Consider the following 288358-nt stretch of genomic DNA (forward strand, 5'->3'; position numbering starts at 1 on the left):
ACAGCAAGCAGCAAAAGCAAAAAGCAGCCACTAACGAGCACTAGATTCCTATATACAGTAAGGCAAGCAAGCCCTATGGCAAGCGCAGGAGCCTGCCGATTAATAGCTAAACAGCAATAACAACTATAAATTAAATCTAGCATGTTCCAATCAAACCTGTCATTATCTTGAACCCTTCGATACCCACATTGCGCACCAAATAAGACTGTCATGGTTTAACCCCAGCCAGCGACTAAGCCCCACACAGCCTCTCACTCACTCCCACTGTGGTGGGACGGGGGAGAGAATCAGAAGGGTAAAAGTGAGAAAACTCATGGGTTGAGACAGTTTAACAGGGAAAGCAAAAGCTGCACATGCAAGCAAAGCAAAACAATAAATTCCTTCACTCCTTCCCATGGGCAGGCAGGTATTCGGCCATCTCCAGGAAAGCAGGGCTCCATCACGAGTAACAGTTATTTGGGCAGATAAACGCCATCATTCTGAACGTTGCCCCTTCCTTCTTCTTCCCCCCAGCTTTATATGCTGAGCATGACGTCATATGGTGTGGAATATCCCTTTGGTCAGTTGGGGTCAGCTGTCCCGGCTGTGTCCCCTCCCAGCTTCTTGTGCACTCCCAGCCTCCTCAGTGGTGGGGTGGGGTGAGAAGCAGAAAAGGCCTTGAATCTGTATAACCAGTTCTCAGCAGTAATGAAAACATCCCTGTATTATCAACACTGTTTCAGCACAAATCCAAAACACAGCCTCATACTAGCTACTATGAAGAAAATTAACTCTATCCCAGCCAAGCCAGCACACTGCCCTTCAGATATATATTGCTACTTTAGAGGTTGGCATGAAAATGTCAGGGCCCTGGTGGCACCACCAGCCCAGAAACGTCCCTGCCTGGCCTGCCGGGGCTCCCCCACAGCCCCTGACCGCACATCAGTCCCTGGGGCCGTCAGCCCCTTCCCCAGCAATGATGCAGAAGGGCCGGGTCTCCAGCTCCCCACAGAGCTGCCCTGCCCCAGACCCACATTCCAGCCCAGCCTCAGCTCATCCCTAGGGAGGTTCCCGGTGCCCAGGGCTGGGGCTGCCCTGGGACCTGCTAGGTGTCTGCTCCTGGATGGGGTGGGTCAGGCCTTGTCTGCCAGACCCTGTCTTGATGGACTTCCATGGGCAGCCCCCAACGAGCCAGTGAGCCACTGGCCCTCACAGCACCCCAACAGGGTATATATCAAACCGGCTTTACAATGAAACCTTTATGGCCCAGAGTCAGTGCAGATTAGTATTTATTAGTTAGGCTGGAGTACTTTTCAAAAGCTTAGTTGCCATTTTTGCCTTAAAAACTTCACAAGGGCCACTCAGCCTCTATGAGAAGCAGCATGCAGTGTCCTGAGGCAAAGGACAGGGAGTGGGGCTGGCTGTGGACAAAGGAAGAGGAAAACAGATCTCCTCAACCTGGCAGGGAGGCAGAGGTGTGGGTACCCTCGGGCTGTGCCTGTCGCTTCTGTGATATCTCTGGACACGCCTCAACATTGTTACAGAAAAGCTATTTGCTTTATGGGTAAGGAGGAAAATGCAAATCTAATGCAAATTAAACAGCTTCCACTGTAGATAGCAATTTAGGCATAGCTGTACAACACAGTAAAAATCATACCAGATACTTGCATGGCTAAACCAGCACAGCTTTAGCGTGCGTTTGTGTCAATTTTCAGTTGCTAAAATGAAGATAATCTTTTTTCCCATTAACCTCTCTACATTGCCCAAAGAGGTGGGCCTCTGTGCCAATAGTCTTTCTCCCACCGTTTCTCAGAAACTGTCTTTTTGGCCTTAGCATCTATATGGTAATGCACAATAAAATCCAGGTATGATTAATAAATGTTGGCTACTCCTAATTGGCACCATAACCAGCCCTAACTGGGGTGCTAGAGCGGAAGCGATGGTGACTCACAGGGAGATCTGAGGAGCAGATATTAATGACGCCTTACACACATTGCCTGGAGTAAAGCTCAAAACTGTGATAATAAATCAAGTTGCTGAACCTAATCCCAGCAATAGGTCTAAATTCTGGTCAGGACAATGCCATGCACTATAATACTTGCTGAGCTGATCTAATTAAAGCTTAAAATTTCCTCTAGGCTTTAATTCAGTTACTACATGCCAAAGTTCAATTGCCTCAATTAGAGTTTCAAAAAGTCTTAGATTAAGTCACCAATTGGACATAAAGCCTACTCAAGAATCTCACTGACTAGTGTCTTGGGACAGAATCTAAAGAAAATGTAAAGAATGGGAGAAATAAGAATTGTCAGACTTTAATAAATTGGAATCTGTCCTAAGGACTCTAGGCTTCTCCTACCCATTTGCCTTGTTACCCATTTATTTTCTCTGAAACAATTATTTGCCTTGTTAATTTCAATTTATTATGTTCTCCTTAAATTAGAGGGCACTAGCACTTTTTTTGGAAAGTCTCAGTTGTCCTTGCATTTCACCTCCTGTTTCACTTGTTGGGACAGAGGGGGGAAAATGCAGAAAGAGGAACTGTTTGCTGTGCTTGGAATGACATTCAAACCATACAGAATACTCTTGGGTTTTTTGTGGGAAATCTTTTAGTTGTCTTGAAATCTAAAATTTTCTCACAGAACTGAGCTAATCAGAAAACTTAAATATGTATCTGGTATTATTTCTGAACTGGTGTTACATGAAGGGTTTACATTCACAGAAAAATAGTAACATGAATGAAAATAAATGTACTTAAAAAGCCTAAAATTAAATGAAGCATAGATGCATTTTGGATCTTCTATCTGCAACATCATTAAAGGGATTCCCTGCTTGCTTGCTTGCATGCCTAGCCTTGCAGTTTATACAACTCACTGCTTTTAAAGTAAGAAGAAGAAAAAAATACCAGTGAAATAGTAGCCATTTTTAACCAAGGCATAATGTTTCTGTAGTCTAAATTAGTACTTGTCTAGATTGTTAAACTACTATAAAACAGGAATCCCTTTACAACTAATGCGTTGTAATTACAATGAAAGTAATAAAATATGTGAGCTTTTTCCTTTTCCTTGTAGTGGGCAGTCACTTAAAATGACTCACTGATGAAAGATCCTGTCTGAAAGACTACAGTTCATACAAAATACTGTATATAAACAGATCACTATATTTGAAAGACATTTTTAAAATTGCAGCACTATAAAGCTGTTTTAAGAATGGATAAATTAGTTTTGTCCATCATGTTTTAGCTTTAATTCATTTAGTCCAATAAAATCCTTCCTCACTTGGCAGACACTCACACTTCATCTTAATTTGGCTATTTTATAAAGCTTGTGTTGATTTCACTTGTAATATTTTGCTGCCTTTTAATGGAGACAGATATACTTCACTCTGTTACGCAGGTCTTAAAGTGGCACTGTAATAAGAAGCACTTGTATTATACTTGACCAAATACCATGTGTACGATGAATACATATGAAACAATATTCACTATTCAGTGAAGTATCAGCCCACATTTTTCTAGATGGATAAAAGCCTTACCTTGTTTAAAACATATTCAGACTGTACTAGCGTTGTATGTCTGAGGTTTTAATCCTGGCTTAGGCCTACTATTAATGTAAAACTGAGAAAACAGAAATGCAGCACATGCAATGTGAAATTGTAATTTTATTTTGTAATAATGCAAAAAGCAGAGGTTACAGAATTAGACATGTAAAAATTAGACATGACCCTGAGCAACATGATCTGACTTTGTAGTTGGATCCAGTTTATGACTGAGTGGACCATTGGACCAGCTGACCACCAGAGATCCCTTCTCACTGCAGTTATTCTGTGCTTATATGATTTTGCATTAATGTTTCAAATTTCAAATAGAACAAATTGCAAAAGCAATATGATATAAGGCAAGTAATGATGCAAGTTTTGTACTGATGACAAGTATGTCATACTATCAGTTGAATAAATCATCTGCACCTTCTGATGCAGCTTAAGTTTATAATACTGTTAAGAAGGTGCACAGACTGCATTGAAGGAAACACAAGGTGAATTACATGTTGAAGTGATAGCATAGATCAGGTTAAAATTAGAAATTCCTTAGTATCATTATTTGTAATTTTGCTTTGGCATCTGAAGAATAACTACAACATATTAAGCAAACTTAAATGTTGAATGTACATATTATGTGCTCCTCCTGTAAATCATTACAATCCACTAGCAGCATCCGAGTAATTTTCTTATAAATGTTCGGCAACTGAAAACCCCAAAACACGTCAGCTCAAGTGACAGATAAGCATTATGAGATTAATTCATAGACAAGAAAGTATTGATAGAAATATAATTAGTTAGGAATGGAAGAAATTAACAAAGGATCAGATCCAAAGTATAACAGATGTGGATATTAGGAGCCTAAGCACAACACTGCACTTCGGAACTGCTCATTCTGTGGCTGCCTAGCCCTGGCGTTGCTTATTCATGACAAGAAAATGAGAATTTTAATTCAGACACACCACTTTCTACCTAATGAGTAGACACAAGCCAGGGGAAATTGTCCGTCATAGAAAGAGAATCTATACTTTACTTACTGATTTTTTCCAAAGAGAAAGTAGGTGACAGGAGGAGACAATCTCTCCATCTTACAGAATATCTGCTTGGAAGGGAAGCATCCTGAATTGTGAACCCTGCTCCTAGGACTGATTATACACTATACCCCAGAAAAACATTTATGAAAAAGAATTAATATCCTGCCACCAAAACTGCCTGTTTTGATTGTGCAAAAGGTTAATTTAAAGGGTACAGGACAACTGAGGAAGCTGTTATAACTAAAAGCGTGAAGCAGTAGAGTAGATGCTAGGGTTGAAATACCTCTATTCTTAACTGAGCTGGCACAGGCTCAAGTAAAATGCAATGCAGAATGTAGAAGAAATCAACAGACAGCATGAACAAAAGAGAACTGAGCATTTTTAGTACAACATAAGAATGAAATTAATTAAATGCCTGCACTGGCCAAAGAAGATTTGGATAAGCAGAAAAAGAAATTATTCCTTTAGACAGGATTGGCTGGAGCCAAATCAGTCAGACTGTGCTGCTAGGATGACCTGACCTTAGGTACTGAAGACACGGCTGAAAATAAAGAAAGTAAATTTGAAAACAAAAAATGTGGTGTTAACATCTTCCTTAAATATTTCTTTGGTGCTACTTATTTCTTAAAGTGCGTCTATCTCATGAAAACAGACAGATGGATGCTTAAGTACAATATTTTTTGAAGGGACCGTGTATCATCAGTGAAGATGAGAATAGTATGTGAATAGGTCAATAGATAATAAGCAATAAACATATTTTCATTAGATACAGTAAATTTTTGTGTGTAGTTTAAGAGCTGACATTGCCTTTGTCTGGTCCAAGACGACAGTGGTGGGACAAAAGTGCAAATAGGCTTGTGAGTTACTAAGAAGGACGGAGCACAACCTCTTTCACAAGTCTCACATTTCCATCGCATAGTGCTGCTGTCATTCATTCCCTTTGCCTTAGGGACTCTCCCTTGCTAGTGCATTATAGCTATTCACCTCTTGTCAGACTACTGGCAGAGGCCAGCAGTCAGAGACCCACAGTGGTCAATTAGTAACAATTCCTTACATTATTCCTAAGACAGGCATGCCTCTTTCTTTTGCCATGCTCTAGCTCAACGCACAACAGCTACGTTGGCACTTGTGTATTATTGTCTATACTAGTTGGGTAGATCAATGCTGCAGAGCTCTTCCAAGTCATATTTTCAAAAACCAAAATACACAGTTGTGATTATGCTTGCTGACCTGAGCTGAATGTGCAGGAATCTTCGTGCAGTCTCTGCAGCAGCAGGATGTGCCCTCTCACTGCTATGCATGTCCATAGAGCCTAATGGCATCTATACATAGGGTGTTAGTCACACTGGTCCATAGGCCTCTGCTAGTTTGGCTAGGATGGAGTTCACAGTAGCTAGTATGAGGCTATGTTTTGGATTAGTGCTGAAAACTGTGCTGATAATTCAGGGATGTTTTTGTTACTGCGGAGCAGCACTTGCACACAGTCAAGGCCTTTTCTACTTCTCAGCCCACCCCACCACCAAGTAGGCTGGGGGTGCACAAGAAGCTGGGAGGGGACACAGCTGGGACAGCTGACCCCAACTGACCAAAGGGATATTCCATACCATATGATGTCATGCTCAGCATATAAAGCTGGGGGAAAGAAGAAGGAAGCAGGGGACATTTGGAGTTACAGTGTTTGTCTGCCCAAATAACTGTTACTCGTGATGGAGCCCTACTTTCCTGGAGATGGCCGAATACCTGCCTGCCAATGGGAAGGAGTGAAGGAACTCCTTGTTTTGCTTTGCTTGCATGTGCAGCTTTTGCTTTACCCATTAAACTGCCTTTATCTCAGCCCATGAGTTTTCTCACTTTTACCCTTCTGATTCTCTCCCCCATCCCACCACAGTGGGAGTGAGTGAGCGGCTGGGTGGGGCTTAGTTGCTGGCTGGGGTTAAACCCTGACAGCCTTTAATAAAAGATGCCCATGATCTGTGAGCCTGCCAAAGGCCACACAGGCTTCCAGATACAGGAACTCATCACATCAGTACAGGCATGGTCAATCAGGATGTTTCTGAAATGGGTAAATTTACAAACAGTAGACAGTTCATCTCCTATTTAGGTTATGGCAAGTACTAGCACAGATTTTTTCCAGGAGCTGACCAGCTAATTGACACATGCTTTTAATTTCCTTCTTGTTTACAACTTATGCAAATTAAGCTGCAGAAATATCAAAAAGTTCACCTGTATCTGGAAGTCCTCCTTAGAATCTGTCACCAGTGCAGATCACTGGGGTGGGGGGGAAATCACAGATGTTGGTCTCGCAACAGCTCTGAGTCTAGAAAGCTTGAGCAGTTTCCCAGCAGCCAGGAAAGATTCCAAAACTCACTTGGAGCTGCGGTTACACTGCCCTGTCCAATACTTTGAGCAGAACAACCTGAAAAGGATTAGTTCAGAAATGTTTCCCAGCTTCTTTCTATTTATGGCAAGGAAATGTTTGGCTAGGGCTCAGTCGATCCTGACTCTGCACTGTGAGTGACTAAGCACCATTAAGAAGTTCTCAGGAAAGCTAAGCATCTTAGTTAGTCTTCAAAGCCTGGATTGACTGACTGTCAAAAGCTTTAGTGCTGTTAGAGACTGAGCAGAGATCCTGAGGTCACTTCTGATGGTCCTTTTCTCATCCATGCTGAGTCGTGCAATAATTATTATGGTGTGCAAATCACCTGGAGTACACTGCCTTCTTTGGATAGAACTAGTAACCCTTTTAGGGATTATGTACAAACTAATGACAAACACCACGTGTGGACCTGCTGCTTCACTACCTACCCACTCCTCTGGGATTATTCCATCAAATGCTACCCCACAAAAGAAGAAGAGAAAAAAAGACCATAAGCACAGTAATGGCTGCACTCTGGAGTTACCTGTGACGTTATTATCTATCTTGAGGCAAAAGGCCCAACAAGTCTGACTTGCACCAGCTAATGGTCTGTGGGAATCGCACTGGTATGTAGGCCAACACCATGTGCTCCATTGCCTCAAATACCTTTTAGGAATACTGGTTGCTTATATGTCTCTGTAGAATACTGATCAAGAAATGAGCAGGTCATCTTCTCTCTCCTATTCTAAAAGCTGTAAGTAACAGGATAAGTAAGAAAAGGCTGGCAAAAAAGACCAAAGCCAAGTGGATTCATTTGGTGGCAGGGATTTGTATAGCCAAAGGCACTTCTGGGGGGTAAGTGACTCGTGAACATTTAGCAGTGGCTCTGTCACAGCTGGACGCTGTCACCGTTGGGTTCAAAGATGTTGCAAACTATCTGGGTCTGACTGCTTCTTCACTGGCTGTGCAAGACATTTGGGCTTTGGACTGGAGTATAAAACACTGGCAAGAGACTCCAGACATCAGAGGCCGGAAGGTCTGAATGGGCAACACGAAGTAGGGGGGTTAAGCAGAATTGGTCTCATTTGTAAACAGGATGTGGTTATTGGGTAAGAGCTGGAGGCCCCACAGAAGCTCTGAAATACAGCAGCTAAATCCTGAGAGATAATGGGGATGTTTGCTGAACTATAAAATTAAAGGGCCTACTACTGTTTCCACTGACGTCCCTGTGAGAGGAAAGGTTGCCACTAATTTTTTACAGGAAGAGCTGAAGTCCCAGAAAGCTTTGATTTGTTGAATAGCATCAGCTAGAATGAGCGAGGGAAGAGAACTGCTATTGTCCCAACCTTGTGCATATTACACCATTTACTTAAATGTTTGCAAGTATTGACACAATGTTGCAATAATGAATGATGTTCTCCTTGTGTCACATGCTAACGTAAACAGAAAAGGAAATCCAACCTCTCCTCTAAAAATGTATAGTCCAGTCAAAGAATGGATTCAAGGGCCAAGCACACAGAAGGTAAGAAATTGAAAGTGACTGTAGTATGCAAAAGAGTGCTTTAATTCTTAATCCAGTTTTGAGTTTTTTTTCTCCTGTGATTAATATTACTATAAATAATGAGGCTAGTTGTGCTATGGAAGTTATAACTAGGAGTATTTGCAGGGACTGGCCTAACATATACTGACCACAGACCTCAAATGGACTATAACTTACATTCTTAAAGTCTTTACATCTAACAGCCTGTGTTTACCAGTTAGTCAAACATGGCCAAGTTCTAGGGATATTTTTCCCAGTGCAGTGTGTTACAATAAGCATGTGTGAATAGATGGAAAAATTAGATGTTTTTCTGTGATTTATAAAGGGCTAGCTAAAATATGTAATGGATAATTGAAGACATACTGAAAACGCACACATTTTGCAGAATTAATTTTTATATTGGGCATTTACTGATCCTTATTTAAGTCTACTTCTTTTGTTTCTAGGACTTCTGCCACCTCTGGAAGCATTCTCTCACATTTTACCAAGACAATCTGAGGAAGCATCCAACAGTCCTTGTAACACAGGGGAACAGCTATATAAGTTCCTGACTCAGTCACTTTGTAAGAATATATAAACAACGTTGGTTTCTTTCAAATGCTTATACATCATACACCTGCTGGCAATATGGCTGTAAACTGTCATGGGGTTACCGGTCTAAGAGTTTGTGGAATTTTTACTTTTGAGGTTATGATGATGGCTGCATCATAACTATTTTGCTGCATTCTGATTATGCTTATCCCTCTGTGCACTATTACATCTCCTGTGCTAATAAAGCACGCTTGGCTATCAGGCTGAAAACAGCGCTTAAAAGGACCACTTTACTGCGTGCAGAGCCGCCTTCTGCACCTTCTTCACTCGCGCCGAGGCTGGGAAATGCAAGCCAATGCCTTGAATCACATCTCTACAAGTTTTCCCTCCAAAAGCGATGCCTGATCTTCCAGTTCGTTTCAGTTGAAAAGAAAGTTCAGGTTGAGTCGCAAACAATAAGCACCTTCATCAGTGTAACAACGACCGAGACAAGAGTAATATCTGTTACTTGACCACGGACTAATCCGAAAATGCAATCTAGCTCTGAAAGAAAAGCAAAAGCAGAATGCAGAACACCACGCAACAGCGGTCAGCGGAAACAAGCGGTTAACTCCTTGCCCCCTCCTCAAATGGGTTTCGCTGCCGTAACCCCGGCGGCTCGTCTCGCGGCGCGGGGCCGGCGGGGCCCGCTCGCTCCCGGCAGCCCCGGCCCAGCCGGGCCTGGCTGCGAGCGGCCGAGGCTCGCAGGCCGGGGCCGCACCCCGGGCAGCTCCCACCAGCGCGGCCGCCGGGCTGGGGGCGCGGGGGGATGGCGCCCCGCCGTTAGCCGTTACTGCCGTTGGAAACGCGCCTCCCGCCCCGCCCCGCCGCCAGCCCCACCGCCGCCGCCGCTCCCCGCTCCGCCGCTCCCGGCGGTGCCGCCAGGCAAACCCGCAGGGAAACGGCCAGCGCTGCCCCGGGACGAGGGACGAAATGCTGCCCCTCCGCCCCGCAGCCGCTGGGGGGTTCTCTGCGTGTAACCACGCGTGAAGAGCAGCTCCCTCCACGGCAGCCCCGGGAGCCGCCGTGCCGTGCCGTGCCGTGCCGTGCCAGCGGCCCAGACGGCGCTGCTGCTGCCGCCGCCGCCACCACCACCTGTTACCTACTCCCGCCTCCACCTGGCCGGAGGAGGCCAACACCCGGCTCACACCCGCCGCCGCGCCGCGCCGCGCCGCGCCCCACCCGCACCCCTCAGCCGCCCCGGCCGCCGCGCGCCGTGGCGTGGCGCTCCGTGGCGCGGCGCGGCGGGGGGGAGCGGCCACCGCCACATCCGGGTGCCGGCGCTCTTAGCGCGCATGCGCGGCCGCCCTGCCGCTGCGAGGCAGGGTGTCGCGGTAGCTCTCGCTACCGCCGCTCCTCCCCGGGGCGCTGCGCTTCCGCGTAGTCAGGCAAGGGGGAGCGACCGTGAGGCGGGGGAGGCGCCCTCCGCGGCGGGAGGAGGAGGAGGAGGAGGAGGAGGAGGAGGAGGAGGATGGTTGTGGGGGCGGGCGGTGGTGTCGGCAGCCGCTGGCAGCAGCCGGGAGAAGCCCCGCCGGTGACAGGCGCGCGGCACACGCAGCTCTGAGGAGGCGGAGGGTGCCAGAGCCGAGTCGCGGGGCGGGCGCCTGCGAAGGGGGGAGAGACTGCGGCGGCGGGAGGGGACCGGCACACGCACACACACGCACGCAGAGACGGATGACAGCGGCGGTCGCGGCTGCCACGATGTGAGGAGGGGGAACGCGGGGGCTCCGCGGAGAAGCGAGGCAGTCCGCGCACCCCCGGCGGCGAGGGGGGCGGCCGGGCCGGGTCTGGGTCCGGGGCGGGATCGGCCGGGTCCGGGGCGAGCCGTGCGCCCCGGCGGGCGGGGCGCGGAGCGGAGCGGCCGCGGGCGGCGAGTCTGGGAGCGGCGGTGGCGGCGGCGCTGGCGGGCTGACCGGCTCCTGTTTGCTTGGCTCCAGTCTCCCTCTCCGAGCCCTCGGGCCCCGATGAGGAGCGCCCCTGCCCTGCCGGACTGACGCCTGGCCGCCGTCGCCGCGGAGGAGGAGGAGGAGGAGCGCTGCCCCGCGGCGGAGAGCGCGGCGCCCCCGGTCGCGGGCCGCCCCTGCACCGCCCTCCCCGGCGGGGGCTCGTCTGCCGCCTGCGGGGCGGCGCGGCGGGGCGGGCGGCGGTGACAGCGCGGCGGCGGCGAGGCCAGGGGAGCGGGGAGCGCCGCCGCCGAGGACCATGAGGAAATTCAACATCAGGAAGGTGCTGGACGGCCTGACGGCGGTCTCCTCCGCCGCCTCGGCGGCGTCCGCCGCGCAGCAGCAGCAGGCGGGGAACCGGGAGACCGAAATCCAGGAGACGCTCCAGTCCGAGCACTTCCAGCTCTGCAAGGTGAACGAAGGCTGCAGCCCCGAGCCGGCTGGCGGCCGGGGAAGGGGGTGCGCCGCCGCGGTGGGCTCTGCGGGCTTTGCTTCTCGGCAGCCAGCTCGCCGAGCCTGCCCGCTGCTCCTGTTTACTTGTGTGGATTTGTTGGCTTGTTTTGTTTTGGTTTTTTTTTTTGGGGGGGGGGGGGGGTGGGGGGGTGGGCGGGCGGGCGAGGAGAAGGGAAGGAAACGGTGGGTGTAGCTGTACAGGTCTCGTTGGATTTCCGTAGTCATCTTTCCTGGAGAGTTCCAGGGTTTGCCGTCTTCTAGGCTCCTCAGTGCGTGTAGCCTTGACCGTGTTGATGAAGGCTTCGTAGAAAGAGTGGGATGGATGGGGGAAGGAGTGATAGCGAGCTGTAGTGCGGAGCTGATTATCGCGGCATTTGGGTAGAAGCTTCTGCTAATGGGCCCGAAGGACGGGGGATCTGTCGCTCTGCATTATTTCGAAATGTATTTATCCTGTTCCTTTGTGCCTGAAGAAGGCTGTAGACGTTTGTGGTGGTTTCGCTGCAGCGTGTTGCCAAGCTGCCGATGCTGCTGTTGCAAATGTTCTCCAGAGACAGGAAAAGTTCCTGGTTTTTTTAATTTGCTTGTGCATGATACAGTAACTGCAGTTCGTGTCTGCACACTTCAGAAAATGATGCAGCGAATTAATCCACCAGCTGTACCAAGAGGAATAAAAACTGATTTGAATATCAATACCCACTTTTATCTTTACAACGCACCCATGGCCTGGCTTGATATGGATGAGGTTGTTTGTGGATTCTCCTCCTTGTTTTATCTAGTGTTGCAGGCGTTTCTGCCACTTCTGCGAGTTTTTCACGAAGGACACAGAAAAGAACAGAGCTGTTACCAGTTAGGTTTTATTCACTGTGAAATACTGAGAGTTGCAGGGTATGCCTGCAAGTTCAGTGAAGTAAAAGCAGTATATCAGAAGTTTGATATCCATTTACGAGGTCCTAAAATAACTGCTTTAAACTAAAAGTTTTGAAATGGAAAAGCTAGCATTTGTGTGGCTTATGTTGTGTATGTTTATAGTGGAAATAAGAGTAGGTGACGTTTTTATTATGTTCTTGATTCTGATTAATTGCAGCCTGAGAAGTGTAATGAAGTTACTGCTTGGTCAATTACCAAATTACTCTTGGCTAACCAAAAAGCGAAATGTGCCAATAGCTTCATGTTAAGAAAGAATCCTATGGTTGAGGTGGTTTTTTTTTACTTTGGTGGGGTGTGTTTTGGTTTTGTCTATTTTAGGGTCTGTTTTCATTCTATTTGGGGGAAGCAGAGGGTGAGAGATTGGTTCTGTGGAGCTTGGGTTGTTTTTTTCTAAATGTGCTGAGAGAGGTTGCACTGTCATGTGGGGCCTGTTGGATTGACATTGAAGTGATTCTCAGAAAAGCAGGTCTAGTATTTTGTAATAGTTTTAATGACAAGCCTGGCTTTGTTGCTAAACTTCCTAGGAACATCTCAGAATTTTAATAGTTTAGTGCCTTTGTTAGAGCTGAAAATAAGATTGCTCAGGGAATGAGGTAGATGAAAAAATAAAATGCTGAGTTGATACAGTTTTTGTGCAGAAGAAATGTAAGATTCAAATTAAGTTACAGTATGACTGTCACTTGATGATCAAGGATGAATGAGTAATTATGACTAAAAAAGTCTTTTGTAATTGGTTCACGTAAGACAGCTGACTTTCTCTGTCTATTGTTAAAATGGTTTGTAGTTCCTTTCTTAATTGTGATTAACACTGAATCCTGTTCCCTAACACACGGTATTGATTCTGTTTATTTTTGGTCTGCTGCTTGACCCATGGTTACTGCGATGCTGTGACTTGTTAGACTGTACGCCATGGTTTCCCCTATCAACCTTCAGCCTTGGCATTTGATCCTGTTCAGAAAATACTGGCCATTGGGACTCAGACTGGAGCACTAAGGCTGTATCCTTTCATATTCTGAAGTGGATTTAGTGCACCTCACACAAGTGATGTTTTGATTCAGCTGCTGGAACCATTCAGAAGTCTGGTGGGAACCAGGTATGCAGGAGGGGAGGGAAAAACCCCTGTGTGTTCTGCTGGTGGGTGGCCTGGCTGTTCTGGGTGTTCTTTGTGTCAGTTCAAGTTGTATTAGTGATGGGAGGTATGGCTGCTCAGTCCTTATTATCTCAAGTTAATACATACATTTCGTAGAGGGTTACTGGTGTGCTGGCAGTTCACAGAAGCTGACGGCAAATCTAAAGAGAGACCTGGGCTGAGCTCTGTTTTGGTGTTTGGCTGTGTTCTCAGGGGCTGAAATTTCATGCTGCTTGGTGGAGGTTTTCTGGGGGGTATTTTGTGTCTTGTTCTTGAGATAAGCTTTGTAATACTACAGTTACCTGCTACTGCTTCTATGTTGCCAAAAGATGGTTTCAAGTGGGGACACTGAAGGGTACAGGAATTGTATCTCGCTAATCTCACTCAAGTGACTGAGATGAGCTAAATGATTTTTGTGGAATAAAGCACCAGTAACTTCGCTTCTTTTTGTTCACTAAAAAGTGAACTACCCATATGTTCATAGCCATATGGTACTATCCAAACCATGTAATAACATATGTGTTTAAACTTTTTCTTTTAAAAGAAGGTGCCCTGTAGATTCTGTAATCCACAGTGTTGCCCATACCTTACTTCTCAGCAAAGAGAATGAATTGAATTCTCTGTCCTGAAATTGACTGAATAGTGGCCTAAGCCTTCCCAAAAAGGTCATCTTGCTAGCAAAATTGATGTAATCCTCTTTAAACTATAGGTAAATATAATCTTTTCCTTTGCTGCTTATATTAGTCTGCAAGTAGACATTTTTTTGTTTCCTTTTGTAACATGCTACGCTGTAAGGTTAATTGCCCTAAGAGGGCTGTCTTTTACAAGTTTAAAAACTTAAACTATGGTATCAAATCCCAGGCTTAAAGAGGCTGAAGTGAAGTAGCTTGTATGGTATATACAATGATATCTATTATGAGCTTCCAAGATCTCTTATTTCAAAGTATGAGTAGCAATAATGACCATGCAGTACTCTTAATGCTGTATTTGAAACTACCCTTAACTCCATAAATCTTGGTTCTAAAAAGGTGATAAAGTTGATCTAAATGAGAAAAGAAGTATGGGTGGGTGGTGCTGTTAATTACTCTCATAGTGGTAGAATAGATGAGAAAACAAAGAGACTTAAAAGTAAGGGTTTGGGTGGGAGGAAAAGGAGAGATCAAAATGCACCTGTTTAGAGCTTACTCACCTGTAATTTCAGGCAACATGATGTTGCAGTTTGGGTAGTGATGACTTGATAAAACCTGTTTACTGGCACTCATCCATGACTACACCTGTGAATTCTCAGAGTGTAAACTGTGTTCTAAATAATGGAGAGAAGTATTGCAAGACTGTGAGGGAAGAAACTGTTACTGTGAGAGGAAGCAGTAATGACAGGAAATGTATTTCCTAGGGGAAGGAGAGAAGTTTCATACAGAGGCTGAAATGTTTGTGCTGCCCAAACTTGATGACTATGCTTCTCAGTACCTTGATACAGATCTTGATTCTTGGAAGAACTGGTTAAAAGCCCTCAACCTCAGCAGATAAGTTAGCCCTGTAACTCGGCAACTCTGCAGAAGTTCAATCTTCTGTGATTACTTCCTCTTTGGGATGGAGGAACGCAGGCAGAAGGGATAGAATCAGACTCATTCCCAATGTACAACTAGCCTCTCGCTGTCTGCCTGGTGAAACTGGTTTGAAAAGCACTCTCTGGGAAGAGTGAAACTTGCAGGAGGTGCATATTTCATTCTGTTGCTCAAAGGTAAAAACACAACCAAAAAGTGCTTGCTGACCTACCTGCTTTACCTGGTAAAGTTTTTACAAACAGTAAATGACATACAAGGATTCGTTAAAGTGGGAGCCGCTTACTCTTTATAGCTGCAGAAGTATTTTTGATTGAAACAAGTTGTGGTCTAGAAAGATTGAGCATTGGTAAAAAGGTATTCATTGAGAAGTAAATCTTAATAATGGGGGAAAAGTCTTTCTTCTGCGTTCATGTTATGAGAGTATAGAAGTAAAGGAATGATAACACTTCTTTCATTGCCTATCACCAGATGGGAGCTGGGTATTAGTGTATTTCTTGCATCTTCAAATATAAATGCATCTGGTCAAGCTTTCACTTCTTTCCTATCGCAAGTAAGCAATCTGAGGAACTGTGAAGCAAGTTTGTTTTCTTTTTAGAAAGGGTATTAAAGATAAAATATGTTTAAGTCAAAGGGTGAGCTAACCTGTTTCAGATTTCATTAATATGTAAAGAAATTAATATTACAGTCCTGATTGACTTTGGGTGATTTATCAGCTGACTCCTTTACAGAACATGTTGTCTGTTTTTGAGCAGTCTACAATTCAGGTGTTTTAACTTCACAGCCAGTATTGATTAGACCAGATTAATGTGAGCAGGAATTTTCTTTACTGTACTCCGATCTCATTCTTCTTTGAGGGCTCTGTGACCACTAGTGGAGGAACACAGAGAATTTTAAAACACAAATACTAAATGTTGTCTCTAGTATTGATACAGTAACAAGTAAAAAATAGAACTAAATCTTTTTCTGAAGAACCAAAATCTGTGCATACACATATACTGGGAGTTCACTGACTTAGTATATTTATCAGTTAGAGATAAAGACAAGAGAGCATCACACTACTCAATTATCGGAATCCATAAAGTAATTGCAAAAATGGAAATACCTAGACTATAGGTGGCATGTTTCGCTAATTGGATTAGAAGTAGAATTAGTAATCTCTTAAAATTCTTTGTCGCTGGTCCTAGGCTTGGGTTAAAATCAGATGAGAGCATTGTGGAGTCGGTGAATTAGTGTGTCAGTGGCGGGAGTTTGGCATTCTATGCCCATAAGCAGCAGTTGCTTCTAGATCCTGCAGTTTTAAGAGGCAGAGAAGTCCATAAAAATATTAAGAGGAGGCTGCTTTTAGTGTAAAACTTAAACCTTATGAGTCACCAAAGCTACAGCTTGGGATTACTCACTAGCTTAACTTGAGCAGTGTATCCCTTGTATTCCTTTTTTTAAAAAAACTTGATTCTATTTCCAGAGTTAGTTAGAAATATTTCTAACTTTGATTTAGCTAGGAGACTTAGAAACAAGTGTTTCTGAGGCAGACTGATACTGCTCGGGTATTATCCTTAATTAGAGAAGTATTTTGTGCCCTCTGTGGAAAAGAACGTTTTGAGCAATTAATAACAAGGGCTCTGTTCCGTTTTCAGTTATGGACGACAACTTGGTTCACTTACTGTGTATGAGGAAAAGTTACAAAGTGTATAACTTAGTACAAACCTTAGAGGTCAGATGCTGGCCCGCTACTCTTGACTGTAGAACAGCCAGCTGATTGTCAACCCCTCCCTGACATTAGGATCTGTTGAAAATAGTTAAGCCATTTGATTCTGTTTTCTGTATGGCAGGGGTAACTGAGTGATGTAGGCACAAGAGCAGAAGCACAGCATTGAGTGACATAACATCTTGAATGTATTTCTTGTATACACCCACTGTCATTGGCTCATGCTGATCCAGGTGTTCCTCTGAGTTTGTGGTGCTGATCAGAGGACACTTGTTCCAGCTCCTTGAGGTGACTGAGCCTTGGCTGGTGGCCTGGCTCTTATGTGTGGCAATTCTACCTCAGGCTCACCCTCTGCACAGTGCTGGGTGCTTGTGGATGTGGTGGCCACAAGGAGCAATTGTGCTTGCTATTGATTTCAAGCTGCGATGGTTGGTGTAAGCTGTTGGTGGCCTCATTTGTCACTGCAGACCAATATATTTGACTTTCTCCATACTTAGAGATATGTAGCTGTTGTTACCAGGGTGGCTTCCAACTTTTGATCTCCTGTCCCAAATGTGTTAGATAGCAAGTAGTTAAGAGTTGATCCATGCTTTGCTTCTTTCCTGTGTATGGATGAGCAGGACCATAGTCTTTAGGAAGTTTGGTGCATAATTGGCTGTGCTTTTTCCCAGCAGATATCAAAACCTTCTAATGAGTTAGAGCTGAGTATATATACTCAAGGTTTAACTTACCAGAATGGTGTAATTGGGTAGACTTCACCCTGTGACATCCTGACAGTGTTCAGTGTCATAGATGATAGCCCTGCTTCTGTGCTGTCTGTTGTTTTCACTCTTCTGCTTAAAAGTCCCTGTAGAAGTCAAATGGAATGTGAACAGGTTAGCATTTAAACTGTAAAAAAGGTCAAGAAAGGTGAAATGGACTTCAGGATTTGTCTGTCTTCAGGATGTTGTTTCCTCAGAACTTTAAATTACTAATTCTACAGGGCTCTGGACTTAATAGTCAGCTGAGATTTTTTTGTTTGCTTTTATAGGAGGTAGAATAAGCTTTGAAGCTAAAATAGAAAAATTGAAGTCATTCTCCTGCTCCCTGCTGTTTAACTGTTCCATCTTCAGTTTCTTCAGTTTTCTGTGCTTTAATTTCTCAATAGCAAAACTAGGACAGTATATCAAATGAGATGTATTTTGATTGTGTGCCAACATGAATGCAATATCTTTAGTGGTGCTTCATGCCTTAAAAATACTCATTTGCAACTTGGGGCTGAGTCTGTCTTCGATAGAGAGAATTCTAAAAAGGAACACCATTTCCACTAGAAATCCTTGAGAATAAAGGGGGTACCTGTAGAATATGTGTTGTGCCTTCCACACAGGCTAAATTGTGTCTAGGACTCTCTATTCCCAAGCAGAATAGATTCCTTAGTTAAAGTTTGGTGGCTTTTTTTCCTGTTGCAAACCAAACCCAGCTCACAGGAAGGAAAAAAATTAGATTGTTCGTCATTCTGTCATTAAAAATCTGAAGATCCCAATCATTTTGAATGTCAGCATCTGTTCATTTCCCCCCCCATTCTTTTCAGCAGTAGAAGATGACTTTATATAAGCAAATGGCTGAAGTTTTCATATGTTTGAGGCATATAAAACTTGCTTTCTGTGACTTCTATTCTCTGGCCTTTGAGAACAACTCACAACTGTTATTCTTTGATCAAAATAGCTCAAAGCCTGGATATGTGGTTCCATGCAGTCAGTTTCTGATAAAATGTTTATGTTGTTGCATCTGGACAGTTTTGCTGTAGATGTATACCAAAACATTCAAGCAAATCTGCGAATTCTCTGAAGCTCTAACAAAATTCCATTTCAAACTTGTGGTCTTGTTATATCCATTAAAAATGCTTTTCCTTTGGATCATTCGAACTATGCAAGGCAGTCTGACTTCCTGGGTTTTTTCCCTCTCACTGAAACATCAGCTTGAGATGTGGGTGGTGTGTTTTTAAGTAGCTTGGCATCTGCTCTCTCTCCCTTCTGGAGAAAGGGCAGTCGGGCAATAGCTGGAGTTGTTTACACTATGCAGAGCAAAGACTTCAGTTTTTCAAACTGAGCATATAACTTTGAAGTTGGCGCAGCTTCAAGTGGGAGACTGGACCGGATGAACTTGGGAGGTTCTTTCCAACCTAAATTATTCTGTGATACTATCCTGTGAATATGCCAAAGTCAATTAAACTACTGTTTTGTGGATCGTCAGGGTGTTTTTGGCATTCATATGCTGAAGAGAATGGTCTCTACATTTGCCAAAGTTCTTCTGGACTTCAAACAAATCTTCCACTTTTGGGAAGAGTGTATTGGTAAAGCTACTAAAAATACTGCAATAGTGTCATGCCAGAGAGACTCTGTGATTATCTGTTAATAAGAAAATGTGTATTGGCTACCTTGTCACCCAATTTACATAGAGTGGTTTAAACAAGAAAACTACTTTGCTTAAAATGTACATTAATCTTATCATGTTTCCATTTCTTTTAACACTACCACATTTCTTACCGTATACTCCAGCACTTAGTTCGTGTGGGTATCGTTAGCTTTGTTATCCTTCTTTCAATGAAAATTCTCCATCCCCTAAATAAAGAAAACCTTTGGGTATTCTGAAATTACCTAAGGCCAAAATGCCCTGATGAGGCATGTAACTCTTAAAAATGTGTGGAATTGTTATTATGATGTACTCCTACACAGAGAAAGCTAAGACTGAATTCTGCATAATAAGTAGGATGGTGTACTTTTCAAATTCACGGTTATGCTTGCTGGGAGACTTGGCGATACCTCCATCAAAGCAAGAAAACTGAATGGGTCTTTGATTAGATGTATTATTGCATATACTATAATTCTACTAAACAGCTTTTAGTAGTAATTGCTTCTGTTCAAAAATAACTGAGGTATAACTGTATTAAATATCATACTGTAATTAACAAAAATGAACTTGAGAATGAAAACTTTTCTTTCCTGTGGCTATTTTACTGACAGAGTAGAAGCCTAATGGATGTAGCCTTACAGCTTCAAACTTGCTGGGTTGTAGTGAGCTTGGGGAAGAAAATGTCTTCAGAAAGTATGCAGAGTTTGCAAGGCTGCAGGTGTTACCACAGCACTAGCATAGCCTGTTTCCTTGTACCTCTTAGCTATTTGTGAAACACTGAGGTGGTATGGATTGTGTGATCTGATTTTGTTAGGGTAAAATGTAACGGGGAGTTGGACTGCTGGGACCCAGCTTAGTCTTTCAGACTTTGGGTATGGTGCTCAATTCACTAGGCTCTTAATGCAGTGTTTTACTGGCTTTGTTCTTTCTCAGTCACTGTGGAAGGGCTTTTAGAACTGAAGTAACATTGCTGCAGGAGGAAAAATGAGCAGTTTCAGTAAAGTCATGTCTGACAAAAGTAGCAGCAGCTCATGATTTGAAAGCACAAACCAAGATTGCAAATGCTTCCTAACAAAATTTCCTGTTTGGCAGAAATTTTGTAACTGTATTAGACTTCTAAGCGTCCAGCTATTTATTTTTACAAAGGTTTCACAAGGCAAGGATAAATGTTCTTACACATTACTTTTAAGGTGACTAGAAGTGCCCTTAGTTATTTTTTGTTTTCTGTTATTTTTCTAGTACTGCTTTTGGTTTCTCAATTTAGTAGAACAGTAAAACCCCACATTATTTATCAGGGTTCCCATAGCACATCTGTGTTTGTAGGGTTACCTATGTAAAAGCTAAGTGAAAAACAGAATATAATTCACAAGTTTTATTCTATGTGAAGTTAGACAAAACTGGAGGATGTGGATTTTGGGAACAGTTCACTTTGTCCTTAATCTTAGCTATCTGGTAATGGTTTCACAGTTTGAAAAAATGGTGTCCTTAGTTTTGAAAGAATTAATTCTACTGTAGGTCTTTATCTTCAATCTCTTGGCTCTTCTCTTTTTTCTCTTGCTACTCTCAATGTGTCCCGTCTTGGAGTGTACCATCAAACGGATTGTTTCAATTTTTTTGAAAAATGCAGATTCTTCATCCTGCAAAATACATCCTTCTCCAGAGGTCTAATTCTTTGTGAAGTGTATTTATTTGTTTGCCAGCCTGAGGAAGAAGTTTGTGGTACTCGTGAACCAAAACAGCATATGAGAGCACATTGCTTACCAACTGCCAGTATGCTGTCTTTCAGCACCTTTTGAAGTTACCTTATTTTGCTGAACTCTAAGTTTAAATTGTGGTATGGTAATCGGTACTTGAATGCTAATCAAGCATAGCCTCTTAATAATCAACTAGTGATAACTTGGGTGGCCTTTTTCTTGTCAATGCTTTTATCATAGGCACTTGATAATGATACAGCTTACATGTTTGTCAAAGGGAGCACTAAGTTACTACTACTGTTGACTTCCAGTGCAAATACAGATGAAGGTCCAATGACATAATTCAAATATCTGGTAGTGATATTTGTATCACTGAGTTTAGGCACAGTTTAAAATAGTGGAGGTCTTGAAAATAGCTAAAACTGAAATATTTCACTAGTGAGGGCTGTGGTAGGGTGGTACGATACCTGACATACATTTCTAAGATATGTAGCAATTCTGTCAGCCTCTGGAGACTCCTACTGAATCATGATTCATCTTGATTTTTACAATGCTTTGATGAAATTACTTTTTCTGTGGCTATTGGTTAGCCTGATCTGACATGTTGACATTCAGTTTAAGACTCCCTCCCACAAATGAGAACCATTTTGTCTTATTGTTAAAATCTTTCCTTGGTAAGAGATTCCAAAACTGCTTTTATGTCTGAGATCTGTACAACTTGATGACAGCCTTGGTCTGTGTACTAGTTGTTCTAACTTAATCACTTCCTTCAAAGAGTTAGCCTATTTTGAATCCCTAAGCTTCTTGTAAAAACAAATAAATTTCTAGTTATTGATAGTGCTTGCAATTTAACAATTTATCAATTGTTAAACTAAGATGGATTCTAATATTGCATTAGTAAAAAATTTTTCAGTGAAATTCAGGAATAGATCTTCCCTAGTCATTTATCCACAGTAGTGGTTATGTACTTATGGATTTTCCATTTGCATTGAATCTTATCTTAATGATCTTAAATGTCAAGAATAGTGGAAGTAGGTGCAACTTGAAATGTGTCTGCTAGTATAGGAAAAACAAAGTGCAAGATTAAATGATTTGAGAAATGCTAGGTTATGCTGATTGAGTTAATTAAAATGTGAAACAAATTTTTTGTAATACCAGTGATGGTGATCTTGTAATACTTGAAAAAGTGCAGTCTGAAATGTTACAGTTTGTAGAACAGTGATCAAGTAGTTGATTTTGGAGAGAGAAGTTTATAGCTTGGTAGAAATAACTAAAGGCTACTTTATTAATTTTACTGAATGACATGGGATTTTGTTTCATAAGTGCCTTTTAAAGGTAGTAACAAAACCTCATTTTAGTTTAGGCAACTTAAGCTTAATTTCCTTCTAAATTGAGATAATGGCAGTGACCAATGCTTCCATGTCCAGACTTAGACTGTCCCACTCAAACCAGACAGTGTTCATAAGAGCATACTGGTGGAGAGGTTAGGTTTTCCACCAAGAAGGCTGCAGACCAAACTCACCCTTCTATGAGGCATCTCCTGTGGATTCTCCAAGAACCGATTGTCTCCTTCTGCTCCTATATTCTTGTGGAAGTCTTCATGGGAGCTGTTTTAACTTTGGAAACCAGGGGACTAGAAGGATGCAGATCCAAAGGAAGTGAGGCCTTTGTATTTCTGCTTACTGAGCTACTGTTTTGAGTGATTCATGCTATTTCAAGGAGGGGTTTGCATTGCATAGCTTCTTGAAGCTGCAGCCAGCCTTGTACTCTGTATGTGTTCAATTAACTTTATTAGATCTTTGGTTCATGTTAAGATGAGACATTTAACGCTTCAAGAGTAGCCAACTAAAGAGGTAATCCAGGTGGTATCCCATGGTTTTGATAACCTTTTCTAGTAAAGGTCCTGCATCTTTCCCACCTAGTAATACCAACTTGTAGTCAGCAGCAGCAGATGGACAAGTCATTTGCACTTTTCTACTTGCTCATTAGGGAAAAAGAATAGAATGCTAATTTTTTGTGATCACTTAATGTTAAATTGATAGTATTAGCATGCCTGTAATTTTTTTAGCATATGCTCTATTCAGTTTTACTACCTTGTTAAACAGAGCAGATGTTCATCTTCGCAGTTGAAAAACATTCTTGACTGAACTTTGTAGTGTTTATATTAGAAGTACAGTTACTAAGCTTTAGTGATGCCTGTTAATATGCAGAATGGGCTGCATAGCAATAGCTTGCCTGGCATTCACATTCATATGTGTTCCAAACTTGTGCAGTAAGATTAGTTTCACAGCTGCCCTTAAATGTCAGATAGAAAGAAAAGCCACCAAAAAAAGCCCCCAATAAACTTCCATTTCAGTGACTAAATATAATGAGATTTCTTGCTGGCATGGTGAATATACCCCTCATTCTTTAAAATAATTAGGTGGGAAACATAACACTTTAACTCACCAGGGTTTCTTTCCAAACCTGGAAAAACAAAGATCGGGTAGCCTACTTCTTTAAAGTACGCAGTATTATTACGAATGTCCCCGTGTTTTCATAAGGGCTACTGGCCAAAGGAATTAGTATTTAAATAGCAGTCACTCAAAGACTACTACCATTTTCTTAAACTTGTTTTGTACTTACTTCTCTATCTTTCCGTTAAATAAACAATAGCATAGGTCCAAACAGTTTTAAAATTTTTTTTAGTATATGTGGTTGCCTAGGACTTGACTGTTGTGCTTGTTTTCTTTCAGACATTGCCCATGGAAGTACTGTGAATATAGTTCCAGTTATGGTATTTTTTTACTGTCCCTTTGACAATTAAAATAGAATGGGATTTATACATGCTTAGGGCATGCTGTGAGGAAGAAGAAGCTGGAGTTAACTTTTATAATATATTTCTTTCCTTAATTGAGTAGCAAAGGACAAACACTACTTAACTTCTGAACCACAGCAGTTTAAAAGAACTGTGGGTTTGTTGGTGGTTTGTTTCCCCCCATATGAACACTGCCAATAACTTCCAAAGAAATGCTGTTCTGGGTGAAAAGAAAAAAAACGTGGAGAGGAGGTGGCATTTCTTGAGCAAATTTTACTGACTCCTGATGATCTGTTCTTTCTGCTGGCAATTCCCACTGGGAGAAGCAGCACATCGGAAGGTGTTAACAGTGAAGCTTCGTTAGAAAGTATTTAGAAACTGCAGTTTTGCATTTTAGCACATCATAACCAGAAGCTGTTCCAGTACTTTGTGATAGCCTTGCTGTGCATAACTAACGATGCATTCTGTCACTTCCAGACCAGGCTTTTTGACATTTGTGCAGCCTCTTTTACCTCCTGTAGTTTTCTATAGATAAACTGACAAACTTAGTAAACACATCTCTTAATGCAGGAAAGTTAGCTGTAATGTGTTCAGTGTAATATTAGTGCGAACAGCTGTAAAGGCTATTGCTACAGCAGTTTGCAAATACAGCTCTACAGAAATAAAAACTTCTACAGATCTGTAAGTATACATAACAGCTAGTATCTAGCTGCAATTGGAGAGCTAAGTGATCAATATTGGAATACATGGGTATCTGTTTGGCCTACTACTTTGCAGCAGAACTGACTTGCATTTGCAGCGGGCTTTATTTAAAACTAGCTCTATTTTAGTACCAGAGATTAAAATTCCAAAGGGGCCAGAATGTGATGGGGTGTGGTTTAAATGTGAATATATGGTAGTCACTAAAAATTTGTCTTGATGGGTTTTCTCTATTACAAAATAGCTAAAAATGAGGCTGTTTCTACCCTTGCACCTGAGGGTAAGGTCATCTGTCTTGGCGTAATAAGCACTAGTGATGATCACTGTCACCAGTGCCTCTGGCACATAGGACCTCCCTGTGTTTCATTTCAGTAGACCAAAGTTGTAGAAATTCTGACTATTTTGTTAAGGTTATGGACAGGCTCTCCTCCCTTAAGTGCTCAAGAGACCTTAACTGATCTGTGTCTAGTGCATCCTGGTCTGGGCAGAATAATTTAGCTGTTACCTTAGTGAACCCTTCTAAAGAAGGATAGTTTCTGAAACTGGGAGGAGGGAAGTAATTTATTGTGGCCTACCTACAGGCTTTCATAACTCAGTTAAAGTTGGGTTGTCCTTTACAAATACAGTCTTCCTCTATTTTCAAGACTGACGTGGTGGGGTGGGACTCAATTCCTAGTCAGGCTGCAGAAACCTGGGAGACACTACTTCAATTCCAAGAATACTACTTAAATGTGTAGTTCCTAAGTTTTGTGTATAATTTCATAGTAATCTACCTGTCTGAATTCAAGCTGATAGTTACCTGAAGTATATATAATACACTAGGTAATATATATTCAGAAACATATTTAAAGTACTATATTAATTATAATACGTACAATATATGAAAGAAAAATATGATTGGCTTAAACTAGGTCTTTGAGACACAAAGATCACAGCAGTCAAAGTACAAAGCTTCAAATCAGTGGTTATGTATTGTCCCTGAACCAACTACTGAAACTTGGCTTTTTGATGTGTTTTTACCAAATCTGCCCAACAAACTTGGAAAAGTGTGGTGGACAAAAAGCATCATTTTGCTGTCATATAGAATAATGGTATGTCCACATTTTGAGTCCTGTATTTTCCTGGTTTCTGCATTTTAAGTGGCATGGATTTAGGGGAGGGAAACTAGAATTATTGAGCATAGTGGCTGCCTTCCAAGAGGATTAGCAGTGCTTGCTCTCTTCCGTTTAGAGAGGAGAAGGAGTAAATATGATGAAGGGCTGCAAAATCAAGAGGACACTGATTAAAATGCATGCTGAGCTGTCATTTAGCAAATTTGCAGTGCAAAAACTGGGGGGCATTCACTAAAGTACTGTTAGATTTTATTCTCAGACAATGGCTGTATAAGCAAATGCTAAAGGGACTAGACTGGGATTTGTCCTCTAACCTTAATCCAACAGGAGTGTTTGGTTTGGGAGTGGAAAGGGAATAGGCTGCAAAAAGCGGCCAGGCTTGTGTGCTCTCCTTAAATAACCTTGATTGCCGCTGTAGGAGGCAGCGGTGGGCTGCATGGGCCTCTGGTTTGAGACAGTGTGGTGACTGACTCCTGTGCTCTCAGTCTGGCTGACTCCTGTCAGAGGAAAGAATTCCTTAACTATGAAGTTGTTCAGCAGTCCGGTTGCACAAACTTCTTCGTTTCCACTCAGTACTTTGTATTGTAATTTTTATAAACACAACTTAAAATTTTTTTCAGCTTCTGTGGTTTGTTACCAAGGAAATAATCTTTGCTGCTTAAGCAAAATTTATCAGATGCCTGAACAGTTGATGAAACAGTTTCTATAATACGATAAAGCATAGAACTCCAAGAGTGGTGGTGTGGTGGAGTGGTGAGTTTTAACGTGAAGGAAGCTGGTATGAAAACTCGAGTGTGGTAATCACACTATCTGATAATGTTCTCTGCCTTTGCTTTTTTTGTCTGCAGTGGAGGTTACTGTTGCAATTAGAAGAGTGCTCAGCAAGTTCAGAAAACAATGGCCTTGAAGCTTTAAAGGGGAAAAACTTTGTGAAATTCTTCAAATGTCAATGTGCTACTGTAGTACTTGTATCCAGTTTAACAGATAAGATGGTACTATCATTTGCTGTTCTAGTCTAGAGTAAGGGATTGGCATTTTTAAGAATATAATCATACCTGCTGTAGGAAAGCTCAAAGAGGCTGTTATTGCAAAATATTTCTGAAATTATATTTAGTGTCAAATCTAATTAGTAGATTTCAGTTACAAAACAGGTAAAATACTTAAAAGCATAGTTTGAAAACATTGTCCACGAAGTTTGTTCTACCAAACACCACCCACCCCCCCACCCCACCCCCCAAAGTAGAGAATCCTATCCTCTGTATTCTGAAACTTCTTATTGTCTGCTACAGTACCTTAAGGGCATATAATTATAAATAGTACAAACGTATTTAACTTGGAGTTTGCTTTTGATGAAGTAAACTCAGGGATACTTGTTAGTGTTGACTTAGTATATTACTGGAGAGTCTTTAAAAATGGTCAGCGTAAGTACATTCTGTATGAGTGATACTGAATCATTATAAATATATTATTTTCAGCTCTTAATAAGAACTTCTAAAATTATTTAGTAGTCTAAAGTATTGTAGCTCAGTGCTGGTCACAGCTATTATTTGGTATGTTACTAGTTTGGTTGCCTTTTTTTAAAGGACTACTAATACATTTCATTCAGCATATTTTTGATGTTTGACTAGAATGCATGTATCAGTCTATCATGGTGGTTTTTAGTAAAACTGGCTTCATACTGCTATTGTACAACAGGCCACTAGTTACTGTTCCTTTTTTGCACCTTTGAGGAGATTGTATGAAGAGATTTTTACTTTTATAGTTGCTATTTTTAATTAGTGGGAACTATTGGTTAATAGATATAATCTTTGCTTGTGGTTTGAAACCTAGTCTTAAACATATGCAATTTTCAGTGTCTGTATGTGACTGATTTCTTTTTCCTCACTAAATGATTCTTCAAAAATACTATTGTAGTTTTTGGGTGTGATTTGGTACAGTGCTGCTTCTGGTAGAGTTGATTGTAGCTCTTGTCCATGAATAGTTTCCAAGAATGTATTCATCCTGGAAGAGGCCATCTTGGGTGGTCTGGGGTGAATGATTTAACTCTTTCCTCTTCTCCAAGAGGATGTGTGTGACTTGTGGGGAGGTACAAGGGTTGATTCTGTTCAAATGTTTCTTTGCCCTGAATGTGCGGCCTAGTTACTGCACAGTGAATTTGAAGACTACCTGTTGTCTGCAGACTTGCCACGTTTAGAGGGGCAAGAAGACTCGGAATGTGTGGGGAATTGTAGGTGATTCTTGATTAAACAGCCTACTACTCTCAGCGTTTCCTGGAGGCTGAAGTTGGGAACCTGGGCGTTCATGGGGAAGAATGAGTAGGAATCAGACTTAAGGTTGCAGTGCTAGCGTATTAGTCAGGGTTTTTTATAGTCCTTTGTTTCAGAAGAAGTTGAGATACTTTTTGCTAAACACTTCCAGACTTGTAATGCTTCAAAGAATTAAAGTGGATCTGCATGCAGCATAAACAGGTATAGCTCTGCACCTTTAAAGGGCTCAAATGATTTGCTCTATATAATACTTTTTTCAAGCCTCCATATGAAAAGAATGGGGTTTCCCCTTCCCTTGGAACTGGAACAGTTTCAGTTATAGCAAGTAAGTTGTAATATATGGATACTAATTCTCTTGTATACTTCTATCTAGAGAAAAGAAACAGACATTTTATCTAGGAAACCTGCTATCATATGGCTCTGTCTTTGGTAGTATACCTATCTGCGTGTTGTAACTTTTGAAATGTTTCCTGTGATTGCAGCATTTTATACAGAGCCTCTCTTTTAGGATGTTCAGGTAAGGCTGCCACACTTCTCCTTTTGATGGGATGTGGGCCTAATCTGGATGTCTCCCCTCTTCTCAGCTTCCTGTTTTCATAAAACTTACAGCAAAGTATTATCTGCAAGACTTCTTCCCTTCTGTCAAAGTTGATCAAAATAGCTCTTCAGCCTCGCAGATTACTAGCAGATGACAAACATTCTTGCAGTAGCAGGGCACATGAGCACTGCCTGAAGTATCAGACATTACTTGGAATCTGACAGGAACTGGAAGTACACGAGGCTAAAAGATGAGCAGATTCTCTAAAGTATATAAAAAAAAAATCTCACTGAAGCTAGACTTACAAGGTAATGCCTTGCCTCCCTCTAGCAGCTAAAGTGCCTACTAGAAAAATTGCAGGAAAGATGCATAGGAGAACTACCTTGGACTGTGCTCTTCCATTGATCTGTTTTCCATCCTTTTGCAGTCTTAAACTGGGCTGTGGGTACTTGGAAATCTCATAACACTGTCCGAATTATCCCCTTCCTGGTGCTAATAAAAGCTATTTGTTTGACATTCACAGCCTGTACAAAACAGTAGCTCTGTGTTTATACTCTCAAGGGAACTCTTTAGCACTGAGTGGTGCCTTCCTCGGGGCCAAAAAAAAGATACATCTGAAGTCCTCAAGTACACTGAGAAAGAGCAAGCTACAGGATCTAGGGTGGCATCTGCAACAACTTTAAAAGAGTTAAGATGGAATCAGTAGTGTTACTTTTAATGCTATAGTTCACATTTTAATATTGAAGAACTGCATTTTTTTAATGCCAATTTTATCTGGCAACTTAATTTAGGTTTTTCTAATGATGATTTTTCTCTTTAACACTATTTTAAAATAAAATATAAACTAAATTAATGTAAAACATTTATTAGTGATGTTGAGATAAACTTTTAAAAATAAATTACCATAATACATTTGAGGAGATATGAATTAAGGTTGCTTAAGCAACTTCTAGGGACAATGTCAAACTTCTAACAGTCCATCTCAAGTTTGATTTCTGGTAAAGACATGCCACAAAAATACCACTTCATGCAACAGTGATATGCAGCTACTTTTGTGATGTGAATGTGTGTGTAATAGCACAAATGTCTGGACAAAATAGTGAAGTAAAATTACAGGTATTTCAACAAAACATAGTAACCCCTCTTAATATTTTGGCATGTAATAAAACTATTTTTCAAAGATCTATGAAAAGCACAGATAGTTTAAGGAACACTCTAATGAGTAGGAACTGGTTTTGCCTATTAAAAATAAGATTTCCTGCTCCAAGGTATCCCTTGTTTTTATGAGGACATAGTTTCTACTTTTGATTTTGGTGGAAGAGTGCCATCTACTGAACTGCTTGAACTGTACCTTAGTTTTTCATTTGTGGTGGTAATTTTGAGCAAACCTTCTATAGACTAGTCACTACCACTTTGATAATAGTGAAATAGTAAGTTTCTCATTTCCTTTGGTTTGAAAGACTAAATTATGTTATAGTGGAACCTGCGGAGGCTTAAAATAAAATTGAAAACACTGTTCTATATTGCAAAATACTTAAAGTAGCAATGAGAGGATAGTTATTGGTGGCCCATATGCTTGAGGATAATCTTAAAAAGCTTAGGTGCCATTTTGAATGGAAAAGATTTAAGATGTGTCTGTACTTATGCCTTTGAGCAGACTTCAGGGAAACTTTCTCCTAAGACCCATTTATTGCATTATGTTTGAATTAGAGTTTAGATATCACAAGCTGCAATAGTTAAAAAGCAATAGCAGCAGTACTGCTTGTGAACATTACTTTAGTTATTTAGAACATCTTCCAGCTTCTGACCACTACTATTCTGAGTCTGGGGACAGTCATGTCAATTTTGTATAGACAGAGATAAACATCTATCTACCACCTTGATTTGGGGTCTAAGTTCCTACTTTTTGTCTATATAATGGAAGTGTTGATATTTTAATCCGTGACCCTCTTAGCACTAGTAAATACTTCAGAAGGCTGCATAAGCAAAAAGAAATGCTATACCTGTATCGCTATATATTGATAAAACTCCTAGTGATAAACTAAACTTTCTCCAAAAGGATGTTTGGATGAGGGATTTATTTCCATCATTGGTACAAGGCAAAATAGTGTGGGAAGCAAAAGGGTGGATTCAAGCCTCATCCACAAGTTAAGTGGTGAAGGATTGTATCCAGAGGGTGGAGCTAATATTGGTACTGAGATAGAGATCACAGCAAATTCTGGGTGAGGAATTCAGACACGTGACCAACTTAAATTTTAACTAAAGGTGGTCTTTTAGACCTCTTCCTCATCCAGATCTACCAGCACTGTGTTGATAATGTTTTCGGTTCTGTCTCCTTTAGTCACCTGCTGCTTATGCCTTCTTTCTCAAAGCAAGTGAGTAAAAGAGGATATATGAGGAGTGATAAATTGAATAGCAAAGGTGAAGAATGCGACAAAACCTGGTTTGGGATAAGAGAGAAGAATTAAGAGGGATTAATAGTTAATTTGAGACCTAAGGCATTGATGCCAAAAGGAAAGATGATGTGAGAATAACAACTTCTGTAAAAGGAGAGAAATACTGAGGGATAGGGACAGGGTGGAATGTAGCTTATGTAAGTTGTAATAGTACCTATGGTCTTATTCTGTATTATCCCAAAATGATGTAAAGGGTTAATGAGATACAAGTGAAACTGAGACTTGGTAGACTAGCCTAGCTTCTACCTTGTTTGTAGGGAGGGGACTGAAAAATGGCCTTGTAACTGAACAAAGTTGAGATTGAATGACTAGTGATTACAGTTAGTGTCTTCTGTCATGAATATCCAGTAGTCAGTGTCTTTAACTGAAGAGGATTTGTTTGGCAGGCAAGAGTTAAGGGAAGTATTTCAGATCATGCTATGTGAATGAACCTAGCAAAGAATTGATTTACAGTCAGAAATCAATGCTGATGGACAATAATTGATTGGGCAAGGATTGGCTATGTTCTTTGAAAATGTTAAGTTGTCCTTATTAGATAATATCTATGGTTCTTTATGCTTTCATAAGTTAAACAAAATAGGTATGTAAATTCACTTAACATCTAGTTGGCACTGTCTTTAGTCTTGGACAAGAAGCTATGGACATAAGAGGAAAAGCCTGGTTAACTATTAATATTGTGGTATAGTATGTGCTACCAAAAGGATGGATGAGGTAGGATGTCTGTAATAACATGTGAAAATTTGACATTAAAATTAAACTGGTTTAAATAGATGACAAATGAGCAGGCCTTGGAAGTATGCAAAAGAATACAAAGAATTTTGCCACCACATTTTGATGATTTTCCAAAATATGTAATTATTTCCTGGGTTTACTTTTCTGTATACAGTCTTTAGAAAACTTGAGTGAGTTAGCAGTTACCACTCATTTCACTGCATCTTGTGTAGTCAGAGCAACCATTATGCAGATGTCTTTGTAGCAACTGCCTACTCTTTCCCCTTGTGTTCTACCATTATCCTTCCCTTCCATCCCACCCAAAAAAATACTGGATTAGTCTCTTTTTGCGTTGTTAGTGCTGAAATACAGCTTTTAGACTAAAGTAGTAGAACCTGGATCAGAAAACATAGCAAGTAAAATCAAGGAAAACCTGTAGCCTTATTAATTTTTCGAAAATAGTATGATGTTTAGTCTAAATTGGTGTTTTTACCTCTTCATTTAACAGCATGCTTTGCTATCTGTGAATTGTGCATATAAAAACTTATAATTGCAAACAATTTTGTTTCTTGTTTGATTTTAAATCACAGGTTTTTAATCCTGTTTGCATTTGTACTACTTAATTACATCTTGTACTAATGAATGATTGCTTCGCACTGTCAGCTATGAGAAAATTCTACCAAATAGAGCCTTTACAGGAAAATCTGCTGGCACTTTTCATAGCTGTTTGGGAAATACTGTATTTGTCCATATTTATATAAGCAACTTTGAAGTTTAAGATTTACTCATAGCTATTACCATTGTTAGAAAACGGATTGGATATAAACAACTCACTATCCATTCCCTATCAGTTTTTATGCAAACTAGTTCAATAATCTAGTTTTAAAATACATAACTCATAATAATTTAAGCAAAAAAAAGTGGTTTTGTCCCTTAAAACTGCTGCAGCTTCCTGTATACAGAAACTAGTTCATGAACTTTACCTGAGGTTTATGTACTCTGGTATTTTTCAAAACGGAGCTCCTTTTTCACCCTATCAATCCAAGATTTTTTTTTAAGTTAACATTGAATCAGTTGGCTTCTGATGTTTAAAGGAGATGAGCATTGTTTTATAAACAAAGTGAATACTTAAGGGAGTTAATCTGCGTTTATGCAGGAACTAATGTTATGGGTAGCTGGTTTGGAAATTGAGAAATCTAGCTTCTAGGCAGTTATGTAGTCACCACTTCACTGGAATTTCTAAAGCTGCGGTAGCAAACAGCAGTAGTAGTTTGCTGTAACTTGTTAAGCTAATATGCTATTTGTAATAACATCTAACATCAACTGTTTAAATACCATACCTATTGTTTCCCCTTTTCCCCCAACAGAAAAAGAGCAGATTGTATGTTCCCTCTCTCTAGGAAAGCACAAACTCTTCTGAGTGTGTCAGCTGATGTGAAAACTGCTGAACCTAAATGGTATTAAATAATTTCATTATAATACATCTCAATACTCTTTTTGGAGGAAGAAAAACAACAAACAAAACACTGAACAGTTAATGTTATCTCAAAAACATTCGGAATTTTGGATAATGTTAAGTTTCCTAGAAAATGAGAAAAATCTGTGTTCCGATCTCTGTAAATGGTCTCTTCCATTTTATCTTTTTGTATTCCCTCCTGTCTTCTCCAAGAGAATGCAAAACCTTTGGGAAAAACCTGTTGGTAGCCTTCCAGGACTGAGATCCGAGTCTCTTTATCTCTAAGGCGCTTTGCGTTATTTTCATCCTTATGACTAACAGAACGAAGCTGAATGTAGAATTCATTTTTTTTATTGCCTGAAAGTTATAGTTCTTTACTCTCTAGAGACACTTGATTTGGTTTCCAAGTATAATATGTAAGGTTGACTTTTTTCTGTCCAAATAATGAGGTCAAACTGTATCAGGATATGGGCTAATTTGCAAGTTCTATATTTGCACAGAAGTTGCAGCCAGTGTCTTCTGACTGTCTGTAACTGGCTTCCTTTTCCTTATCCTCTTTCCTTACTGTCTGTTTTCTTGCCTTCTCACTCTCCTTAGCTGGCAGAAGGAGAATGTGTCATAATGGTCTGGCTGGAATTCCCGTAGTAAATTGTTACTAGTAATTTGATAGTATTTCCACCTAATGAATGTTAATCTCAGTTTTAAAGCCCTAGTTTGTTTTTGTTTGGTGCTGTTATTAACATATAGGAAAGTGGATCTGGAATGGTAAAAAATATTATTGTATCCTTTTGCAGACATAAATACTGAGACATGGGGAAGAATAAAGGTCTGCTTAGCTGAGTAATATAAACACAGCAAGATGCTATACAGGCCTAAAGCTTTAGAAGGAATCTCTATAATCCTAAAGTTGTCGAAAAACAGTGATGTGATATACAGTATCATTGGTATGGACATCAGGATTGATACAAGCATACCATTGGTATGCATATCAGAATTGTTATGAAGTCTAAAACTCACAAATCCACAAAATACTTTTGGAATTTTATCTTGTTTGGTAACACATGAGTGTGGAAGGTCAAAGTTAGTTTTGTAGACAGTGTGACTGTTCTGACTTCGTGAATAACACTCTCTTGCTAAATAGCTGTGTGTCTTGATAGGTTCTTCTTTGAGATTGCATCTGTGTGAGAGATCATGCTTCTGTATGTGCAAGTAATAGTATTGATAAGGTCTAGGTGTAGGTAAGATTGACAAACAGTTAAAGTTGCATGAAGGTGCTCTTGTACTACTTTAATCCTGCTTAGAAGTATCAGCAGGACTTTATGGTACTCTGTAACTTGATGTAAATTAAGTATTTATCTTATGTTGGATTGTATCCAGACTTGGCAATGGTGAGTAATGCCAAATTTTTAATCTTTATATACTTAGAATACTGTTTGGAAATCTCACCATCATTGTGTGTTTTTCTTACGTTACAATAATTCTTGGAGACGACAATCAGAGCACATACAAATAATGCCTATAAAAATAATTCAGGGTCTGATTAAGTAAAGTGGAAAACTGCTACATAGCAGTGACTATAGTAAAACATGCAGATATAATATGCAGACCTGGAGTGCTCTATGCTACAGACTGGTATACTTAAGAATACTGTGAGTAATCTGCTGTCTTTTGTGTTTTGTATGTAATTCAGGTCAGTGTTGCGTGTTTTCCTCTAGTCAGAGACTTATTTTTTCCATCAAAATTGTCAAATGTTTAAATACTGTAAGGTGTTACAGCTACAGTTTTCAGAATTGTCTAGGAACGAATTTTAAAAGCTGCTACAGTTTCAGATTTGTCTTCAAAATCTAAAGCTATTGTAATAGTAGCAAATCTGATACAGGAATATGGTCCATATAATGTGCTGTACTATCAACCTTTTACAGCAGTGTAATGACATGAAGATACAAATATCTGTGTGGTGATAGTTTGGGGGGTAACTTATATTATGAATGTGTCTATATATATAACTGACTTGTGCTAGGGACTAAATTGATAGCTACAGTTTTTGCAACTGTCCCTTATGTCAGATGTGTCAACCACAGGTGAAGAACCCAATATTCCCTAAGTCTACTTAGGGTAACTTAAATTAAAGCATTAAAAAGAGGACTGTTCTTCTGAGGCTTTTATAAATATTCTGGAATTATTTTTCTCTTTCAAAATATGACTTCTAAGGGCAGATATGCACTGAGTTACTCCTGTGTAGGTAAGCTGTAAATAATAGTAATAATTTTTAAAAATAATATATTGCAGAGAGAGCTCACGTATCACTAATTGAAATGCTTTAATTTTGCCTGGAGGAAAACTGTAAGCTTAGGTCTGAAGCTGGTTTGGAATAAAAATCTTTTAGAACTGTTGCCTTTTCTCATAAATCAAAGTAAAATCGGTATCACTATGTGATATTAGATTAGTGTGATACTGTGCTTTTCTTATGTATGACCTATACTTCTAGTGGTTATGAAAATAAACACTGTTAGGACGTGTGTGTTATCTCTTCCTTCTCTCAGCCACAGTTTTTGTCTCTTGCCTGCTTTTTCAAAAAAACATGCAGTGAAGGCAATGAATTACTAGTGTTTTCTAGGGTTAATTTCCTAACGGCAGTGGGGAACATGGAAGCAATATTCAATGGTACAGCTGAGAAGATATTCATTTATTCAATTGGTTAATATTTGGAATAGGAGATGAAGCAGGAATAGTAGAAAGAAATACTTGGAAGTGAAGGAGGAAGGCTGGATCTTTGATTAGAAAACTGCTCAGAGCAGACGATTTCCTCTAGACCTACCCTAGGTCTTTGGCAGAGAGTTTTTCCTGTCTACAAAATTAAAGTGCTCTGCCCATCTTGTCATTATTCATTATAATGTTTGCCTGTTTTGGGGACTACGGTGTGGTAGATGATCACTGCTTAGTACAGTGAGCTCTCCTGCCTTAAGCACACATATGCATGCATAAAGGATTTGGACAACCTGCATTCCCTGAGATGCTGCCTGTTTTGCATGGTTGAGAAATGATTAACATGTACTGAAATGGGCATGTACTATTACCTTTCTACAGTCAGTATTTGTGACATGCTTTTTCTACTTAGCACCCTGCAAAACTGGGAAGCTTTGCATTGCTTTAGAAAAGATTAATGCTGTTTAAGAGGACGATATTAATTTGAGATGAGAAGAATATTTTTAGCTACTAGGTGAAGAAGTGAAGATGACATAATCCTTGGGTAAAGGAACTAAATGGGACTAGCTGCAAGGACATTTTTTTTTCCTGTAACTGTAAGCACTATAGAAGAGGCCAAACTTTATTTTCAGATCTGCATATGAGGCTTCCACTAATTTGTCAAAAAGAAATTTCCTCTGAATGTTTAAAGGTTGTGTAAACTTATTCCCAGTGCTACATATTTACTCATTTCTGGAGAGAGAACTGGTTCAGGTATCCTGGAAAATGCAAAAGGATTTTTTTGTTTAAAGAAACATTCAAGTATTATTAATACTGGCTAGTTATAACTGGGCTTCCAGAAATATTTGTATCAGAAATGCTTAAAAAAACCCCAAACATCTGAGTGATAGAATTTGAGGGTTGGAGTAACCTGAGGAATCCATGGGCTCCTCCATTTTTCTGGGTCATACTCCTCTTGTTTTGAGGTAGCTGTAAAGCCTCAATTTGACATAAACTGTGGTGGGTGAATGAACATGGGTTATGTTTAATGGTATTAGAAGCTGATGTTCAGGGGAGGGGCTGGGGAAATATTTTGTTATAAAACTACCTGTGTCAGTGCAAATAAATAACAAATTATAAAATTCAGTTCCTTATAAACATCTGAATTTCATTTTCAGAAATTATTTTTTGTCTATTTCTGAAAATATTAATTCAAGTGAATGCAGAAGCATGAGCAAGGCTGAAACAAATCTGCTCTGAAACTTCTGGCATTCCTTGTGGGGATATTTTTTCCAGTCTGGCATTTGTGTAGTCAATCCATAGTTAATTGAAAAACAATGGTTTTACGTTAAAAGTATTCTGTATTTATGTAGGAAGGTATCATTTATAGGTACAAGCCCCACCCCAGGTTTAGGCTCTTTTTTTTGAGTTATAAATTGCCAGAAGTCAGATGACTACTTTGTACAGGAAACATTGATAATAATTTAAAATAGAAGGAAAAAAACAGGTGAGGCAAGCTGGCCCTTTAAGCCCTTCGATGCCAGAACAAAATTAAATTACTAATTCTGTTCAGAGAAGAAAGCTGGTATTAAGTTTGCTGGATTATTCAACATCTGCTTAGTGTATATCTCTCATCACTTAGCTGGATGTTATGCAGATTCACTAATCTTGGAGAATATGATTGAAATTTAGAAGTTAAAATATGGTGGTGTGTTGAAGCAGACTTATTCCCATCGTAGGTCTACTTATATTTTATCTTGCGAGTTTAGAGGTTGAGCAGGAAACGTGTTTGAGTTTTGATTTGCATACAATGTAATAGTTTGTTCAGCCTTTCAACTGTCTCTAGTGTGAATGCGTATATTTTTAAGAGTGTTTGTATCCACTTCGGTTTTGATCAACAATTTCTTCATAAATGGAAAACTTGCAGAATGGGTGAGAGTTGTACTGTTTGATTAATTTCTAGTGTGCACTGAGAGAAAAAATTGTACACTATTCCCTGTTTTGCATACATCTTTGGAATGATTTCTTTTCTTCCAAAGACTAAGGGGCCTGTTTAAAACAAGAGGTGTTCAGCTCTTTGACAAATTACACACCAGAAACCCAGGGCATACTAGAATTATGCAAAGCAGTCAGTATTTCATCATTCATCTGGACTTGCGTTATTTCTGCTCCATCTCCTAGAGGTTGGAGAATTTCCTTAATTTCTTATCAGAAGAAAGGGGATAACCATATTTGAAATACAGAATCTTTGCAACTAATAAATGAATCAAGTATGGAGAATTGAAAGAATCTGTGTTGCTGCTGCTTCTGTTTGATATTCATTATGGAAGTATAGGGCTGATTTATGCGTGGGAGGGAAAATTAACAAGCTTTTGTTATCTCATAGTTGGTGTGAATCCAGGAAGTCTTGATCAGAGATCCTGGAAATTTGTATTATACATAATTTCCCATTGACTCCTCCATATTTTGGCTACTGATCTCTATCTCTGTCACAGCAGATTTTTTAACATCTGTTGCATTATTCAGCTCTTCTTTCATCTGGAAGTAGTGTTCAAAAAGGAGATAAAGCTCCTTTAGCACTTGAAAAATGTGATCATTTGCTTATGATGCTTATTTAGATTAACTTTGTTTTATACTAGTCCTGATATTTAACGCTGCTAAAATAACTGCTTCATCATTCTCTTATGTTCTCATTGATCCCTTAAATAACTATAAGTTAAGCAGTTATACATAATTTTCATATTCCGTGGGGATAAATGGGCCTTTTGACTTCTTCTGTTACTTTGTTTATAGGCAATTTTTTGTGGTGATCGCTCAGATCTATGTGGTTAAATATGAATGCACTAGCTAGAAGCAGGATGTTAACCTGTTTGAATGTGGTATTAGGTATGGTGACAATGTTGGTTATGGTGTTTGGTTTTTTCCTATGTTACATACAACAATTGTTCCTTAATGGTACCAATTCCAGCTTTGGTCGGCCAGGAGTTGAATGCTACTGCCAGCATGACAGTGGAGCTGCAGTAATCCAGCTTCAGTTCCTGATTAATGAGGTTAGTGAAATGTTGTACATACTCTGGATCCTCTCTGAGTTATGGAGTGTGTTTTCTTCAACTTCTCATTAAGCAAGCATCAAAATCACTAACACAAGTGACTCTTAACATGAATGGCGAACAGTAATAACAATTATAAATGAATTGACTTTCTAATTTTAGAAAATGTTTGACTAACTGCTGAAAATATCTTTGCCTCTAGAGTACTCTTTTGCTATAAGCAAGAACTCTTTTCCTGGGAGTATTTATTCATGCCATTGAACATTGCAAGCTCTCTCTTGAAGTAGTAAAGTACATTTTCAATAGTACTAATAGCTTTTGGAGGTAGTTAATCTTATTTTGATAGAGTTACTGTTTTAGACACGAGCTGAGCAATGATCCCTAATCTAATCCCTCAGTAATGTCAGGTGTGTTTTTTCTTGGGGTCTAGCAGCTGAGATCTGACTGCAGTGCTATTCTTCTTGGGGCCAGATTTGTAGGGGGGCTTCTAACTCAGAGGAATGGTGAAGTCAAGCCTCACTAGATTTGTCAGCACATAAATAGCATTTGAGTTCATTGCTTAATTTCTCCACAGAGAAATCAAGGGGCATGAGGGAACTGATGTTCACACACCAGAAAAAGCTGCTCCTTCTCCATCACCCCTCAGTCTAGCGCTGAACTAAATGAGTGACCTGGATGACATGTGATCAGATCGGTTATCTCATTACTACTACTTAGAATTTACCTGTGCTGTGGTGTTTATTGGCATGCTTATAAATTTTTTCATCCTGGTAGCAAATATGTAATATTTCCCCTATGATGATATTTTCATAACCCTGGTAACATAATGAATTGACTAAAACCTTTTCTCTCTCATAGGGAGCTCTTGTGAGTGCCTTGGCTGATGATACCTTACACCTTTGGAATTTGCGTCAGAAGAGACCTGCTATACTTCATTCACTCAAATTTAACCGAGAACGGTAGGGATTGGATTATTATTGATTTGCCCCTTACACTATGTAAGATCAGATTTATTAATGCAATCCAATTCATAACTTGTTAAATAATTAATTGGAATTGGATTTACATTGGGTTTGAGTTGCAGGCTCTTAGGGCCCAAGTGTTTGTGAGTAGACACAAGATGATCTAAACTGAGATGACTCTTCTATTTCTTTGCATATTTCATTGCTGAACATCAATTTTTCCAACTTTAAAATATGAAGGGATAGCAGACTTTCAATGTATGTCTCCAAAGGAATTTTGGAACAAAAAGTGTGTGTATGTGTGTGCACCAACAAGACAACAGGAAAGACAGTTTAATTTTATAATTGGAATTTTTTCTTTCCTTGGTGACAAATTGGATTTCTGCAGTGTTAGAGCTCCTGTGAGTATCAGAAGGTGATAACCACGTGCATTTTGACTAACAGTATTGAGACTCAGGTAACAGTGTTGTAAGCAAGCTAGGGAGACGTCTTAGATTAAACTTCTAAAAGTTAGTTGATTAAGTATTTGCAAAATATGTGTATCTTTTTTAAATAAGTAGTCCTTCCCTTTTGGGAAGTAGCCCTTTTTCAGTACAGGTAAAGTCTCAGCTGGAATGCTATGTCTACTTTTGAGCACTGTGCTTCAGAGATGGACTGCTTGGGGAGCTCCAAGGATACTAGCAAGAACACAGAGTAATCTGTGACTGACGTTTCAGTTGAACAGCACAGGAAGTAATAAGCTCTAAGGAATGGGTCCCTTTTGAAGTTGTTTCTATGATCACCCTGCATAAACTTTTTACCAGGCCCTGTAGTGATAGGACAAGGGATAATGGCTTTAAACTGAAAGAGAGTAGATTTAGATTAGATGTAAGGAAGAAATTCTTCGCTCTGAGGGTGGTGAGGCACTGGAACAAGTTGTCCAGAGAAGCTGTGGATGCCCCATCCCTGTCAGTGTTCAAGGCCAGGTTGGATGGTGCTTTGAGCAACCTGGTCTAGTGGAAGATGTCTCTTCCCACAGCAGGTGGGTTGGACTTCGACAGTCTTTAAAGGCCCCTTCTGACCCAAACCGTTCTGTGATTCTAGCTGTTACGCACAAAACAAAGCTCTGACAGAGCAAAATTCTCTGCCCCAAGGGAGTGACGGTGTTCCTTTATGCACTATAAAAGCCAAATGGAGAGAAATGCAAGTCACAACCTCTACTTTAACGAGGACTATCCAACTACAGGAGATGTAGTGGTGTATCCGAACTGAATTTTGTCCCTCTCCTTTCTCCCTTCTTTCTTAAATGAATCCTGCAATATAAATACAAAATTCAGATTTGCAGCCTGAAACCACGCTTGGACATTGGCTCCTAACTAATGATTTAAAATAGATACCTGAGGAGGTGATTCTAATTGTGTGTAAATCAGTTGGAAGCTGGCTTAGTCTTAGATATCTTTGGTTAAACAGAGTGGAATTCTAAACCATCATTTTCCTGTAAATGTGGTGGTCTCACTGGCAAAACCTTTTACAGGGAGTTGAACTGTGTGTCCGCTTATGAGAAAGAGGGGTGGGGGTGGAAAGGAGTCCAGGTCACTCATGTCACATCAATGGTTGCATTTGTCATTAGTTTTGAGGGAGTACCGATTTTTCCAGGAAAATCTGTGCCTTGCTAAAAGAGGCGATGAGAGCACCATAGTTACCAAGAGTGGTGAAGGTATAGTTTGAAATAAGGGCTGGTTCTTCTAGTAAGTTTAATCTTAGTGTCCACCGTAATAGCATATAGAAGTAGCTAGAACAATTAAGATCCCAGACCATACATTGTCACAGCAGCTTATTAAGTTGTGCGGGCTGACTCTTAACTGTTTTCAAATATTCTGTTTTATTTTCACTATTTTCTAAGATAAAGCTTTATAAAATAAAGTGTAATCTCATTACTAAGGAATTACTTTGATTTTGAACTTAAGAAAATTGCACTATTTCACTGCTAATTCTAAATAGATGTCCTTGTAACACTAAGTTCTTAGTAATTATATCCAATATGTTTGATATGTTATGTGAATTGGAAGTAAATGGGCTTTGCTTAGGTCAGTTTTATGAAGTATATTAACTACTAAGTTTATTGAAGAGTGTACATGAATATAACTGGATCTTCTCAATTCACAAGCACCAAGTTTAGATACTGACTTAATAAAATCTTTTAAATTTATGTTGTGGGATTAAGATTTTCTTATAAGGATAACTAAATCCTCAAACAGGAATTATTTAAAATATTAAATACTACAACAGAGCCTTGTAGCAGTGTCTTCTCTAATGATATTTTAATTTGCCAGCTTGTGCAGGAAACTTCAATATCTTGGAAATTACTTCAGGTAGAAGAATAAATAAGTTAAACTGGAAAAAATGTCCTTGGAGGGGAAACAAAGCCAAATCTTACTACGTGACTGAAGCAACTATTCAAGTTAGATGTGAACTAGAAGGTTGGTTGTAGTGTAGAAAACTAACTGTAGCAGTTAGTTACTCAAATTAAAGGATATTCTAATCTCAAACCATTCTTGAGCTGTGTTCTTTAAAAAAAAATAAATTATAAAGCTCAGTTGTTAATGGATTCTGTATTCTCCTGGCACAGCCTTCTACCAGGTCTGGCTAATTCCTTGCTTTTAGCCATATGGAAGATTAACTGCCCAATGTTTAACAACACAATTTCTAGATTTTGTATTTGTTTCTCCTGCTGGTAATTCAGTTTGGCTAGGTAGCTTTCAGGCCTGTTCTGAACATCTTTCAAATAAGGAATGAAAAACAGACGTAGTTTGTTTATAAATGCTTGTGTCACATGCTAAGTATGTTGTATACTTACCTGAAAATTGAATTAGAGTATTAAATTACCTGTAAATTAATTCAGAATACAGTATCTAGTATATGACTGGAAAGTATGAATTCTTGCTTCCTCTAGTCATTAATTTTAAGAACAGGGAGTGGTGAAAGCGAGTTGCTTTTTCTTTTAAAATAATTCTCTGCCCATTACAGACTTTGTTCTGAGCTGTGGAATATATCTTCATTAGGTAACTTGCAGCTTCTTAATTTGAGCAAACATTTCTTCAAAAGTAGCAGCCAAGAGTTTCTAAAGATGCTGCTTTCTGCTGAATCTTTAAATGAGTTGAGTATCTGTGGAAAAGAAACTGTCCATTTAATATATTCATAGCTCTTGACTCTTTTGTACCAGCGATGGTTACTAATTTGAAGCAAGTCTTCTGAACTGGTAATTGATGAAGTTTTTATGTATAACCAATCTGTTAGTTGCAATTGCTGGCAGATGTCAGAAGCACAGTGTGAAACAAGCTGGTTTTGCAAGTTTTCTAGCCTTTTGTTCCTGTTGCATTTGTGTGGGTTTTGCAGCTGCTTCATGTTCTGGTTACCAGACAAAAGTTAGAAGATATTAAACAAATGTCATACCAAGCTTAGCCACTGTTCCTTGACTGTGGGAAGTGGTGTGCAGGGGCCAGGACAAAAATGCATAATGATATTTACAGGCTGGGGGTTGCTTGTGTGCCTTGTCATGCAAGTTGAAAGTGTATAAGTATTACCTCTTTGCAGAATGCACAATTCAGCATGTGAACTTATTTAGTATCCCAGGTTGTGTACTTTTCTAACATCTATTCAGTGAATAACAATGTAGTTTGTCATCTACATACCTGTATAAATATGGAACATGCGTAGTCAAATTGTTGTATGTTCATATGTTAGACAAGCCTCATGTCAAATTTGTTTTGACTTAATAGCAAATGTTAATGTTAGGCTAGATTTAACTCTGAAATAAGCATAGTTAATGCTTCTTATTAGAGTAAATATTGAAAGCATGTCGTGAGGCAGATACCCAGTCTGGCTTTAGTTTTCTTGTCATGCAAGACATGTTAAACTTTGTGCTGATCTAAGGTGCAAAAGGTCAAACACACAGCACTGATGAGCCAGGGACTTTCACATAACCAACTTAAGAGAGGGTGAGGTGACAGACTAACTTGATTAAAAAAACAAAAACAAAACAACCTAAAACAACAACAAAAACAAACAAAAACCAAACCCAGCCACCACGAGTGGTGCGGGATGACAAATTTGAGTCTCTCTTGCTGCAAACCAAACCAATCAGCTTTACATATAAGCACAAAGAATTTTAGTTATCTAAGACTTGCATCCTTCCTGAGCTGATACTCCCTGTTCTAATGCCAAAAGAAAAAGTTTACTTGCTTTGTGACTTACCATAAAGATAAGAACCATAGCATAAAAATAGAACTACTTAGTGTGTGTTTTGCATATTGATCTCTGTATGCATTGATAGCAGTTTAGTTTAATACATCAACTTTTGTGCTGTGGGATTTAAATAGTTTTCCTCAGCATGAGACTGCACAATTCAGTCACAAAATCATGCTTTAAGTGTCACTGGCTTTGTATCCTGCTGTAAACAGGAACTTCAGCATTGTGTTAAAACACAAACTGTCTAGAGTGAATGAAAAACCCCACTTGTATTTACTTCTTATTAATAAACAAGACTTAACTTTTTTGACATGTACCTTGTCTTGTTAGATGCTCTTAGCTTTGTACTCAGCTCATGCGTTAGCAGATGGTGGCTGAGAGAGAATTTTTCCTTCCACCTCACTGAATTTATAAACTGACCAATTCTGCCACTTTGTGGATAACAGAAGGACATACATGTTTTCTTTTCTGTGAGAGCAGGTGGTGATAGACATTGTTTATGGGGTTTTGGTTGTCGGCTTTTTTCTCTCCCTTTCTGTGTATCAGTAACCCTGTTTCACTTCCAGCCTTTGTTTGAGGTCTGGCTTTTTTCCCTTTGCCCTGTGTGTTTTGGGGTAGGATTATAGTATAATGAACAGAAGGATTACAGATACATATCCAAACAATACTACTGAGAAGTTAAATATTTGGAGTCTCTGCAGAGTCAGTGATATACCAAGTACAAGTTTAATAGATGACACAACTGGGTTTTTCACACATAACTAAGTTGTTTTATACTTTGTAAACTATCTGTCTTCTTGAGTGAAAGGAAATGATCCCTGGGTCTGCTTGCCTTCATGGCATCATACAAAACCTTCTTTTAACTGGTTGGCTTAAAAATATTCCTGAATTGGTGATCCACTAGATGATGTAATTAAAAGTTTTATCATGTTTCAAGAAGTTAGCAGGAGACAATGAACTTCTTGACAGTCTGGATTTGCTGCAGATGTGAACGTCTCACACAAGATCAGATTGCTTTGAAAAACATTTTCTTGAGGCCATGCATGCACACAGTCCCACATGTCAGTACAGCTGATGGAACTGCAGTTGCATCAGGTGCCTTCTGCTGCCTTTGGCACTGAGGCAGAACTGAAGTGCTGAGTCCCATTACTCTGAGATTTCAGGTTTCTAAGAAGCAGTTTTTACAAAACTTTCTCCGTTGCCCTGTTAGCTTTTCTTGCGCACTGACTTTCACAGTGGTACAAGGCACGTAATGACCAACTGCCATGTTCCTGGGCAGAATTCAACCTCTAGTCTTTAAGCCCTGCCTGTCGGACAGACTTTTTTCCATCAGTGTTGGTGTAATTCTTCTGTCTCCTGTGGGAAAGCTATAACTCTGACATGGCCCTAGTATTGATCACATCAGTGGTGACAATTTTATTTCTGTTCTTGGCTCTTGCTTTCCCGTTACTCCATCTTGACACACTAGTGTACAGCACAGCTCAGATACTGAACATAGGTACTTCTCAGCTGTGTTAGAGGCAGCCCTTCGAGTAAACATATTTGGAAAAGCATCATGTGCAGTGCTGTTATGGGATATAAATGGAATTGAAGCACCTGGTCCAGTTTCTATGATACACTGCATTTATCCACGTAGTCTTCTGAGGGGGCATTTTTGGGATGCATTGAAGAATTCTTCTTATGCATGTGCCTTCTGTCCCTTCAGGCCTTTTCTATATAGGTAGGTATTTTAAGCTTACTGCAGTTACCAGTATATCATTCTGACACTGGTCCTTGACTGTTTAGGCCCATTGAAGGCTTGACAAGGGACTGCAGACATGGAGTCTAGGCTAACATAAGAACTAAACTTCTCAGCCTCTGAATTTTGTATGGCGGCTATCTTATGCATGAAAGGTTGAAGATACAGGTATGCGGAATACAACTTGGATAGATTAACACTTCTTAGAAGACTTTTTTGTGGATACAATAATGATTTGAACAGCTAGTGTAATTACAGTAACTGCAGACCTATAATGATAGCCTGAGGTTCTAGAAATAGTTTCAGTGACTTAAAAATAAAATCTGTTTTCAGTGTTTGTCATTCATCAGAGTATTTGTCACTGTGCTTTGTTCAAGCAGTGGAAAATTCTGAAGGACGTATAATATTTCATAGTGTAGTAGACTAAGGAAAGGTAAAGATTAATTTAGAAGCATTTCTGTTCTCATAATAATACACTCAAGATAACAGCCTGTCATTTTATATATATTTCCCTTAAAAGCATAATTCTTTGGCTTACATATTAATTTAAAAAATTGTATTACTTGATATTTCTGTAATTAAATTCCTCTAGGGAATACTATCGCTTGCTTTAATCACTATTTTAATACACAATGTGAAACAACCACAATTAAGGTTTTTCTTAACTATCTTTGACAGATTATCAGAAAAGGCACATGGTCTGCAGTTAAAGGAAATACCTTCAGTAGGCTTACAAATGGCTTCTAAAAGACTCTCCTGTCACTGCTAATACTCTCCTATAAGCAATAGCATGAATTACATTTTAGGTACAGTAAGGAGAAATACTTTGTGAGGGTTTTTCTTTTATCAGTGTTTTCTACTGCTAATGTTCCACTGGGTTTTCTGTATATAATTCTGTGTTCTTGGACTATTGGTTCAACTCTTACAAATTCATTTCACAGGAAAGTGAAATTTCTTGTGGGTTGTTTTTTTTTTTTTTTTCTGGAAGGGGGGTGGCAGGGGAAGGAGTGGCTTTGCAAATATATATGCAGTGAGGAGGAAGATTTTGTGCTTAGGGAAAAAGTACAGCTACAGCAGAGTTTAGAACTACCCTGACAGTTTTGGGGTTGCATAACAGTACCTCATTTTAGCAGTGATGTTAGCATATGTTAAAATTTTATTGTAGGTTTCAAATTAAAAAACCCAAACCTCCTTAAAGCATTGATGATTTCTATAAAGGGATTTTTTTTCTTTGTACAGGTATGGGGAAGTGAAATACCTGAAATAAAGTGCTGTGCACAATACTTATATTTATGCACAATACTTAATACTTATGCTAAAAGTTCAATCTGCTTCACAAAATGTACTATCCTTACTGAGGTAGCTGAAGTTTCCTTGGAGATAACGTGAGGAATCTGTTGTGCCGTGAAAGAGCTGCCTGCAAAAGCCTGCTTTCTGCGATTAGTGGCTCAGATGGTCCCAGGCTGTCTCTTTAGATGCACAAAACTGGCCTATTATTTCTTAGATGCTTCTGTGCTAGTATTTTTGGAAAAAATAGCTTGATACAGGAGGAGTATGGCACTCTGCTTTTGACTGATATATTATTTCCAGGCAGTTGGGGTTTGTATGCAAGAAAGACTTACACTCAACCCAAGTAAAATACTTTTGCATCTGTAGCCTTTTTGATCTCTTCCCAACAATTGATTGTATTTTCCACAGTTACGTATGTATCCATTTGGGCAGGGAGAGAGGGGGAAGAATGCTTGAGTTGTAGAAATGGCCAGAGCATTATATGGCAACTTCTGTTCATCTTAATATGTTATGGATGGAGTATATTATTCTAATCTTGTGGTGGCAGGAAGATAAGTTTCTGAAAGAAAAGTCTGCATTTTTCAGGAAAAAAACTGCTGGTTTTGGCCAAGTGTTAAATAAGCAAGTATTGCCTCACCACCAGAAAGACCCTGACATTTTGTTTCTATCCAACAAAACAAGTTTGAATCCCTTTAATCCTCAGCCCAATTTTCAGTGGAGCAAGCAAGGCCACCGAATACCACCTGTATGTTGACATGCTAGTATGCCTTCATTGGTCCTTGAGATGGTCATAGCTTCACTGAATTTTAGTTTTTAAGAGGGCTGTAACATTTCTAATGCTGTTTAAAATCTATGTAGTTTAAGGTGAAGCCTTAATCACTGAAGGTTGAGGAGCTCAGTACATAGACTTTAATGTTGGAAATGTTATTCTGTAAATTGCCGAAATAAATGTAGTTATCTGAAATGAATCACCTCAGACAAAAATCTAATTGAATTACTGAAAATTGAAAGACATAATTTTCCTATTGAGAAAATAAAGAAAAAGCAAATATAATTTTATATTTGCAAATAGAGTAACGTTTACCATATCCAAGGTGAAATGGTGATTCTTTCATTATAGCGGGATCAGGATGACAAATCCCTTTTGGATTTAACGAGTCATCAGTTCTGTGAAACATAAAAGCTCTAAGAATATTTTTTTAGGTTATATAAAAATCATACAAGACTGATTTCTGATTGTAGAAGACTGGTAAAACCACACTTTGAAGGGTAAGGTTAAGAACCCTGTTTTATATGTGCTTATACTTAACAATTTTGAAGTCTCTTCAACCTCCTGCCTTTGAGAGCTTGTAAACATTTTGTGAAGTTTCTGCAACTCTAATTTACTCTTGGCGTGGAATCATTTCATTGCTTGCTAACTCTTGACAAAATTAATCTCACTTGCACAGAGGAGACAGTAAATTGAATATGGCTGCATATTCAAGAAGGCTATCAAGAGTATTGAGAAGTTGGACATTTCTTTGTGTTGCTTTTTTGCTATAGCAATCAAAGTTGCAGCCCCAACTTATATTTTTGCCCACCTTTTAACTGACATGAAATAAATTGGGTTTTTTTTATAGTGAAAGTGTTGGATAACTGTAATTCACAATACTGACTCACAGATCAAGACAGATAGGCCCATGACCCTGCTCCTGAATACTCTTTCCGGCTGCTAGGCCATGTTTTAAGATCCAACTGATCTGGCTGCCAGCTGCTTCTGGCACGTGGAGTCCTGGCACAGAAAGAAGCTGTGATGTTGTAGAGTGCTGAGGGTTTGTTTCATGCTGCATCTCTTTCCCCTTCCCTGTGAACTGCTTGTAGTGGGAGAGCTCTCTTACTGGTCAGTAAGATTTTGGGGCCTGCCTAGGAAGTGTGTGTACAGGTGTATGCGATTTAGCTTCCACTAAAATATTTTTTTCAAGGATGTTGGGGAAATTCAAGTCCTTAAACTGAGGTGTTTGCAGATTACTGTTCTTAGTAAAAATGTTACAACCTCTGTAAGCTCAGTGAGTTGGAAGAGCGTTTTAAATCTTGTTGTATATAGTCCTTTTTCTGTGAAACATTGAAAGAAGTTAGTGCAGCCTCTTGGCTTAAATATTCAAGCACTAGAAATCTAGGTAGTTAAAAAATGGATAAAGTAAATATTTTCGTGAGAAAACTGCATTCCCTAACTAGAAAGAAATTAGTGATATAAATTAGTGATACAATTCTGACCCAGGTAGTATTACTACAGAAGCCTTAAATGTTGAAACCTGTAATACAAATTAACATCTTTTCAGCTGATTTTTTTCACTGCTGCTGTTAGGCTTTGCTTTTGTGCTGAAATGTGTACATACAGCATCTAATGCAAAGGATCTAAATATGTTCTTTGCATAAATAATTATTAACAGGCTTGTGAAGTGATGCGTGGATTTGGCAAGAAGGGAGCCCAACTGAGAAAAAACAAGAACAAAAAAAAAAAATATCTGTAAAGCTAAGGATTAGAGAGAACAAATTTCCATTGAATAACTGTTTTACCTTATCACTGAAACATTTCTGAAAGCCGAAGTTTGATAGTCCAGGTAGTCTGGCAATTTCATTCAGTATTGGGCCCTGTCAGATTAAAATGGTTTACAGTTTCCAGAAAGTTTCTAGATTCTAATTTCAAGTTAGTATTTCTATTGTATAGAAAAATCAGACCCTGTAGAAGCTTCAGTTCTTACACACATGATTTCCTTATCAAATTTGTAGAAATAGGAAACTAAGCAGGACCCAAGAGGCCAGAAGTAACCAGGCTTTCAAATACTAAGATTTGTACTGGAGCTATGGTCAAAGAACAGTTCTCTGCTGGTACAAACAGTCATTAGCTTTTGGGTTTTGTTCAAGTACTTCCTTCTAGCAGAAGAGAAAGCTATAAGGCAGAAAATTAAAATGTGGTTTAAGTAAAATAATAGCCCCAAATTTAAACTACTTATTTTAAAATAATAACTTTTATAGTAGTTCAGGATGGGTTTTAGGTTTGCTCTTTAGTGTATACTTTGGGTTACATGTAAACTTATATTTCTTATGCTTTATTTTTTTGCCTTTGTCTCCTTACTTGAAACCAGCTTAAGCTGAATAAGGCTACTTCTAAAAATCCTTTGTTATTTAAAACTTCAAATTAGATTTCAAAGGGAGATTTAGAGATTGTAACACAGGAATATTTTAAGTTTAATATTAATTAAGTTTATATTATTATAAATTAAGTTTAAGATTAATATGAATAATCTTGAACAAATACATTCAATATGAAAATTTTCAAAGGTGGCTGTGTAATTTTGTTCTGAATGACTTAATAGTTTTAGAATAGCTTGGTTTCTATTTTTTGCTTAGTCCAAGATTTTACATTGTGTATGTCTTACTTTTGTTATGTGCTGCCTTTGCTACTTTTCTCTACCTGTAACTTATCTTATTTCTTCCTGTTTGCTATTGCCTTTCTTCTACCTTTTGGCAACGTAAACCTTGAAGAGTAGTATACCTAAAAGACTTCTTTAATGTCTCTTTTGGTGGCTTTCTCTTTCAGGATAACATTTTGTCATCTTCCTTTCCAAAGTAAATGGCTATATGTGGGCACTGAAAGAGGAAACATTCACATTGTCAACGTGGAATCATTTACTCTCTCAGGCTATGTCATCATGTGGAATAAAGCCATTGAACTGTGAGTTTAATCAAGTATTGTTTGTTGAGGGGCGGGAACAGAAGTGTCCCAGATGTTATTAACATCAGTTGCAGAAGTGTCATTGTTACCTAGAGTGGCCTCCACATTATTTACGCACTTTGATCACATATTTGGTGTAGTGAGACTAGTCATGTAAATTTTTTTCTCATATGTGAAGTGTTAATGTTAATATATATGTTTCTGCCTATAATACTATTTTATCATGGTGCTTGGAATAGACATAAAAATAGACTAAATAAACAGTACAAAAATAGACATGAAAATAATCTGTGGTGATAAAGACCTAGAAAAATAACATAAGTTGAAAGATGATGTGGCTGGTACTTGGGCAGGCATGGACTGCTACAGTTTTGGGGTTAAATCCCCAAGTACAAAGGTATGCATTGTAAGAGGGCTGATGCATGCTGAGTAAAATTACTGGCTGAAAATGTAAATTTAAATAAGTCTATTCCAAGAGAGGTATATGTTATAGCTATTGTCATTTCTCCTCCTTTTTAATAATAAATTCGTGTATGCAAATAGTGTGTTGTTGGGAGAAAGCGCATACTTGTGTGCTGCTGTTCCTGTGCTGTTGTTTTGTTCCCAGTATGTTACGTCTGTCTTCAGAAAACACATGAAATCCATCGCTTGCCAAAGGCTGTTGAAAGAAATACAGCTCTTCATTAGTCCATCTTCTTCAATAGCAAGAAGTCAACATAATGTCTTAACTCAGTGTTGTGTTAATAATGCCCAGCTTGGGCAATTTATGAAAATGGCAAGACCTGGTTTCTAGCATAAAAATAAACATTTTTTCCAACTGTGTCAATTCTGTAACAACAAACTTTAAGATAGAAAAATTGCCATTAGCTATACAATATCTCCTGTGTTGTGAATAAGCAGTAAATAAGTCTCTCCTTCTTGTAAACAGACAGAAACTAAGTGCCTAAAAACAGACAAAGTATGTATGGGCTTGAACATGAAAGTAAGACTCCATGCTGAAATGTCAATAACTTGCTTCCATGGAGTCTGTATCTGCAGAGTCTGTATTATGTGCAATCATTTTGAGATGCAGTTTTGGGCAGGGGAAATATTTTAATTAAATGGAAGTGTTTCTTTTTTAGGTCGTCCAAATCTCACCCGGGACCTATTGTCCACATTAGTGACAATCCAATGGATGAAGGAAAGGTAGGTTATGCTTAAAGACTATACAATACATTATTTTTCAAGGAAGATTTTTTTAAAGTATAAATACTACTGCTTTTTAAGGGAGGATTAAGTAGATGAGGACAAGATAGAAAGCAAAAAGAAGGCAAATCAAGGTTTTAGGCTCTGAAAATAATAAGAAACAAGGTACAGACATGACTGCAAGACACGTTACTGGAATACTTGAATGCATCTTGTAACCAGAAACATTTGAAAATCCAGCTGAAAGTGCTTAATTGCAAAAATTTTTGAAAAAAGCTAAAAACTTCACTTATGGTGGTAAAAATTAAGATGTTACTAAAATCAGTCATACCCTGAGTGCAGAAATAGTAGGATGGAAATTAAATAAACTTCTTAATGCTCTTGGGTGTTGCTATTTCACAACTTTAAAATGCATATTAGAGTAACATATTTATATAGAATACTGTGTACTTCATCTTTAGTTTTGCTAATCAAAGCAGCATTTTTTATGGGATTTGAGGTCTAACTGACATACTCCCACTTAGCAGACAACATCTAGTGATTATAATAAATTCCTTAAAAGCTAACTGGTCTGTAGTACAACCAGATACTTCAGAAAAGTCAAATCAACTAAAACATGTAAGAGCGAGCATGTATTAAACTTGTCTTTTCCTTCTTTTAAGATAATATTAATATAATTATCTTTTTATATTGACAAAAACTTTTACAGTATATGTTTTTGATGCTCTTGTAAGACAATAGTTTTTAGGTCCTGTGACTTAGCCGCCACAAAGAAGAACTTGAGCTATGAACTCAGTGGTCATGGGTTCCTTCAGTATTATTAAAGTAAATCTACAGGCGTTAACCTTTGCTTTGGGATACCTTTTACAAGGGTCATGCAAAACCAACATAGAATGTATAACTTCATAAGGAAGACTTCATGAATTGAAAAAGAAAGCAAGGAGTGAAAATGTTAGTATGCCTTCTCTAGGTGACAGCAGTTACTGTAGTACCAAATCATGTGTTCCCCACTGAAGTCGTGGTTGCAAGACTAAGTCTGTGCGTCAGGTAACAGACCTCTTCTACAAGTCTTGGGATGGGATCACATGATTCATCCACTCTATGATGGATCTTCAGGCTCTTTTGCTTGTGTGCCCCATATAGTTATTCAGCAAGTCTTAGTGGTCTACCACAACTTTTGTTTGGATCCCTTGATCCACACTGAAGAGTAGGCAGGAGGGGTTTCCCCTATTTTTGACAATATGAATAAAGCAAAATATGAAAGAAGGATTTAAAAACAGCAGTCTTACATGTATCTTTTCTAAAAGTGTGTAGACACATGACAAATGTATGATTATAACTTAGCCAGAGACCTTCATGCCACTTTAAACAGATTTCTATTAATGACTCCACTCTAGATTAATCAGGCATGAGTAATGGAATAGATTGATGAATTGAATTCTGAATTAATATTTTTCAGTGTAATGTCTCAGAAATATCTTAGTTTAACTCCCATTTGTGAAGAATATTCAAGGAGAGAGAATATTTTTGCTTACTACTGTTCCACATATTCAGGGGAAATATTTTTGGTTTACTTGCTTTTCATTTGACATGTTAGTGGTGAATAAAACTGAAGAGAGGGAATTGTACTATTGTCGTAGCAGTGGGTTGAGTGCTTTAATAGCATGCTAGTTACAAGCTTGTATCCTAGACACCTGAGGTTTCAGTCTAACAAGGAGAATTTCATTAGCAGATTTTTTTCATTGGGATGAAGCTTGCTGCAGTAAGTTAAAAACTAATAGGTTTCTCTGTAGAATTAGTTTTGAATCATGTTCCAGAATCCTGGACCCTAGAATATGAAGGCAGTGAAGCTATGGTAACTTCAGAAAAGACAAATGATCTATCTATTCTGGTGTATGCCACCCCCACCCCATGTTTAATTATTGTCAATTAAAGTTTAAGAATTACTGTTTTTATCAATCAGGCTATCAATCAGTGTTTCAGAATCTGACCTCACACTCTTCTTTCTCATAAGAAAAATATTACTGAAAAAACTTGTGCAATTGCAAGAACCTCTTTTGTACTCACTTCTAAATTTGTTCAAGCTATTAGCCTTCTAATCACTGTGATTTTTCTAATGTTTAAAGTTAAAATAGGAAAATTATAAAATATGGCTTATAAGATCATTTAAAATACTAGTATACATGACACTAGTGAGAGAAAATCTAATATTGACTTTCACTAGATCAAATGGACCTAATATTTTTAAGGTATTTTAGTGCTGTATAGCACTGAAATAGATCAACTACTTTATCTGTAAGCTGGTGGGAGATCCTCTATTCATGCTGGAAATAACAGTACACTCTGAACATCTTAATATACTGTCTATGCAAAACCTCTAGGTACAGCAATAGACCATATTGATTTAGATCTCTGTCCTTGACTACAATGGCATGGGTGTGAAGGCAGTGTTTTCTAACTTGTAATATGAATGGCGCTTCTGTTTGCTCGGAGGAAACAGGCTGTTCAACAGTGAGTAAATCCCAGCAGCCAACTACTCCATTTTTTTGTATGTCCATGCTGGGAAAAAGAAGTGGGAGTGAAGGCATGCTACTTAATGCTAGGAGCTGCTACTCCTGTAGCAACATTGCTCAAAGGAAAGATCTCACAGTAGGTTCATCAGCCATGAAAGATGAAGCTGCATTGCCACCTTCTATGTAACAAGTGCCAAGACTGTTGCTACTGCCTTGTTTTGGCCTTGTTCTCTTTTCATTAAGAGAAGTGTCACTTAACATAGGAGAGCAAAACACTTAGATACTCAACAATGTGTTAGACCAATTATTACGAGCAATTTGGATCTTCATTCCCTGCAGAAATGGTTTAATCTTCTAGCAAAAAAGATTATTTGGAAAATTATCTTAACTTCTCTGTAGCTTCCTTCTTCTCAACAACCAACATTCTTGGTGTTCCTTTGGCCAGCTATGTCAATTGTGACTAACATCTGGAGAAAGCTTATATTGCATAGTTTCTTTATAGACAATGAACCATTACCTAGAACTTCAGGAAGGATAATGTGTTCTTCCAGCAAATCTAATCAGAACAAATTCCAGTGAGGAAAATGCACAATGAAAAGTTCTGTTTTCTAACACCCCCCCACCCACCCCCCGCCATTTTAACTCAGGATGGAAGATGGAACACACTTAGAGTTTAATGTTGACCTTTCTGAAACTCAAAGGGATTACCAAGGACTCTTCAGAATAATGCATGATTTTATTTTCTAATTTTGTATGATTGTCAGTTGTATCAGCTGGAAGTTTAGGAGAATAACACCAAATACAAAATAAACCTCTCTAACATAGAAGCCTTCACTGCTCCTCACTAATTTTTGTCATCACAACTACTTGCAGTTTCTAAATGTAGGTATTATGCTGCATCTCTTCGGGGCAAGAACTACAGGCATTGCAAATGATATTTTGCTTATCCTTATGAAGACTTAAATATATTTGTTTAATATTGCAGCTTCTGATTGGCTTTGAGTCTGGAACAGTGGTATTATGGGATCTGAAGTCAAAGAAGGCAGATTACAGATACTCGCATGATGAGGTAACATTTTTTAATCTGCATTGCGATGAGGATAATTGTTGTTCTAATAGCAATTTTGTTTTCTTTTTTCTGCTCTGTCACCAGTGGATCAATAAATAGGTCTCTTTGAAATTGCAAGTACTTGAAGTTTTCTCTAAACGAGCTACAGAGTTTGAATAATAGAAGCTTCAGACCCAATAAGTGTTCACTGAGCTGAAGTTTGTGAAGCAATGAATGGTGGCATGGACTGGATTTCTTTACTAATTTTAGGATCTGTGGGGAAGCTTTCAGATCTCTTTTTTTCTGTTACTGAGTAGTGCAACTTTCACCTGTCTTAAACTTGAGCCTTAAGTTGAAACAAGATGGTTTAGCAACTCCTGTGATTTGGAATCTCTCATACTCTGAAAGGGCGGGGCAGGAAAGAAACCACTAAATAAATACCTTTCCTTTGTAGGATAAGATCAGTGTTTGAAATAAAACTGGGGGAGGTTTAAAAAAAAAAAACAAACATGGCATTGAATAGCATTTCTCTAAAATCTTGATTCTTGAGAGAATGTAGGCTTTTTGAAAGACTGAGATTAAGAAAAATCAATGTAATACTGAAGTTGATGTATTATTTAAAAGAACATAAAATTTTTATTTAAAAAAATAAAATTATTCTCGATTTACATTTAATTGGTTGTAAAATGTCTGTAGCTTAGCTCTGTGCTGAACTTTTCGCAAGACAGGACTTTTTTTTTTTCCTGGTGGTTCTGGCTTAGTACTCATGCTTGTTTGTATTTAGTTCTACCAATGAAGAGTTTCTTTGAAGGGGAGTCTCTGAAGTAGCCTAAGCCTTAGATCATCTGATGTGTATTAGAACATCAGAGCTGAATGAGGTTTCTTTGTGTGTTCAGAAATGTCTGTATAAGCCTCAAAGTATGTTACGTGAAGAGCGATCTTCTGCCTTCCAGTTTCATTGCATGCATCTAATTAATTCCCACTGTCGCTTTGTTTCATAAACTTACTCGTATTTCCATCATCTCTTTCTAGTCTTAATCAAATTCTTTCATTACCTCTTATTCTTCTGCACTTCGGTAACTTTTTTAACCATTCTATTTTATCTTTGTTTTATAAAAGAAACACAACAACATAGTATATTCAAGATGTGGGCACACTGGATTTATGATGTGGAATAATTATGTTTGGGTTTGTTTTCTTGCTTGATCTTGATACTGTATTAGCCTTTTGATGCTTGTAAGCATTAAGCAGATACTTCCTTGGAACAGCCTACTATAAAACTAGAGTCTCATTCTTCAGTGTTAATTGTCAGCTCAAAGTCCATTGTGTTTATGCATAGCTTCATATTTACATAGTTGGACAACAAAAGATTAAGTCTTTCTGCAGTTCTTCACCAGAATCCTGATTTATACCTTGAATATGTTTTGGTACTGTCAGCACAGTTATCACCTTAATATGCTTGTTCTAATTTTCTGAGTTATCAATAAATAAACTGAACAGCACTGATCCCTGAGGGTCTCTACCAATTACCTTCACCCATAAACTAATGAATTTCACTGCCAGCCTGTCTTTATTCAAGCTTACTTTACTTCCTGATACCTTAACCAATTATTTATCTGTTCAAGGATCTATCTAGTCTGTTTGGTTTCAGTTTCCTTTGAGAGATGTTCTTGAAAGGCTTTGAAAATTGTGTAGGCAGCTTAATTGGTCTTTCCATTAGCCACGTGCCTGTTAACGTTTTTGGAGGCTTGTTGGATATGCTTTCCTTTTACAAAAAGCATGTTGACTTCTCTTACCTAGTATATTATACTCATCAGTATGTCAGTTTAACTCTTTATAGCTTTGTTGCAGTTTCTCAAAACTTACCCTGGGTAGACACTATGCTGCTTATTCTGTTTTTCTTTTTGATTTTGTGGTCTATTTGTTTAAAAATTGACTCCATGCTTGTCATCTTCCTGAACCAGCCTGATTTGAGAGGTTGCAAACAGCAGATGAATAGTTCAGCCATTTAATCTTAGATTTCCTTTAGAATTTAAGTGAATGCATGTAGTTGTTCAGTTTGGTTTTTTGATTGCAAAAGAGGTAACGGAATACCTCAGGTCAGGTGCTTTGGTAAAGAAATGTGTACTATCATTTCAGGAACAGATGGGAAGGGGTGAGAAAAATATTAAGATCTATAGAGTGAACTTGGTGAGTTTCACAGTTCTCATTAGTGAGAATCAACATACATAATGTTGCTTAAAAAATTGCCCTTCAAGTCTTAAACAGTGAAGTATGCTTTTTTCTGAGAGTTCAGATTACACTTTAAGAAAAATATCTCTTTGGAAAAAGAATTACTCTATGCAGTAACAATTTGTTGGTTCTTATCCACTTAACACTGTATGACAAGGAATTTCTTCTTCAATGGGCAAGTTATTTAGTTCTAATCTTCGAAGGGCGAAGGCAGGATAATGTCCCTTTTTTGAATTTGGATTTGATACAGTTAGGCAGTTTCAAGTTCTTCTGGATTCTTGCCTGAGTGGCATAGAAATAAAATCATTAGTTTTGTCTAACAGAATTGAGAAATACAAGGAAATTGGACTATGAAAAGCTGCCATTGCAGAGAGTGCTGTAATTGTTTTTGGACTGATGGCCTTGAGAGAAGATCCAGTCAGATACAGAGAAGATGTATAGAAAGCTGCAGAACATGAATGATTACATATATGCTATATATGTGTCCTTTTCCATGTGAGTCAGGTGAGGTGGGGCTTCTCCTGTACCGATCTTTCATTTTATTCTTCAGTGCCTCTGTTTTTATTTAGCCGGGAAAAAAAATGGAGAATCTCCCTCAATTTGGCAGTGAAAGGAATATTCAGCTCCATAATATTATCCTTCTAATACTATGATTAGTGCTGACTAACTAGTGGCCTATATAAATATACTGTTCTTGCTGTTTTTCAGCTAGCAGCTTCAACTCAGTGAATGTAAATGTTAAGAAATGGAGAACAGGTGTGTTTGTTGCATTTTGAAAGAACAAAAATGTTGCCAAATAATAAAAACTTTGCTAGTTTTTATGATTAGCTTTCTTAACAGGAAAGAGAAAAGCAATCTCACTTCTTTAATGCTGAAAGAGGTTACTTTGGAAAGGTGGGTAACTTTTTGAATCTTAGACAAGTAACACTAACCACTACTGTGAAAAAAGCTGAGTGGCATTGTTGGAATTCTGATAAGGTAACCTGTTCATTCTAGTTGAATAACTTAGCAATTCAAATACTTAGCCAAAAATGACATGTCTATATGTGTATGTGTAAGCAACTAATTTCAGTGGCAGGCTGGTACAGTTGTTGTGTAAATTTTAAAGCAGAACAAAGAAACAGACTGAATTGATCAGGACACAGGGAGGGTACAATAGAAATAATTTGATGTATGTCCATTCTAAATTTGACTGATGCACCTTGATATTTTATTTCCCGCCCCCCTCCCCCCCATCTGAGACTGATATTAGTTTTGTTCTTTTAACTTGTAATACTGACTTCAGAGTTGAGAAACGTTGGTCAAGAAGACGAAACACAATCTGATTATTAACATGTGTAATAGAAGTAACCAAAGTATTTTTACAACGATGTTGTAGCCAGGATGGAACACAGTTCATACCTTTTAGAGTTAAGCTTGCTTCTAAATGGTTTTCTCCATTTAGGAGAATACCTTTTCTCGTTGACTGGGCAGTAAGGCCTCTGTTCCCTTTATAATAAAGGAGCCTAAAAAACTGGTGCCCATATCATTCCTTATTTAGCTTCTTCTCCCCTCTATCCCCAATAACAAAATAACTAGGGTGACGCATGATAATTAAAGTATTGTAATATCTTGCCAAGACCTTTATTGACTAGCTTAGTCAAATCTAAGATTGTGTAGCTGCCCCAAAAGGCAGCGGTACTCTGACCACCCCAGCAATATCTTTCCATAATCAGTTCTGGCTGCACGACAATACAGCAGGTCATGGTATAATTCTCTCTTTTCCCATCTTCCTGTACACTCAAGAAAAGTATCAGTTGGAAATTCCCATTGCACATGAAAACATAAGGTTTGCGGAAAAACTTCAGACTTCCTGTCAATGTAGTGGTTTCCTTGCCTGAGAGCATGCACACAAGAGTCTAGCAGTGGTGGAATAATGCCTTATCTCATGAGATCTCCTCTGCCTCTGGTAAGTGTGGCACAGCAGAGAAAGCGCCCTGCCATCTTTTCCTGCTGCTAAACCTTGTAGTTTAAATACTTCTGTGCACAGAATCTTTCTAGCTCTTGTTCCTTGTTTATCTGCTGGTTAGGTGGCTTTGCCAGAGGCTTCTTTCATATGCTGATAGTAAAGGCTGTATTTAATCTGTGAATGTGTTTCACCTTTCACAGAGGGTAATGCATGTGATATTCTGCCCTGTAGCAGGAGCAGGATTTTAAACCTCAGGATTTATGTCCATGGTTCTCCACTTGTTCTTGATGAGAGCTCTTCTGAGTGTGGAGTTGAAAACCTGTAAGAGAGCAACTTAGCTCAATCTTGTCACACTTGAGATCTGGTGCAGAGCTGCTCATCAGACACAGGAAATGCTGCCTGGTCTCCCTTCTTCCTCCCTGACTGCCATTTCAGATCGCTGAAGTGTAGCAGGCTGGGTTGCAGAGGGATCTTGTTTGGTGAATCAGGCCTGTTTATTAGCATCAGGGGAAACATTCTCTGGCTCTAACCCTATTGAAAACAAGTAATTCTTCTGGTGCTGGTTAACTCTGTGGTCCCATCAGTCTAATAAAGTCTGTCACCAGTTACTGCAAAAGTGATGGCTGATTCTGTGCCTAATAGAAACTGCAGTGCTCTAATTGCGGTGTGAGCTTTGCTTCAGGGAGTTGCAGGATTGACACCAGCAGAGCTTGGTGCTACAGCACAGCTGCAGTTCTGCATGACATCAAGGCAAGATGTCTTGCAACATCTTGCAAGAACAAAGATGTAGATGTCAGGACCCTGGAGCTGGATCCTTTCCAACAATGCAGTCTTTTTTCCTGTAGCAATGCTGTGAAACACTTTTCTGGTTTTGAGTGATGGTGGCTGTTAATAGGTGACTAGGCTTCATCAGGCAATGCTAGCGGGATGGCCAGGCACATTGATGCCATAAAGACTGTTTGCTAGAAACTTTGCCATTGGATTAGTCTCCTCTCATCACTTTGTGGTTGACATTGGTCTTAGTCTGCACTGCCCCTCAGGTTACGTGGTTTATCACCATCATTTGGTGCAACTGTTTGACTCAAAACTACAGATGTAGTGATGCAAGATCGTTCCTACATGATCAGAGGTTTATGGAAATATACCTCTGCGACTTCCTCAGGGAAGAAGCTGAATCCTATTATATCTCTTTGTAGATTCCTGCTTAGTTTCATTCCAAATTACCTGACCATTAGGAGGCTTTCCTGAAGCAAATTCCCGTGTCGTGGTGGGGTAGTCTAGGTCAGTGGAACAGTATCCATGTGTTCTTCCTGTCCGAACATGTGTGCCTGCCTAGCACCCTGCTTTGATAATTGCAGCACAAGAACACTAGGACCACTCATCCCAAGGACAGGAATGCTTGGGCAACAACCCCACCCCCAAAACGTTTGTAATCACGTTTCTGCTTAACCATGGCTGGGCGAGGCAGCTCTAGGTCATTATTAGTATTAGTGCTGATTACTGGCATGCTCTTCCCTCAACAACATTCTAGTTTTAACAGGGAAGTTAGGTAGAATTTGTTCTTGACTTTCTATATTACAGATGACATCCTGACCTCCAGTAATGTATACTCTTTATTATAACAGTAATATGTTGCATGTTTACAATTAGAATAATGCACAATGTAACATTCTTTTTCAGAGAATTTGGAGGAAATTTTCAGTGACATAATGGAACTGCGGTTGTGAATGAACTCTTCTTTAGAAAGTTTCTTTGAAACCCTTTCCTCAAAACATCCTTTCTGTCTTGGGCAGGCTCAGTGGAAAAATAAGGGCGAATTATTTTTGCATCATTCTTATGCCTTTTATGTTCAAACATTGGGGATTTAAAAAAACTAAGCATTTCTTATGTGGAATACAGTTTATACTGCAAATATTTCCCATACTATATTTTTCAGCTGTGAAAGTAAATTTCTCACTATTAGTTTTGTTTCTAAAAAAATGAAGTGCAACTTCTGAAAATTAAAACTAGTTTTTTAATAAAGTCCATTCTTCAAGTAGTATTTTCTTTGGTTTGATTTAAAGTAAGCTTTGATAGTGTTAACTCAGCAAATGTATTATAGATTACTATTTTCAGGCTCAATATTTTGGTACATGGCTGAGTGTAAGAGATCATTTTACAGCACTAAAAACCTGTCAAAGTAGCCTGTGGAATGGGGGGGAACAACCCTGATATGTGTCTTACTAGAAACCAAAGCACGTCAATGCAGTCACTAGGCACTTGCACGTTTAATTGCATCAAAAATCTTCATTATATATTGCCATGTAGGTTTCAGTAGTTACATTTTTTTCTTCTGCAGCATTTTTTCCCTTTCTTTCTCAGGCTGTTGACAAGAGAGCTACCATAGGTACTCCCAGGTTACTGCACCAAAGACTGTTATGCTTGGAAAGGAAGCAAGGAGGAGCATATTATTAAAAAAAAAGTTAGACTTTTTTCCTAGTTGTAGCAACTGTATTTGCAGTAGTCTAAACTTGGTGTTAGGAAAATGGGTTAAGTGCCCGTTAGAAACGGGAAACTGATTAAATTAATAGGTTTTGCATTCATGTCAAAGTGTCAGTAAACTTCTGCGTGTATTCTGTCTTGCAGGAAGATAGGCTATAAAGAACAGTCTCAAACTGTTCTGAAATGGTATGCATATAATTAGCTGTAGAGTTAAAATAAGTCTGTAGGAATTGAAAAGGGATTTTTTTAATATGTATTTTATAAATTGAAACAGTTAAATCCACTTGGTGGAAAAATACAATCAAAACTTGAGTCTTTATTGATGAACTTGTCTCTTAAATTATAAGGTTGTATTTAGAATGATTAATTTTTGTACCTTGTTAAAGAACCAAGAAATCATAGTGAACTGCAGGGGTATCAGCAGGCTATTGCAACAGTACAACTGAATTTAACAAAATGTTTTTACGTATGTATTAATCATCAAAAGCTAATTTCAGATGTTTCTCTAGGAGACTTGATATAAATGCTTTCAGTTTTGTTTCTCAGACTCTTTCAGTTCCTGATTTGTGATTGCACTTCAGTCGTCCAGTCTTCCTCAGGTAACTCTTGCAGTCATTGCAAGAATGGCTCCTTCTGCAAATCAGATATGTTCTCCTTCTTTGCAGGCAGTATAGCAATCATTTTTTCACACAGGATAATGCTTCTGGGACAGCTGCTGAAAGTGAGGCTTCCTTTGTGCACAGCCTCTCTCTACATAATACTCCAGGATACTTAGTTTCTACATTTCTGGTTAAGTTTTGGCATATGTAGAACAGTGCAGTCGGTCATGCTGGGCTTGTTATTCAAAAAAGATTAGATTTTCTGCTCCCTCCTGCTCCCAGCCCGCAACACAACTCTCTCGAAGTTTTGAAACAACCTTCTATATAGTCCTGAACAGCTACTTTAACTTCAAATTAAAGTGAAGGGAGTACTAGGAATAGTTCTAATAAGAAACCTTTAGTTATAATTAAGTAAATTTAAAGATGTATTTAGATAAAGTTGGGGTTTTTTATAGAGCATTCTCTGTGTAAATTCCTATAAAGATTCCCTGTAGTTAGTGCATGTCTGTAAATAGAAGGATTCAGAATGTTAGTGAGGTCAGGACTTGGGTTACCTGTGCAGAAAACTCATTTTAGGGATATAGAAGCTTTGTGCCTTAAATATAGCAACAGTCCTCTGTGTTACTAATGCATGATTTTGTCATAAGGGACCACTGTCAGTTTGGGATCCACATGACCAGTGATATATTCCAGAAAAATACTTGACTCAGTTGAATTAGCACCAGCTGATTTAAGTATACTGCTGCATTATGGTACCAAAAGGGTACCGGGAGAAGTTTTAAATCAAGGTGAGAATTATGATTAAAACTTTTGAGAGTTTTATCCTGGATCAGTAAGATTTGTGTCAAATATTGGGGAGAAGAATATATTAGTTCTAGGGGCTTTTTAGTGTTTAAGAAGCTATGTAAAGATTTGCAGCCTCAGTAGATACTGCCTGATTTTACTATCTTGGACATTATGCTTTCCTTCAAATTCTAGCACTAATATTAACCACGGAAAAAATGTCAAAATTTTTGCACTTGAGTACTGGGATGACCTTTCAGCTATTGGTTTCGGTTTGTTGATTGAGGCTATTGATCAACCAACTAGTGCCACCTAAAGTTATTGTACTTTTTTCATTGTAACTGACTTGACGCTGTAGCTACACTAGCCTGTAGGAAACCTAGAGATTATGCTACAGCTACTTACTAGTCTGGTTTTATTTTTTTCAGGCTTACAAAAAGTTGTGAAGTGTATAGTAGCAAAGGATAGTGCTCTGTACCAAAGTTTATCATACTCAGCCCACAGAATTGTTAGTTGGATTATTTTAAAAAGACATATGTTCTTTTGTTATGCTTTAAATAATGTTTAGGTGCATTGCTAAATGTAACCAGATGCTCTATAAAACTAGACAATAGATAGCCGTAAAGCCAAAAGTCTCATTTTCTTTGTGTTCTTTCCATCCCATCAGGTTACTTGCAGAAATTGTGATAGCAGCCATCCTTTTCTTTTGTGCTCAGTTTATCAGATCTTTTTGTGTTCATAAGCATTAATGCTGTTTCAACAGTGCTGCGTTGTTGCGTTTCCTTCTTGACATGCCCTTTCAAGAAAGGAAAAATTGTTCATTTCTCAGCTTTATCCTTCCCTCTATAAATCTTGCTTTCTTGCTGGTTCTTAAGACCTATTTCTACATAAATGTGTATCAAAAGCTGTTCCATTGACACTATGGGCTGCCTGCTGTTGTCAGGGTTAGAATCCACAAGGGAGAGTACATAAAACATACTTATTTACATTGTATTGCTAATCATAGTATAGATAAATTATTTTCTTAGTGAAAAGAGCTTTTTGAAATGCAACTTTTGCTTTACCAAGTCTACACTTTCAAACTTGCTGATCCCTGACTTTGGTACTATGCTGGTAAATAAAAACAAATCTTTCATATTTATGCAAAATTTACTTTATAATACCTGCTTTTATTTGCTAAATAAAAACTTATCTTACAGACGGGGTGAGCAGGACTATTTCACTTTGACGGTGGGAGACTTCATGTGACATGTCTGGCTTTCTGAGCTACATATGTGTAGATGTGATGGTGGTACACTAAATCTGTATTCTAACAAAAGCTACAGTGATTCCACACTACGTAGGGAAAAAGATCAAATTTCACTATGAAAATCTGAACTTTGTTAATCTACAATTTACAGATATTCAGATCCTCTTCAGCTTTAATTTGAAAAGTTATTACTGAAGACTCTATACTCGTGTAGTAATTTTCCTCTGCCTGTTGTTTGATCTCAGGATTCTCCCAGTCATGTCGCTGGAAACTGTCTTGTTTTTCTGTATAATTTTATGAAAAGTGAAGATCAGATCTGTGTGTAATCAGTTTAGGCAAAGCTGGCTTAGATCAGTCTTGTGTGATTTGCTCTTTGCCTAGTAATTTACTGCCTAAGCTTTAACTACTAGTTAGGGTTCCTTACTACTTGTACTCCCAGGTTTCCTTACAGAGGAAGTCCTTGGGTACCTGAGGAGCTAGAGTGAGTCTAAGCCTTGCTTACAGACAGAACCCCTGGTGAGGGTATCCACTCAAAAGATGGTATCGTACAGCCCATCAACATTCACGTAGTCAGGTCCTTCTTTCAGTTTACATAGAGTAATGTCTTTACCATAAGTATTAAGCAAATCTACCTTCTCAAAAATATCAAAGTTCCATACTTCTGGCGGGTATTTCTTCTTTCTTCACCTTTTGGGTAGTAGAGAAATACTTCACGTTTTCATTGTTTATTGATGTTTGCATGCTATAATTAAGATTCCTTTGAACATCACCTAAAGGTTTCATAATGTTTCCATGTACTAAAAGGGACACTGGAAACAGAAATGAAACTGATTTCTCCTTACTAGTTGATATCTTTGCCTTATTTGTACTCTTTGCTTCATTTTTTTTTATTTTTCGTTCACCTTAAGACAGCAACTAGATTTCATTTAGTCAGTTTCTCCCTGCAGCAAGAATTCATGTGGTATGGCTTAATCATTCCATTCCTAATTTCATTAATATAAAGATGTTTCTGTATTCATGGAGAGATTTACTAGTAGATTCCTACACTTTCCTGTACCTCAAAACTGCCATTGCAATATTGGAATGCTTATGCAAGCTAATATTTTGTTTTGTCATAACTATTTCCAAAAAAACCCTACCATTCCTCCAATTCTCATTTTACTTACGGTCTCAGCCCATGCTTGCCTCTTGTGCAGATTCACACAGACATCTCAAAATGCCATTTAAAACTTTGACTTTTTCCTCCCTTAAACATGTGACTACAATGAAGACGATGTTTTTGATGGACACTGTGTCTGAAAGAAGTCCTTGTGAATGGAAAACTTACCATGAGTAAATTAGGACATATTATGAGCAGTATGATTTTAATTGGTACTTTCTCTAATTTCCTTTTGCTGTCTAATGTCATTGAGGAAGGAGTGAGGATAAAATGATATCAAGATATTTGACCCATACTGGTTTTTTTTTTCTTCTTTTCCATAGGCTATCCACTCTGTGGCTTGGCATCATGAAGGAAAACAATTTATTTGTAGTCACTCAGATGGTACCTTGACCATATGGAATGTAAAATCTCCTACCAAACCATTCCAGACAATCACTCCACACGGTAAGGTGAAAATGGATAACCACTGAGTTTGACAGCTCTTAAAACACAGAACTTATTTTTAATAAAGTGTGTTTTGTAAAACCAAGCATTAAAGATGCACTTGCAGTGCAAGTAAAAAACTTCTGTCATATCAAATTCTGATAGATTCATTAAAAAAACCTCTCAGTCTTTATGAAATAAGAATCCAAATAAGTGCAGTTTTGTCTAAATCTCTGAAACTTAAGCTGGCCTTTCACATAATGGCATTGATCTCAAAATTAACTAATGCATATTTTGCAGAGTTTGCTTTTTGCTTGACATTATAATCCCATATGTTGTTTAAAATACATATAAGCAAGCATCTGTTTCATGTATAAATGTGTAGATTACCATATACATTCTTGGAAAGGTCTGTAACAGAGTAATACTAGCATCTGGTAAGATGTTCCCACTTCTGAGAAGTCTTGCCTTAATCCAGGAAATTAACATTACATGTTGTTCCTCTGTGAAATATGCTGCTGCTCTTCAAAAAAGTTCTATACAAATGCCAGAGTTACATGGTGTGCCTGTGTCTAAGTCGTAGTTTAGCAACTTATTTACCTCAGATTCTTAAGTGTGAATGTAACAGTGAGGATAATCTGTGAGGTTACAGTCACAGTACAAGATGCTATAGTTAAGCATCCTGGTTTACCTGTCTGATCCTCCAGAGAGTCCATGTTTACTGTACTGGCTGTGGACTAGAGTGGAAAAAGGAAGCTGTGGGTTTCAATATGAACCTGTAGCAGGCAAAAAATAAAACCTGATTGCTACTGTAGTAGTAAAACTAATTAGATAAGGCTAACATATTTTGGCCTCTATTAATATTCATTTTGATTTGGGCTGCAAATTAAATTCACTGAAGAACTTTAGTTGTATCAGACTTTATCATTGTTCAGATAGAAATCTGCATATTTGCACCGTACTCTTAATTTCTACTGACTCCATGGGAAGTAGTATCTGTGGAAGCTTTAGTTGCTGATAGTGCAACAGGCCTTTGTGTTCAAATTCAAATCTTAGCCCTTAAGGTTAACAGTTGGAATAAACCTCATTTTACTTGTAAGCTGACCGATTTTAATTGCAAAATTGTAGACACAAGAAATTTTATATCTCTCAGTGCTACTTAAAACAACTTTTTAGGGGAGAATTATATTTTTGAAAGCAAATACTCTGTAACACTTCAAAACAAACAAAGACATTGCACCCAAACAACAAAACCATGAACAAACAACCCCACAAACCCACCACAAACCATATTCCCCACCCCACCCCCCCCCCCCCCCAAAAAAAAAAACCACCCTAAACCTAAATATTTGAGGTTGGTGTATTGAGAGTTTTAAGAAATCTTAAATTACATTATTCCAAGGTATACTCTATAAATGTCAGAGGTTTTGAATCTGTGTTTGTATGAATGTTCTACATTGCAAGTTGCATAGTGAATTTCATAATTTTTCATCATGTTATAGAACTAAGATTAATATAAGAAAATAATTCACTTTAGGAAAGCAGCTGAAGGATGGAAAGAAGCCAGAACCCTGCAAACCTATCCTTAAGGTGGAATATAAAACAACTAGAGGGGGGTAAGACTTGTTTTGTATGGAAAATTAACATATGTAAAATAAATGCAGCTCTCTGGGAATGTACTTAGTTTCCCAGTTGTTGGGGTACATATCATGATGGCACTGAGCTATAGTAAACCAGCTGAAATAGTTCTGGTAAACCAGATATTGCTGAATAAACTACAAAGATATGTGAACAAATTACTTAATTTAGGTAAAGATACTTCTAATGTATTATTTACGTGCTTCTTCCATGCAGCTAAACTTGCGTCTTTTAGCTCAATATTTTGAGAATATTAAAGAAAAAAGGCTGATAAAGCACAGAAGACACTGAAGCACAGACCTGAAAAACTGACTTTTGGCAAATAGTAGCCTGATGCAAATATTGTAAATTCTGAATACGTGTCCCTCCCCAGAAAATGTTACTGACAGAAGCTTTTCTGGTAGAGTGCAGAAATTTATGCAGTCAATTGTGCCTAATTATGCACATTGAGAATATAACAAAGCAGTAATTGCAACAAGATGCTCAGATAGAATTACAGTATCTTGAGTAGTATGTTTTGTTACCAAGACTGCAATTAGGATTGAAGGATTTCATGAGCTGCATGGAGTTTCTTTTATTTATGGTTCTAAAGTGCTTGAAAGTGTTTGAGTAAAAAGTGCAATATAAAGGTAAAATATTAATGGAAACCTGTTCAGCTAGTTGCAAATGTTTCGTTGTCTTTTTTTATTTTATTTTATTTGACTTGGGGGGGGGGGGGGGGCGGGGGGGGGGCGTTATGTGTTGTTTTCACTTGCTTTCCAGGCATTCAATTCTATAGAAGATTGCTACTTAATTTGTGTAATATAGGTTTCTACTGTATATTGGTGTGCCCATACTTATAATAGTAGTGGCTTTGTGTATTTTTATATTTTGCTAAAAGTCAGGTAAATAGAAATTTATGACTGTAGCTAATTCCCAGATGTATGAACATCTATGATCAGTTGGAAAGCCATAGTATACTTGCAGCAGTCTACATCTGTCTGCATATTCCTTGTTCAGCTGAAATGGCAAAAGCTGATCTAAAGAAAGATACAGATAACCAACAGTAGTCTCAGCTTCAGCAAGTTACAATTTCTGCAATCAAAAGCCTTCTGCTACGTATAGCCATTCTGAAGGAAAAGATTAGTTCGAAGCTTTTTCTATGCAAATATAATCTTACAGTGTGAAAGCTAGTTGACTTCTCACACAGCTTAGAGGAGCTTATGCCAGTATAATTTCTAAGAATACATAGCTCTTTGGGGAGACTACTTTTTTCTAGCGTGGGCTTTTTTCTGTTACACCTATTTTTCCAGTGGTCATACAAACAATGTTTTGATGCATTTCAACTTATTTTTTCTTTTTTTCTTCATCTTCAGTGTACTTCTAAATCTAAACTGTTGTTATAATCTTCCAGAACTTTAATTAAAAAAAAAACCCAAACCACAACACAAACCAAAACACACAAAAACCCAATTTACACTGTGAGCTCTGTATAATGGAAACTACAGCGCAAAAGCCTCCCCATAAAACATAATCAAAAAGGTTGTCTTTGTAGCTAATGCAGCTGTCATTGACTAACTATAGAGCAGTACCCCTTAGCAAGATGGATGTATATAATCAGGACCCAGAGGTTACAATAATAATGTCTCCAGATAAGTAAAGTTCTTGATCTCTTAATTTAGTTTGAATAGCACTATTTTGTTGTGTGAGCTTGTTGGTTCAAAAGCACACTTCCCAAAACGAATTTGTAATTCATCTTCATAACTACAAGATTTCTGGTCTTAAGCAAAATTAACTCTGAAGTCTTTTCCTCATTTATTACTAGGGATTAACTTCTTAACAAATTCACCCATGGTTTGAATATTAAGCCAACTGGTACCAATGGCCTGACTTATGTATACACTGTTCTTTTTCATATCCAGATCGCCAGAAACTGACTGATATTTGTCAGTTTACGTATGAAATAGAGCAGAAACATTCTCCAGGATTGTGAGCCTTTCAGCTCTCCATTGTATTTTGTTTTCATACACTGCAAGACCTAATCCTGTGTTTTCTGAAACTTTTTTTCATTAAACATTGCCCCCCTTTGTAGTGAATTTGTTATAGTGTTTCCCAATGGTCTGTACAGATTTTAACTGAGGAAATTAATGGAAATTAATTAGAAAATGCACAGCTTGTGTTCACGGTAAATCCGTGGTTTCATGAAAATATGAAAAGTTCATACACAAACCTGTATTAGTCTTTCTGGCAGACTAAAGTCAACTTAATCTTTAACTCATCTGTGAAAAACTGCTGTGACCGATCAGCGTAATCTATTCTTAACTCTTCCATTCTTCACTTCATAAGGTTACAGACTCTGGCAAGCTTGCCCAAAACAACCAGATTACCTTGAGAAATGAAACCAGGAGAAAGCAGCATGCAGTTCTTACTGTGGTGTTTGAAACTTAGGAACTGAAATTTGTCACTTTGTTATTGTCAGCTGATCTTTGTGAACCCGCAAGTCTAATTACTGTATATTTTCTTGGCAGCATCATTGTTTAAAAAACTAATGATTTTGTGAAGACAAAAAAATAACTGCAATAAATCATTCTAGCACAATGAGATACTGCAAGTACATCACACCAGTATTTTGCTCTTTGACACCCTGAAAAATAATCAGGTTAAACTGAAGTTTGTCTTTTTCCTGAAATTATTTCATCAACCTGACCATAACAGATTGTGTAAAGTTCCAATATGAAAAATGGAGATTAAATGAAAACTTGGCGAAACCTTAGTCCTTTTCTAGAAATACACTTTCAACTAGTGTTGGAGGCAGGATATTGAACTCTCTGGACCCATGCTCTAATTTATGGCCATTCCGTTTAGGTGTTCCTCAGCCAGCAGAACACTGATCCTATCGACTCTTCAGTCACAGGGCTTTCTGAAGTATCACAATCTGTGAAATAATTGTAGAAATAAGCTTATCTCAGTCTGCCTTGCCTTCAATGCCATAAACACAGAGCACATTTCAGTGAAGCCTTAAATTGATGTAGGGCAGTATGTGCGTAAAGTAAACCCTTCATGCACAGTTTTCAAGAATAAAGATGTACCTGATTAGTCACTAGTCTTTCAAAAGCTAACCGGTGAAATCCATTTAGACATTATTGGAAAGATGGTGCTATAGGAAAAAATGGGGGGAGGGGGAAGTCTCTTCAGCCTCATTTTCATGATATGTCAGGATGGCTTTTTTCCCTACAAACTTTCTCCAGATACGGACATACGAGCTGCTTCCAAGGTAGTCACAAACAAAGGGTAGGATTCCTACCTAAAGTGAGTATAAAAGTAGATCCAGAGGAATTTCACGCTCTTAAGTGTCTGTTTTCCCTCCAGAAATATAACCGGGAATTTGAGGCAATAGTCCATAATGGGTGAAATTTCTTGAGCTGTATGCTTAAAAACAATCATTCTGCTCTTTAAAAGGTGTTATGCCCTGTTTTAAACATGACTGGTATTAAAATAAGTGGTGACTTTTGGTAGTTGGGAAAGAAGAAAATACCTAGTAAATTAATATAGTTACTTCATCTTATTTTTCAATCATTTGGTCTTTCAATAAACAAACAACTGTATAATGTGCATATTGGAGAAAATATGGATGTATTTAAAAATATGTCTCAAAGAATTTTAAAAAATTTTTGAAGGGAAGCCTCTAGTATCTTTTCTCAAGATTAGAAGATATTTTTGCTTTGCTGTACTCTGCCGTTTAATTATGCAGTAGGAGTAGTCTCTGACGTGGTAGTTCCTTGAATTTTGTGCATGGTGGTAGGGGGGGAAATGGATAAAATGTCCACAGTAAATGTGTGGTGAGAGAATTATGGGCATGTATTTATGTCCTTGCTACTTAAAAGGTCTTGGGTCTTTGAAGTTTACCAAGCAGCTGGTTGCTTCTCCAAGTCAGTCATATTATGACTGCAAAATTACTTTACACTGTTTGCAAAATTGTTCATCCTTTAAAATTCAGGGTGATTCTGTACAGGAAGTAAATGGGACTAGTTCTTCCTGACCCCGCTGGAATATTTTATAAAATGGATAAATGGGGCTGTTGGCAAATCTGAATCTGCAGTTCAGTAGAAAAGAAACAATTCTAAAGTTTAACAAAAAAAACCCCAAACCCTCATCTTGCAAACAGTTGCAAAGGGTGGTTAAATAGCTATATAGAACAAAAGGTTGGGAAGAAATGTCTGACATGCGCTGTAGTCTTCTAACTCCTGTTTTTTAAGTTTTGAAGTACATACCCAAGTTACACATTGCATGGAGAGCTGGTTTACATCATTCTTGCATCTCTCTGCTTAATGATATCTCATTGAACTTCATAATAAGGTTACAAAAACTGCTCAGTCTCCTTTTGTGTACTATCTGGGCTTGATCCTAAATGCTGCTTCTTTATTTCAGGGAGCCTTTCATCATTCTCTCAGGAGGCTTGTCATATGACACTGTAGGAAGAAGACCCTGTTTAACAGTTATGCATGGGAAAAGTACTGCTGTGCTAGAAATGGATTATTCTATTGTTGATTTTCTAACCCTCTGCGAAACACCATATCCTAATGGTAGGCTCTGTAACGATTTTTCTCAGCACTTCAACTTCTTCTCTCTGGACTCTTATCCCCTCAGAATAGTCTTTACTATTGCCTTTGTGGTTTATCTCTGGGGATCACACTGCAGCAGCAACATCTGTTATCCCTATTGTCGGGTCTGCTTTCCAAAGCATCATAATAGAATAGTTTACTATAAAACCCATTTTGTTTCTAGAAGAATGCTGATTACTGGTTGCATGGTTCTTCCTTTTTTTAATCTGAAAAGCATGTGCAGACAATAAGCGGCATTACAATTTTAAGCTGTAGTTACTGCAGCAGATGTGTTCATCAATATTTACTTGAGCATGTAAGACCTTTCCAGTCAATGCTAAATCTCAATTAGCATTTGTATAGTACTCTTAACTTTTAATTACTTTATTCATTCCAATACTCACATGAAGTTCATCACTAACCTGTAACATCTCTTCTGCAGAAGGGGACTTTTTTTATCATAGATTAAGTAGTTGTCCCAGACTAATAGTGTAATATTTCTGATGACTCCAATGTTTTTTAGCTGTCGACTTCCATCAGAGTATATAAAACTGCTTAGCTCAGAGTTTGAAGTCTGCCTGAAAGAGGGCAAAATAAATTCTGGAAACTCTTCCAGTTTTCTTATTTTAGTGTCAGTTTGGCTGACTTTCAGTCCATTTTGTAAGCAACTAAAATTTAAACCCCACTGAATATGAGGAAAAGCAGTTTGAGGGTGGGAGGATGTTATTGTTCAGTAACTGGCTCTTTCTCAAAAATGCTGCTTCTACAAATTTGTCTGCATGTTCCATTTCCTGTTGAGCTGTTTAAATGGTTCTGGCACATTGAGAATATTGAATTAAAGGAGGAGTGTGGCTTTTCCAAACTTACCTTGGATTATTCAGTGGAGTGTATAAAATATCCTCAGAAACTGTATAGCCCTCTAAGTGGCTTTTCTACTCTCGACTGATGGAGTGCAAGGATTGATCACATTCTTGAGGCTGTGTGTGCAAGACCTACATTTAGGAATAAGTAACTTTTTCTTTCTTGCTTTCAGACTTTCAGGAACCGTATGCTGTAGTTGTTCTCCTAGAAAAGGACTTAGTACTGATTGACCTTGCACAAAATGGGTAAGAATCTTGTGGAGTCTTTCTAATCGTTGGCTGCAGCACTCACCCTATTGTTCTTTCCTATAGCTTTTTAAATCTACTCTAGTACCTCCCTGACCAGAAAATAATATTTTGAATATTAAATAAGGTGCCTTATATTTCTTATATAAAGACTGAGTCTTTACTGAACAACTTTTCTCAAGTTAGTATGCAGAAGATGAGTAGAATATTATGCAACTTTCTCCAGGCTTGACTGACTAGCAGAAATTACTCATAGCTCACTGCTGCTTTGTAATCATCGCACTTTATTTTGAAGTTGTTTCATTAGTGCTATGAGTGTGTCACCACATAAATATTTGCTGATTTTATTGCCAAATTGCTACCTGTGTTGCTCAAAGTAACTCACTACTGATGCAATAAATACCATATACATAAAATTAGAATGGTAACAGCTACTCCCTGGTTTATTACTGTGGTAAGAAGTTGCTTAAAAGTAGTGTCCTACTACAGTTTTCACAACTAATACTTGCCTAACATGTTTTTAGTCTCTTGTTACTTTGTCCATGGAACAGTCGGTACACTCTATTAGGTGGTGATTAAAAATTCTGGATCCTGCAAACTGTGTCAAGTGTTTTGAAATCAGTATGGGCAAAAACAACTAACTATTATGGGTATTAAGTAGCAGAGGAACCTGACGGATAAATTCTTTGTAGTGTTCCTGATTAAGTCATCAATGATCAATGAAGGAGAAAGAAATCCTTGTGAAGAACGTCTTTCTAGGGCAAAACAAAAACTTGTAAATATGTATCCTCACAGTCAATGGTGATACCTTAGATAATGAAGACTGTCAGATTTGGAAGGAGGTCAAGTTTAAAACTAATATCTCTGCAGCTACTGAGCAATTTCTAGATCTTCCCCAATGTTACATGGCCATACGCTGTGTCCAAAACTGGTTTCTGATATACCAATAGCATTAAGCTTCCAAAAGTCATATGTTGAAAGATTAATAAAAGTTTCAATGAGCTTGAAATAAAAAGGTTCGTACAAGGTTTTTACTTAAGTAAAATAGTTTAATGTCTGAAATTTGAAATTATGTTAAGGCTTGTTCCATTTCATGTTAAAAAATCTTCAGCAGTTGTATTTTTAGAAGACTTATAATGGTCTTTGTTGTGTTTGAAGTATTGTTTCACACCTGAAAAAAAGCAACAAAACCAAGATTTTGCTACAGGAGGTTTCCTTTTGCCCTGTGTTGTTATATTGATTTATCATATTTCACTAAAATTAAGCCTCTCTTTCATTCAATTTTTAGACTGTTATTTTTCCAGATAGCTCTGTATAAAGTTGTTGGTATGCAGAATATTTTAATCTGTTGTCACTATTTTTTCCTTTAGATGGGTTGAGAAGCTGTGTCTCTTTTTGCCTCTCTCCCTCAAAAAAAAGGGGGGGGACAGGGCGGAAAAGTCATACGCATAGTACGCATTTCTCTGGAGATAAATGTTCTTTGGATACAGATATTTACCTCTTTATTGGCTTTTTTCCCTCATTAAGGCTCTGTCACTCTTCTGATGGAGGTGGTGGCAGGGAGTATATATATGTGTGTTTGCTTCTAACTGGTGACTGAGTGTTGCTATCTATAAACTTGCAAAAAAGTGATCTTGGAGTTGCAAATAGGCAATGAAAACTGTTGGACAACTTTCTAAGAACAGTATATTAATATAAAGTGAGAAGTGAAATTTCCTGTCTTTCTCCCTGAAAGAATACACTGAAGAGTTAGAAATAAATTCATAGCTCCGCATTACTACAACTAGGACTTGGTAACTTCAGTTTTTCCACAGGCCGTTAAAATAGTAAGCTTTCAAAAATATAGAGCTATAGGGAATAGCAGTGTTCTAGAAATAATCTAGAAACAGTACAAACTTGAGGCTCCATGTAGAGTACTAGAGTATCTTGATAGTGTACTGGATGAGCAGTAAAGTTGCATACTATATTCATAATCTAATTTGATACGCGTTTATTTTTCTCTATATGAAAAGAATGGAAACTCAATCTTCAATGTCTTACTTGTGTTCTGCACTTTAAAAAAAAAGTTTTTTCCTAGATTAAGTCTTCCCCTTTCATCCATTAAAGGTACCCTATATTTGAGAATCCCTATCCTTTGACTATACACGAATCTCCGGTTACCTGCTGTGAATATTTTGCTGATTGTCCTGTGGACCTCATACCTGCACTGTATTCAGTTGGAGCTCGCCAGAAACGTCAAGGCTACAGTAAGAAGGTGCAACATGTAGTACATACTGAAAATGAACAGCTCTAAACAACAAAAGAGTGGCCATACTAAGACCAAAGCTCTGTCTGACTCATTGTCCTGTCTTTGGCAGATATCTAGAGAGGATATAGCATATGTCAAGCCTATAGTCATGCTTTCCTGATTTGCTCCCATCAATTGCCATATTACTAAGCGACTTCTGGAGCCAGGGGTGGTGTTTATAGCCCTCGTTTTCCCCTCTCCCAGTAGACAAGTCTAATTAGTTTTTGAGGTCACGTGAAATACTGGAATCTGCAGTATATGCAGTAATTTCAATGGCTTACCTTTGCATTGTGTGATATTTTCTTCCTCAGTGTATTTGTTAATCTTCCAGGAATGGCCTATCAGTGGAGGCAACTGGGGTTTGATCACTCAGAGCTATCCAGAGATAATTATTACAGGGTAAGTGACACCATAGTGTAGTAATAAATTTCTTAGCTGACTAATAGAAGTGATAATATCTTGTTCCTCTTACTGAAAACCATGTTCTAACAGTGGTTTGAATGATTTAAGAAATTATGTTCACCAGACAAATCATTTACATAATCTTCTTGAGGCATTAACAAGAAAGTAAAGCAAAATGTGGAAAAGAAGGTAGGAACAAAACTATAGCGGGTGTTTTGCAGGGATTGTTATTATGTGGTATTGTGATTGTCTGCTTGCTGTTGGTATATCTTGGATGAAACTTATCTTTCATTCTTTAACTTTTGGAAAACATTTGAGTAGTGTTTTAAAGCATTACCAAGTCCATTAAATAGTTATTGAGTTCAGTTCTCAAAGGGAAGCCAAGCTTTTTATTTTAAAAAGGACAACCAAACACTTAAATCTGTTGTTTTGATCTCTTTTGAGACTGACCCTTCTAATACTACTCTAAGGAACATAAATAACATTTAATTTATAAGCGTGCAGTGCGTCATGGAAAGTGAGAGTTCTGCTGAAGTTTTTTAGCCCTAATGAGGATTACTGTCACCTTATACTACACATTGCAGAGGCTTTGAGAGACAGTCCTGAAAAAAATCTAGTCATCTGATTCTCAATTTCAAGGATAAACAAACAAGTTAGGTGACTCACAGTGAAATACAGTATATTTAGGTATCTTCAAGCGTCATGCCAAATAAAGGGCATCTTTTAGGAAACACGTGGTAAGGTATATCAAACTGCTTATGGGAAATGAAGGTAACTGAAATCAGTATTTAAAATGGTAAATTAGTGTTAGTACAGTGGAATTTCAGGGAGTTAGCCTCCAAATGTTTTTTTAACCTCTTCTGTCTAAAGTAATTGGGGCGCATGTTTGTAAAATATTGGCTTCTAATAAATTACGAAAGTAAAGTGTCACTAAGAATACTAATAAAAACAGAATGTCAGCCATATTTTCTAATCAGTAGCAGAGAGATCTAAAACTCCAACTAACCATTTTACCATCTTATTAATTTTTTAATATTTCATAGGCATGCTGATGGGTCAATCAAGTTTTGGGATGCCTCAGCAAGTAAGTGTTTTCAGTAGAGATTTTTTTTCCTGTGTAGTAGGAGTTTTCTAAACTTACTGATTTCTCTAATGGAATATATTTGCAGACTTGTCATTCTCATTATTTCCTGCCTCATGTAGAGCCAGTAACTCCATAGGAAACTTTGATTTAAAATCAAATACAATTAACGTTATTTCTTAGTTAATTGTTTCACTGTTTTAACCCCCTCAGTGAAGATGTACTGGTAGTCCAAGGGCCAGCTAGAATGGAAGAGTTCTACAATTTTTTTAGAAGCACATTATTGAGTATAGAAAGGCATGACAGGCAAATGCATTCCTCCTTAGTACAATTGAATTTCAGTAAGTTATTTCTGTCTTTTTAGACAGGAGAGAGGCATGTGTTTATAAGACATCAGCTCCCCATAAATCTACAGTACCTAAAAATGAGACTTGGAACCAGTAGCAGTTTGTGCTAATAAAACGATCTAGGCATTTGTGAAGAAAGGCAGGAGGAGAACAGTAAAATAAAAACACTTTCTTTGGAACACTGAACAGGCCTGAAGAGTCTGGCAACATTTTACATGTCTCTTCAGTTAAAGGGTCAATTGCATCTGATGGTCTACACAGGTAACAGTAAGAAATGCAGTAAGAATTCAAATTAGAAGGAACTGCACAGAGTTAGATGTCTTAATTCATCTAGTTCTGACTGACTGTACTCTCGTTACTTAAAAGCTGTATGAAGCAATCTTGGAATCATTATCAGTTGTCTTTGAAAACTTGTGGAAGACTGGTGAGATTCCAAAATGCTAAGGGGTGTGTGGGTGTGGGAGGGAACAGATGCAATGTATATGTTTTAAAAACTGGGAGGAGGAGTATTTGGAGTGTTACAGGTCTTTAATTTCAGTTTGGGGTGGGGGTGGAACCTGGGAGAGAGCAAGAGAGAGGGGAAAACAAGAAGAGGGTGGGGGGATGGACCAAATTAAGTATTGTGTACTTAAATTCTCTTCCGTGTAGACCTATCAAAAGGAGATGCTGTTAAAGACATGTAGTTTCTTTCTAAAACCAATAAATAAAAACCTGTTAAGGGGAGAAACTGCAGGTATCCTGTATCTTGATTTTAAAACTTCTAAATCTCTGCTAGCACAATCTTACAGATGAACTAGGGAAATGTGATTCAGGTAAAACTACTGAAATATGGAGGAGGACAGAGGATGATGTAAATTAAGTTTTCCTAATAGAGTGATTAATATTTGTAGTAGTGATTTGCGCCATTGACTAGAGAATATGCCTGTGAAGGTTGAAAGCAACACCGAGACGGTTGAAAGGAAATGTAAGAAAGAATTAGAATTACAATGAAAATTATATTGCTAATTATTGAATAGCATCCAAGGCCACTTATCTGAATATAGGATCAATTATTTACACTCAGGACTTACGTTCTGGGAGAAAAAAGATTGGAGGTCTAATGATTGCAGTGCCAGTGTTGCACGAAAAAGAAAATCATTGGGATAAATAAATGGGAATATCTATAAAACCAACATGGAGTAATACTTTCACAATTTTAAACTGTAGCAGGGTCTCACTAGAACAGTTCTAGGAAACGTGCTATCAAGAAAAAAGTGGACTGATCAGGGGACAGCACTTTTGAATGATCAGCACAAAATAAAAATTGGAGGAGCTGAGCTGTTAAGTCTGAGAACACAGGTGAGAGGTTATGGAGTTAAATACTGTAAGAAGAAAGGAAAGGACCGTCCCTTTCTCTGCAATAGGGAGTCTTAAGTTGTGAGTATGGCATGTGTAACTAGATGTTACTGTTATAACCCTAAGTATAGTTAAACCTTGAGAAGCTGTGAGGGCTTAGTTTATAACTGCAGCTTAGTACGTATCTTATGAAAAGTGGTGTTTTGTTTTGGTTGTGTGTGGGGATTTTTTGTGTGGTGTGTGTGTTGGGTGTTTTTGTTTGTGTTGTTTTTTTAATACTAACTGATCCTGCATTGGGAAGTGGTGCACTGCATGGGCAGTCAACACAAATATTCAGTGTTTCTACTCTGCCCTCTTTTGTTGAATATAGTGGCTTTATGAAGAGAAGCTTCTAAATTTAGAAGCATTAACAAGAGAAGAATACCCGTTTAGATCAAAACTAATATTTATCTCTTTTGGTTTGTTCCTAGTAACGCTGCAAGTACTCTATAAACTAAAAACAGCCAAAGTATTTGAAAAATCACGGAATAAAGACGACAGGCCAAACACAGATATCGTAGATGAAGATCCATATGCTATTCAGATCATCTCATGGTGCCCAGAAAGTAGAATGCTGTGCATAGCTGGAGTTTCTGCACATGTCATTATTTACAGGTTCAGCAAGCAGGAAGTGACAACAGAAGTAATTCCGGTAATTAGTATAACCATTTTAATCTTTGTAGGATTTAGCTGTAATAAGACTGTTATAGCAGTTTAGTTTGTCATTGTCTTTCATTTTATTAGTGAAATGGACAAAACCAATTGCTTCAAAGTAAGGAGATGTATTTTTGTGGAGGAAAAATAAATTGCGGAATTCAGCAAAACTGAAAATTGCACACCAAGATTTTAGTTTTCTTTCGCTTTTTCAGGTTTTGCAGCCAATAAGTTTTTTGTTCTATCTATCAAAGCAAATAGTCGATCAAAACTTGGCTGTATCAAAGGTAAAATTAAAACAGAAGTGAATGACATGTGGAACTGAATTTGCAAAGCTTTTAGGGAGTTGATTCCTTTTTTCCCCCTTGATTCCTAATAACTAAGAGCTATCTTGGCAAAAAATTCTGCAGTATGCAGAGCTAGAAGAGTAGAAGCATGGCAGACATGCCCTACGGTTCGTTAAAGGCTTTGCTGTGTCACTGTTTTATTCTGTATAAGGTACAGTGATGAGTTCTATTACAAGAGTTTGAGAAGCCCTTTATTAAATCAGAGACACTCCTGCAGCTTTACTTATCTGAATCCACGAGCTGAAAGCTAACTTGAAGCCATTTAATTATAGAATATTGTATGTTCTGAGTAAAGTATTATCATTATGTAGTTGCCTTTTTCTTCCCCCTGCCCTCCTTATTCTGCCCCTTTCAGATAAGTCTCAGTTTAAGGAGATGAGGCATGTTTTTTTTCCCTTCTGGTATTTACTTATGTATGACTGCATTCCCTTTTCGGGGAATAGGTTTTCCTAAATTATTCTTACAAACCAGCCCCTAGCAAACTATTCTTCAGTACTGGGAATGCTTTCAAAAAATACTGTCTAGCTGTCTTGCTTCAGTCCACGATTTAAGTTCTACGTTCAGATTACAAGAGTAAAACAGTAGAAAACTTTCTTTACACTGCACTACAATTAGTACTAATAGTTATAGACACAGCAGAAGGAAACATGCAATTATGATGAATTTACAGTTCCTTAAAATGTATGGTCTAGTTCAGTGCAACGTTAAACATTGAACTAAGTCCCATGTGTAGAGTGCTACAACAGTATATAGTGTAGCTGTCTACACGCCTTCAGCTCTTCTTAGTTTTAGCGTTCTTGAACTATACAAAACTAGTCATCTTTAACTGAGAATTTATGATGTGCAGAGTTATAATTAAATGGGTCTTATATCCACTATTTAATTTCCTTCCAATATTAAGCAGCAAGCTTTCAAATATTGTGAAATAGGTTAGATTTTTAAGTTTTAACAAACTTCAGATATTCAGTCTGTAGTAGTTGCTACCATATTTCTGAAGACCACGTGTGTGTTTAGGTTGCACTGTTTATTAAACTACTGGTATCTTTTAGAAGATGGAAGAGTCCTGGATGTCACTAGTATCTTCAGATGCACTTCATTTATTTTGTATTTAGTTTTTTGAAAGGCAGAACTTACTGATAATTTTTTTTTTTACTTTCATTTACAGATGCTGGAAGTACGCCTGTTATACGAAATAAATGATGTTGAGTCTCCAGACGGTGAGCAGGTGCCACCTTTACCAACTCCAGGCACAGGTTCCAATCCTCAATCCATCGTTCCCCAGTCTCATCCATCTACTAGTAGCAGTTCATCTGATGGACTTCGTGATAATGTTCCATGTTTAAAGTAAGTGTCTTCTACTATACTTCTGAGTGTGAAACTTCACAAGAATATGTGGTGAGAATATGTGTATTTTGATATTACTTCAGAAATGTCGTTGTTGGTAAAATGTTTTATTTCTTAGAGGAACGTTTTCAAAATACCTGAAAGCTGAGTTCTGTTTTAAGAAATCAATATTGCAATCTTTTTTTTTTAAATCAGCTTATGAAGTTTAAAGAAACTATCTGAAAAGTCTTACCTTATGACTGCTGCTTGCTTTAGGAAATTTTGGCATAGGTGTTATCATAGTTATAGAATGCTCATGATTTACAGCAAACACTTTCAATAGCAGCAATATAGTGACTTTGAAATCTTACTGTCCATTGAAATGAATAGGCAACTTAATGTTTTGTGGCTCTCTTCAACTTGAGGCCAAGTATGTCTGAATAGATTTCACCAGTTAGTTTTCCAGAGACATAGATTTTTAGGTCCAAACCTAATGAAAATGCTTACAGATAACTAAGAGTTAACTCTTTCTAGGCTTATAAACATTTTTCTATAACTCTAAGGGAACTACTTTGTATTTTGGGAACAGGAAACACTTTAAATGTCCCATTCTCCTGGATCTTCATTTTGCACGTTGCGTTGCAATGTATGTCTTTGACCAATTTTCAGATTTTTTCAGTTGGGAATTTTTCCTTAAAGTTCTTGATGTAAGAACTTTTACTTATTTGAGAAATGAAAGTTAAAAGAAGACAATCTTTTTTTTACTCCTTCTATAAGAGTGCATTATGAGGCCTCTCAACCATCACCTTTTCCTTACCAAATGTACATTGAACTTCATTTTTGGATATAAAGTTAGGTATGTACTTCCTGTTTTCTGAAGTTTTAAGGTCTCAACTTGGATTTTAATTCTGAGTGTATACATCCAGAAAATAACTAATTCTGATGGAGTTGTTTTCTCTGGGTGGGAGTTTTTGTATCACGTTGGTTTTACTGGCTTGCAGGAGTGTCTTCTAATGACAGTATATTCTAAAGACTGGACAGAGTAGAACTGTAAGATTCTGAATTTTTGTAAAATATTGGCAAACCAAAATACGCAGTAATGAGAATGAGTGGGTAAAATAAGGAGAATTCAGGAACTGGAGGAGCTTATGTTCTATGTAACTTTTTTCACATCAAAAAATGATAAACCTAATCCTGTTCCACAGGATATTCATAAGTTTGTTCATCAGCATGCAAACAAAATCTTTCCAGGAGCTTCAGTTCCCCCATTCCCAGGTTCATTCCATACAATTGGTCTACCATTATAATAGCTTACCTTGCTTTCACTTTTTTCTACCATATGGTCAGCTTTTTGTTTGCATTTGTCTCAATATATTGTGTTTCTGTTTCCCTTTTCAATACACTTATGCCACATGCACCCCTCACTCCCTTCCATTCTCTTCCATTCTCTTTTGGGAACTCTGAAAAGAATAGATAACACCTTCCTTTTAGACACTGAACACCTTTTATCTATTCAAGTCAATACAGCATGCTAAAAGCTATTATACCTTGCTCTGAAGAGGGGAGAAATGTAATATTTGTGATCATTACTTAATTTTCAATTAAGTAATGAATCAAAAGGGCCCTTAAGAAGCAAATCACCAGTTCCAATGTGGGTTTTTCCTGGTTCCTTTTGAGTTTGTTTTTTGCAGTTTTCCAACTTTCTGAAGTCCAGTGTGGTGTGGAATATAATGAATTCTGAGCACATAAGATAAAAATGGAGATTGTAGAGAATCATAAAAAGATACCATGTTTTGTTTACTTCACAGAGTTAAAAATTCTCCCCTCAAGCAGTCTCCAGGCTACCAAATTGAGCTAGTTATCCAGCTAGTGTGGGTGAGTGGAGAACCTCCTCAACAGATAACCAGCTTAGCAGTCAACTCAGCGTACGGCCTGTAAGTATATTCTGCACTGTTTTTTCATTATTCTGTTAAAGTGGTTTAAAATTATCTGTTAAAAATTAAGTCTCCATATGTGTTCACGTGAGCTGCACAGCAGCACAAGAGAGGCAGTCAATCTCCTGTGCTTAAAAGATAATTCCTTTTGGGTCACTGCAGATCCTGATGATGCTAACATCAGAAACAAATCAGCATCACACTTCCTCAGCTGGCACCGTACAGTCAAGAGTAAAAGTCATTTAAGGCTCTGTCATACAGGTTGGCAGGTACAATGATGGTGGTCTGCTCCACTCAGTGTCACGTGTGTTTACAAGAGAACAATTAAACAATACTGCATTCTAAACCAGTAATTTATAAATATGCATGATTTCGGGTAATTCCTAAAAATTAGGAAGTCTTAAAATTCTGAACAGCAACAAGTACTGATGAAAAACTTCACCAACCTTTGATTAGCACTATCTTTCCTTCCACTTCTCTTTCCAGAGTAGTTTTTGGAAACTGTAATGGTATTGCCATGGTTGATTACCTCCAGAAGACAGTGCTCTTGAACCTAGGCACGATTGAACTATATGGCTCCAATGATCCTTATCGCAGGGAGCCACGATCTCCCCGAAAAACTCGGCAACCGTCTGGAGGCGAGTAACCCAAAACTTGTTTTAACCAACTGTGCCTTGTTTCTGAGTTTATCAGGGCTATTAGTGTATATTCTTTGAATATAAGCATGCTCTTCTCCATTGCGGTTTCATCCTTTCTTCTTGATCTATCCCTAATGTCAGTATTGCAGGCTTGTTACTTCATGTTTCCTTCAAAACTGTTGGTTAGTGGAATCTACTGATGCTTGATATCATTACTTATTTTCCAGTGTAATGTATGTTTTAAGAAAAATCAGATGGGAAAACGTTATCTATGTGAATAGATATAAGTATAAATGTACGATGGATTTATGTGGTTTAAAGATTTTAACTTAACACAGGATGAAGAAGTAGAAGTATCCTGGTATTTCTGATAAACCTAGTACCCATATCTCATGCTTGTATAAACCCATTAATGTTTGCAGATAACCAGTGTATCTGCTGGGCTCTTTTGGCTTCCTATTTTAAATTTGGCTAGAAATGTCCTTGATAAGCTGAAGCATGTTATGTTGTGCATGCTGTTTATGTTATGCTTGAGTGGAAGCCTTTGATTTACATGAACGAAAAACTTCCACATACAAACTGGTAAAATAGATCTTTGTTGAAAAAGGACTTTGATTTAAAAATATAGTGAAGGGTGTTTCTTTGCAGCTGAAGTGATCTTTTTCAGTCAAAATTCCAAGCTTTTTATAGCCAAAAGGAAAGTTTCGTATTTTAAAATTACTTTCTCCTTCTTGCTATGTAGTGGATACTTTGCAAAACACTAAAGACAGAATGATAAACAGTGTCACTGCTGCCCCAAATGATTATTTTTCAATAGGAGATAAACTGTTCAAAAAAACTTCTTCATGCTCTAGTGTTGGTTGCTTTCTTTTGAGATCCAGAATAAAGTCCAGGTAAGTTCTTTAGGGAATATTTTATTCAAATTGAAATGGATTCTCTAAGATCTATTTTAGTAAATCATTGATTTGAGAAAGGTCTGGTTAGCGCTAGTCAACTTATTTCAACTGAGGAAGCTGGTTGAAAAATCATTAATGTAGAGCAGAGCATACACAGTTGGTATCCTGTCAGATAAAATGTTTTCTTCTAATAAATAAATTTAACAATTACTTTTTAAGAGAAAAAGAAGTAACTTTACTGGTTGACTGTGTCAGCTCCTCTTGGGAGTAAAGGGCTTAAATTCTGCTTCATGCATGTATATTATAAACTGCCTTTTGGAGTATTAAATGTTACTTGCTTTGTTTTCTTGGCTTTTGTTATTTTAATGTATTGGATCCGCCTAACTGAGTTAAACTGTGTCTAAGATGTTCATGAATGAAATTCTTTTTGCTCATGAATATAACTTACGTGAACTCATTTTTCTCATCTTACATTTTAATATTAAACTATCTGCATGGCAAAAGCATTTTATAAACCTGGTTATACAAGTTATTCTGCTGGCTTTTCTGTCTCAAATGTACTGTTAGTGTCTCCGTCTTTCCTTTTCTCATTGCTTCATAAAGGTATGCTGACAGTGGCTTCTTGCATGTGCGGCCTTTCTAACTTATATTCAGAGTCTGTGAAAAAGCTTCGCACCTCTTACATAAGTAAGTCATCTCATGGCAATAAAATACTTTTGAACACCTGAATTTGATTTTTTTTGACTTGTTCACTCACTATAAATATTTTGTTAGTCCATTTTAAGTAATTGTTTTACTTTTAGAAACTTACCTTTAATCCATCACACATCTATCATGTTTCTTGTTCATGGCATCTTTAAAAGAAACTTGAAGGAAAGAAAGCAATCGTAATATCTCTTTTTGTGTTTTTAAATAAATATCAAAATCAAAAGGAGATTCTGTCTCAGAAGTAACTGATGTCTACAGACCCAAGATCTTACTCACAGAACTTAGAGTCGGTTTGAGATCTGAGGCTAGAAGCTTCCCTTGGTTGGTCCCCTTTCTGGAAGAAAAAGCTTCAGAACTCTAGTTTACTAGAGATGATGATTAATAACAATATTTCTATTTAACACTGTAAATGACAGTGATTTGTCTATTACAAATTAAAATTTACTTCTACAAAGATGTTGTTCATAGGGATTAAGAGCGGAGGTATCTGCATTCCACAGCCCAGTGGGATTTCCAAGCAGTTTTTAAGTTCAGGCGCCTATGCAGTGGAGGTAGGCCATCAGAACCATGAATTACCTTTTGTTCCATCATTCACAGCATCCAAGAATTTGGAGAACATAAAGTTGATTTTTAAAAGCATAACATTGTTCCTTTCCCTAGGATACCAGTTTTCTCCCAGCCCTTGGGCAGAGGTAGGTAATCTCATCCCATATTTTAATGAGGGATCGCAGAATAAAACTAAGCTAAGAGAAGAATGACCTGGAGTTAAGAAAAAGAAAAACAAACCACATTGAGATTGTGGACCCATTCTGTTAGTTCTCCTATTTTTTCCCCAACAAGAAAGAAGAAAAGCATTTCAGAGAGGGGTAGGCTCGATAGCCAAATAGTGCTTTCTGTGTAGTCTTCTGTCCTCTGCAGCTGAGGGAGAAAGGTAGCTAGGTGTAAAAGAAATGTTTCCACCTTAAGATGATACAGAACTGAAAACCAGGGTCTGCCACTGATTTATTATGGTGAAGGGAACCAGAAGATGGGCTGAAGTCCCGAAACTAGTTTCTGAAGCCAACTTCAGGTAAAGCTGAATTTACCTGGACTATTTAATTTAGGAATAAAACAGGTTTGTACGGAGGAGTTAATTTCTTAACCATGTAGTTAATTCTCTTTCCCTCCATCATCCTCCCAATATCTTGATTAGCTGGAGCTATAGTCTTTTTAAAACCTGAAAATAACTTCTAGAGTTATTATTTAATATTTCTCATTATTTGTAGTTCTTTCAATATGTGTTGCCCAGAATTCAATAATTCAATAATTATTATTGCTGTTATTTCCACAAATAAGTCTGCTACATTAAAGAGCAACCTCTGCTATATTTATAGGATTAGAACTCTAAAGGTTGGTCAGAACTTTTGCATCCTCCCTTTCTTGAACATTAATATCTGCTTGGTGTCTTCAAAGATGCAAGGAACTTATGCTCCCTTGTTTTTTTCTGAAAGAGATGCCTTGACTGATTTCTTTATCTTTAAAATTTGTATTTTAATACTTCTAAATTTATTTTTCTATTAAGATATTTTCAACTATTTTACAGCCCTAATAACTTCAGGGAGTATTAGTACTTACTTTCTAGATCTTCCTGGAAATGGTGTTTATGTATTTAATGTGGTTGTTTTAGAGAAACTGGGTATATTCTCCATTTTCCAAGACAATAACATATTGGAAGGGGGGATCATACTAGCCTATGATGCATTCAGGCAAGTTCTTGATTAGTTACATTAATTTCAGGTTCAGATAGCATTCAACAGAGCAGCATATTGTTACTGTACACTGTATCCCAAGATTGGCAGAACCAAAAATCAATTTATTTCAATATACAGGGAAGTAGGAAAACATCATTCACTGTTACTCAACCACTTCCATAGGTTTTGCCCAAAAAACACAGCAGGAATTGGTCCTTCCTGATTAAGAACCCTGCTATTCTGTATCTTCCAGCATAAAATGTCTATTTAATAGGTCATCAGTATCTTTTAGCATATTTATAATTTAGTAAAAGGCATGTCCTGAGTCAACCAGTTGAGACTTTAAGAAGACTTTTTAAAAAATGTGATATTTTCCCTTCACTTATGTTGCAAGGATATGATGTATGTTTGTCATCTTATTTTTTTTCTACTCAGAGAAGAAATTCAGATTCCCGTCTTAAAGCACCATCTATGTAGAGACAAGGCTCTCTACACTAGCTAGACTGTAAACTGTGATCTCAGGCTAGCTCAACAGATAGAAGCTCCCAGTTGGGATTGTGTTTTGGAATTTATCAGTGATGCATACCAGGTATATTACTCACATGTTCTGGGTGGGAATTTATAGTTCATGAAGCATGCTGTATATGTATTTTGTGAAGGCCTGCTAGGCAGTGTCATGAGGTGTTGTTAAGGTTGAAAAACAAAGTCAACCTTTGCCTTGAGGTCATAAGTTGGGGGGGGCGGGAAACAACTTCGGTCATGTGTCAAAAGACACAGCATGTGTAAGTAAAAGCTTTATAGTGTGATGAAAACTATACAGTGGAGGGTTGCGCTGTTTAGAGACCTTTGCTTGAAATACTGTTTGCCAAGTTTGACAGAAGCCACAAAGAAAGCCAATATTTGTACCAAATTATCAAACAATTTGTAATTTTGACTTGGCTCCAAAACTGATGGATAGCTGTTAATTTTTTAGTTACATAATTAAGCTCACATAGGACACCAATCTTAACTCTTGCAACCTACTGTTGGTGGGAGTTACAAGGTTTTAGGTGACTTCTCAACTAGTACAATACTATACAACTCTTTATAAGTTAATATTTCTTAGTTCTACCAGAGGCAGTTTAGGATTCTGACAAAAACAGAAGCAGTTCTTGCATGCCTGTGACTTCTTTTAATTTTTATTATACATCAGGAAGCCTCTTTTTGAATGGAATCTACAAGGGTTTCAGAACTGGGGTTGAGTCAAACCTGAAGAAAATATGTGCCTAGAACTCTTGTGGGGTTGCTTGTTCTGTTTGTTTTCCCTGTCCCCTTTCTTCTTGAACTGTGTCTGGACATGAACTATATTTGAATTTTTAACTTAAACATCAACTAAACCAGACCAACATCAGCTGTGGCTAAGCCAAGTCCAAAACTGAATTGGAAAGTTTGATTATTGGGTTTGAGGATTTTCTACTCCATTTTTCAGGTTAATAGTTTTTAATTCTAACTTTTATAGCTTTATATCAGGTTAGTTCTAGTTGTAATTTTTAATTAGGCTGGTTTCCAGTTAAATTGAGGTTTCTTAGATATATCTCTCTGAAAGCCTATGTGAAACACTGACAAATGTCTTGTGAAACTTTATACATCAGTTAATTTCAGCTGTAATTCTAGGGAGGTTTTAATACCACATGGTAATTTTTGTCTTTAATGACATTATTTGATATTTTCTAATTTTGGGGTTTTTCAAATTTGCTACTGGAGTTCAGACTGATAAGTTAAAAGCTTGTTAGAAGGTCACTTTTCCATGTATTTATGTTCTAGTCAGGTTGTAGTCTTTGCAGTTCTGAAATGGAAAATCTTGGATCACTTTGCTTTTGTAATCCATAGCAATTTGCAGGTATGCTGTAAGCCTGAAACCAGAGAACTTTTCCAGGAGAGCTGTCTTACTGCTGGTGCACACACTGCTTCTGTCAGGGTACCTGGGGTTTTCATATGAACAGCAGTAACAATTGTTACACCGTTTTCTTCTTATTGTTCGTGGACAGACCCCCATAATTCACAGTTGTAACTTGGATTGTTCTTGTTACTGTCTGCTTAATTACTAATACAGTCCTAGGTAAAATTAATTTTTATCTATTCCTGTTTATTCTTCTCTCTCTTAAGCATAGCCATCACTGCTATTATTTAGACTTCCAAGGTTTATGTGCCACAATGATTGTCACATTGCACACTTACTCTTCAGTGGGATAAATCTTACCTAATGCATAAAATTAACATATAGGTTTATGATGAGAGAATGTTTGGGGGAGGGTTCTGTTGGATCAGTTGATATGAGTTATTAAGATGTGTATTAATCAAATCATAGCCTCAAGACTTCTTACAAAGAAATCAAGCATGCAGGTGTGTGACTTCATTCTTGGCTACAGACTATTCCTGTCAACGCAGGGTTTCACTTTTCATAGGAGAACTAGTATAAGAGGTTAAACTCTTCCTATGAAGATAAAAAGTTAAAATATTTATGGGAGAGAGGAAATTAACTTCCTGAACTGCGTGTTTGGATTCGTACAGTTTGGCTCCCAAAGGAGCATGATCTAGAAACACAACTATTTCTAAAAGCACAGTACGAGTTTGTCCTCCCCGCAGTGGTGCTATCTAAAACTTGTATTGCTTGTTGGGAGAGCAACACCTGGATTTTTGAAAATTCCTCTTACACAACCCAGTCTAGTACAAAACATTTAGACTCCCATGCATGTTTAAAACTCAAGTGCTTTCAGAGGTCAAATCACACTTTGTTAGATAACACATGCCATGATTATCCCATAGTGCTCATGGATGTACTGAAAGATAAGTAAATAAATAAGTAAATTGCTTTTTTCTTTCTCCTGTGTAGTGGAAAGGTATAGCTTCCACCTGGGACTTCACCATACATTTAGAATTGAAATCAGTTCCTGGACTGTTGTGAAGTGTAGGCTTAACCAAGTCTTCTGGTCATTTGACAATTTCATGCCAATCCTAGTCATTGAGTTTTGAGGTTCAAGCTGTACATGCTCTTAGTAATCTTAAAAAAAAAAAAAAAAAAACACACAAAAAAAAACAACCAACCTACTTTGCATAGATGAAACTGTGTGAATGCAGCCTACTTTTAGTGTGTTCCACATTGATCCAATGTTCCAGGAGAACCTTTTATCTTTTAAATAATTAACTTCTGGTTTAGTATTCGGAAATTCTAAAGCTTTGATAGATGAGTAGTGCTGTTCCCATATTTTTTGTTTTCTGTTAACAGATATGTACAGATGCACGTGTGAATGTGTAGAGTACAGCTGTATAGACAGGCTTTGCATGTGCAAGCCCTTGTTGCCTTAGCCATTACCATTACACCTCCTAAGCTTTTTGACTATTTGAAATATTTGTGTGCATGCAAAAACTTTTCATTTTAACAAATATTTCTTCTGAGCATTACATGCTTGTTTGCATTAGTATCAAATCATAAAATTTCTGAAGAAAAACTTTATTATATAAACCTAAAGACGCATTGCTAGCCTTAAAATATCAATAAAATTCACTTTTCTTAATCGTGGGCAATCTTGACAGCAATTTCTTGTCAAAAAGGAAAATAGAAAAAGTGCTTGTATATTTCTAGTTAGTGTTATGGAATAATATTTCAGGTCTTATGAGGTAACTTCAATATTTAGCATCTGATTGTGGACTCCTATGCTTTATGTCCTTCATTGGAATGGTAGGAATAAGCTTCTAGATATTAACATATTGCAGTTATTTAAATGATCAGATTTGATGATTTAAGAACTTAGTGAAATTCTTCTGTACAAGGAAGAACACTTTCATAAGCAGCTTAGAACCTAAATTCTGTAACATCAGTAAGTTTTGCTGGAAAACTTAGTAGATTCTGTAGTATGTAAATAACTGTTCTGATAAGTCTGTCTCCCTGAAAATACGGTGGCTTTCACTGAAATTTAATGAGGATGTGTGTTTTGTAAAGAAAACTTTAGTAGGAAAAAGTGACTCTACAGTCACTGTGGGTAATATCCAAATTAAAAAAAAAGTAAAAAATATCGTCACAGCTGGCTGGTTTGTAGCTAATAGGAAATGAAGCTCCTAACTGCAGTGGAATAAGGGATAAAATAGCAGCTATATTTATTATACATTGTCTTCTGTGTTCCAGCAGGTCTTTGTGATATTAATGAAGGTACAATGGTGCCAGAAGATCGCTGCAAATCACCCACTTCAGGTAATCAAAACTTTCTCTGATCTTCAGCTTCTTATTTGCCCAGAAGATGGCATGCTTTAAGTAATTGTATAAAAATCTGTTTTCTCAAACTGAGCTGTCATAAATTTTGCTGTGTTGCACAACTGCATTTTTAAAACAAGGCTGATTTTAGAGATCCAATAGGACTATGTCATAAAGATGAGTGAAGAGAGAGGTAATCTGAAATATTTATGCTTCAGGGAACATACTGGGCAATGGAATTTTGAAACATTGATAAGAGATGCACAAATTCCTGTAATAGTTCATGTGACTGTGTTTCAGAGTCCTCAAAAGTAGTAAAGATTATTTCTGTAAAAAGAGCTGGTTTACTTCTGCTTCCTCATAAGTGGTAAATCACTATTTTTCTTTGGAATCAGAGGTCTTCAGAAACTGGCATCCTTACAAAGTAGGAGTTCCCTACTTAACACCCTCATTCCTTTTTGTTGTTTTCAGTCCCCACTACTCTGTGTGAATATTTTAAATGAAAGCTTCAGCAATATGTAATATTATTTTGTATTTGGTTTAATATTGGCTAGTTGAGGCTATCGCCCTGTAAATACTTCATAGTGCATACTTATATATTAAGTATTCGAGATTAATATTTCATGTAGCTAAAAATTTGTCACTTATTTTCACCATTACTCTTAAGAAAACTCTTGAAGTAATGTCACTTCATCTCTTTCATTCAAAGCTGTACTCGGATTAAAGGATAAATTGCACATTTACTCAAGTACCTAAAATAGTATGTGTACTCTTTGCAAAGTAGTGCAAAATGGTAATCAGTGTAGGAATCTAAAGACAGATTCCTTTTCTATTATAGCCTGTACCTTTCAAAGCCAAGTTGAAAACATAACAAAACATCCTGTTTGTAGCTCTAGTGGAAATTTCAATGTAAACTTTAATTTCTGATTTGACAGCTGCTGTCTTTTGATGTTAATTTTAAATTGTGCAAAACTTTCATCTACATCAGTCAATGTCACTTCCTTTCTTAAAGTAAATAAGACTTATTTATAATTAAAGCAAAATTTTGTTGCAAACTTTTTTATTAAAAAGTCCTAACCGAAGATGTGATTTCATGACAAACCTGTGTAATGCTAAATATTGGCATGCTGAAATTGTCAACTTCGGCATCATTTTTAATGCAAGCATTTATGTGGTGTTTAGAATAAAGTGTATCTTTCCTATTTCATTTTTAAATATAAAGACCAATGTCTGTAAACAACTTGCTGTGCAGTGCTGCAGTTCCAGTAAATCACTTTGTCAAGATTGAGGAGGCTGATGATAATTCTTACTAACATGTTTGAATTTGAGCTACTTAAAGGCTAAGTCTAATTTCTGATAGGCAGCTATAAAATATGTACAAAGAACAGCTAATGAGCTGTAAGCCTTCAATTTTCCTCTTGCTCCAGCATCACTCAAATGTCAGCCCAAACAACTTCCAGCTGGTACCGCTAAAACTTAAAACACTATTTAATTTGATTTAGAGAGTTTCTTTCATAATTTGGATTTAAAGTAGAGTAAAACTTAATTCACCATTTCCACTAATGGTGCAATGAAAGCAGACCTGAAGATGAAAATCAAGGTTTATATAGAAAAATTCTCAATTCAACAATTTGCTTCCCCTTCCGCCCTCCTGTCTGAGTTGTGTTAGCTGAAGCAGGTTTAAAATTAATGCAATTTGAATATTTCTTTCAGAGGATCAAAAAAGGAGGCAACTGAGAATAGATGGCTTCAAATGTCCTGAAAGGAAACAGAATTAGGGGGAAATTCCTAATCCTGCAGAGGTAGAAATCAATCTCCAACTTACGAGTTGACTATCTGAAAGACTGTTTTGAAGTTACTTCATATTAGAATAAAGTCTAGAAGTTTGGACAACTGAGTATCTTGTGAAAAGAGTATATAATGTCTTAGATACGCATACAATACTATAGAGAAAGAAGTCTAAAGTACCAGAAATAGTGAATGTACAAAAGATGGAGGGGGAGAGCAGCTGTGGCATTCCCCTGTAAACAGAATCTTGAAGTAGTGAGGTTGGACTGTGCCTTGTTTCCCTTAGTTCTGTCCTCTCCTCCCAGGTCTCAGTATATAAGGTTCAGAGATAAGGTTCATGGCATGCTTCTCCAGTTCTGATCTGAGAAAGGTACTCAGAGGGAGGCACCTTCCTGATAGGAGAATCTTTTGGTGATGTTTGTGAAGAGAGAAGAGCTGCAGTCCCTTAAGTTTGGTTTAAGTTTATACCTTTCCTGGGCAAGAGCACAATACTGGAAAGAAGTCTGAAAATGGCATTCAGTTTTCAGAGGCATAAGAAAAGACATTCTGGAGGAATCAGCTGCACAGTATTGCCAAACTTGAGGTGCAGGACAGAGGCCAGATTTAAATGACCTTTTTCCAGTTTAGAGGCTCTCAAGAGGAAAGTACACTAGCACAAAAGGTTTGCTTGTTAGTAGCTTTAAGATTAGAGGATGGGATTGGCAATTGAGTGTATATATTATAATAGAATCTGTAAAACAGACCAGCCTCTGTTTTTTATGAAGTTTGCGTTTGTTCAAGTTATCTAAATCTTGCACCAGTTCCACCTTTCTGTGCTCAGGTGAAGAGAAGCAGAAGCTAACTTCTGTTTGACTTCATCTAGCGGGTGGTTATATAGTTGAGATGACTGTGAAAGGCACTACCTGCCTATGCAAGTTAGGAGATTATCCTACAGTTATAATAAGAGACCTATGGAAATACTGTGAAAATGCAAGAGAAATAATAACTTCAGCTTCTACTTTTTCTACACAAGTTAAATGGTAATAAGCTTAGGCTCAGGGAGCACTTTTCTGGCCCCTAAAACATTGTATAGCCTTGTAAACTGTCACATTCTTGTGTCCATGAGTGTCAAAATGTTAGCGTTCTGTTCTTATTTTACACTTCCACAATATAAAATCCAATGACATTCAACATTTTTTAGTTGAACTATGTTTTCATTTCGTAACAATGGTAAGCCTCAAGTTGTGGCATGTAGCTACCCCTGGTTTTTCAGTATTAAGGATTAAGAAAAATCCCAGGTGGCAGCACTGGCTCTGAGAATATTCTGTTGTCTCCAGAATAGCTGAAGAACTGTGGCCCAACAGTGACTTACTGCATTGGAAAAAAGCAGATTTTCAGAGCCTGAGTTTATTGTTACAGCGGTATTCTGTGAATCATAATTTAGGCTAATGTTTGTGTTTGGAACCATGATTAGGACAGCAGTCTAGTTATTCAATGTAAACACTTTATTCAATGAGAGAAATATTTCTACCAATAAACTTTCTGGACTGTGCAACATTGTACCTTGCATTATAGTTCTTGTGGTTAATCTTGGTATGGCAGAATTCCTGTCATACCAAAATAATTTAGATTTTATAGTATCTGATACAGCTACAGAGAATACCAGTGTCAGTACTTGATATTTTAATACATCTTTGTATCTTTCGTAAACTCAAAGCTTGTATTAATACATTGGGTTTGTGTCAAAGATAAATGTTTGTATATCCGTTTCATTCTGTCTTCACTCATAGGTTCTGGTTCACCAAACAATTCTGATGATGATCAAAAAACGAATAATTTTATAGAAAAGGGTACAGTATTTTTCTTTTCTATAGTCCTATTTTTTTTCAGTTCTTCATTTGAAATACTTAGATTGATCTTTTTTATTAAAATATTATTTACAGTGAAGACCAAAAGCAGAAAGTTTTCCAAGATGGTAACCAATGACATAGGTAGGAACTAGAAAAATTCTGCTCTGTTCCTAATCTAGTGCCTTCCTCTATGCAACACTAACCCAGCAGCAAAAAAACCAAAATAAAAATCCAATTTCAATGCATTCAGTTATTAATTTTTCATTCTTTATGCTAATTGGTAATTCTATGGGCTGCTTCTGTACTAAATACACTGGGCACAATAATTTAAAAAAAATCAAGGATATTGTTGGTTTAAATTCTCTGATTTTTATTATTGTGCATCTCTTTTCTGGATGGGTGAAATTATATTCCGTACTAAGAGTTCAGTCTATGCTAGTCACAACATTATTCCACTACTTTTGCAAAGGGCACACTCTCTTTGAGAACATGTGGCTCATTTAATTTCTTTTTGATTTGCATTCATAGCCATATGGCCAGATTTCCACGTGGCTATGGTCAAGATAGAGGTAGTATCATGTCGTCTTTTAGTCATCTGGAAGAGGACTTGGTCATATAGACATATCTATTACTGTTACACAACTCTATTTACTTTTCTGCATCCAACAGTGACACAATACCTACCAGCTCCAGACTTGTGTCTTAACAATTCGGTGACAAAGTTGCCTTGGAATATGTTGTATGCAGGTAGATTGAACCCTTTTGACTGGAATGGAAATTAACTCTGCTTCTGACAAGTGGGCCATTAAATAAATAAAGGCAAGAGGCTGCGTGATTTAATTTTGGGAAAGGGACTCTTCTTCCTTAATTGGGATATGGTTATTTTCATTTCCAAATCACTGTGTAAATGGTTCATTTTGGTTTTCTGTAGTGCACTGGTATATCATTGTAGGGGGATTTCATTTCATCTCTTTCGTCAGATCAAAAGGTTGAAACTGCTGTTTGCTAACCTACTATTTCATAGGTTGTGTTGAATCATAGGTTAAGACTAGGGAGGGCAAAATTTCTTTTCCTGTAGTCTCACTTTGATTTGCTGTTTGGCAATTCAACTTTTATCCTAAACCATTAATCCCTTTCATTGCAATTCAGTAACTGAGAAGAATAATCATTCAAAATTCAGAGAGAGAAATATGAGTGTGATGAAGTCATCTTTGGAATCTGAGGTACAGAACGAGGAAGACCAAGAATATGCCCTTTGCTCAGCAGTATTTTGAGCCCTCCTTGCAGTAATAACAGAAATGTTAGAGACAATGAGTTCTGAGACAGTGGAAGCCTGAATATAGTTCAAGAAAGCAAATGGTTGTCAATAATATATTATGTCAAGTCATCTGTAATTAAAAATCGGGTGTCATTTACATGAGTATTGATTAACACGTTCTCCTCAAGGAAATTCCAGCTAACTAGAAACTTACGCTCAGCTCTTCTAGTGAGGAAAACACTTGTGCATATTCTGTAAATGCCTGTTGATGAGGTAATGTTTCCCTTTTGTCCCAAAGCAGTCTCTTCTGAACTTAAGACAGCCTATCCTGTGCAAAAAAACAGTGTGTGTGAGTGTGACTTTATTATTTTTTCCACTTTTTTCAAAGACTAACACCACAGTATTAATAAAACAAGCTAATGACAATTCTCGAACTATTGACATCTGTTCCAGCTTGAAGCCTTTCAACTGAAAGCATTTTGAATGTTTTTCACAGCTAAAAAAGCAAAACATATATTTACAAGTAATGCATTCTTCAGGGTGTAAGTTACACAGAGTTAACTGAGATAGTAATGCATTTAATGTGTAATTCATAAGCATCTCCCAGTCAGCCCAGACTGTGATTTGTGTAACTTGCACGGTTTATTGGAAGCGTAAAGAAACATAATTATTTCATCTGTATTCTGTTAGTTTTGAGTGGTTCGATGCCATGCGACGAATTTGTGTTTGTTTCGTGGGGGTTTTCTTTTGTTTGGTTTTTTCACTGCCATGTTTTCTATACCTTATCTGGCGTGTCTGCTCTGCATGGCTCTTCCTGAACTTACATTCTAAGCTCTTCCACATAAGTAAAACACCTTCTTCTGTATTTAGTCGCCTGTTTTTGCATTTCATTGTTTTAAACTGAATTGCCAACTAAATGTGAATGGACAATGAGTTTTGTGAAATGTCCCGCTCGTCATTAACTTCACTATGTTGCTTGAAACAAATTGTTTACCATCAACTGCCTTCACATGGATGAATTAGATGTACATGGCATGGTTGTTGCTCTTTGAAATGGCATATGGTGCAATCAGTTCAAGTATTTTCCGTTCTTTGTCAATATGTGAAATATAACCTGTCAAATGGATTGCAAAACCGAACAAGAATTATTTACGCTGATAATTTCAGTTGCTGTTAATATCACTCCTGTTTTGTCACATGGGAACAGTGAGTAAGAGAATACTGCCTGCAAAGTGAGAAGTAATTCCATTTTAGTCATAGGGCTGTAAGGTGGTATCATCACACACGTGCATTTAGAAATATGAAGCCATTGCCAATTTAATCACTTTATTCAAACTTATGTAGAGACATCTTCATTTCTACATATTTCTATTATTAGTGGCAGTATCAGATTAGGATTCTTGCTTCGTTAAAGGATCAAAAACCATCTAAGACACCAACAATAGCATAAATAAAATGTAAATGCTTCATGTACCAACACTTTAGTTTTGCCATATATACCATTAAGATCAGTTGGTGTTCTGGTTTTTTCTAAACTCAGTTGTGAATCTTCTGTGCTAGGGAATCGATACTAACTCAAGTTAAAGACTGGTTGTGAATATGTTGCTTTTGGGTCACATTTCCCTTTTATTTGCATCAGAGCAAAGATGATGATCAGAAAAATTGCAGTTACCTTGGATATAAGGACATACTTGGTTTAACTAACCATTTCTAGAAATTATAGAAAATACTCTGGCAACTATTAAAAGCAGTGATTTCTCTTAGGAATGGCAAATATTTGAAAGTATAAGCAACATGCTGTGAAGCAGTAGAGAGGTGTACCAAGTGTAGATGAACTTACAGGAAGAAGAACTGGTAGGAATTATTTAACTTCTAAGGCCACATCATTTTTAGAAAAGTGTTGTGATCCAGCTTCAGTGGAAGCAAAATCTTAAGTTGTTTTACTCTTACTTTGGTCAGTTAATTACTTGGCATGAAGAGATATATGCGATTAAATATATAGCTACAAATCAGGTCAGAAGTTAAGAGGTATTGTAATGTCCATTTTTGGAAGAAGCTTTAGTAAAGGTGCATGCAAAATGTTGTAGGCTCTGAGACCTTCATAGGTGTTCTAGTAGACTGCATGTCAAATACTTTTCAGGAAGATTGGTTTTATTTATGTTCTGCAGTTTATAAATTTAAAAACAATGGCAAGCAATATTAGTAGGCAGATCTAAGCGGAGTAGCTTTAATTCCAACCTTCTATAATCCCTGCTGTTACTACTGACATAAGGTTTCTCACGTTTGTTACATTCTAAGTGTACACCTAAACTTTTCAAACAGTGCTAGAGTCCCTGACTGTTAATGGTGTTTTAAGGGAATAAAATCTTCAGATGCTCTTAAGTTCTCATTTGCCCTAATGCCAGAGTAAGACTGTCTTTTCCAATGTGTTTTTAATACTTTGATCTAATTTTGGATATACCAAGTACATATTTTCTTACATTCTCTTGTGAAATGGTTTTATTATTCTTACATCAAATTTAGATTTCAGCATTGATAACCTAATCTCTATTGTACTGTCACCAGTACAATATTCAATTCTTTAAGCATCTTGATATGGTAATGTGAATCTTTCCTCTGTAGCTGTCAAATATGGAGTAATTGGGAACTTTGGTATATCTAACAAATTCTAAGCTGCTTATTTGTCATGAAATGTTAAGTGAAATAGGCTTTACGTAAACTGTTCTCCTGTCTGTCTAAACACCAAGACACTTGTCTCCTTATAATCTTCAGAATTTTCTTAGAGGGCTTAGACTGTTTCCTCAAATAAGGAATGGATGAAAAATCACTCTATAGGTTTCAAACTGATGTGCTATACATTGGAAAGTTAGCTCAGGATAACCCACTGCAAATAAAATGTAACTATTACTTTTGAGCCACAGCTTCCTATTGATAGTTCAGTCACGTCTCAGCCTTCAGGTTTTCTTCATTGAATTGGTTGAGCTTGCTATGCTGAAATATAACACACTATGCCAAGGTAACCTTTTATATTTTACCACCTGCCCTCTCAAGCCTGACCTATGAGAAATCTCCAAGAATCCTGAACATTGTTTTTGGACAGTTCTCTAATATCATACTTGCATATATAATTAAGTATCATATAATAGCAACGGAAAGAAGGTGTTTGTGCCTGTGTATGACTCTAGGTTTTCTAATTTGGAGGAGTATTAAATGTAGGCCTAAACACAGGCAAACTATTGTCACTGTTGCCTTGAGCAGTAGGGTGCCAGGAGGAGCAAAACGGCTCCCTGGCCTCTGTCTCCTTGTCTCACGCCAGCTGCAGAAGTCTTGGCTGTAAATGCTGCAGCAACCACCACCACCGAGAGAGGTATTAAATTCTGACCCGACAGCCACACCCAGCAGGAGCAGTCACCATCACCTTTGCCCGGTTGTACAACTGGAGTAAGAAGCCTGATGCTGAGCATGCTCTCTGTAGATCTCTGTCCTATCTTTTCCAATTTCTCTGATTTATATCTTTTGTGTCATGGAAGTTGTCTAGCATGTTGCTGGTTTTCATCTGAGCAAATTTCAGCAAAACTGAATTTTCCAAAACTATTGTAAACCATAAGCCAGGTATGAATACAAGCACGCTTTTTTTTTATACTAAGTAATGTTAGTTGAAAACAGCTTAGCTGGTGAAATATTCCTATTTTCTTACTGCATCTTTAGGCACTTTTTTCTTTAAACACAAGATGGCACTACTGCTACTTAAATAGGTTCTTGTGCCCTATTTACGTTTGAGTTACTGAGGTTTCTGACACATTAATGTTTTGAAATGTGGTGGGGTTTTTTGCATGGCACTCTAACTCATGATTTCTAGCAATGACATCCTTTTTTAACAATTCAGGTATCCTCTTGTCCTAGTAATGAGGCGTAGTTCGGTGCTCGTAGACAATGGCTGACAAATTTGTTTTACCCTATCTAGTTCACGCAGCTGATGTTTCACTAAGAAACAAAAAGCTAGAACTGTGGATTGACCCTTAGAATCCAACACAGTTGGCTGTATTTGTTATTACCTGTTACCTAGTATCTTTTTTTTTTGATCCGTTTTCTCCAAGTTGTTAAAATTGTGTTACACACTTCTATTTGAAAAGCCAAAAGTGACTGCTCTGGTCTTCAGAGTGACTTAGTTAATCATTGCTGGTATTCACACACGGTAAAAGCTGTGAAAAGCCAAAAATAAATTTTCTGTGTGCATACTTCAGCTTTTGTCTAGTATTTCAGCTTTTATGATTTATGTGTCTACTACAGCAAACAAGCCTTATGATGAGGAACACCCATCTTGTAATTCACAATTCTAGATGAGGTTTCAAGATCTCTTTTCAAGCTGATATAAGTTCAAGCTGACAGCAAAAAGATGGGCTTCTGGTTACAAGTTCTGTTTTCTGTCATGGTTTTCTTTTAGTATAGCTGAGCTCTGATCTGAAACAGGAGTTAATCTTGTTGAAAACAGTCCTTGGCAGAAACTTTCAGATGAGTTTTGGCCTCACCATTAAGCTAAGGCAAATGCCAGTGACAATGTAAGGATGAGGGTAGAAAACATGTAGTCGGAATGCTGTTTTCTGTTTCAGCCTGCACTAAAATCAGTTGAAGTGACTAGCATTTCAGTCTGAGAATAAGTAATTTAATTTGAATAGGACATACTTTGTAACATTGACACATGAGGGAAATGAGAAGATTATTTCTGGAGTCATTCTCAAATTTTTATAATGTATGACAGGAACAAAGCTGTTCAACTATTCAGATAACTAGCATTTGCAATATTGATGAGCATAATTGATGATGTAGGGAAGTATTTCACGTTTTGAAGGAGTGGAAGTAACTACATCACATGCTGTTCTTCAGAATACGTAGAAAACGGAATGATGTCTCTTAAAATTATAATTAGAATTATTAACTCCATTTTTAGCCGAGAGAAACAGGAAGATTCAAGCTGCCTTATGACTGGTATCAATTACAAAGTACTCCTAGAATTACAAAGCTGTTCTCAACCTCTACTTTAGGTAGAGAAGTATAACCTATACAAGATAGTGAAGAATTAAATGATATATCAAAATTCAAGCATGTGGCTGGGAAATAAATTCAGAGTCTAGTCCTGGTCTACTAGTTAAGCTACATCAAAATTATTCCTGCTCCAGTAATTGTTGGAAGATGGAAGAGGGGTGTATGGCTGCTAGTTTACTAGTGACTTATATTATAGCAGCATTTGTTAGTATTGTGCTGAATTTTAAATGGACTGCAAGATTTCCATTCCTATAAAGAGAATTTCCCAAGTCAGGGATGAGTTCAAGTGCTGTTTTTTTTACTTGAGCAATATTATCAAAATTATACTATCTTTTGTTTGACAGTACTACAAGTGTTTGCATGCTGCTGGTTTTATAATTATCCTTTGGAACATCTTCATTCTTCTAAGGTTGCAGAGTGCATCTCAGGTTACTAGCTTTTTACACATGTGCATTAATGTTTCAGCATAAGAGTTCATCTTTTCTGTTTTAAATATCTTGGGTTTGATAATGAAGTAAGGCAGAAGAAGAGAGGGGATGGGATGTTAACTTTATGTAAACTTCAGTGCACATTCTTGCAATAGCCAAGAGTCTGTATTCTGTCCTGTCGTCTGAGGAGGTAAAACTTGAGGTTGAGTCAAAACAAAATTCATCCATGCCTGAAGCCTGAGGAGAAATGAAGCTTAGCAAAAGTCATAAAATGCTGTATTTGGGGATTTTATCTTGTGTTTTACTTTGCACCCCTCCTTTGTGGAAGTGAGGCTCTGCTTTAGTAGAAATCCTGTTATGTACTGCAATTAATGTAATAAACGATGTATTAAATATTGGGGAAGAAACAAATAAAGGCCAGCAGAATCATGTTTATTCTTTTTAAAAAAAAGATATACTTCACTTTTCAGCAAAGATGTCCAGGAAGCTAAGTTTGCCAACAGAGTTAAAGCCTGATTTAGGTAAGTTTACATAGTTGGTTTTATTTCTACTAAAACTGTTTTAAAGAATGCAAGTATGTTAAAGGAAGAGTCCTAAATAATGTAAACTGTCACGACTTTGTTGCATATATCTGAAGTGTAGAACTAAAACTTTAATTCCACTCTTTTTGGGAGCTCTCAGGCCCAAAATGTCATTGCTGTCATCATAAGGTAAGCCTGCAAATCCTGAACGTGGCTTATCACACTTTCGTCATAATTTTTAGGCATCTGTCACTCTATCAATAGCAAAAGCATGAATAAGCAGGTAATATAAGGAAAATTGCTGTCTGTTTAGAACCATCCGATACATTTTAAATTGAAAAATGAAATATCTTAAGAACAACAAGATATGTTGAGGTCCACTCAACAAATAGTTGGACATAATTTTTAAAATGTTAATTGTATTGTGACCACTCTCTCTAAATAACAATAATATGCAGCTGTTTGGATTCATTTTTCTTGAAAAAGCATGGTAACTTTTTATATAAGAAGCAGTTCAGTTATATAAGAAGCAGTTCTTTTTATATAAGAAGCAGTATATAAGAGTTCAGTTCTGTAGTATTAAAGGTCATTGTATTGCGTAACTAAGACAGCATACAAATTAGTAGATTTATTTTTTTCTTAGCACTTTACTGCTTGTAGATCAGATCTAGCTCCCCTGCCTTGTTTTCTAAAGATGGGGGACAGCTGCAGACCTACAGCAGTAGATGCAGCCTGAATGTGAAAGCTGCCTTCTGTCTGCCACAGCTCGCTCGCTCCCCCTCCTGCAGCAGAATTGCTACCGCAACCCCAGCAGAAGACAGACCAGGATCAGACTGGCAGCTGCAGAACTGTGTATTTGACAACTGCTGCTATCAGCAAGGAGAGAGTACGTGGCCCTGGGACATCCTGAAACTCAGCTGGACCACCCTGACTTAAAATTTACAGTTACAGCTTGCTCCACTCAGAAATGTGAAGTGGGAAGGAACCCTCAGAGATCCTTTAATCCATTGCTATGGCAAGGATCCAGATGTCTGATAATTTAACTTCTCATCTATTCATGAAGCTCCAATAAATAAGTTTTTAGAAAAAATCCTAGACAAAGTTCCAATGTTTTATAGTCAGTTAGACAAATTTCCTGTAACTTAATCTTCCTTGCGTCCGTATTAACTTTTTCTTGTCTGTTCCACAGTGAACAGGGATAAAAAGTGCTCCCTGTCTTTTTGTTAGCCATCTTTTAAGCTGTTGAAAGCTGCCATAATATCTCTAGTCTTCATTTTCGCAGATAACTTTCTTACGAAGTTGTTCCTTCTTTTTTTAGGTTTTGTTGTCTAAATCTAGGATGGCTGCTGTTAATCTCCTCTGGATGTGGAATTTTTCATCCTTGTAAAACTCTTGTGCCCAGAACTAGAGGGTTTCTCTGTGGCCTTGTTGGCATAAAAGAGCAGAAAAATTTTATTTCCCTTTTCAGTCTGTGTCTGTTCTTCCTTACTATGTTTACTGATGGTTTTAGGGATAGTTTCAGTTTTCAGTGAATTTTATCATACTTTACAAATTGGACCACATTTGTACTTAAATATTATTCAGTTCATTCTAATTCTACTGTTCTGCTTTTAGTTCTTTGGTAGCAATAAGTACTTAGAAGTTTTCTTTTTTTAACGAAGACTGAGAAAAGGGAATGCTGAAATTCTTCCCGTATTTTCTGATCCTGAAAGAGTTTCAGCATTTTCTACATCATTTAATATTTGCTGTTCTTTCTACTGAAATAATGGAAATTTTTTGTCACCTCACTTCTGGTATACTCATAAAATAGTCTGTACCTTCCGAATTACGGTAGCTTTTGACTGGTTTTTGCTTGACTTTGCATGTGTGTGGATATCTGCACTTAAATGCCTGATTCTGTCCTATGTAAAATTCTTACAGGTTTTCAGGTCTGCAGATAAATTCCTTAAGCAATTACCATCTTTTTTTTATTTTACTTCTGTCTTTTCTCCTAGCGGGATAGCTTTTGCATAGTGGTCTTCAGAGATTGTCAGCTTGCTTGTGGGGTTATTTTTGTCACTTATGTGGCCAGATCTACTGGCTCTAGGAGGCAGCTGAAAGGCCTTTCTCCAAGTTCATTATCACTTTTGTCTCTGTTGTTTCCATGGCTTCTTGAAACCTACTCTTCCATGATCTCGTTCTTTCAAATTACTTCTCTACCTTTAGATCTTTTAACCTACCCCTTTTCTTCCCTAAATAGCCAACCCAGAATCTAAAGTACGTGCTTCTGTATTTTTCCTCCACTTTCTAAAATAGAAGTTACTTTGAACATACTCTAGTCTGCATTATACCATTGCTTCTTAATATTGTAAACCAGATTATCAAGGTACCATTACCACTAGGTCCTATCCTTTGGTTTAGTGGCTCAGGAGCCTCATCCTTCCATCCTTCTGATGAAGTGGTGTGTAGTGGGTCATCACTGTTGTTCTTTCCTTTTCGTCTGAAACTAATCCGTTAACAAACCATAGATTCTTCCTTGACTTCAGGATAAATAACATGCACTAATGCAGTTAAACGCTTTACCCCTAGTTCTCTTCCCTGAATGAATGAATGTCCACTTTCTACAATGCCTGTATTGTCTGGCATGTTAATTTTCATGGGGTTTTTCCTGTCCATTCCAATGCTTCTGGAATTTGTACACATGCTTTTCAGATATTCAACCAGACGCAACTCAAATGCACATTTAATTTCATGCCTGTTGCAGTTAATGTATGGTTATATTCAGACTGATTAATCCATGTTAGAGTTAAAAAAGCCATTAAGTTAGTAAATATTCAGGCCTGAAGAAACATGCATCTTAAGAGGTTGTGGTCATTAGAAGACTTGTAAGAACAAATAATTGTTTTGATTGTTTTACTTTGGATTTTATATTTTTAAACGTAAAAACTTAAGATGTCAACATCTGAGTGGTTGGCCTAGTTATTTTTTATAATCCATGTTTACACTTGACTTAGCTAAAATTCGGCAAGACGATAATTTTTGTATCCTTGTTGGAATAAGACAAGTATCTGCTGAGAAAATTCACTGTTTGTGTCGAATAGATGTCTGTATTTAGTCAGCTGAAATCTAGTTTGTATGCTTTTCAAATGGACTTTAGATACTCTTTGTAAAAAGTTTTGCAATAGTTTAATGAAATTAGTGTAGTGATACTTCCAGAAGGTATGTGGTTAAATGTTGCTCTTTAGTTCTTAATTCTGCCTTAAAGATTCCCATGGCATCTGTACCCTACCCAAAGATCCAAAATAATAACTTATTTTTTTAGGTCATTATATAAATTGCATCAAGCTTTTACTAGTAAGGGTTGTCTTGTTCTAAAATCTTGGAATGATAAAGTGAAGCATTAATTTGTGAACGCACAGATAAATTCAGACATGCTGATGTTTTAAGTATCACCACATGTACAGCAGCACACAGCTAGAATGGAGCAGTTTTACTGGTTTGAGGCTTTTGTTAATATTAGAATTCAGTCTCTGTTACAAGAACCTTATTTGCTAAGCAATGAGCAAGACATTCTGAAAAGTTTACTACCATTTAATACAGTATTCAGAACAGAAATTTTCAGCTTTGCGTACCAGTGCCAGGTGGCATTTGGTAGCAAGTGATGGTGTTTCTTACTAGAAGTTCGGCTTTGTGTAAATACCTGCTAGACCTCCTCCGTATAGTTTCCTAAAGCAGGTCAATGTTATCGTGAGCCATTACAGGTTACATGTTATACTGTCTGGATGTCACTGCAGTTCTTATACTAAAATAGTTGTATCTTATTAACGTTATTAAACTGTGTTCTATGGAAGCCAATATTTTTTTAATCTGATGAATGATCTAATTGGCAGAGAGGTTTGTAATTACATTTTTTAAAGGAGGAGTTCTGTTTGGTGATGACTGTTAGTCTCTGTCGCACAAAGACAGAAATATTCATAACAATTGTTCATTAAAATTACCTAATGGCAACTTCTGCAAAAAAAACCAACCAAACAATTGGCGCTTTGTTCAAGATAGTGTTGAAAACTGGGCCAAAAGGAAGAATACAGGAATAATATTCAGTAGAATGGTAGTTAGCATATAACTCATGCTAAAGAACAAAACAGAAAATCTTAATTCTCTTAATGCCTGCATTTTGCCATTCCTTTTAATTAATGCTGATTTATTTTCAGATGTCAAAGACAACTCTTTCAGTCGATCCCGGAGTTCTAGTGTAACTAGCATTGATAAGGAGTCACGCGAGGCAATTTCAGCTCTTCATTTTTGTGAGACTTTCACAAGAAAGGCTGATACATCACTTTCCCCATGCCTGTGGGTTGGGACCACGCTGGGTACAGTGCTTGTCATTGTACTGAACTTACCCCCAGGGGGGGAGCAAAGACTTCTTCAGCCAGTAATTGTTTCTCCTAGTGGTATGTACAAAGCAGATGTGCCAAAGTATACTTTGATAAAGTATTGTTGTTCTTCATATTTTTTTAAAGAAAATGTTTTTCTCAATTATGGATTAGTTGAAAGTTAATATGTACTTCATTGATTTAGCTACTAAGGTTAACAGTCTGGATTGGTTACTTCATTACCAGAGTTTAAGTTGCAAAGTTGAAAATAGGATCTCATATAACATAAAAATACCAGTTTAATGTATGCTTACTTAGAAATGCATGTTTTCTAACTTTAATGTAGTACATGGCAATTGTTAAACAGAAGTAGCAGAGATGAGTATTTCAAACGCTCGATTTATATTTTTGATAGTCATGAGGTCAGAAACTTCCCGTTTTCCTGTATCATGAAAAGGGAATACAAATTAAAGGTGCTATATTGAACAATTAGCTTTAAATATTAGTGATAAAATATTCCTTCAGATTGCTGTGAGAGGTCTTGTATGTTGCTTTTCTGATACACAGCAACTGATTTTGTTGTAACTATGTACAGTTTGCTGAATGTGCTGTTAGGCATAGATTTAGCTTTCCTGCTACCAATGTCTCATGCAGAACACGCTGCACTGCTCTACTTTGCACAGAGAGATGGTATTAGGACATGCAAGTTACAATGCTATTTGATTGAAATAACAATTAGGAGTAGTGTGACCTCTAGACAGTATCAGATTTGTGCTTACCAAGTGTGGTATTGGCAGCAGTGTTCAGATTTAGTAACATTTGATCATGAAGGCGAGGCTGCAGACTAGACAGTACGTTTAATCACTGGATCTGCAGCATGAACCTTAAAAGATACTGCCATGTGTATGATTTTTTGCGTACTTAGCAAATGTTCATGTTTTTACTTGCATGTGAATAAATAGAAATAAAGAAATTAATTAGCTTAAGATCTGGCCTACAGAGATAGCGATTTAAACAATGGGGAAGGAAGACTTTTCATCTTTCAGTTGATGCTAGGGAGAAGTGGATTAAAACGTGAACTGCAGCGGACAAAAACCTCACATGTCGCTTGTTTCTGAACCTGTCTGTATTGAAGAAAAAGGAGGTGCCCACCTTTGACTAATAACACTTATTGTTGATATTAAGCACACTCTGTAGTCCTCAGGAGGGAATGAAATTAGTTGCATTTGTGACACTGAACTTCAATACAAATGTGCATTCCAGCTTGGCTCTCTTAATAAATACACACATTTCTGTTAGTGGAAGACCATGCACACACTTAACCCTTGAAAACTGGTTTAACATTTTCTTGAGTATGTATGTGCTCTTGTGTGTGCTTCATTGGCTTTTAGAAAAACATCCAAAGGTTTTTTGTATATCTGTTTTGTTACAGAGGCTAGCCTAAGTTCTTGTTTTCATTTTGCGAGCTTCTTAAAAAGGTATTTTGTAGCTTGAAAGACAGTTTAGGAGAACTGTTTTAGAAATGCGCTCAACTTCTCTTTTCCTAGGCACCATCCTGAGGCTAAAAGGGGCAATCTTGAGAATGGCTTTTCTGGATACCACAGGATCTTTGGTCCCACCAGCACATGAACCCTGGAGAGAACACAATGTTTCTGAAGATAAAGATGAAAAAGATAAATCAAAAAAGCGACGACCTGTCTCAGTGTCTCCCTCTTCCTCTCAGGAAATCAGTGAAAACCAATATGCAGTGATATGTTCAGAAAAGCAAGCAAAAGTTATCTCACTGCCATCCCAGAACTGTATTTATAAGCAAAACATAACAGAGACTTCTTTTGTTCTTCGTGGAGATGTAGTGTCATTGAGTAACAGTATCTGCCTTGCATGTTTCTGTGCCAATGGACATATTATGACTTTTAGGTAAGACCTGTTTGAAAGTAACTTAAATATAAAAAGAACAAATAGTCTAGTCTTCCACTAGATAAAAAGTTTCCATAAGAACATGAATTTAAAAAAAAACTATGTTCACTCAGTGTTGATGAACTTCTAACACTGGGGCCTGGATAATTTTGATTATGCATTCCTATTAGTTATGCCTTTAACACATGAAAAAGTTTACCAGTTAAGCTCAGGCTACCCTGATTCAACAAATAGTTCCAAACATGTGATGTAGGTCCTTGAATTGATGAAGATTCTCAAATGTGACTTTTCTCCATGCTGGAGAAAACTGCCTGGAGTCAGACCTTCAGCTGGTACATGACCACAGCCCTGCATGTCTTTGTGCAGATGTTCATATCACACTCATGCCTCAAGATTACTTCTTTGTTGTGTAGCTTGCTCGTGTCTTAAAGGCCTTAGACTCAGGCTATAAAAGCAAGATTAATTGCGAGCAGTTGTAGAATATGTGTCATCTAAAGTAAGGGTTTTAAGTTATGAGTTTAAACATGTGTAAAAGTAATGTTTCAATGTACTCACGTGTCACCTATGTAATTTTAATGTCCTTTGTTTTGAATATTTGCAAATGCTATTTTATTCTGAACAGCAACATGTATATATCTATACTCTTCCACCTACCTTTTAGTCCTGGCTAATGCTACGATGAATGTGGAACATGGCATTATGGAATTGTGCCAGTAAAATTCCTAAAAGGTTATTTTTAAGGTTCCTAAAACAAGCTCTGAGCTTGGGAAATTCACTAAAAAAAAACTTATTCAGGAAGTTGTTAGGAATAAAACTAAATCTGATCTAATGCATACTAAATTAAAAAAAGTTTTGATTGTTAAGTCTGTTAACTGCATTGATCTATATCCCAACATATATTCTAAGTATCTCTGGAAAATGCTGCTCATCTTGCAGGGCAAGCCCTCTTTCTTCCCCTGATTAAAACTGAACTTAATAATGTTCAGATACCATATATTCAAACAAATTCTGTTTTCCTCAGGATTCATTTTGTTTTCTAAAGAACTTTGCATGGAGGTAGATGCTAAATTATAAATATTGAATTGTTACATTGTGTAGGGTAGTTGAACTCCCAAATATTAACTCCATTTCATAAGCATGAAGTGCTGCCGGGAAGTGCACTTAATGTGCTGTTTGTGTAAAGTTGTCAGAATTGTACCATACCCAAGATGCCCAATACTTATCTACTGATAGAAGTTTAGATAGGACTTAAGATTCTGTCACAGATCCGTTTCATACTCTGGAAATGCTATCGTGGATGTCAAGCTTGTCCTATCTGATCTAATGTTTTTGTGTTTATCTTGAAGCTGTAAGGATGTTTTATGCTTCTGTTGTCTGAAGCAAAGCACTTCCCTGTTACTAACTCTTAGGAATATTCTTATTTTAGATACATGCATGGCAGAAATATCATTTCTGGGTGATATGCTTACAAGAAAATATTGCTTTTTATTTCTTACCTATAGAACTTGCCTCCAAAGTCATGTTACCCTTTCTTCTCCTTTTTGTTTGCCGTATACGAAATCTCCTGCTAAGAGACAATTCACAATCTGTAGAATGCAAGCTTAAAATTTAGAGATATCAGTATCATACAGAAAAAAACACCACCACCACTTACTGTTGCACTTACTACATCTTTCTTTTCATTGCTTTTGGCTTCACCTTGCCCCTTTACTGCTTTCTTTAGTTCCAAAAATAATAATCTTATGCAGATGGTATCTGCAGCAGAAGCTGCTCAATGTTTGGTTGGTACATTTGTGGGTAACATCTTGTGTAAATAATGTTTTTACAAAAATTTCGCAGGATGTTTTTGAGACAGCTGTTTATTTTGGGTTTTCTTTATCAAGGCATCAGGTGTTCGGTCAGTCCTTACTTGCATTTACTATTACTTTGAGGGAGAGAAATGTTTGGTAGCAAGAATATTGTTACAGCCGGAGTGTGTTGTATCTGTTCTTCAGTAGCTTGATGCAGTAAGTACTGCAGTTACACGTGCAGAATCAGAAAATACAAGGTAAGCGAACCTTACTCTGAGGAGTTCCTCTTAAATGCGCAGTCAAAGAAGGTGGACATAACTCACAAGATTGAGGCTACTGAATTCTGCTTTGAATTCTACGTTGAAAGCACACCCACTTTTATTTCCAAGTGTTCTTGAGGAGAGATCTTTCAGGCTTGTCTTTTCAGTCAAGGAGAAATTCTTTACCTGAGAGAAGAGGCAGGATGTTTAATTGAGAACTTTTGGCAGATGCTTATCAAAATATTTTGTTAGTAATTACTGAATAATGCTTTACGTGAATCTGATTTACATACTCAGAGTATTGTTTAAATGATGCTTTAAGTGCACCTGATGTTTAAATTTCACTTTTGAGGTGCTACTTTGAAAAAAAACCTCATGTTTTGAGATTTTGTAATTGCATTAAATGATACCCTGTTTATGTGGTACTTATGCAGATGGCGAAGAGAAAAATAACATATTGCAGTTCAAAAATGAGTCATTTGATCAATAACAGACAATTGTGCTATATTTACTTTTTAAATTTTCTTTCTTAAGTTTGCCAAGTTTAAGGCCACTGTTGGATGTCTATTACCTGCCACTCACTAATATGCGGATAGCCAGAACATTCTGCTTCACCAATAATGGACAAGCACTCTATCTTGTCTCACCGACGGAAATACAGAGGCTCACCTACAGTCAAGAAACATGTGAAAATCTTCAGGTAATTAAAAAAAAAAACCAATGAAATTTCTGACATAGATGTACTGTGAGCTGGTTCACTTCTGGATTCATGATGCTTACAGTAATTAAGTTTGTCATAAAGCTGAGCACTTAGGCTTCCGTGCTTTGATTTTTCTCACTGTAGAGTCTGATTCAGGATTAATCACTTCCCTGACTCTTAAATCTTACTGGTTCATCCATCCTCTTGTATTTGAAACAGTTTCTTTCATAATTTCCTTTTTGATCGGTAGGAAATTTCCTTGTTTAACAGGTGCAGTTAACAAAACTCCCTTGTTAGATTGATGCTGGTGGAGGCACGTGCTGACACAAGCAGGGAATGCTAACCCAGGATACTTGCAGGAAGCCATTATGTTTCAGATTAACATTAACACATTAACAGCCTGAAAAGATTCTCAGCCATGCGTCAGCTTGGAAGCTGTGTAGAATACTGAAACAGCAGAGATGCAGGCTGTAAGCTCGACTTCCATACCATGCACTGATATGAGTATTTGTAGATACAGTTTTAACGGAACAAAATCAGGAGTGTTGCCGAAGTTATTGAGGGGCAAATACAGCTTTACTCAAACCCACTTCTTTGCTACTGAATTTCATGAGCTATAAACTTCCAGCTATCAGAACAGATGGTTTGGACATATTCCTTAATGTTTTTATTTTTCATTTCCTAATTCACCTTGCAAAGGCAGATGCCTATTAAAACATATTCATTTTGAAACTCAAATCCACAAAATAAATCATTAAAGTGAAAGAGTATTCCATTAATTTGTGTGTGAAGTAACGTATGCCTTGTTGTGTCTCTTCTTCACTGCAAAGGAAATGTTGGGTGAGCTCTTCACTCCTGTAGAAACACCAGAAGCACCGAACAGGGGGTTCTTTAAAGGCCTGTTTGGAGGTGGAGCACAGTCACTTGACAGAGAAGAACTCTGTAAGTTTTTAGTATTCATTATTTTCCTGGTATTTCTACCCAAGGAAACAGTGATCCTTGAGAAGTCTATTACCTGTGTTAATAGAATATTATATCTGCAAAGAGGAGAGTAAAAAAAGAGAATGACAACTACTTCTTCATAGCTTTTGTGTTGTACATCTACCAAAAAGATCAGAAAAGCTTGGTACTGTTTTCTCACACGCTGCTTTACCTCATTCAGGAGTAGATTATAATACAAGAAATGGGACAGCTGATCTTATGTTTGTTCATCTTTAGGAATTGTATGGTACTGACCATGATTTGCTTCATGTTATTAAACAGAGAATTGCTGGTTCTGAAGAACGCTATTTTGGACAGTGAGAAAATGAAAACTTCATCCTCAGTTCATTTGCTAGGTTCTTTTTCCTCATTTGACTTGTGCAGAGATGCCTTAGGAATGAGATCAAGGGTAGAAATGTGTGATAGTTCAATTCAGTCCTATAAACACAGGACGGTAAAAGTCTGATTTGGCAGGTTTTATCGCTTTATCATTTTCTCACTGGTTTTTGATCACAGCTTTTTTTTCCTGTGATTGCATGCAACATTTTAATATATTTCCACTTATTCAGATATTTGCTAGATGAAACACCATATTATGCAAGTTTATTTGTAAGAATAACTGTTTCCTTTTTAACATGAAACGTTGCTGTTAAAACAGACAAAGCTCCCTGGCAGTCCTTTCTTTTTTTTATTGGTTCTTTTGATCTATGCAGTAAAAAGTAAATCAGTCTTTACTACTTGTGCCTGTACACTTTGAATGAATATAAAATATTTAGAAGTCACTTTCTGTGTTAAAAGTTCCATTTGTATTTATTTGTGTATAATGCTTTGGGAGGTTGGTCAACTATTCTATTAGAGAAAATTGCGTGCACAAATTATATGTTAATTAGTGTGACTGGGACAAAGGAAAACTGCCTCTTCGTGGCAGCAGAAGAGCACTCTTGTAATTTTAGAAGCTATCTGTTTACATCATTTCAAATTTCCACCATTTTGCCCTGACTCTTTTGACCTATTTTTAAGGAAATTTTTTAATAACTCAATCTCAGGCTTTGTTTGTGGCTTTCGATAGAGTTGTTTTGGCTCAGATCTTCAAGAAGAAAATAGTATTGAATGGGGAAAAAAGCCTGACAAATTGTAGCATGAAAGTGAGTTCAGTGACTATTTGAAAGACATTTTCAGGTGTCTCGAATTGTCATATTTAACACGAGGGTCACAGCAGAATCTCTAAGTGAAATGATTTCTCTTCTTTCTGTAAATTTCCAAGACTAAAAGTTTTTAGTGTTAGTTGAAATCTAAATCATTATTCCTAGAAGTGTGAAATTAAATCAGAAAATCTTGAAATACTGCAACAAAACTTGTTAAATAAGTTAATATTTTTTCTAGAGGTAAAAAAATATTTAAACCATAATTTAACTTTTTTTAAAAAAAAGTTAGATTATCTGGTTTGACTTCAGCATCCAAAAATGTTTTGGCCTTCACTCAAGTTTTTGTAAAGTATACAATTCATTGTAACATTGACATGTCCATTAGGTGTCTAGACTAAACTAGGTGGCTGATGATGAGCAAAGGAGATGTAGTCTATGTGGTCACTGGAGTCTAGAGAGCTGTTCAGCTGACCATTTGGGTGTCTACTTTAGGATGAGCTGATTTGTTCTTACAGCTGTACTGCATTTTCAGGATTTATGTTATTTTTTACAAGATTTTCATGATAATGAGAGCACAGGCACCTAACCTTCACGTGTCTGCATCTAAAACTGAACTTTCATCATACAGACCCAGCAAAGCACTTCCAGAACCGACCACAGCTTCTGTTTTCAAAATTCTCCAGCTTTGTGTGCTGAACTCCCACCACTTTCCCTATGAAGCAAGCTATGTTGTTAAAAACCACTTCACCAGCACAATTCAGTTGACACCTGTGATGCCAGCACTGCTGAGAGAGTTTTAATTTCACACTCAAGCTGTGAAAAGGTTATAGTTTTATAACCTGCATGGAAATTCTGAAATACGTTTGAAAAAAAAATCTCAATTTTATTAAATAGTAACATCTAGTAACATTGAGTAGTGAGTATTGCTCATAGGCATGCCTAAGATTAGATGTTCAGTGTCCACGCAAAGAAATGACACCTCTTTACAAACTAGTTATATTGGTATTTGCATAATAATGATAGAAAACTTTACTAATCTGTGTTTGCTGCTTTGCAAATGCCTCCAGTTGGAGAATCAGCGTCTGGGAAAGCATCAAGAAGTCTTGCCCAGCATATTCCAGGGCCTGGGGGTATTGAAGGTGTCAAAGGAGCAGCCTCCGGTGTAGTTGGTGAACTAGCACGAGCCCGGTTGGCACTAGATGAAAGAGGACAGAAACTAGGAGAACTGGAAGAAAAAACTGCAGCTATGCTTTACAGCGCTGATTCTTTCTCTAAACACGCTCATGAGGTGAGTCCGTTGCATGTTAACCTGAGAGCATTAAACTGATTCTCCAGCAAATAAATGCAAGTTTTGCAAGTAACTGACTTCTCAAAGGCATGTTAGAGGTATCTAAAGGGAATGCAATATCATTTATAAAGGACATTTCCCTTTTATCTGTCAATCACTATTCTCAATAATTAAGTATTAATGTAAGCAGCTTTATTTTAGGGCATGTTGGTCTAGAGTGTGCCCTCTGCCTGAGTGGCATGTAGACTTCCAAAACACATGGGTCTGTTCCCATTACTTCAAGAATTTGTCACTGAACTGGATAAGAAGAGTAATGCTCTGAGATTCCTGTGGTTCTGACGAAAGACCCAGTTGTTGCAGGCAAACTCCATGAATCCAAGCTAACTTTTTTCCTCAGTAACTACGTAGGATGGCTGTTCTCTTCCGTGCTCACACAGATCTCTTTCATATCCTAAACTCCTGTTCAGCCTTCCCATTTTCCCAAAAATGTATTTTTCTATCTGAGTTTAGATCATCAGCAGTGATACTACCATTAGAACAGTCATCCTGCTAAACCCTCGCTGTTCAGCAATGTTGTTGCAGTTTTGTGAAGCCTTGAAGTCCCTCTTTCTTATGCTGCTTTGTAAGCATATAATTTGTATCATTGTACTTTTTGGTACATTATAGAAACAGTAATTAGACTTTTTTTTGTTTTTTAGATGATGTTGAAGTACAAAGACAAGAAGTGGTACCAATTCTGATGACACTCATCAATTACATCTGTTTGATTTTGTTCTGATGAGAAAATCTTGGTTTTTCATTAATTTTGGCAGGACCATTGAAATTTAAAGAAGTATTCACCACTGGATACCGTTGTTTCCTAGCACAAATCATACACTGTTTTACCTCAGTCCTGGCTTTAACTGAGGAGCTTTATATTTAAAAGAAACACAAAAAACCAAACTTGAGTGTTTCTTAGCTGTTGGTTAGCTGAGAGTTCAAACAGAGAAGGTAACTAGAACATGTGGAAAAGAGTGAAGGGAAGATGTAGTGTGAGATGGGCAGGGGCAATGCAGGGTCAATCCTGTGTTAATATTTCATATGCCAAAAGTTTTTGTGCTATTGTAATTGCTGCCAGTGTTATACCCTCCTGTGAGGAGAGGCAATAAATCAGGGGTCCAAGAGCTGGAATAAAGTTGTTTGTCTTGCTGGACAGTAGCTGACTTACCCTCTCTAGGACTTCACTATAATTTACCCTTATCGTTGAAGAAGAGTTGAAGTTTGCTGTCACTTCTTTCATCGGAAAAGCTAGAAGCTTGGAAGATTTCATGTTGAAGATTTTATACGTAGGTGACCTGTGCATAGCCTTTTCTTGGACCCCTGATCTAGTATTCCTGTATTCACATCATATTCTGTGAAGTGCAAAACAAGAGAATACACAATTTTTGCATTAAAAAAGTCAAGTGAATAATATGACTGGAATGTGTCATGCTGGGAGTTTTCATTTGTGTTATGGTCGTGAAATGTGGTAACATCTTTATTGTGGTAAGAATAACTTCAGTTAAATACTATTTTTTGCCAAAAGTAGTTATTGGTTCAGTTTGTATAACATTTAGAAGTGGCTGCGGGTTCCATTGATGCTGTGAATTTTTATAAATGTTGAACAGAATGTATCTTTACAGCCATTAATTAAAATAGCTGAGATAGTTTTGCTCAAAACTTAAGTTCTAGGTGCCCCTTTAGCCCTTTACTATGAAATCAGATAATCTTGGACTCAGGTTTTCAAACAGTTTTACACTCTGTGGAGGTGCTGATGCATGAATAATGGCAAGCATCTAATATTTAATAATGGTCAGTATACTGTTTAGCAAATTTCTAAACCCTGCTAGTAGAGCTATTTTACAAGGACCTGTCTCAGCCCCACCCAGCACTAAAGGCAGTTGGCCTAAAGTTGGGATTTAGTCTCTAAAGCAGTGTTCTCAATGTGGGCAGTGGTAAGTGTCCACTATAACTTCAGGAACTGGTGAAATAATGTTCAGTTTGGGTGAGGTAAATACTATAGCTGAGCGAGCTTGTTAATGGCTGGTGCACTAAACCTGTAGCAGTGGGAGCGACCAGAGCTCTTTTAAAAAGAAAGGATTCCTTAAAATACTTAGTATTTCAAAAATTTATTTAGGCTTTTTTCCTCAAAACAGGAATACTTACTGACTGGTTTTGCTTTATAAAAGGGAGTACTTAGAAGCTGATAGGTCTACATTGTCTGAAGTTAATCACTTGGGTTTGCTTCTCCAAGCATTACATTCTGTGTGGTGTTTTTCGCACTTTCCAAATGTTCCCAAAGCAAAACCTTGGTTATGCTTGTATTGTAAAGTGATGTTGCATATCTGTGGGTAAGGCAACCTTACAAAACACTTAAAGGGTGCAAAGTACTGAAGTTCCTGACAGTTCTGAATTGATTTTTCAAATGAAAGGCAAATAGGTTTGGGCTTTGTAGCACAAATTGATAAATTTTCTGATTTTATGTAGAGTAACATCTGATGAAAAAAGACAAGTGGATTGTGTTGCCAGTACGAGGGCATGCCATGCCATGTCCACTGCTCGAAGAACTGAACAGATAACAGGGTGGCAACTTGAACAAGCAGCATCGATTTCTTTGATGGCGCTGTCCCATACCTACTGAGGCAACGTGAACTGTAGTTACCTAACTCAGCTTGCCGCACAATTTTTGCCTCTGCATGTTAGTTAATTTCTTTTTCAGTGTCTAATTAATGCGTATTTAAATTAACAGCATTTTATTAAAAATCCAGGTAAAAGAAAACTAGATGAACTACTCTCCGTACCATTTCCAAAAATAAAACACCCTAGCTGACACTTGTCCCCTTCCTTATCTCACATTTATAAATTGAGATGACTGACTATTATTATTTGACCCGGTGAAGATGAACTATATTTCAGAGCAACAGAATCCTGGAAAACTAGTCTGGTCAGGCTGTGGGGGACAGGATGGCAAAAGTACGCTTCGTCAAATCATGGTATCAGTTCACTGGAAGATGACCTTGACTTGAAAGGAAAGTGTACTTAACTTTCCCATCAAGAAGCATTTGATGACCACGAGCAAGCAAAAAAAATAGGAGGCAATGAGAGACCGTCTGACATGACAAGAGGAGTAGTGGCTTACTTGGTATTACAGAATCTAGCATAATTGAATCTTTTTTCTATTGCCTATGTTCAGAGCATGCTTCTAGATTTGAAAACTAATGAAATGCTCATGAGATGATACAAAAATGGTTCTTGGTCAATAAAAGGGGCTATGTACAATTTCAGTCTAAAACGTTCCTCTCCTTCTCTGTGGAAGGAAGTTGATCGTACACACATCATCGCATCTTATTCTGCTATTGGTGGTGCACCTTTTGTACAGCAAAGTGTATTGAAATCCTTAGGGGGAAGCACCCCAGTTTTTTGCTAGCATTTTAGTTGTGTGAAAATTTTTTAGAGTGTCTGGAAAACTATAAAATAATTGAGCTATTACTTTTTTTGATGGAAGTGTAAGAAACTGCCGCTACCTATCTGTTTATATGTAGTGTGTCTCATTAGGAACTGTAAACTGAAGAAGCTTTTCTTCACCTTAGTCCTGCCAAATTGTAACTTTTGAATGTTGATATATGTAAATATGCGTGTATTCCAAATAAGTCTGAAAGTGTTACACCACAGGCATCTCCAGCGGTTTGTTCTTCAGCAAACAGTCAGTTATAAAATGTAGTAATATATAGCTGTGTTCCTTGTCTGTCTTTATGCAAAGTTTTTTGCCTGAGGTGGTTCTTGCATGGCAGGTGATATTGGAAAGCTACATCCAAAGGAGGATTTTTGGAAGCAAGTTCAGTTCCTGTTTTCCTTTTTGTTTTCCTTTTCTCTTTCCTTTTTTTTTTTTTTGCTTAATTAATGGCACTGATCTTACCTGAACTTTTAAACTTGAAATTTTTCCTGCACTTTAATTCAATCATGGTATTTTATTCCTTTCTACGTTTGTGCAGTTCAGGTTCATTATTTGTATATAAGCACACACATTCAAAGAGACTTTAGAACAGATTACTTTTGGGCACATTCGCTAATTATGTGACTATCACTTAGAATGTGTGTTTTCTTAGCAAAATATGTATATACAAGTATATACAATATAGAATCTAACGAAAGGCACTTATCCTGTGTCGGCATTCAGTTTATAAATTACTGCAACACTTTCAGATTTGTTACTAGATACAATAAAATCTGTTATATTTATACATACTGCTTAAGAATATACTTTTAGTTTTAAGTAATTTTTATATGTACACTCTACCTTTATTTTAAAAAGACTTACGTTCAATTTTTAAGTCAAAGTACTTAAAGTATGTATATTATCCATAGAAGAAGTTGTTTTAAGCTTATGAATACATTCATATCTCATATCGAGATGATACATTTACTAAGCAATGAAAACAAATAGCCCATTTTGCTTTGCAGAAAATCATACTTATTTTTACCTCCCATTTTGAACACTCTTATACAATTCCCTAAGTAGGGAGAGGGAAGATAGTGCATTCAGAAAACTAACCTAATATAAAAGTTTTCTCAGCAGCTGTGGTCTGTGGCTGACTGGTTTTCTGTGATTTTATTTTTTTTAGGTATACACATGAAAGACACTTCAGCCCTGTTCCTCGAACTTTTAGAATTCCCCAAAATTGAAGTGAGGCTTGTCCAATAAATATTTTCTTTGAGTAACGTCTGAATCTTGATTGTACATCAGCTCTTTACATGTAAATCAGGGGGGTGGTTGTATACCAAACGTGTGTTGGAAATCTTACAGCCTGTGGCCGAAGTGCCCTCTTCTTTCTCGTCTTGGTTTAACGTACCCGGGTGGGCACTGATGGCAGCTGAAGTTCGGTGCGGGGAGAGGGTGTGCAGCAGCCTGCCTCTCTCTCCGAGTTGCAGGTGACTTGTTGGTTGAACCTCCTCTCTGTTCTAGCCAATTTCCTGTATAATTTATGTGAATCCTTTCGGGTGGTTGTTGATAGCCTTGCTATTACCACAAAATCTTCAAATACATCGTAGACAGAAATGAATTATGTTTGAGGGGAGGAAGGAAGCAAAACGGAAAAAAAGATGTTTAGTGTAGGCGAATCAGCTAAACCAATTTATTTCAGTTTTCATTCAAAAGCTAAATTAAGCCGGGCCAATTTCTCCTTCTTATGCATGTTACAAAGATGTGCTGGATATCATCTACTTTATTACTGTTTCAGCCATGTGCGTGTACTGTGTTTCTGGGTTCTTTTACATTTTATAAAGTTCAGGCTTAAGGGCGTGGGCATTAATTTAAAAAGAAGAAGAAAAAAAAAAAAGAGAAACGAGACAGAAACATAGAACAATCAAATGAAAGGTGTCAATCAGAATTCCTTTCAGTTTTTCATGTAAAGCGCCTAGAAATGTTTGTCATACAGCTGTAGGTTTTTGACACTTGTATTTGTTTTTGTTAGTACCTGAGTTACATATTACCAGGCAAATAATAGCTAGAAGTTAAACTGTTTCAGTTGAAAACATGTAAGGAGTTGTATGTGGATTACCACTACCATTCAGTAATAGGCGATGCAAAGGGAGAGGGGTGGGAACATGTTTTAAATATTCCCTTTTAAAACAGATTTGTAAATAAGCAGTACTGTGTTATTTTAGACCTGAGCTCTGCTGTCTGTAGTGGTTAGAACTAGGAAAACATGCTGCTTTCTAGTTGAGCTACTGTTTCATTGTACCAGCACCATGGGGGAAAAATAAAAAACCATCCGTAAATTTTTCTGACATTGCCCACTTGTGGGTGAGCATGCTTGGTGTGTAGCAGTTCTCGTTTATGTATATCTTAGTGTGTACCTGTGTGGCTCTTTCTTTTGTCCATTGCAACTCATTCTTCAGTTAAGTCTTGCTGAGCCCCACTAGCTCTTCTGAGGGTGATTACTGGAATATGCATTTTAGGTAGGGTTGCAAATCCATCTGTCTACAAATATAGTTTCATATGAACTGCAAACTGTACTGTTACAAACACAACTATGTTAGGTTGCATAGAGTTATTTTACTTACATGTACTTGAACTGAACTATGTCATCATAACAAAGTTAAAAAATTAAGTATGGAATATTTTTGTAAATAAAAATACCTGTGCAGCTGGTATTTTAAATTTAAAATGTATTATACATTAATGTTTCCGAAAAAATGTTCATATATGTGTATATGAATGTGTCATTATGCTGAAGGGCTCTGATTGGGCAAAATAAACTATTCAAATCTCTCCTGAAATGAGTGGAACTTACTCCTTTTCTAAGCAGTTCCTTTCCTGCTGGCTGGAGCGTGCAGTGACTCCTTGCCAAAAGGGGCTGTTTCATTTTGCTGAAGTTTGAGATGCACGCTGTAGTGAGCGGAGCAGTGCGTGCTTGAAGCGCTAGCAGCCAGGGTGGCGGCGAGTAGCCCCGAAGGAGCACAAAAGGTTAAATCGTTCATCTGTGGTGATGTTCCCAAGCAGGTCTAAAAACACTGAAGCGCACGTCTCAGTAGTGACGGTGTGGCTGACGTCCAGTTATCCTTCTACACTACCAGAAAAGTTAAGATCGTTCATGTTACCAAGGCGGCGTAAAGCAAAGTGTTTTCTGTAGCTGCGTTTTGACAGTGTTTGTTAATTTAAGAGCCCAGTGTGCATGGGCAGAAGAAATGAAGTTGATGATTTTTTGTTTCATTTGCCATATTTACAGCACAGCAGATGTATTATTTTCTTTGGCTCAGGCTCAGCTTTGCCACAGACGAATTTCTAGCATGCAGTCTATTAATAGTTTTCTGTCTTCTGCTGTCGTGGGGGAATAAAACACCAAACACCTTTGTAAACATGTTCTGAATGATGCAGAAATTCTGAATCTGAAGGGAGCCTGGGGCAGTGATTCTGAGAAGTGAAATAGCTGCACCTCAGTGAAATTTTTGGAATCTCGTGATGTCAAGTAGTAGAACAACCAGCACTGAAATATTTTACTATGTGTTTGATGTAGTGAGGACGTAGTTTCATCTGGGAGAAGTCTGCTGGTTCCAGACCTCTCCTACCTTCCTGTTTTTTCTCCAATAGCTGATAGTTACATATTCAGAACTTTAAGCTCTGCAGCACGTGGAGTTATAAATAGGACAACGCCTTGTTTTAACTTCAGTCCAATTAAATTGAAGGTATTCAGAGCTGTCACACCACTAGCTCTGGTAATCCCATCACCAGTAGCAGGGCAAGAATAGCTTCCCCACTGTGCAGACTGCGGGGTTGCACGTAACATCAATTGACTGACAGGAGGAGGGGATTGTCAGGCACGTTGCAAAGTGAAGCACTATGATTTAGTGAAGGCCAGGAATTGATGAGACCCATGTAAACAGAGCAGGCCCATGTCCTAGCTTGTGGAGGCAGTCTGCCAAGCAAGAGCCACTGGCTGTTTCCCCTGTCTAAGGAGGAGAGGTAGCAGCCTTGCTGGAGGCATCTCAGCCTGGCATAAGGAAATAGGATGTTTTCCCCTACAGTCCTACACTGAGACAAACCCACAAGAGCTGAATGTCAGCAAATACCAGTTTCTCACCTTGTCTGCTGGATGATTTTTTCACCATGTGTAATTAATGCTCCCTTAGTAAGGGCTTGGGGGCTTGCATATGTAACTCATTACGGTAGCAGAGTTCTGCTCGGTTGCTGTAGCACACAGTTTTCTGTTTTTCAGCCTCAGGAGAGCCTGGGCTGAGGCTTGTGCACAGGCTCCTCACGAGGGAGGGAGGGAGCTGTATTCCCTGGCTGGCCGAGACCTGGGGAACACTCCTTTAGCCTCAAACACTTATTTAGAGCTGTTTGACACCAAAACTACTCAGAAGGACTGATGGAGAACTGTAGCAGAGCCACAGTCAAGCGAGAAATGGGAAGACTGATGTTCTCTGGAGCAGATAACAGCGTTTCTGTATCTTGCAGCAGTTGCTGTGTGAGCAGCGCTTCAGAAAGAGTTGATCATTTGAAGGGGTTTGCAATGAAAATGTCAGACTGTGCTTGTGTTTTGATAAGTCTACCAACTCCTCTGCCTAATTAAGCAGGCATAATGAGGAATTTTATATAACTCTGGTTTCCAGGGCACAAGAGACTCCTGGGAAGAATAATGTGGCATGCAGTCTCCTGTGTGGGAGTGAACAGAAAACAATTTCAAGCTGGTATCTCCTAATTCTCTTGGGTACCTGCAAGTCTCTTACCACCACCTCCGTAAGACCCTTTTATCTGAATGTCAGAAAGTCACCTAATGACTCTGGTGCTTTTTCTTCTGGTATCTCAAAGTACATAGCGCAGTGGGCCAGGCCCCTTGTGAGGCTTCTCTTCGTTACAGTTACTGTCTTTAGACTGGGTATGCATATGCTTGTTGTTCGAGATACATATAACAACATAGTACGGATTCATATAAGGAAGGATTTTTTTTTTTTAAAATCTGTCTCCTAGGAAAGGGGTAGATAAAATTTTGTAATTAAGAAAACAAAGGACTAATTAAGGTCATTGTATCAGGTTTTCTCTTTAACATGCTCAAATTCAGAGTCAGTTCTAGCTGTGAACTTAAGAGGTCCTAATATTCACCTACTTTCCATTTTGTCTTTAACCACAGAGGTTTCTGGTTGGTTTTTAGAGCTTCCAGCATCTCTTGAAAGAAATCTGTGAAGCACCTGGGAAGATAGAAATAATTTCTTCTATTCTACTCTTCCAGTTAATCCTTTTCAGAGAACATTTTTTTAATACTTTTTTATATATATACATTCTTAAATGCAATTTGTTGCCAAAGCAGGATCCGTGGAAGCTGCATTGACCTCTAGAGCTTTCCTCCGGTTGTAAAAGGCCATTAGTTGGTTTGGCTCTAAATGTCTAATATGCAACAGCTTGTTTTTGTTGGGATTCTTCTGGAAGCAGCTGCTTCCTCTCCAGGAGTCCGGTCATGCTGCGTGCACCAATTTCAGCAAGTAGCTTGTGGGCTGTCACCAATGCAAACTTTCTCTTCCTGTAGGTAAAGGAGAACTGAAAAATACCGAAGCATTGCTGGCTAGGAGGCCCTGATACCAGTGTCACAACTACTTGAATGTATTTAGGAGATTATACCCTAAGGGACAACCAAAAATGTCTCCCTGTGCACTTTGCAGGACACAGTGCAAGGCCTTGGGGCTTGTACCACGTCAGAAATGGGGAGCGTTGCATCCGAGGCCTTTCACTAGCTCATTGTACTTCGATACTGGGAATGTGAATGGGTGTCAGTCTGAAGTGGATGCGTAGTTTACTGAGGGCTTTAATACAGAGCTTCAAGCAAAGAATAGATGTGGTCTTACAAAATATAAACAGTGACAGGGATTGGCTGTGTGCCACATTCTGGAGAGCCAATTTCAAGCCCGAATACCCTGCTCCTTGTGATTTAACCTGGGGAAAAGGCAAAGCTGATGTGAATAATGGCTGTTTGCCATAGTCCTACATGGGACTCATGGCAAGAAATAACCTAAGATTTCTCCTGTAGCTGTTGGAAGGAATTTCTTTACATTTGCATTGTAATCTATAAGGTGGTGATTTGATCTCGCTCAGAGTGTGAGCTGCGTGTATTGCCATATCACTGAGAGCCCTAGTCATGGCCTACTGCCTCATTGCTACAGGCAGTGTAAAAGTGCAGGAAAAAATGTTCATCTGATCCTGGCCCCATAGGCTTCAGCCTGGTAAAAGAACAACTGATGTAAGTTGGGAGAGGCAAAGGGGCAGAAACAGGGAGATGAGGTTTGGCTGAGCTGGTTGGCACAACACTGCTTCACTTCTTGCCACATTTTTGCAGCTATTATGGCAAAAAAAAGATTTTAAAAATGTATTTAAAATGAGAGAAAAGAGGCTGGTTTGGTAGTCATAGGGAGCTACTCCCTCACATAAACAGCATGGAAAAAGTGAAAAAGTGACCATTTGAAAATCTAACCAGGACTGATGCTTGGCATAGTTCACCAATCTTGAGAGATCCAGCATCCCACTAAAGGAGCAATAATAGCTCTGGAGGGGACAGGGTGCTGGGAAGGCAATAAACATGGAGAAAAGCTGTTGTATTTGCTGCTGTCAAGAAGAGGGGAGCAAAGGAAAGGCGGAACAGGGGGAGGCAACAAGCAAAACACTGCAGGCTTCAAAATGAGATTTGCAACTATGTTGTGCAGGATGGCATTTCTCAGAACCAGAGGAAAGGATCTAAATGAGCACTGATGTGAGGCTTTGTCACGTGGACATATATGGCAGGCTTTGCTTTAGAAGCAATGCACAAAAAAGGGCCTGTGAGGCAGCAGGCAGCCCTGTTGTCAGCGCCTGGGGAGAGAAGCTGGAAAGAATGCCTGAGCAGACACCTGATTGACTAGAGGACCCACCTTATCCCAGGCATTTCTTTGAATACAGGCAACATCAGATACGGGCCACGTGTTTCCAAACACAGTCACGCCTGGAGCAGCACTGCAGCTTGTGACAGCCCAGGAGTGATGGACCTCAAACTCGTCTGGCAGCTGAGAGCACTGACCCCAGGGTTCTTCTGCCAGCAGCAACAAAACAGAGAGCAAGAGTCTGACATTGCTGCCTCCTCCCTGGCATCCAGACCAGGATCTCTGTCCTCCTCAAAGTGAAACAAGTGGGCTTCTTGCCCTTCATAGTTGGTAGCAGGTAACTCAGGGGCCGCTCGTGTGGTCCTGATGCTGAGAGCAGGGCTTTGACCCCCGAGGTTTTCCAAGATGGCTCTGAACAAAACATAGAAGGGCAGGTTTTCTTTTGGGGTTTCTCTGGCAGGGAAGTTTAAAATTTATCAGCCTTCATTTTTAGAGACCTTTCTCTTTAAGAGGGAAAAGCAAAAAACGCTCTGTGACAAATTAACAGGCAATGGTGCTTAATGTGACTAAGGCACAATGTGTGCAGCTTCCTTCAGTGCACTGAAGTGCAACCACATCTGTCCATAGAGCATTGCAGTTGCAAGCGCCCTCTCACGTGAAGAAATTATTAGTTGCAGAGTGCCCTTCAAGTAGCTTTTGGCTTCACAGTTGCTGTTCTGCAGGTCTGTCTTACCTTGGGACTCACTTCCTGAGGGCAATGCACATGACACAGGATCAGATTTTTTCATTTATTCCCAGAGTTTACAGGGGAGTATCACGTTTTGGCTGAAGACACACAAGACAGGGCTCCTTGGGCATGCCAAATTCCCGAGCTTCACTGCCAGGCCGCTGTGAGCGGGATCTGCAGAAAACTCACAGACTCGGCAGTGAACATGCCCTGTAAGCAATAAGCCCCGTGGGTCTCAGGCACCAGATGGATGTTCATGGGAGGAGTACTGGTAATATTGCAAATTAATAAGTAAAGAGCCATCTCTTTCCCATTGTTACCGCCCATCCTGCTCTGGGGTGAAATAAAAACCCCTCCTGCTCCATAGTTTTAATTAAAAGCTGTGTCGGTACATCATAGGGCATTAAGGATGACTGAAATTGCAGACTTCTCTTCCCCTCCGCTGGATGATTTACTGTGTAAGCAACTAGGAGTTGTATGTCTTCCCAACAGCATTATCCTTTAGTCCTTTGCGCACCTGAGTAACACAGTAACTAGTATATGCTGTAGTAAAACTTCCCATAAAAAGTTCCTGTAAACTAAAATATGGGTCTCTAGAAACTTTTGCTTTGATAGGGTCACTTAAAAGATTCACACACTCAGCTCTTCTTTTTTTAAAAAAAAACAAAACACAAACCTCTTCCTACCTGTGTGCCAGCTACAGGAAAACCTTTCCCAAAACCCCTCCTCCCATTTTTTGTGGATTAGCATGGCAGCTCGTTGTGGAGGGTTTTCCTTGCTCGTCATGCCAGGCAAATAGATGTCGCTGAGGCACGGCAGACGTACCTTGAAGAAAAGGAAAGCTCCTCTGAGACTTTGTTTCTTCACGAACAGCCCCCCTTTTCCTGTCAGGTGGGTGAAGAGCACAATGTTTACGCTGGGAGGAGGAGAGATGAGCAGCTGCAGGGTGGGATGGGGAAGGTTTTGTGCAGCTGGTGCTGGCTGGCCCCCCCTCCATGCTCCCCCTCCCAGGCACAGAGAGGACCCCTCAGGTGGGGCAGGATGCAGACGTGGACGCAAGGCACTGGGCTGCGCAGGAAGGGAACAGCTGGAGGGACCCAGGCTTGGCGGTGGTGGCATTTTGAGCATGGCAGGGGGCTAGGCAGGACCCCAGCTGGCTTTGCTGGAGCCCAGGCAGGGTGCAGCTGTGTTTTGGACAGGTGAGGGACTGGGAGAAGGAAAGAAGCATCTGGATTGCCAACACAGTGGCAGGCATCTGGCGAGATTGGAGATGGAGGAGGTGGGACGATCCCCCAAGGACAGGAACAGCAGCACCAGCATGTGGGTCACCCCAAATCTGACTGAATCAAGAGGATACTTTACACAGGCCTGTGATTACTGCCTGTCTGGGGGTCTGAGAGTCAGAGCAAGGGGAAAAATTTGCCTCAGAATACATAATGAAGGCAACAGCGTGGATTTTTACCTAGGTCTGACTGTGATGAAGTGAGCCTTCGGTCATTTAGCAGTTCTTATGGTTGATCAATAATAAGCACTTCAGAAATTAATGTACCCAGCTCCTATAAAAGATGAAGATTTTACAGATAGCGACCTCTGCCATATTGCAACAACCCTGATACAACTGTCCCAGTCTTTTCTAGTGCTGAACAAATCAGCTTTTGTCAAAAGCACAGTAAGACATTAGGCTCCTGGTCTGGGTTCAGATATATCAACCCTGTGGTTTCTCAGGAGTTTTTAAAAATAAAAACAAAATGCCTTTACTTAGCGTAGGCTGCTATTATAAAATGTCATTGTGCGTAGATTACAGATCTTGCTAGAGTTTAGCAGTCAATCTTTTCCATATGAGTGCATGCTTTTGGCTGGGAAAACTATTATCTGAATATAATGGCTTTCTTTTCAAGCCAAAAACTAAGTATGGAAGGCACATCCAACTGAAATGAGAAATGCTGCATTATTTCACTTTTTGTAAAAGTGCTCTTATTTCTGACAGAGGTTTTGCTGAAGACAGTGGTTTTGCAGAAGAGATGCAATCTTTCTTAAATAGACTATAAATAATAGCTAAAAACTGAATTGGAAGCAGAATAAATAGAGACAATTAATTCAACTGAAAAAGGCTAATTTTCATTCTGATTACCCATGCTAGCACACAATCATCACTTAATGCCATTATGAGACTGTAGGATGAGGAACAAATCATAGAATTCAATTGATAAAATAAATGGTACAATACGCGTGCTGTTCGTTTCAATCTGTTGGTAATTATTCTCTGCTGTGTTACACAAAAATATTCCCTTCCAGTTTGAACACAGCTTCAAAACGCTCATTAGAAATTACAAGACATATATGTAGACAATGCGGGCGATGCTCAGCCCGCAGTTCTTCAGTGTTGAGTGTGTCTTTCTGTCTTCACTTTCCAAATACATACTTGGAAACCCTTCTCGGTTGGCCAGTATGCTCATGCCCCTCCGCCTCTGCATTCTAACATATTTCACTGAGGTTATTCCTCAAACTTCAGACCAATCTCGCTGCTTCCCCTCAGCCAGCTAATTTTCCAAACTAGCCCACAGTTAATTAATTTTTTGTCGTCCTACTGTGCTGGACATGTTTCATTCCTACTACCAGATGCCAACCAAAATTCCCTATAAGTGGCAGCTGTCATCCAAAATTGGATCTGGAGGAAAGTCCGTGCTGCTCTCTGCTGGGAGGACCCAGAGGTACGTGCAGCACTTGATGTCTGTGTTGGTTTCGCACTGCAATGCCAGTTTCCCCTGGAAATCTATAGCAAGGATGCCTTTTGAACAAAATTCCTCAATTTTATCTGTGCAGTCTTCATTTTTTATTTAAAAGTATCACTGTCTAAAAGCTTTATTTCACTGTAATACTGGCCTTCCCCACCCTCACTCATTTCTGCCCATATTGGACCAAAAACTATCCACACCTCCACATTCCTGCCATGAGGTGGGGGCTGTGATAGGACAAGAACGTCTGCTTTTCTCATTCTAACTGTTGCTGACTAGAGAATGAATCAGAATTTGGAGGGGATAGCTTTTGGCGTGATGTGAAATTTAAGTGAAATTGTAAATTGAGGTTTAAGTTCAGAAACAATTTGCTCAGCATAGGCAGCTAGGCTATCTGAGCACACAAAACTTGTTTTCCTGAGAAACTGGGCTAAAGACCCAGTTTGAAACCCTCAGTACATTTGGAATAAACAGCATTGAGAAATCAAGTCAAGAAATTGTATGAAGAGCTTTACTTTAAAAATATAATTTTAAACATTAATTTCTAACTGGTGCAGGAGCGTACTCCTAAAAAAATTCAGTGACCTGGTTGAAAACTTTTCCAAGTCTATCTTTCAGCTTATCTCTCATCTTTATAGACTCTGGGAAGGCGTGTTAGTCTCTAGGTGGTGAATATGATTTGTTTGCTCAAAACGCTTCCTGAAATCACAGCACGGCACTACTCTATGTTATTAAAAGATAAAAAAAATGTATTACTGTCAGGTGAAGGGTCAATGTCAAATCCTTGTTATATCTGGCAAATTCAGATTTAAAGCTGAAGCAGTCTTGAAGACGCTCAATTGAAAGCATCATATTCAGCAAAAATACCTCACGATACCACATGGTTTCCTATGTCTGGGTCCATCTAGTGTTGTCAGGAGAGAAATATCACCCTAACATGCAGCTGCCTGTCAGTTTACCTCTCTGGATACTTGCAATAAATTACAAGTTGTACAACCAAAATAGAAATTTAGAGAAAGCCCATTTTTATAGCGTGTGTGCCCGGGCGGGAGAAGAGGAGAGCCGGGCTGGTCTAAAAGGGCTTTCTGGAGTCTTTGTCTCTTTCTGGCTGCGAGACGTGGTTCCGCACTGAAAGGAGACTTTTAAAATAGCATTGGTACATACTGTATCTCAAGGGGAAGAGGCAATAAAAGTCATTTCTGTCAAACAACTAAGCAGATATGACTGGGTATTGTAAGGAGCTATTCAGCTGGAAATCAGAAGTCATTTTTACATAACCGCGTTCCAGAAGAAACATTCTGTAAGTTTTTCCTGCAGAACTCAATTGAGTCTTGTGTATTTGTCTTTTCATTCAATTTTACTTAGATATCCTCTTCATAAGGGTTACTATAATGTATTTTGTAGAGACTATGAGTATAATCTGCATAATTATTCTTGCCCTGGGAAATTATTAAAAAAGACAGGAAGTTTGCTTGAAATATTTATAGTCACAGTGCTGTGATGAAGGTGAGGTAGCAAAACTGCAACTTTTTATTCAGAAAGTAAACCAAAATGTCTATTGAATTGGGGGTGGGGGGTGTGGGGTGTGGAGCAGAGCAGTGTGTTAGGACCACAAGGCAATCTGTTCTTCCAGCTAAATTGTAGGAATCCATCACGTTGCAATGAGGTTCTCAGAGGCAATTTAGGTAACTGTTTGATATACATCTCAAAACAGTAATGGTAACAATAAACCACTGAGAAAACAATCTACCCTGTTCCTGACAATTATTCTTTCAATATTGCGGTGATCCCATTAACCAGCCATGTGCATTAGCAAAATCCAGCATTTCAGCTAAGAATAAGGGGAAGAATAACCATGTTTAAATGGGTTCGTTCTAAATCTAATAGCCAGTTGAAAAACCTATAAAGTTTTTATCAAGCGTATAGATTCACCTAAATAGACAATGTTCTTACTTATTTTTCCACTACAGAAAAAGATGAGATCCTTGAATGCAAGGCCTTTTCCACAAAGGGCTTGAATTTCTATTACAAATCTTAGCTACTGGAAACTGCTTTTGTATTGACATTTTTCTGACAGCAGAGGATCAAAGATTTAAAATGCCCAATTTATTATTGCTCGCATGCAAACAATTTCTCTCCTCCAGAATGAACAATTGCAAATAATTACTTATGCATTGCTGACAAGAGAGGCATGCGAATTTTTACCCCCACGTAATGAGGCCGTCGAGCCATCAGGTATCTCTCCTGCACTTGTTCTAAAGAAAAAAAATTAATGTCTTTCAACACCTTGATATGAGAGTGTGTAACAGCAGCGCCTTATGATAAAGCCTATTCTCAAATGATTTTGCTGAGGCAGGAGTTCTGCTGCATTTCCATACGAGCAATACTCATTGAGATATTTTCTGCCAGTTACCGCAGGTGTTAACAAATCACATTTTGTCCCCTGGGACAGGCAGAGCCCAGTGGAGTTTGTATCATGTCTCATTCTTGCTTCAGTGTACTCAGGCATTTTACCTGGGTTGCAGCTCCCTTTTGCTAACACGGTATCCCTAGAACTGACTGTGCTCTCGCAGAGATGCTTATGTTTCTATTTCAGAGTGTCCCTATGCAACCCCAACCTTATTTCCATAGTTTTGTGCATTCTTGCAGAGCTTCTTGGCTGGTAGAAGATGTACAGGGTGTAGATTCATTGATACCAGCCACAAAGTAGCAACTTGTTAGTTTCAGTTCTTTTGGAACATCAAAAAAAAAAAAAAAAGGAGGTTTAGATGTTTCTCTTCAAGTGCAGATGTGATAGAGAGTAAATATTTCAAATTCCTCAAATTCTACAACAAAAAATTACAGATAAAATGGGAACAATGTGCCAGTAAATCCAAGTGTGGTCTACATAACATTTGTCCGTATGTAAATCATTCTGGAATTTGCCTGTTAGCACCACTATGTACACCAGTAAAACAACTAGTCACTGCTAATGAAAACACAACAGCACAAGCTTAGGGTCTGGCTCCATCTTATGCTGTGGCGCCATGTCGTAAAGCAGTTAGGACCATATCCTCAAAGATATTTGGCTGCTTGATGCTCTTTGAAATCAGTGGAAATCAGGTTGCACTTACCTGTAAAACTTCGCTTTTTGGGCAATTTTCAGAAGCACTTAAGCAACAAATTTTCACAGCTTTCTCTGGGAGCTGTGAGCCTAGGGGTTTGAGCATTGCTTTTGGGTGCCTAGCCACATGCTTGGGTATCTACATATCACCGAGACTCCTGCCTATGGAGCTCTGTGGATCTCATTAAATCGCAACAGTTAAAGGGCATTACGTCTGATAAGTACTTGAACAATGTCCCTGACACTCCAACCAGTAGCAGCAGCCCCCTCATGCTAGAGATGTCCTCTTTTGTTTGATTGCTCGTGATCATTCATAATTCTATGGCATTTTTCATGAAAGGTCTCAACCCGAAATTTAATTGCAAGCTTAAACTGCAGCACCAACACAGCTGCTATTTGAAATTATAGATGTGGTCTCACTGGGAGACAGATGGAGCCAGCATCCGATGGTTTGGTGAGGCTGAGGTGCTCCGTTTCTTCCCCTGGAGGAGACGGGTGAGCAGGGACGAGGGAAGCAGGGCAGGAGGGCTGGACCCCACACAGGCAGGGATGGCAGGGCCACTGCCAGCTTGGCCCTGCTCCTCCTTAATCCTCCTCCACCAGCCAAGGACAACACAGCCCATGCCACACATGACTGTTGTGGTATAATCACTGCTATTATAAGCAAAGAAAAAATTAAGTTTAAGAACTGCAATAAATAAATCAAAGACCATTACTGAAAAGCAAAAACAGAATCAGGAACTTTTTTCAGAGACAGGTTCCAGCAACACCACTGTGTTCTTTTCTTTCTCTGGATTTTGGGTGCTACATTAAGTCTTCATGTCAAGCAAAGCAATTGTTTGTGACCCCAGGAAAATGACTGTACGGACATTTTATGTTTTCATTTGTGTTTTCCCTGCATTTCAGAGCAAGATCTCTGTGACATGGTGGCATAAATGCTGTACTCTGTGCTGGAGCATAAACCCCTGGTAGGACCAACTCTGAAAAATAGAGTTTTCCCCAGGGTGAGTAAAGTTCTTCAACCCATGGTGGTGTGTGGGCTCTCATACAGCTGCTTTGCACTTAGTATTTATGAGCAACAACCCAAGAGCTGAATGTGTTGCTTGTATGAGGAGAGTTTTTTCTTTAGAGTTGTCTTCAAAGCAGTGTTATGATCTTACTGTCTCCTAATGGTTTCCATCTGACAGGCTACTTCAAGACTTCTGCAAAACAGAGGCAATCTGGATTCAATTCACTTCACTCGCGACCCTTCTTGTCACAGTCATCAGCAAAGTCTCTTTTGTGTCAGCTGAAGGGTTTACAGTCCTCCTTATTTATTTGTGTTGCCATGACCTGGTTGCCACGTCCAAGATTGTGTACTATTTATTTTACTTACTTACCCGTTCAGCTATTGGGAGTGTGCATCTGTAGTTTGGACCTTCACAAACAGAACTAATGTTAACTAACATTTAACAAATTTTGTACCAAATTAAAAGCCAAGGAAGGAAAAACCCCTGTTGATAAGAGAAGCTGTGCCTGCTATCCATTTGCCATCAAACTCCCCCCAAAATCTGTTAATCCAGGAAAAGAGCTTGGAGGTTTCCTAGTTGCCACATCCTTTTTTTTCTCTGCTTCTAAAAATTTCTAGGAAATTTGGTAAATGCTGGTATAATGGCAGGTGGAAAGTTAATCCACTTCAGGCCACAGAGATTTGTGGGCAGATGGGTCAGCACACCTTATTCTGAAGGAAATCCTTTGAGGGAAAACAAACTGGCTTAAAACAAAGAGTGATTTTATTTTTTTTTCCCCCTTTCAAATCTCGAACAGACAGCTATGATGGAAAGGTGAACTTCAGATGTTAAAGTATGCTAATCCTTTATGTTTTATGCATATAAGATTTCTCTGTTTTTATGCTAACGTGAAACACATTAAACAGGTCAGAATAAATTGCTTTCCTATTTTGGACAGTGAAAATTTAAGGCACTTAAGACAAAAGAGCTTTGCTTTGTATGTGTGTTGTAGGAGCAATTCTGGCTACAAGGCAGACCTTTTCTCCTTGCCCTTGTTCCCACACACTCGGTTTTCTGCCAGTGCCCATCCCCACAACTGCTGCCCCAGGCTGCCCGAGTGCCCCAGGCTGGCAGTCCAGGTACTGCTGGGGACTGCAGGCCCCCGCCAGAGCAGCAGTTTGTCCCCACCATACCCTTCCTGCTGCTCCTTCTGCCCTGCAGCTCAATCCACCAGCTACGCCTGCAGCACCTCACTCCTTTCAGCCATGCCCTCATGTAGGGGAATAGACAGGGATCGGCGACTGGAAGATTACGGGATGTGACGGAAAGATAGACTCCTCCCCATAGGAGTGGCAGGAACAGGAACCGCAAGAGCTATATAAGCGTGTGACGCAGCTAAATAGACGGACATTTTGCATCCATCATATTGATGTCTGTGCATCACTGTCCCCAGGGTGGGTAGAGCCCTGTGTCCCGGAGATATGCGGCCCAAGATAAGTTCTCCCGTAGAAGCGTACAGCTACACCCTCATCTCTCCTGCCTTCATGCCAGGAGGACCCTAGAAGGTCCAGCTAGGATCCTATTAAGCCCACTTTGCTGATTATCGCCAAATCTCTGGTGTCTGTACCTTTGCTAGGCTTTGCCCTTTCCTCTAGGGCAGTCTGCTCCCTCTCTGGTCTCCTACCCTATCACTCTTTTATAGTTCCTGCTGACCTGACTTTCTTCAGATCCTGCCATATCGTCTCCAGTTCCATAGTCTGGTGTTGGCTTCCCAGCCCCAGCCAAACCTCCTTCAGCCCCAAAAGGGTTGAACCAATAATTTTCTGCCTGAAAATAAACAAACTTTGATAAGCATTTGCTAAATTGAATACGCAAGGTTTAGCAAATTATTTTATTTTTACTAATTCGCTCAGTGTTCCCCACCTTTGAACACCAAGGAGAGTGAGTAAGGCTCACTCTGAAGTCCAGGAGCCCTCCTTTCTCCAAAGACCCACCTGCCAGGTGTAAAATGCTCTGACCCCTCCTCCACCACACAGCTTTGCACAGCCCTAGTGATGGGTCTAAGATGGACCCCATGGGAATATCTGCTTTCTGTCCGCTTTAATAATTTCTCCATACAGCCATGTCCTTTCAGTCACCAAGCCGTAAAATTGCTTTTGTTGTTTATGTTATAAAAGCACCTTGAGTGCAGCCTCAGCAGAGCTTTCTGTGCTAGGTAGATGGTTTTTTTTCCTTTTTGCCTTTGCCTCACAATGTATTGATTGAGGTCCTTATACAGATGATTAACATCCTACCACCTCCCAGGACTACTGCGTGTGGAAAAGTTGCATTTACCTCTTTCTGCAGACAGGAGGTCAAAGAAGTTGCTTGTGTATTTAGCGCTGAAAATGGCAAATGTTTCAGTCATCTCAGTACCATTTGGTAGCGAACTACAAACCTCAGACTCTCAAACTGACTGACAAGGAGGCAAAACAAAACAGGCGCGCCCTCAGTGCCACTGCTACGGAGGTGAGCGCTCGTTGTTCTGATCCAATTACAAATCCCAATTCCATAGTCCTTTGCACTATAGAAATACAAATTACAACTTGTTCATGAAACAAGATGAATCAAACCTCTCCTTTGATTTGTTGTTAGATATAGAATTGCTAAAGACAGCAGGGCTGGTGTGATAGGGTTTAATAACCTGAGCTGCCTAGCTCGTCTCCTTTGGTCAGCAGTGCTATTCTTGATGCAAACAATTTACTTTCATATTTCAAGCTTTCAGTTTAAAACAACATTTATCACACAGCAGTCTGAATTCAACGGGAAAATTGCTGCTGCCTTTCCAGCTGTCAGTTGGATCAGAAGAGCATCACTCTCCTTTCTAGCAAACTCTCCCATGAGGCTCTTTCAAAGCTGAAGAGTATCTCAAGGATGTTGCTGGACAAATAATGCAGTAATGGCATTTCTTTCCATTTCACACATTTGCCAAATACAGTAAGAGACATCTTAATTAGGATTAAGTATTTTAGCGTTTCTATCACAAAAAATGAGTCTTTTCATAAAGAAAACAAATAAGAAACATTCACTTTCTGCTGTTGAGTTTCACCCTCCTCAGAGCAGGATATCCACACAAGCGAAATTTTTGCATGTGTTGCTTAAGAGTCTTTTAGCAGTTCAAGCACCTCCAGGTGCCAACAAGGACAAAACATGCCTGGAGGTTAGGATTTTTAAAAACCCCAGTAAGTTTTGCAGTGTGAATTGAAAGCCCAATTTTTTAGGTGTTTAGAACACCAAAATGAGTTACTGCAAGTGTACTTATTGGTTTGTACTGCATCGCTAGCATCCCTTACTGTCTTCTAGATTTTGTTTTCATACGATGCACAGAACTTCTCGGCTACCTGTAAGGTTATGTACTTAACCTTCCCTGAAGGTTTCAGGTTTTTCCTTGATCTAGGTCATGAATAAAATGGTATGCTGAAGGGAAAATGGGCTGTGGCAATCCTGTGAGTATTCTCTTTTCTTCTAGGCTGTAGGGCTGGGGTCAGTAGACTGCCTAAATATTACCTGTTCTTTCAAAAGACCAACAAAGCTTAGTGCAGGGAATTTTAGAGTCCTTGACCTAATGGACTCTAAAGACCTGATCTAGAAGTAAGTCAGTGCTGGGCTGTCAGAGTGAACAGGAAAAATGGTGGTGACAATGACAAAAAGTCAGGCCCCACCTGCCTTTAAGGTAGACGATTTGATGTGTAAAGTGTTCAAGGAGCCACTGGGCTGAGAAAGGCAAGGGGAGAGAAGAAGAAAAAAAAAAAGCACTGGAAACAGTAGAAACAGTAGTCCATGTTGGGTATAATGACTATTTGTCTTGATATTTTGCCTCCATTTTTGTCTAACCACTAAACTGGCCTGAAGTAATGTCTTACACAGCCTTCAATCTTTCAGGATTAGGAGGTGGTATGCTCTTGTGAATGCCCTTCTTGGTGCAAAAGTTTCTCTCCTAAACCTCCATGCTTTCTCTCTCACAAGCATTTAAAGGGCTTTTGTATGCTTTTTGAAGTCTGGTGACCTTGTGCCATTCCCAGTCTTCAAAGCAATATGAATTGATGGACAGTGAAAAGGCCATACTTCGGGGCTGTGATTTAATTTCAGAGATCTGGTATTATTGCAGCAAGTTAAGCACAAACAGTAACACTGAAGTCTCCCTCCCCTCAGCTCCCTCTTCATAAAGCAACAGCTGTGACTTCAGAAGCAACACCCATCACCAGATATTAATTTAAGTTTGAGGAGTTTCATTTCAACTAATTGCATGAGCAGTGTGCCAGGGTGGTGTCTACATTTCTGAGCTTCATCCATTTAATTTCTTCATTCTCAGCACTAATCCATGTGAACAGCAGATGACATGCAGACCTAGCAGTAGTCTCGTTGCTCCGGTTGTTTCTATTTAATCCACCAGCCTTGGAGTAAAGTTTTCAACATTTCTCATCTTCTCAGCTTGAATTAGCTTTTCACCATTTCCCCTCTAGCATCAACAAAGATTCTACAGAAAACACAGAAAAACAAAGGGCCACATTAACCTACCTCAGAACAAAAAAGATAGTTGTCGGAGAAGGGCATGCCACCAGTGGCATGACTTTCCTCTGCTCCAAGAGGAATACTTGTATTGTTAGTCTTCAGAGACTCTGGCACTGGCACTGAAAGGAATGAAAACCACTAAGATCTATGAAAATGCACCTGGAAGTTCAGTAATTATTTCTTACTCTATTTTTTTCTGTGCAAATCATTACGGTTGCCAGTGTATACTACAATAGAAATGGTCTGACAGATTGCAGATGACGGGGTGGAAGCTCACAAGAGTCAATGACTTTGTTAAGTTGTGGTCACTGTTACGAAAGCCACACTTTCCCGTGGCTTTGGGCGTTCTGGCCCTTCTTTCCCCTGTTGCCTTTCAAAATATGGACTTGCATTTAAAAGTGTTGGTGTGCTGTTGAGGTTTTTTTTCTTAATCAACAGCACAGATTGAAGAGGATGTGGCTGATGATATTCTAATTCTCTGGACTGGGGTCTTTGAAAGAGCTTAGGTACCCAACCTCTTAAGGCTGAACTTTCGCCTTACAGTGTTTCCATCCATTGCTAGGACTCACCTAAACAGAGTCCCTAGCTGCAACTTCCACTCTTCTGTTGGCGGTAGAGTCCCACTCTCAGGTTGCTGTACTTAAAAGAAATCAGCAGATTTTGTTTGTGTATATAAAAAATGGCCCCTAAAAAAAGAAAGAAAGATACCACTCTGCTTTGTCATTATCCAAAGAATATAAGAGCTCTTAAGCCTAAAAACAAATCCTTCTTCCTTGTGGCCATGTAAGCTTCCCAGCCACTAAGAATAAATGCCTTATAAAAACTGCAGTAAATCCAAGCTAAAATTCAGTGTACTTGTAACGAGTGACCGATTCCCCAAAATAATTAAAATTACATAAACTTGTACTTTTGAAGAAATTATTGTTTTGTTATTGTGTGAATTATTTATCAGTAGAACCAAGATGCTCTGTGACATTCACAAAACTCCAGAGGGAAGCTATCTTTCTTGTAGCTCAGTATTTAATTCATTTTAGCCACTCACATGAGAGCCTTCACTGATTTGCTGTTCTTCATTGTACCAAATAAGAGCTTCTAAGCCTGTTTTCCAAGTCTCCTGTGATTTAGCTCTGACCAAGCTAGCTCTGGCTTAGCATGGTAGGGGGGCAGCTGACTGCTATTAGAGCTCTTTTAATGCAAATATGCAAATGACCTTCAGTACGTCCTCCTTCAAGCGCCTCTAAGCATAGCATGAATTTTCCCCAGTATTTAGACTGCTAATACCCCCCCTTTCTCCAAATCTCTAATTAGTATTTGCTTCTGTGTTGGTGCCTGCTGGAATTAATTGATATTTGTTAGATGCTGAAGGGCAGGAACATATGGTGCCACCTTGTGTGCTGTGCTGATCTGTACAAAACCCTGCTGCTGTAAGTGCTGAGTCAGTTCTTCCCTTTCCTCCTCGATAGCAGGAGCTCCAAGACTGACAAGTAGAGAAGGTGAAAATATTTAACCCAGTGTCAGAGCACTCTGGCTGTATTGTCCAACAGAAAGATATCTGTAGAGAGAAACACTCAGACTTTCAGACTATACCCAAGTCAGGAGGGTTGTTTTGGACTATGTGGATTCTGGGCTGAACCCCAATATGCAGATGAAGCATGTTGCATGTGTTACTGAAGCATGTATTTTTGTATAGTATCAACCAGAAAGAAACCAGCTCCTGTGCTCTAAGGCTGCTCTGTGATGCCCACCAAGCATTTGCTAAGCTCTACCAAGTTTATCAAAGTGGTAAGCAGGAAAAGTTCAGAGATAATAAATGTAGGCACACCCTATATATGCCAAACTTCTCATCTGTAGCAGCAGTGCCCCATGTGTGATCTAATATCCAATTCATTTCCCTACAGATACCCAAACTGTGAATTGTTAATTCGTGTCCTGGCTTTGAAATGAGTTTGAACTAACCATTTCCTTTGGCAAGAAAACATGGGTGTGATGAGAGGGCTGCTAATGCCAAGCTCCATGCCTCTAGATGCAGTGCAGATGTAAACAAAACTGTTTGACTTTCTAAGACTGATGTAATCTTCCAAAAATATCGCAGCAACCTTTGTGGCCTCTTTCACTTATAAGCCACATACAAGTCTCCATATGACGCACATGGATATCATGCTGTAAAACATTGCTGTGGAGGGCTTTGAAGCAGCCAGTCATTTCTGTACCAATGGCCAAAGCACACAGGGGTTTGGTGACTTCAATACTCCAGTTTGCAGTTGTTGTGACTTGGACTTTGCTTCAAGCAGCAATATAAGAAGGCAGCTCAGCAACTGCTCGATGCTGGCTTTCACTTCAACAGTGCAGGATGCCAATCCAAAACCAAAAGGCAGCCTACCTGAAGCCCATGAAGTAAAACAAAGGAAGGAAAGAAGGTGAAAAATGAAGTGCTGGTGAACAGCTGTAGTGCAGCAGAACATACTGCCCTTGTTTTGGCACGGAGACCTTTGGCATGGAGCCCATGTTGGAGGGTCTGATCGTACATGACTCACTGGGGTTGGAGCCCAGGCTCCACATAAGCCTGTGTGAGGCTGCAATTGCAAACTCCCCTGTGAGTTTCTCAGCAACTGGAGCAGCTCCTAGGGACCATGAACAAGTCCTGTCCAGCGACCTTGGCCATAACTTACACAGGCCTCTCCCAAAGAGTATGCTTCCCCACTGCACAGGAGCCCAGCCCTGGGGAATATTTTGTCCTGGTTTCCATGATTTGAAGAGAGAGAAGAGGGTGGCTCCATGTAGAAGGCAAACACTGTCTGACACTGTACGTGGGCAGTGAGGTGTGAGGAGACAGGCCACAGGACTCAGAGGCAGGGGGAGGCTTCCAGAACCACAGGACCATTTTTATTTCTGCCTCATGACAGCTACACATAAGGTCTGAGCTGCTCAAGCACCACTTCTGCATTGCACCGACCCATAGCACAGCTACGCTCCTGGCAGCCTGCTGCAGAGCCCAGCGCACACGTCCCTCCTTGGGTAGCTTTGCCCTCGTAGGCAACCTTGCCCAACTATACACCGCCGGATAAGGGAGTTGCACGTCATTACGCAAATGTTATTTCTTAGAAAGCGAGGGCTGGATTCTACATTCACTGACGTTGCCGCTGCAGGATTAAAGCATCTGTGTTTGTACAGCAGTTACTCTGGATGCTTTTTTTCTAATCACACTTACTCAGGGACTAGTGATGGTAGTGTAAACATACAATGTATTACCATCTGACTTCATTGTTCACTTTCTTTCCTTCAGAATAAATAAACTGAAAATACACTGAAAAGCCCTAAACGAAAAGATAAAAAACCCAAGAGCCCCACCGGACCAAAACTTAAAACTAAAGCTAACTCCCCGCTGCAAAAAAAAGTGGTGTCTGGGAACCAGAGACATTGAAAAACTAAATTGGCCATGGCTTTTAGCGCTGATTCGGTACACCTTGCTCCCTGGTCTTCAGCAGATTATAGTACCAAGGAATTAGTGCAGAGCTGGGGATGCAATGTGGACTTCGTTATTCCTAAACCATTCAGCTTAATAGCTTCTTAGAGAGGACACATGCATTGAATAAAAGTTTATTGTTTTTAAGGCTACACTGTAGACCCCTCTACTGAGATTTTTTTTTTTTTAAGTTTATGGACTTAACTAGATATTGGTAGAAAGTTGCATACACATATTTCTCACCCAAGGAAAACCATAAATTGGCTGCATTTACTGACAGAAGAAGGCGCTGCTAAGACAGACATTTTATTTCCTGCTGAGAGACTGTGAATGATAGCACACAAAGCAATACGTACAGAGTTTTTATTCCATTGTAAAAATACTGGGGTGAATTTGTTGCCCGGAAGAAATGAGATGCAGTGAGATAGTGTGAAATACCTTAATCTGTTACTTGCTGACATAATGTGTTTTGGATAGCTTTCCATTATAATACCCTAAACAGCTGGACATTTGAGTTGATGAGATTTTTATAAATTTTTAATAACTAATACAGGTTTTTCAGAGGGAAAGGTATTTCTAGCACAGCAAAGGGTTATTTTATTTTCCCTATTTTACTCTCAGTTATCTTCAAATCTCTCTCACTGACTCTTTATTTCAGCACCTTTTGCTTTTCATGGGTCTTTAGTTCCATTAAACATCCAGTGCTAATTAGACTCTGTTGTCTAAACTGTACCAAACACTTCACTCAAAATCAAAGAGCATTTAATTAGTTAGTCTACAGGTTACACCCTATCTTGCAACATTAACACAAATGAACAGTTGAAATGCCTGTTACAGCCTAGCGAAAATGTAAAAAAAGCTTCTTTAATGGCAATCAAGATTTCCATTTCACTATTGATGAAGGAAAGCATGACAAGTCCTTGCCGCTCGGATGACTGCTGGGCTGTTTGTGGTGGAGGCAAGGCAGGGGAGCAGTAATGCTTATTTCTATCCTTTCCCAGGAACAGCTATGCAGGCAAAGCCCTGTGCCTGTGCTGAGCGCCCGCGGGGTCAGAGCCGAAGGGGTGAGGCTGCAGGATAGCCTTGGCTTTGCGCGGCCTGCCACTGCCATGGGCAGGACCAAATTTCCAGAGAATTCTACTCCTGCAGATTTTTTGGATCTCTGGGTGTTTATTCTGGCATTCAAATGGGAAGCAAGGAAGTCCAGAAACAATTGCTAATCTAGTAATGTCTAACTGTTTCTAATGAATATGGCGATAGGGTGCTAACTTCCAGTTTATCTGTGTTTATTAAGTGTTTTGATATCTCTGGATATGTGACCACCATGCTTCCAAGCTCTTCTGATTACCTGATATTTGACTCAAGTTTGGGGAGGGAGAAGGTGCATGCCAGCTTTGGGGTATATTGACTACAGTGGCAGCTCACTGTTAATGTACCTGTTCATATCTTCTAACGATTCACAGGCAGGAGAGGAGATACTAGGCCCATGAATTTACTGACTGGCATCACTAGAAAAAGTTGGCTTTTTATATTATGTGGAGAGAGAAAAAATAATTAATTACACCATATCTCTGCAGACTAATTCTGACACTTCAGCTGACCAGTTTGAACCAGTGCTGATTTTATAAGGCTAAGACTGGTCAGAGATAAAGATGTATTAATCCTCTACCTGGGTTTTAATTGGGATTGAATGAAACAGGAATTGCCCTGATATTTGACCAATCCTAACTAAACTAATTCATTGTTATTTCATTATTTTTTTAGTGTTACATTTAAATCAAACCTTGCATCAGAGTCTTCAACTTTATGAGGACATACTTTAGCCTGTTTCAAGTCATTAGCAAGCCCCAGAGGTTGCCGTTAGATGGAAAGGCAGGTGTGCTTCATAGCACCCTTCCGAGTCCTGGTCTCACAACAGTCCAAATCAAGGTTTTGGATCACATGAGCAATGGCAGTCTGTCAGTCTGTGTGACTGCTGTTCTTACCATATGAGCCAATGCACGGGTAACTACCTGGACCCCCAGATTCTACTCTGGTAACAGGTTGTGACGCAGCTGAAGAATTCACCTGGACACCTGGGAGCTCAGAAATGTCATTGGTCCACCAAGCTGAGCCATAGCCTTTCTCTGAGAAAGACAGACAACTGCATCTTCTGAATTTGGCAACCTGAAATGGCAATCAGAATCAGGATGTTGGCAAATGCCAAGGTGTGGTCAATGAAGCCATTTCTGGACTAGGTTTGACCCACACCTAGATCAGAGTTGGTGTCACAGCTTTGATCACCTCACATGTGCGGCCCCTTTTCGCTTACACAGCAGTTCACTCCTCCATTGCCTACCCAGCTGAAGTGGGTGAGAGATGAAAGCCTGCAGCAGACTGGAAGGGAAAAAAACATTTCTTCCATCCCCCTACCGACATTTCCAGGGTTAACAAGCAGCAGTAATATGGACATCTGGTATTTTGGAAATCTGAGAGTTATTTGCTTTATAACCCATCTTTCTCCTGCCTTCTCCCACCGGAGGTACAGAGATTAACCCACAGATCTGTCTGTCTTTCTGCAGCCAAGGTCTGTACCCCTCAGCAGTCTTCCCAGATTCGCTTCAAATATAAGCTGATAATTAAAGCTGGATGAGGGTCACTTAAATGAAAGTGTTTTTACATGAATGGATGCTGCATGCATGCCATAGAGAAATGAAGACTCAGTAATACAAAGATAAAAAACTTCTGTTGAGCTTCTGGTTATGGAAAAAGGAATTAAAATATTATGCATCAAAAATAAAAAATTGGATGTGTTCCCAGGAGATAAAACACATCATCTCATTTTTGTATCGATGGCATTACTCCGTGTTCTTTTCGCTGGCATGACTCTTATAAGAAGGAAAAAAATTCTCAGAAGTTACTTACATGTTATTTCATCCTTTTTCTTCCTTGAATCTCTAATTACACTGTTATATCAACTTTAGCAGACATATGTGTGGTGTAAATTAATTCTTATGATTGTGAGAACTTTTGTTTGTAATTTCCTGATCTTATTATGTTACTCTTGTATTTATCCATCTAAACAGTTAAAACCCCACAGATGCACCAGCCGTGACTGCCTGTGTCAGGAAGATACTGGGTATCAGCTGCAGGCAGGCTGGAATCAACACTGACTTAATGAAGAGCCAGTGCTGTGCGGGTGGTGTGGCAGTCGGCGGAGGCAAGGCGGGGATGATGGGTCGGGCTCCTGTGACGCATGATTGACTCCTGACATGCCAAAGGATGGCAGAACAAGTCCCACCTGGGGGGAAAAAATAAACACAAAAGGCGAGAGCTGGGATGCAGCGCTGTCTTTTGGGAGACCTAGTTGATGACTGACAAAAATCTATTATGGAGGAAGGGGCGAGCATGACTAAAAGGTCTCACAGCATTTAGTCTGACAGGATGATTAATTTCTCATTACTCATCTAGAATGGGACTGTCTGAGGGGAATTCAGGGAAATATTTGATTCTTTCAAACATTGATTATTTGGAGAGAAGCTTTTGCATAACTTTCCAAACATTCTCTCCTGTCTTTGTCTTGAAATGGCACAGCGGGAACTTTCTAGTTTCTTGGTGGAGGTTCATCAGAGTCTCAGTTCTCTCAAGACTCCTTAGTTCAAAGTCAGGAGCCAAATCCTTAACAGCTTTGGAGGGCCTAACTTACTTGGATCATGCTGTACCCTTTCATGCTACCTGGTTCCTTCTCCTCCTTCTCCTCTAGGACTAGAGGTCCTGCTGATGTGTTGGGCTCGGGCCCGTAAGAGGAAAAATCACGGCTGCTAACCTGCGGTGCTGCTTGGCTCCAGGAATATTTACCTGGTAGCCACCTGGATAATAATCTTGACTTCTTCTTGCAAGGAAGCACTTTACATTTAATGACCCTCAAGAAATAGAATAAGTATTTGCTGCTTTACTCTTGCTGATTTCTACCTTGCATGTCTACAGCTTTTATGCCTGGTGTTCCAAGTGCTGTTCAGGAAGCTTTGTTTACACCACCTACAGCAGCTGAGCTCAAGAGAGAAAGGGAAAGCTAGGATAGTGCTTTGGCCTTTCACAAAAACCATACATAGCAATGGCCATGATGAATCAGATGAAAAGTCCCTCTAGCCCAATATCCTGTCTAGGTAGCAGGTGCCTAAGCAAAATCGTAAGTATATCAACAGGGAAAACATTACAAGGGGATTTTCCAGCTTAACTATTTTTGTTGGAGGGCTGGGGGGAAAAAGTCAAATCTGGACATAGTAAGAGAAGGAGAAAATAACTGAAAGAGTGTTAACAAAAAAGACATTCCGCAGAGAAGTCATGAAGGAAACGGGAAGGAATTGTGGAAATAGGAGATGATGAAAAACACAGTCCATGAAGCAGGCAGAGCTGCAGGAAATTTGATTGGGAAAATAGGCATGGAGGAAGGATGGATGAATGGAGCAGTTAGATAAAGAGCCCATAGAATAAGGGAACCAAGCAAGTTTAAGAACACAGTTTAAATGCTTATGGGCTTAAGAGAGTCAGGGTTTTGAGTAACTTTGAAAATGTCACGATTTCCTATCTGTCTTCCCCTAAATACCTTATAAATCTGGGCCGTTCCCTATATCACAGAATCACAGAATGACAGGGGTTGGAAGGGACCTCTGGAAATCATCTTGTCCAAACCCCCTGCTTGAGAAGGGACACCCAGAGCAGGGGGCACAGGAATGTGTCCAGGTGGGTTTTGAATGTTTCCAGGGAAGGAGACTCCACAACCTCCCTGGGCAGCCTGTGCCGCTGCTCTGGCACTCTCACAGGAAAAGTTTTTTCTCATGTTTAGCTGGAACTTGCAGTGTTCCAACTTGTGCCCATTGCCCTTGTCCTGTCATTGGGCACTAATGAAGAGCGTCCAGTCTCATCATCCTGCCACCCACCCTTCAGATATTTATAGGTATTGATAAGATCCCCACTCAGGCTTCTCTTCTCCAGGCTGAACAAACCCAAGACTCTCAGCCTTTCCTCATATGGGAGGTGCTCAGGTCCCCTGGAGCGATAGCTCTCTGCTGGACTTGCTTGAGCAGTTCCAAGTCCTTCTTAAACGGGGGGGGGGGAGGGGGGGACAAAACTGGCCACAGTACTCCAAATGTGGCCTCACTAGGGCAGAGTAGAGGGGGAGGATAACCTCTCTCAATCTGCTGGCCACACTGCTTTTAATGAATCCCAGGATACCCTTGGCCTTCTTGGCCACAAGGGCACAGTGCTGGCTCAGGGTCACCTTGCTGTCCACCAGCGCTCCCAGGTCCTTCTCAACAGAGCTGTTTTCCAGCAGGTCAGCCCCGAGCCTGTGCTGGTGCATGGGGTTGTTCCTCCCCAGGTGCAGGACCTTGCACTTGCTCTTGTTGAATTTCACCAGGTTCCCCTAGGTCCAGCTCTCCAGCCTGTCCTGAATGGCAGCACAGCCTCCTGGTGTATCAGCCTCTCCTTCCTCTGAAGAGAGGCAGAGTGAAAACAAACATGGAAGAAACAAGGGCCTGGTTGTCATACGGCAGCTTTTCTGATAGCACTGGAAAAGGAAAGGGTTCACAGAAGCCTCAGCTGTTCTAAACAGAATGGCAGGGGGTTTTCCCTGGGGTCCCCCAGGGTCACGATATTACCTTGCAGTCCTAGGACATTGGAGGACCCTTTTGGGATGGAGAGGATAATTTCTGAAGGGTTGAAGAGTTCCCCCCTCCCCTGACATACGCTTTCTGTCCCACAGTAATTACAGCTGGTAATTACAGCTAGTGCCACAATTTTTAGGGCAAGCTGCACAGGCTAGATAGAAGTGACAGATCCATTTCTGCCTATTTTATTAAATCCTTTTATTTTTCTCTCTCCACAATACTTTGGTGCCCTGGAAACCTGGTGCCTGATGTTTGCAGATTTTCACAATGTATTTATTTAAGACATATGTCTATGCTGACTCTAAGTGAGTTCAATTTTATTAGGCAGTAGCTGTGTGCTCTAAATTCAATTTCTCACTGGGAAAAAAACCCAACAACTTGAAAGCTGCATAAACATTGTTGTTTCATGGTTTGTGCATGTGTCTAATGAAGACACTCTCCTTGATGAAGAGAAGTATGTGGAAGTTCTTAGAAAAACAGGGGACAGAAACTCACAGTAAATGTCCAAGTAAGCACAGCTTTCAGCTTTTCATTCATTATGATTCCAAGACGGTATGGATGTGCTAGATTGTAAATTGTGATGACATAAGTATTCATTATTTTTTTACCCACTGTGCAGGTGGTATTTCTAGGGACTTCTACAACTGAAGCAGTAGCAAGAACACTACTATTAGTAATAATTCAGAATTTCTTTTTATATTTACCTGAAATAAATAGTTCATTTAAACAGCATTCAGTGAGAAGTGTTTTGAGTACTGGTAAAATTCAACTGCGTGCACACAACATCAGCATTATCTTCTGCCTCAAAGCCAATAGTAAGGAGAGTTGGTCATTGTTTTAAGTTTGTAAAGACAAACCCACCCTGAATTAATGTAGGAAACCATTTCTTTATGAAAAAGGTGTCTGTCAGCACCTGGTGAAATAGCAATCACAATATATTTCTAGGGATGAAGGATATTTTTGTTTTGCTTTAGGATAATTTTGTGGTTTTTTTCAGGACCAAGTCTTTGCCATGGAAAGCGAAGAAACTAGTACTCGTGCAAGTAGGCTTTAGCTTCTCATTGACAGTGACATGCAAAAAAAAAATAATGTTAGATGTTGGCTGTTGGATAGAGGATTGGCTGCTCCATGGAAGACGTTTAGCTCTTATACCTTCTCCTTCTGTTACTGAGGAAAAGTTGTTACATTTTTAGAATTAATTCTGGTTACAGAGCTTGGTCTGAGGAAAAGAGCAACTTCGATTTGGATATTTATTCCCCTTCCTGTTCAATTTGCTTCTCTCTTGTGTTCAGAAAGTGGTATTCTAGTTATCACAGACTTGATCTTAAATGAATGCCCGCAAATTCTTAATGGGAAAGGAGCACCACAGTAAATAAAGTAGCTACTCTGTTTCAAATGCACTCTCAAATCCAAAATAAATTTATCTTCACTACAGAGAAAAAGGGGACGTTTCATCAGCTAGATTTTTTACATTCCCAGTTAGATAGTCTCAGTGAGCATTAAATTATTACAACTATTATATAGTGAGTAAATTCAGGGTAAGGGGTCATGGTTTTGTATATTTTGAAGTTTCCTTTAAAATTAAAATATTACTTTGCTTATATAAAGTACTAAGTGATAAATTTGTTTTTGTAAACAATCTATTTTTACACTTAAATTTAATATAAATTCCTTATTGCAATGTTCTCATTACTCTCCTTTTTCTGCTTTTCTTTTCTGTTATAAAGCTTTTCCTTAAACAAACCTTCATCCCTCTCACACATCTTCTCTTCTAATTTTTGTCTGCTGACAAAATATGAGGAGAGGCTAGGAGAACTTGGTTTGTTCAGCCTAGAGATGAGAAGGCAAAGGGAACAAAAAAAGCAGTCTTTCACTACCTATGGGGAGAGCTATAGAGAAGACAGAACCAAACCCTTCTTAGAAGTGCTCAGCAAAAGGACATGAGAGACAAAGGTCACGATTGCTTTGACTAGACAGGGGCAAGAAATTCTTCATGGTGAGAGTGGGTCAGTGCTGGAAGAGACCACCCAAAGAGCCCTGCAGATTTTCAGAAGTCAGCTGGGCAAACCCATCTGCAACCTGATCCGAGTTTGCAATTAGCCCTGCTCTAAGCTAGGTGACCCCCAGGGGTCCTTTCCAATTTAGATTTTCCTATTCTTCCATGAAAGAGTACTTAAAGTAGTGGTCATCTGATTTTTTTAATGAGGAAAAGTCAATCTGCAGAATACGTAACAGTCAGTACTATCCATTAGAGTTACTACAGCTCATGGGAGTTGACATGATGTGTACTAATTTTTCAGGTTCTAAGCTTTATACACAAGCTTATTTCTCTGCACAGTTTTACATGAGTAAATCTTCCTTTATATGCTGAGTCTTGCTGATATATTTTCTTTAGGATTAACACTTTAGATAAGACACAGGATATTTTCAAACATTCTTCCACCATCATCATTACTTTCCTCTGGACTCTTTGCCAATGTACTCCAGGCACAGCCAAATATTTGCAACATTTTACACAGAGGTATAAATAGCTCTATTTACCTGAACTAATAGCCTGGTTCTGCAAATATTTGCCATTGTGTATGAGCGGTTCCATTCATTCTAGTGAATTATTCAAACTTGTGCCCTAGTGGAAATCCTAGAAAAGTATTTGAGAATCTGCGTCTGTTGTTTTAGAAAAGTACAGAAGTATTAGCTTGCACTCGTTCATTGCACATTATTCATTGCAGCGTAATCATGTGGTACCCCCTCATTCTGTGTGTGAATATGTGTTTCCTTTTATAGCTGAACAACTTCACAAGTATCTTAACGGAACTGTATTAATTTCAGAGTTTTCCTCTCGTTCATCCACTATATGATCACCCTTCTAAGTATTTGTGTTCTTGTCTAGCTTTGTTTCAACCATCAAATACATGAGCGCATAGTTCAAAACATTAAAAAGTATTTAGCTATCCAGAGCAAAGGCCCACAATGCTTCCTTAATGCGTCAAAAATTCAGTAAGTCTTGATGAAGGTAGAAAAAATAAACAGCTCTAAGGCTTCCTGAATATATTTTGTACCTAGGTGTAAGTTAGTGTTCACCTACATTTTTATTTAGCTCATCACAAGCAAAACGCCTATATGGAATGTCTCATGGTAGGGAAGATGTGTAACCATAGCTTTGCAAAATCTATCATACATTATTGTCAGATAATGTAATCCAATAGACGATCATACATTGTAACAGCATACCCTTCAGAACAGAAGCTCAAGGACGAAACTTTGTAATTCCTTGGTACACTGCGTAAATCATAGAATCGTAGAATCATCTCAGTTGGAAAAGACCTTTAAGATCATCGAGTCCAGCTGTAGTTGTAGGGTGCCCTCTGTTTAAAGGATACCTAAATCAATGATTCAGTTAAAATATCCTTTACATTTGCTAAGCAAATCTGACATTGTTGTGCTTTTGCATTTTGCCTTTTTGGCAATTTCAGTCACATTTACATTGTATTACATGAATAATATAGACTGACATGGTGAAACCTGCCAGGAATCTCAGTTTTTCCTCATGGTGGGTCTGCAAAGCTTACAGAGCAGAAAAAAAATCCTCAGGAAAAATAGTACTTTTCCTGCCATGCATCTCATCTGGACTTGATTCTTCTGAATACAAGTTAGAAATAACTTTTATCCATTTTGCTGGAAGCTACCCTTAAATGCAAAAATCTGGTCCTTACCCTCCGTTACCAAACTGCTGACATGTAAAAACTCTACCAGCAACTTCATAGAAAACATTTTTGTCCTGCTCTCCATATGTGTGTATGTATATTGTGGCTGCAACACAGCAATCCTGTATCGTCGGTGTGACTTCTAATACATCTTCCCACCTTTATTAGCTGCTGAATTTGAAAAAGAAAGTCAGGACTGAGTTTGGAAATGTTGGAGACAATCTAGTCATACGGAGCACTTCAGAAATTAAGCCCATTGTGTCAAATACCCAGCAGCCCACACAATCCAAATAAATTCCAATCAAACTGTGGATCGGTTAACTTAAGCTCAGATAATAAGCTTGGAAAGGAGTGGTCTTTATTTGAATGACAAAGTATGGAAAGCAGGAGAAGTGTCCTTTTCTCACCTGTTTATAAAAGGTAAGAAAATATTATTTATTAATTGCTGTGTGTCTCTCCTAGAGTCTCATCCCCTCTTACGTAGTCCATTGGCAAGGAGACAACAGACCGTGCCATAGCCTGTGCATGGGCTTAGGTAATCCTAGGAAAGAGGGTGATTATTTGCATGAAGGGAGTAGGGTATGATACTAAATGAAGGAGGCCAAGATGTGTGGTGCTAATATATTTACTTTTTACCTCATCAGAGCTTCTTTCTGCTGTTTGTCCTGGAACTTGAAGGCAGATTTACCTATACGTGCGTTATCTCACCCTTATTAGTTGTCTGCTTGTGCTCCTCCTCATTCACAAATTGCTTGTGCTCCGGCTCTTTGTTTAGGCACAACCTATTTCCAGAGTATGCCAGGAAACCCTGTGCATTCAGGGAAAGCTTCTCCCATCTTGTAACATACAAACACCTTAATTAGTATGTGTATATTACACAAGTATAACTCGCATATTGCAGAGACAAGCTAACTTTAAGGTGAAGCACAGCGTCTGTATTCCACCACTGAATTTAATCTGCAAATACTGTAAGAAATACTGTTTAGAGTGAAACTACCCTATTGATTTAATAGTTCTATAGATACAATACACATGATAGGTGGGGCTTTATAATCAGCAAGCACTCTTAGGTTTCAGCTGGATTGAAACCACAGATCAATGTCTAAGAAATTAACATTTTTTGCATTTAATACTTTGTAGTAATAATTTTGCATTTAATGAAAAGCACATAAAGGAGGTTTTCAAACTGAGTTTGCTGTTATCACTCAAATCATGCCTCCATTTCCCACTCCGCCCCCCCGTGACCTTTCTCCTTCTTTTTCACTCTCAAATTATCTTCCCAACATATTGACTACCCCTCCCAATTTGGTGTCGTCTGGGACCTTGCTGAGGATTACTTTTGTATTTCAAAGTCACATTTTAGTGCCCAATGACAGGACAAGGGCAATGGGCACAAGTTGGAACACTGCAAGTTCCAGCTAAACATGAGAAAAAACTCCTTTCCTGTGAGGGTGCCAGAGCAGCGGCACAGGCTGCCCAGGGAGGCTGTGGAGTCTCCTTCCCTGGAAATACTCAAAACCCACCTGGATGCGCCCCTGTGCCCCCTGCTCTGGGTGTGCCTGCTCAAGCAGGGGGGTTGGACAAGATGATTTCCAGAGGTCCCTTCCAGCCCCTGCCATTCTGTGATTCTATGATAAAACTTTGCTGTACTTTCTACCAGGTGAACTCATTTTGTGACACTAAAATCAATGCTAAACACAACCAGAGAGTGCTTCACAAGGTTGTAACCTGCTGCCAATCTCCACGCTCCCATGGGGGTGCACCGCTTCTCCTGCTGTCCCCTCAGAAACTAAGATCTTTCTGTTTTACAGATGGAAGACCTGCAGTTTACCAAGCATGTCTGAATCATAACATTTGCAATACCTTAAAAGCTTTCCAAGGCCCTTCTAAAATGCACACATAAAAACGATATAATTCTGTAGGTACTGTCAATAAGCCTGATGAATATGGGCTGTGCCAGTCAGTTTTTCCTATCTCTCACCCCATCAATTCCAGCTCCAGTTCACTGAACCTCCCTGCTAATTTCTCTGGCATTGTCAGTCTTTCACCAAGTCTGTGAAGAAAAGATAATTGCTGCTTCAATCTCCGTCTCCGGCCTGAGAAGAGGGTTTGAAATATTTTGTGGCTTGGAAGGAAAATAAGACACAGAAAAAGAAGAGGGATGGAAGGAGATTTTAAATAGAATAAAATGTTGTTCCTCCCTTTTTCCCCTTCTAGCACATGAATCTGTGATCTCTAGGCTTTATACTTGGAGGCTGCATCTTAACCACTTGTAAGTATCTATCCTTTTCACAATGCCTCGCAACAGGATGCTTGTCGTGGGAATGCTGCTATGCTACATAATCCTGTGGTGAACTACCGTGAAGCACTGAGGACAAACGCGGGCCTACCTGCCAAAAAAGGTCCTTCAGGAAACCCATTACAAAAAAACCCCACACCAAATTACAAAGGGGAGAGGGTTCCTCCTCCGGCACACCTGCTCCTAGCAGCGGGGTGCTGGCGGGCAGCAGGTTGGGTGCCCCCACCGCCAGTCCCCCGCTCCCCCCAGCCCAAGTCGGGCTCCCCCTGCCCCAGCCCCAGCCCCTGCTGAGGGGACCCGACAGGCAGGGCCAGCCCGAAGTGCTCCGACCCCCTCAGCACCGCACGCATCGGGGCTGAAGGGTCCGCCGAAGGAGAGAGGTTTTGGTAAGAAAAAAAGTTTCAACCTGTTTTAAATTAAAACGCCAGCGGGGTCCGCCTCTCCCCCCCTCCCCCCCGCCGGGGATCGGCACGGGGAGCGGGGAGCCCCGGCGCCCCCGGGGTGGCGGGGCCGGGCCGGGCCGGGCCTGGCCGGGCGGCGCTTTGCGCGGCGGCCCGGCGGGGGCGCTGCGAGCCCGGCCTTGCGGGGCTTTGCGCGGCGGGCAGCGAGCGGCGGCTCCGCCGGGCCCGGCCGGGCAGCCGGCGGGTGGGAGCGCGGGGCCGGCGCCTCCCGCCTTTCCTCACCGCTTCCCGGAGACAAGGGGGGACGGTCGCCCCCGCCGAAAGTCCCGCTTCCCCCTCCCCACTCGTCCCCTCCCCGAAGGGTCGCCCTTCAGCCGCCAAGGTGCTCGGTGACCCGCGGGGGAGCCGCCGCCGCCGCCGTCGGTCCCGCCGCCCCGAGGGCGCTGGGGGGCAGCTCCCCGGGCCGTGCCCCCTCGGCGCGGTGCCTCTCCCTTGCCGGGCGGGAACGGGGTCTGGCGAGGCGGCCGGGTAGGGTGGGGAGCGGGGGCGGCCCCCGCCGCTGCCCGGCCGGGCTGCCTTGCCCCGGGCGGTGCCGGGCCGCCCCCCCGCGCCCCCGACGGGTCGGGCAGGGGGGCGGCCGGCGGCCGAGACCGCAGGCTGCCGGCGGAGAAAGTTGCCAAAGCCTCGGGGAGAGCCGGGGCAGGGGGCTGGCAACGGGGTGACGGGCGCGGAGGAGGAGCGGGGAGCAGCCGCACCGGAGCACCGGGAGGAGCCGGAGGAAATCTGCTGGCGGGTAGGGGAGGGGAGGAAGGAGGACCCGGAGGGGAGCCCCGCTGCGGGGTACCGCGGGCGGGGGGGGTGGGGGGCACCGCCAGCAGCCGGGGGAGCGCCAGTGACCTGTCGCAGATCGGCTCGTCCGCCGCCAAGCCGCCGCCGCCGGAGGATGCACGGAGCGCCGGCTGCCCGCCCGCCGCCGCCGCCGCCTCCTCCTCCTCCCGAGGGCGGCTGCGGGCAGCGGCGGGAAGGCCGGCAGGGATAGGGGAAAGCGAGGAAAGTTGTGCGGGGCTGCGTGCCCCGGGGGGGCGGGAGGGCACCGCCGGCAGCGCGGGGAAAGTGCGCTTGGAAAGCAGTTTCTGGGCTCGCTGCCGGCGAAGCTCGTTTAACCATCATCCCAGGGATGAAGGGGAACTGGGAAAGTAACTCGGAAAAGTGAGTGGGATTCTTATCTTTTTTTTTTCTTTTTTTCTTTCCCTCTGTTTTTTTCCTCCTAATCCGAAAAGACTCGTTTAAAAGGAAAGCAGAAGCCGCCGTGTGCACCCGCTGCCGGGGGAGCTACGGGAGAGGAGGGCACTGCCCACCGGCTCCCCTGCCTGGGCTGGCGAGGGCGCGGGATCCTGCGCTCGGTTCTCCCCCAGCATGGTCGTGTACCAAAGCGGCTACACATAGTAAACAGACTCATCATGCGACAGAGCGCAGGAAGGTGAGACAGAAACAGAAACTAACACTGAAAGGAAGAGGGAAAAAAAAAAAAAAGACAGCGACTGCGAATTACTTCCAGAGAAAGTGGGTGGATGTTGTGCGGCGGCGACTTGGGATTTTAGGGGATGCACCCTTACATTTTGCTCCTCTCTAGTCCGAGCCTCCCTTCTCCGGTGGCAGAAAGCGGCTGTACTTGGTGGTAAGAGAACCGGAGGGGCTCGTTCAGCAGTGCTTGCGATACCCTGCTGATCTGCTTCAAGGATTTTCTTTTTTTTTTTTTTTTTTTTTTCCCGGTGGATGTTGGTTTCTTGACCTTGATTTTGAGACCTTTTAGTCGCATCGCACTTTTTCTTTCGTGTTTTTATTTCCTTTGGCGAGGAGTGGGAAAGGGGGAGGCTGGCTTCGGTGCTGAAAGTTGCGATCGTTATTATTTTGGAGCCAGCATGTGCACCAACATAGTCTACGAGTGGCTGAAGACCCTGCAGCTCCCCCAGTACGCCGAGTCCTTCGTCGACAACGGCTACGACGACCTGGAGGTCTGCAAGCAGATCGGGGACCCGGACCTGGATGCCATCGGCGTCGCCGTGCCCCACCACCGCCGCCGGATCCACGAAGCCGTGCGGCGGCTGAAGGAGGCGGACGAGGCGGCGGCGGGGCTGTACTTCACCCTGGAGCCGCCGCCGCCGCCGCCGCCGCCCCCCGCCGCCGGGCGCTGCCCCCCCCGCCGGCCGGGGGTGCAGGACGGGGCCCGGCGGGGGGCGGCCCCCCGGCACCGCCCCGGAGGGCGGCGGGGGGCGGCCGGCGGCGGGGGGGGCCTCGCCGCCTACCCCCGGCTGAAGCTGAAGATCATGATCCGGGACAAGCTCATCCGCGACGGCATCAACCTGAGTAAAGCCCCCTACTCCAACAAGGTAAGGGGGTGCCGGGCGGGCGCTGCCCCGGGAGGGGCCGCGGTCGCGGGTGTGGCGGGGCGGTGGCGGCAGCCGGGCAGCGGCCCTCCCACGGGGCAGCGCCTGGCTTGGGGGACCTCCAGCTGGAGGCGAGCGGGCCCGGCAGGGCCTGCAGCGTCCCACCTCCGCTGTGCCCTGGTGCTGAGCCTCCCTCCTGGGCCGGAGGCGTTTTCGGAGGGAAACACGGCCGGGACTTAGCACCGGCCAGGTGAGAAGAGGAGTGGGGCCATCGCTGGCCAGATCCACCAACGCTTCTTGGCTTGATGTGGACCTACAGGGTGTGCAGCATTGCGCTGTGTTGCGGATTCACCTCAATTTTTTTTTTTTTTTTTTTTTTGTCATTAACCGGTTCTTTTAGTCCAGTCTAGTTTGGGGCATGAAGGCAGAAACTGACAGGATGGTCTTAATGGATCGTGAGCTTCTTTGTCTTTCTTTTCTGTGAAACTTTTCCATTGTGTTGGAGAGCGATGGCTTCTCTTATCTTTTGTTAAAGGTCATCTTTTAGTCTCAGTTTCTGTTGGCTCATGAAGCCAACATGAGCCATGAGCTGGCTCAAGAAGCAGGAGTGATGTGGCTGGAGGAACAACTCCTTGTGTTGCCTCGATTTAATTCCTGGAGGATGGTGGTGACTGGTGAATGTCAAAACTATTCAGCAGCCGCTCCAGCGCAGGTCAGTCTATATCCAGGACACGCGGTCTGCTGAAAGGCCAGAAAAGTGCAGGTCTCGGAAGAGTACATTTCAGTTGGATGAAACCTCAGTATTTACCTAATTCTTATCTTCTGAAAAGGTTGAAAAAGAGTAATGTGGTTTGGAAGATAGAAATTGTTTTGTCTAAAGTTTTCTGTAGGTTTCCTGCTGAAAACATCATATGCAGAATAAATAAAACTCTAGAATGAAATGGATAATACCATGGAGCAGAAAAGGATTTGTGAAAGAAAATAAGGTATTATAATGCATGGTTGCTTCAGAGTTCAGAATGAAGTGCTTCAGAGTTGCTTCATGGCACAAGTTGCCTGTATTTTCTTTAATGAGTTGAAGTGTGATTTTTCGGAAGGACTGAGCAGTTGCAGTTGACCTTCAGCTTATGGGTACTTTTTACCTCTGAAAAGCTTATGAAGGTGTGAAAGCAAGGTGATGGGGAAGTCTGCAGGTCTGGGTTTGCAGAAATGTGAGGAATTAAAATTGAGAATGAATTATCTGCTATGGGGGGGCCTAGATGTGAGGATAATGAGTAAAATTCAACTTGGGTAACAATGTGGAGGTGCAGATAAGACTGATAGGACAGTAAGTTTCTGGACTGCAGTTCTTTAATGGCTTCTCAAGTACAGCACGGTTGACTGGATTGAGTTATTTGTTCTCTGTTCCTGAAACATCTGGCTGATGACATTGTCAGAGACAGTGTATCAAATATGATGGGACAGTTGCCAAATCTAACAAAACATCCATGAACATCTAGTCTAAGTACAGCAACTTCTAAAAGTTACTGTATCATTTTGGAGATTTTTTTTTTTCCCCTGCCTTTGAAGGGATACATCATTGGACTGACATCCTTCTGAAATTACCATTACGTGTCTTATATAAAAGAACTTCTATGAAAGTTCTTGCTTATCTGCGTAGCTGCGGCACATTACCCACCTCCATAGCCACATTTCACTTCTTCCTTTTGACATTGCACGTGTATGTTCATGGTCACCAATTCCGTCTTACCAAGTGGATCCTCTACCTTCTTCCTTCTAGACCTCCTCCTTAAAACTGTAACATTTCTAAGATGCCAGCATATGACATCAAGCACATTCAAATCTTTGGCGTTGATTTCTTCTTTAGCTCACCTTATTTTAATTTGATGGGTCTGATAATAGTGTGGATTAACTGTAAGGGCAAGCTCATTTTAGACAGAAAGCGTCACTCAGCTTTAATTGGCTTGAATTTAAATGCAATATTTTGAAATAGAAAGAGGAACCAAGCTTACTTTCCTAGTTTTATTTCAGCCTGTGGTGTCAAATGTATTTATTTTGGATGATAAATGCATATAACATCATTTTTTTTGCAGTAATAGAAAAACTTTCTCCATCTCCTCAGTGTGAATCACTTCACATCGTAGCATGTTGTAAGAAACCATAAAGCTGGCAAGATTTGAGTGTGTGTTGCTCAACACGTTATTCTGAATGCCACCCACTGCAGCAATCCATCTCCAAAACGGCTTGAAGGGAATAGCAGAAGATCACGTCACTGTACTTGTTTAGAGCAAGAAAAATGAAATACTGTATTCTTTCATTTGGGAAGGAGCCATATTATAACAGCATCTCTTAAAAAAAAAAAACAACAAACCAAAACAAACCCCAAAACTTTAGAAAATTTTGGATATAATTTAAGCAACCTGTACAACCTGTATTGTACTTTTTGTATAGAATGTGCAGTGTACAGACTTCTGCATGTCAAAAAGAACTGGATGTATTCTCTGCTGTGCACAGGATTAAAGAATCATCTTGAGGTTTGTATCAAGTTTTTTGTCTACATTTATCACATGTCCATCTACAGATGGTCACGTGGATATGCTGGAGCAGGACACTGGACGCTGACCTATCTGACATCTATTTGCATTTCTGGTGCTGCTGAGCTGCCAGTTAGCCTTCTGCTTCCCTCCATGGCTTACATGGAGAAGGCCATCACCTCTTCCTCTTAATATGTGTGACTGGAAAGTAGTATCTACGACTGGAGGAGCGTGCTTCTCTGTGTATGTATACACAGATGTGTATGCATTTTACTCGTTTCCTGAATAATACTTCATGTGTCCAGTTATGTAGTTCTCAGACAATTTTGGAGTTTTATTTGAAAACGTCCCTGAGACCTGGAAGTGCTGCTCATCTGCCTTGTTTATAGCCTGAGCTGTAGACATGTCAAAAGATCAAAAACGGGTATTGAATAGGGATCTGGAGATGTTGAAAGCATCCTTTTGCTGACAGAGTGGGAAGGATACCCATTGGCATGGTGAATTTTAGTTTAACTCTGTTTGGTTACAGTCGGTAGAAATGACTAACAACTACTTAGCAGAGCTTAATATAAATCTCTTAAAGATGTGCAAACTTTGAATTGAAATAATGTGTGTGGGCGACTTTAGGCACTAAGAATTATCACAAGACATCTTGATTATTTCCATGGGGAATTAAAACAAGGCATCACCTCCTCAAATTGCATCTTATATATTTTTCAGGCAAAACCCAAGGAATATAACTGTAACTGAGGAGAACTCTACATCAGTTTTTGTTCCATGTTGGTAACGCACATTAATACTCAAAGCCTTCTGTTTTAGTGTCACGCCTGCTGTTGCTGGCCGATAGCCCTAGAAGTCTCAATATATCTAGGAAACATTTTGTGGAGGTGACGGGCTCGAATGCTCTTCAAACAAGAACCCGTGGTACCTCTGTGAGTCAAGTGAAACACCTGTGTCATCTCAAAATATCTAGCTGCTCTTAAAAAATCCTCCTTGATGGTTGTAATTCTGTCCTAGATTAGGAAATCAATTATGCCCAGCGTAGGAATAATATTAATGTTCTTTTCCATGTAGAAGTTCGGGGGGATGGGTCTGATGGCAGAAGGAAACCAAAATGAGCAGCCCCCCAGGTTTCAGTGAAGATGAACAAAGGAAAGCACAGCACTGATCAGAGGAAGTAGGGCCTTTGTCTCCATATGGAGACACTTCTTGCCTTGGTGGGCTTGTTGCAAAATGGATTATGTCCATGCTGGGTTTGAGCGGGAGTAATGTCACTAAATGTCACTGTGGTAAGGAAGCAGAGGAGCACCAATTTTGTCAATATAAAGACAAGCAGGGTACATGTGGAACATGCCAAGAGAAATTAAGTATTCTATTTATCTTGAATATAGATTAAGTGACATTTAATAGTTTACTGGAATTTCATTACTATTTCTAATTGAAATAAATGGCCTGACTTGTTTCTTGAGGAACTTTATTCAATTTTTCATCTGCAGAGAATTGCAAATACATTAAAAATCACTGAAAACATACATGCATTAAAAGCTCCCACACCAATTAAGATGATTTGCTTAGCCTCAGTTACACTCATGTAGTTTTCAGTATTTATTAGAGAGAATAAAACTGTAGTGTGGCATATGTATGTGTACGTGACCTCGTTGTCACTCACTGTGCTGTTCATGATCATCAGCATGCTTGGAAAGCAAACACTAAAAATTCAGCTGCTTTTTAGGTCCTAATCTCAAGAGTTCAAGCAGATGTAGAAAAGCAAGAAGTCAGATCCAAGTGAGTATCTGCTTAAACACCCAACCACGTTTTTTTTAAGTTCTGTGCTGTATCATCCGATGTGGTTCTTGTTAAATCTTTGTTTAATCCAGTACCAAATGAGGAATATTTCACATAAGTTAAATATTAAGAGGTAGAGATGCCAGCAATATTGCTTTGAATACACTGGTTCAAGCTGAGTCTGGGGCTGGAGAATGTAGTCAGCGCTTTAGAGATCTACAGAAGTGAATTCAGTGAATTAAAAATATTGTGCTTTGAAGAAATGGCAACACTCACCCATACTAGAATTAACCTTTTCGAAAGACCTGCCTGCTTTCGAATAACTGCATCAACTCTGATTAGCAGAGCATTCTCAAATATGCCTTGGGGAAAGCTGCCTATTGACAAACGTACTAGTGCATTAAGTAGTAACAATATTTTCATGGCAATAAATTAGCAAAGCTACAGGCAATGTTCAGGAAGTGAAAAGGTATTTTATATAAGAAACCACTGAATTTGCCTTTGACTTCATAACTCTGTTTTCTTTTAAAGAAGCTATAGCACCTCATATACTGGGCAGTTGTTTCAAAGTCCTAATTTATTAAACTCACAGAAAACAAATTGGAAAAGATCTTCTTCCAATCAGACTATTAAGGCAAAATGTTGCAGAATATGAATAATACAGCACTGTGCCATATTTGCATTTGAATTGTTCCTGAATATTTTAAAGTGTATTCGATCTCCTCTGGTAACGTTGGATGTAAATCTTCCTGGGTTTCATTATCTCCCAGTTTTGAGGGGAGGAGGATCCCATTAGGGTATATTAAAGGTGGAGTCCTGAGAGAGGGTAGTGTCAGCTCCACAGACTTCTCGCTCCCTTTCTACAATCGTGCTCAGTTCCCCAGTGTATTTTCTCAGCTCTGGTTGCAGTGGGGGCTGGTGGAGGAGAAGGGGAGCGTGTGGCTCCGAGGCACTGTGCTGGGCTGAGCAGCCTGGGGGATATTTCCTTCGTCCTCCAAACAGCTCAAAGTTTGAAGGAAAAGCTGAACTTACAGGTCCCTGGCAAAAGAGAAGTGCCTGCCCTCTTGTAGTTCTCTCAAGGCTTTTTCTTCCCCCAAAGAACATGATTCGGTCAGACCTATGTGGTGCAAAGCTGAACTGAACTTTCTCATATAATGCGGGGGTTTGTGTGCCTGTGCTGCACATCCGTATGGACACCACCCGTGGTGCCGCAGAAGTTTAACTAGCAGTTTCACGCCTGCATGCCAATATACCTGTCTGGTTTTAAATAAGTTTGGTGGTCGTAAGTCTTTCTGAGATGAAAACACATTTTAAGGAAAATATTCCTGTTGATACCCCCACCCCCAGAGCTTCTGTCTCTGCCATATGTGGGATGCTGAAGCCCATACTATTATGCAACCATGTGTGAGGAATACCAAAGAAGCCAAGATAATTTCTCACCAACAAAGTAATCTTGTGAACCATGCTTCTAGTTTTGTTTATGACCAATATCACTATCTCACATATACCATAATGTATAGAGGGCAGCTGTGTCCCTGATTTCAGATGTGAAATCGAAGAATCTGCCTGAAGTCATGAAAAATTTTAGATGGACAAAGTATTGGTACCTACTACTGCAATGTCTTTTTCCATTGCCTTAGGACTAAGAGTGAACTTCTTTACGTGTAAGTAACAGAAAAGTGATCTAGGAATTGCCAGTAACTTGCCTATATGGCAATTAATTATGCCTGTTAATTTTGCCTGTTAGTTATACCCTGTGTGCATATATCATTATGAAGGGTCCCCATCCACTAAGGTATATAAATCCATATGTATGATCAGAAACATACAAACAGCAATTACAGAATTTTTGAAAAGTGCAGCAGAGGGGTTTGAAGTGACAGGAATATTGTTATGGCAGATTAGGAATGTATTTATTATATCACTTACAGGAGCTCACTTACTGGTTTGAGACTCTTCCAAGCAGGACAGGATGGAATGAGTTAGACTAGACTGGTAGGTTCAACTTTTAAATTTCTTGCTTTGTCAGTTTGAATGAGCCCCTTTGCTTGGCATTTGACAAAGCTATCTGGTTCAACCTCTTTGTCTAGGCTAATATGACATCTCATATTGATGTGCTTATCTTGACAAATGTGGTGGCTTGTACATGCTGCAGGAATCGTCATTTATTAAAAGAGCGCGGCAGTGCTATGTTTAGCACCGCTGCGTTATTTTGGGACCGTCTGTGCAGCAGGAAGGGGAGAATCGGGTGAACCTTCCCTGACACTGGCAGTCTGTGAGCTGGGCTGGCCCAAAACCATCTCCAGAGACCCATCCAGCCTCTTTGGTTTGTTCCTTGCAGACAGTAGTAAACTTTTCTTACTGCAAAACAAAAGAGAAGTGGTGTGTCACGTGAAACAAAAGTAGAAGGGGCCTTCAAATAGTATCTTGTCCTGGTTCTCACAAACTCAGCAGGATGTGAATGACAGTGATATGCGCCTCTCACGGGAGCCTTGCTCCTCCAGTTGGTCTCATTCCCAGTGAAGTCAGTGGGGGTTTTGCCAGTGATTTCATTTAATGCTAGGTTTGGCGTGAAGTGTTCGAATTTAAATCAGCTAACAAGCACGCCCTTACTGACTGTAATTGTTGTGGTGGGTGAGAACAGGATGACATGAGATGAGAATGATAAATACAGCAGTAGCATGCAAAACAGAGAAATCAGAACTTTTTCAGAGCTTTAAGTATCACCATTAGCAGATTGACCAGCAGCAGGGCAGACTTCTGAACATAGATCTTACAGGTTTATGCTAAAATAAATATTTGGTAAATATTCTCTGAAATCTACACTAATGTATATTGGCTGGAGTCGAGTACAGGTAGTTGTTTACAGCTGTCCTCTCAGTAACTTAAAATCAGGGAGAAATGGCAGTAATATATAGCAAATAAAACTTACAGAGGGGTACAAATACATGTCTCCCACAAGTTCTTTTTTCCCAAGAAGAATTGTGTTGGTTTTGAGGATCCACACCCTGAAGCAGGGATGTGGTGTTATCACTGGGTATGAAGTCAATTGGAACTCTATGAGGAAATTAAGTCTGTTTCTGATGTCTGTGCCTCAGAAACAACACAGTAAATTTGGTGTGGTTAAGAGAAGAGTTAAGAAGCTGGAAAAAACCCTTGCCTTTCCATCAGGGACTAAGAAAAGCTTGTACTGTTTTTTTCCCAGAGTTAGTTAAGTGGCCACTTGGCCATGCTGTCACACACACGGAAGGAAATATTTTTATTAGCAGAAAAAGGCATTGAGAACTTCAGTGGCTGAGAGCTGGAGCTAGGCTATTTATGCTGTGAAGAAGGCCAAAAGCCAGTATAAACCAAAAACTTAATAAGTCAATATTCCAGAGAAAAAAAAAAAACACCCAAAAACTGGAGTTGGTGCCAGTTCTGCATCAGTGCCCTTGGTCTGTGGATAGAGATGTTTGCTGGGAGTGACTCTCCTGCACTAGCAAGCTCCTGTCCCTTGGGCTCCACATCTCCCACCTCTGCTGTCCCAGAGCCCTCTGTGTACCCCAGAGCTACCCGTTCCCTGACTTCTCCTAAATCATCTCCCCTAAGTCTGCCTCAAGGCACACTATCTTCTTCCCTAAGAGTAACCTCTTTGCCACCCAGGAATGTACATCTTTTGCCTTAGGACTCCTTAACCCTTTTCTCCCCAATCTACATTCACTCAACAAAGCTGAGGAGTGTTAATCATGATCTGCTTGGGTGGAAAGACAGAATTGATGCAGTGGTACCTTTTTGTACAGTTTGAGACAATGCTGAGCCTTTCTCATCCCATCCCATCCCAAGCCCTGTATGAGTTTCATTCCCTCTCCTTCTTCTGCTGCCCCAGATCCCCAGGCTGCAATCTGGATCCTCCTCCCTCCTCTCCCATGCTCTGATGAGAAGGAGGCTTTCTTTCCCACTCAGGAGAGTGGGGCCATCACTTCTCTCTCCTTCACGCTCAGTGCCCCCAGCTGCCTTCCCATGGACCAATGCATGTGGCTGAGCCCAAATTGTTGCCTCATAGAGCCAAAGCTCTAGACTTTGATCCTAAAAATTTTTATCTTAAAACTGCCACAAGCTGCAGTTAGCCTAAGTCCCTCCAGTCCAAGTTCTGTGGCAGAGAGCTATGTAGTAAAAGGAGGATATCTTAGAGCTTTCGAACATATGTATGGGTCTGACTTGGTCTTTTTGCAGCAAGACTGAATGTATTGTTAGAAAAAAGAAGTTGTAACCTCATCAAAAAAGTTATGAGGTCAATGCAAAAATATTGAAAGATTTTTTGTCATAATTCTTTAGGGCTAATAATGTGATCATGATAATTGCTTCTAATTGCAGCATCTCTGAATTCTTGTGCAATTGTTTAGTGGTTGCCGAAGTGTTTTTCTTCAAATTTCGTTTAAAACTGTTCTCCTTCTAACTGCTTGTGTTGTACTGCATCACGAATTTTTATACAAATGCATCTCTGATCCTTTGTATACCTCGTAGTTAAGGCTTCCCGCTAAATATTAGTTTATGCTATTAGTTTAGCAGAGGTTTTTCCATAGCTAGGGAGTGAGAAGTACCAGAATAAAGAATCATCAAGATTGTCCTTGAGAAGGATTCTTACACATCCTCCTGTACTGGTTCCTAGGCTAAAAATTTCAACTTAAAGATGACAATGAGTGACTATTTCAGTCTCTGAGTCTACATTCTCTCTCATGCCAGACCAAACATGACAAGGAAATCTCATTTTAAAACACTGTGCTGAAGAAACTCAAAGGTTAGTAAAGAGAGCTGTAGAAAGGTTAAGGTGTTAACGTTCAAAAAAGGAGAAGAACAGAAAATGAGGAAATGTGACTGAAACTGTACCAAGAGATCTAGAAAACAAGTAATTTTGATTTCACCTGCTTTGTTATTTTCATGTGAAGAAAATTTATTAGACTTTTGCTATGATAACTTCTAAAGAAGATTTTGCCAAGAGAGTATTTCAGAGGGAGGATTTTCACATACACTTGGTGTTTACACAGTGGTAAAAATAATGCTCTGTAGCTTGTAGAGTAAGATGGAGCAAGAGGAAGTCTGACAGGAATACCACTAGCTGGTTTCTGTCCAGCTCTAAAAATTACAGTAAGGACATACTTCATGCAGCCAATGACAAGAAGTAATAAAATGTGTGTTTGTCATTGCCAATGATGTCAAAACCAAACAAAACCCCCACAAAGTCACTTATTTTGTATCTGTTAAAGACGTAAGATTAGTGTCCCCAGCAAAGGTTATACCAAAATTATAAAAAGTTGACTTTATTTCCCATATTTGTGGTCTAGAAACTCAGTGTTTGAAGCAGTGTTGAAAAAATCTCCTTTCGATAGTTCTTTGGGTCCTGATGCAATTATCCCCCAGGAAAAGGATTTTATTATTTTTGATAGAAAACATGCACATGCTGCATAGTGAAGGGAAGGGCGCTAACTTAATTGCTATCAGGTAGCAATAGAAATCAGCTGAGCCCGGCTTGCTCCTGGGTACTGCCAGGCTGGGGGCCTCAGTGCTCATTTATGTCTATGAGTAGCACCTGATAAGACTGAACTAGTCTGGGATATTTTTCCAGTGGAGTTTAATCTGCAGTACCTCTTGTTATAGGTAAGTTTTATGCATATCAATTAAAGCAGAGATTATCATAATTAGAGGTTGTCTGAATCTGTTGTTGAACTTTGCTTGTACTGATACTGTAGCAAATATGTGATGGTGTGGGTGCTGTGCATTTTTTTAAATATTACATCACTTATAAAATTGGGGTTTTTTTCCTGGGAGCCTTCAGTAGCGTGTATTAATTCACCTAGTACTAATTCACCTATATAGGAAGTTGTAGAGGTCTGAAGTGTTTCCCTAAGGAATTATTTAATCTTAGAACTGGAAACTTACTTAAAAGAGAATTTATATTTTAAACTTATGTATATTAAAAAGAACTCCTTATGCAACCACTGGATTCATTAAATCAATTCCTATGGTGCCTAACAGGAAGTAAGCCATTGCAGTATATTCTTCCTGTGTGTGTCTGTGATGGTTTTGGAAGGAGCACAGACTTGTCCATGAGAACTAATTGTTTTCATAGAACTTGTTTTATAGATCTTTTAGTGGCTGAAATTGATGTAATGGTTAATAGTATTGATCTAGATTTGGAACATAAGGCAGGAATTCCTTTTTGTTGAGCACACTTCTTCCTACAGGGATAAGGAAATGAGCATCATTCTTAATAAGAAGTAGCTTCCTACTTACGATGAATATGAATTTAATTCAGGGTAGTGAAGGAATTTCAAGAGCTTATTTTCCTTTTCTTCTCCTTGTCTCTTGTCATATTTACCATGGAAAAATGTCTTTCTCTAATTTGAATTTGCTATATGACTGGACAAAACCAATTTAATCCTTTTACTTAACAATCTAACTTCATAACCTTCCTTTTTTTGTTCTTTTTCCCTGACAGTTTGTGCAGTATGGATATACACTCCATGTACTTGATAGTTTTCAGTTCGTAAGTGTCTAATTTTAAATTTTCAAGATGTGCTATTTTTAACTGAACCGGTAGCATTGTTTTTCCTTCAAATTAAGCATGGTATTCAAATTCTGTTATGAACTTTTAGAGGTGGTGTCTTAAGAATGTTTTTCAGATTTTCACCAATACTTTGCTTCTTTAGACAGTCCTTCCCAGAACCTATTTTGGCTCTTTAGTAGTACAAGCTTGCCTTTTTTTTTTTTTTCCTCCCCCACTGCCTTACTATTTGCTGATATATTGTTTTATTTCTCTGGCTCCTGAAAAAAAAGATTTTAAAAATATGTTCTAAATGGCATAGCTTGCGACCATTCCTTCTTTATTTTAATGTGGGTTTGTCTTGCAAAGTGTTGCATTTACAAAAAGAACCCACCAAACTTTTCTGTAGACTCTTTCAGGTAGCTACCTGAAGAGTAATTATCTACTCTTCATTATGTATATCACACAGACAAGGAATAATATGCTAATATTTGTTTTTTATATTACAGAGTTTTAGGGGCATGCATAAATATTTAGGTTTTAGTTTTAGGGATTTTTGTAATGCTTTCTAAACAGACTGCTGCACTGAATTTTCATCTTTGCATACCTTTCTGCAGTCTGTTCACGAAGTACTTGAAAGTGAGACATGCAGAATATGTAACTGAAACACGTACGTTGGTAGGTAAAGAGCTCTTTGATATAAGAGGAAAATTCTACAGTTTAAGCAGCAAGTGTTATCAGTAACCTTTTCTATAGTAGGATTTTCAAAAGTAAAAGCATGTTCACAACGGATTCTGGCAGGTACGTAGGCTCTGACCCTGCTACCCCCTATCGTGAAGGTTGGTGGGAATGTTGTTATTGATTTTTGTTGGGAACACACTGAGGCTTTTGCATAGGACGTACAATTCTGCTTTCAAAGTATTAAATTTAAAAATATGATGATTATGGCTTCTGGTTGAAACCTTGCCTTGACCTAAATGGCTTTTTAAACTTATTAGATGCTATTTTCATGAACTGGTAAATGTCCTCTTTTTTTGAATAAGCTGCTGAGGCTGTGGGTGCTGCCCCCCGTTACTGTTAGTATCTACATACCATTAAATTGATCTGTACCTCTTTTCTCTTTTAGTTCTTTTCATTCTTGCTTTCTTCCCCCCGACCCCTTTCTTTTTTGAGTTTGGAGGCTTGTGAAGTAAGGCTTAGCCTGTCAAACAGCGTGGTGAAATTCTGGATGACTTTCCATTTTTCAGCTAGAAGTAAGGGAATAGAAAATGTAATCAGTAAGAATGAGATGTTTTTTGGTACATGAAAAATATTTAGAAGGCAAAAAAATGGAAAAAGTTGATTATTGTGCTGTAATTATTTCCTGATGCTGGATAGCCCTTTCAAAAGGATTTTTAGCCTGTTTGAGAAGAGTAATCCTATATGTTAATTATTGGTGCCTTACTGGGCTTAAACTGCCTGGGAGGAGCCAAACTTGGAAAGGAGGTATGAGCTGCAGCAAAGAAATCTGAAGAGGAGCCAGATTGAGAAAAAGGTTTTTAGACTGACAGTTTCTATCACCTTGTTCTGGCACTAAATGCCCCAAGGAGGAGATAACTTTGACTTTGATGAAATGGTGGGATTTGTTTGGAGTTGGGAAGATGGTTCACTTACATGTTTGGTCAATTGTAAAGGTGGAAGTTCGGCCGACATTGTAACTAATTTCATGTTCTTTTTTCAATTGAAAGTGATGTGTTGAAAAAGAGTTGCTGGCTGGCTGCACATACATTCCCTCGCTTCGGGATCTCTGGTTTCTGCTTCCTTTTCTGATAAACACACATGTTTTTAGACCCTGGAAGTCCGTTGCTTGTGTCCATGTAGACCAGTTTATGTCAGCCTGGAGTTGAAATAAAGGCATAAAAGAGTATGCGAATAACACTCTGAGAGTGTTTTCTTTCTGTATTCCCAAAACTGTGTATAAAGAATACTTAAACCTTGGGTTTCCAAATACTGTCAGTGTCTTAAATACAAGAAAAATTTGGAAGAGAAAAGCATTATTATTTTTTTTATAGGTTCATGTTTAAATCGCAACTCTGGATGTTGTTTAGACAGCGTGCAGCTGAATAACATGTTTAGAAAAAGACTGCTGCAGTTTTATGCAAGCTTCTTTTCCACTGTACAAATAAGTGGTAGTGCTACATGGAACTGAACCAACCGCATATCTCTAAAGAACAGAAAAAGCAGTGAAACTGGTGCAGCAGTTTTCCATGTGTTCCCCTTCAATATATTTAAGGATTGAATAAATGGATATTGCCAAAGTTGTAAAAAAATTCTGTTTATGTGACATCAGATCCACGGTGGGAGATAAATGTTCTTCTGCTGTTGGTAGTGCCAATCCTTAGTAATTTTTGTGATTGAAATACTTGTCTAATACCTCTGACTAGAGGTGACATAGTGGCAAGTGTTTTCCTCAAGCGTGAGCTGGATTTTGAGACTGCTGATTCACAAGCAATTGTCTAACTTCACGGAGGTTGCATTACAGGCAGTCTTAATCTTGGCTGTTGATCTTTTTACAATGCTAAACTGTCATTGCCGTTAGAATTTTTTTCTTAGTATCTTACCTAAATCTTCCATGCAACACTTTGAGCTTCTTACTTTCTGCCATGTCTGTTGGAGGCATGGAGAATAGAGTGTTTTTTCTTTTCCTCTGGTGGCAAGCTTTAGCTACCTGCGGGTACTACTGAGTCCTACCTAAATGTCTCTGCTAAAATAAAGATGATGGTTCATTATTCCACCTTTTAGGTTACACTTTCTAGACCAATTCTCATTCTTTGAGGTTGGCCTGTACTCTCTCCCTTGTTGGTGTGAAGGGGTCTGGACATGTTATCCCCGCAGGGGCCTTGCTGGTGTTGGGCAGAATGTAGGTTACTCTGTCTTTGCAGTTTACGATTTGTTTCTTTTACCCCCATATGGCTGTTACCCTTTTTGTAATGTTGTGATATTGCTGACTCATGCCTTGGATCCACAGGAGGCCCTGAGACCTTGAGGCAGCAGAGTGAGCCATTTGTTTCCTGTTATTGGTGTACATGGTGATTTATAGTCAGGTGTGCTTTCTTGCTGTTGTCCCTGATGAATAACATCCCTGTACTTACCAGGCTCTCCCTCCAGTTCAAGGCCAGTTTGAAGTCTAAGCCTGGCCTCCTGGGCCCTTATCCTCCAACCAGTTGAATGTGACCTGCTGATACAAAAAAGCATTCTCTATTTCACTCTCCAAATTAGTACTAAAAATAATGATTATTGCTGTTTTGAGGACAGCCCACTGCAACACTTCTCTTGATACCTCTTCAGATTTTGGCATACATAGTTTGTAAATGTAGTTTCCCTCATATTTTGTACTCATTTATTATTTTCATTTAGGCTCTGCTTCCCTAGTTTGCTAATACAACTATCTTGTGAAGCAGTATCAAAAGACATAATAAATTCAAGATTTTTGGCATCAACTTATTCGTCTTATGTTGGGAGGCTTGTCTGGTATACAAAAAGATTAGGTTGATTTGACTTAATTAGTTCTTGACAAGTCTATGTTGACTGTTAAACATCTTGTCACTTTTTGATTTATGAAACAAAACCATTTTTATGTGGGAGGATCAATAAGGTTTTCCCTATACAGCAAAATAATCTTATTCCAACAAATACAGATTTGTTTCATCCTTCTGTTGTCTTCCTTTACCCAAAAAGTAACCCCTCTTGGTCACTGTTACACCACCAGTTTTGGGAGATGGTAAGTGTGCTTATTTGGCTCACAGCAGACCACCTCCTTGCACACAGTCTGTTTTTTCCACCTGTGCTACCAGACTAGTTGTGATTGTAAACCTAACCTAGTAGGTGAACTCCTTTGTAGAGCTGTTTGCCCCTACGTATACAATGTCTGTTGGGCACAGACACCTGTGTCCCCTCTGCATTTCAGCTCTTGCTAGTTTTCTAGTGGGTAGAGGGAACTGAGGATAACTCTGTGCTGCACTACAGCACTTTGTGCCCAAGGAGAGGCACGGGAATAAGCACGTGCAAAAGCAAGGTCTGCCAAGGGAGGCCTTGACACACTCGCATAAATCATCTCCTGGGGACTGCTGTGTGTGTTTTGGCCACTGCCAAGAATCTGACCTGATGCATATTGAATGCTGTGAGGCATCCATTCTGTCATTCAGGATGTAGCTGAAGAAAACAATGTGCCTGGGTCACACATGAATCATGATTAAATTTCTGAACCCTCAGACATATCTGTATTCTGTGTTACTCTGAGTTGAAAGTATAAACTGTAGGAAACACTTTTCCTACTGGGCATGTCATATAAAAATAAATGTGTCTGTTCTGTGTCTCCCTGCAGACATACTGACCTGGTTCAAGGTAACTAGGGGTAGGACTAATGTGGTTTTTAATCACAGGACTTTGGGATTTTACTATATACTTGCAAGGATATCTCTCTCTTGATAACTGGGCAGATTGGCTCCTCCCAAGGAGTCTCTGGTATTCTACATTTTTCCTCTCACATAACCTCAAAAAGTTTCATAGACTTTTTGTGGGTCTGCCAATGGGCAGATAGGTATCCTGCAGTTTGTTTGTGGGTTTTGTGGTTTTTTTTGTTTAGAGAGGGTAGACTAAAAACCAACCAAAGAAAACCAGAAACCAGTTGATTAGTTTCCTGATTTACACAATGTGCCAGGGACAGAGGCCCTGGAGGAGCCTGCTGTGCAAGTATGAGCAACTGAATAGCTGACACAGGAACAGATGTACAGGGCATACAACTTCCCTTCATTCTGCACAGAGAAAAGGTGCCTTCTCCTTTATTTCCCCATTGTGCGTCTTGCTGTTGTTTTGCCAGTTCATCATTCATGCTTCTAATCCCTCAGATATTCGCAGAATCACAGAATGGCAGGGGCTGGAAGGGACCTCTGGAGATCATCTTGTCCAAACCCCCTGCTTGAGCAGGCACACCCAGAGCAGGGGGCACAGGAACGCATCCAGGTGGGTTTTGAGTATTTCCAGGGAAGGAGACTCCACAACCTCCCTGGGCAGCCTGTGCCACTGCTCTGGCACCCTCACAGGAAAGAACAACAGCTTCCTGTGTTCCAACTTGTGCCCATTGTCCCTTGTCCTGTCATTGGACAGTAATGAAAAGAGCCTAGTCCCATCATCCTGACACCCACCCTTCAGATATTTATAGGTATTGATAAGATCCCCACTCAGGCTTCTCTTCTCCAGGCTGAACAAACCCAAGACTCTCAGCCTTTCCTCATATGGGAGGTGCTCCAGTCCCCTGGAGCGATAGCTCTCTGCTGGACTTGCTTGAGCAGTTCCAAGTCCTTCTTAAACGGGGGGGGGGGGGGTAAAACTGGCCACAGTACTCCAAATGTGGTCTCACTAAGGCAGAGTAGAGGGGGAGGATAATCTCTCTCAATCTGCTGGCCACACTGCTTTTAATGCAGCCCAGGATACCCTTGGCCTTCTTGGCCACAAGGGCACAGTGCTGGCTCAGGGTCAGCTTGCTGTCCACCAGCACTCCCAGGTCCTTCTCAACAGAGCCGTTTTCCAGCAGGTCAGCCCCGAGCCTGTGCTGGTGCATGGGGTTGTTCCTCCCCAGGTGCAGGACCTTGCACTTGCTCTTGTTGAATTTCACCAGGTTCCCCTAGGTCCAGCTCTTCAGCTTGTCCAGGTCTCATTGGATGGAAGCACAGCCTTCTGGTCTGTCAGCCATCCCTCCCAGCTTGGTATCATCAGTACACTTGCTGAGGTTACACTCTATCTCATCATCCAGGTCATTGACTCATCCCTTTTTAAACCTATCCCTTACATGGAAGAGTCACAGCAGGATTATTGTCAATCTCTTCTGCAAACAGTGGTCCAGTAATGAAATCTCTGATACCATTATCTCTGAAGAAGGGCTCTTTCTCTACTAATTGCACTGCATGATGGCCATATGTTGCGGGGATATACCTGCTGTGCTGTTGCAAAAAGCAGAAGCAAGAGTAGTTGACTATCGCACCTTAAGCCTTTGGCCTAACAAGAATAAATCCTTCCCTGACCCTCAAACAAGTGCTCAGCTATATGCACAGCATCCTAAAACATGGCACAGTAATGTGACTGCAGTGAGGGATGTGCTGCTGAATGGAATCAAGTCCTGGAGAATTTAAATACCCAGGCAAGAGCAAACCAGAGCCAAGTGACTCTTGTTTCCTCAAGCCTTAGCAATGGGAGGGGTAAACGAGGAAAAGCATCATCTGCATCCCCGCGTCTGCTTCTCTCTAGTGCTGTGTATCTTACTCCTCCTTGTATAATCGACAGGTCTTCCAGTTAATGCAGTGGGAGCAAATTTAGTGTCTTTAAGTGTTGTCTGTGTTATTGTTCCAATGGACTGCATATGTTTTGATTCACAAATGCTGATTTTAATGTGAAGGGGGCAAGCTGCAGCATACTGGAGATTATACTTAATTACCGAACCACATATTCATCTACATATACTTACGTGAAGTTGGGTGTTTTCAAGAGTTTATTTTCAAATAGCTGAAAACATTCTTAAGTAATGCTGATGCTACCCACTTTCAGCGCACTGTTCCTGAAAACAAACAGTTCAATATAGTGCTTTTAGGGGAAATATTTTGCATGACTTCTAGCCTGGAGATTTGGGAAAATTAGGAAATAATTTAGGGGAAGTTATAAATCAGTGAAAAGGGAGTTTGAGATTAATGAATGCTTCTTCAACCATGACTGTGGCTCATAATAGGATGTTATAATCTGGTCATGTAGAAGTTTCTGTGTTAGAGTTGGAGGGGAGGGAGGATGAAATATACTTTTTACCTTGTTCTGTTCAAATTCTGTCCTTGGAGTTCTGCAGGATGGATCTGCAAACTGTCTCTTACTGTTTTTATGTTATTTTATTTTCTAGTGTATTTAATTTAGGAAAACCCTACCAGAATGAAGAACAACTGTTACCTACACCAAAACAAAATTTGACCAGTGGAAGCAGACAATGACATCAGTACGTAGGTGTAGAAGAATCTTTCTGATTTCTCAAACTGGTTTATTCCTATCATTCATACAGAAAGCATTTCAAGACCCTCAAACTGTGGGGTTTTTTAAATAAGAGTTGTCTTCTAATTTCCAACCCAATTTATTAGTGATTTTTTTTCCATTTAAAAAAAAAATTAGTGATGACTCTTAGTTTAAGTAGGATACAGTATAAAAAGAAAAAAAACGCAGGGCCCCTCCACCTTTGCACAGTCTCCAATATAGGTGTATCTCCTTGCACGTAGAGATTAATTGCACCCATGTGGTAGTTCCCAGTCAAGGAATACCTCAGATTCACCGGCATGATGAGAACAGTCATCTCTCTTCTATGTATTCATTCTGATAGCTCAAACAATGAAAGCTTTTCCAGTCTCTCCCTGTAAATTGGGCTGTCCAAATCCATGAACATCCAAATATCCCTTTCCTGCACCCATCTAAGTTTGTATTATCTCTTTTTTGAATGTGGGTTTAATCCAGATGAATTTTTTTTCTAGTATTCTATGAGATGTCTGGCTAGCATACGTTTTCATAGATCTAGAAACATTAAAGCCTTTTCCTGTTATGAGGTATTTAATTTTTCTGATTTCCTTTCCACCCCTCCTAGAAAACACATATTTCTAGAAGGCAATTTTCTTTTTATTACTAAAGAAATGCAATAGAGTGCCCAAGGAGTGTGTGGGCTTTTTAAAAAACAAAACAAACAAATAAACAAAAACAACCCAACCCCAAAACAAACCACCAAAACCCCTCCCCCCAAACATATTCAGTGTTTTGCTACTCTGTGGAATGTTCTTGGGCAGTGCTGTAGGTGGTAAGTCATACCAGGTGTTATAAGCTGTGTCTTGAAGTTTGTAAGTACAAGTCCAAACTATATGTATCCCACTGCTGGCCTTTTCAGTTTTTATTTATAACACTTAGAGCAGACTTTTTTTAAACTTTTGTGATTTTGATGGCCAAGTGTATTATACAAATGAGCAGGAGTGCCAAATCTGATCCTTAACATTGTAAAATTATTTTTTCAATACTCCAGAGCAACCACTGTCCCTGCCACCGCCACTCTGTTAGATCAAGTAAATATTTTTGAAGTTAATTCTGCGGGGCTGCAATTCTTGGCGACAAAATAATCTTGAACACTAGTAAGGGAATTTATGGATTTCAATTATAGCTTGTGGTGTATCATAAGTCTAGTTTTATACCCTGTGCAGTTCAGGGTTTTGGATTTTTAATGGGTATGGAGCAGTAATCATAAAAGTGATTCAAAATGCACCCAGTAATTACAGAGATTTGCTGTTGCTTTTGCATTAAAAATGATGATTTACAATCAACAAAATTGCAGTCTGTGGTTTTACTTCAGATACTCATGCTATTACACTGCTTATTAGTTATGGTCAGTGATTTAGAGTTTAAGAGCCACATGTTAGAAAGCTGTAAAATTATTTATTCTTTAATAGATGTTAACAGTAAATTTAAAACAGACATTAATTATGATCTTGTACATTAGAGAATACATATGTAACCCTTTGTATCTTCTTTTGTTGCTGGAAATTAATTACAGCTAAAATGAAGTAGTTGGACTATAACAGCCAGAGTCACATACATTTTGTTTCTTATTTTCTGTTACAGTCCAAGAATTTTAAGGTTAGCTGCCAGACTCATTTCTGTCTAGCAAGTAATGTCAGGAAGTCCTTTTCTTCACCCCAATGCCTATCTAGGTATATATCAATTAATAAAAAGGCAGCTAATATACTGTAATTGTGAGCATTTAAAATCATATAGAAAGAAGATGATACATTTTACCTGCAAATTATTTTTAAGTACCTTTGGAATAAGGTAAGAATATGGAGGCTTTTTGATCACACTTCTCCTTACTGTCCATTTTCTTCCTTTCCTGAATAATCCTCTTTTCTGGTACCCTCTACCTTCATGCATCAAAACTCAAGAACAGATTACCACCTTTAAGAAGCATTATTTCGGAACAGGGCTTTGTATTTGGGAACCATAAGAGTTAAAGCTATTTTAACAATAATGTGTTTCTTTAGAACATTCTCAAGCATTAGCATAAGGGAAAAGTGCTTGTTTCTTATTAAACCTGGATTGTAACTAAGATAAGATGGTGATCGGGTACATTAGCAGTCAAGTCACGATGTAAAACATACTGTACTGACATAGTTACTGATTATATAGCTGTATGTTGGAAATACTGACTGGAAAAGTCAAAGCTAGAGCAGTTTCTGAACTGTTGGATGACAGTGGTCTGTTTCTGCAAGGTCTCATGGAAAGTATGGCAGTTATTTTTGTTCAATAGTGTTATTAGTATAAACTTATCGTACTTTATTTTAGCTTGTGTTTTATGTGGAATCCCATGTTAACTAAAGTTTTAATCACTATCTTGTATTAATAGTTGTATTCATCTTACTGTTTGCAAAATATCTTAAGTGCTGGCCTTTGGAAATTCTGTCAAAATTCTTCATTTGAAACGGGCTTGAAATGCAACAGAGACCACCTCGGTACTAGTTGCTTTAGGATTTGTACATGCTGGCAGGTTCTCTCCATCTTAGCACCTTGTTTAGGCGGTTAAGATAGTGTGAGATGAGATGTACTGGAAAATTAGAATAGCAAGGGTCTATATTTTATCATGGTTAAGTACTTAAGCATTAATAAATGTAAGCAGGAGAGATGAAACTCAAATCTTCAACAGGAGAGAGTTGTGGGTTTTTTTTCCCCCCACCATGATATATTCAGGTCTAGAGATTGTTGGATATTTTTTGATTAAAATTAAGTCTGAAATGTTTCATTTGGGCTATTCCAGGTGGAGTGAGCTTTTGGTTTCTGATGAAACTTTGCCTAGGCCTCCAGCAGAATCCCTCTGCTCTGTAAAGCCTCATCTGTTAGTTTTTCCTTCTCATCCTCTTCCTCACTGGAGGACCTGAGAATCCCTAGCTTGTATCTGGCCCCAGTTTCTACAGCCAGTTTCTGATATATTGCCCCAGGTGGGTTTCTGTTGTGTAGCCAATACTCCAGCGTTTGAAGTCCAGGAATTGATTGTCACAGTGAGGAAAGTTTGCCCAGGAGCCACATATCCTGCAAGCCCCCACAGCTGCTCAGTGAGACTGAATTCTTGCATAACTAGAGATGCTTTTTTGCCAAATTGGGTTTTAAAAACTACTTTCCCTGTGTTAGCTGAAATAGTCTGAATCAGAATTAGGCCCTTATTTTTAAATCTTTCTTTAATTTTAAACTGGTTGTGTTTTTTTTAGAAAAAAATCCTTCCTTGGGCAGTTGATTTTAAATCTGTGCTACCTTCCTCTCTTGTACGAGTGCATGCACATGCACGCACAAAAAAACCCACCTCCTCTTGGTCTGAGAAGGATTAGTTTTGACTTGGATGGCTGCTGTGGTATGCACAAGTCCATAGTCATGCAAAGACAGGTGGCATAAGGAACGTTAGGAGATGGAGTAGACACAGACTAGAGGCAGAGGTGAGAATGTGAGGGATGGGGGGAATTCATGAACACTTCTTCAGAGCCAGGGTTTGCCTCTGCCTCCTTAAAATATGGGACCCTCTATCCTGTGTGGTGTAGATTCATGTTTTGTGAGCAGGATTATTTCAGCCAAGTATTAACTGGAAGGGGTAGCGAGTGATGGATGAGTGGCAAACAGCCCTGACAGAGTCCATTGCTCAAACTAGCTTTTCTTCCATTTGTCAAGAGAGTTCAAGCCTCCCTGTTTCATAATAGCTATGGATTTGCAGGACTAAAACAGATGGGCAGAGTGTATTCTTTGTTGATTTGTATAGTGGATGGTGCCGGATGGGTTAATACTTGCTGCTAATAATTCAGTGGTTTCTCTGTTTAGACTCTTTTCCATGTAATACAGGAAGAACAGAAAAAGCAAGACCTTAAGTTCCCACTAAGTCTGTAAAGCATGAACATCTGCTGGAGTCATGAACTGTGCATTGACTGTGTTTGGTAACAGGGCAAAGGCAGCTGATCATGATCGTCCTCCTCTTAATTACTTCGTCAAACGTCACTACAGTTCCATGCAGGGAAAAGAGATATTTCCTTAAGGACAAGGAAATAAGATAAACCACAAGCAAAAGTGGGATAGACTGCATGTATGCTGCTGCTCTTGGTTTTATTTAATCATAACTGTTATTTAGCATATTGAACTCTTTCTTGCCAAGATCTCTACCTTTTTCCACCAAAATATGTGGTCTCAAGTTCTAGTTTTAAAGGCAGGTGGCCTTTCATCCTTCTAGTAATTACCCGAAGTGAGTATAGGTCAGAGTTTCAGTTCGGATGTTCCTTCTGCCGCTTTCATTTTCTCTGGCCTTATGCTCATCCACCCTAATATTGATATATTTTTTTAAAAATATCATCTTAATGAGTGCTTTTATGCAGCCAGATGAGGAAGAGAGATACTTTGCATTTGCGAATGGCTTACCAAAATGTAAAATGGACAGACTTCAAAGGAATCTATTACTTGAAGCTCAGCCTAGCGATAGAAATTACATTTGAGGCCTTTGGACCTTAAAAGGACAGTAGGAATCCATAGCTAAGCTTCATGTTGGCAAAATCAAAGACACGCTAATACATTTTTAACACTGAAGTATTTATAATATTCTGCTCCAAAAGGGATTGAATATGTAAGACAAAAGTATATTATATTATGCTAACTCCTTATTGAACCTTATTATCATTTACATTGTGAAGCTCAGATAAGGCATTTGTGGTCTGTAAGGCAAAATAGACCCATTATTCTGTAACAAGTATGACCTCTGACTGCATGAAGGCAAAATCAGACTTTTTTACATTAAAGCTAACTAGACGATAGCGGAAATATCACAGTTTAGACTTCAGTGTCAACTGAAATTCTGCTGGGAATTTTCTGGGCAGCAAGGCATGTACGCTAGGTGCAAGTTACACTTTTGCTGTTCTGGAGCTGAGCTTAGTCTTTTAGATTTGTTAAGTACTGTCGAGTCCCCTGAGCACTGTCCTCTGTGGGAGTAAAAGACAGCAACAGTTTCCTGTGCAAAACAACTCGCTACAGCTGTTTGTTAACACTATAAAAGTGACTGTCTGCCTTCAGTCATGCTGAATTATGTTAGCCTTTTAAGATGAAATATTCTGAAACCAGCTGCATTTACATGCATTATCTGAAGCTGTCTAATTAGTTTAATTAATTAGCATAATTAGCTAATGCTTCATTGTTCTGCAGACTTAGACTGCTGGGTAAGCCTTTGGGCTCAGAAAGGGTATTTGAAGTACCTGGGCTAAACTGTTGCAGACAGGGATGAACTGGCTATTTATTTATTAATGTCAGAAGTAATAAAACACATCATAGAATTTATTGAAGGCACTGGTGGGGTTAGTCTTTTTGTATAAAGGAGATCTTAAGTCTGCTGGGATGTAGAGTCTTCTCTCGTGAAGACTTACGTGAACTTTATTTGTGCAGATTTTCTTGTAGCAAATATAAAACATGTTTGAATTGTTACAGTGGCTGCATATGAGACTGGAGTGTAAATTGTTGTGATAGGTTATATTAAACTATCAGCAAATGTTCCAGTCACTTGGATTGACTTGTTACATTATAAATTCCATATAGACTGCTTGGGAGCTTTGTTAGGTACCTGCAAATGGCAGCCAGGGCACTGAGGAGCACCAGCTGTGGAAGCTGCCGTGTTCACCACTGTTTCAGATGTTTGGGCACGCTCAGTTTGCTGCTGGCAGAGGAGTATCTTCTCTCTGGGAGCAGCACACCTGAGGCAGTTGGAGTGCTTTGGTACTCTGCTCTCCACACCTGCAGCCTGAGATGGTGCCGGGCCCTTTCACAGCAAGTACTTGTGCAGAACAGGTAGGCAGTGGGCTGCCATGACATTGTGTGAGCACATGCTAACTCTGACTGCCCAAGGGATCGGTGCTTTTTGCCAGGTCAGGTGGCCTCTGGAGAGGTGTAGAGATGTTCTGTCTGTGTGCCTGTATGGCTGACAGTATATAGCGTTGGGTTTTTTGCTTGACTGCTCACAAAAAGCAAGGGGCAGGATTTGTCATTGATGTAATGCTGTAATGCACAAAACTTATGTGGAGTTACTGCAGAGTTGAATCTGGTATGTTTTGTGTGTCTCTTCATACTAAAACAGTAGTAGCAGGATGAACAGTATTCAGTAAAACAAATGTAGATGTATATTTTAGATGCTCTAACTTTTAAGGCGTGATGTTTGGTATATAATACTGTCACAAGATAGATTGATGGGGACTTCAGGAAAATTGAAGCACTGCATTATTTGTTTTGGGGTTAATTCTTTATTCTGGATGTAGTCACAGAACTGCATCACAGCCATACCTTCTGTTTCTTACTGAATCAGAGTTTTCTTGTCTTTGTCCTAGAATGACTTCTGTAAAATATATTAGTCCTTTTATATTAATCTACGTAATGATCTGAAGAAGTGTGAGAAACAGGATGGCTCACATAGTCTTTTTCCCTCTACTGTTTTCCCTCTTAATATATTGCAAACGTATGCACTTCTGTTGTATGTCTCCTGGTAAGCATGCGGTGCCAAATCATGTAGACTCGTTACACCAGCAACTGGTACATTGAGGCTTATATGGCAACAGTATGAAAAGGAAGTAAGGAATTGTGATAAAGTTATACTTTTTGTCTACTTACAAGTTTTTAAAAATTATCAAAATAGGGAAATTGAGCAATAAAGAGTACCTGTGTGAAGTGGCAGCACCTGGCATGGACTTACATAATTTCAAGTGTGAAACTGAAACTGTATTGTGATCATAGCAAATGTCTACGTTATTAATGCCTGCTGTATTGGTCCCTACAGCAGCAGTGCTGTAGTTTGCCTGTAAAGTAATACGTAGTGGACACACTATTTCAGTGATTGGCCTAAAATAATTTTAAGAAGTGTAATTTTAGAGGCTCAGTTGGAACCATAGACACTTGTGACTTATCACTCCTAGGGCACGTTCAGTACTGAAGCTTAGCATGAACGCATTGTTCATTCAAAATCTTGCCTCTTGTAAATGAGTGGAAATGTTACTGTGTGAGCGTTTCCTTCACCAGCACCACTTGTTTCAGAAAACCTCGTAGATAAATGATGAGTGTATGCTAGAGGCCATATGGGTGGAGAAAGTGTTGAAAGCCAGAGTAATTTATTACAATCAGCTTGTTCCTGGAACAGGTGAAGTAAATCATTAGTTGCCAAGGGCATCTCATGAGCGTGCACAGAGGCAATACATTAATTGAGGAAAAAGCAGACCACCACTTATTTATATCTGGGACAAGATAATATTAAAGTGAGGAAGAAGAGTGTGGTACAAACAGAATACTCTGCCTCACAGAGACTAGAGAAGACATTGCGTTGTTTTTGTTGTTGTTGTGGCAAATGTATATTGCTGTGAGCAGCCAAGTTTCATTTGTCCAGCTAGTTGTCACTGGTACACAAATGAGCTCTTTGGAGTCTGCATTTTGTAGTAATGATCACCTGTTTGTTCCTTAGACAGTTTTCTGCACCTGATTGTAGTCCTAAACTTCAGAAGCCTGTGGCTTCCCTTGTCCAAATTTTAAAACCAGCTGCTGTTGTACTTAATTGGACAGTAGAGCTGGTTGACATTTTTTTTCTGACAGTATTCTGGTGAAGCAGGTTTTTTGATTAAGTACATAGGATTTGCTACTACAGCATTTTTGGAATATTTCGGGTTTTCACAAGAAATGTCAACATTCATCACAGTTTAAAAAAAAGGCTGTAAGTGGACAATTTAGAATTAATGAAATACCTTCCTCTGGAGGTATTTAAAAGGTGTAGAAGTGGCACTTAAGGATGTGGTTTAGTGGTGCACTTGGCAGTGTTGGGTTTATGGCCGGACTTGATGATCTTAAAGGTCTTTTTCCAACCTAAATGATTCTATGGTTTTATTCAAATAAGTCTGTACATCAGATGAATGTGTTTTGTTTTGGGAGTCTTTTTGGTTTTGTTTTTACCCCCTGTGGAAGTGATAAGATTATTTTCTGGAAAGAAAAGTGTGTTCTTCCTTTGAAATAATAAAAAAAAGCTGGTTCTGATGCAAGACTTGGCAGCTAAGGATTGTGGGAGACAGAAGTAAGGAATATGACTGGGTGGAGGCCACCCAGGAGAGTCATTGCAAGTTTCTTTCTCTTTTGGAAACTGAGAAATATTGCAGAGTAAAGGAAATATGAAGAAGGATGAGACAGAAGTATAGGTTAGCATAGCCATCCTATGCCGAAGTACCAAACCTAGTGTGTGCCTGATTGTGGTTGCAATTTGGGGGACTTTATTTAATTCCCATATTATGAAACAAAGCTGTGGCCTGCCATATAAACTGATGTATCCTTGCTGCATGTTTGAACGGTGATAGCTAAACGCTGTCTGATAGACTATTTGACTTGCTTTAGATAACTGGAGTCTCCTGAAGCTCATCTACATGCTCTGTGTGTTTGTTTCTACCCTTAAGGTTTACATATCATTATTCCAAAATAAACTTGGCATTAGATGATTGTTTTTCTCTGACAGGCTAAACTTTTGATCATGATTTGTTGCAGCTGATTGCTTCCAGATTCTCTTCCGATTTGATGGAAGATAGCAACTTTTTCCCCATTGTCTTTCTTCCTTAATATACCCCAAAACAGGTCTCTTCTCCAGGTAATACATAGAATACATGACACAAAGTTTGCACAGAACTGGTTTCATTATAATCATACAACTCTGAAATTGAATCAGACCTTGACTGCTCTATGGGATCTCAAATGTCACGATTTCCTTCCTAATCCAATTACTCTATTTATAGCAACAATTCCAGTTGTATTGCTAACTTTGGTTTTCTTTATACCACCAAGCTGTTCAAGCTGAATTATGTAGGTGATGTGGAGAGAATCTCTGCATGTTATACCCCCTCATCTAGATTGTTTCAGGAATGAGAATCTCCCACTTTGTATATGCCAATTTTGATAAGTTGTTGCAGATGTTTCTTGTTGTTGACACCCTATGAAGGATGCAGTCCAGCCTAAGAATGGCGCCTCTCTTTCTCAAGTTAGATTTCCATTTGTCTGGACAAGAAGATGACTTTTTCTTGTTCATGAGGCTATTTGGCTGAGGGTCTCAGGCCCTCATCTTATCAACGTTTGCCTTTTCTATGTAGGGTGGCATACTTGGGAAGCAAGCAGACTGTTGTATCTTCCTACCCCTCTGTGCAAGCCGTGTGAAGATTAGACAGCAGAGTAGTTGTATCATTAGTCTGAGAGCACTGATACTTGAATAGCTGTGCCAATCAATTTAGTCCTTGTCATAGCAGAAGGGGATTTTTTTTTTTTCTTTCTAACACTCTATGTTTATTGTATTCTGTCTCCTTTGCCTCCTCTCCATTGTTTAATAAGGCAGGCAGATGACTGAGTTAATAACTTGCATCTTCCTCCTGCTCGGCATACTAATTCAGTTCTTTGCAATTGCTGTGTCCAGTAGGCAGTTGTGATTGGCTCTGGGATTTTTTTTTCCTAAGCTGGTTGGGTCTCCTCTGAACTGCTCAGCCGGTGCTTTCCTGCTGCAGTGGAAGGCAGGAAATGTAATCTCTGATTGGTGTCGAGGAGATGTAGTGTCCTGCTGAGGGCTCTGTCATCAGTCTCCCTCTGCATCTTGAAATCAGAAGATTCTTTTCCTAGTGGTAAAATATCAGTGATTGGACTGCATGTGCAGGAGCATAAAGAGGTAACATATGAAACAAGTCATCTCCTGATGATGAATTCAAGAAATATGATGTGTCACAGATGGCAGAAAGGCTGTAACAGAGATAAATGAATGCAGTTAAATGCTATATATATAAAAAAAAAAATTTCAATAGCAGACTTGGTTGAACTCCTCATAGCCATATACGTGAAAAAGGCAGGCATTTGGGAATGAAGATTGTTTGTTGAGTCTTAAAAAATGATGCTAGGAATGTTTACTGAAGTGGACATCGCTGCTATTATTATTATTATTCTTTTAAGTGCTCCAGGTTTTATTAGAGAAAAAAGGGCACTGGATCTTCCATCCTTCAACAAGTGAAGGACAGCGATAGAAGTCCTGGAGCTGGAGTCAGGGAAATAGATAAAAAGTGTGATTGAATGGGATGTTTAGTATGTATTTGTGTGATGTGGGTTTATATGCATCTTAAATTTCTTTTGCACTACTTCAGTCCCAGGGCTTCACAGAGTTAATCAGAGTTTATGCTGTCCTCTGCACAACGTTGTTCTGCACATCATGTGTTGGTCTTCCAACTAGAGGTAACAGCTCTCAGAAGATAGGAAATTTTTGAGGATGGCATAGGGAGGAACGGAAGATTAAAGTATGGGTCAGCCTTTAATGGGAAGCTTTCTGGAGAGGAATGGGTTATGTTCTGATCTTGAACTGAGAAGGGATCTAGTGCCATTTTAACAAAACAGAAAACAAAAAAAACTCCAAACCAAAACCCCTCCAGCATTAGTTAAGGTAGAGTTATTGCAGTAAGTCTTAGGTAGTTCTCATATCCTTTGTAATTTAAATGTACCAAGTTCGGCCAACAGTGAGTGGTAAAGAACTGGCCTGAAAGCTAGTGGAGATTTGCTGAACTTATTACTGAATACCTGAGTATCACCCAGGCTCCAGTGTAGCTTACAGGATGGCAGGTGGCAGGCTGAAAAAAATCTCAGTTTTGGTATTGACTGTCCTGATTGTTAATGAGAATTATCTTTGTACCCGGTTAGCACTTTCTGCCATGCTGCTTTATGAATGTGTTAAGAGGACTATTGTTTGGACTTATGATTTAAATAGCCAAGATGAACTATGAAACGGGGGAAAAATGTGAAGGGTAGAGCTCAAGTATATCAGAACTGGGACTAGATTTTCCAGTCTGATAACCTGTCTTCGAAGCTATGCTGCTATTCAGAAAGGCAAATGGGGGCCGCCTTCTTAGCTACTCCTGTCCTTGGTTTAGCAGCCCTTCAGCCTTCCTCTGGGAATTTTCTTTTTGGCTGATCCTTAGTGTATGAAGCCTGATGGTTTGTCATGGGATATAGTCTGCATTTGGTGATCTGGTGCTACCATTGTGCCAAGTGACACAATTTTTCTCCTATTTCATGTATACAGAAATGGCACAAGAATTTTTCCATTTTCCCCTTCAGACAGGTAGCAATGATGGCTGGCTGAGCTGGCTGGCAGCCTCCCAGTTCCTATCTGCTTCTCCTCTTCACCTCAGAAGCACTGTCGTTTTGCTCATGTTTCCAACCCTCTCAGTAACATAACTATTTTTCTCACTTAGCAAATATAAAGTTTTTGAGTGTTGCACACTATTTTCAGTGACAGAGAAACCTGAGCATAAATAGAAGAATATAATCAACAAAAATGCCTTTGTTAGATTTATGTTTTCAAGTAAGCAAAGACTTAGTAACATCTCCCCAGAGATGGGAAGAGAGTAGTTCTGTAAAACATAATTACAAACTACCTTGCTCTGTGCTACTGTTGGCTTTTGTTTCCGATAAAGTGTTGTTTGTTTTGTTTGTTTGTTTGTTTGTTTAAACATTGTTGCTCAGTATCTATGGTTTCAAGTTAGTGTTTAATGTTCCAGCAGTTTGGGTTTCATGGGAGTTGAGAAAGGGCCAGTTCATAGTTAATAAGTTTCTTGGTTTTCCAGCTAGTGCAGTCATTTTTCTGAAGTAGAAAAATATATACAAATCTAAATTAATATTTAGTTTATCTGAACTAAGAGAGATTTATTTTCTCTTTCAAAAAAACTAAGGGTGATTTTTGGAATAAATTAATCACTAACAAAACTCTCTTAAAAAGTGGCAACAATTACTTTAGTAGGGCTTTGGATTTTTTTTTAATCTGTATTATCTCAGCAGTGATACACTTAAGGCTGTGGGAATACTTTTTAATATTGCATGCAATATTTTTTTGTTGCTTTAGTCTGTAGATTTTGTAATCTCTTGACCTAGATGCCTACTTAGTGAACTGAAAGATAAAAGTACTTGATTATGTAGAAGTCTTCATCAGTAGATCTCAAGTGTTTTACAATGGAAATAAGTACCATTTGACAGGTGATGAAACTTATGAATAGTAGCAAAATAATCACCTGAATGTGCTCATTAGATCTGTTGAGGATCTGAGAATAAACCACAATTTTCCTGTGCCACTCTCTTCTTTTTCTTTCCAATAAAAAAATACCTCACTATGCAGCCACTTTTTTCCCTGAAATTTCAGGTTTTTCCTGAAAAAAAAAAAAAATGGCTGGCAGTTACTAAAGAGAGTAACAGATAGTGTATGTGTGTGCATATAGTGCTATATATAGTGCTTGCCTGCTCATGACTTTGCAAACACTAATTATTCTAATTATCTGCAAGGTTAATATACTTATCTGCAAGGTTATATATTATTACATGTTACAAGTATCATTAATATTCCTAATTATCTACAATGTTAATATAATTTTTAAATCCAATCAGACAAAGCTGTCTCATCTCTAGTGACAACATCAATCTTTATGGTTTAAAAGAATGCTTAAAAAAAAGGGGGATTTGGTTTATTATATAAAGTGAGATTTATCTCTTTCTATAAAGTTTGGTTTGATGGTTGTTTGGGGTTTTTTTTGTTTTAAGATTGAGTAGAAGTCTCAGTATTGGCTTTTTAAAAAAGCTGTAAGACTGGTTATTCTTGGCCTCCAGCACAGATCAAAGTAAGTAATTCTGAGGTGGGATTAAACTTTTATATCTGTACTTAGCATAAATGCCCCGTATGCATAAATGGGATTTATCTCAGGTGAAATGGAATATTTTCATTGTATATACCTTGTTGATCCATCACTGGGTTATAATTGCTTTTCCTGTGAGTGGTGTTGTCCTGCTGACAGTTAATTACAATTTAATGTACAAACTCAGGTCTTTCCTCATCTAATATTTTGATATAAACTGATCTTGGACTCAGAAGTGTTATAGCTGTCCCTTTTCCATGCAGTAATCCTCAAGATCATTCAGTCCTCTGTAAGATTGACCCTCCTGTGTGTTGGGGAATGTCCCTTGCTTTGTGAGATTTACAAATTCTACCTGCTCCTTTTTTCATGTCAGGGAAAATACTAAGAAAGATCAGTTTTGGGAGTGATCATTGAAGAACACCAGCAACAACCTTGTTTACATTTTATAGTTCCCTTTTCATTATAACCTAGCTACATCTCTGACTGCTTTCAAATTCATGTACTAATCACCCTGCTGTCCCTGTAGGAAACTACATGAATTTGACGCAAATACAGAGAAAATGTGGGACTGAACAGATGAGGCGTTAACAGTTCACCAGGACCAGATGCTGTTCACCAAAGGGTACTGAAGGGACTCAGTTGTGACATGCAAAATTGCTGAGCTGCTGGCCAAGTTGAATAACATCCCATTTCAAATGGCCACTGTGCGGATTGCTAGTATGGCTCCCGTCGACAAAAAGGGCTGAAGTGGCCACCCTGGAAACTAGGGACAGTAAGTCTGACTTGTATCTGTGGTACAATGGTAAAGCCTATGATAAAGGATAAGATCATTGAAAAGAAGGCTAGATGTTCTTGGGAGAGGGTGAGCAAGACCTCAGTAAAAGGAAATCCAACAAGGATTTTGAATGTGTCCATGATGTGTGAGAGAGGGGAGGGCATCCTGTGGACATGACATTGTTGGATCTTCAGAAAGGCTGTGGCTCCACACCAAATGCCGCTAAAGAAGCCAGATTGCTGTGGAACTGGAGGAAAGGCCCTTTCATAGTTTAAGGGGCAGGAAGGAAAGAGTTGGGTGTTAATAGTAAATTTTCAGGTTGGAGAAGAATCTGCACAGGGATTCCCACTGGGATTTATGCTGGGACAGGTTTTAATCAGTATCTTCTTCACTGATGTGAAGTAGAACTGAAACAGTAAAATACCTAATCTTACGGTTGATGTTGAGCTTCTCTTTGAGTGGTCAAATGCTGTGGTGGTGTCAGGGAACTCCAGGTGGAGCTTCACAAAACTGAGTGAAAGGGCAAACAGGCAGCAGATGGATTTAGTGTAGAAAAATACGTAAGTAGTATGTTGAGAGGAAGAATAATACAAACCAGGTCTATGTGTTTCTGAACTTGGAAGTGCCAGTCAGAACTCGGGAAGATCACAACATCGTGGACTATATTTGTTAGTTACCAAATCTTGTGGCATGAAAACTACAGTGGGCTTGGAACTTGTAGGCTATGGGTGTAAAATGGATAAAGAAAGTGTTCCTGACAGAGCAAGTAGGGAACTTCTAAAACTGCCTGCCCTCACAACAGGGAGGAGATGAACTGCAGAAAGTGGCCCTTCCCATGCCTGCTCCCTCAGTGCTCCTTCCCATTGCTGCCGCTGCTGGGGACAGAAGATGGGGCTAAATGGGGCAGTGGCCTGAACCACTGGGACATTTTACTTGTTCTGTCACAAGTGAACTGTTAGGTCTGTGCAAAAATCTTTCTACTGACCTGATTACTTTCATTCCTGCTGATCATTTATTCCTAGATCATCTAGTTCTTGAAATTCAAGTGTAAACCTCTGCCTTGAATAGTGTAAGTTTGGTCTCTCTTGTTTGTCTCTCCTGCCTTCATGTTCTGTACCCTCTGCTAGTGAAAACTGAGCCAAAGTAGCTTTTGGTCCATATCTTTAAATTTAAATGCCATCCTCCCAAAACTTTTTGTAGTAACTGATGAAATAATCCATTTTCTAGCTGTTCCAGCATCCCGAGCCTTGCTGTTACTAGTTCAGGTTTTTTAAAAATTAATTTCTACATGGTAGATTCAGGTGGTGAGATAACTGCGTTTGTGGCTTCTTCAATAAAACACTGTTCTTCACTCATAGCTTCAGATTTGTGTTTAAGATCAATTTGATACAGCAAAACTTTGACATCTGTGAATGTTTGACTTGATGTATGCTGTGATTAGCCCAGCAGTCAGAGTATGTTTATTATGGAAAGTTAAGCATATGTATGTGCCTTTGCCAGATCATATTTCTGGGTTCCTCTTCATCAGTTACTTAAATGCTTAAAATAGGCTATGACTTGTTCTTTTGACTTAAAAGCTCCTACCTTTTGTACATTTATGCAGGCCTTTTCTTTCTAAGATTATAACAGAGTAGGGATAGGGTCAGAGGAAAATTCCAAGGGACTGCAGGGCTTTTCAAAGGGTTACTTTCAAGGGCAGGTGTCAGGGCTTTAGTTTTTTTTTTTTCCCCACTTACGTATATTAAAAAATTAGATCCAACAATATGTGCTGTAGACATCACTATAATTTCTTCAAAGGTTTCACATGTCATCATTTGACTTTTGTCTCTCACTATTAACTTCACATAAAACTTGTTTTGTGTGTGTGTGTTTGAAAGTTTATTCTTTGACAAAGAATTTCACTAGTAAAGGATGAATAGTGGGGATTTTGGTGTGGAACACCACAATGCTATTTTTGTTTTCTATTAAAACATTGATGTACTTTTTCCTCTTGTAGTTCTTATTTTCCTTAGTTCAGTATTTTAAGATATAACTTTTTTAAAAAAAATACTATCAGCAATAGTTTGAAAAGATGCATGAGTGAAATTACGTGTAATGCATCTAGCATTTTGTGCTTGCACTACATAGTTTGGTAGGATACCAAATTAATTAATAATAGCCTAATAGTTAACATACTGGCACCAGCAGGCAATTATCTCAAGTGTGACTTTTTTCCTAGTCCCTAAAAATTGTTGGTTCAATGTAACTTACCATAATAGTATAATGAAAAAATTTGAGAAAAAATATGCTTTTAATATATCTGAGTATGTGTTTTAAAAAAGCTTATTTGGTCTTTAGACGAAGCTTATGTTCTTAATGAGGTCGAAAATTAAAAAAGGCTAGGAATACTTCAGAATATGTTGGATTGCCTTTAATAGTAAAATAAGGGGAAGGTGTTCTGGGTTTTAGGATAGTAACAGAGTACAAGATCATCTAAGCATCTTTGCTTTACTGACCAAGGAATCTCTCCCAGTTTCACCTGTACCTCTGCTCTTGGAAATCTTTATCAAAGTATGCGCTCATGCTGACTCCTCTGGAATAGCAGGTCAAGGCGCACGCTTATCTTCCAGGGAAGGTTGTGTGATCTCCTGCAGCAAGGTGAGAGTTAAAGCTTGCAGGGGGCACTAGGGCTCCCCTCCCCAGCCCCATTACCCTCCTGCTCCTCACCCTGACTCTCCACTCGCATCCCAGAAGAGTTGGGGGGAGATGCGCTGTGACACACGTTTCTGAAGGGCTGACTTTCTGCCTTGACAGATGGGTGGTAAATCGTAAATTCTGCTCACATTCAGTTTTGCAGGGGCCGTCATTCCAATGAAGGCAGTTAAAACTGTCAACACCTAGCAGTGCTTGAAGATAATGAATGTAATATAAACCTGAGAAGCCATGAACAGCGCTGGCTTCCCACATAGCAGATGAAATCCACTGGGTCTCCGCATTTCAAGAAAGCCTTTTAATCCTATTCAGGCATTCGTAATACAGTGCTTATGTTAAAAATTCTGCTTGTTCAAAGAAGCATGTTAACAAAAAGAAGTTAAAAGTATTTAAGCATCCTATGTTCCAAAACAACTCCAGGAAGTTGACAGCTGGTTATTAATTACAGTGCCAGGGATAAATATGCCATGATAATGCAGCACATAATGTTATGTAACGTATATACACATTTTTCCAGTGCATGCTCAGTGTTTCCTTGGTGGATTTCAGTAATAAAATATGATATTGTGGATTTTTGTGTTCTTCACTAGCTTAGCTGCTTTTAGTTGAGTGCAATGTAGAACTGAATTTCATTATCAGTTAGTAATGCCTGTGATACTTGCTTATTTTTCTAGAAGAAAATGTATTTAAGTCACTTTTTTATGAAAGGAAGGTAGGAAGAATGAACTCTTGGAAAGCCTCTCTCAGAAGGACTAAAAGCAGGAAACTTAATGATGGAAGAGGCCTGGCTTTCAAAATCCTTTGAAATGAAATAGAATACAAAGTACTATACTATAAGTAATCTCCAAGGAAAGTAATTAAATGGAGAAATGATCGTGAAATGTGTAAAGTAATTGCTGAGACTCATGCATACAGAAAGAATTTGTCTTTTGTCAGTGTCTGTACCTTTAACTAGAATAGAGTATTGTTTGAAGGCACAGCTGCTGCTAGCCATGGTGTATTCTGTGTGATTTCCCTTTTATCTGACTATTGCAATTTAAGTGGCTTGAGCTTTCTAATTACGTGACCCTGTATGATAGGAGGGATTTACAGTGAATGTATGACTTTTGTTGTAGAAATCACGTGCTTTAGAAGTGTTCAGTAATTATTATTACAAACACTGGTCCATACGCATATCCACATGCGCACGATATTTACAGAACTATAAGACAATAGAGTTTCTGCCAAGAATCAATTTTACTGTAACAAATGAATTATCTGTGTTACACTCAAACAACTTGATCTGTTTCAGAGAGGTGTGTACTTTGTTGTCCGACCTCAAGTGGTGGAGCATTTTTTGTTAGTTAGAAGAGCAGAGTCAAGTTTGACAATAGGATGCAAATTGAAATTCATCAGTAGCACATGTGAAACCACTTGCTGAACTTGCAATGCTCTTGGTAAGGCATGTTGTCGTGCAAACATGTGAAAAAGAACAAACGAAGCTGGGGGGAATTTATGCTAGCTATGAAGGCAATAACCCATTTTATGTACTTCCTGGAAGGGGCAATTCAGAAAACAATTTCACTTCCAACTTTCTGACATAGCAAGCGTGTCCAAATTACATCTATAGGAGGGGAAAAGAACTCAGCTCCTCTCTCCCCAGATTACTCCGAGGGTACAAAAGGCGATAGTTATTGTGCCCTGTGTAGTTATATACCATACAACAACCTGACTGATATTTTCTCAGTCTCTCTGTGGAAGCTCATCATTGCTATGTCTATTTTCCTCTGTAATACTATTTCTACAGAAAGAAAAAACACTTGTTTTTGTGCAAACTACAGTTATTTAATTCAAAACAAACAAGTGAAAACTTTGTAAGATAAAGCCATATGGTAGAGCTCTGGCTTATTTTTTAATTAATACCAAATTATATGCTTAGAATTGGAGATCCTGGTGTTAAACAGTCCCAAGATATGCTGCAGAACATCCCTGTGAAGCTCTGCAAAATCCTGGGTGCATTTCAGCTCTTACTTGCATATAAAATGGATTTTTTACAATTTATATAATTTACTCTTTTGTAATGTAAAAAGAACAGTTGGTTAGGAGGAGGGACGTAGTGGCTTTCGGAAATTTCTGAGTGACTTCCAGTGAAACACACCACTGAGGGAATGAGTATAGCTAGTGATGGATATAGATAAAGTTGTTGTGTACTAATAAAACTGACACAATGAGCAATTAACTGGCTTTATAGAATAAGGGTCTATAAACACTGATGACATTAGCTTAGTTTTGATACAAGTGAGCTGTTCCACTCAAGAAAAAGTACTTCTCACTCATATCTAAAGTTAAGAAACATTAAATTCCTTGAAGTGTTAGTCCTGTGGAGGTTGTTTCTATGGGAGTTAGTATAAAAGTGTTTATTACATTTTTGCACATCCTGCAAGACAGACAATGCTTTTCTGAAGAGAAAGTAAGTTTTGCCCGAGAGATTGAGGGTTGTGTTTTCTTCTTTTTTTTTCTTTTTTTCTTTTTTTTTTTTTTGAGAGGGCAGAAATGGTGGGTTGAATTTGATTTGGGGTTTTTTTGGCTTTCAGTGTGTTTTTAGTCTCCTCTTGTAAGCATATCTCAGTTTAATGTGTTGCACATACTTTACTGACATTTCTTTCTCATTCAAGCCTCAGGCATATTCCCTTTTGTTGTGGTGTGTGATACCAAACTGAACAATATTAGTTGATCTCAATTTTTGCCACTTTGGACTTGGCCGATAGCTGCATACCATAGTCAGCGATCATCTCAAGTTAGGGAATAGGGTGTATTTTACATGAGTGTTTGATAAATGTATATATTTAATTCTAAAACTCCTGTTCTTGCAGTTCTTCACTACAAGGGCTGTGGTGGATAGGGCATATGCATGTGCATTACAGAATCAGGCCAGTAGTAATTTTTCCCACTGGAAAGAGCTACTGAGGGCCATACAAAGAAACAAGTCAACCAGTTGAAGAATAAAAAGAAAGTTAGACTTTTCAGTTAGTTTCTTAGATCTCAAAGGCAAATTATGTAAAGTGAATAAAAAGGCTTATTTCTGTAACTTACAGTTTTGGAAACACTTCAAAATTTTTATAAAATATTTGTATTAATTTCAGATTGGGAATAAATGGGTTAAACTCTGCATTTAGATCTGGCTTCTACTTTCCAGCTAGTTATGCCAAAAAGTCATTCCACTAGAGCATTAGGAAGGAAATAAACTTTTAAACATAATTTAAGACCGGAAAAATCTTTTATGGTTGTATTTTGTATCATGACTTTTATAAAAATGACAACATATATTATTTTAAAAATGAAACAGTCTTACAAATATGTACAGGATAAAATAGTCCTGAGACCAAATGTCAGGCATGTCACTGCTTTCTGTATTTGTTTTAATAGTTCTAAGTGTTTAACTTTCTTAGCAACTAGTTCATATACTAGTGGCTTAATTCAGTAAAATCCTCTAAGCATATGAAATCTCCCTGAAATATCATTCTGGAGCTTGTCCAACAACACAAATGCTTACCTAAGTGTGTGGGGTCTTCAGGAATATTGTCCTAAAAGTATTCCCCTGTTGTGAGGTTTTGGTTTTGGTTTTTTGTTTGTTTTCTTTTGGGGGTGGTGGTTTTTCTTTGGGGGGTGGGGGGGACCTGTAACTCTGAGGCAGCTGTCTTTTTTGTTTTCAGACAGCATAAATGTTCGGGGTTTTTTTCCTTTCTGTCTTTTTATTTAAAGCTATTGTTGCAGTAGAACTATACTTGATGCCATTATTTCCATTGAATAACACCTTATCCTTGAAGTATTTCCAAATTCCATATATAAGCTGCTATTTATAAGAATAAGGATCTTGAAACTTGGTCCTACTAGAGAAACCAACACAAGTAAGAAGCACAATTTTTCGTATCACTTGATAAATTGTTTAGATTTATCGTGACTTGTAGAATTCCATAGCTTATTGTCTTTATTCTTGCAAGATTAACAAATAGTGGCAGTAATTCTCCATTGCTATTCCTTGGAAAGAACCTGAATGCCTTGAGCAGCTCTCAGACCCTCTGTATATTCAATGAACAGGACGATAATCGTATACAGAAATTTGGTTTCCAAATTTTGGACAATGGGCACGTATTCTGAAAGAAAGTCTTTGATTGTTGTGGCTGTTTTCTTTTGAATATTTGTTGGATTTCCACTGAAAGCAAATCATGCTTGGGACTAAGTGCTGCCACCAGCCTACACCTGCTTTGCTCACAGTCTGCAGCTATGTGCCAGCTCCAGTCAACAGTGACGTGGGAAGCCTTGTGTTTATTTACAGATATAATTTGTCAAATGTTAAAATGAATGTTTAAAATGTTGACAGGACAAGGTGAACCACAGGCATATAGATGATTGAGGCCTCAAAGTCCATTGTGAAACTACAAAAACAAAAATTGTCTGGTTTTTTTTTTTTAAACTAGCTGATTACCTGTGCAGGGAGGGGACATCTGGGATCATTATGAAGAAGGTAAAAATACAGTTCTCAGTCCTACAACTGAAACAATCTTCTAAGAATTCTACTGGGCCTATCATAATTTTTTTTAATTGAAGGTAAACCAAAGCATTTTCAACCAATATGGTGATTTTCAAAGAAGAATTATTAAAACTGTCACTTGAGCTATAGCTACAGTCAGTCTCACAATAACACTTAAATGTTACAAATATCCTTAATTCTTACAATTAGGAAGAAGGAGAAATAGAGAAAATATCTTGCTTTGCAAGCACCTATCTTAATAGTGGCTTCCTTATTTTATTTAACATGGTGCAGTTTTACCTACTTTGGCCTGCCCCTATATAGTTACGATTTTGTTTTGAAAGCTGTCATGAGATGATACGTTACCAGGCTTTCATTTCCATAACTCCATACTACATTTTAGTAAACTATATACATCTATAGATCCTTCCCTCCCAGTCTTGTGCCAGAAGCCTTACTAGGTTGAAAATTATAAAATACCAAAATCAAAAAAATACCAAAATTTAAAAAATCTAAATATTTTCAATAACCTGCAGACTTGGTGCCCCTGGAAAATGACAGGCAAATGTACTCTGTCAGCCTTTGGAATGGAAGGGGTGGAGATCGAGGAGAGAAGACCTTGGAGAGTTGCATCTAAAAGCCTGAGAAATTAGAAGTATGGAAGGCAATAAGCAAAATAACAAAAACTAAGGTATCCTAAAGTGTGTTAGGTAAGGGGAGAAAATAGTTATACATTCAATAAACTTGAACATGCTGAAGAATATATTAATTTATTTTGCTACCTAGTCAAATTACTTTGAATTGGAGTAGAAAATTGAAGTAACTTAGAAATAAATTCAGTCTCATTCAAATATTTGTTTCACAGGCCACCTTCCTTCCCACCCCTTCTAGTGCACAAAACAGATGAGAGGAGAAAATCCAGCTGTAGAAACAAGTTGAAGCATTCCATGACCAATTGTAAAGACTGTGTGTTACTGAGATGGGAATTTAACCAAAAAGATCTGAAATTTAGCACGGGGGCTTTGCAGGGGATTAACTTGTTAATGTTTTCAAAATGCATGCATTGGATGTGATTGATTTTTAAGTGATAGGCGTTGAGTTTGCGTCTTTACACCCTTCCACTCCCATCCTGAAGATCCTTCCACTAGATTGGATGCTCTTATTTAAATAACCTAGATTAATCTTGCTTGTTCCATAATAGCTATACTAAGTACTTCCTTTACTAGCTAGATGAAATTCAAAATTAAATCTATAAATTCAGTTTCTAAAACAAGTAACTTTTATAAACACTGAATTCTAATCACTTAGTTATAATAGTTGATCAGAATGTTATTTTATGAATTGTAAGCATGAAATTAAATAACTTTTAAAATGTTTAGGTCTTTGGAAGAAGTAATTATCTTAATGATCGTTAATAGAGTTTTACAAATCATGTTACTTGATAGATTTTTTTTTGAGTGTTTCAGAGAAAAATAATATTTTGCAGAATGCGCTTGTTTATAATCTTATGCCAGTGAGGTAATTTAAGGTCTGGCCTCATAAAAGCAGCCAAATATCATGCTACTGTATGTGTAATATGTATTCTATTTGCTATAAGGAGACTAATTGTAAAGGAGAAACCTTGAACAAATTGTAAATGCAATTATCTATCTTTTTTCAGGTTGCCTAGGGGCAGCGTGCACTTCTGTAATTAAGGGTGTGCATTTAACCAGCACAAACATGGGGGTGTGTGGGAAGTATCAATATCTCAATACTGTGTTTGTGAAGTTATGTTCATTTCTTTCCTGAACTGGTCTACATATATGAAGTTACTGCACTGAAATCAAATATCAAATAATTGTTGCTTACATTATTTTCAGTGGTTTTAATGGAGAGAAAAAAAAAAAGCCCACAAACTTCTAAGGTAATTGAAACATTTTATATTTATAAAATTTTCAGTGTAATGCTGTCTATAAATACTAGGTAAAAGATGACAGCCATTAAAGAACAATTTCGGGTGGTGTTCAGGAACTAGGTCTTGGCTTTCATGAGAAGAGGGTGTTACTTTTGTTCAGACGTTAGAATACTAAAAGAAAAGTTTAAACATGAGATGCTGACTGTTCTTGAAAGTCTTCCCCACCCTGCTCAATCCTTGCATCTCTACCCATGTTTTGAATGACATAAAAGTAATATTTGTACGTCTTGTTTTGCTGTGGTCTGTTTTGATTAACCCAGGGCAGATTATTCAGTTTTGAGAGTAACTCAACTACAGAGGCAGGTGGACTCGCTGGTGGTAGGCAGAGTGAGCTCTACTGCAGAGCAACCCTGGGCTGCTCTGCACAGGTGTCGCAGGTGCCTCTTCACTTTTCCATTTACACCTTCCTCTGTTGTGTAATCTCTCTTACATATAGTAACTTGATCTGGTGTGTTTTTTGGTTTTTTTTTTTCCCTATGTTATTAATGATGTGAATAATTCAGTAACCTAAAAATGTGTGGCATTAAAAAAAAAAAGAAACAAACCACAAAAAACACCACCACCACAAAAAACCCCAAACCCACAAACCAAAGAAACAATCATATTGTGGTAGGGTTTTTTGTTTGTTAACTTAAAACTAGAGTTTGCTTTGTGGTTTGTTTTGGTGGGATAGGGTTGTTTGGTTTTTTGTGTTTTAAAGTAGAAATGGAATATTCTGTGGGGTTTTACCTTCCTGGAAGGTCTTTGTCCCCTCACGTTGAAGACGAGCTTTTGTGTGTTGTAGGTTCAGCCATCCTAGCCGCCAGTGTTCATGATGAAAGATATCAGCTCTTCCAAACCAACTGTGTAGCACAGTTGGTATAATTAGATCTCTTCTTAGGCTCCCGGTGTATTTTAAGAACAGTGAAAATGGATTGTCTTGTGCTATTGTAAATCATCCCTGTGTCTCACTGATCAATTTGTGTGGCGTGGATACTGCATGCTTTCCTCTTCCATCGTTTTATCTTGCCCTTTTAGCTCCCTTACTTATTAATTGTATCTTTTTTTTTTCTTTTTCCCCCATAGTTCATCCAGAACTATATTTGCTGTCTCTGAAGATTTTATTCAGGATCATAAGTTTTAATACCAAGTTGTGTCTGCTTCAATGGATATAACATATGATCGTCTTGCTCAATGTTTTCACTGAGCTGTACTACTGCAAATATACTCAGAAACATTCTAGTGGGTGGCTCTACAACTGTGTTGCCCAGAATAAGCTCATCAGAGTTCTTTCGTTTTCTGTCAGCTTAAAAATAAGAGCAAATTTAATACAAAATTGAAAACAAAATTGTGTGTTTGAATTCAAATCCATCCTTAAAAAGCAGGTTGCAGTTGAACGTGACAACTGCAGTTGCCTACAGTGTCCTTTGGAACGATATTAAAAGCAGTGGCTGAATATTCTCTACGTAAACTGATAAAAATTTTCTTACTTCAATCCTCCCCCTTGTGTGTACAGACAAAATACCTCAAGTGAAGAAAATCTGCTTGAACAACCACTTGGACCCTTTGTGAACCCTGTATTTTACTGCTTTTTGAACTGCATACTTCATTAAAAATCAAGACAACAGCTTTGATAAAAAGGGCCTTTTTATATAATAAAAAAGAAAGCAAATGGAATGTCATGTCAAGCTGCAGCAGAAAACAAATATAACATGCCTAGATGTATATTTAAAAGGATATGTTTAGAACAGAAGTTAATTTAAAATTCTCATGTGCTGTGTACAAATAGCTCAGAACAGAGACACACTGTAGATCTGTGCAGCTATATTAAGTCGATTGCAAAAATCAAATGCATCAAGTTAATAGACCTATTAAATAGATGGTATTTCAAGAGATAATCTGTGCATTTGACAGCCCTTTACTATGTAAAGCATTCTGGAACACAGCTATTTACAGAGCAGTTTATGTGGTCTCTTATTTCTCACAGTATTTCAGTGTGTTCTTCTTCCAGTCTACCACTTGTCAAAATGTATTAGTTGGCTTTTGCCTTTGTTAAAGATTTCAGAATCATGCCAAGGTAGTTTAAGGATTTGTTGGCAATAATTATTAGGGAAAATTGCACTATAATTAATATTTTATTTCGACTTGTAATGACTTATACATCGTGTGGCTTAATAGTTAAAACTGGCTTTTTCTTTAAAAAGAAAAAACCCAATTTGTTTTAGTGAAGTTAATAAAGAAAGAGTTTTAACTTAGAAAATGAAAAGGTGTGTTAAATGATTTACTGTGGTAATCCCATGATTTGCCTGATCAACAGTTTCTTGGGAATAAAACAACTACCTAACACCTGCATCAGTTTCATAAGGGTAGATACATTAGGAATGAGATACAGCTCATCAAGTTTTACTCTTCAAAATTTTGGTATCAACAGACCTTGAAAAATAACAATCTTATTTCTGCCTTCTTTTTCTTGATCCTTATTGTTGAAAATTAATGTGCTCTATAGTAGGAAATACCGTTTTGGAAGACAGAACTAGCATTTGAAAATCAGTTTAATTTGGGAATTTGGGGATAAAGGTGCATGCATGTACACTTACAAGGATGAAATAGTGCATAGTTCTATGCTTATGACTAATTTCCTTATGCTGTGACTGTAACTTGCTCTTACTGAGGCTGTTCCAAAATGCCTTATTTTCAAAATCAGGAGAAGGGGTATAACATTGGCTAAGTTTTAGAATAGAAGCACTTGGCCAAGACTTCCCAGCAGACCTTGTTGTTTGCTTTTCTTGGTTTTTTCCTATATGGCACAATGCTGATCAGTGTGGAGAAGAGTCCACCTTACACCCCTTGCATTGAACCATAAAATCCTCAAAACAGTGTTATGGGAGGATGAAGGGTTTGGAATATTGACTAGCAAAGTACATGAACTAAATGAGGTGGTGCAAAGGAATAGACTTTCTGGATCTGTGCGGACCCACATGCAAGCAGCATCAGGCTCACGATGTAAGCTGTGCTCTGGGAAGCCTGGCACGTGGTCTCTACCAAAGTTGTTCTGCTCAGTGCCAATAAATCCTCAGACTGTTTTGAACTGCAGTTGCTCAGGTAGCTAGAATATTTGGAGCATGTCGCCTGGTGTGATGTCCCCAAAAGAGGCTGTGTTCAGGTGATGTAAGTGCAGTACATGTGGGGTTTTAGTGGATTGCAGTTTGGGTACCTGAAAAGCTTCCTGAAACCTATGTGGTCAAACTTGGTTGTTTGGCAGGTCTAGAAAAGCAAGAGTGTAATTTGGAGAACAGTATAAAAAACTTCCATGTCTAGCTGCAAGAGGCGTTGTTTTCCAAAGCTCCTCTGTGCTACACTTCATTTGAGCAATATTTTCTTAAGAATAACTTTTAATATTTCTATCCTTAAAATATTTGTTTTACTGAGAAGCTGTTTCTTCATCTAACCTTCTTATGCCAGATCACACTGTTCCCATTTTCCCACTACATTCACATGTAAAGCAAGGGATTGTCAACAATAAGATAAAAGTTTTTTAACCTCTAGGTCACAAGTTCAACTTTGTCCTATGTCAGTACTGGTAGATACAATCGTAACTGAGGAATTGTATGACATGGATGTGGGATCTCAGTGACATTTTTAGTAGCCTTAATCCATACAGTAAAACACCTGATCTCGCTTCTCTCCGCAGCCTAGGCACAATCCCTCTGCACTAAGATGTACTCAGTTTAAAAACATGCATCACTTGTCTACATTCTCTCTTTTCCCTGGATAAATAGACTGTTTTAAAAACTGCAAACCACGTGTATTTTCTAAATACTAAAGCCATCATTATAAAGAGATTTTTGTAAGAACAAGGACAAACCCTTTATTTCTTCAGTTGTGACTTTTGCTTATGGCTCTTATATACATCAATAAATGTTTTCACATCAGTGCATTACTTCTAAAATTTCACAAACAGGAATCATTTATCAAGTGATTTATAAGTGTGTAATAAGCATACTGATTGATTTGATGTTATTTCTAGGGATGAAGCAGAGCACAGAAAGATACAGACTTTTGCTGAAAAATCCTTGTTCCTCTCCTCGTGCGTGCTAAAGTAAAAAGGACAAGTGAGGGAAGAAAGTCGGGCTGTGGTGAAAGTAGTAGTGCTTGGTTACCCTTGATTATGTTTAATTTGGCATTCTTGAGAACGTAGACTCATGATGAGATATACGTTTTTCCACTTTCTGTTGCATAGTGTATATGTACATGTTTTCTTTGGAAGCAGTAGAGAAAAGTAAACGTCATGAGATAAACACCAGTATGTCTAGTGTAAGTGCACATCCTTTCCCTGTAAAACGTGTCACTACCTTACTCAAAATGAGAACAAGTTGTTAAAAGTTCTACAAATGCTGTTTGCTTTTTGTTATGTTTTAAATGTAAAAAATGCAATTGCTTTTTTTGTGGTTTTTTTTTTTTTTTTAGTGCTTTTAATGGATATTTTACAGAACAGAAAATGTAGCAGATGTTTCAACAGATGTCACAGGGGGCCTCTGGAGGGAATAGCTGTTCCATCCACTGACAGCATTAGATTTCGCCCCCTTTCAGTAGTTTTCTAAAGTTGTGCGGTCTGAGGTCCAGTAAGCTAGAACTCAAAGGCTTTGAAATTACAGCTATTGAGAGTGGCACGTTCTATTTCTATTCTGGTGTCAGGGCACAAATTCAGAAACTTTCATCACAAACAGTATTTCTCCTCATTTGGCAGCTATGAAACATCGGCAACAATCACTGTGGCCCTCTGCCAGTTCTTGTGCAAAGTGCTCCATCTCTAAGATGAGCATCAGAAGCCGATCCCTCTGCCTTGTGAGGAAAGACCTTACCTGGGCCACTGCAGAAAGAAATCAGGCACACCTCTCTGGAAACCTATTTTCTGGGCTGGTGAAATCTGAAAAAGTGAGGGAAGGATGAAGAATAGGAGTTAAAAGCAACTGTACAAAAAGGTAGGATGGGGTATGAACTTTAGGTTTTTCCCACCCAGTTAAGTGGCAGCAGTTGCAGCATTTAGTTGGCTCTGAATTGAGCCTAATTTAATTTCACAGCAAGGAAGAATTGCAGCAACCTCCACATCCTGTCTAGCAGTGCATTGCTCAGGAAACAGCTTTTGTATCATCCCCCTGCCTTTTCTTTAATCAAAATGCCTTTCCTAGTTCTGAAAACCATAACAAGGGGAAAAAAAGAGTTGGAGTTAAAATTAGATGATAGGCAACTGGGTAAACTTTATTCCATAACGTGCAAAAACATTTTTACACGCCATGTGAATATTGGCTCCAGCAGTCCTGAGTCAGTATGGTTATCTGTGGGGTGTTCATGCCATGAATGTGATATGCTCCATTCTGTAGATGCGGTTTTGTGGAAAAATGTCATCTTGCTAATGAATACAAACATATACTAAGAAGAAAAATGAACACCCCATTTCGTTTGGGAATAAAAGCTTTTGTCAGTGAGACCTTGTAGGTTCCAAACATATCTGAATCTTCTGTCTGAATGATACAAAGCTACAGGGAAAATAAAGTGATAGGAGTCAAGGAAAGCTTTCGAAATGCAAAACAAGCCTTTGTCTTTTTAATTACCCAGAGTGGGCTGTTGAAAGGAGTGGGATGATGGAGAGGGCAAAGGTAAGGAAAGCAGCTCATGGTTTCTCATAGAGCTGAACTTGCTCAAATCTGCAGAGGCAGGAAACGTACAGTTTTCCAGTTCATTAAAGGCAGCAAGCTGTCAGTCAGATGCTTATGAGCCAGCTCAGCTGAGAGAGGGCACATGCCTTCGTTGTTTGCACAGAAATCCAACGACTGCTGCACGAATGCTTTTGCAGCCGCTGTTGGCAGCACTTAACACAGTGGCACGTTGCTTTGATTTCCGGCGTGATTCCTGGCTTGGACCTACTTTCCCATGTCATCACAAATCAGCTCAGAGGGATACAGCGCACCCCAGATTTTTAAGTATTTCAGAACTAAAAGTTACATGCTGTATTTTACCTGGGATTGACTGTGTATATCTATTCATTTAATCTGTGAGTTACTGCTTCGAAGAATAAATTATTGCAATAATTTATACAATGGTAATCTGTAGTACAGAAATAGAACAATTTCTTTGCAAATCCATCCTTTTCCCTGCTGCATGCTGTGATATGAAGAACAGCCATCATCCTACTTCAGGGGGGAAAAGGATTGCCAGGGCAGGAGGAAGAGAGAGATTAAAATTTTAAGAGGATTTAAGAATTCCTGACAAAATAGTTTTTGCCTTGTGCTTTTTCCAAAATGTGAGAAGCTTAAGATGAAAGGGAGAGAAAAAAACAGAATTAAAAGGAGCAAAACAAAAGCTAGAAACATGGAGGTGTAAGAACGTATGAGGTGTTTGGTTGGGTTGGGTCTTTTGTCTGGGGTTTGTTTGCGTGTGTGATTTGAGCAGATTCTTTTCACTCTGGGTAGTACAGGGCTGCATGAACAGCACTGGGTGTATAAGTGTAGAAGACAGTAAAGAACTCCAATGAGAGGAGTGGAGCAGAATCTGGGACTGTCCTGGGACACCATTCCCAGAATGATGTAATGTCCTACAGAGATGGGATCAAATGGAAAACAATGGTTTGCTGAGAGCAAGAAGAATACTCACCAATCCCTTATGATACAGCGTGCTGTCATGGCTTTAAGTGTCACAGCATTTGGAGTAATACAATATTTTGGTGCAAGTATTGTGAAAGATTTGCATGTATTATTCACTACCCAAATGGAAAGAAATGTTCTGCCAAATTCTTAGTTGCGAAAATGTAAATGACTGGAATTATACTCAGAAAGATGCCTTCCTTTTCTTTATATCATTTAGTTGTTCCTAAAAAAAGAGAATAGGTTTTTTTCTGATTCAAGGGCCTTGGAGATGTTTGCTGCTATTTTTCCATGTACCGTAAATCTCATTATTTGTTCTTCCAGCAGCAAGCTGATTTGCAGATGTAGAGACTGAAATTTATTGCAAGAAGTAGGATTCCAATGGATTTAATATTGTCCACAGTTGAACTGAAATAAATCCAGAGCAACTGCGTTTAAGTGTAATAGTTGCTTCAGACTTTTTTATTGCAATACCTTTTCTGTCAACATGTTTTTTTCCTTATTTTTATTACTATTTATTTATTAAAAATCATGTAACTTGAGACATTAAAAAGGAAATCAAGAATTAAATGTTGGATATTTGTGACCCTTATTTGAACATCTGCTTTATCACTTTATCTGCTTTATCTGCCAGCCTGTTTTGGTGGCAGGTTTTCAGGTTTTTGTGGGGGTTTTTGGGTGGTGTGGTTTTTTTTTTTTTAAGTAATACACAGTGAAAATATGTAAAGACAGTCTCTTGCAAGGTGGAGATAAAGCCAAAAGGAATTGTATCTATATTACACTGATGTATATTTCATCTTGATTTGATTTATAAGATCCAGTATGAGATACTCCATAATAGAGCAGCAGAGCCATGAAAAATGCTGCTCTGTTTCAGAAAAGTGCCAATGCAGGCTGCTCTCTCTTGAAAATGAGAAATGCAAACATTAAAGAACTATAGTTATTACTTTTTTTGGTGTTTTAATGCAGTTGTGATCTGAAGGTGGAGCAGGCAGTGAAAGTGTAGTTATGCTTGATGTACATATTAAATAAAGCCCCTGCACTGTGGAGATGTGGATGTGTTTGCTAATGGTGCAGTTTTATTTACTTCCCATTGACATACCTTGACAGAAAGTCCCATGGAAATAATCTATTGCGGAGCAGTGACATACTTTGTAAAGCTTTATTTATCAAAAACCATGAGGTAGTTGTTAAATACCTGGGATACATGCATAAAGAAGTGAAAATACGGAAATGTGTATTACTCTCTAGCAGGGCTAGATTTGTTGCCCAGAACACAGTCAGACAATACATGCCAGGAGAAGCATCATGTGAGTGAGTCCTTATGACTTCTGGACTGTGTTTTAATTTCATTCTCTGTTTTTTTGGGGGGAACCAGGGGTTGTGTAATGCCAATAAGTACAGCTATGTTCCTTTAAAAAAAACAGAGGGGCAGGGGGAAATAACCAACTATCACACATGTAGTTATGTGTAATAAATCTGTCTCTAAACGGTTGTGAACAACAATATTGCTAAATTATCACATGCTCATGCCAGAAAATCTCAGTTCTGTTCTCAGGAATAGGAGTGCTGGTCCAGTAGAGGACATAATTTAACCTAGCTCTGGGCAGTGGAAGATCTGTGCTACAGAGGCCTGTTTAAATATCTGCACAAAAACCTGACTTGGTTTGTCACCTTCATTTTTACCTGTGGGGGAACATAGTGGATTCTGCAATAAATCTCTCTTTTGTGCAGGATGGAGTGAGGAGCCAGTGTGTTTTTTCCACCTGCATGAGGGACACTTAATGGAGGCTTTGGCGTGTTTGCCTTGGTGGTTCATGCCCTCTTGATGGTGTCCTTTAATTACTGCAACTCCTTCCTGACTAGGTTTAGGACACTGCTATCCCACAGACCTTACTGAGAGTGCAGCAGCCTTTTATTTGCTCTTCCAGGCCATCGCAGCTGTATTGCCACTCAAAAAAGAAATAAGGAAATTGACTGAAAATCATGAGATCAATTCAGGTTGTTTCAGTTCTCCTGAAATTTATTTTTGTCTGTTTTTGCTTTTGTGCTTTTTAAGCTTTTCACACAGCTATGAAGAACACATTACTGAAGAGTGGATGCTCATTGGATTGTCACTTAACCATATGCCTCAGGGGGAAAAAAAAAGTGCTAACAGTACTTCCGATAGTGTTGTAGAAGTTGGCAACATACTCATATCCTCTCTATGTTCTTGACAGAGAAGGCAGGCTGACTTTGACACTTATATTTTGACACTCTAAGTGATTTGGCTGACATGCATATTAAAAACAAAAAACAAGAGGGGAAAAAAACCCAACTCCCTGTTTTTTCCACTGCTGGTACCTAAACAAAGAGGTGAGAATCATATTTTAAATATATACTGGTGCATCAAGACTTTTGCTATGGTCAACCACAGGTACAAAAACTCATTGTCCCAGGCTTCCCTCTTCCCACGTAGTAGAACTCCAGTCCTCAGTTTTGTGTTTCCAAATTGTTTGGACTTTCAAAATTTTTATTTTGTGTCCATTGTTTCCCCCCATATAAACTTTCTTCCCCTTCTTGTATATTCTATCATAATAAAAATTAGCCTTTCAAAATCAGTACGCATTTGTTGGATTGATTAATTAGGTTGTATTACACTTTCCTATTCTCAGTCCAGCATAATAATGCAAGCAATTTAAAGAGAGAGTGTTTTAATAATAATTAGTTCAGCTACAAGAGGTGTTACAATAACTTCAACTGTAGCGGTAACAATATCTTCTATAGGCATTTTTTAAAAAGTCATTACAGAAAGCATTTGCAATAGTAGCAAGGACATTTAGCTTTACCTTAATCTAGCAGCTGACAGATCACCTGTCCTCTGTGGATTCTGACCAGTTACTGAAGGCTGAATGCAGTTGTATTTCAACATAGCAGAAAGTTCAAGCTTTCTCTTCTGAGGAAAAAAAAAAATCTTTTAATTGACTTAATCTGTACCACCCTAAATTATTATATAGTTTGAATTATATAATTTTTAAAAATGCCTAAAAAATAGAAGGAAAAAGGGGAAGCTAGAGGTGCTCCTTAAGTCGCCAGTAGTGTTCCTGTGCTGTTTGTTTGTTTCCAAAGCTTAGTTCAATACATTCTTCTTTAAATTACTTTTCTGGTCAGTTAGGTTCTTCCATGCTCAGAAAATAATCTACTTTTAGCTGATGTTTGCAATTTAAATGTATGATTTGGCAACTGTTATACTAGGGATTTTTTGTGTGTGTACGTCAGGTAAACAGAATCATTGACTGGATGTGATCCTTTCTTAAGTAGGCTTCAGGAGGAAAGGGTGTCAAATGCAGAAGAAAAAGTAATCTGAAAAGTCACAGTAAAATTTATGGATAAAGGTTATCTTTAAAAATGCAATATCGATGACTTGTTTTTAACCAGTTGATCTCACTTGGTCCGTCTTTCTCCAGACACTTCAGTTACTAATGTAATGCAAACAATAAGTCATTCAATTTCTTTTAGTTCTCTTTATGCTTGTCAGACACAGTTTTGTACAGACTGTTTTGGCAGCAGCAGTGATGAAATACATTTATTGACGGCAGTCATAGCAATCTAAATAGATATCTGTCTTTCCCTAACGCCATGTAGCAGGAATTTGTGGGTTTTATCCCTGAAGTAAATCTACTTAAAGAATTTTTCCTAACATAGGTTTTAATGTTTGGTTTTGCCTAGAGTGTTTTTTTAACTTTTGGAATACTTACAGAAGGCAAGAATGTGGTTTCCCGTAACACAATGTTCCTTTGAACATATTTCACTATATTTTGGTCTTGTTTCTTAAAATTAATGTATAAAATTTTGTTCTTTTTCTGTCAGTAAAAACAATCATTTACTATTTTCTATAAATATGGTATAAAAGAAGCCTGAAATGATGGGGTTTTTTCTCATTCCAGTGCATGACCCATCTTATTTTCTTTGATTCATTTTTCTTCTGTTTTGTTCATTTCTTTGTTCGTTTCTTTGATTCACTTTTCTTCTTTGTTCCAGGTTATCCAGAGGACTTCTTCAACTAGTTCCAGTTGTTCTGAGAACTGTGCAATAAAATTAAAGCAAGTTGCTAAAACAAGTAAACAGTTAGTTTTAATAGGGAAGTCCTTGATATTGTGGTCTCTATTCTGCTACCTTTATTTTGTATGAAACAATAATTGGATAAAACAGATAATTCTGTTTGGAAAAAGTATTGGTTGGTAGAACAGTGGATGGATGCCTCTGTGGAGTTCGTTGTTTTGGTTTGGTTTTTTTTGTTGTTTTTTTTTTCCCCCCCCTCCCCCCTTCTTTGTTTGTAACCCTAAGAAATTGTGTCATTGTACAGACAAGTGTTGCAGAGTTCAACAGGGGACAGAAAGTGCTCCAACTTGGTCTGGCCTATAATGTGATTATTAGCACTTGCTTTTGGGAGGTGAGAAACATGGGAGGGTGGAGAGTGCAGAGAGCATGAAGTTCTTTATCACTAGTTAAGGCTCTTCAAATACCTTTTTAACACACCCAGGCTGGGAAGAAACTAGAAGATGGACCACATATTACATATGAGTGGCAGGGAAGGGTATAGTTTCTGTGTTGCTTCACTTTCTCTTTGCATGTGTGTGTGTGATCCTAAATGTCACAGGTCATCTACTGCCCATTCTACTCTATAGTCTTGAAACTCCAACTGTATATTGACTGGTGTTTTCCACCCAAAATACCCTTTCCTACCAAACCTCTAAATTGTCGCTATCACTATTGTCTTCAAGTTGTGCAAAAACTAAATCATTTCCTTGTACTCCATCTTCCCCAAGTGGCCTCTGAGGGCTTCTCTAAGCACCCTTCCCATGATCTACTCAGTCTTTCTTCTGCAAACTGCGTACTTGGTGAGACGTAATGCGTTTTGGAAACTCTGGGCTTACGGTACCCACAAGTGTGCAGCTACTTAAGTTAATGGCAAGTATGAGCCAAACTTTTACTTGATCAATATTCTGTTAAGAAACTTCTGATTTATCACATAACTGCAGAATTTTGGGGCAATTCTGAGCAGGAATTTTGGTTTTTGATAATAATATTCAAGCATTGCATTGCAGGTAAAATAAACACCCTGAACAAAACTAATGATGACAAGTATCCTATATATTTGTTTCCTGTTGTCGCATAGTCTAGTATAATAATGTGACACTCGTTCATGAAATGTTTTCTGTGACTTCCTGGGACAAAGAGAGTTGGGCATAAAGTGATGCAGTAGGATTTAATAAAAAAGACTTGGTAGTTCTTACCTATTGAGATTCTACCAGGGGCCTTGGTGAATTTTTGTTTTACTAAGCAGCTTTCAGAATCTGATGTGGAGTGGTTTCTTTCAGTCTTGGCCTTTGGCAATACACCTAGTTTTCCAAAAACAAACAGCATGCAAAGGCTGAATAAGCTAAAGAGTTCAGAATTGCAGGGAGAGAGTATTATGGTTGCAGAAACAAGCACTCAGAATGGTGAAAATATCAAGTTATGGTTACCTGTGCAGTTTTAACTTCTTTACCCTTTCTCCTTTCCCTCCATGTGTATGCTATTTCATGGACTTTTTTTCTCCAACTGGTCATAAACTTTTTTCATCACATGGGGTGTGTGATGTGCAAAATGTTTTTCTCCTCACTGTATCCCTAGTATGTTTTTGTATGCTAATTAAACTATATTTAATACAAAATTGTTCATTTCTCTGTGGGCTTTTAAGGTGGGTGGCAGTGAAGCATCTTCATGCTTCACAAAGTTCATTAATTTATTTTCATGATATCCCTTGAGGTACTACTCCATTATACATGACACAGCTTTAAACACAAAGGAGAAAAAACAGTATCAGAACTTTTAGCGTATTTAACATTGTATAGACATACTGTCAGATTAAACTGTGATGACAAGAACATTCCACAATGAGGTCTTTAGCTTGTTATTAGACACACTCTAATCTGGCTGTCACACGCTGTAGATGATTATGGTTCATATGAAATACCTCATATAACCACAATATTTCTTTTGTGGAAAGAGGATATGCCCATCTTCTGGGTGAGACATGGCAATTAAATAAGTTTATTCACAAACACTGCAGCCCTGTCATGGTTTTGCATAGGCTTCTCTTTGTTGTGTATCGCTTGCATACCTTAATGATTTTAAATTAAGTAATGTTCATAGGCTGCCTCATGACTCATATATCACCTCACAGGCTTGGTATTTATAATTGCTCTTCTGATCCCTACATCAGTGCCATACTTCAGAATCAAGAAATAGGTAAATTATTTTTAGTACCGTTTGTCTTCAGTGGTATATATGCTAGAGACTAGAAATACCACCACTTTTAGAGTTCCTCTGGATGTTCCCACGGCACATACAATCTTGCAAGTCAGTAGTTAGCTAACATGTTCTAGAAACATGAAGTTAATCGTGCAGATGGGCATTTAGGAAGTTGGCGTTTTCTCAACTCTACGGTTGATGATGATTTTCTTTAGGACTAATTAGTAGGGTTATTAATCCAAACAATTAAATTCTCTTCTAACACTACAGCTGTCTAATGAATCTATTAATTAATCAGTAGGTTTTCCAGATGTCTACTGAGATACTGTCCCTTGAGCAGCAATATTAGCAGCTGAGTTTTTGTAAACCAAGAACTAGAATCTTTCATTTGTTTGGTTGTGTATTAAACAGGAGCTGGATTTATTAAATGCAGGAGTTGTATCTTTTCCTCTTCCTCTGAGTAAAAATCTGTTTTTAATTATCATTGGTTATTTTTTCCATTCAGCCATCTGACATACTTGTGAATAGATAATGTGTGATTAAAATCTAAGGGGTTGTTATTCAAATGCCTCCTTTCCAGCAACCCAGAAAAAGCTCTTGCAAAAATGAATGTTACCATATGAACAGGCAAATAGCTTAATTGCTTTCAATTTCAAAAACCTACTTACCTTGTGCCAGTAAGTCATGATCTTACCACAATACTACTACTGCTGAACTCTTGCACTTAGTTGGATGTATTTGGTGTTTTCCTTACTACTGAATGGGAACACATTGCTGAGCCCAATAGGTCACTATTTTGTTCAGAACTTTGGGGTAATAAGGCATTACTGAAGATGTGGTGAACCTGCCTGCTGCCCTCCCACATGCTCCTCTCTTCCCTTTTTCAAATTACCCATGTGCAAGGACAGGGTAAGTTATTACATCTGCTCTCTCCTAGAGATTGCATGTTGTCCTTCTTGGTCATTGGTACAAGGAGACCAACCTGTGTGAAAGTAGTGTGCACCATAGCATTCCCAAAGGTCTTTTATCTGCAGCATGCTGCCTTGCAGTGCAGCTTGAAAACGGGCTGTCGTTTGGGTCAAGTCATCCTGTCTGGTTTAATTTGAGTGATACTATTTATCCCACAGAAATGGAAAGTGCTTTGGCCACACACTATGCACATCTTTATGTGCACAAGTTTGGGGAGAGAAAAAAACAATCCCAACCCAAAAGAACCTTCTCTGCATACTGAAATACATAGGATATGTTGTCCCTGTTTGTGCTGGTCTGCTTGGTTTTAATTTCTTTTGAAAAAGTGGGGTTTCCAAAATTAATATTAAATTTTGGTATTTAGCATCTTTTGTTTCATGACTGAAACAGTTCTCAGTTTATTCAGTAATGAAATCTTAGTCATCTAAAAGTAATAAAACTGGTGATCATGCTTCCCTCTCTCTTCTGTAGAAGCCAAGGTATAAATTACCTCGTCAGTTCTAATTATTGTACAACAGGCTGGAATGTAACCGCTGAGCTGCCATGACTGCGTTTTTGCTAGCACGTTGTCTCCCTTAGAGACAAAGACCTATTTTATTTCTCCTCTCACTCCTTCCTCTTAAAACTCCCTCCCTTTTCATTTATCAGGTACATAAGAAGGTAATGAGGAATTTAAGCCTCAAGAATATTGTATTAATTTTAATTAAAATCCTAGGATGCAATCCACACCTCTTATACGCCTGTGCTGGTGTGCCCAAGATTCCAAAACTTGCCAGCCCACAGCTGCCGGTGTTGCTGTATGATTGGAACATGTGCAGAGTTGGCCGATTTTCGCAGTGCCATGCGCCCTTGCTGAGAAAGGTGCTATACTGGGAAAGGACGGTGTCAGAGGAGCTGAGGGCATTTGTTCTCAATTGGAGTTTGTCCGTAGTGACGTTTTGCTGGAGGCTGGTGCTGTTTGGGAAGGTAGTTTTACTGAGGTGACAGTCTGGGTTTTGCCAGCTGGCATTGAACTCTACGCAAACTATTGGCAATAAGAAACAACTACTTTGAACAAAACTTTGTAGGAGCTCAGGTCTGAATGGAACTGGCTTTACTTGGGAAACATCTTGTTCAGGTTCCTTCAGCTTCTGTCCCTCTAATTTAGTGTTAACACGGATATTTTAGGGAGCATTGAGATTATATTGGCTCAGTTTCCAGCTGAGTTCTGGGAACTGAAGACAGCAAGGGTATAATTCTGTTTCTAGCTATAGACTGAGCTAGAGATAACTGTTAAGTGTTTATTGTCTGGACTATGTTGTGCAGAAGCCTACAGTTGCTCTATATCAATAGCTGTCTGCGTGTGGCTAACCAAGCACAGAGGACTAACTGGAAAATAGAAAGAATGCCGAACAACTGAGGAAATAAATCCTGAATCTATTAAAGGAAGAAAATAGAAAACCTAGCTCTATAAAACTCTTCTGAATTAGGAAAAGCCTCAATGTGCTTCAAGGGCAAAAGCTTTATTTAGCTCATCTTAAAACATTTTCAGTATTCCTGTTCTAAATTCTTTCACTGGGATTTAAAAAATGAATCTGTTATCTTCAACTGAAAACCTTTCAGTAGCAGCTGAACAGGTAGTAGGTTTTTTTTTCTTGTAGACTATAAAATATGGTCTTATTCCAATAACTGTGAAAATCATTCCTTGATTTTTTTTTAAACACATTTAAAAAAAAACCAAACAACACCCCGCCCCCCAAACCCAACAACAAAACCTTGCCTATGTAAGCATTTAGTAGAAAAGACTAACCACCCCTAAAACAAATGACAGTGTTGCTGGAGAGCTTTGTATAGTTGTATCTTAAATATTTTCTCTGACTAAAGAATCTTTGGAATCTGGCTAATCAGAAACTGGAAAACAGTTTCTGTCTCTCATCACCCTGCCCTCCCTTACTTTCCTTTCCTTTATGTTTCTTCTTCATCCCAAGCTCAATTCATTACCTAGTTTTAGAATTTTACAGTCACTTGCTATTGTATCAGTCCTTGTATATTCTGTGGATTTGGGGCAACAGTGCTAAGAAATGTTTGAGCAATAAAGTAAAATGAGCAAAACTTACTGTTTGCCTACTTCTGTCTTGACTTTCCACTGTGTCATAGAGGTTTTCACTCTGTGGTTCACTAGTTATTGGTGGTCTGGGAAGTACATGGCAAGTATTTGATCCTTAGAGAGCTAGCTAATCGTATGGTTTTAACTGTCCTCTTCATTTTCAGTTTTAAAATTACATTAAAAGGAAGACGAAACCACATTGCCAATATTGCTGTCTTATGTGAGCAATTTATGTAGTCATTGGGAAGATATCATATGACTTGTGAATGGAAAAGGAAAGTCGTCTGTGCCTATGAAAGGAAGGATATATGTATAAGAAATGTAAGACTATGTTAAGACACAGTCTGCAGTATAAAAGCATTTGAGAAATCCTGCTATCCAACCTCAGCCTCAGTGTTTTCATGGATTCACATTCAAGGATGACCAGTGTGGTCCAAAACCTGGGTCTAGAAGTTTTCAGAGGCAGAATTAAGACGTGCCCAAGTTCTGCTGATCTACAAGACAGTTTGGAGCTTGTCGCTGTATTTTGTGCCTTTGAAATTGTTCCCTGGCAGTGAAATCAAAAGGTCTGTTTTTCAGTCTTGGCTCTGTTAATGTCTTGATTTCCCCTTTCTGGTCCTAACCAAAGCTTCGTTTATAATATTTACTCCAACCTCTAGCCTACTTACAAAAAAATCACCACATAGCTATTACTGCTATGTTACTCTACAGCTTACACTAGCACTAATAAAGGCTACTTTAATAAGACAGAACCTTTTCCCATCTTGTTTATATCTATTCTTTATTATAGATCTCCACACCAATTGCTGAAGAAATATGGTTTTATGATCTCCACAACTTAACAAGAAACTTCCTTCTAGGATGGACAAAGTAGGTAATTTGTTGTATTAAGCTCCACTTTCGGCTGGGGTTGAGAACTCCCTGAAGAGCATAGGTTAAAAGCATACCTCAAAGATGAGATTATTTCAAGAAATGATAGTCTTTACCTCCCTGCCAAACTCTTCTACACACTTGAGTTTCTCACCACCCTGCTCTGTTTCATTCCTTTGACACTAGCTATTTGTAGTATTTAGAGAAACTTTTACTTCATCAGGATGGTGTCGAGTACAGTAGATTCTTGCTATGCAAATAACAAGATACTTTTGAAAGCTGGGAGACAGTGACGTGCCAGCCAACTTTCCGAGCAGGTGTAACTAAATTCCAAAGTAGATTTCCTGGAAAAGGATTTGTACCTTAGGTCCCATTTCTACAGAGATTAGGTCAGCGTGAAGGCTGCACTGTGTTAGTCAAAGACAGGTTTTTAAAGGTAACTTAGTTTGAACCTTCTGGTTTTTGATGTCTGTGGTAAGGATCCTTGAAATATGAATAGCTTTTTGTTCTTCCAGCCTACCTAAGCACAGCTTCTGGAATATCAGGTCAGTTTTAAATGAAAGCAGAAGGTCCCCTTGGTCTCCTATTTAGGCAGACTTTCTCAGCATACAGTGCATGATACTTCAGCACTTTAAATAAACATGCTGTGTCAGGCATAGTTGATCAAAGGTAGCCTTCCACTTCTGATTAGGGCAGGTGTGCTCAGAGCCTGCCTTTTCAGAACTGCTGAGCATCTACAAAGCTCTGAGTCATGGATTTGTAAAGACTCAGCATCTTTGGAAGTCACACCACTAGGAATGACAAAATAGAAGTATCCAATTAGGTCATCTCATTTTAAGTCCTGTTAAATTATAGATGTTAGTATACTTACAGATGCAGGTAATCATGTGAATACTTACCTTCATTGAAATCAATAAATGTTAAATTACTCGGTGCTTTTGAAAATCCCATTAGGCACTGAAACAGCTGAATAACTTTAGAAATCTGATCTATGGGAACATTATTTTGTATGTATGGCATCCATTATGCTAGGAGACTGTGCAGGAAAGCTGAGCTTTTTAGAGGGAGTAAAAGGAATTAAATGCCCAGTCAATGGGGCATTCAGTGGCTAGCAGACATAAGGTGCTTTAAAGCCCCGGATTGCCGCCTCTGCTTCCAGAGGTTTATGGTGTGTGTGTGTGGGAAGCGGACAACTTGGCATATGGCAACACTGAAGCCCAACAGAACGATTATAATATTCAACACACTGTTGCCCTTGGCAGAGAAGTCTAAATATTGACCCGCTGCCATACTTCCTAACCACCCTTAGCCAAATTCTCTTCTCAGCTATGTTCATGTAATGCCATTAAGTTCAGTGGATGGAACCTAATAAACATAAAAAAGGGAGCTATCCGGAAAAGCAGGCATTCTTTAGGGTTGATTATGTTTTTAGTATCAACATATTTCACAGGATTTTCTTTTTCTGCTGGTCTTTGTGAAATATAATATTTTCTGTCTTGAAAAGCTTGCGTGTAAGAAAGGGTTATAATCTCTTATGGAGGGAAGGGAGAGTTATGGATGATAATAGGAAAGCCTGAATGGTAGAATTCCAGTTATAGTGTTAGTGAGGAGAAGAGTAGATACTTAGCCAATGTGAGTCAGACGGGACGATGTGAAGATATGCAGTTTTACTTGTTAGGCAGATATTCAAAACCTTATTTCAAAGGCATGCCTAGAAGCCTTCAGTGAATATGAATGTATTAACAATGTTGCTCTTTTTAATGTTTCAAAACCAAAATGTATTAAAGTCACCACTTGGCTATCAGCTCCCCCATGAACTTTTCCAAATGCCAGCCACAGAAAATGGCAAGAAGTCTATTTCATCAGATAGTACCAGAAAAGTCAAATTATGTCTTAATTACACTTTATTGAAACAAGTGTCATATAGAAAAGGACTGAAAACTCTAACAGAAATTTCCTTCAGTTGTGTTTGTTGTCTTGCTTTACCTTGGCTAGTCTAGGCAGCTTTTTGAAAACACATTTTTAAGATCTTAAAACATTAAGAAACTTTTATAATGAAAATTTTACAATGTGGTCAGTTAATCCGTTTAGAAGAAATAGTAAAAACCATGTCTTGGTTAAACCTTTGAATACAGAAACTGTTAAAATTAAGGATCAAGTAACAATTTTGTATGGTCTGAATATATTTTTGGTCTCTTTTTGTGATAACAGCAGTAATCAAGTTATAAATTTTACCTAAAAAACACCTGGTGAAATGTAACTAAATTAGTGATTGTTCCTATGGTGACATACCCTTTCCTTGGGACAGGGGGAAGTGAGGAGGGGTAGGTCTGGGGTCTTTATGGGGGTTGCTTTTTGATAGAGACGTGGGGGTTTTTTTGACAAATCTTGAAGGTGGATGTTTAGCTGAGCTTTTAAAGATAAGGGTCTGGGTCAAAAATATTTTATGGCCTTAGTGATGACAACACTTAATAGTGCTGCAAACTGCCCCCTGCGAATAGATAATTCTGCATGACTCCTCCCTGTTGCATGATGTTGTAATTTAGTGTGTAATAAAACCTACAGGGATTTCCTGAGGATTTTCTCAATACGGCATGTATTTGGAGGTATGGTCACTTGCCATTGTTTGACCTGAGACAATTTTGTACCTCGCTGGAATGACCTCTGGGAGCGAAGACATAATATTCTTGACAGGACTGAGCACTCTGTTTATGTACATGTGTGTTTTACATTTTCAGTTATAGCTGAAATTTTATTTTTAGTATTTTTTAAAGTTTTGGACAAAATGGTTGCACAGTTTCTGGCAATGAGATGAGGAGAAAAAATATTTTGCATTTAGAATAATTCCATCAGCTTTTATTATTATTAGCTTTATCTACTGAGTTCCGTAACTGGGAGCACAGGCTTGAAATTTAGGAGCAGGTGGCCTTTTTGTCACGGGTATGTCTTTCATTATTCATTTGCCAAATTATAAACTTTTAAAGTCTGCTTGCGTGGGCTGAATAGAGACAAAAGGGAGGTATTGAAAAAGGCTAATCTTCTCTGTAGTTAATGGCAGGCAAGTTCTTCCAGGGCTGATTCAAAGGATCAAAGTTAGGTTCCTGCTGAGTTGCTCTCTTCTTTCATTACTTCTGGAGGAAGTCAAGGGAGAGAAAACTCAGTTGACTGAAGTTAGCCCTGGTGAATACTCCTTTTAAGGTTTCCTGAATTCTCTGAAGTTGTGTGTGAGCATTTTGCTGCACCTTTTAGTTCTGCTAGTGCTGACCAGTCTGTGCACATATCAACTCCCCTGAGATACTTAACATGCTTTTGCCTGGAGCTGCATCATTAAAGTTGGATTCATTTTGCTGCAGTTGCTGCGCCTGGCTGAAGAACTAGCACTGAAACTGAAATCATAGCCCCTATCTTGCTGTGCTTTTGGTGAACCCCGTGCTGGCCCTGAGGCAGCGCTGTGGAAGAAGCTGTCAGACAGGAGTGTGCAGAATAAGAGGGAAGGTGCAGCTTCAGTGGCAGTGGAACAGCAGCAGTGGGAGGACAAAGAAATAGTAATCCTGATAGTTCATATATTTTTTTTTGTGACAGGGGAAGACAGGGATTGGAGGAAATCCCAAAAAACCCCCAAAAAAACCCCCTTGGTTCTTCAGCAGGTCAATAAAGCCCTTGCTTTTATGTGTTTTCTTTTACTTTTTACCTATATTGTTGCCCACTGCTTTTTAATTTCAGATTTATAAACCCACTTATACTCAAATGTATGAGAGAATGATGCTTTTGTGTGTTGAATGTGCTTTGACATAACTTATCTAGAACTTGACAGGGATGTCATCCTTGATGATTAAAAAGGCATTAATGAGATGGGTATTTGTCAAGACTGGATTATGGCCTTTATGTTAGTTAAATGGCAATGGAATGACTACTGGAAACAAATGTGAAGCACACATTTTTGCAATGAATTATTGATTGTTCTTGATAGAGGAAATAAATTAGAATGACTGGACAACAAAAGATAAACACTCCTTGACATTTTAATCAGGCATATTATGACGTAGTCCTAAAATAAAAAAGCTGCACGTGGTAGGAAGTCATTTCTCTTTAAAGAAGCCTAATTCAGTTTAGACAGGAAAAAATGAATGCGTGGGGTTTTCTTTTTTGATTAAGCCATAATGCACTATGGTTTATGCAATATGCAAATAGTTAGATTTCTTCAATATATGCAGGGGAATTCTTAATTACCATTAGATAAACCAATAATAATTCAGCTAGATACTAAGCATATGGTTGACATTACATCTATAACAATTCTCAGAGCTTGAAAATTTAAGCATACACTAGTGCTGATTTAATTTCTTAGCTATTTAGTTATCTATTTTTATTTGACAAACTGAAATAGGTGACATCTGGAGGAACCAGACCAAAAAAAATCTGATATGTAAAGACTTACTATCTTTACAAAATGCTTTACAGTCACTGCTTTGCTGTGGAAGTCTCTTCACAGATTTTTATCTTGTAATGTCAAAACAATTAATGGGAAAATAAGCCTTTCAGGATGCTTCATGTTACTTGTCTTCAGTTTATTAATGAGCTTATCTCTCTATATCTGGAAGTTTTTAATATGTATGTGTGAGGAAGAACGTACTGCAGTGAAGCTGCTGCTTTATGGGGCACTAAAGTTTCAAGAAGAATATTCCTTCATCCCCTCCTTCCCCCCCCCCCCCCCCGCCATCTAATCTCAGAAGTATGCGAAGTGAGATGTACTTGCTGCTCACCATAAATTTGTGTGTCTTCCAGCAAGAGATAAGAAAAACAACATATTATGGTTTGGCATTTTCAGAATTTTGCCTAAAAATGTGGAGATATTTTTAGGGTATATTGGTCTCTAGAATTGGCAAAAAAAAAAAATCTTTTCAACTGCGTTTTTGCTATTCTTCTCATCATGCAATTGAAGAAAAATTCAGGAAAAGTTTTAATCAGTTTTAATTCTGCAGTACAAATTTCATTATTTCTCTTGTGTACATCAAATTAGGTGGTCTTTATCCACTTTCTTGTTCATTACTGTACCAGTGTACTTTCCTATCTGAAACCTCATAAATAATGGTAACTTTAATTCCAACATGATGAATGTGTCTGGGTTTTTAACACTTGATATGAGAATATTAAAAAGCCTTTATTTTCATATCTCATTTTCAAACATTTTTTTGGTGGACTGCAACAAAGTAGTAGTGAAGAAGATCCAGCACTGATGTTAATCTGTCTGGTCTTGTGGAAAACCAAGTGGTCCTCTGTTCTCAGTTAGCCATGTACTTCTGTTGGCACTTTGGGATTGGGCTGCAGCACAGGGGTTACAGGATTACACTGTCCACTGGGTTACTGTCTGCCTGGCTGCAAGGCAAGTATGTAGCAAGCCATACCTAAATTTTAGCTCCTTTTTTTGACCTTTTTGTTTCTTTATGGCAATAACTTGGAAAACTGCTCCCCGTCTCCTCAATTCTTTCCAGCTGTATGTATTTTTTCATGACGGCAGGTAATTTCTCGTATAAATATCTAAGCATAGGTGTCTTGTAACACATTTTATGGATGTAAGCATGCCAAAATACCCTAATTAGTTTACTAGGAAGTGTGATCATGATGTGTGCAAACATTATCAAGCACATGATCACTTGTTGTGACTTTAACTTCCCTCTGTTTGGCAATAACATGAGATAATCTGCCTCCGCTTAAGCAGTGCAAAGGGAACTAACTGCTGCACCGTGGCTGAGCAGCAATGCTGACAGAGGGATCTGCTTTGCTTCTCCCACGCTGGGATTACACCAGGATGAACTTCCAAGCAAAGTCAGCCATCACGTGGAAGGGGAAAGAGCGTGGGGTGGGTGAGTGTATGTGTGGGGTGGGGTGAGTAAAGACCGTTTCACCAAGAGAAGTTTGGTCTGCTGGCTTTTTCAGCTAAATTAACACTCAAGCTAATTGGAAGCAACTTAAATACCTGCTGAAGCTAGAAAGTAACTGTTGGCAGAACAGCAAAACACAGACCTTTTCCTGGCTGGTTGGGTTGTGCCAGAATGTGAACAGCTACATTTTAGATATAATGTATAGGGTAAAACCCATTCAGGTTTGCAATGCACATTAGCTTTTTCATTGTAAACGGTAACTTTCAGAGTGTTGGGCTTTTTTCAAATTTCTTCTGTTAATATAAGGTTTCTGAATTTAGAGAGAGAACTATCCCCTTTTCCAGTTTTATGATGCTTGGGTGTTTTATGTGAAGGTTTTTTAAAATAATGAGAGTACTTTGGGACTAAAATTCTCCTCTCACTGCAAACCAGCAGGAAAAACTCATGAACTTGACTGGGAAGAGTATCAGGCCAATAATGGGTAGGAAAAAATGAACCATGCTCTGACACCAAGCTGGTTTCACTTGTGCCCAAGCCCACGGCATTTTCTCGCACTGCGACTGTTGGGAGGTTGCATGTGTTGGTCCCATGCTGGAAGCCCTGGGCATAAGAAGTCTGGTTATCTTTAGGCTGCAATGACAGTTTTACCACATCTGCAATAAAACTGCAGTTTGAGCAAATGGTATGTCATAGCCAAACCTCTTACACCTTGGTGTGATTTAGACCTTGCTGAGAATTTAGCCAATGTAGCCAGTTGTAAGGCTTTCTGTCAGTATTTTGCAGCTGAATCAACACATTAGGCTCACAAGAACTGTTCTTAATACAAGTCCAAGCATACAGTGAAAATTAAGTTTCCTGTAGAAACTCTCTCAAAATATTAACTGTGATGATTCCACTATTATAAGTTGTTAGATCCTATTTAGCTGAAGAATATTGCGGGCATATAAGTAACTATTGAGTGGAGAGAGCTGTGAGAAAAAATAGGTTGTCTCCCCATCTGGTAGCTTTAAAAGAAAAATGGCACTAAATTAGAGATTTATGTTATCATTTATTGATGGGTTTTTTTAATGCTTCCATAACATCTTAAATTTGAAACTATCAATGCCCCAGGAAGCTAACTCTTTTTTCTGTAGGTGCTAAAATTTCCATAAATGTGTGGTGTGAAATTTGATAGATTTGTTTTTACTGAACCGAGGTGTAACTGAGGCTCTATTAACTTGTTATAATCCCTCTGCTAAATTGGGTTCTGCAATTTTTTTTACTGTTAAGTTTCACTGTGCACTGTACGTATTGCAAATATGTAACTCTGCAATTGACTGGGAATAGCTGTGAAGGGGTTGTTTTGGCCTCTCTTGCGTAAGTAATACATCTTTAGAAAACAGAATTAGGTCATTGGCACACACATTTAACAGTGATTTGACTCAAACAGAAGAACTGGAACTGTTTCTTTGCCCCCTGAGGAAAAGAGCAGTTCTCTGTGTACTAAAGTCCTCCTGACTTTTCATTGTAGGCTACATGTTATGATTACTGTCCTTCCTTTAAAGGACAACTAGACCTTTTTGTACCAGAAGATACTTCTCCCCTTCCCACCAGACACACTGTTTGGCCAGGATAACTGCTATGGCTGGGCACACTTGAGGAGCTGAGCTCAAGCTCTTCAGCTGAAGCTTGTGACTATTCACTTTGGAACATTTTTACAGTTAAAAGTTCCAGTATGAAACTCAAGACACGCAGTACTTCCTTTGCAGTGGTCAGAAACTCACAAACTTAACTATCCTGGAATTTTCAGTTCCAGAGAATTTTTCAACAAGACTGTCCAGGTATTCTGCAAATGTTAATTAAACATTACACTTTGGACAGTGGTTTACTCTTTCTCCTGGAAACTGAAGCACCAGCACCAGCTCTGGAGTATTGCTATAGCTGTACACTAAATCAGTATTATAAAGAGATAAGAAATTCAGAAGCCCAGACTGCCTGCCATATGTTACTATCAAAGCCCTATTTCCTCCAGTACATTTAATTAAATAACATCTAAAGGTTAGCTATACATCCAAAACTGGTAAGCAGTTTTACCAGTTTGTATGAGAACAACTGACAGGAGTCTTAGTTTCTAAAAGATCTCAGTGGCATGAAATTAGTTAAGAATATTGGGTGTGTTGCTGATGCAGGACGTTGGCTGGCTGGAGTGGCACTTGTCCTCGTACGTTCCTCAGTGAAGGCTTGAGTTGCTCGGTCTGTGCGTGTGGTTGTGCCTCTGCTCTGCAGGAAGCACTGCATCAGCATAGCTGTGGAGAGCCACACACGTACGTCTCAATGTCCTTCCTCCTCCCTACCTTTTGAGTGTGAAATGACTGTTCAGAATATTATATTTAAATCTCCTTTCTTTTGTCTGTGTGAGACCTTGTTAAGGCTGGTTCTTACTCAGGGTCAGTATTATATCACTTTCACATTTTAAAGACAACTTCACATGGCCTCAGGTTACATCCCCCACCAGTGGGGTGTGTATCACTGGTGAGCTGGAAGTAAACTGTCTGTGAGCTGCAATGGAAAATGTGAGCAGATGAACGTTGCCAGACCTGTACTGGTTTTCTGCATGGTCAGTTTGTTATTTCAGTCCCTAAATCTTGGTGCAGGAATTTTGTAGCTATGAGAATTTCCCAACAACCGTGGCTATGAAAAGTTTAGGAGCAGTTACTCTGTACTGCTCCACACTGTGAAAGAACATACAGGAGAATTTGTTTCCAAGTGTTAACCTCTTCATAGGTATGCTGGTCAAAACATAAAAGCTTCATTAAATTCAGCATATATATTTTGGACTGGCATTCAACAAATACAGCAGAATTTTCTCTTTGCTGCTTGAATATTCTGTTTCGTGCTTAATACAATGTCCCTGACAGAGGAAAAATGTCTTTGTATTTAAAAAAAAAAACCCAAACAAAAAAAAAAACCAACACCCTGGAGTGTGGTGGTAGGTTGCATAAGAATCTCAGCACACTTTAAAAATAAATATATGAAGTAATGCTATATGTAGCAACCGTCATATGGTTTAATCATGGTTTAATACAACCAAGTTCACCCTGAGTCCAAGAGATAGTTATCCTATTAAAATCCAGTGTGATTACAGAGCTGTTTTCAGGAAAGAGGGGGAAAAGGGCTTGTCAGCTTTTGGCACTGCTGAGGTGTTGGACTTTGATCAGAAACTTTGATTCCTGTGGCTTCTATTACACAGGAAAGGAACTAGTCTTGGCACATCTTCTAACAGGTTGTGAAAGATCTGTTGCTCATGCCCATTGGAAGAACTTTCTTGACTATCTCACATCTTGGTTTCATTAAATAGTTTCAGAGAAGCCATGAATTAGAACTTGGGATTCACAAAAGCGGTTTTAATAATGAGTTTCCAGGCACTATATTTATGAAGCAGGGGAGAATAGCACTTCCCTGCCTGCCAGATATCTGGAAGGAAAAGTTTATTGAAGGTTATGAGATGCTGTACTTAACTGGAGATTAAAACACGGTAAGGGAATGGAAGGTGAAAAGTCATTTGTAAATACTGGTGTGAAAACTAGAAGCTACTGTATAGGGTTTATTTTAGTAAGCATATTAAACAATATAAATGGTTAAGGTTTTATATATTTTCTTAGGTTTTACACTTTTTATTAAATTTATAGTTTGTATGATTTCATTCCTCTCTTAAAGTCAATGGAGTGCTCTAAGTGGTCAGGTTTTTCTGTGTTTATCCCTTAAAAGCTGCTGGAGGACTTGAAATGGGAACACGTACAATTCCAAACAGTGTCAGTAAGAGTAAAGGGTGAAAAGATACTGACTGAATCTATCTTACCTCTGTTTCTTTGATAGAGCTGAACACTGCAAGCATTACACAGAGCTCCACGTATGAGGAACAGACCTATATGGAAATACAGGTGACCATTTTGGAAAGCATCTAGACAGGCATGGATTTTCTGGAAGTAGGCAAGCGTTGCTGCTTCCTCAGCATGGGCTGCTGCAGGTTGTCTTGCCCATGTGAGATGGGAAAGGCTGTGAAGGATCTCCACTTCCTGACCAGCCAGCCCATTTCCATGCCTGCAGATACATCTGGCCACCTACTGCAATTTTCAGAGCTGTGGAGCTCCCACTGGCTTATCACAGTCATTTCCCAGTTGTCAGCCACCTGAGGCCTCAATACTTCTGAAAATTCAGCTTTAGCTTCCTCTCCAAATGTTTCTCATTATAGCAGAGTGTGAATTTAGAGTGTAATAGCTGTGTCTGATTGGCTCCACATCCAGACCCTAGCAATAGGGGCGCCTATGCATGGAGCTAATCAGAAACACTTTCATATACAGATAGCCAAACTAGTTCATCCAAGGTGATGGAGACCGGGAAACACATATCTGAGGTACTGTAAGTTCATGCTTGTAACCTTAAGCTTAGTTTATCTTCTTTTTTTTAAAATGTAGCTATTGTACTGGCTGATGAGCAGTGTGGACTGAGCACATGTCTGCAAGTATGTCCCACAGACCTGAGAATGGCCAAAGGTTATCCCAGCCAGATGTGGAAAACTAGTCTTTCTCATGGGGAAACAGGGACTGCAGGAGGGGCACTGGAGGATTTTCAGTGTTATTTTATTTGTGTTCTCTCTACAAAATAGGCAAGTGCTAACTTGGTTTAAACTAGATCCTGGGATCTAAGCCACACTGCCATATGCGCTAGCTAGTCAATATTCAGGATAGCCAGACTCAAGTTAACCTTTTGCGTCAGTGGACGTGAGGCGGTTTCAGCCAAGATTCAGTAAAAAACCTAAAATGTAATAAAAAAAGGACATGACTTATTTTATTTTTCTCTTTCTGGACTGAAATGGTTTATCCTTGTATCTGTAGTTGGAGATAATACAGAAACAAGTTGCAGTCTGTAAAAGAAACTTGGGGTAATTGTAAATTTCTATACAAAATAATAATATTAAAAAAAAATTTAAAACCTCAGGACCTGACAGGAATCAGTGGTTTTGTTGTTGTTCTTACCATTCCAAGGCAGAATTCTTCAGTTCACGTCTGGGCTTGATTTTTCACTTTGGATGATACAGCTTTTGTTTTAAATGAATAGCTAAAGCTGTTGTGATGTTGTAATAGTTAAGCCAAAGTTGTTGTATACCATTTTTTAAAATCTTCCTTAGTTCAGGAGAAAAAAAAGGGGGAGTAAATTAAAAACATAAGGTTTGGGTTTTTTTTTTTTTCCCCAGAATATATCCTATGTTATGTATGGCATAATTTCAGTTTTAAACTTTTAACCAAAATCCAGCATACTTAATGAAGTGCAGCATGCAGGTCAGTGGTTTCCAATTTTCTGGTGTTTGTGAATCCAGTTCTAGCATCACAGCCTTTTTTGCATTTGCTCCTTTGGTCTGTGAACCCTGATTTATTTAAGAATCACTGAGTTTGCAGAACCATAGCTATGGGAAACCTCAGTGATGAGGAATGAGCCCTTTGTTTGCAGGAATACCAGTTCCCAGTGCTGCCTTGGCTGGTGTCCTGCCTCTGACGGTGCATTTGACAGCATCAGATAACTGGAGTTGTAAAAATGGCACAGTAGGCAGATAATTTCTTTACAACTGTTTTCACCCTGATTACAGATATTTAAAGACAGGTTTAAAACCACAAAACATGAGACTTTAATAGGCTTTCAAAAAGTTGTGTTGGTTTCACAAAATCTGGGTATCACTGTCAACTGTGCAAGTTATGTACAGCTGTCAAAACTTTATATATAATTCTTGCTCTTATTTTGAATTTTTTTTTCTGTAAAACAATACTGATAACTTTTTATTTCTGAATTTATCTGCCTTCAGTTTCATCATACAACTCCTTGTTCTTGTACTGCAAGACAGGGGACTCTGATTCTAACCTCTCTTTGCAATTGCTATTTTAATTTTATATCCTAGCTGTTCTTATTCTTCTTTTGCTTGAACAAAGCAAAGAAACTTGAAATTGCAGTCTCTTCAGTTTCATGCTACCAGGTTTTCCTATTTCCCTGAATCAGAATGGTGCAGATCAGGTTAGTGGATGGACCATGACAGATCATTGCATGTTCCCCTGTGTGTATGGCCTCTCCCTTTTCCCCTTCACATTACTCCCAGCTGCATATGCCTCTTATCTCCCTGTGCGTTGTCCTCACTAGTTCTGTGATGTCCTCTCTGTTTTGGAATATCCCAAATGTTTGACCTTTTGGGCAAGAGGCAATACAACTGAGTGGGTGAACATGCACTCTGGCTGGTCAAGTAATGGAGGTGGCTGGAAACTGCTGGGCCAGTTGGCTTCTGTCTCTTGCCGGTCAAGCACTTGTGGCATTTTACTGTTTCATAGTGTACTCATTTTAATAGTACTGATGGGATATGGGACTGATGAATTTAAACTGCTCTTTGATGAGCCTGGATTGCATAGCTAAGTATATTGGTATATTGCTCATATGCTTACAGTTTGAATATGCAACTTCAGCTCAGCAGGAAACTGAACTGAGCTGTTGGAGGAAAAACAGGAAGTAATTAAGTATCAGAAAATGAACTTCTGTACAGGTGTCTGAGACCTGTTGGTGGAGAGTGACAGGACAGGGACAGGTGACAATGCAGTGGAGAGATGAGGGAAGGGCCTATTTAGGAAAGACTATGAGATTTGTTGGTGCGGGAGAGTGGTGAATGAAGTTGGAGGGTGGTGGGGTTTGTCTGAGGCCTTTCCTAGTTACCTGCAGACAACAGAAACAGTTTCACACAGAAATGCCTTTTTTTCGAGAGACACCGTGAAGGCTACTTGTGTTTTAAGGCAGCTTTGCAGCTAGTCACTTGTCACCGTCAGCTGGTCACCAGCTGTGCCAGGGCCTGTTGGGCCCCAGAGATCTGGTGTGAGAAGCCAGGCAGCGGGGACAGGACTGTGTTCCTGCCCCAGCAGTTCGCTGCTGTAGGCAATCATCTACTTGAGCTGCATGTGTTAGAGGGTCCTGTGCTGAGAAGTCTGAAAAAGGAGGCTGGTGCTGTGGCAGCAGGTCAGTTCTCCCAAATGCTAACATATTCAAAAACTACATTTGAATAGGGACAATATTTTATTGTATCTTAATTCAACATGTCAGTACAGGTTCTTTTATTTTTATATATATGTATGCGCGTGTGTATATGTGTATACATATATGACATAGTATTTAAGCCAAAGGCAAAAGCTGAAGGGAAAGATGCTGGGACTGTCAATTCACAGACCAAAGCAGACCAAAGGACTGTACTCCTTAGAAGAAGATGCAGAGGTATTTTATGCAATACTTTCTACCCTGTATTAGGATAGAAGTCATTTTCCGAAGGTGTAATTTTATATGCTGTTCTGGGTGTAGCACTTCTTTAGTAAGTGGAAGAAAACGAAGAGAAAGACTTTCTGAGCTTCCTGGCAACGAGGGTCTTTAACATCAGTCTGTTGAAGGGATGTGAAGTCATTTTACAGGGTGTTTATAAATCTTTTCTGTTTAGCTGGTATTTGCACCTTGTCCCATAATTTTTGATGAGAGTTGTGTTATACTCTGTCTGCACTTGTGATGGAACCCAGAAATCATCAGACTGAGTTTTCTTGCAGGGTTGCAATGTGTATGTCAGTAAGTGTTCTTTATAATAAAGACTGTGGTAAAAGATCTGCTCTGATAGAATATGCATTTTTTTTCAAATGCTTTGCTCAGACTAATATTTTTATTCCCAGTGAGTCCGATAGCAACTTATAACTGGAGTTTTTTTCATTAAGTTGTTGGAAATTACTGCAGCAAATGATAAATATGCTATATTAGCCTGAAAATTCTGCACTGTAAAGCATGAACATAATTTTCTTACTTACAAGATACTTTCCATGCTGCGTACAAATCTCTTATTATGTGTCTTGTGTTGTGGTTGTCCTTATTTTCATTTAAATTTATTGCAGTGCTTTGTCTGAAGAAAATATTTTGATTGGTTAGTAAACATGCCACAGGGGGTAGGTAATTTACATGAACCGGCAATTCCATTGAAATTGCTATTCGGCAGTTTAACCTACCTATTTCATCCTTGCTGTAGTTAAACAAGGGGAAAAAGCTTCCCAAAACATGACCTAGTGGGGGAAAAAACATAATAACAAAACAAAAAGACCCAAACACACACAAAAATCACAAAAAACCCACACACAAACAAAAAACTCCAAACCCACACACCAATTTAAAAAAAAAAAAACAAAAAAACAAAAAAACCCAAAACACCCCGCTCCTCCTTCCCCCCAAACAATACCCCTCAAAAAAACACAACCCACCCCCCCACCCCCCCAGTTCCAGAAATATGGAACAGGTGGCTTGTTTATTTATTTGTTTCTGAAGGGAATAACTTTATGGGAAAAAAATAGGTAGGAGCATGGTGTGTTAGTGTCTGAACACCCCAGCGATGTGTTTCGGTTGCTGTAAATTCCTGTAGCCATTGATCCTGTTCTTGTTCTACTATAAAACTAGGAGGGACTGAACTTCATTACTCGTAGCTTGAGACAACTACAGTTCATTTCTCAACTACTCCAACTAGCACTGAAATATGCCTACAAAGTAGCAACTTAATTGACTAAATGAAGCAAATGAAAGCCAATACCATCTGTCAAGAAGGAAGAATGCTGTTTCCTCCAGAACATGAGGTTTCTTCAAAAGCTGTTGTTTGCTCTTGTTCTGTGTTATAATAATTCTGTTAAGTATTTAATAACTATGATATTTTGAATTCTGTAAAACCACCTAATACTTTAGATGTCACCTGAGGTTTATTAAGGAAGGTTTAAGGTGTGAGTGGTGTCCCAGTTCTGCTACAGGACTTTTGAAAGTTGTGCGACCCTGGGCTTCCATTCCCCAGTTTCTCATGACTGTATTAGGCTGCAAGTGAAAGCATCCGTCTCTGGGAACAACTGAAGCATACATAATGCTGAACACTTTAAATATGTAAAAGATTCTGCTCTGGGACATGATGTGACAGAAAATCTCCTTCATTACTCTTGGATGTTGCGGAGCATCTTGCACTCTGTACGTACTTGCAAAGTGTTCTTTCTGCCGCCTTGTTTCTTCTGTTTCCGTTTTCTTGCATTCCAGTGAAGTATTGAGACCCATGCCCCAGTGGGCCCAAAACTAGATAGAAGAAGAAATTTAGAGGCCTAAATATGTTCTCAAGATATTTCTAACCAACACATGTCTCAAGTCAATTAGTGCTCAGACTTTCATTATTAAAATTTTCTGAGAGCTGGAAGCTCTGTTTATGCCTAGACATTAAAGTGTCTGCCATATCCACATGATTATTCCTGTCATTTTGCTACACTGAAAAATCACAATGGGGTAGCAAAAAAGAGGGGGAAAAAACCCACCCCAAAACATGAGCGAGGGGGTAGCATTTCCATCTCTGTTTTAGAGAGCTCTGCAAGGATGTGAGAGACTGAAGATCTTTTCTGTCTTCCGTCTGGGACTGTGCTAGCCCAGGCTCCTCAACCGTTGTCTGCAAAGCAGGACGCTTTCCTATCTGGGCTGAGGGACAGTCCTCAGTTGAAACTGTTTATTGCACTCAAAAAGACATGGACTTGACTAAAAACAATAAATAAGAGTTTAGATTTTTAATGTTCATGCATCTAACTCTAGGACTACATTCAAAGCTGTTTAAATGGGCAGATTACTGCTTGTGCTACAGGGGAAGTTGGGTTGAAGATGCACCATTAAGTTCCCCACTGGCACTTATGGTTCCCATTGGCTGACTTTGACATCTCCCTAGCCAGGTTGCTGGTTTCTGAGGGTGCCCTGTGAGGCACTTCCTTTCCCTGTGAATGCTGTGCCCAGTCACTCAGCTCAAGACTGTCAAGACAGTGCCTGGAAATTTGGCAATGAAACTTAGGTAGCAGAAAGCTCAGCTACACACGGCCTCGTTCTCTCTGCAGAGAAGGTACTTGTCAAGTTGTATTCTCTGTCCGGGAGAAAATAACCTGTAAACTTCCATAATAAATCAGGATTTGCAGCCTACCTAAACACTTCAACTTCATGATTAGCATTAGCCCAGGCCATTTCCCCATCTGAAAACTGCAAAAACGTCGTACCAGGACAAAGGAGCGAGCATGTTCACCTATAACATGGTGATCAAGGAGCCAATGATTTTACTTTTTCCAGGTAGTCTTCTCTAAAACATAGCAACACTTTTAAATCCTGTACATCTGAAGAATTAACAATAAATCTTGAGATGATCTGTAACACATCTGAACATTAAATGTGGCGATCCAGGGACTGAATAATTCATTCAATGCTGAGCCACAGAACTACAGCATCCCTTTCTGTTGTATTTCATGATGCCTATGGTAGATGAGTGTGTGAGATTGACTCACTACCCAGAGTATACAACAGAAGCTCATTAGCTTTTCACTCATTTTTCAAATACTTTTTGCATCAATAAAAGCAATTAGTTAAAAATCAGAGCATAAGATACTGTAATGTTGTTTCTTATAGCTACATGCAGGCAGTTTTTTCTTTTCCTTATTACTTAAGCTCTTCTGATTCAGTGACAATTCATTTATGTAAACACAGTTTATAAAACGTACCTCACAGTTCATTCCAATTGTTGAAAGGGTTGAGTTTGGAATGGTGTCTCCTTACTGCAGTTCTGTAATAGAAATACTTCATGTCATGCACACGAAGGCCAGGCTAAGTAACAAACTACATCAGAATTTTCCTGGCCTCAGCCTTAATAGGAAGCGATCAGGAATTTCCTGCTTTGAAATGTTTTTGATGGAGTTTTCAAGTTGTTGTGACATTCTAATTTCACACTATTTAAAAGAAATAGTTCTGCTTTACTCTTTGGTGTTTATTTCAAAAACTATAATAATTTACAGTAAAACAAAAAAACTGTAGCCATCAAAATAAAACATTTCAATTGATTTAGGATTACTTTTGGCTTGAGGCCATGTTTGGATTTTTGATGTTTTATTCATAGTTAGGAAAAAAAAATCAAAATTTTGTGTGACAGCAAAGCTGCTTCCATCTCGGTCTAGCATTAATATTGTATTAAGCTAGCTTTTTAGATTGGAAGTTATGAATGGAGAAAAAAATGGTAAGGCTATATTTCTTAGACATAAGAAGAAATCACTATGAATGATATGAAAACATCTGCTAACCTTCAGTTGACAAAGTCAATGGCATAAATATGTGAATATGTTTGTATACGCTCTAGCCTTAAAATATTTTGAAAGCAACAGCTACTGCTCCACTTGAGCATTTCCTCATAATTTAAATATCTCCCTGTTTTCATTTTTGCTGCTTTTGCATCTCCTCACTCATGCAGATGGGTTTGGTATTTGTAACATTGCAGATATTCCTGATACCCTGAAGTGTACAAAAGCTCAGTAGCTGATGAATGTACAACATAATAACAATCGTGATGATAATGAAGACTAATTTATTACTCTGTCCAAAGCCTCATCTGATGCAGTTGTCAATGTCAGATGCCTGTGAGGTGGTGGTTTTTTCCATATTATCAAGTTGAGAGCCATTTGAGGGCTGGCAAAAAATGGCAGGAACATTTTCACTCATAAATTATTTTCAACCTTTGTGAAATACCTGTTGCCATTTGACCTTTTACTGTTGGCCTGATTTCTGTGAACTTATGTTGGTACTGAAGTGGAGAAGAGGAGCAACTCTCTACCCCAGAAACTATCCGTTTTGAAATTTTGTATGGATTCTGGATGTGTGTATGATTTTATTGGAGAGGTAATATGAGCTGATGTAGCTATCAGAGTGGTAGAAAGCCTATCAACCACTTCCTTTTTAGCAGTGTTCTAATATATTTTGAGGCATCTGCTTTTGAGAACAGCCCATCCCAAGGAAAAACTTATTTTTGGGCAGTTAAACTTGAGTTACAGAAGCACAAACAATTTTTGTCCTTGTTTGCATGTGGAGGGATTCAAAGCCCAGGCTGGAAGTGGGCAACATCAAACCTCGTTAAAAATTGTAACTTGGCAAAAGTGCGATGTAGTTATCACAAAGAACTAACGCTGCTGATTATTTTACAGGCGGAAAACTAGTTACAGGCCACAGCTGGGGATAGGGCTGGAGCGGAAATGAAGCATGCCAAGACTGAGAGAAAAAAATAACTTTTTGTTGAGTAAGCCTAAGATGTTCAAAGCAGGCTCCCAGGTCGCTGGTACATGCGTTGTTTGCCCACCTCAGAAGCAGAAATACACCTGCTGGGTAAACACACACGATGGAAACACTGATAATAGTGCCTTGTTTGTTAACTGTAGCCATTTTAAATGGCTTAGAAATAGTAGCTATTTAAAAAGTAAAAATATTGCAAGGTGGTTTGGAATCAGAGTAATTTAGGTTGGAAGGCACCTCTGGAGACCTAAGTCCAGCCCTCCACTCCAAGCAGGACAAACTACAGCAGGTTGCCCAGCATCTCATCCAACCCAGTTTTGAGTATCTCCAAAGATGAGCATTCAACAACTTGATGGGGGCCCTGTTCCAATGTGCGACTGTTTCATTGTGCAAACTGGTTTCCTAATGCCTCACTGGAATTTCCTGTATTATAGCCTGTGTCAGTGTCACTCATCCTGTCCCTGTGCACTTCTTGGAAAACCCTCCCCCCACCCATTTAGCTAGCTTACATTGCCGTGTTATTATATCCATGCTGATTGTAATGGAAAGAAAGAATAAGCAGTCTTGTTTCCAAGAGGAGCTGCACATTCCAACTCATATAGTTGTGCAAGGACCCAGACGAGAAATTAAGAATACAAAACCAACATCTGAAGTGTAGCATTTTGCTTATGTGTCATATTAAATATCAGTAGCAACAGAGCAAGAATTTTCTCTGATTTTTTTTTCACCTGGTTTAAAAAAGGCATGTCTTAATACGATATTTAAAGTATAACCCACATCCAGACAGACTCTAAATGTTGTTACTGACAGGAGCCTAGTGTATACCTTTCTTCCTATTTAAGATTTCTAGTCTATCTCTGTGTTGATACTAGTTATTTAGATTTAATAATGACATGTCTTCAGTTCAAACACAGCTTTGTCTTCACATGCTCCTTAATACATTTCATAATAGAAAGAAGTGCCCTCTCCTGATCATCTTCTCAGGCAGCCCTTTGCCTGCCCCACTTCACTGCTGAACAGCTGCTGTGATTTATAGGATAGTTTCTGTTCCAGTTATGTAAAGTGTGGGGTGGCAAGTTCATGATTAGTAAGAATATGTTACAGCTGATCACAGTAAAAATTGATTATGCAAATATGATAAAATACAGTATAACACTGGTGTTAGTGTGGTGTTTTGATGAGCCAAGGGCAAATGCCTGACATGTTTTTCATGTATATAATTTAGTTTTATTTTGTTACCTAGGATGAGTTCCAAGGCACCTAAATGTGGTCTGGCCAGGCACCAGCATCTTGAGCATTTCCATGTTGATTTTTCTTGCCTACCTCCAAAGATGCTGTCTACCCTTTCCTGTGATAAGAGTATGTGCTTGTATTTTTTTTTTTTTTTTTTATAAGCTGGCCAAAACTAGGTAGATAAATCCTGCCCCTAGGCAGTATCTATCCCTTGTGTAATTCCCAACTTCATTTTCATAATAGCATAGCTCTTTTCATACCTTCTTCTTCTCATCTGTGGATTTCAAAACACAGTGGAGACCAGTAGCAGTATACCAGTTTCTGGGAGGGAAACTGAAGCATCATGAGTTGAGAGTGGAAGCAGATAATAAGAAAGCCATAATTAGAATATGTATTTTCAAATTCCCAATGTACTGCCCTAACCTCTGGGGCAAACTGTAACATGAGTCCTTTAGGGATTTCCCCCACCCCCACCCCCCCACCCCCGAAATGCTAGAGTTTGGGATTAGGTTATTATGTGATAACTTCCATTTCCTTTTAAAATTTTAATTAAACCCCCAGCTTGAAGGTATGACTCAAAACTCTAAATGTGTAAGGAAAATAAAGGACTTTACATACAGTCACTAAAAGAAAACCTATTTCTAAAGATGATAATCTGAGCTTTGAAGAGGGCCTTAGTCATGGCTCTCCCCTCCCCAAATGCCTACAGTTTAACTTTTTTTTCCTCCCCGCCTGTTACTGTCTTTTCTTATGTGTATGCATTTAGCCAGCACAGTATGCTCTGTTTATGCAATGATGGTGGAAAATAGTGATAAATATATTGCAGAGTAGCAGGTCTTTGCACAGAGAACTGTGGTAGTAGTTTAATCTGTCTAGTGCAAAGATGATTCAGTATTGAAAATCTGGGTGGTCCTGGAGGGGAAGGAAACAATAGCACAGACCACCTCCTTGCTTTTTAGATGGGGGAGGAGTAAAAGTGAAATAATTTGATCCATCATCAAAAGCCAAGCAAGTCTGGAAGAGCTCCTTTTCAAAATATATTGCTTTTTTTTTTGATTGAAAACAAAAAGCAGAGAATCCTGTTGGAATTCTTTATTGGGTTTGGTCGGTGGTTTTTTGCATGTTTTTTGCATAACAGTGCTGCTCAGATACAATGGTGGGAGTGTTTGCTTCTGGATCCATGGCAACTTATAGTAAAGCTCTGCATCTGTTGGTGTGGAGTAATTAACGATATGGAGCAGTGCAGGTGCTTACCCCTGGACTGAGGTCAATGAGACCTTTTGTGTTTTTAGAGCTAATTGCAGTAAGTCTACATAGCAGGGCATTAAACTGTAGGAAATGCCTCTTAAACATTGCGGTTTAGTCCAATGTGAAAGAATTTAGCAGTAAGGCTGATTAGGATTAATGAGTTATGTGGGTCAAAATTATTTCTCTAAATGATTATCTTAGACTAAAGGTAATATAATTTTGCTAGTGGTTTTCAGTCATCTGCAAGTAGCTAGGTGCTGGCTTCATGCCTAATATAATACGTGCTAATGTTCTGTATAGTGTTAAATAATGCAATTTCCTAAACCTAACAAATATAACTACATTAAATATGAAAAATGCTTCATTCTGGTAACCTAGAATGGTGTTAAAAGGGTATAGAAGGGAGCTCATAGAGGTAACGTTCATGCTGTGTGTGTTCTTCTGGGGAAAAGAAAATCTAAAGAGGAGTACATAACTACTTCAATGTGTGTGTGGGGAGAAAATATATGTAGCCTTGTTATCACCTCAGCATATGTATATGCTTCATTTCAGTAAAGTGAACTTCTCATAATGCAGCAAAAATCACCAGTGAGTGATATTTAAGAGAGTATTTTAAATAAATTTAAGCCTCTAAACAATTAATTTAATTAATAGCTTGTGTTCCATAATAGCCTCTAAATAAAGAGAAACATGTTTTCTGTTGAAGAATAAATGGTTTCATACATAATAAGCTGCTTCAGGACTTTTGTTTCCTAGACCTTTAAAAGCTGATGTGGTCTTCACAGAAGAAAATTGAATTGCAACTCCCACTTGTGTTGCCCTGCTGCCAAAATACCTAGGGAATGATTAAGATGGTACTGCATGTTACTGGACAAGTTGAAGAAAACATCATGTATTTTCAGTAGTACTCACTATTTTTGCATGCACATGTATGCAAATGTTACACAAGTAAAAAGTAAACAACAAGATTTCTAGCTGAAGCTGATTGTAAGCATTGACCAGCTACTTTTTTTTTCCCTAAATATATGGCTATATCGTTGTGTATATTTGGAGTCACTTTATATACTATTATTTATTTCCCTTCAGTAAATGTTGGCTGTCTGCCTTAATTTCTTTATGTCTGTGCCTATGATAAGTTTCTGGTCAAATAGTGCTATACTTTGGAATCATGCTGTTGTAGCTCAATCATTGTTCTAGCAGAGACCTGAAAGGAGTATATTTAAGCTGTAGCCTTTTTTAATTGGCAATATAGTATACTTTACTTTGCCACATTATATTTATGAAATCAATTTTAAAAGCATTTTTTTTCTTATTTTTTTATTTGTCATCCTTGAAAAATATTTGGAACCATAACTATTCCTGTTTATTCCTTGCTTTTATATTTATTTCTCCCATTTCCCTTCCTCAAGGCTTGCTTGCTCTTTTTTATGTACAATTTTTAGATTCAGTCCTCTGCTTGAAGTACAATCACTGAATTTTATGGTATCATAGTAAACAAAGTGATGGACTACAGCCCGTGTTATACACTCATTGCATGGCTCAGATTTGTTTTTTGAGAGAGTGCAAACGACCCTCAGAAATGGAGAATGGCTTCATGGGGACGGGACAGAGATGTCCTTTTACAGCTGACCGTCACTTGAGTTGCTGGTAGGAAAACAAGAATAGAAGCTGGGCCTGCGAAAGAAAGCAGCCCTCCACCTAAGGAATTGGATAATATGGCATGTCATTTCAGGTGGATTTGTGCTGTGCTCTCCTCAATGCAATGCAGCGGAGGAGCATCAGGGAACATATATTACGACAGTACAGACTCAGTACATTTTTACTCTTTTCTGAAGCACGTGGAGGAGAGAAATAAAAACTGAGTCGTCGTCTTAAACTGTTTCTGATGCTGCTCAGCTGTGTCCTATTGCTTGTGACCTGCATTGACTGCAAATTTAGAAATAATGCCATTTTAGGAGCTTAACAGGGACTGGAGTGGTTTTATTTGCAGAACTCTCCTGCACAAGGCTATATTTTACTCTGAAGTAGTAAAGCTTGTGTGACTGAAAACACGTGACATACTGCTAATTACAACACCCAGCTCCTAGCATTTGTAGTGCTTGTCCCGAGGAAATCTGAAAGCACTTCAGTAAGGTTACTGCCATTGGCCTTCATTGTGAAGATTGGGAAATTGAGGCAGAAAGTGACTAAGTGATATGGGTAGGTCAGTGAGGCATTGGCAGGTCTCAGTCCCCTGAGTCTCAGCCCGACACACAGCAGTACAGTAGGCCATTAACTTCTGTTTGGCCCATCTGTTGTCAATGAAAGTGTGACTGATTCAAGTGCGCTTTGGATAATTAAGAGCACTGTGTGAATGGTCGGTTTGTTCCTGTTATGTTATGGAAGACTTTTTTTTTTCTTTAATGCTGTTAAATATACGTCCATATTCTGGAATCAGTCGTTGTCTTGTGCTTTAAGTTTTCTGCTTTCATATTGTATCTGATCCATCTCTGTTTCTTTGTTATCTGTTAGTTTAATTTTAAAACTTTTTTAGAGTTTGACGAAGGTTGATGGATTTCCATAACAGTCTTTATGCTTATGCATTCTTAATATAAAATCAGTTTTCAACAATAAGGATATAAAAGCTTAATTTTAAAAGGTGGAGTGGAAGTTTCTATGTATTGTGTGATTTTTAAGCTGTGGATGGCAGTGGCAAGCACGGTTGCTGCAGCTCGGACGAGAGAATGTGTTTGCCATGCGACACTGCTCAGGTAGGGCAATCCAGGGATGTGATATTATACCCCACAGCAGCCCTATGAGCACATGTTAAACAATGGCAGTGGCTGGCGCAGGGTTTACAGAGGTGCTTCAAATGGGCATTTCGTTTTATATGGCTTTGAAGGCAGTTGACTGACATTGTTCTGAAACAGAACTGAAGCGGCAGGTATGACCTACATGGGGGTGGAGTTTATTTCAGTATGCTACAAAAGCGAATGTGTGAGCAGTGGATGGGGGACTGGGAAACCATGTATTCTTCACTGACATAAAAAAAGAAAAAGTCTTATTGCTGCTCATCACAGGAATGCACTTCAAAAATCAATCTTTAAGTAATTCCAAAAGAAGTAAAAAGACTTTTGTCTTTCATCATTTGTCCGTCAGCATAACTTTTGATCCAGTCCTACACACCTCTCATCTCCTCTTTTTGCAGCAGTGTTTGTACCCTCTCTATCCAGGCCTTCTCATGAGATATGAAGAATCATTGACTATAGTGGCAGCATGCATTTTACTAGTGAGACACTGTGAAGAGAAAATAAATCACAGAGGCATTATGTAGGCTTTTGGTATGTGGTTCATCTTTGTAACGCAGATCGAATAGGTAGTAAATTTCAGTTTTAAAATAATTTTACCTTTGAGATATTGAAGTGGGGAGAAAAAAGCATCTGTATAATCCTTAAATTGCTGATAGAGGGGTTTTATGCTTGGGTGGTTTTTGTGGGGTTTTTTTGATTGTTTGGTTTGGTTGGTTTTTTTTTAATATGCAATTTTACAAGAATGACAAATAGCCTCAGAAATCATGGGAACAAATCAAGTATAAGAAATTTTGTCCCAAAGGATGATCTTCCTAAGACAATGTATGAAAATGCCTGACACAGGAATTTATGACAAAAATGACTTCTCAATCATGTTTATGATATTGTCCCTCCTAACCTAAAGTCTGTGTACTAGATCCAGCTAAAAGATGGGATTTTGTTTGGTTGGGGCAATACATTGCTGCTGTTACTGCTAAGCTTTATGCAGCTTGTTAGAGCAGTTATTCTGTTGTTCTGCTGCAACATTAACTTAGCTCTAAGTATAAGGTATGCCTCCTGCTTACCTGCAAATTCCCAGTTAGAATGGATGTGGCGTATTGTGCTTTAACACAAAAGTTATCTTCACATTGTCAAGTAATTGGCCAACCTTTACACGCTAGGATTGGCTTCGGCATTGCTAAAAATTAAATTGATACTATGCCAAATTCATTCCTGCGGTAACATCACTGACTTCAGTGGCATTACACTAGATCTGAGTTTAGTCTATTGTGCTTCTGTTGCTTGGTTTTTCCAGGCACAGATATAGGAAGGAACAGGGTGGATATAGAATAGCTGATATCTTCTTTGCCTTTCCCATGATTCATTTTCCCTGTAAAGTAGTTTCATTGGAGGAAATGGTATAACTTAGCAGATCCCTGGCACAGTTCTTCACACAAACAAAACACATTATGGAAAAAAAATATCTTTGCCCATTATAGTTTGACAGCATTGTGTTCACTGACCATGTCTGACATCTGAAAACATGATGGGGCCACTCCATCTGAAGCAAGGAAGGAGCAAAAAAAGCATTTCGAATAGGATGGTAGTCACCAAATAACTTTTCACAATATGGGTTTTTGTTTGCGTTCTTTTAGATGTTTTATAACATTGTGGTAATCTTTACAAAGCCCAACCAAACCAAAGAGCTTACACAATAGTTTTGTTTGGAGTATTGTCAGTTAAAGTAGGACACAAAGTAGAAAAATAGGCAATTTTAGTCTGTGCAGCAAATTTGGTCTAACCTGATGATTGTTACCATCACATCTCATGGAAAGACATTTAAGAAAAGGGAAAGCAGCTTAGTCCGGGATTCTACCCGGTGGGCAAACAGTAAGGTATGAATTGCAAATCTGAAATTTATGTTTTGGGGAGTATGTCTTCATATTTTACTTACTTGTTTTCCATTCATCATTTTTTCAAGCGCTTGGAGCTGGCAGAATAAAGGAGGACAAGCAGTGTTCATCCTTCCTCTTTTGTAGGCAGCTGTCCTTCTCTGCCTCTGTAAATGAAGCTTGCTTGTCTTACCTCATTTCAGGTTGCTGCATGGTATGTCTTTTTCCTGGCCTGTTGCGTTTACTGGGCTGCTTTTTGAGTCTCTGCACTTGCTTCTTCTTTTCTACTATGTAGCTACTATAGATTCTTGCCTTTGCTTTTTATTTGTGACCCGTTCCCTTTTGGCAGTAGCCTGCTCCTGCACTGGATAGGTCTAACATGAAACTGCTCTTGGGGACATCATCTTCTCCATTGCATCAATCTATGATCTCTGTCTCCGTTGCCTACTAAAGAGATTCTCAAATGCACCCATTGCAGTGTCTCACATGCAGCTTTCCATACTTTGCTGGAGCTCATAGTGAAGAGCTGCAGAACTACTTTGCTCTTCATCACTTCCCTCCTTTAAACTGTCCTTCATAATGAGGCCTATGGAAAGCAGACTGTAGGTGGCTGTTGGGCTGACCTGCACTGCTCCCATTTTTTATTTTATGGTCTTCCATCTCTCCAAATCCATCTCCCTTCCATCCCTGTGAATAATATTCTATGGAAAGGAAGGACTATCCTTTTGATCTTCATTCTCCTTTCTAGAACAGTAAGATCTTGATCCATGGCTAAGGCACACAGTAAGTCATCTTACTCATATTTGATAGCATGTTGCATTAAAGGAAGGACACAATGGAAGGATAAGGAGAGCAACACTCAGAAAAAGTGCTGAATTAGAAAAGTGGCTGAAGTATCAGGACCAATCCTTTTAGAACTGATGCCACATTGCACTGTTCCTCGCAATTAAAACAGTCTGGTAGTTAAGCAGCTCTTGAAAGCAGCACTGCTTTGAAGTGAAATTCTGTTCTTCCTGGTCATTTAATGTACAAGGACAGTTTTGTGTGCAGGAGAGGCCAGCCATGATATATAGCAGTAGAGACAAGAATCAGTGGTGGGTTTTTTTGGGGGTGGAAGAGGTGGGGGAAAAGCAGCAGCAGGAGAAATTTTGATTATAGATTTGATTTATGCCCACTCTCCCACTCCACTGATCTGGTTGACAGAAAACTGGTGGAACTCCCTTTCAAACTGTTTCTTGTGGATGGGGCAGCCCATGTGCTCTGAAGTTGCACAAAACCATTCACTAAAACAGTTCACTATTCTTTCTCCACTGGTCCCTCAACAAGAACTGCACATTTTTGCTGATCGTTGTTGTACTCTGAAGTAACTGTAGGCGTTATTTCTTGAGAGATTTATAGCTCGGTTTTAGTTTTGTTTTGGGTTTTTTTCCCTTTTTCCCTGGCATTGTATGCATCAGTATACATCATTACAGTGGTAGGTTCTTCCTTTATAGGGTATCAATATCCACTCTATTTGAACCTAACATGTTACGATCAGATACCGTTTGGTGTGGTATTTAAGCGTGTTGCTCATTAAGTCCACTGTCAAATTTCAAAACCCAGTGAAGTAGCACAAGTGTCTAGGAACTATTTTAACTCTTCCAGCAAATGCCACAAGCCAAATCCTGTTCTGTTTTATACCAGTGTGACACAGAAGTTAAGGATTTGATGGTCTAGCATGGATTTACACTAGTGTCATAGATGCCTTTTGGTTCTTTGGACTTTGCAAAATTGTGCAGCTATTAAATGAAGCATACTAATAAAATAGAGCACAAAACAAATAAAATATCTCAGTATTATTTTTTACATTCTTTTCTATTAACTGCAAATAATAGCGATAGGCCTGTTTATGAACAAAGGAAAAGTCACATGAAAAGAATTAATGCATTTTCTTTTTTTTATCAGAATGTGTTTTCATAAAGCTTCATTGTGCTGACACTACTTTGAAAGGGAGAGGGGAAAAGCCCTAACAAAATACAGAACTCATCCTCTAGCTTATTCATTATTTACTGCCTATGAAAATTGGGGATTAGAATATTTTCTTGTGGTGGAGATAGAACTTAATGGTGCATATGACATTGTGGTTTACAGGAGCGTAACTGTCAGGGGAAGATCTGTTGCTCTTTCTTATCGAGCAACAGGGCATTTGTTTAGTAGCAGGAGAGCATCCAGTGTAGCATCAGCTATGCCTTCCCCAACAGGTGGGCAGCCGAGAGGGCTGCTGAGTTTGCTCTTGGACTGTGACAGGTGAAAAATGCTATTTAATGAGTTTTCTTCCCAGTCAATTAGCAGAAAGAAGGAGCTTTCCCATCTGTGCCTGACACAAGCAGGGTTTGCCAGTTGCCACATTTCCTTTGTGAGAGTGATGGGCAATTCGTAGAATGAGGTAGTGACAGTGACTTTGCTGGCTGCAGTCAGTCTCACTAACCGCTCTGATGTGTTTAAACTCAGGCATTTTTTTTATGAAATACTTCCCACTAGTGAAAAAGGGCAGCGTGGAAGAAGGGCTCTCACTAGGACAAAGCAGTGCTGTACATGGGCTACAGATGTCTCACAGTAAAACAAAGAGAAAAACAACCGGCAAGTCCAAGGCTGTACTTAACATTCTGACCCATACACGTAATGTATCAGTAAAAGGTGTAAAAATTGCTTACTATCTGCAGGAGCTACTGGTAAATGCTGCCTCATTTTTGACTATTAATGGCTTTCTCAAAGAAGTATGTTATACTCACATTTGTAAAATATACATAAATCCTTTTGAAGTCTTTATTAATCTTTTCCCACCCTTTTTCAGGGTACTTTAGTAAAGAAGATTTCAGTCTGATACCAGAAAGCACAAAAAAAAATTCAGTAGATTACCATTCACATGAATGTAATGTGCCTTCCTCTCTGCAAATTCTCTTCCTAATTTAAACAGAATTTTCTAATTGCGTATTTTCTTCATTCCTAGACGCTATTAATCCGTCTAATGCACAGACTTTAAATTTCTTCACACATCAGTTCTGCTGAAGTAATGGAAATTAGAGCACATTAACATATCACATCCTACTGCTGATACATTAAATTTACTTGCAGTGATACATGGAATTTTCACAAATGAAGGGGCAAGCTGGGTAGCTATGCTTTCTGTACAGCAAATCAAAATCTCTTTGCAGGATTTTGCAGGAAAGTAAGGTTCTTACAAGTGTACAGCATTCAGCTAAGAATCTATGTATTGGATGGCATTCAGTTGCCTGGTAGCGGTATTATTCCTGTTACCTATACCCTTAATATTTATTTTCCACTTTCCAAAAACTGTTTTTGTCTTAAAACCTACTTGAGCACTTTTATTTTGTGTGTTTCATTGTGGGTTTATAAACTAGCATAAATACAGTTTTGAGTAGAGGGCGTTTCTTTGTTTTTCTTTTCTTGTATTTTAAATCTTCAATTCTGTGAAATGTAGTCACCTTGGGGATTCCTTTGAAAAACCTGATAATGAATGTAAGATGTGAGTGACTGGTGTGTGATTGTGTTGATGTTTTGCCTTCTCTTGAGCCCAGTTTGAAATTCAGCTCTGCACAGCAGGGATTGCCCTCAGCCGCATATGACTATTTTGAGGATTGTGTGCTCGAGTGGCTGTGCAGGCTTTGGGCAACTGGCAGCAGTTTGTCATGGCTGCCTTTAGGCTAGTAAACCTTGGGGATTTTAATCCCTGTCCTTTCCTGTCAATCAAGTCTGTTTTACTTTTTAATGTAGTATTATATATTTTCAAACAAATGGTGTTCATTCTGCAGTAGGTGCAAAAATATCAAAAGGCAAAATGCATTAATGTAGGGGGTTTGCCTCTTTTCCCCTGGCTGTGTCACTGAAAGTTATTTGCTCTGTGATATAATTGTTCATATTTAAATCATCAAGCTCACTTGCCTATTTTCTCATTGTTTTATTTTGATTGAGTACTTTGATGCTGTGAATCCTGACTGCATTTAATTCATTATAATCATGTGAAACTAAACCCTGAATGGCTTCCAAATGAATATTATGTAATTTTCTTTGGCATTGACACAAGCAGGTTCTTTGCCAGCTGAGTAGTAAGTATAGACACATTTTTCACTTCTGTATGACATGGTCAGATTTTAGAGCTGTTCTCTTTTGCATTTCCAAAGTACTAAATATGCTGTTCTGAATGTTACTATTAGTATTCTTCCTTCCTTCTATTCCCAAAATGTGAATGGTAAACAGTGTTAACAGTTTTTTCAGTGCTGTCCAAGATGAAAAGGGAGTTTCCACACTTAATAGCCAGGTACTGTGCAAAGATGATCAGACACACTGAATGTCCAGGAAGAATAATTTGATGCTTATTTGTGACACATTTTATAAATATTATTATATAATACGGAAAAAAGAAAAAAGACGTTTGTACGGCTTTATGTGTGTAGCCATGCTATTCAATTGCAAAACCTCACCTTGTAATATTGACAGGCCTTCTAACACTCTAAGTGAATTAGTTCTGATTTTAGGTTTCTTTTTGTCCCTTGTTCCTTCTTGGGCAAGTCAGTGAATGTGGTTCACAGTCTCTATAGGTAACTCATAGTAAAACGATGGAATTTTGATTTCAACAAGTTAGTTGTAGAAAACAAGTTAGAAGGAAATTGTGCTCCATTACAGATGTGGTTTCGGGGGGAAGCTGAGGTATCATCTTTTATTGCCTGATGTGGTAGGGGCATCAGTGTGGCTTTCAAAGACTTTTTTGATTGCTGAAATCAAAGAAATCTTTGCATGTCTGAAAGGAGCAGCAGCCAAGAAGTCAAAGGTTGCTCACAGTGAGCTGATGGAGCTGCACTGCTCACTGTGGTATGCTAGAAGCAAACCAACAAAACCCAGTCTCTGCTGGCTTCTCACAGTGGAAATAGGTATGGGGTCTAAACTGTGGGGCTTTGCAGCATTCCTCCTCCCTCCCCCAAAAAAAGAAAAAAAAAAAAAAAAGACAATGTAGTTCCTGTTCTGTGGCACCCCATTGTTTTCATAACCCATGAAGCTCGTGTACTTGGACTTTAGCCCCATTTTTCTTCCACCTTTTGAGGATTGTTATGCTATTGTAGAAAGATGAGTTTGGATCATCGAGGGATTTCCCTCCCCTACAGCAGATTATGTGATGAACAACCCCTTTTATGATATGACAATAGGGCTAATGCCAGGTTGCCTGTCTCCTGCCTTCCTGTTTTAAGTCCCTAAAGCCATTGCTTAAAAGAGGGAAATGGTAAAAACCCTTCGTAATGGACTCCACATGGGACAAAATCCAGAGACTTTGTTCAGAGCATAGAGGTCATCCTTTAACGATGATCAACGTGGGTCCTCTGGTCACCATAGTACGTGCGCTCCTATGAGAGAATGTCTTCCCTTCTACTCACTTAGTTTGGTTTTCTAATAGGGTTTCAATACATAAGAACTGCAGGCTTCACAGCATGTATTTGAATGGTATGAACATCAGCACAAAACACGAACCAAATGGAAACCCACATAATTAAAAAAATGAAGTGGCTGTCAATCCCAATAGATGAATAGGAAAAAGGGAAATGCAGGAAAGGCTTAGATCTCATGAGATGCTGGAGACAACTGTTGCATCCCATTTCAGTATGAGAGTAAGGAGGTATGTTAAAAACAACATACCGTGCTTGCCCTTCTAGTGTTTTGCAAGTCTGACCAGATGTTCGATTTTTAGATCCCATGGTTCTGCTTGCCGGCCCAAGACCGGAGTTTCCTGAGGGATGTGCTTAAAAGTATCTATGATTCCTGCAGTTATATTTTTTGGGGGAGCCGTTTTTCCCTTGTAATTTCACTGCTGTCATTACTGTTACCTACTCAGTCACCTGAACACTGTGCATTCTGCAAAACTTTGACCCAGTATTCATCAGGCTGTCAGACTCCCACAGTACAATTACAGAATGCATGAGGGAGGCTTAAAAATGATTTGGTCCCGTAGTTTTTAACAGTTTTACATATGATTAACTATTAACTGTCACAAAATGCTGCTGTAAGCACCATCTTTATATTCCACCAGAGATGTGCTCTTGGGAGAACAATGAGACATTTATGGTATTCGGGTGGGAGGGAGATTAGGAAGTATAAAATAATTTCTTACTCATAAAATCCTAGTAAATTATCTTTTCACTTTGTAACAAAACACTTAGTTTCAATAAAGATATACATTACTGGATTGCCAGCACTATATTTCTAGTCCTTTCTGAAGGATAACAGTGAAATAGCCGGATGTTTTTTGAGATTTCTCACAAATTTTTGGATCTTTTATTTGTGGGAATTCTAGTACTGAGCCCTTTAATTTATATTTCCCTCTCATCATCTCGCTTTCATTAATTCAGAACCTCAGTTACTGAATTGCAAAGTCTGCTTTTGTTTTCATTTAAATTGCAGAACATTAAACAACAGTGATATGTTATACTCAGAAGGCAGTGCCATTTTTCTGCTGAAAAAAAGAAGACCTCCAGCCCAAGACCCAAATCTTCCTCTGCCACAAAAGAATAGATAGTCCCGTAGAAAGACAGGGTCCCACTCAGCCCTGGCCACCTGCTTCCTTTACACTCTGTGTTGTCTTACATGGAAGATAATGGGCACAATCTGTGACCGTGACACTTTTTGTAACATTCTAGGTGATGGCCCTTCTCCATGGCCTACCTGGTCTTCGGCATGCTTTTCTCAAGAGCTACCTAGCCTGGATTAATTTTATGTGTGGAAAAATAATGAGAGTGTGATGGATGCTAGGGAAGTATTAGAGGCCTCTTTCTGTCTCTGAAATTCCACCTTTCAAGTGTAAAACTACACAGAGGTGAGGTGATTTGGGCACAAGGATGTTAGCACAACTCACAAGCCTTTCCTGCGATTCAAATGATTGTCTTTTTTTTCTGGGTCTCTTTCCATGGTAGAGCAGCTCACTTTGAGCTGGATCATCAGGCTGCAGCATCACATTTGCTCAAAACTTGCCTTGTGGGATTAAATTCTTCAGGCTTAATCCTGGGAATGAAGGTAGAATTACCTTCACAAACGACATCAAAGACGCAAGGTAAAGAGTCTTAAGATCATGTCCTTGGGCACGTAGGTGATTCCAATTAAATCCCCATCTATGTACCATGCTTATAGTATTGATCTTAGTCTTACACTCTGACGTTTGGAAAAACAGCCTGCAACACAGCTGGTAACAGTTGGTTAGAGATCTTCAATATCTATAATGCATGCTTTTGATATAGCTCCATGCAGTTGGATAATGTCTAATACATAAACTGAGGTACAGGGGATAATCCCTGTGAATAATGAGCCTCTTTCATTCTTTATAATCCTTATTTGTATATTGTCTCTGTTTTTCAAAATAGGAAAGAATTGCCATTTTTACTGGTATTATCACTGTTTAATTTTATTTTAAAAATTATACACCGTGCATTCTTATGCTGTCTAATTCTGCACTAAAGCAGAATGTTAGTAAGTTCAGTTTTCTAGATGGCTAGCTGTTGGCTTCAGAATTTTTCTTCCTCTGTGGTTGATTGAGGATCCTGGTGTTTTCACTTAACATCTGGGATTCACCAGCCTAAACTAATGGGCCTGTGTGTGTGTCTTCCAACCAGTCTCACATCAGTACCCAGTCAGCTGAGTGCTGAGCAGCTGGGGATTATTTCACCAGTGACTCTCCCCAGTGTTTTATGAGGGGTGTGAAGTACCTGGCTGATCTGTAGATATCTTTTTAAATTGGGAACATTTTAGATGAACATAACAGATTTGACAAAATACATACTTTTCTAAGGGAAGTTCAACCTTCAATTTTTTTTTCTCATGTATTTATGAATTTCAAAGTAAATGGCCCGACTTCAAACAGCTGATCAGCTTGCTTGATAGGAAGAACTTGCATAGAATTACAGTCATGTTTCTACATTTGCTTCTTTTAATGCAATAGAAAATGAGAGTTGCAATATGTGAATGGCATTCTCAAAGCAATAGCTTGAGAAAATGGTCACAACTGAGCACTGTTGTTTTTACCAGCCTTGGAAAGAAAGATAATACAATAATCAAGATGTGAGATGCTGTGGGCTTGCATGAGCATGGTAGCCATGTGGATGGATACAAAATGTATCTTCCTTCTCCCAGCAACTCGGAGAGCTCATCCTGCCTCCTTTCACTTGCACTGGTGCCTCCATTTGTAAAACACAGAACTAAAAAAAAAAAAACCCAAAAAACTAAAAACCAAGAAACACCTAAACAAACAAAAACCAAAAAACCCAAAACAAACCCCCCCAAAAAACAAAAAACAAAAACCCCAAATCAAACCAAAACAAAAAAACCCCCAAACCCACAAATGCTACGTTCAAGTACGAAGAACTAGAAACTATTTTGCTATACTCTCTTTCCACGCTTTCATGAAAAGTAATTCTCTGTGGAATTATGTAATTCTTTTGCTTATTTTTAAATAAAAGATTGTACCAATTATGACGCCTTCAGTTGTTTTCTTCACTTGTAATACAATACATATTTATAAACTAGTAATACATATTTATGGTTTTCTTCTAAGACAGCAAGTATTCTACAGTTTGTATAGAAAATGATTCACAGGGCTCTACTATGTAATTTTCAGAGCTCACGGTAAAATAACAGTACCTGTAACCATCTTTTGAAGAAATACAGCCTTAGCAGATTTCACTGTTAAATTAAAAAAAAAAAAACTTAGAGCATGCCTGTATAGCTTCTAAGGCTTTGCTTTTGAAATATGGCAATAATTCAGTTGCCCTGTAATAGATTTGTCTGGGTGTTTTGGTTTTGGTCTGGTTTGGGTTTGTTGGGTTTTTTTCCCTTTTTCCCCTGCCTCCCCAAAGCACAAGGAATGGAGGAGTGAAGTGCTGTAGGTAATCTGTAGCCTTCCTGCTCACAATCTGTAGTACAATCCATTATGTTTGGGAGGAAGCCTTTGGACCAAACAGAAACATTGCTCTGGCTATTTTGGGGTATGAAACTGTCCTCTGGTAGCTGGGGAAGGAGCTTATGTCAGTTGTGGCACATCCTTTAAGCAGTTTAATCCATCTAGGAGATATTTTTGCTTCTTCATTCTCCTGGACTGACTCTATTCTGCTGTACTTCTTAATTCACCTAGCACAGGCTATAGCTGTTGATTTTTGTGGTCTCAATTAAATAGAACTAAGCTCGTGAACCAGAACCAATTACTTTTGATACTTGTCTTTGTGGCTGCTTTCTTAAAATTAGCATATTTTAGACAGAGTTGGACAAAAAATGGCTGGAGAACGAAATAAGCAAGACCCTAGGAAGTTGTTACAGGAGGGGTTGTGCTTGCTTTTTAAAAGCAGATAGCAATGGGAAGTAGTCATTTCCTAGGCTTAAAACATTCTGCCTTCATAGCATAATATTATTGATTCCTGTAACTTTTGTGTTTCACTTCCACAAGATAAAAACTGGGGTTGTCTAAATTCTTCAGTTGATTCATGCTTGTAGCGTGATCGTCTCTGCCTCAGGGCTCGGTTCAGCAGCCAGCAGCCTGTGTCCATAAGAGTTAGTCAAAGAGTTGGATTACTGTGGGTCTTAGTTGCTCAGAATAAACATCTCCTGTCAAGTGAATCTAAGTTCACATAGCACTTAAAAAACACTTTTCCTCTTGCAGGATGAGGAATATATTGCATAAATAACTTGAGGGAACTGGGCACTTCTGTTTGTGCTGAAGTTCGCACTGAGTGAATGGAGAAAGTGAGAAAGATGAAAGCCTGTTTCTTCACCTCTGCTCATTTCTAAATTATGAGCCTTGTACTGTCCCAGCTTCATGTTGGGACAAGTCTAGACCACACAGTAATTCCTTTTACTCCTCTTGCCTTTTTTTTTTTTTTTTTTTTTTTCCATCTTTTTCCTGCACCCACAAGCACTCAGCTTGGGTGCTCTGCAGGTCACAGTCTTTGTGACTAACAGACCTCAGTGCTGATGGGAATCTCCAGCTGCCTTGTAGGACTACAAGGCAAATGTTGTTATATAGAGAGAGATTTTTATATTCTGAAACCCTGTCTTTCTGTTGCATCCTGAAAATTTTACCTTTGAAGTGCAATTTTTGTGACTTTTTCTCTGTTCTTTTTATTATTACTTTAATAAGTGCTTCTATTAGTTTTGTGGAGGTTTTGCTATGTTCCTGCAAAAATGTTTGCAGTTCAAAGAGGAATGCTTTAAAAGAGATGTGAAATTTATAGGTGCTCAGAATCCTTTTGGTAAAATAATTTCTGTTCAGCTTTATAAGGGTCCAAACTAGTGGGTTTCAAGATCTTCTGGCTTTGAACGTTCTTAGCAGTATTAGAAACTCTAAGATTCTGGAGGCTGCTGGTATCTTACACTGCTTCAGTAGAAGTCTCATGTGGAGATCACTTTGCTTGGCTAATTTGGGAGGATAACTGAAGTTACCTTTGCAGTTTTGGGTTTGTGCTGTGTAGTTCTCATTGTCTAGAAATGAGCAAGGACCTTCATGCCAAGAGAAAGAAGGAGGAAGTTTTCTAATGAAGATTCCAGAGAACCACAGTCACTGTACTTTGTTCAGAGAACATAAGTGGAGATAATATTTCTTCCCAAAATTTACAGCCTGTCTTATGTGGCTCATGACTGTAGACAAAAGTAAGAAACCACACAACAAACTAAAACTACATAATTTAATATCCTTGATTTTGCCAATTTGATTGATCTGAAAATAGGAATTCCTGTCTCAGCGCTTGGCACGCAGTCTGGGAGCATAATGCCTGATATTAAAACCATGGCTACTAAACTGCATACAGTAAACTAAGCTATGATTCTGAGCAGTGTTTCAGGTGTCAGCACCCACACAGGCAGAGAGCTGAGGGCTATCTTGAAGTGACCATGTATTTACGTCAGTCAGCAAGGGAATTCATAGCAAGGCTGAGGCATTAAAGAGAAATATAGGTGGCAGATGCTTTTTGTTTCCAAACACTTTCAGGGGAATAAATACTGTTAAAGTTTCAAATGGGATCTGTACACAAGCTCGGTAGGAGTTTAGGTTCTCTTGTTTCTTTCAGGCTGAAATAAGGGATTTCTGCTTTTGTCTCTTTCCTTTTGCTTTCTTAACTGAATCTGTTGCACGTAGTAACAATTAAGAGTTTTGCAGTACTAGAAAATATATGATGAGTTTATGGCGCCAGTGCGCTCCAGGTAACCAGCCGATACAATCCTTTGCTGAGAATGAAACTCTTTGGCTGCCACTGTGTTTTCTTAACGCTTTGTGACTGTCATAGTAGTGTGCTACCTGGCACTCATTTCCATTTTAAACAATTCAGCTTAGTTTTGGTAATGCAGCAAGGTCAGTTAGTCTTAATGGCTGTAATATTATATGCTCTCTCACCCTCCCTGCCCCCTCCCCCCAGTTTATATTCCCTAATATTGTCATGCATATTTTTGCTTACTGTGTTCTGTTATGTTTTTGGGTGGGGATGCTGTGATCTAATCATCTGTGGAGTACACATCCCCATGTGAGTTCAGCTACCTTTGCAGTTCATAGAAGTGGCACTTGCAGAAAATGATTCACACGTTCATCCTCTGACAGATGTCTAGAGCTGGTCAGGTGAATCACAGCACAGAAATGCCCTTCTCTCATGGTGAGTCTAGGCAGCTAGCCAAGATGCAGATGTCTGCGTTGCAGAAGTCTGAAGCTGTGTCCTTAAAATAAAATGTCATTGCTTTCATTTCCTGAACAGTGCAAGCTGTGGTATTCTAATGCTATTAGGCTATTTAGATAATTGCGTAAAAAAGTTTATTTTCAGAGTCTGAACTTTAAGAAAATAATTTAAAACGATGGTTGAGTAAGTTAAGTAGATGAGAAAGCACATTTATTTAAAATGATGGTTAATTAATATTGGTATTTCCTTTATTTGTTTGGTTTTTTGTGAGAAAAGTAGGACTTGTACCTCATATATAATATGCAAAATAATTTTTGCATATTATACAGAATATGTTGTAGGCACATAGAAACATTTCATCAGTGACTGTAAAGGCAGATGCTCCCTCTAGTGCCTAAGTCTATTTTATTGTAATGGCAATAGCTCTGTTGGGCTTCCTGCCATGTTTTACTATCCAGTTGCTTGAGTCCTTCAGGTATCAATCTTAAAGTGGGCAATATGAAACAGGGATAAAACCTCTAGTATTGCACGCCTCCTGCATCTTCCCCCTTGTATGTCGCAGAGGGAGTCAGATAATGCATTAGGGTAAAACATATGGGAAAGTTAATCTAAATATATTCTTTTAATTAAAGTTTTTTTTTACAGCCTATCAGGTCAGTAAACCGTTCCTTCAAATTAAATGTCATCTGGGAAAAATGTGGTACTTGTGTGCATTTCTGAACCTAAAGAGCATTCATTGTGTACCTGAAACATGAGGGACTCAAAAAGTACCTGGACACTGATCTCAAATACAGGTCATTGTTCCCCTTTTGATATTTTGGTTAGGTGATGTTTTTAATACGGCTGTTGAAGGTAGCAAGCTAAAGTTAGGTGACGTGTTCTAAACCAGTATATAACGTCACTGTGTAGAAGGAATAAATGCCTGAACTACCTAGACAGCCCTGTACGCTTTTTAGTAAGAGGGTGTAAGCCATGAGTATCTATGCTAGCACCTGGGAGGAAGAGAGGGGAGAATGGAGTATATTTGTGTGCCGTGTGAGATGCCTGAGGATGCATATCCTCCTTGCTTATTAGGCTATGGCTGCATTCATCCCAGCACACAGGCAGCCTTTCTGAATGCAGCCTTTCGATGCTACGTGCGTTCTAAAGTTTTTAAATGTTATTTTTTAAAATTAGCATTCTACAGTTTTGTGTGTATCTGTAGATAATGCTTTAAAATAGATTCTGTTAGAAATAGTACGTGTAGGGAAAAAAATATGCGTGAATCAGTGTATATTCCTGTATATTCCACAATAAATTGTAAAATCCAAGGTTATGAATAGTAGTGTTGTAGTGTGTTGCCTACACCATTATCAAGCCCTGGTAGATGTGACAGCAGAGGGTTTTAAGGGGATTTGAGGGAAGAGAATAGGTAGGGGTTTCTGAAGAAATTTCTCCCAAGTAAGATGGTGAGTGAATATTCTTGTGCTTTTTATTTATCCTGACTAAAAGTTGTCTGCAATGGCGAGCTTTTAGTTTGAGGGGTTTTCTGTTATTTCTGTAGGTAGTCTGTGTGTCCCTTCTCCCTCCTTTTCCTTCCCCCAGTCTTTCTCGCCCCAAGGAAAACAAATGGAAAATCTCTTGTAAAGGCTCTGTGGACATCAGCATTCAAACCCAAGAAAAATGTATACAGGTAGAATGCATGTTCTACTTAGGAGCACGGGGAATATCAGTAATATTTTACATTCTGTAGCTTGCTTTTATACAGCTGAATGAGAGAGTGAAACAGTGCAATTTGAAATAGCAGCCAGCAGCAGCCTCTCTTCTTTCCTGGATCTTTGAATCTTCCTCTTTCCCAGGGTAGGGGGTGAGGAAGTGTCCACGTGTTTTAGTAATCTTTCTTTTCTACATGTACCAATGCACAGCATAAGAAAAAGTAACTGAAAGCAATTAACTACAGTTGATTACATTTTAAAGTAGTCTGAAACTAGAGCTGAGTTAAAAAAAAAATCCAGTTACTTGTTACAATTATAACTGATTGTCTATTAAAAGTTACTTTCTCAGCATTGCCATTGGCAAAGCCATTTGCCTGCCGTAAAGATTCCTTTTCTCCTTGTGGTGGCATTTTGTCAGCATTAGTGGGTATGACAGTAAACAGCAAGATCATGTCGTTTAAGAGCTAGATGCCGCTACAGCTAACCCCTCCATGGAAAGGATGCTTCTTAGATTACCTCTCTTAAATTCTGACAAGATATGTTTACATCCTATTTGATGTCTCCATATGCCTGTAACCACTTAGAAGTGTAAATGCTGTGCACTTACTTTTTTGTTTCCAGCTGTGCATTGTAGATTTTGTGCAGTAAAATGTTCCACTTATCTGCTTCAAAATGACTAGGTAGGCTAAACCCTTAGTCAACTGAGTCTACATTTTATTATGGTTTTTGGGGTGGTCAATGGCCTTCTCAGAAAGGGTACATCTTTCCTAGGAGGGGAACTTGGCCACTAACTTTGTATTGTGTGCTACGTGATTACCTCTGCTGAGGTTCTCTCAGGAGAAATGCTGTTTCTTGGCAATTGCAGTAAAATGTCAATAGAGACAAATATGGTTCAACAGAGTCGTATTCAGGAATTTTAAAGATCAGGTAACATGTCAACATCCTGAAATACAGTATGGAAATAATCATTCATGAGGATGCCATTTGCATGCGAATATCACGTTTCTTTTCTCTGAGGAAACGGGAAGGAATTTATCCATCATGAGCATTTGCATTCCTGCTTCAAATAAAGGTATTTTCTTCAAGCTGTGTTGAGTCAGCAGGATGTGGCCCATCCCTACAGTTCCCTCCTTGCTGTTTCTTCCCTCTAAGACTGTAGCAATTAGCTGATAACCTGTTGGAATGACAAATTAATACTCCCCCTCCTACTGGCTCTGCTTAAGGAGGAAAAAAAGGAGGATAAGATTTTGAATATGAAATGCTGAATTATCTCCTTTTTTTAATCTGATGATCATCCCTTATGTATTCGAACTGAAGATATGGGTGCTGTTTCAGAAATGTTTAATGAAATAGACTTTTTATTGTAATCCATCTGTAGTGTCATCTTATAACCGTTGCTGTTGCCAAACCAAGATGCTCAGACTTAGGCCTGTTCCTGCTCTACTGTATGTGATTAGCTTCCTGCTTCTTAGTTAAAATTGTGATGTTCATTTAGAAGTGACTAAGAACAGAAGTGCACAGCATGATCCTGCACTGATGCAGTTATTATAATTTCTGTCTAAACATCAACTGCTATGAGATTCAAACTTTAACAAGATTTTTAGATTTATAGTTTCGGTTTTATTAGTAAAGGGTAAAGTCTGCCCTGCAACAATGAAAAAATGCATTGGCTTTTGGTTTTTATTCTGTATCAGGTAAGGATAGGACAATTTCATGCAGCTGAATATATATCTTTAAAATGACAGTTTCAGTAATTATTCCTTGGAGCTATTTTATTTTTGCTTCTCCAGTCCTGGGAATGTCTGAGCAGTGGGGCACTGACCCAACCTGTAATTCTGTAATGAATTCAGGTTCCGTCATAGCTATTCTGATTTATATCACTGCTGAAGTTCAACTAAGACCTTGACCATTTATATGCCACATAGTAATTTTTTTAATGTAGTTTTTGTTCAAAAAGGTGACTATTGACTTTCTTTAAATCATATAAATCTTAAAGTTTTCTTCCAGTCCTGTTATTTTGAGTTAAAGTCTTCCCCTGAATGCATTTGTACAATGTGTGAAAGCTGATTTTTCTGTGAGGCAACATGAGGGCAGAACTTAGCTTGATTTTGTTTCATTCTAATAGTGACCTATCTGAAACAGGTTGCAGTTTGCCTTCTTGTAGATATAAATCCATACCTTAGATCTTATATCTTTGTATTTCATCTGGATTTTCTCAGGATAGACCTAGTGGAAAATGCTGTCTTTGACAAAAGAGCTTTAAGATGCCAAAGCTACTGCCCATATCAGACCTATATTTTCTGCAGAATAAGGAAGCCATAATAATGAAACAAAACCCCATCAAACCTTTAGCATCACCCTACACTCCTAACTTAAAACTATAAAAAAATCCATTGCTATTTCTCTCAGTTTTTCTTTTGTAATGGTTTATCATATCAATAATCTTGTTTACACCATTCATCTGACGTGCTACCAGGGGTTATCTTTGAAGTGTAAATCAAGCTTTTGGAAATGTTCCAGCTTATATCACAGTGTGATACGTGTCATTGTATAAACATGTTGGCCAAGCTTACCTCAGTATAACTCCAGTGAATTGGAAGTACGAACCACTGTGTTCATGTATTTCCAGTACCTGTTTTTCCCTTTTCACACTTTTGTGATAGTTGACCTGCTTATCTTATATTCTTTTCTCTGATTTGTGTGCTCTTTCTCATTTTCCATCTGAGTGTTATAGTGCTGGATGCATTTCCTGACAGCCAATTAATTGGCTAGCTCTTCACGCAGCCAGGAGTAGAGCTAGCAGTTCTACATGGACCCCTCATGTCCATTGATGTATACAGCAGACATCCTAAGAATGGGGACACATTTCCCTGGTCTTGTGGCTGCATGCTGTTCACATCAATTTCCCATTAAAAGGTAATTTAAAGGTATAGCCCCAGGCAGACTCAGGAGAGAGTTATAAAAAGAGTTTAATTAACAGTTCAGAGTAATATAATATAAGGTTGAATAGTCTGTAACCAGTTCATTTTTCTGTTCACATTTGTCATTTCCTTTACTTGCAGATTAGAGGAGATTTCCTTGTTTGGTAAAGAATGCAGTGAAATAAGTCTTCGAAGAAGCTTTGTTGTACGTGTCTTGGAGCTACATCACTGCGTTATCACAAGCTTTAAACCTGCCACTGCTTATCTCCGCTCTGCATTAGCTCACCTCTTCTGGTCAACACATTTTAAGGGAAGAGATTCAAGTCACCTCACAGTTGGGCCCTCCATGCTTTTTGAAAGCTTTACTGCTTTTCAAAAATGCATTTAGCCCAACTTGTTCCAAAATACTCTAAAGAAATAGCTATTTTCATGTGGAAAAAAAAATGGTAGAAAATGGGGCTAGAAGAGACACAGGAGGCTTTGTATACAAAAGCAAGTACTGTTGTCTCTCTTTCCTCCCCTTGTTGCCTGTATTTTTGATATAACTTTCTTTGCAGGGATTTTGATTCCCTCTCTCTTCCTCCCCCCCTTTTTTCTTTTTTCTTCCCCTCCACCCACCCCCCTACCCCCACTAACCCCCTCCTGTGTTTTTGTGTGTGCAGGTTTCTGCACACATCCAGCTAGGATAGAATATAGCAGGATGTGTTACTTTCATGACTCCTAACAGCCTTCAAATCAGAATGATTTTCTGTCACACTGGCCTGACCTTTTCCTGGAAAAATTTATTACCTAAAGGAAGAAAAAAAAAGACATGTAAGGGGATCTGAAGTACTCTCTTCCTTGAGGGCTAAAGATATACAGTACTTGTTGTCATTTAACCATCCACCCACCTAATTCATTCTAAAATGCCAGCTACAAGTGCAACAATTTGTGGACATGACATATCTTGTGCGCTTCGTACATTAGGACTACAAGCCTGACAATTTTATTCTACCACAGAAATCTGTCTTGCATTCTTAGATATGCCTCCTTTTCCCTTCCAGTGGAAAATATGTAGATTTCTTAAAAACTTTGGGTTTTTACATAGATCACCTCTCAGGAATAGAGTGGAAGCAGTGACTGAACTCTTGTTTTGCCCTGTGGCCTAGTATGTTAAATTATTCCACAGTTAAATACAGCTACGCTGGGACATATTCAGCACAAGTTAAATAAGCCTGACTTGTCAAGTATTGAGTTTGTTTTGATGGCAGAGAAGATGAGATAAGGCATAGTTTGTTCTTTATTCTTTTGTGTGCCAACTTTTTAAGTACGTTTTGACAGTTTAGGAAAAAAAAGAAGCAAAACAGAAATCTTTTCATATGATTGACAGAAAGACCCCTTAAGAAGTGCTTGAAGTGACTACCTCAGTGAAAATTGTTGTGGAGCTAAATCAGCTTTTGCAGTATCTAATTAACACTGCCACAAAATCCAGATAGTTTGTTAATTACTGTTCCGCTTCTCCCTCCAGTCGCTGTGTCAGGTAGGCACAAAAGTTAACATGCATCTCCATAGTATGCATCAAATCCGTTAAATTTAATCATGCTCTCACAATGCAAAGCCATAGAGGTGATCAAAATAAATTTTAGCTATAGCCATTCTGAAGGCTTGGTAAGCTTATGAGGCAAATGTTAATTTACACATGTCTATTTCAAACATATGGTTGGTTTATAATTATAACTGTGGAATGGTTGGGGGGGGACGGTTCTGTCTTGTAGAGCTGAGACTAAAAGCAACATTTTTCAAGCAAGCCTGAAAAACTCCCATGGTGCTGACAACCGGGATTTTCCAAAGTGAGCATAACCCAAGCAGGCTTGATGTTCAGTGCCAGGAAACTCTGACTTCAGGGGTCTCTAGCATTCATGAGTTCCAGGGAGTGGGTGAAGGAAATTAAAAGTAATTTAAAAATAAAGCTGTGTTTCTCAGCTGTAGTGTAGACATGCTGTCTCATGAAAATAGTCGCTCTGTTACTCTTTCCCCCTAACCCCCCTTTCTTTCCTCCCCCCCACAGTTGCAATGCCAGGCTTCTGGTCTGTATCTGTCCTATACAACAGACTCTGTACATCCAAAGGCATAATGTTTCCACACAGAGATGGGAGCACTACAGTGAAAATGGACTTTACTGTCCTGTATTCATACACAGCACTTCATTGCAGGATTGAGCACTGCTGCGGAAGAGGTCTAGTGCTTGACTTGTACCACTGCAGAAGGACACCAGAGGTGACGTGAGCAGAAGCAGGCACATCGATAGCTGCGTTTTATTCTTAGCTTTCAATTTGCTCACAGGTGGTTGCTGACCTATACAAACAGTATATATGCTACTCACTAAGCAAGTCTGGCTAGTATATGCAGCCATCTGGAAACAAAGTTCTGCTTATCTGCAGTAACTATCTACTCTGAGAGGAATGAGGAGAAAGCAGGCCAAGTCTCTCCTGTGATCTAGGCTTGAGGACTTGATAGCCAAGGCAAAGATGAAGAGATGGGAAGCTTCTCACTGGGTTGCATAGTGGAGGTCACTGTCTAGCTGTAACTCACATAAGCCTGAAACTACCAATTTCCAAGAATGACAGAAACGTACATCTGTGTCAAGCTGTCACTTGTATTAGGATGTCTGTCTTGTATTACAGCAAGAACACATCTATCCTTGCCCAAGACAGTGTACTGCAGACAGTTCACCTGCTGAGAGAGGCACTTGACAGCTTGTCCCTGAGAACCATTGCAAGGTGACCCTGGACATCAATTTGGCTTGTCTCTCAAAAGTTGGCCCAGCTAGCAGAGACAGTAAGCCTTCTGTGGAAGCATTACTGAATAGCTAATAACACCTGACACTTCTCAGCTTTCCTACGTGGCAGAGAGTGACAGTGCATTTAAGGGTTTGTTGACCGTCCCTTTGCAAAGGTGACTGGAGAATGGAACAAGAAACACTGCCTGCCCCAGAACATTAGAAATACTCAGACTCAGGACACGGTGAGATTAGGCAAGAGTGGGCAAGCCCAGTACCTTCATTATTATGCTTTCAGTTAGAATTTCCAAACCCTTTAGAGTATAGCGGCTGTGAATAAATAATTCGCTGCTTTAGTCAGAATTGGTAAAATGAGGAACAAGAGGAGTCTGCGGTCAGGGGAAGGACTGAGGAAGAGTGAGTTCAAAGTGGCACCAAAATATTCAGCGGAGGTATACATCAGACCTGGGAAGAGTTGGCTCTGTTAAGAGCTAGTGGGTCTGCAAATGTTTTAACTGTTCAGCGGTGCACTGGGCCAAACTGTTGCAATGAACATCTTTTGATGGACATCCTTAACTGCCACAAATGCAATCAGGAGAAATTCAGCACGTTGCAGTTTTTAAATCTATTTGCAGTGCTCTTTCATTTCACCAGCTGTTCTGTCCTTACTTTGTAGTAGCTTCCAAAGTTTTAATTATTCCTGCCCATAGTTAAAATTATGCTTGTGTGGGTAAATGCAAGTGTGTTGTATCTAATGTCAGAGATAATTGCTGGCTGCCTCAAGAGACTTGATAGATTCATTACCTCTACATATGGTAGGAAGAAAACTGTCAGATTTTATTTAAGCTTTGAAGAGCTTTTAAAAAGGGTTAGAAATTGTCACAGAAAGAGCATCAGTTTACTAAACAAGGTCCCACACATTGCTACATTAGTGCAGTATATTTAGGTTGATACATCTTTCCTACTTGTCTTACAAAAAATAGTATGGAAACAAAAAAAATAAAGGATTTATGGCTCTCTTTCTGATGCCTATAGATCTTCCAAAATGAAAGCACTTCATGTTGGACTCAGTCATTTTTTAACGTCTGTAGGAGGTCTGTCAAATATACTGAGTTGTTTTCCAACCAAAATCTCTGAGGCATCTGATGCTATCACTTACTAAGAATATGGCCAGTTCAGCAAACATTACAAGTGGCATGTTCACTTTGACATCTTCTTATTTTACTTATTTTATTGTATTTTTCCAGTGTGATTGCATTTAATGGCCTCATTGAGTTTGAAGTTGTAGTCTATGAATGCGGATTAGACAAGATTCTGTCTCAGACAAGTAACTGAAGCTCCTGTAAGCACCTAACAGGAATTTAAGTGGATCTCACTGCTGGCTGCATAGTCCCGCTCTCCTCCTTTCTTTGCTGCACAGTCTCATCCCCTGACTTGTGCCAGTTCTGATATTAATCAAACCTGCATTTCACCACACCAAGCCAGTAAAACACTGGTCCAAGTAGCCAGTAGCTGGTTTGTTTAGCCTGCCTGGAGGTGTAGTTGCATGTAGTTGCTGACCTCATCAAGAGTTGTAGAGGGGAGTCCTCCCTTGTTCTTCCTGTCTGCTACTAACCACATGGTTCTACCCACCTCCTTTGCTCCAGCTTTGGCTCTCACCACCTTTTCATTTAATTCGTTCAACTTGCTAATTCAGCAAAAGGTTCTTCAGTTCCTTTCCTTGGGCTTCTTTTCTGATGAATGATGAATGCAAAATTAGACACTTAATGTGGCTCAAAGGAGGATGAGGGGCAGATGAAGCAACTGGGATCAAGGCGGGAAATGCCAGAACAGTTGGCAACAGTGGGAGCTCCTTCTTCAGCAGCAGCATACTTCAGATCAGTTTAGGTTATAATGTGCCAATTCTCCCCAGCACCATAACCAGAGGAGCAGGTAAAGCTGAGGCCAGGAAACAGAGGTGTAGAGAAGCCAGTAGCAACAGAGAGTTGTGAATTAGCTCAGGAACCCTGTACCCACCAGACTGTGGTGTTCATCATGCTTTTTTATGATCTTTGTGAACTTGTGGCAGGGTTTTGATTATAGCTGCTGCAGGAAAAACGCACAATAGATTTTATTGGATGTTTTCTCAATTGAATTCCTCTGCCTTCCCTGAAATATTTGAACATACGTGAACACAACAGATACTGATAAGACTTTTTTTTTTAATATGCACTAGAAGCATTACAGGCTAATTTCAGTGTGTGAATGAAAATATTTAAGTAATAAAGGAGAGGAGCGTGTAGTGGTAAGAACAACAGGTACTTTTACTGACACAGAGAAAATGGAAAGGCTGTAGGGCAACATGGTAGCCTAAGGAGGTTTCTCAGAGGCACTTGCTGGAATTCTCAAAAGCTCGAATCCTGCCTTTGTGCTGAGCTGTCATGGGTGTTTAAATGTGTCATGAGCAAGCAGTGAATTGATCAAAATATAGCATGCGTTTGACGTAATGGCAGCTACAGAAAAAGCGATTGAATCTGTTACAGATGTTGACATATTGCAGTTAGCTCAAGTGGAAATCTAGCTTGTCTTAATTAACACACAGATAGCTGGAATACATATAAAGAGGAAAGTTCTTCAAAGCAGATATGGGACCTTGGAGCTAGTTAGCCAGCTTGCTCTCCTCTCAACTTCAGAATGGCATACCTTTGCACAGAAGAGTTGGATGATAAAGCACAATTGTGTCTCATTTTTTCAGCATTTAAGGTTAAGGAATCTTTAATTTAAGCTCATTTGTAAAAAAGTTGTGGTGCCTAATATCCGTAGCAAACTGTTGGGAAATGGTGGAAAACAAAACTGGTGAATAAAAACAGCAAGGAGATTCACAGCTTTTCCAGTTTTGAAGTCTTTCCTTCCAGTCAGCCAAGGATCACACAACTTAGTACTGCCGAATATGGATTACTCAGATATGAATTATTTCTATTAAAGTAGATGAGAAAGCACATAAAATAGCTATGTTACTATGCAGAATAATCTTATAAAGCAGTGAAAGCAAGTATGACATTTCCTTCCATGTTTGACACACCTGAGAAATAAAGGGCTACTCTGCAGAGTGGCATGTAGGAAAGCAGTTAGTTCATGGTGTGATGTGCATAGAGAATCATAAAACCTTTCTATAGGGTTTTATTTAGAATTAAAAGAACATTTGTTTGTTGCTGTGTAAGCCTCCTTTGAGGAGAATTTATGTTGGTTCTTTTGTCCTCAGTTCTGTCAGTGAAAAATTTTCTGTGCATTCTGCACGTTTCTCTGTTTCTCTACGCTGCAATTTTCTCCATTACTCTGGGGAAGAGAGTTTTTGAGGCCAATAATTTAGAAATTTTGCAGATGTCATCCAGAAAGTGAAATTTGTCTCTCTCTTGTCTGATCTGTAGAAATTAGCTTGCAAGGTTAACAGTGAAACAAAAAATGAAGTTTCATGCTATCTTTATTGTTTGTGATTTATTTGTGGTAATAGCCTCAGTCATACAACTGATCACTTTACAAGTGTTCAAGGGGCACTTTCTTTGCTCTAGGGAACCTGCAGCATAAGGAAAACTGGTCAAGGGAACAGGGGGACAGTGACAGGCAATTTAAAGCTTTGAAGGTGATGACAAGAAGCTTAAATTTGATGTGATAAAAGTGGAAGGCTTCAAAGTGGGAGTGACTTGACATAATCAAATTGACAGGTGAGGAAGATGGCTGTTGCAGCTGTGTTCTGCATGGAATGAGGGGAGTCTTTTGGCAAGTCAAGGAACAGCATTTACCAACGCTCAAGGTGGCATATCATGAGGGTTTGAGTAAGAGACTTGTCTATAGGAGACATCAGCAGTGTCTTGGAGATGTTAAGAATGAAGTAGCAGTAGAACTGGAGTGTGACTCAGCTGTGTGGTAGCGGAAAGAGCAAAGTGAAAATAAATCTGAGATTGTAAGTACAAGCGATGGTGAAATCAATTGAGTTGTCATCTTTCATGAAGAAGTGGAAACAAAATGTTTATAAGGAAAGAAGTGGATGCTGTTGTGGTAGCGTTATATAACAACAGTGTACTGTGTTACTGGACAGTGAAAAATAAAAGTGGAAGTGCAACATCTTTCACTTCAGTTTCCCAGGCTATAGGACAAAGACACAAGGCAAATCTTCCACTGTGTGCAAGTTATCAACAGTGCAGAGGAGAACTGCATACGCTGTGGAAAACCCAGGAGCAGTTTAGAGGAAGAAAATTTAATTCATGATGAACTGTGTTAAGAAGCTTCTCAGAGCAAAGCCACGTGAATTTTACCAATGGGAAGGAGTTCATTTCAAGCCTCAGAAGTCAGTGAGATATAGAGAAGCTGTGTTCAAGTGAAATCTAGGCTCTCTGGCTGAAGAAAGGGCTGTAGAAAACTCAAAGTCAAGCAAAACCAGTTTAGTGCCTCATGTCAAGTTCTAAAATATTTCAGCTGTATTCCATGTGCAGCTAGAAGCACACTTATGTGGGGAGCAAAGGCCAAACCAAACACAAAGATCTGGCACAAATCACATAGTAATTTTCAAAGTTATTTTTTCTTGTTGGTTGTAGCTGATTATTTTTTTTAGGGGATTTTTTTTGTTTGGGTTTGGGGGAGGATCAAGTCTTAAGGAGATTTTTTTGGAAGCATCCTAATATACTACTGGGATTCAAAGCCACAATAGTCTCTCATGAGGAGTTTTCTAACCAAATTACTTCAGAAGGGTTGTCTGTGGGTGGGCATCTAATTATGAGGAGTACCTATGGCGAAGATGCCCATTTCATCAGTCTGTATCTCACCTCTTAGCTTCTCTGAGGTTTGAGGGACTATTTCTTCTTGGCTGATGTCTGAGTAGTATTTGACAACTATGAAGTGTTTGGTTTTTTTAGATTTCTCCATATACTTTCCTGCTCGCTAAACTTACAGGATATTAAGTCTATGGCAAAAATTATTCTGTTGGAAGTTGTAATTGTGCATGATATTAAAAAAAAAGAAAGAAAAAAAATTAACAGTCAGATAGCACCTAAAGATACTCTAAAATTGTTGTCAACATAAGAATATGTTGACAGGCACAGATAATTTTTACCAGTCTCACTGCATAACAGAAAATTATGATCTGCCAGCCTGCCTTTTTTGTGATTCTTTTCTTAGCCTCAAACTTTATGAAACACATTTATTTTAATTTTATTTTATATCACCACCCAAATAACATGGTGGCTGACTGTCAGGCTAGAGTGAAATATGCTCTTCTCTACTATGGGCTTTCACACAAGCTTTTAATTCCGCCCTGTTATTGCAGAATATCTCTTGTCTGAGCTCTCATAGTGAAATGTGCTGCAATTCTCTCTGGCTCTCTTGGGTGTTTATGGATAGCCGCTTTAAGAAGTAGAAAAGTTCTCATTATTTCACAAACATAACCCTTACGGTAGGGTAATGGAAGAGGCAAGATAGCCCCTTTGCTACTGTAATGTCACAAGCAGCATTACATTTCATGTTGCACTTGCTCATGGTGACCAGAAAGTGCTAGTTTTTTACAGGAATTAGTGGCCGGTGGGACAGGACTAACAGAAAACTTTCTTTAAGACAAGAGTATCTGATTCATAAAGGCAGAGGGAAGAGAGATAGTGTATCATTATTGTGTGACAGAAATCACGGGATTCCTGGGAGTCATTGGCAGCTATTGCAAATCAAATTAGTGGGCAGGAGCTGTATTGACTTATGGCCAGCCTGAACATGAACATATTTGGTTGCATTTTTATTTTGATAAGGTTGCCAAGACTTTGCCAGCATCCATCAACGTTTTAAGGGAAATGAAGCTTAAAGCATTTATACAGACATGCTGTGTGCTTTCATTGCAAAAACAATATAGTTTTGCAGGTGCTTCCTTGTGGTGGTGATTTCTTTGCTTTCAAACTTGCACAGTGAAGATTTCTAAGCATTATTAATTCGCTTGGTTTTTTTCTTATCTCTCAGTGTAGCTACCTGATTACATAATCCAGCTTTCAGTTTACAAAGTCATGTTACTCAGTTATGAAGTCTTTGTGGGGTTTATGTTACCTTTCCATGGAAGTATCCTGGAGAGAACAACATGGGAAAGGAAAACTCACATATGTTCAGAAACTCACTATATGTTCAGAATAAAATAAATATCTATCTGTCATACTAAGTCATATTCTGTGCAGTTATATATTATCTGCATTTTTCTACAAAGTAAATGTAATATGTAGCATTTTTAACCTTTGGAAAAAATGATGTTTGAAATGCAGACAGACTGAAACAGCAATATATAATGTAAGGGCTCTTCTACAATAGCGAATATTAGATATTATTATTATTCAAGAGAAAAGCCTTTGGTATTTTAACTTCTCTGTCTACAAGAGTTACTGCTGTTAAGTGTGTAGGTGACAAGCTGCAGGTGTTGACCAAGTGTGAGTAAGGCAAAGTTTTTTTACATATTATCTATGGCTATACACATACATACATAAATATATAAAATGTCACTGGATAATAACATGGCTGAATCTGTATGTGTAGGAATTGTTAAAAAAAAAAACCAACAAAACAAACAAAAAACCCACCACGAATTATAGAAAACAGGAAGTGGTATATCAGAAGTCATTCCATACAAGAAGGCCTGTCTCCCCAGACTTGCATCTTTATTCCCATATTTAAATTCTAAAATCTCCAATTATTTGTATATTTTGGTAAACACTTGAGCGTTCCTTCTCTGTGTCCAAGCTAGTATTATTTGGATGGACTTAAATAAGAGGCCGTAATAAAGAGTCACCTTGAAAGAGAAAGGAGTTTTACTTGCAATTAGTCTGTTCCATATTTTTTATTTAGTAGTAATCCACAAATCTACAAAAAAAAAGAAAAAAGAGGAATAGCAGATACACAATCTGGAAAAAAGTACACTTACATGTAATAAACTGCAATATAGTAGTTCTTGGTAACTTCTTAAGGCCATCGCTTTTAAAGTTCTAACAAAATCAGTATGTATAGAGACAGACATTCAAGCAAAATTGTATACCAGATTTCTTCTGACGTATATGCTTTTTTCAGATTGTTTATATGTTCTTGGAAGAGGAATTTAGACATATATTTTGAGGAGATACTGTTTAGAAGGCTCTGTCCCAAATTCCCTATGATACATGATCACGTGCTGCACTCCAAGTATTAGAACTGACTTCTGTGTATCAAGAACCGTAGCAAAAGATGAGCCATTCGTGGGCTTCCAGCGGTGAAAAGAAACCTAGTTGGATTTTTTTTTTCAAATTTCCATTTCATGCTTTCATGTCAAATGCGATAAATGTTAACAAAATCTCTGTTAGTTAAAAAACAAACAAACAAACAAACAAACGACCAAATTCTTTATTCAGAGGCACAAAGAAAAGGCATATGGGTATGTTGGTAAAGCATATGGAGACTCTTATGTAAAGACAAAACAAAAGCAAAATAAAGTTACTGGCCGGACCCCCGAGGTGCAGCACGTAAGAGTGTTTGGTGGAATGTTGCCAGTTCTCTTTTCTTCTGAAGAACAAAAGTTCCTTTATATCCTAAACAAGAAAAAACAAATAACACAGACAGTATACATCTGGTAGCAGCAGAGAATTGCACACTACTTGAATCTCTGTTTTTATACTGGTTATTTTCACTCAGTGCTCAGAAACCAGTGACCTTAAAAAAGTTCATGGCAAGTACTGTATTACACTGGTTGGTTTACTCCACGTAAGTGCAATGCACTTTTTTCTTGGGTTGTGTATCGACAGTATATGAAGGAGTTGTAGGAACCTCTTTTCTGTTAACAAAGATCTTTACCCTGAAGTGATGATTTCCCACTGTAGTAACTTCACTACATTTGCACGTAAAGCTTCACTGGCTGAGCCCAGAAACATGATTTAATGCACTTATTGTTTCTCTAATGCTACTTTTTGGTACTTTTTACTTCTTTAGTAATGATTCATGTCTCCTCTTTTCACTTATGGCAACCATTTAGACACACCAGCTGTGCAAAGGTAAACAGATACTTTAAAAATTAAAACATTCGTCTTTTGCTGAAAATAGTAACCATTAATAGCTTGCTATGAACACATTTTAATCAACCTCTGGGATCTGCTATAACTGACACACACTGTCATTACTAAATTAAACATGCCAAGAAATGTTATGGCATATCCATACACTCATAATACATTTTCACACTCTTTTCAGGTCCTTCAAAGCAGAGGCAGCATGGCTGTGGGCAGACCGCCTATTAGAAACAGTGCCTGAACTGAGGAACCCCTGAACCTTGGCAGGAAATTGTTAGGGAGTGCACTGGTCATCACAGCCCAAAAGCATATTCTAGTGATTTAATGGTAGAGACAACTAAGGTTTGGTACTCAGGAACATTCTTTGGCACAGTAAAATTTACTACTGTAGGTGTAACCAAGGAGTACTTCTAATAAGTTGTCTTCTAGGTTACTGCTGTCTCTCTATTCTGAGTTATTTTTAGAGAATATTGCTTGGAAAAGGAGACCTCCTCACTGAGCATTACCCCTTTCCAGAGTACACAGGCAGGTGAGAACTCACGTACCACTGTGCACATTGTTTTTAAAGAAAAAAAATAAAGTCATCCTCTTTGGAGATTTTGAGCTATGAAAACTTTCCAATGTTGCTATTTGGTAATGGCTAATGAATTGTGTTGAATTTTTTTAAAGGACTTGGAGCTGAGTACTCAGCAGCAACCCATAAAGATGCCTTGATGACTTCAGGTCGTGACAATAATGTGACAATAATGGTCTCCATGTTTGTGCTATCTTTTTATGATATCCTTAAAATTATTAACTAAAAACCCCATAACAATTACTGTTGCAAATTAATAAACTTTTGTTCTTGGAAAAGAGTAGAACCTACACCCCAGGTCCCAATGTGTAACTGAGGTTAAGTTCTGAAATGTGAATAATGTATTTGGGAAAGCTGAACAGTTGCCGTATTCTTCTACACTCAGATATTATGTCCTAAATTATATCTTTAAATTACAGGCCGCAGTGCGGTAGGAGCATGCATGGACATGATGGGGGGGAGAAGGTATTACACCCCCAAGGGGAATACATCAGAAGCAATGTCACTCAGAGCTGCGACTAAGACACATATGGTGTCTGCATGGGTACTGTGACAAGACCTCTGCAGCACAATTTCTACATCAGCCGCAAACTGTTTTAAAAGCATAGCTTCATCTCAGTCCTGCCCAACCTAGCACATGTGAGATGTGCTTCTCTGTCCAGCTTCTCCCAAGCTAGGATGATATCCTGCAGGTTTGAAGGATGGCGCTGGTCTTCCTTTCAGTCTGTGACGCCACACACCAGAGAGGGAAGCTCATGCATCTGCCTCTTGTCTTGGAGACTGCTGCACTGCGCTGCAGCTGTGTGTGCTTCCTAGTGTAGCTCCATGCTGAAGAAAGTTCTGCTAGAAGGCTTCATGTCTTTCACATTTGGAGAGGACTGGCAGAGCTCATCTCCCCTTGTGTGGCCAGAAGCACTTGCTGTGCACACCTCCATTGTGCAGGCCCTTGTAAGAAGAGAAAGTTGGTCTCTGCCTGTAATGCATCTCAAGATTCTGTAGTGTCTCTGTTTTGGTTTTGGAGAAGATCTATAAATTATGTTGTTAAATGTAATTCATTAGGAAGGCAGTTTACCATGAGTAAGTGTGTCCTGCTGTTAGTGCAAAACAAACAGACAAGTGGTGCTCGGCCCCAAGCCGTGACAGAAGAGCAATTGGGCAATGCGTGCTACGTGTCACAATTTGTTTTGCCATTTGTTGGATGTAATTCCTCTGATATGGAGAATTCATCTCCGGCAATAGCATTTAGATTGAGAACAGTTTCTCAGACAACCTTAGCATTCCTTAAATGCTAAAGACACTTCTGCTGTTTACTGTAAATGGGGTGGAAAAAAAATCTTTAAAAGCCAAGCAAGCTGTGTCCTAGATTTTGTCAGTCATCTTAGCAATTTGCTGTGATTAGATGCAAAATTCATAAATGATCTTTACTTTTATTGCCTATCAGTTGCACCAAATGGAGTTACTTTTTTTGCCTCTGTAAGAGTTCTTAAACGCCAGACTGATAGAAACAGATTTAGAATATCTTTGCTCTGAAAAAACTACTAAAGAACTTTGAAAAGAAATGTTGAGAACACAGTCGTAGTCTGAAGAGTGAAATTCGACTACATATAAAGCAATTTCTTCTTTTTCTTCCATACCCATTGATTGAATTATGATGATAAGGGCCTATGTCATTCTACTGCATTAGAAGATTAAAATGTTTTTGGGAGCTTATGCAGAGTGTCCCTTCAAGGAACAGACCATCTTTTTGGGCATGTCTGTGCGATCCCATAGAGCAGGGTTCAAGGTGAGGTCGTGATGAACAGGAGAAGATCAGGACACTGATAGGTCTGTCCTACACAGATATAGGAGCCATTCTATGGGGAGTCTAGGCATGGGAGAGACCAAGGGGCTGCTGCTCTGCAACACAGTTAAGGAAGGAAGATAACTTTCATCCTGGCTTTATTACTGTCAAGTATTTCTGCTAATAAATGTTTTTGTCCCATGGCGATTTAAATATGCCACATTATTAAAAGGCACATAAGAGAAGAACAGAAAAGCTGGAAATTACAAGACTGCCTATGCATGAAGGCAATTTTCCAGAAGACTTACATTGCTAATACTTTCAAATCTTTCTAATATGATGCCGCATTTTGCATTTTTTAGGCTTCTGCCAATTCAAATTATTAAGATATTGCAATGAAAAAAGGAAGACTCTTCCAGTGCCTGATGTTATCCCAAGCAGTGTTTCCCCTACAGGCATATAAATAAATTCTTTAAAGGCTTTGACCCTCAGGTAGGTTTCACTGTAGCTTTAGTGAACAAAATTTTACTATTTCTGTAGTAGAAGATGGTTACAACAATTAGAAAGCGCACACTGTTACAGTATAGAGCTCCTTCTATTGAGTGCCCAGATAGCAGCTCTGTTTTTAAACCTTCCCTTAATACAAGTAGTTTGCATTGTTATTGCTTTGTTTGAGCTCAGTGGTATATGATGGCAGTGAAGGCTCTCCACCTGTTAGTCCTCCATGGTACTTTAAGCGATTTGGCCGTACTAGGCCCATAAACTATTGCTGATTCCTCAAAGACGTTCTAGGTGTGCAAGCATCATCTTCAGAAGTTAATGATTCTCTATTGTGCTTGCTATGGGAGATGAATTATACTACTTAGAGAACAGATGTTGGATTCCAGGTATGGTGAGGCATTTTCTAACAGTTTGATAAATCAGCCAGAATTCATCACTTGTACATATGCAGTTTATTAGAATATTCGGTTCTGCAAACACTCTTCAGACTATTTCCCAGTCTCCTGAGTGAGACCTACAGATATCAGTTGGGTGGGTTTAGGTAGGGGAGGCCTAATATTGAAATAAAACATAACAGCAGATTAAAGGAAGACAATGTGGAAGTCAGCAAAAGGTAGCCATTTCTGTTATTGAAGTACAAGGTCAGCTGGAGCAGTTGACATCCTGCACCAAGTAGAGCCACAGTCAGACAGCACTGCAAGTTCTTACAGAAGGATTTTGAAAAGCTCAAACTAATTCCCTACACAAGCAGGGTATTCACTATCAATTTTACTGAAGTCGAACATCTTGCTTACAATTTTTTGTCCTCTTTCACTACCTCTATTAGGTTTTGGGGTTTTTTTAAATTTTTATTATTGACAGCAATAATACTTACAACTAACTTAAGGGATGAATACAACATAGTCCTGCAGGAATATTGAGATATTGGGGAAATAATATTTTAGATATTTTTAAATGTAATCCTACATGCTTTTTTTTATTCCTTCTTCAAATCAAAAAGACTCTAATTGCCATTGCTGAATTACTTTTGTTTTATTAGATAATATTAAAGTATACTTGAAAATGTAATTAGTAATTTGAATGATGGTGATAGTAATGGAAGTGCAGCTTTGGAATAATATGCTTGCCTTCAAAATCGAAGACTCGCTTTTAATCACAATTAAAATAAGAAAACTTCTTGAAAGAGAGCTGTGACACATCTTCATTGGCGTACATGTGGAAAGCCTGCTGATATCAGTGGTTCATGGACTGTGAATGGTCCCACAAGTTCTAGTGACTTGAGGTCTTCATCTCCCAGAGTGGTATATTTAACTTCTGTCACTGGGGGTGTAAGTCTGTGCAGAGAAGTGAGGGACTAAATATTCAGTAAGTTATTTCCACCTCCTTTCAAGGAAATTGACATTTTTATCACCAAGTGATTTCTGAATTTCTCATTCTGTTAATCAAGCTAGTACATTATTTTTGCCTTTCAGGAAGATTCAGACGTATATACCTTATTTTTACAGTGTTGCTTTTCAGAATGGAAGTTGTATTTAGTACCTCTGCCTCTAGCATCTCTGCAGATTAGAAAGAGATTTGTATGTGTTTAGCAAAATGCACAATGTTGTTCAAGACTATTAATCCCAAGCTATCGAAATTGTTTTTGACAGCCATAATTGCAGATGATTTAACACTCAGAAGTACCAAAATGCCAAGAGGGAAAATAAATATTAAAAAAACAACCAACAAACAAACCCAACAACAGCAAACACCTTAAGTATGAGAGTTATTTTGTAGAGCTAAGACAAACTAGAACTCAGTCACACTAAATGCCCTTAAAAAGCTGAAGACTAGAGCTCTCTGCCTTCCTTCGACCTTCACATACTGTCCAGGTATTATGAAGCATATCCTTATGACTGAAAAGTGGTCACATCCTCAGGCTGAGTAGTGCTCCCGCTTACAAAACTTCAGCAATGTGACGAAGATTCACTAGCTTTGAAAAATTGGAGGGAGCTTGGGAGGAAGATTAGTAATAAAATTAATTAAGATATTTATAGCTCCTTCTTACCACTAACATGGTCGTTTGTGCATTTTATGACTCTGACCTTGTAGCTTCATAAGAGGATGTTTACTTTAGGAATGTGTGATAAACCATGTATTTGCAAATTTTTGTAAGTATTAGTTTTTGCAAAAAAATGCTAGTGCATCATTTAAAATGAAAGCAATTCACTTTACATGGAAAAATGTCATTATCAAAGAGATTAGAATTGCACTTGGTTGTTAGTTTGCTGTAGACTTTAAAAGAAACTGTAATAATCTAAACCATATGGAAATTTATAACCTTCTGCTGTAAAACAGCTGCACTTTTCATAACTAGTAAAAATTATGCATATTTTATATTTGTCAGATTAACTACTGGGTTTGGTTTTTCTTAGAGCTGCTGTGACAAGATAAGACACAAGTATTAAGTTCATCATTTTAGAGCTCACTCTGTTATTGCTACTGTTATTATTCTTTTTCTTTTTCCCCCTTTTCCACTCCCTTATCTCACTGTAATCATTCTGACCCCATCTCCAAAGATCTTTTTTCAAATAGGCCTAAGTCTGTTGCTGAAATTGGTGTGAGTACACCATTAAGAAGGTGATAGGGTGATATTCCTGCACCTTTGCAGTGGATTGAAGTTATGAAAGAATAAGTGTTTGATATTGAAGAGTGTTTTAATTCCTTTTTTCAAAAACATTTTTCTGAATCCTTGCCTTTCAGTGCTTATACCCTGTCTACCCATTTTTTCTGTCGTCTGTGTTATTAACTCGGAAATAAGAGTGACATTGCTGATCTCATTGCTTATTGTCCTGTAAGTAGTGGTGTTTTGCCAAACACAAGAAAAACACTATGATGATTTGTGATGGGATGCTGATTTCAGAGAGCAGTCTTTCATATAGCTCTTTCAAGTTTGTCCTTTAGTTATATGCAGAGCTGAGTGAAAGGCGTCTCCCTAGGCTACACTGATTCCCCATAACCTCAGCCTCCCTGATCCTCTAGCTAGACAAATGTGCTGAGTGTCTGCGCAAGGCATTAACACTAGATCTTGTCAGGAGCTTCATATGTTTATATCATCCTATGAAAAGCAAGCAGCTGATGCTGAGTAATAAACACCTCATTCCCACTTTGGAAAGGAGAGGTGGGAGTTCTCTATTTTCATCTTTTCTCCCTCCACAGCTGCTCCTCTTCTCCGTTTCAGACTGTGAAGATATATCTCCTCGAGTGCTGATATTAGAATACTTGACCAGAGGTTTCAGGTTGCTTCCATTTGCCTCAACTGATGTAGATTAAATTAATTTTGAATGATGAGTTATTTCAATTACACAGCCTCTTCTGCCTGCTTGTCTTTAGAAAGAATCCCTGTCTTAGCTGTACATACTGTAATTATTGTTTTCTACAGGCTCATTATTCATTGGTTTAAAATACAAAATCTATTAATAAGGAAAGAAGAAATCTTAGTATGTCTACTGCTAATCTGGATAGTTTTTCCCATCTGGTTTCCTAATAATGATAGGTTGTGAAAAAAGGATGTTTATATTTACAGCTGTAATGAACTGCATGATCACATGAAGATTCAGTAGGGGCCTGCTGGGGATAGTTCAGGAAGGAGGAAGTGAGATGCAGAACGTAAGTGCCGAACACTGTGTGTAATTAGAAAATCTGCAGCACATTCTTATGAACTGTGACCATTCATCTGTGTTGCATATTTGTCCTTGAAGGCCTGATCCTGCGAGATATTGACCGTGATGCTGGCAGGGTATGGTTCTTATTGATATTAGCGGGAACGGAGGGCATATGTCACCTTGCATGAACATATGCTCAGAGGGGTAACATCAGTTACCTCCCGCCATGCAAGTGCCAGCTTTGATCCATCACAATGCCGTTTACCAGATGTGTCCTGGGTCAGATCTCTGTGCTCAGCCAGTATTGTTCACCTAGAGGGCGAGTATCCTATATCACTCCTGTATCCTTTCCTATACCTGGCAGCCTATTTGAGCCAGCAGAACTTGTTTACTGCAGTGGCAACCCTCAGAGTTTTGTGGCTGGGTGAGTCTCCCTGTGTGAGCGGTGATGGGGCATTTCCTTTTTAAAATGAAGAAAACTTGTCAGAGGAAGAAAATACAAAGCTTAATTTTCTCTCCTTCTGGAGGAACTGCAGGCTGATGGACTGTTCTATTCAACTCTGTTGAAAGTGCTCAAAATGTACTTATACCACCTCATTGATTATTATGACAAAAAATATATAGGACGAATTTTGCTGGAGGCAGAGACCTCACCAGAATGTTTGGCAATTATATTACCACTTAAAAAAATTATCTTAACCTCTGCTTTTAATCAGCATCTTTAGCAAAGTTGTTTGTTGAGGGTGTGTGTGTTTGTGCCTGTCTCTTCCCTCCCCTTCACTTTCCACATTGTAATGGAAATGCAGGATGCCTGTGTACAATCTTTCACCTCTGACAGCATGTACTGCATACAGCACACAGCTGTCATGGTAATGACAAGTCTGGTGCACCAGGATAATTGGGTACTTGAAGAAGATTCATAAGGCAATATGCTGCACAGTACTGTGTTGTGCCCTGGGGCAAGGGGAAAAAGGGAGAGGGTACCAGGCAGAGTAGGGAGTCTATTTGTGAGAAATTATAATCTAGTAATGGGATTTTGCTTGCCTATGAAGTGGTTTCCCTCGTGCCCGCCTGCCCCACAGAATTACGTTAAGGGTTTCAATGTTGGTTTGTACTACGTAGGAAATTGGGTTCCGTTTTATAAGTAATGGAATTGAAATATCCCAGCGGAGTGAAGGAAGTGAGTGTCGTCACAATGCTGTGGCTCTCTGTGAGAAGTAGTTTGGTGTCAAACCACGCTATAATCCTGCCATCTGACAGCTCATTATTAAGAAACAACAAGAACTGACTTTATTACTGTAGACTATAGTTGGCTTATCTGCAAATTAGCATCTTTTGTTCCCTTGTGACAGATTCTGTCTGCTTTTCTGTCATCTGTCATGAGGTGTTAAAGGGGAGCATATTTTTAGAGTTTAATGTGATAACAATTAACCTCTGATCTCTTTTTCTGATATGTCTCCTTTTTCATTATTGTTGAAGTTATTTGTCTTGGAGTGAAGATGAAGCACTTGGAGACCATGTATTTATGTGCACTGATACTGATAGTCTGCATAATGCACTATTAGGTGTTTAACAGATTACTCATTAAAATTTTTATGATGCCTTCTCTCCAGCAAAAGGAGAGCAAGTGTTGGCTGCCATTAAAAGCAGGAACCTATCTAGGATTCATACCTTCCATCTGAATCTCTGGTTTGCTTCTGCATCCTTGAACAAGCCAGTTAATCTCTGGGTATGATGGAAATAATAGCCATGGCACCTCACCAGCATGTTGAGAAATCTAATTAATTACTGTTTATATAGCACTTGGGTACTAGTGAATGACTTGTGGCAGAAATATGAAGTGCTATTAGTTATAATAGGTTGGAAGAATTAAGAACTGCCAATATTGTTTTGCCTGGAGAGTTTTTTGTGATATCATACAAACAGAATTTTCATCCAAAAAAGTAAGTCATTAAAAAAATGAGATCTATAATGCAATTTATGCTGCAGATAATATAGATAATGATACCAGCAAAACACAACACCAGCACTTGTAAACAAGAGCTGACTTGCAGTTATGTAGGGGAAGGTCGTGTGCCTGAAAAGCTTTTCCAGCATCACCAATTTTTACTATTACAGAAAACGAAACATGTATCAAGGCATCCTTATCTTATTAAGAATAATGAGGTTGACATAGGTCACAGAAGCGTGCTGGAAGAAGAGATCCTTAACTGCCTAAATGGTGAATTAGGCTGAGCTGCCTTTTCATACATCTTTACAAAGAACATTTATTGTTTTGTAGATCTCGCCCTTTGGGAGCCCAAGTTTTTGGATACCCTTCAAGGAAATGGATCTGCTGCATTTTTAATTTTGCAGTAACATATTAAAAAATTAATCTATAAGCCAGCATGCTGTCTTCGTATATCCTCTGTTTCTGGCAGACCGAGACTACGTATTTTGAGTGTGTTTGGTCTTCATCTGAACAGATGCTTCCCTTCAGTCCCCCTCATTCCTCTCATCAAAAAGGACCTGAGCTTTTCCACTGCATCCCTATCCACAGATGCCTTTGTATTTTAACCATCCAAGAGGACTGTCTTTAGGATGGCCCAGTTCCCATCGTCTCTAAGTGAAACTTGTAGGTGTGATCCTGCAAGGTGCAGAGCGCTGCCACTTCACAGTGTCCTCAGTGGGAGATAATGGCTCTTCATGCCCTTGAAAAGTTCGTACTGCCTTCCAATGTCTTATCATTCTAATAATTATATTAGAAATAGGTCAGTTAAAAGGCAGCATACAGGTGGAAGTCATGAACTATTTAGCTGCTGGGTCGCTGTGTTAGCTTTGCATTTTGATGGCTTCTAATTAAGCCATTTTAATTTTTTAAGTATTGAAGTGGATAACCTTATACTAGTCCACACATTATTGGCCTAACTAGCATTGTACACAGCTCCCTCAGATAACTGATAATGTATATGCAAACCCTAAAGTCAGAGGAGCTTTGATCAGTCGTGTACTCTCTTGGCCAAATTTTCCTGAGAAGGGAATATAACTTGTTTTCACTCCTCTGATAGCTGCAGACCTAAATTTTCTCTTTGGATGTTATTTTCAGTGCAGTGATGAAGCACAAAGGTTTTGGGGTTTTTTTTGTGATAATACCTCTAATGCCCAATCTTTAGTATTTGCTAGCACTGAGGTGATTCAGGCTATACTGTGTGGAAGTATGCCTCTTCTGGCTTCTGAAAGCACATAATGCCTTCAGAAGATTCCACTGCCCAACTGATAGTCCCATCTGGATACCTGGAAAGCTCTGAGGCTGGGTATTTTTGTTGTTGTTTGGTTTGGTTGGTTGATTTTTTTTTTAATTCAGTGTTCTTTAATACAGCAAGACTCAACCTGAGGTTCACTTAGAAACAAATTACTTTGTTTTTCAATAGGAAGACGAGTGCTAGCACAAATTAAATATATTGTAAAGAATTTTATTCTTGTTGTGTTGCAGATGAAAGGAAAAGTCCAGTAAGGAATTAAATTTGTACCAAATCAGGTACAAGTCCATTACACTATTTTGTATGCTCTGAACTCAGGAGTAAGCTTCAGAAACTGTCATGGTTTGTCCTCTGACAGTTTGTAGGTTTTGTCGTTCTTACCCCATTAGCTTTAGTTCACTTTAAAGGATCTTCCACAGGATTGCATCCATGCAACTAAAGGATCATTTTATTCTATTATTGCACACAGTGATAACCTAGGACCTTAATTCATTTTGTGAATATGCTGCAGGTTGGTGATGACAGTAGGCAGGTAACCAAAGCCACTTACAAAACTAAGTAAAGGCAGTGGCCTGGGTTTCTAGCTGCCAAAAAATGCTTGGTAGATGCTCCTGATTCTGTTGAAAGTCTGTGCCAATGTGGGCCAAGTACAGTCTGTTTTTTTGAGTCTGTTCTGTATATAAGTTAACTATAATACTTAGTAAAACAGAGCCCTGGCCATATTATCTTATTTCCTTTAACATATTTATTATATTGGGTGATAGAGAGGTAAAGGTTAGATATGCCAGGTGGGATGATGTGCCTCCAATCTGTCCCTGTTGACCTGCCAAAAAGGCAGGTTGTTGAATGCAAGGATTTGACCTGGGCTATTTAAAGCAATAAGGCTGAGCCTCGTGAAGTTATTGGGGTATGAGTGTACTTGACAGGGTGGAAACCTGCTATAGGTGGGGGAACTTTTCATGTTCCATATTTAATTTCCATGAAACATGCACCTTCCCCAAATGAATTTAAACATCTTCCAGTTTACTTGGAAGAATTGGTATTTTTCATCCTCACCTATTTGTAGCACGTTAAGAAGCCTTTTGAACCTCAGGAAAAGCATATTCCAATTTAATGATATCCAAAGTGTTACTTTCTTTGCTTTCCATAACTCTTGCTAATCATAAACGTGCATTATGTTTGCAAAACACAAGCAATAAATCACAAAATACTGTTCAAGAGCAGCCTGATGTTCGACATCTGAATTATAGAGTTTATACACATACCAAAATCTCTAGAAATAATAATCTATAATTAATGGTTTCATTTTAATATCAACTAAAGAGAATCCTGAATGGTTGGAATAAGAGAACCTATTTTTAATAAGTGCGCACATCTTTTAAGTAGTAATGAATTCATTACTTTTTTGTCTTTCACCATTCATCTCTTTTTTTTTTCTTTCTTTTCTTTTGAAGACCATTGTTGCAGCACCTTTTTACTCAGTGCCTTGAGCTTATAAGCAAAATTGTCACATATTCAGATTGGCCTGCATTTTAAAAATTATAAATGTCACATTTACTTGGGGGAAGATCTTCATTATTCCCTTGGTTTTGTTTTATTTATTTATGTATAAAAAAAAATGGTCCTTGTTTCCCCACTCCGCCAAAAAGCAGGTAACAAAGGATTTAAGGTCTTAAGGATGGCAAGGAATTACCCTTAAGCCACAAACACAAGTCTTCAGCATTATAGGCCAAGAAAATCTCTGAGAAAGTCAGTTTCCATTTTTGCAGAGCCTGTAGGATCCTTGGGAGGGGCTGCTTTTGTGGTGACTTCAGGGCCCTTCTCACCTTTTGCAGTCTGTTCCCCATGGTAGGCTGTTAGCACATGTAGGTGGGAGCCTCATAAACTCTTTCCTGCTGCAGCTACTACAAGGTATAAGCCACCTGGGGGGCTCGGCAGCATAATCAACTGGGATATTCATGGCAATCAGATAGTATAGTTATTATGGTAACTGCTCCTTGGCTACTTCAGCTCCTGTCCTAGACACGCCCATGATTCACAAGGAATGGTAATATCACAAAGTAGTGATAAAACGTGCCTGAGGAAGAGCTCAAACGGAGCAGTGGCTCCTCTGCCCTTTGTCACTCTTACCCTGCTCACAGAGGTTTAGATGATCTGGTGGCTTGCTTTCTCTTGAATTATTTTGTTGAGACCACTGGGATCAGTATCCAGAAAGTAACAGAACTGTAACTGAAGTATAAAAGTAATTTAATCATCAGTGCACATATGATGCTCTGATTCAATCTTTTGTATCTGTTTTTTAGAATATATGGGAACAGGGCAGGAAAAGGTAGAAAAGCAACTGTCCTGAGGCATTAGTTTAAATTTTGATGATATTTTTGACACGTGTGGTATGCTGTGGGAGAATAGAGAGTTGCTCCTCCGGGGAACTAGCACATGCGCTTTTATGCAGGTTGAGGCTTAATGTGACCAGATTGAGAATGCTGAAGACACTATTTAAAAGTGAGACACAACAAAGCACCACATCATTTAAAACCAACAGTATTGGAAACAATGATGGTAAATGTGATTTGCTAGTGGTAAATTGAAATTGCTGATTAAATTACATCTTTGGCTAATAAATTTGCTGGGGGAACAGTGCACAGCAAGTGCCAACACAGCACAGCCCTAAGGCGTAAATAAAAGTTATCTAATTGATGGCAAAGATAAATCAGAATAGAAGCAAGCGGCTTGTTAATGTGCTTACACAGAATTCATTACAGGTGGTGGAAAAAGCTCCTCCTCTCTGTACGCTTCACTGCACAAGGCAACCCTGGTGTCTGTCACTTTTACCCACCTGAATTTGTTACCTTTAAGTTTCTCATGCATGTTGGTTCTTTTGAGGGTACAACAGGTATCTGTGAGATACTCCATTCTTACTAGACTACATTGTGGTTGAATTGACACTTGAGCTGTCTTTAACTGCTTTCATAAATTTTCTCAGTTGCTCGGGAAGCCCTGATGTCTATCTTTAGTTAGTGGAGTGATCAGGGTCCCAATCTGATTTCACACCTGCCTCTGTCAGCGTGGTGAATTAATTCCTGAACCAGTTCTGGTGGGGAGCTGCGGTCGTTTCTTATCAGTGCAATTGCCTATACAGAGGGAAGGAGATGCACTCTTCAAAGACGCTTTCCCTGGAGTGGACATCAGATCAAAGTCAAGTTTCAGTCTAATGACTGAGCAGCCATTAAATGTCACTCAAAAAACGTGGTATGGAAATTATCCTTTGTTTGTAAAATACTTTGTAGTATCCTTGGTTGCTGCTTTGGCCTTTATGAACATGTGGCTAGCAAATGAATGCTTTAAAACATCCATTTATTGCATAAAAAAAAAGTTACTCTGATTCTGCAGCCTTTGAGATATACCACTAGGAGAAGTCAATGGGAATTTGAGTATCATAGTTCTTCAGATTTAGTTCTTCAGTTCTATACTAACACATCTTTTAGGTCAGCGTTAACTCTAGCACAAACAGGTAAGCATCACTGCATGTACTGTGCTGTCTCATCTGCTGCTATGTGTGGTTCTGTTCTGCTCTCAGTATCACTGAGTAAGACTCTTGGGTGACTCTGCTGCATTTAAGGAATTCATTATTCCTCTACAGCGCTGAACAGAACTTGTCCTGCTACCACAAGCTGACAATTAGCGAGGATCTAGTCACTTCACAGAGGTTATAGTGTGCTGCTTCTTTGAGATGGGAGTTTTGTGATTGACATTCACAGTGTTTCTGCAGACTAAAGCTTAAACATAAATATGCATGTTCAAATAACGGCAGCAGACTTAAGCTTCAGTAGAAATCCCAGAAGCATTCTCAGTTGCATAGTTAAAGGCAACCAGGTGGCCCACATAAGACAAAGTGTAAAAGAATATAAAAGTGTTACAAGTGCAAGTAACTGTTGCATTTGAAGAAAATTAGAAAATGCAGTTCAAACCTGACAGTGATAAACCCTGAAAGACTTTATGGTCCTTCTACACTAGCACTAACAGTCTGGTTTTTCATTGTTCTTTGAAAGTTTGGAGCTGCAATTTAGTAGGAAAACCAAGTCATCTCCTCTCTTTGAGGTAGAAGGGGTAATGGCTCAACTTTTCTTATCTCAGTAAGTTAAGAAAAGAGGCAAAAATTGCCCTACTTGAAATGATTGTGTAGTTCTCCAGAGACAGAGTGACTGAGCAATCATGATAACCTTATTGACCTATTTTACCTGCCTTGTTGAGCGGACACGTCATTCGGATGAATGCTAGTTCAGCATTGCACAATCCTTTGAAGCACGTTGCTGATTTTTTTTTTTTCATCACGAAGTGCAACTTCAGACACTGATGAGTTTGTGAAGAGAAGCAGGGTGAGTAGCAGAAAAAGTGATTGCGGTGAATGGGAGACTGGAGTGGGAGGAAACACTCTGTGTTAAAAACCCCATATTTTATACATAGTAAGCGGGACAGTCTGCATTTTCATCTCCAGATGAAAAATTTTCTTTGCTGTTGCAGCATATTTTTCTCTAACCTAGCTCATAGATATGTGTATCTACAGGTTGTGGCCAACAATATTCAATTTTGAGTGCAAGAAATTAAAATTATTTTGAAACAGCTAAAATAAGTTTGGCCTGATTGAGGTTCCAGCAGCCTTTGCTAGAGCCATTACTCAACACCTCTGAAAAGAGTTTCTTTTACAGGGGTGGCTAATTGAAGGTGCTCAATACTGAGGTAAAAATGGGCGTATTTTTCATGCAAACAGACACTCATTCAGAGTCTAATGCTATATATACCGCATGCCTGTATATGCCGAAAGCTATCCGTAACCGGATACGGAAGGCTCTTTTTCCTGGTGGGTCCCATAGTGCTCATACTCAGTGGCAGAGCAGAGGGGTGGGTCCATGGCAGCCTCTGAATGTGCCTCTGAATAGGAGGAAGCTCTGGAGGTAAGCTGCGTAAGAGGTAACTATCATTTGCTCCTTAGTCTAGAGGCTGAAGAAAAAGAGGTGATGGAGTAGTAGGGCCTTTGACAAGGGCTACAGAGCTGGCTCCCACTTTGGAAATGGGTCTGTACCTTGAAGGCCTCCATAATTCCTTGCCCAAAGCCAGCTGCAGCTGCTGCTCTTATGAATGGGGAGGAGTAGATTTCCCTTGTAATGAGCGTAGCACTCTCTTTAGCACTGAAATGCATTACTTATTATAAATGGCAGCGGTGGAAAACCTCCTGAGATTATTGTCACGGCTACGTGCTATCACATGCCTTGACATCCCCATTCAAGGGATTAGAGGTACAAAGAAAATGCTCAATGAGCTGATTAAATCAAATAAACAGATTTTAAATTCTCATTAAAAAACATTAAATAGCTACTGCTTTTACCAAGAGGGGGGAAAAAAGGCTAATAAAAATCTGCTGCTGTAATTCAGAAAATTTAAGGCAGCGATTGTATTAGAAATATTGGGCAAATGTAAGTGTATCTTGCTGAATGTTGCAAACCTTTTGCATTATAAGCAGCAAAAATGCCAAAGTACATTTTGGATTAATCAGTCAAAATACAGGAAGTAAAATCTAAAACCTTGTAGAGCAGCAGAGGATATTCCTCAGGGGCTATTTCTGTGGAATTGCCTGACTTTTGCCAGTGCAAAATCCAGATATCCAGCTATTGATTTAAGTCTAATTATATGCTTTTTAGTAATGGTTTACATGTGTATCAGAACAGGTTTCAGAAATGGAGTTAGGCGGTTGAGATAAAATGCAGGGGTAATCAGGAATTGAAGGAGACAAATTCAGAAATGTCTTTGAGTTGTTGTGAAACAATTTTGTGCTTATGTGATGGGAGAATCACATAATCAGAAAGCCATTTTATTGCAGGCATAAACACATGTTTTGTTTAGCATTTTTGCTATTATAAATGAACACTTATTTTGCTCGCTACGTGGAGCCCTGTAAAAGCAGAATTAATATGTTCATTTATTTTGCTTGTAAAATTGTAAAATGTACAGAAGAAGGGCAACTGATTTTCAGACTGGAACAGACAGAGGGACAGAAGGGAGGAAACAGGAAAAAAGAAACGGGAAGAATTCGATTAATACCATCTTGGCTTGTCCGTCTGCTTCCTTCTTTGCTTCATCCATTTTCTTTTCATCCTCCTGTTGGCCACCTGCTTTATTAGCAGCTCCCACAGGTGCTGGAAAGATGAGCACATATAGTGAATAGTTTCTGTTTACTGGAACTGGAGGTTGCTCTCTTTATAAAAATGCCAACCACTTTTGACCACCTTCTGAAACAAATACTTCACTAAAAGTTCCATGGGAATTTAGCAAAAGATAGTATCCCAGTTCAAGTATAAGGTAGGCACCTGGTGGTCGGGGGCTTTTCTATAGTCCTCCTAGCAGCTGTGGATTTAAAGTCACTGCGTTTGAAAGGTTCTTTATTAAATGGGAAACAAAGCAAAACGAAAAAGAAAAAAAAAAAGAAAAAAGAAGTGAAACAAAGCTCTTTCAAGGCTCTGGTGTATTACTATGAGGTTTCTTTAGATTGAAAAACATGCATAGTGCTGAACATAACTAACCGTACCTTGCAATTCTCTGTTTTGAAGTTACTAAGTTAGTGGTGAGAATGTTAAGGGCCAAGTGAATAATGGTTATTCCTTGAGGGCCCGTTCTAGCAAAACACTTAAGAGCACATCATACTAAATAGGCAAAAAGAAAAAGAAAGTAGTAGTCAAATAAATAAAAGTTAACATACCTGGAATATATGTACAGCAAGAATGAAGACGCACCGCACGCTTCACAGAAGCCTTAGCTTGCTAATTCACACACATTTAGTAGGAACGATCAGAAGTTCATTTACGTAATAGCTGCAAGTCGATATTTAAAGGTAAGCTTTTACAAGAAGGGTAAGTAGAGAACTGCAAAAAATAGGTAATATATCATTTCCTATCCTGTCATTACTATTATAGTAAAAGGAACACTTTTTTCTCTTTTTGATCAGATTCCTAATGATTTTCCTTAGTGAGTCGATCCTGTTTCTTTGTTTTCTCCTCATTCTTAGCATGATTCATCACAAAAATTGTCTGTTGTAAAAAGTGTTGACTTCAGTAGTCGTCTGAAGTAGGAAGAGATCATATTTTCAGGAGGACTTGGCATCAACGTTAGGCATTTGAGAGGGTCCTGAGATGCCTGCCTGTAGCAGTGAGCACCCAAAGACCTTGACAGTTCTGGTTGTGACTTATTTTGGAAAATAGTACAGTGTGAAAGTGGGGCCTAAATGACATACCCTAAACCAGAATTTACTCACTAGGATGACTATTGTGTTTCCCACTCAATGCTATGAAGCATGTCAGAATCTTTGCATGCACACAGCTTCCTTATCTTTTCTGAGCGTCCGCAAGAAAGCAGCTGAACAGTTCTTTTATTAAATAAAGTCTTTGGGTTGTATGGACATCTGACCTTGTTCCTAGATAATTTGGTTGTACTTTTTCCCCAAGTAATTACCCCTACTGAAATTAGACTGTCCTAAATTAAGAAATGAATAACAGAATGATAGCATAGACTTTCTTAAATGACAGATGAGTCATGCAGATTCCATTTACAACTTGGGTGATAGCCTTATCAAATTCTTCTTTTCTGAATCATCTGGTTAATTAATTGTGTTTGTTGTTCCCTATGGAAGAACACTACAAGGTATTGCTTAGAAAAGCCAGTGTGGACAGATGTAATGTATAGACTCTTAAATAAATGTTAACAGAACTTTTTTTCTGCTTTAACATTTGTAAATTGTAAATTGTAATTGTTTAGCTTTTTTCTCCTGGCAGTCTCACTCGAATTCTTAAGTCTATCTGGGGAAAAAAAAAAAAAGAAAGTGTAAATTATGCCTAAATTACTGCATGGAATTAAGATGTACCTGCAAAATAGGTATATTTTTCTGACTCTCCCTTTCCCATTGCCTCCTGAATTATTAGCTTGTGTTTATTTCTAATTAAAAAAGCCACATCAGACTAAGCCACAAAGCATGTCAAAGAGTATGCAAATAATGCCGAGTACTTGAAAACCTAGGGCTCTTTGCCTTTAAATGCCCTGTGTGGTTTATTAAACTATAACTGCACTCTCTGAAATATCATATTGCAATTATATCCTGAGTTATTAATTAAAATAAAAGAAACTATAAATGGTAAAAGATAATTTTGCCTGTGAAAAGCTTTATTGAGACTTTAGAGAAGGGCATTCAGGCAAAAAGTCATTTGTGAGAAAAGCTCCCACTGAAAGAAAATTAGATGTTTTGATCACCTCTGGGGAAGTGAACCTGCATCCATTCTCAGCAGGCTGGGAACTAGCTAAAATACAGTGAACCACAGAAAAAGAATTATAGGTGATAATGACAGATACGCAAATTCATTAACACCAACCTATATAAGGAAGCTCGCATTTTCTCTAGTCGTATCTTTGAGCAAGAAAATGTTTTTAAAAAATATATTTACTTGTTAGAGTTACCGTAACGTGGAAGTTGTTAGCGTTCTTTAAAAATCAATGCAGAGAGTATCACCAGCATTGCCACCGCCTCTAGTAGAAGTGGAGATTATGTGCAAATCTTCACTATTGAGGAACAGCACTTCAAAACATTACGTGTTTATGCACATAATAGGAGATTACTTTCCATTTTCTATAGAATAATGTTTGGGTTTTTTTAATGGAATTTAATTTTATGATACACAGAGCGGACCTAAAGTGACTGTCTGCTGAAGTAGGAAAAAAGTATTCTATAATCCACAACTCACTCTTGTATGACTTCTCTTTAGGAGTTTGTTTGTGATGTAATCCATCCTGAAAATGAGGGATTTCAGCTTGGCCAGAAGTTTCTGGTATAAAAGAATCAGTTTCCTGGGTCCTTTTGTGTGAGAACACGTTTATACTTCTGAGAAATCATTGTGCTGTTGGACTATATTTCTAAGATGGAGTATTTTGAAACATTTGTGGGTGGTTCTTTTTTACTAAAGCGTTCTGTGAAAACTGCATGCTCACACATTATTGCTTTGCATCTGTTGTCAGAAGATAAATCTGGCAAGGTGCAGTATGTGTTTCTGCCTCCATGGATATTCTCAGTCAGGCTATAAACTCACTATGTTTTTACCTCTCTCTACATAAACATGGGAATATGTTTTTATTTCTTCAAAAGAATCCTACAATTGGTTCTCTTTGGGAGAGGGGGAGGAACATCCATCAGATTACTTGGTAGGTTTGTCTCCAAAACCAATTTTTCTGTGCTTCTACATATTAGCAGGAGGTCAGAATGTGTGCAGTGCTTCTCAAAAGATGATACCACAGTAGCCGTCTTTTCCTCTAAGCATGGTTCTGTTAGTGCAAGTCAAAAGGTTGCTAACTTTGGAAGAGTGTTCAAGTTATGTGTTTTCAGCATATGGCTTTCATTTAATTCCAGAGAGACAGAGGAAGCTGGGTCAAGAGGTACTGGCAAAGGAGGGAGGGACCAAGAACAACTTTTAAACATCAGCTTTTTTGTTAGTCTTGCAGGTGTAAGTAATTCTTACGGTCAAAGGGGCTGCTGGAATGAATGGAAGAGTGTACAAATAATGAATAAACTGTACCTTAGGCTGCACAGAAAGACCTTTTTTTTATGATAAAAGGGCTCTAGCCCTATCTTTTTCTTTCAGCTGTTGAGAGGAGAATAAGCTCAGGCGGTTGGTTATTTTGTGGAATACTAATCAGAATATGCTTTTTGTTATAGTTTTTTAATTGAGAGAACATGAGGCGAAAAAAAGACAATAAATATTCTTAAAGGGACTTTTATACATCTAAATGAATGAAGAAAAGGCAAATCCTCTCCTTCTGTTAGAAAAAAAAACAACCAAAGCTCCACCACATAGGGACACAAAACTCTTTAAATTCAGCCTTTTGTAGTCTCTTTTGGAATGTGTCAGGCAGAAACGCATTTCACTGAATCTCATGTCCCACTTTGAGAATTGCTGGAAAAGAGGAGCACTACTTGGAGACATGCCACTGTTAAAAGCCTATTCCTCTCATAGGAAAAATTGCACAAATATGACTATTTTTTTTGCACAAAGCAAATAACTGAAAAAAATAACCTGTCTGAACTACGAGAAAATGGAGTACATCCCCGAATGAATTGGGAGCTCACCGCTTCATTTTAGCTAGTGATCTTTGGCAAGCACACAGATGTAAAATAGTAAACCATCTATACCAGTATATGACCTTATCTGCTCTCTCCCTCTGATAGAGGCTGTATTTCACGTTCAGTTCCTTTAATTACTTGTGTTAGAGATACATCAAATTTAGGAGCTCTTGGAAGTAGCTGAGGGAATAGCTGAGAAGTTTGTTCCAAAGTAGAAAGTTTATTGAAAAAACAATACTGCAGTCATCTATTGTTCAAAACCCAAGTGATGGAGAGAAAATATTATTATGCCTTTCACCAATACGCTATAAAGAATTGACAGCGTGATGATTGATACCATTTACTTTTACGGGAGAGAACACTTTTAATTAAATCAAGAATTCTTAAATCTAAATACTTTCTTGCTACTAGGTATTACAGCTGTTTCATTAAAGCATGCTTAAAATAATATCAGTATAAATGTAAAATTAAGATCAAGTTCATTTTTTTATTATTTTAACAGTACAATTTGGACTCATTAGCAGCTCATTAGTAGGGTCAGGATTTGAAAAGCTCAAAAAGTTTCATCTGTTAATTGCTGTGAACCTGCATTACCATTATTGCGAGGTTCTGAACCAAAGCATAAGTTTAAATAACTATTTAATTGAAGAGTATTAAGACAGCACTGAAGAGACTCTGCCGTGAAGGTGTAATAAAAGTGAAGTCATGGTACTGTAAAAGATTCATATTTTGGCACTTTTACACTACTTTTAAATCCTTGTAAAACTTTAGAAATAAGTTTTTCAATTCTGTGCATAAAGGAGTAACGAAGAATTGGATTTTCTATGCTGTAAGGCTGCACTGAGTTTAAGCCCAAGGAACTGTGGACTGACTGTGTGAGAATGGGAATTATTGCATGTGAATCTCCAGAGCTTAATGTGCTCAGTTCTGGAGAACTGCATATTTTATGCCCCAGATTTCTGAGGAAATTTGCAGATGAGATTGTCAGTTTGGAATTAATAATTTTGAAGGAATCTACAATGACAGGAATAATACTGAGCATAGCAAATTATTTTTAGAGAGGAATGACAAAAACTATTTACAAAACTGGGGAAGATGGGATTTAGTATGTGAAATATTCGGAAGTGGAAGAGCTGTCTAGCGGGACATGACAGTGGATTGTATGAAAAAGAAAATCCTGGCTTGAGGGGGAAAAAGCAGTGGAATTTCCCAAAGATTAAGAAGTTAATGGTGTTAGTCGTATTTTCATTAATAATGTTGTAGCGAGTTGTAGTGCTCTGCTGTTGCAGTTGACACAAATTTAGGAGGGGCTGTCAACAGAGAGGATTGAGATAGTGGGATGGGAAGAACTGGATGAACTTGAAGATTTATTCACAATAACAGATGTGTACTGAAATTAAGTTTTAGAAAATGCAGGATCACTCCTGTGGATTACATGTAGACTGCTAAATAAAGTGGAGATATGTCATGAGATCGGGCAGTGACTACAGATTGTACTGCTTAATTTTTAGCGTGGTCCCTAGTTTTTCATGTGCTCCCTGATGTGGTTTTAGGCCATGCCACTTAGCCCTCTTCAAGACAATGGTCAGGTATGGCTCAGGGAATAGTGTGCTCCAAACACCATTCCTGACAGCCAGTTTGGACAAGACAATCTCAGTGTCGACACCACCTAACACTCACAGGCTTTGCGCTTTCAAACATTCCCGTGTGCTTTCATACTGCACCCTTGTGCTGCGCATTATGCATAACCTTCATTTTGTAGTGTAAAAATACTATAGTGGTGGGCTACAACATTGGGTTCTCATTTCACATACTTCGAACTGAAAAAAAGCCCCACAACAACAATAGTAATAATATTAATAGTAACAATGGTAGTCATTCTTGTCATCATCATCATCATGTCCTTGGACTGAATAGGTGCCAAATATGCCCAATCTTAGACCTTAACATTGTGTAGTCTGTACATGGCTTTAGGGATAGAGAAGTCCTGGGTCTTGTTCTCTTTAGCCTTACAGGCCACAAGTTTCTGCACCGAGGTGCCCCCTGCTATCACAAATTAACAAGTAAGAAAAAAACAGCCCATTAGGACCCCATGTGCCAGAGGTACTTGCATGCTGAGTCCATAAATCAGGCTGTGGTATTAGCCAGTGGGAGACCGTGCGTTTTGGTAGAGGTAGGAGTGCATTCATGATGTTGTACAGGACAGTGGAGAGACCTCACCTGACAGTTTTGTTCAGCCGTGTTCATAGAAAATGAATTTGAACCGGGACAGCTGGAGCTAGGGTAATAAGGAAATGGAAGACTTGCCATGCAGAGGGGACAAAAAGAGCTTGGCTTTTTAAATGTAGTACAATTAAGGCTGAGAAGTATGATTACTCCTTCAGGGGCAGGCACGAGGGAAGGAAGCAAAATAGCTGTTTCAGCTAAAGGGCAGTGGTAGCACAAGAGCAAAATGAATGTAACTGTCCCTGAATGTATTTGGTTTGGGAGAAGATGTGTCACCATGAGTCAGACAGGGTTCTGGAGCAACCTGCCAAGAGCAGCAGAGGGAGCAAAAACGCTGGTTAGTTTTACAGTGGATCAGTGGCGACTTGTGAAAGGACCAGTGATCAGCGTAAAAGTTTAAAAGATGGAACTGCTTGTGCTCCCTGGGCTGTCCCTTCCAGGTTCATCTTATTTTTGTCTAGCAGAATGAGCAATACTATTTGGCTGTTCAAAAAAAAATAAGCTTGAACATCAAACATGTTGGGGACAATACTGACAGCAGTCTTTAGTTTTCTCAGGTTAAACTGCACTGGGAAGAAGCTGCAAACACTCAGTGATCCTCTAGTGCTAAAGAATAAAAACTCTATGTACATCAAGTTAAATTATGTGAAAACAATGCAAATAACCTTTTTAATATTTTACTTATTAATTAAATCTTTGTGATTTAAAAATCAAGTTTGAGTGACACAAAGTACCTTCTATAAAATGCCAGTGTTTTCCCACTTTTATTGTTGACCTTTTTCAAAGATGAAATGTAGTTTTGAACTAAATCTAGTCTTATTTGTTTTCATACCACAAGAAACCAGTAATATCCCCAAGGACTCATGTTTCTTTAATTTTTAACTTGGATATAGCATGAGCTTATATTCCTAAAGAAAAATACAAATTCTTTGTGTGTTTGCAGTGAAATTAATTGCATAAATCCTGTATGCTCTTAATTGCAGGTACAAAATGGTAATGCTTTTATAGGCCATATAAGATCTATGATATATATAGGCTACAATTTTCCAGTTTATTTTTTGTAAAAGTTGGTTAATATTTTACGTATTTGTAATTAGAGTGTTCTTTTAAGAGAGCCTATTTGATATATAAGAATATTGAATGCTGTATTTTCACCCTCACCTTTTTATTTAACCTAACAGTAGTCCTGGGGATTATGATTTCTGAAGTTTATCCAGGTATAAAAAGAATAATATTGGTTACCTAAAGTTCACCTAATAAAAGTATTTCCCAACTTTTAGTAGTGTGATAATACTCAACACCACAATTAATTTGGTGTTCTTATTTTGGGTGCTGCTACTTTTTGCAGCTCTTGGAGATATTATTTGGGGAAGGGGACAATTTAGGAACATTTGCTTTTAGAGAACTTGTGACCAGTTATGGTTTCTTTTTCTTGTACAATGATCTGACGATAACTGGGAAAATGCTAGAGGGAGAAGGTCAATAATAGAGTAAGAATGTATTGTTTCTTGGGGGGGGGGGAAGTTGCTACTATTTAATTAAAAAAAAAGTTATTTTA

The 288358-nt window shown here is 38.9% G+C and overlaps 2 protein-coding genes and 2 long non-coding RNA genes across 6 annotated transcripts in view; 2 read left to right on the top strand and 2 right to left on the bottom strand.

Annotated features, from left to right (window-relative positions):
- Positions 1-8818: 8818 nt before the first annotated feature.
- Positions 8819-10402, bottom strand: LOC135312564 (uncharacterized). Its single transcript, XR_010372168.1, has 2 exons — positions 10116-10402; positions 8819-9517 (listed from the first exon to the last, which is right to left on the bottom strand). It is a non-coding gene; the product is annotated as an uncharacterized LOC135312564 (long non-coding RNA).
- Positions 10403-10495: 93 nt separating this feature from the next.
- Positions 10496-120090, top strand: STXBP5 (syntaxin binding protein 5). Its single transcript, XM_064446994.1, has 29 exons — positions 10496-10716; positions 10951-11368; positions 13236-13333; positions 38510-38591; positions 39450-39550; positions 50389-50523; positions 51645-51708; positions 55207-55290; positions 66044-66167; positions 67684-67762; positions 72192-72346; positions 73398-73470; positions 75577-75724; positions 76089-76156; positions 77203-77243; positions 79393-79613; positions 81128-81306; positions 83094-83219; positions 83706-83857; positions 91354-91419; positions 94977-95036; positions 95130-95177; positions 102236-102286; positions 106477-106716; positions 108186-108555; positions 111140-111305; positions 112136-112247; positions 114499-114719; positions 115418-120090. The coding sequence occupies exons 2-29, from the start codon at positions 11216-11218 to the stop codon at positions 115457-115459; spliced, it is 3459 nt and encodes a 1152-aa protein (XP_064303064.1). The 5' UTR covers positions 10496-10716; positions 10951-11215; the 3' UTR covers positions 115460-120090.
- Positions 120091-127281: 7191 nt separating this feature from the next.
- LOC135312856 (uncharacterized) lies at positions 127282-137293 on the bottom strand. The gene is made up of 3 exons (XR_010372476.1): positions 137193-137293; positions 131162-131272; positions 127282-127364 (listed from the first exon to the last, which is right to left on the bottom strand). It is a non-coding gene; the product is annotated as an uncharacterized LOC135312856 (long non-coding RNA).
- Positions 137294-153017: 15724 nt separating this feature from the next.
- Positions 153018-288358, top strand: part of SASH1 (SAM and SH3 domain containing 1) — a 565878-nt gene continuing 430537 nt past the window's right edge. Inside the window, exons 1-2 of one of the 3 annotated variants that reach the window (XM_064446996.1) lie at positions 153018-153083; positions 153982-155091. In XM_064446996.1, the coding sequence (XP_064303066.1) occupies positions 154624-155091 (468 nt within the window). In that variant the 5' untranslated portion in view covers positions 153018-153083; positions 153982-154623. Of the gene's footprint in view, positions 153084-153262; positions 153495-153800; positions 155092-288358 lie in introns of those variants that run through there. The other 2 variants (XM_064446995.1, XM_064446997.1) reach the window with 2 other exon arrangements.

This window comes from Phalacrocorax carbo, chromosome 3 (assembly GCF_963921805.1).
Source record: "Phalacrocorax carbo chromosome 3, bPhaCar2.1, whole genome shotgun sequence".
Lineage (NCBI taxonomy): Eukaryota > Metazoa > Chordata > Aves > Suliformes > Phalacrocoracidae > Phalacrocorax > Phalacrocorax carbo.

Excerpts from the sequence above, each read along its gene's own strand:
- STXBP5 (XM_064446994.1), top strand. The coding sequence starts at position 11,216 with ATGAGGAAATTCAACATCAGGAAGGTGCTGGACGGCCTGACGGCGGTC. Across the intron at positions 77,244-79,392 it reads GTTTTGGGATGCCTCAGCAA|TAACGCTGCAAGTACTCTAT; the intron begins GTAAGTGTTTTC and ends GTTTGTTCCTAG. Across the intron at positions 95,178-102,235 it reads GATGGTAACCAATGACATAG|CAAAGATGTCCAGGAAGCTA; the intron begins GTAGGAACTAGA and ends TTCACTTTTCAG.